This window comes from Caretta caretta, chromosome 5 (assembly GCF_965140235.1).
Source record: "Caretta caretta isolate rCarCar2 chromosome 5, rCarCar1.hap1, whole genome shotgun sequence".
NCBI classification, from domain to species: Eukaryota; Metazoa; Chordata; order Testudines; family Cheloniidae; genus Caretta; species Caretta caretta.
Genome location: NC_134210.1, coordinates 5493788 through 5782145, shown reverse-complemented (window position 1 = coordinate 5782145; position 288358 = coordinate 5493788). Strand labels below are relative to the sequence as shown.

The 288358-nt window shown below is 44.1% G+C and overlaps 5 protein-coding genes, 2 long non-coding RNA genes and 4 other non-coding genes across 21 annotated transcripts; 6 read left to right on the top strand and 5 right to left on the bottom strand.

The window, feature by feature from the left end:
- The first annotated feature begins 38860 nt into the window (after positions 1-38860).
- Positions 38861-143555, top strand: UBE2R2 (ubiquitin conjugating enzyme E2 R2). Its single transcript, XM_048850961.2, has 5 exons — positions 38861-39092; positions 119472-119558; positions 128841-128938; positions 134720-134854; positions 139733-143555. Exons 1-5 carry the CDS (start codon positions 38916-38918, stop codon positions 139950-139952), a joined length of 717 nt encoding a protein of 238 aa, XP_048706918.1. The 5' UTR covers positions 38861-38915; the 3' UTR covers positions 139953-143555.
- On the top strand, positions 72730-74475 carry LOC125636991 (uncharacterized). The gene is made up of 2 exons (XM_048850962.2): positions 72730-73325; positions 73915-74475. Exons 1-2 carry the CDS (start codon positions 72743-72745, stop codon positions 74271-74273), a joined length of 942 nt encoding a protein of 313 aa, XP_048706919.2. The 5' UTR covers positions 72730-72742; the 3' UTR covers positions 74274-74475.
- Positions 143556-148500: 4945 nt separating the features above from the next.
- Positions 148501-282825, bottom strand: UBAP2 (ubiquitin associated protein 2). Of its 9 annotated transcripts, none has more exons than XM_048850952.2 (29): positions 282714-282825; positions 244335-244474; positions 238009-238086; positions 235397-235507; positions 229198-229351; positions 226937-227014; positions 211996-212050; positions 210578-210681; positions 205998-206057; positions 204167-204219; positions 199912-199979; positions 198390-198579; positions 197371-197584; positions 195479-195753; positions 194758-194930; positions 192967-193177; positions 189665-189704; positions 179844-180027; positions 176321-176387; positions 172858-173053; positions 171350-171441; positions 170341-170391; positions 157699-157777; positions 156250-156464; positions 155006-155105; positions 154800-154907; positions 153352-153419; positions 151720-151911; positions 148501-149600 (listed from the first exon to the last, which is right to left on the bottom strand). In XM_048850952.2, the coding sequence occupies exons 2-29, from the start codon at positions 244431-244433 to the stop codon at positions 149505-149507; spliced, it is 3411 nt and encodes a 1136-aa protein (XP_048706909.1). In that variant the 5' UTR covers positions 244434-244474; positions 282714-282825; the 3' UTR covers positions 148501-149504. The 9 variants fall into 9 exon arrangements, with proteins under 9 accessions (XP_048706909.1, XP_048706910.1, XP_074984436.1 ...); XM_048850953.2 differs by having other exon boundaries at positions 170341-170388; XM_075128335.1 differs by lacking the exon at positions 282714-282825 and adding an exon at positions 257026-257149.
- LOC125636992 (interferon beta) lies at positions 161210-163914 on the top strand. Its single transcript, XM_048850963.2, has one exon. The coding sequence runs from the start codon at positions 162941-162943 to the stop codon at positions 163481-163483; it is 543 nt and encodes a 180-aa protein (XP_048706920.2). The 5' UTR covers positions 161210-162940; the 3' UTR covers positions 163484-163914.
- LOC125637497 (small nucleolar RNA SNORD121A) lies at positions 178773-178855 on the bottom strand. The gene has a single exon (XR_007356975.1). It is a non-coding gene; the product is annotated as a small nucleolar RNA SNORD121A (small nucleolar RNA).
- LOC125637498 (small nucleolar RNA SNORD121A) lies at positions 181559-181639 on the bottom strand. The gene has a single exon (XR_007356976.1). It is a non-coding gene; the product is annotated as a small nucleolar RNA SNORD121A (small nucleolar RNA).
- LOC125637495 (small nucleolar RNA SNORD121A) lies at positions 195266-195351 on the bottom strand. Its single transcript, XR_007356974.1, has one exon. It is a non-coding gene; the product is annotated as a small nucleolar RNA SNORD121A (small nucleolar RNA).
- Positions 197991-198074, bottom strand: LOC125637494 (small nucleolar RNA SNORD121A). Its single transcript, XR_007356973.1, has one exon. It is a non-coding gene; the product is annotated as a small nucleolar RNA SNORD121A (small nucleolar RNA).
- On the top strand, positions 200394-205814 carry LOC142072095 (uncharacterized). The gene is made up of 3 exons (XR_012668354.1): positions 200394-201218; positions 204075-204259; positions 205537-205814. It is a non-coding gene; the product is annotated as an uncharacterized LOC142072095 (long non-coding RNA).
- Positions 268075-272793, top strand: LOC125636993 (uncharacterized). The gene is made up of 3 exons (XR_012668355.1): positions 268075-268296; positions 271386-271607; positions 272313-272793. It is a non-coding gene; the product is annotated as an uncharacterized LOC125636993 (long non-coding RNA).
- Positions 282826-282868: 43 nt separating the features above from the next.
- On the top strand, positions 282869-286552 carry LOC125636988 (uncharacterized). 3 transcript variants are annotated; one of them, XM_048850951.2, is made up of 4 exons: positions 282869-283029; positions 284951-285352; positions 285931-285973; positions 286055-286552. In XM_048850951.2, exons 2-4 carry the CDS (start codon positions 284954-284956, stop codon positions 286195-286197), a joined length of 585 nt encoding a protein of 194 aa, XP_048706908.2. In that variant the 5' UTR covers positions 282869-283029; positions 284951-284953; the 3' UTR covers positions 286198-286552. The 3 variants fall into 3 exon arrangements, 2 of the variants coding, with proteins under 2 accessions (XP_048706908.2, XP_048706906.2); XR_012668353.1 differs by having other exon boundaries at positions 282870-283029; positions 285259-285352; positions 285931-286552; XM_048850949.2 differs by lacking the exon at positions 282869-283029 and having other exon boundaries at positions 284381-285352.
- Positions 286553-288358: the final 1806 nt, after the last annotated feature.

Here is a 288358-nt window from a genome sequence, read left to right as displayed (position 1 = left end):
CGTAGTGCTGCCTTTTAAGGATAGGGAAACCCTGGTCACAGAGCCTTCTGAGTTTTGGAGGGACATCAGCTCAGTGTATGGCAGTGGGAAGCTACTGACAACACCCTGGTCTACAATCTAGCTCAGCAGGGTCTTCAGGTCAATGGCAGGTCTGCAGTAATTCACAACTTAACACAGGGAAACATGCTTCAGTGATTGGGAAGAATGCCTCTGTTTGCTCCGTGCCAGTGTTTATACTCGGTAGGCGCACTGACGTTTACAAAGAAGCTAATGTTACAGCTCTGACTCAGCATATTTTGACCTGCGGTTTTTTTTTTACCACTCCTTGATGCTAGTCTCAGGTAAGTCAGTTTCCGACTCTATTTTCTCTAACCTTAAAAAGAGATCCTGGTCGTTTTAAATCTCATGCCAAGTGCTCTTTGCTTCGTAGCCAGATCATTTGTGCAGTATTGCTGTGCGCTGTTTAAAAGCTGCGGTGTTTCACCCTATTCTAGCCTTGGGCAGTGTCACGGCTCTGTGCCTCAGTTTACCCATCTATAAAATGGAGATAATCATGCCTACCTCGCATGTGGTGCAAGCATTAATCATGACCACCTGACACAGTGCTGGATACCACATACCCCTGTCTATACTGATTGCAAAGTTGTGGTCAGCAGTGTGTTAGTTAACACAGCTCCTTAAGTCCATGTTCTAACTTGATGTAATGTTCTAGTGAGGACAAGGCCTTGGAGTTATCCTTGTTCTCCTCTTTCAACCTCATCAAAGAGGCACTAGTGGAAAAGGAGGAGCTGGATTCAAAGAGCCAAGAGATATGCTGTGTCTATGCTGGCACTTTTGTCACTCAAACTTTTGTCACTCAGGGGTGTGAAAAAACACACCATTGTAAGGTGCGCTGTGTAGACATAGCCTTAGATTCCCTGCTTCCAGGAGCAGAGGTAAAGGATTTGAAAGGCTGGCGTTTGCTCCTATATATCCTTTGTCTTTTACCAGGTTTCAGAGGAACAGCCGTGTTAGTCTGTATTCGCAAAAAGAAAAGGAGTACTTGTGGCACCTTAGAGACTAACCAATTTAAATTTCATGCAGTTGATAGATTTCCACTCCATACGGCTAAATGCAATGCCTTGCATAATGACAGGTTTCAGAGGAACAGCCGTGTTAGTCTGTATTCGCAAAAAGAAAAGGAGGACTTGTGGCACCTTAGAGACTAACCAATTTTGGTTAGTCTCTAAGGTGCCACAAGTACTCCTTTTCTTTTTGTCTTTTACCGTTCTTTAGATGGCGCCATAGCACTGACTATATGGAATGTTTGGCCGGATGGCAGAAGTGGGCGATGAATGATCATATTCATGTATATTATAATAATACTTATTATTTATGTTTGTGATAGGGTGTGAACCCCACACAGAGGCAGATTATGGTTCTGTGGGGCCCCACCCCACCCCACCCCACCCCTGCAGCCCTTCCCCTCCCTGGCACTCCTGCTGGGGAAATGGGGTCAGGGCACAGGGGCTTGCCCTGCTCCACTCCCTGCTCCTGCTGGAGTGTGGGGTCAGGGAGTGGAGCGGGGCAAGCCCCTGTGCCCTGACCTCACTCCCTAGCAGGAGTGCCAGGCAAGCGGGTCAGGGTGCAGGGGCGCCCCAATTGGCCACGACCCCTGTGCATTGGCCCCATTGGCCTAGTGGCTAATCTGCCACTGACCCCACACAGGCCCTGAAGGTGTTCATGTGGGCCTAAGAGGCCAATTATGGTACCTGGCTGTACCTGGAGGGAGAGCCAGGTTTAACTAATCATGAAGCCCAGCAGGGTAGGAGTGGGCTGGTTAGTATAAAGCCAGGAAGCTGAGTGTAGAAGAGAACTTGAGGGGCTAGGCCTAGGGTGGCTGCTGGCTGTGTAGGCTGAGAGCTGGGGCTTGGAACTCTGGGTTGGCTGAACAGAGCTGGAAATACAGACTGAGGGGGAAAGGCTGGTAGTTGGAAAATGAAGCAGAAAAAGCAAGTGATGAGGAATGACTTCGGACTAGGAAAATGGTGGCGGGGGAGAATAGAAAGCTCTCTACCTGAAGAAGAGGGAGCAGACCGATAGGGGTGGAAGAAAAATGACTGACATCTTATATTTATCTAATCATTAGCTGAAGATATGAGATGTGAATCCTGTGAAAACAGCAGAATAGATTAGGTGAAGTATCAGCTCTATTAAGAGCTCAAAGAATGCAGGGTGGAGATTTATTAGTAGAATGTGCGCATAAGGGACAGGCTGAGAAACTTTGTAAACCTACAATTTTTGGGAAAATAAAAGTAATTTGCCAGCTACCTAAATTTATGATTGAAGCCAGAGGGACAAGGTATGGGGTTCCCCAGACTGTGGATGAAATGAAAAGTGGTATAGTGAGGACCAAGTGCTATTTGAGTGATTAATGAGCAGGATCTGGGAAGAATACAAAAAGCATCCATAGCCACCTTAGGGTATGTCTACACTACGGAATAAGGTCGAATTTATAGAAGTCGGTTTTTTAGAAATCGGTTTTATATATTCGAGTGCGTGTGTCCCCACAGAAAATGCTTTAAGTGCATTAACTCGGCGGAGCGCTTCCACAGTACCGAGGCTAGAGTCGACTTCCGGAGCGTTGCACTGTGGGTAGCTATCCCACAGTTCCCGCAGTCTCCGCTGCCCATTGGAATTCTGGGTTGAGATCCCAATGCCTGATGGGGCTAAAACATTGTTGCGGGTGGTTCTGGGTACATATCGTCAGGCCCCGTTCCCTCCCTCCCTCCCTCCCTCCATGAAAGCAAGGGCAGACAATCATTTCGCGCCTTTTTTCCTGAGTTACCTGTGCAGACGCCATACCACTGCAAGCATGGAGCCCGCTCAGGTAACCGTCACCGTATGTCTCCTGGGTGCTGGCAGACGTGGTACGGCATTGCTACACAGTAGCAGCAACCCCTTGCCTTGTGGCAGCAGACGGTACAGTACGACTGGTAGCCGTCATCGTCATGTCCGAGGTGCTCCTGGCCACGTCGGCTGGGAGCGCCTGGGCAGACATGGGTGCAGGGACTAAATTTGGAGTAACTTGAGCAGGTCATTCTCTTTAGTCCTGCCTGCAGACAGTCCTATTGAACCGTCTTATGGTGAGCGGGCAGGCGATACGGACTGCTAGCAGTCGTACTGTACCATCTTCTGCCAAGCAGCCATGAGATGTGGATGGCATGCAGTCCTTCTGCACCGTCTGCTGCCAGCCAAAGATGTAAAAGATAGATGGAGTGGATCAAAACAAGAAATAGACCAGATTTGTTTTGTACTCATTTGCTTCCCCCCCTCCCCTGTCTAGGGGACTCATTCTTCTAGATCACACTGCAGTCACTCACAGAGAAGGTGCAGCGAGGTAAATCTAGCCATGTATCAATCAGAGGCCAGGCTAAACTTCTTGTTCCAATAAGGACAATAACTTAGGTGCACCATTTCTTATTCGAACCCTCCGTGAAGTCCTGCCTGAAATACCCCTTGATGTAAAGCCACCCCCTTTGTTGATTTTAGCTCCCTGAAGCCAACCCTGTAAGCGCCCCTCCCGGCGTCAGAGCAACGGCAAACAATCGGGCATCTGAGAGTGCTGTCCAGAGCAGTCACAATGGAGCACTCTGATGGGGCTAAAACATTGTCGCGGGTGGTTCTGGGTACGTATCGTCAGGCCCCCGTTCCCTCCCTCCCTCCGTGAAAGCAAGGGCAGACAATCATTTCGCGCCTTTTTTCCTGAGTTACCTGTGCAGACGCCATACCACGGCAAGCATGGAGCCCGCTCAGGTAACCGTCACCCTGTGTCTCCTGGGTGCTGGTAGACGCGGTACGGCTTTGCTGCACAGTAGCAGCAACCCATTGCCTTCTGGCAGCAGACGATGCAATACGATTGGTAGTCGTCCTCGTCGTGTCCGAGGTGCTCCTGGCCATGTCGGCTGGGAGCACCTGGGCAGACATGGGCGCAGGGACTAAAGTTGGAGTGACTTGACCAGGTCATTCTCTTTAGTCCTGCCTGCAGTCAGTCCTATTGAACCGTCTTATGGTGAGCGGGCAGGCGATACGGACTGCTAGCAGTCGTACTGTACCATCTTCTGCCAGGCAGGCAAGAGATGAGGATTGCTAGCAGTCGTATTGTACCATCTTCTGCCAGGCAGGCAAGAGATGGGGATGGCTAGCAGTCGTACTGTACCATCTTCTGCCGAGCAGCCATGAGATGTGGATGGCATGCAGTCCTTCTGCACCATCTGCTGCCAGCCAAAGATGTAAAAGATAGATGGAGTGGGTCAAAACAAGAAATAGACCAGATTTGTTTTGTACTCATTTGCCTCCTCCCCTGTCTAGGGGACTCATTCCTCTAGGTCACACTGCAGTCACTCACAGAGAAGGTGCAGCGAGGTAAATCTAGGCATGTGTCAGTCAGAGGCCAGGCTAACCTCCTTGTTCCAATAAGAACAAAAGCTTAGGTGCACCATTTCTTATTGGAACCCTCCGTGAAGTCCTGCCTGAAATACTCCTTGATGTACAGGCACCCCCTTTGTTGATTTTAGCTCCCTGAAGCCAACCCTGTAAGCCGTGTCGTCAGTCGCCCCTCCCTCCGTCAGAGCAACGGCAGACAATCGTTCCGCGCCTTTTTTCTGTGCAGACGCCATACCAAGGCAAGCATGGAGGCCGCTCAGCTCACTTTGGCAATTAGGAGCACATTAAACACCACACGCATTATCCAGCAGTATATGCAGCACCAGAACCTGGCAAAGCGATACCGGGCGAGGAGGCGACGTCAGCGCAGTCACGTGAGTGATCAGGACATGGACACAGATTTCTCTGAGAGCATGGGCCCTGCCAATGCATGCATCATGGTGCTAATGGGGCAGGTTCATGCTGTGGAACGCCGATTCTGGGCTCGGGAAACAAGCACAGACTGGTGGGACCGCATAGTGTTGCAGGTCTGGGACGATTCCCAGTGGCTGCGAAACTTTCGCATGCGTAAAGGCACTTTCATGGAACTTTGTGACTTGCTTTCCCCTGCCCTGAGGCGCATGAATACCAAGATGAGAGCAGCCCTCACAGTTGAGAAGTGAGTGGCGATAGCCCTGTGGAAGCTTGCAACGCCAGACAGCTACCGGTCAGTTGGGAATCAATTTGGAGTGGGCAAATCTACTGTGGGGGCTGCTGTGATGCAAGTAGCCCACGCAATCAAAGATCTGCTGATATCAAGGGTAGTGACCCTGGGAAATGTGCAGGTCATAGTGGATGGCTTTGCTGCAATGGGATTCCCTAACTGTGGTGGGGCTATAGACGGAACCCATATCCCTATCTTGGCACCGGAGCACCAAGCCGCCGAGTACATAAACCACAAGGGGTACTTTTCGATAGTGCTGCAAGCTCTGGTGGATCACAAGGGACGTTTCACCAACATCAACGTGGGATGGCCGGGAAAGGTACATGACACTCCCATCTTCAGGAACTCTGGTCTGTTTCAAAAGCTGCAGGAAGGGACTTTATTCCCAGACCAGAAAATAACTGTTGGGGATGTTGAAATGCCTATATGTATCCTTGGGGACCCAGCCTACCCCTTAATGCCATGGCTCATGAAGCCGTACATAGGCAGCCTGGACAGTAGTCAGGAGCTGTTCAACTACAGGCTGAGCAAGTGCAGAATGGTGGTAGAATGTGCATTTGGACGTTTAAAGGCGCGCTGGCGCAGTTTACTGACTCGCTTAGACCTCAGCGAAACCAATATTCCCACTGTTATTACTGCTTGCTGTGTGCTCCACAATATCTGTGAGAGTAAGGGGGAGACGTTTATGGCGGGGTGGAAGGTTGAGGCAAATCGCCTGGCTGCTGGTTATGCACAGCCAGACACCAGGGCGGTTAGAAGAGCACAGGAGGGCGCGGTACGCATCAGAGAAGCTTTGAAAACCAGTTTCATGACTGGCCAGGCTACGGTGTGAAAGTTCTGCTTGTTTCTCCTTGATGAAACCCCCCGCCCCTTGGTTCACTCTACTTCCCTGTAAGCTAACCACCCGCCCCTCCTCCCTTCAATCACCGCTTGCAGAGGCAATAAAGTCATTGTTGCTTCACATTCATGCATTCTTTATTCATTCATCACACAAATAGGGGGATGACTACCAAGGTAGCCCAGGAGGGGTGGTGGAGGAGGGAAGGAAAATGCCACACAGCACTTTAAGCACAGCACTTTAAAAGTTTACAACTTTAAAATTTATTGAATGACAGCCTTCTTTTTTTTGGGCAATCCTCTGTGGTGGAGTGGCTGGTTGGCCGGAGGCCCCCCCACCGCGTTCTTGGGCGTCTGGGTGTGGAGGCTATGGAACTTGGGGAGGAGGGCGGTTGGTTACAGAGGGGCAGCAGTGGCAGTCTGTGCTCCAGCTGCCTTTGCTGCAGCTCAATCATACACTGGAGCATACTGGTTTGGTCCTGCAGCAGCCTCAGCATTGAATCCTGCCTCCTCTCATCATGCTGCTGCCACATTTGAGCTTCAGCCCTGTCTTCAGCCCGCCACTTACTCTCTTCAGCCCGCCACTTACTCTCTTCAGCCCGCCACCTCTCCTCCCGGTCATTTTGTGCTTTCCTGCACTCTGACATTATTTGCCTCCACGCATTCGTCTGAGCTCTGTCAGTGTGGGAGGACAGCATGAGCTCGGAGAACATTTCATCGCGAGTGCGTTTTTTTTTCTTTCTAAGCTTCACTAGCCTCTGGGAAGGAGAAGATCCTGTGATCATTGAAACACATGCAGCTGGTGGAGAAAAAAAAGGGACAGCGGTATTTAAAAAGACACATTTTATAAAACAGTGGCTACACTCTTTCAGGGTAAACCTTGCTGTTAACATTACATACATAGCACATGTGCTTTCGTTACAAGGTCGCATTTTGCCTCCTCCCACCGCGTGACTACCCCCTCAACCTTCCCCCCTCCCTGTGGCTAACAGCGGGGAACATTTCTGTTTAGCCACAGGCAAACAGCCCAGCAGGAATGGGCTCCTCTGAGTGTCCCCTGAAGAAAAGCACTCTATTTCAACCAGGTGACCATGAATTATATCTCACTCTCCTGAGGATAACACAGAGAGATAAAGAACGGATGTTGTTTGAATGCCAGCAAACATACACTGCAATGCTTTGTTCTACAATGATTCCCGAGTACGTGTTACTGGCCTGGAGTGGTAAAGTGTCCTACCATGAAGGACGCAATAAGGCTGCCCTCCCCAGAAACCTTTTGCAAAGGCTTTAGGACTACATCTAGGAGAACCGCAAATGCCAGGGCAAAGTAATCCTTTCACATGCTTGCTTTTAAACCATGTATAGTATTTTAAAAGGTACACTCACCAGAGGTCCCTTCTCCGCCTGCTGGGTCCAGGAGGCAGCCTTGGGTGGGTTCGGGGGGTACTGGCTCCAGGTCTAGGGTGAGAAACAGTTCCTGGCTGTCGGGAAAACCGGTTTCTCCGCTTGCTTGCTGTGAGCTATCTACAACCTCCTCCTCATCATCATCTTCTTCGTCCCCAAAACCTGCTTCCGTATTGCCTCCATCTCCATTGAAGGAGTCAAACAACACGGCTGGGGTAGTGGTGGCTGAACCCCCTAAAATGGCATGCAGCTCATCATGGAAGCGGCATGTTTGGGGCTCTGACCCAGAGCGGCTGTTCGCCTCTCTGGTTTTCTGGTAGGCTTGCCTCAGCTCCTTCAGTTTCACGCAGCACTGCTTCGGGTCCCTATTATGGCCTCTGTCCTTCATGCCCTGGGAGATTTTCACAAAGGTTTTGGCATTTCGAAAACTGGAACGGAGTTCTGATAGCACGGATTCCTCTCCCCAAACAGCGATCAGATCCCGTACCTCCCGTTCGGTCCATGCTGGAGCTCTTTTGCGATTCTGGGACTCCATCATGGTCACCTGTGCTGATGAGCTCTGCATGGTCACCTGCAGCTTGCCACACTGGCCAAACAGGAAATGAGATTCAAAAGTTCGCGGTTCTTTTCCTGTCTACCTGGCCAGTGCATCTGAGTTGAGAGTGCTGTCCAGAGCGGTCACAATGGAGCACTCTGGGATAGCTCCCGGAGGCCAATACCATCGAATTGTGTCCACAGTACCCCAAATTCGAGCCGGCAACGTCGATTTAAGCGCTAATCCACTTGTCAGGGGTGGAGTAAGGAAATCGATTTTAAGAGCCCTTTAAGTCGAAATAAAGGGCTTCATTGTGTGGACGGGTGCAGGTTTACATCGATTTAACACTGCTAAATTCGACCTAAAGTCCTAGTGTAGATCAGGGCTTAGTAATATTTAAAGGTGCAATGCTACCTGATAGGGCTAACAGAGATCAACTCCTCTAGGTTAAACTATATATCCTGGCCCCTGTGCAATGTTATAAAGGTCACAGGCTTAGGCAGGTGGTGGCTGTCTGTAAGGGGAAAATGAGAGGTGGTAAATGGGGAGGGGAATGCTTGTTTGTGCCCTCTGTGGAAGGAACAAAACTAAAATGCAGCCATCGTGGAGATAAGGCACAGTGCAGCATATCAACTGTGTGTGACAGTGGAATGAGCTAGAGAGAGAAAATTAAAACTACCCACAAAATATCCTATGCAGAAGCTACCAAAAGATATTCACAGCAGAATGGGGTGATGGGGGAGCATACCAGTGAGGGAAAAGAGCTATGGGTACAATGACATGCAGATCAACAGTCCCCGAGTGAGGTGTCAATAGAGGAGGTTTTAGGACAAAGTGATAAATTAAACAGCAGTAAGTCACCAGGACCAGATGGGATTCACCCAGGAGTTCTGAAGGAACTCAAATATGAAATTGCAGAACTACTAACTGTAGTATGTAACCTACCGTTTAAATTGGACTTTGTACCACGTGACTGGAGGACAGCTAATGTGACACCAATTTTAAAAATAGGCTCCAGAGGTGATCCTGGCAATTACAGGCCAGCAAGCCTGACTTCAGTACCCGGCAAATTGGTTGAAACTATAGTAAAGAACAGAATTATCAGACACAAAAATGAACACGATTTATTAGGCAAGCATCAACATGGCTTTTGTAAAGGGAAATCATGCCTCACCAATCTATTAGAATGCTTTGAGGGGGTTAACAAGCATGTGGATAAGGGTGATCCGGTGGATATAGTGTACTTGGACTTTCAGGTAGCATTTGACAAGGTCCCTCGTAAGCAAAGTAAGCAGCAATGGAATAAGAGGAAAGGTCCTTTCATGGATCAGTAACTGATTAAAAGATAGGAAACAAGGGGTTGGAATAAATGGTCAGTTTTCACAGTGGCGAGAGATAAATAGCTGGGCCCCCCAGGAGTCTGTACTGGGACCAGTGTGGTTCAACATATTCATAAATGATGTGGAAAAAGGGGTAAGTACTGAGGTAGCAAAGCTTGCAGATGATACAAAATTACTCAAGATAGTTAACTCCAAAGCTAACTGCAAAGAATTTCAAAGGGATCTGACAAGACTGGGTGACAAAATGGCACATGAAATACAATGTTAATAAATGCAAAGTAATGCACATTGGAAAACATAATCCCAACTATACATACAAAATGATGGGGTCTAACTTTGCTGTTACCATTCAGGAAATAGATCTTGGAGCCATTGTGGATAATTCTCAGAAAACATCCACTCAATGTGCAGCAGCAGTCCAAAAAGATAACAACGTTAGGAACTGTGAGGAAAGGGATAGATAATAAGACAGAAAATATCATAAGCCCAGTCAGTATATAAATCCATGGTACCATAAACCCACACCGTGACTACTGTGTGCAGTTTAGGTCACCCCATCTCAAAAAAGATCTATATTAGAATTGGAAAAGGTCAAGAGAAGGGCAACATAAATGATGAAGGGTGTGGGACAGCCTTCATATGAGGACAAATTAAAAAGACAGGGACTTTTCAGCTTGGAAAAAAGACAACTAAGGAGGGATATGATAGAGGTCTATAAAATCATGACTTGTGTAGAGAAAGTCAATAAGGAAGTGTTATTTACTCCTTCTCATAACACAAGAACCAGGGGTCACCCAATAAAATTAATAGGCAGCAGGTTTAAAACAAACATAAGGAAATACTTCTTCACACAACACACAGCCAACGTGGACCTTGTTGCCCTGGGATGTTGTGAAGGCCAAAAGTATAACTAGGTCAAAAAAGAAAGAGATAAGTTCATCGAGGATAGGTCCATCGATGGCTATTGGCCAAGATGGGCAGCCATGCAAAACTATGCTCTGAAGTGTCTCTGGCCTCTGTTTGCCAGAAGCTGGGAGAGTGTGACAGGGGATGGAACACCTGATGAGTGCTGTTCTGTTCATTCCCTCTGAAGCATCTGGCATTGGCCACTGTCGGAAGACAAGATACTGGCTAGATGGATCATTGGTCTGACCCAGTATAACTGTTCTTATGGGTGAAAAGCAAGGTCTGAAAGAAATTTAAAATCTTTAGTCATGGGAAATCAAACTAAGAGTCTAGCTGGACAGTTGTCCCTCCAGTTGTGGATTTGGAATTATACAATAAAACAAAGAGCAAGACCATCAAATATGAAAACCAAGATTTATGAGTTTATACATGGCAAATGGACTCAGCATTGCCAAATCTATACTGACAACTCTAGAGATGACATCACAGGCAGAGTGGGAAGGGAACAGCCCTTTGTATCCCTGAATCTGGAATTAAGAGATCTATTAAACTATCCAATTTTGTGGTCACTGTGATGGCCAAACTGATGGGCCCACTGATGGCACTAACCTGAATAAGGATGTATGACCAACCGTGACTGGTATCCTGACTCTTTATCAATTAGAAAGAAAGCCTCAAAAAGCAGGAATGACTTCATCAATGAAATATTGTTCTCAGCTATGGAGCTTATACAATTAGATATACACATAGTAATAGTGTGGATGCTGACAAGCCAGGATACTGGGCACTGAAATGGCAGATAAAGCAGTGAAAAATGTGTTAAAAAATGAGGACGTTGATATAAAGATCACTCTGAGTAAAGAGGACTTCAAAAGTTTGGTTAAGAGAGAACTTAAGAAGGAATGACAAAAACTGTGGACCAAAGAGAAAAAAGGATGAAGGTTGTATGAAATATGTCCTAAACTTGAGGGTAATGGCACACTTAATAGCTATGATAGAAGTGAAGTAACTGTATTTAGAGTGCTAACAGGTCACTCTGACCTGAATGGGAATTTATATTTACTGAACAAGTACAAAGACAGGTTGTGTGCACATCTGAAGGCCATGAAAGAGTTGAGCATCTGCTGTGGTAATGCAGGGAGAGTTACACAGAAAGACTCTTTATGAAGTACTGAGATGCCTCAAGGTGAAAGCATATAGTCCGAAGGACTGGTGAGAGAGTACCAGGAAAGTGAGGTAGCATAAAAAAAAACATTGCTTTGGTTTTGTAAGGCTACAGGACTGGGTGAGAGGATGTAGTTTTTTTGCTCATGTGAAAACTGCGGTAAGTGAGGGTCAGAACCTCACATGCTGAGGCTGCTGCACCACAAAATGACAAGAAAACATAAGAACGGCTGCACTGGATCAGACCAAAGGTCCATCTAGCCCAGTATCTTGTCTTCCTGCCAAGGCCAGGTGCCCCAGAGGGAATGAACAGAACAGGTAAACATCAAGTGATCTATCCCGTTGCCCATTCCCAGCTTCTGGCAAACAGAGGCCAGGGACACTTCAGAGCATGGCATTGAATCCCTGTCCATCCTGGCTAATAGCCATTGATAGACCTCTCCTCCATAAATTTTATCTAGTTCTTTTTTGAATGCTGTTATAGTCTTGGCCTTCACAACATCCTCTGGCAATGAGTTCCATGGGTTGACTGTGTTGTGTGAAAAAATACTTCCTTTTGTTTGTTTTAAACCTGCTGCCTGTTAATTTCATTTGGTGATCCCTAGTTCTTGTGTTATGAGAAGCAGTAAATAACACTTCCTTATTTACTGTCTCCACACCAGTCATGATTTGATAGGCCTCTATCATATCCCCCTTAGTCGTCTCATTTTCAAGCTGAATAGTCCCAGTCTTATTAATCTCTCCTAATGACTAGTAGAGATTGCTGAAAAACTACCTCTGATTTGTGGGTATACTCAACTAGGGCCTGATCCTGCAACCCTTACACATGCAAGTAATCCTTACTCACCCAGATAACCCCATTGAGTCCTCCAGGTCTACTGCTGTGAGTACAGGTTGCAGGATCATCACATGATTCTAAAGGAACGTATCCCCTATCCCCTCAGTAGAAACAGTTGCTAGGGTGGAGGGATACTTCACACTGTGTAGTTGTTGTTGTTGTTCTTCTTCTTCTTGGCTTTGTATCCCTTTCTCTGGGTGCTATGCTGAACCTAACTAAGATTCTCCATCTCCTCTCCATCAGGCACTGTCTTCCCTGGGAAGATAGCCAGGTTTAAACATGGTTCCAAATTGCATCCCCCCCCGAATTTCCGGTGGAGTTTTGTCTCACCTCTGCTATGCCAGGGACTTTGGTTGATCTGGTTGTGATGCTGGCAGACAGGTGCCGGCTCATGCCAAGGCCCTTAGGCCCCAACTGAATGCTGATGACTGCATAGCTGAAACCAGGCCGGCTCACCTGTGTGTTTGTATTATTAAAAGAGGTATTAGATTTATAAAAATGTGTTTTGTGTTTAGACTCTCTGAAATGCTTGCAAGGTGCTGCATGGAGTAACCTCACTTAGAATATCTGTATCTCACATTATAAGGGAGGATTTAAGTGTTTGTTCTGTGATTGTACAAGTGTGTTTTCTGAAATTGGAAACCCCTCTCCCCAGTCAGGAGAGAAGCATTACCAAGTTTCCCATGCTAGTTTACCACAGAAGGCGTTAAGTCCTGCCCACAAGGTGGCTCATTGAAACCAAATGAGCCATTGTGGAACATCGGAGGACAAAAGACATTGCTGATGGCTCCTCCCACAAACACGAAGAGGAGATGTGCATGGAGACTTGCCCATCAGTTTGAACTCTGGGGGAAGGGAATAAAAATCCCTGACAGGAATGATCTGCATCTTTATGCCATTTGGACTCTGAGGGGCAAGGATTATTAAGCAAAAGCTCCCCAGGGTTGGCCTGGGTTAGCCCTAAAGGACACACAGCTTGCATATTACAGAAGCTTCTATTGCCTTTTATAATCTAAGACTAACTCATTTGTGTGTATGTTTACCTGCTTTAACATTGTAAATAACTCTCTCATTTCTTTTTTAGTTAATAAATCTTTAGTTAATTTATTATAGGATTGGCTACAAGAGTTGTCTTCTGTGTAGGATCTAAAGTGCAATTGACCTGGGGTAAGTAACTGCTCCTTTTGGGACTGGGAGTATCCTGAATATTGTTGTGATTTTTGGTGTCGGGGACCATCTGTCAAAGGCAAGTTTACCTGGGTGGCAAGATAGATCGGAGAGCCCAAGGGGACAGTCTGTGACTCCATGTTAAGGCTATTATAGTGCCTGAGGAGTTCACACTTGATACTTGGGTGGTGAAATCTAAGTTCAGAACTCACAACTAGTTTGGGGGGGTGCACTGCGCTTCTTGGCAGTTCTGCCCTGATGTTGGTACTCACATTCCTGAGCCCCTCCAGACAGCTTGAAACTGGTCACGTAAAACAAGATTCATTGGACAACATTTTCCTACACCATAGACACAGGTATAAAGATGTAATGGGCCAAGTCTCTTCTCATTGACAAGGGGTTAAACAGAGCTATCCTAACCCTTTCAGAAGGGTCTGTGAAAACCGGTTATTGCAGCTCCCCTCTCCTAATGTAACCAAGTCCTGCCCACCACTACCACATGGCTACGCACAGTAGTTTTAAGGAGGGTTAACAAGGCGATTTCTTTGCAGTCACACACCTTGCATGCAGGGCCAGATTCTGATACCCTGATTCTCACTAAGCAGCAGTGAGACTTTAATGGGACAATTTGTTGAGTAAAGCCCTACCCAGCGTGAGTAAGGGTATCCAAATCTGACCGACAGTCGACGCATTTGCTGTTCAAAGTGGGAGAATTCTGAGTCTCCCCCAGCCTCAGGCTGCAACTGCCTGCTCCTTTCAGCCCTAGTGCTTGGTTCACCCTAATTCATATGGTCAGGGCTAGCTTTTCAAGGTAGAATGAGATTGTGCACCCTGTCTCCAGGAGGCGCTGCACACATAGTTGCAGACCAGGGGGCAGGAGAAGCCACCTTTGCCCCCTTGGCAGTCTGGACTGGTTAGAGGACCAAAATGGCTCCCGATGTAATTTGGACTGCTCTAGGTTATGACTGGCCTGCCTATGGGCAAGTCTGCAACCTGGAGCTGCCTGGACAGAACTGGTATAATGTGCTTAGCCAGATGGCCTTCCAAAGGGTTAAGAAATCAGGGGCATAAAAGTAAAGGGAACGTAACGAAAAGGACGAGCTTGTTGCAATCTGCCAGGTGAAAAGGAGTGCCAATGCCCGCCTAGCACATTTGATTGCTCATAGATTACATGCTGCCCTGCATTAATAAATTATTCGCATTAATAATAATAATAATAATTAATAATAATAATCCAAGTCAGGGGTAGGCAACCTTTGGCACACGGGCCAAAGGCGGAAAGCGAGCTGATTTTCAGGGGCACTTGCGCTGCCCGGGTCCTGGCCACCCGTCCGGGGGGCTCTGCATTTTAATTTAATTTTACATGAAGCTTCTTAAACATTTTAAACCCCTTATTTACTTTACATACAACAATAGTTTAGTTATATATCATAGACTTATAGAAAGAGACCTTCTAAACATTTTAAAATGTATGACTGGCACACGAAACCTTAAATTAGAGTGAATAAATGAAGACACAGCACACCACTTCTGAAAGGCTGCCGATGCCTGATCCCAGTTCTTTTATAGCGCTCTTCGTCAGCGGATCTCAAAGCACTTTACAAAGGAGGTCGGTGCCATTATCTCCATTTTAGTGTAGCATTTACAGACCTCAACCCAGATTAGGGTTTTATTGCACGAGGCACTGTGTAAATGCAGAGTGAGAGACAGCCTCTGCCCCACAGAGCTTAAAGTCCAACATGACAGTGGAAACAGAGATGGGAAGTGATCCACCCAAGGTCTCACTGCAGGTCAGTGGCACTCCAGATCTCCTGAGTCCGAGGCCATGATGCCTCTTTGCAGCTCTGCTGTGCCTTGCAGTTGAGATCTAATAGCAATTTACAACTTATTTAATTGAATTCACAAATCTCCTTCATGAGTCAGTATCCCCACTTCACAGGTGGGGAAACTGAGGCACAGAGAGGCGAAGAGCCTAGCCCCAAAGTCAGTGGCAGAGCCAGGTGTCCTGACTCCCATTTTCATTCTAACCACTAACCCCCACCCCCTCCAATATGTCTCATTTTTCCTGAACTTTGATTTTCTTCTATCCTTTGCTCACTTGTTTGTGCTGTTTTTAAAAGCATCCCTTATTTCATCACCCGTTTAAATGCTGCCAAGCGCGGACAAGATTTTGTTCTATTTCTCTTGACTAAGGAATTGGGAGGTTTGATGAAGGGAAGGAGACTTTTTGGCAGCCTCTAGCTGGATTTTCCCCCCTTTGATCTTTTTTGCTTTCTTTCAGTTTCTCACTTGGTTGGCTGATGCTGTTTGACTAGAAATTCCCGCTGTCACCATGCTGCACCAGGGCCATGTTTCCCCTTTCATTCAGGTTCTCAGCCACGCAGCATGCTGGGATCTGTAGCCTCCTATTAAAGAGGTCTGCAAAGGGGAAGAGAAGAGGTTTGTCTCTCCCCCTTCCCCCCCCAATATTTTATGAGTATGATGTAGAAAAAAGGCCTAGCAGTTATTTGTGTGACTTTTACAGGTGGGCAAGCCCCTTTCTTTTCCCTTGGCAGATCACCTCTAACTGGGAGAGTGGCTGCTGCTCCATTTAATGGAAATTAGGGGCAGCTCTTGGACTTTTGGCAAATTGTCCATAAGCCCCTGGCTCTGTTGGGTGACATTAGGAATTAACCTGCTCTGCTCTCTACAGTGGTGAGGACCTGGTTCCCAACCAGCAGATATACAAACCAGGTAAATAAAGGTGAAGTAAATCGAATAGGATGTGATTCCCTATATCGCCTTTCATATCAAGACCAGATACTAGCAGTGGGGTAAGTTCAGAGTAATGGGGAAAAATCCTCAGGCTTCAGTGGAGTTACTCCAGATTTCCACCAATGTAACTGAGATCAGAATCTGGCCCCAGGCATCCCAAAGCTCTTTACAAACAAGGAGTTAGATAGCAGCAGTGCAGCAAATGAAGCCAGCATTTGGTAATCTCTTGCCTGCAGCCTTGGACCTGTGAACCTGTTTTGTTCAGAAGGGGGATGTCAGCCAGAGCACCAATGATTTCAGCAGAAAACACCAGAGCCACTTTTCAAGGGGGAATGGTGAACTCAGTGACATCTTGTCTTTTCTGTAGTTTTGGCTCACTGTGAGCTTTATAAAAACCTTTGCATACCCCAGCTTTTCCTCTTCTGCGCTTAAAAGCTGTGGTTATAATTCTCACCCTGTACTTCCTATGCTGTGAAAGGCAGGATGGAGTAGCTGCTGGCATCCCAGCCCTGAGCAGCTGCCAGTCTGGTCCATTAATACCACTCGCTCTTACGATTAAGACAGAAGAAGCCCAAGATGGAAACGGCTGCTCTGTTGCCCCCGACAGTACGTCAGCATCAACCATCACATGCAAAGCACCATCCCCCCTTGCCAAGTCCCACGTGTGAAAATGCACGCACGCTTGCACACAGCCCTTGTGCCCACCCGTGTCAGTTTCACTTTCTGTGCTTGGCTTGCAAACACTGGTCATGGAAATACTTCTGTTGCTCATGGATGGTGAGAGGTGTGTTGCCTTAGGCCATCCTTTTAAAATAATCAGACTCCACAGGCTGGCTACATACTAAGGTCCCATGGCATGAAGATGCCAACACCTTCCCCCTTCCAATTTCGGGGCCAAAATCACGCATCGTCCATTGATTACAAAAAGGGATTCCTTCAATACGTGCATAGCCAGTCCAGGGAGCAGGTTAAGACACAGGCACATGATGCTACCCCTGCAATCCCAAAGTCATGCTCTTATTGATCACTGCCCTATTTCCACCCGGTATCTGCAACAATAGGAACTTCCTCTCCGTCAAACCGGACCCGACATCACGACCTATGGCATGCAGGACCGGGAATAGAAGGCACGAAAGGCAAGTGCCAAGACCTGGCAACCCATGTGGAAACATGAGTAAGGTGCTAATATTACTCCTCCATTTGGGATGAGACATAAAACCAAGGTCCTGACCACTCATGGGCATTAAGGGCCCATGGCACTTTTCCCAACAGGTGTCCTGGCCAAATTCTAACTCGGGTACTTGCATTCTGCCTACCTAATTCCTCCCTGCAGTTTCAGTAGGCTAAGGCATGGTTTCTCACTTCCTGTCCTAAACTGGCATGTAGCGTTGCTATTGGTCCCAGCCCAGAAGATGCATTTCAGCTCTGGAATAAACCATTCCTCTAAGGTTTGTAAAGTGCTTTAGGATTCTTCAGGATGATAGTTTTTTGTCTGGGAATGATTAATAATTGCCTTGTACAGGTATAGAGTGCTATACACCTGGGTAACAGGATTATTAATAATTCCCAGACACAAAACTCTTAAAGTGGAGAGTATTTAGCAGTATTTTAAGGGTAAGAAGACATTACGAGAATGCCGTAATTATTCCCCCAAACGTAAGTCCAAATGTGTTACATTATGTAAATGCACAACTGAGGCACCCAGACAACTATAACTCTGCCTTATAGTGACACCACGGAGGGGAAAAATATGTAAAAAACTAATTTTTAAAAATCCGTTCCAGCTAATCTGTCACGAGAAACACCTAAGTGCCTTCGGTTGCACATCAGCAAAGTACTTAAGTAATAGAGAGAGGACAGTGCTAAACTGGGACTCAGGAGACCTGGGTTCAAACCCCTGCTCTGCCACAGACTTTTTGTGTGACTTTGGGCAAGTCATTTAGCCTCTCTGTGCTCAGTTCCCCATCTGTACAATGGGGATAATAGTCCTATAATACGCAGGGGTGTTGTGAGGACAAGCGTATTATAGATTGTGAGATGCTAAGGAAATCGGGGCCTGATAAGTACCTGAGATAGACGGGAGTATTCCTACTGAAGTCAATGGAACAACTCGTGTAAAGTTAAACATGAGCCCTCCTGAATCATTTGGCTGGAACAGATAACCTGGCCCATTGTGTCTTGCACGGGCACCGACTTTGTCATTTCCGGGGGGGGGGTGCTCGACACACACTCTGGCCCAGGCCCTGCCCCCACTCCACCGCTTCCCCTAAAGCCCCAACCCGCCCCTTGTCCCCTCTTCCTGCCTCCTCCTCCCTCTCCCCCACAGCGCCTCCTGCACACCGCTGAACAGCTGATCGCAGCAGGTGGGAGGCGCGTAGAGGAGCTGATCGGGGGGGCCCACCGGTGGGCGGGAGGTGATGGGCAGGAGGAGCTGATAGCGGGCCCACTGGTGGGTGCAGAGCACCCACTCTTTTTTTCCCCCGTGGATGCTCCAGCCTCGGAGCACACATGGAGTCAGTGCCTATGGTGTCTTGTCTTCCCCCTCTTTCACACCAGCAAGCAATAGGAAGCATTTATCTTCTCTGTTGAACCACAGCAACGCTGGCTCACCAAATCTCACGCTCTTATCACAAATCTCACCATATTTCTTGTTTTCCTTAAAGCCCCACTTCCTGGAGTTAAGTGATTATGAAACTCTCTGCTTTTTTTTTTTTTTTTTTTTTGAAGTAAGTTTCTAGCCCTCAGGGTTGCGGAGGAAAGCTTGAAAACATGACCCTATCAGCCTTAAAAATCTGAAGGCAAATACAGAGAATCCCCGAATCTATTGGTTTTTTTTAAAGACCCATGAATTTTAAGCCAGGCCCATGATTTGTGGGGGATGGGGGTTGATGCAGGATTTTGAAGGCTTGGGGCCAGCAATCTTGAAAACTACATTCAGAGAACAATCTGACCTGAATTAAGTGGGGATAGGGGAGCTAACGGATGGCTCCGGGGAATTTTGCTAGCGAGGTTTTTCCTTTATTTTTTGGATTTGTTTACTTTGCGACAGGACTTTTCACCTTTTCTCCTGCATGGTCAGTTTTTGTTTTTCTTGGTGGTGGCGGCGGTGGGGGGGAGGGGGCGGTCTCTTGTCTTACACACCAACAGGGAAGAGCAGAACATTTTTAAAAGATACCATAAAGCTGCCCAAAGCATGATCGGGGACTCTGAGGGAGGGATAGGACCTGAACCTACTTTTAACCCATTTCTTGAAAGTGTTTGGTTTCTAAGTGCATGGTAGCCCTTTAAAAGGAGCCTCTGACCTGTTTGGGTGAGGATTCCACGCAAATAAAACTCCACATTCTCTGCAGATCAGAATCTCATTCTGTTTCCCCAAAAAAGCGAGGCTTTTTATTGGTACGTGCCCCTCCTACAATTAGATTTTCTTGGAAAGAATCAAGAAAATGCAAATGCTGAGTTTATTTCTTCAAGCATTAAATCAGCTGCTGCCAAATTGGCCAGCAGTCTGGGCACACTTGCTCTGTGACTCACTCCCTTCTCTTCAGGCAAAATCTGAACTGTATTTGCTTGCTACAGTGAAGGCCTTTATTGCTGGCTCTTTGCAGTCTGCTTTGCCACTGTTTGCTGAAACATAATGGAAACAGTAGAGAAACTGTGCTGTGTATGTTTGTTGTGCAACAAGCCATCCCGGCCCCAGTGCCTCCTTCTTCCAAATATTAACTGCGCTCTTGGCAGCGGTGAGGAAGAGGGAATCTTGACTTTCTGCCACCTGCAGCCTGAAAACCAACTCCAGCCGCACAAATGTGCTAGAATATTTACATCACTATAGAAACCTTACGCCCCTTTCATTCCCAAAGGATCCCAGAGCCCTTTGCTAAGGCTATAGGCAGAACCTCTGCAATGCAGCCACTTCTGGGGCGGGGGAGGAGGGTGGCAGCAAACAAGATATGAAAGTCAAGGGATGAAGGGAGAAATTTGGGCAAAAGCACTAAGGGTAACCCGCTGCTTCTACTAAAAGTGCAACGAGAGGATGATTGTAGCAAAGGGGTATGGCCCCCCCACTGAGACTGATTGGGGACAGGAGGAGTGGGAGGGGGGAGGAAGCACCATCCACCCTGATGGGTGGAGCCAGGCCAGCCATGCCCACCCCCTCAGAAGCAGAGAGGCAGGACCAGGGCCGGCTCTAGGTTTTTTGCCACCCCAAGCTCCAAAAGTGCAACTGCCCCAGCAAAAAAAAAAAAGGGGTGGCCGGAATGCCGCCCCTGGCATTGTGTCGTCCCAAGCACGTGCTTGCTTTGCTGGTGCCTAGAGCCGGTCCTGGACAGGACAGGAAGCTTAAAAGGCAGGCCCTGCAGCTTAGTTGGAGGGGAGTTGGTGAAGGAGACAGATGCGTCCTGCCCGCGGCTGAGCCCCACATCTGAGGTTGAGCCCTGCAGTGCCGAGGACCCAGGACTGCTGGGTTGGCCAACTGACAGGAGCATGGAGGAGCTACTGGGACTGCTGCTGGCCATGTGCCCTGGGGAGACGGAAGACGCCCACAAGACAGAGGCATGCTGCAACAGGGTCGTAGGAAGTAACCCAGGGACATCAGACAATAGTCCAGTTGTGTGGCCAGAATACTGGTCAGCGTGTTTCAGTGTAATCCCTGCTGACCCAGTGGCGGAGTCGTCCGCCACTATCCGGGCGCTGGGCTGGGGCCTGGTGGAGTAGGGTGGGCCCAGGTCCCCCTATCCCCTGCAGCTGCCCCACCCCACATTAGGCCGAGAGACCTGCATTTGTCTGCTGTCTGCCTGGGCCAGGGGAAAACTGCCCGTTGCTCTGCCCTGGGATCCCTAGACTGTTTGTTGCTATGCCCTGTCCTGAGGGTCTGAGCTCCTCAGACTGTTTGTTGCTCTGCCCTGCTCGAGGGCCAGAGCCTCATAAACTGCTTGTCGCTCTGCCATGCCCAGGGCGGTCAGAGCCCTGAAAGCGCTAATTCCCCCGTAAGCTTTGTTGGATAGCCACACAGTAGCCAGGGGGCACGCCCCCCCCCAAGACTGATGGGGAGGGACAACCACAGACCCTTACAATGATAAATAATAATACAGTCATCTTATACTTAGCACTTATAGCACTTCTCATTTTCCAAACGCATTGCAACCATAAGCAATGAATCCCCTCCAATCCCCTTTGAGGGAGGGGCGTGTTTTATTCCTGTTTTGCAGATGGGGAAACTGAGGCAGCGAGGATCAGTGCCTTACCCAAGGTCATGCAGGGAGGTAGAATGAGAGCTTGCATGAGGATGCATCTATCTTTTGCAGTACGGACGGTTTGCGCCCCTTTACATTCTTCCATGGATGAACAAACTCCCATCAGACCACTGACTGTGTTTTAGTAAATCAAGGAGGGAAATGTCACCCTTATCCCAGCCATTGATTAGTTTATGCCCTCAATGAAGATTAATAAGCATGCATTGAATCCTCCTTTCACCCCTACTTAGCCAGTTGCCTCAATATGCAGCAGAGAGTTCCACAGTTTATTATAATTCTCCCGGGTTTCTGTAACGTCACGGAGGTGCATGGCACATTAAAGCAGTGGCTCTCAACCTGTCCAGACTACTGTACCCCTTTCAGGAGTCTGATTTGTCTTGTGCACCCCCGAAGTTTCAGCTCACTTAAAAATTATTTGCTTACAAAATCAGACATAAAAATACAAACGTAGCACAGCACACTGTTACTGAAAAATTTCTGACTTTCTCATTTCTACTATATAATTATAAAATACATCAATTGGAATATAACCATTGTACTTACGTTTCAGCATACAGTATACAGAGCAGTGTAAACAAGTCATTGTATGGGTCATGGTGTATGCACATCCCGTCCCCCGCTGGGGCAGGGCAGGGTGGTGATATCACCGCGGTTAATCCCCCTGGCGACCCTCGGGGTGACTGCAGAGTCACTATGGCAGCCCTCGGACACAGGGCAGCTCAGCCTAATGGCTAGAATCAATATGGTGGCCCTCGGAGTGTGGGTTTAACCCTTTCTTCTCCAGTGCGGGGTATACATACCCCGTCACAGTATGAAATTTTAATTTGCACAGACTTTGCTCGTGCTTTTTATGTAGCGGGAGTTGATATACCCCCGGAAGACCGCTGCGTACCCGAAGGCGTATGCGTACCCCCGCTTGAGAACCACTGCATTAGAGAACAAATAGAGAGCTCTCCTGGCCAGAAGACCTTGCAATCTGAGTAAAGAGGACAACAGCAACAACAGAGAAAAGGGGACAGGGAGAGGGAGCATGAGCAACAGGACAATGTGAGGTCACTGGGGAAGCTAGTTCATGTCTCTTGATGGTTCGTTTTGATTTAATTTTTGGAACAGCGGCTGTTTTTTGCAATACAGCTTCATGGTTGGCATCATTCCCCGGGCTTCACAACAGCAGCCCTCAATTTTTGCCCTACGGCGACCACATCTTACAACAGAAAAAAGGTTTCGGACTTTCTAGCCAGAAAGAAAAGGAGAGTAACTGGGACCTTCTGGCATGGTCATGAGCCCCAGCTTGGGAACCCAGAGGAACACCAATGGGTCAAGTTCATCCCTGGCATAGTTCCACTGAAGCCAATGGATTTTCATCAAGACTGGAATGGGCCCATTTGTTGAGACTAGCTTATGCTGTAAATTGAATGGGTGCAATACTCTGAAAGGGTGAGGGGCAAGGGTTGGAAAAGACAGACTGGTGGCTGATTAGCAATGGAAGGTGACAGAAGATGGATTTAAAGAGCCCTGGAAGAGGGGGAGAAGGGTGATTGACGCTCAGGGACAGGAAGACTGTTCCAAGGGGTTGGAGCAGCATGATAAAAGGGAAAGAATTGGAGGAGAAAATTGGAATATTAAGCAGAAAGGGGAATGAGCAGAATGAAGGACTAGAGATAGGAGGGGCCAAATTCTGCTAATTTACGCTGGTGTAAATCCAGAGTGACTTCACCAGTGATATACACCAGCGTAATGAGGAGCCGAGATGCAGGCAGGGGTGGCGCTAGGAGTAGCCATGGAATAGCGGAGGACAGCCTGGGTGGGTGTAGTGTTTCCAATTGGGTTGCCATGCAAGGAATCTGCCCTGGGCATGGAGCCTGGCGGAGGAAGGCACAGCACTTGACGAGCGATGTAAGAAGATAGTGTCAGGCTGAACTAACTCAGCCAGGGTCCTTGAGATAGGATACTTTAGGGTGAATAAGTCTAATGTGGAACCTTGATAAAGGAACAGCTGCTTGCTCTGAAGGGGAGAAGCCTTGTCTGAAGGCCACAAGATAAGGGACAAGCAGAGGCCGGAAGAAAACCACTTCAGAATCTCTCCTTGCTTTCTTGATCTGGAAAGCAGACGGACGATTCTTTGAGTGCAAATCAGACAGGCACCGAGCAGCTATGGCAGCATGTCCGCTCCAGTGTCCTAGAGGGCAAGGCAGGGCCTATTTCAGCCTTTCTGTCACTATGGAGATTTCCAGTGGGGTCAGTGCTGATGGTGGGTTTGGTGATGAAAGCACTGCACTGGTAGCAACTGAGACGACCCAATTTCTGAACAGCCAGTGGCCAGTAGCAAGTTTTGATCAACTGGGCTGATTTCAAGACCACACCTAGGAGGTGAAAGATTCTACAATCCCATTACCTTCCCTGCTCTAATAAGTAATAATGAGGCTGTGCTCTTGTTTAGCACTTTACATCTATATATCACAAAGCACTTTACAGAGGAGACAAGTATCATAATTCCCCTTTCACAGGTGGGGAAAGTGAGGTGAAGCGACTCACCCAAGGCCAAACAGCAGACCAGTGTCAGAGATTGTAATAAGCACCCAGCCCAGGTGTCCTGAGTCCAGGTAATATAGGATGTGCTCATTTCCTTCCCAGTAAGGTATGAGTTTGAATTAAACAGAAACATTTGCAATATGATGAACAGGAGCTAGGACACCGATTCCTGTTAATAAATGATCACTCCGAGGCTTCCCTGCTTTGCAGATCGTTTGGAAATACACCTCCCAGGGAGAGAATTTCCAGCATGGCCACCTGCTTATAAACATTGCAAATGTGTGGTCCTGGCAGTCTCAGATAAAAGACTATTCTAATGTGTTTATTATTTATTAATCATCAGAATAATAAGAGTAACAGCAGGGCATTTTCATAGCTCTCTTTCATCAGCCGCTGTGGGGCGGCCCCCAGGTCCTGCGTGAATTTTAAAAGAGCAAACTAGATTTGAAAGAAAAAAGAATAGCCTCTGCTTGTCTTAATTTGAATGGAATTATGTTACGTACAAGGACAAACCAAAGTGCTGAGCAAATGTACCATAAACACCAGGGTCTTACCCATCGCCTCCAAGGAACCAGAACAGGAGATAAGGTAGAAAAAGCGAGAGGAGAAAGTTTGTGGCTCCTTGCACCTCCTTTTAACACAAAGAGGAAATATGATACTGACAAGGATAAACACCCAGGTGTGACAGCACATGGGTAGGGTGGGCAGAGAGAGTATAAAGAGGAGCAGTGGGATGAAGTTAAGCACCAACAACATAGGCTAAATATCAGGACAGGTTTCCTGTGGATGACAGTGTGTTCCAGTCTCCCGAGGGAATTATTACAAGTCCCCACACTGAGCCATTCAAAACTGGCCTGGAGAGGGCTCTTGAGGGGACAATCCTGCATTGAGAAGAGCCTGGCATGGTACTAATCTTTCCCATCACTAATTTCTATCACTAATTACTGATAAGATAGAAAATACCAGACCTGATGTAGCTCTGCTCTGCCACAGACTTCCTTTGGGACCTTGGGCAAGTCACTTAAAGCCAGATCCTCAAAGGTATATTGAGGCACTTAGCTCCTATTGAAATCAACAGGAATTAGGCACCCGAATATCTCTGAGGATCTGGGCTCCAGCCTCTTTGTACCAAAGTTCCCCATCTCTAACCTGGAGATGATAGCGCTTCCCTGCCTCACAGGGATTTTGTGAGGTGCTCAGAGATCTACTGCTGGAAAGCACTATCTAAAAACTAGCTATTCTTTCCCAAGCTGCTCAGACTGTATATGCTCTGTTGCTATGCGGAGGATTTGAGTTCCCAGGGCTCTCATTTTAGCATCTTTTACTAGAGTTGCACTCAGGATGAATTAAAAAAAATATATATTAAAAACAGATGCCAAGAGAGGATCCAGATGTATTTCAAGAGAAGCATTTGTAGAGTTTTTCATTCTTTGCAGCATTTTGAGGTCTGCTTGTCAGGACAAGTCCATGGCCTCTTCTTTGTAAGGTATAAGAATTACCTTACCGGTCCATAGGTGTCTCAGTTTCTGTTCCTGGGGTCAGTGCCTCTCCTACTCTGCACCCTTGCTCTTGGTGTGTTTTTCCACCCACAAAAAGAGCAAATGGACACTTTGTCAGAAAGACCTTTAATTCAGACTGAGAGCAAGAAAAACCAGAAGTATGGTCTCGGGCTGGGCCAGGGGTGGGGGGAGGGAGAAGTGAGCGTGTGTGTGACCATGTGTCCTTTCACAGTTTTCACTGGACCAGCCCCTGTAGACACTAAGGATGAGGATAGGCCATGAAGGGCGTTGAACGTGAAGAGAAGTAACTGAGTTTTGAAATAATAAAGAGGAAGCCAGCAGAAGGATAGATGTTGAAAGAATTCTTGCCCTCTTGACACTGGATCCATCAAACTTGTTCTCCTGTGGATGGGTGGGGCTTAGTGCTGAGCCTTCACTTTGGTTTCTTTCCTATGGATCTGCTCACATTTATTTTGGGAACTGCCATGTAAGGGCCAAATTCAACCCTGGTGCAAGTGGGCCCAACTCTATTGACTCAGTTTTGTCTAGAGTCTACCATGCTCCTACTTACAAATGAAAAATGAATCAGTAGAATTTGGCTTGCGAATGATATTTCTGTCCTAATGGCTGGAGGGGAGCTCTTGCTATTTAGCTTTCGAAGCATTGCTAAAGATTTGAGCTTCTGGAATAGCTAACCAGATGCACTGGCAGGCAGCGGCTGGTCACACTGCCTCTGGAGGCTGGCCCACAGAGTAACAGCCACTGGGGATGGTTCTTCCGCTCAGGTGACAGAGGCAGTTGATGCCGAAATCAAAGGTCCTAGAGGCTCTGTCCACACTGATGACCATGGTGTTGATATATAGGCAGCACATGGTTTCAAGGCATTGAGGCAACTCGTTCAATGCATTCTACTTTGCTCCTTCTGCTCTCTTCTTTCTTTTTGCAAAAGGCTGCTGCTGGTTTTTTTTCGCTGTGAGGGAGATCAGTGGGTGGTGGGAGAAACCGGGCCTTCCCTTTCCTCTGGGTTCCAATCCAGGGACCTAAGCAGCCAAGGCCTGGCTACACAGACCCATTGCAGCCAAGGCCTGGCTACACAGACCCATTGGTGCCTCCCTGGCCCCTTTCCTATTTTGCCTTCTGTTAGGCCTTTCCCACAGCCTCTTCCCCAGGCTTCCAGGGTGTCAGCCCCTCTCTGCAAGCCTCTTCCCCAGGCTCACTGCAAAGGTTCTCAGCATTTCCTCTACCCCAGCTGGTTCTTCTGCCAGGGCATTTTCCTTACTCTTCAGGCAGGGCAGTCTCTGACCCCGCAGAAGTTCTCCTGCTCCCTGGAGGTCCCTTGGCAAGCACAGAGAACCCCAAGCAGACTCACTTCCTTCAGCTTCCCTTCCCCACAGCCTTGTACGCCCTGTTGCAGGCCCCTCTACCTGCAAGGAGCCTTGACACCTTGCACAGACGTAGCAGATTGGGGCTGACTGAGACCACAGATGCTCATTAACCAATTCTGGCCCAGTGTGGGATTGGCACACCACATCACACCCCTCCTACCTCTCTTCCCCCATTGCCCTACACCTGTTGTCAAGCTACCTCCTGTCCCCAGAAAGAGGGGAGGGGGAGACTCTGTGATTGAGGATGGGATTCCAGAGACTTTCATTCTAGGTCACTGGTTTGAAGGCAAATCCAGTTACCAAAAGTTGTAACTATCCCATGGTCGCTCGGTGACCCATGAGAAATTAGTTTGGTGTGTCTCAGTCCTGTTCCGAGGGGCCCGGGGCCCATAGTACCAAAACCACCATCAGAACTGAGCAAGTCCACAGTCTCAGCAGTGTTCCTGCTCAGAAACAATTATATCCCACGTATACCTGCTTTGCAGATGCAGTGTCCATCATTTTTTAGCCAACACTGGGGATTGAAACAGGAACTTGTATAGATAATTGAGCTAAAGGCCAGATTTTTAAAGGTTTTTGATGCTTAACTCCCATTGATTTCAGTTGGAGTTAGGGGCCTAATTACCTTTGAAAATCTGACCCTAAATCCCTTAGCTGTCAGCTATAGCAGACATATTCTTCTGTGGGTCAGGCACTTGGGATGTAACATGCACTAAACAGTGGGTTACACACACTTTTGGAAATGCAAGCCATTGTCTGAGGCTTTCAAGAGCGACATCAGGACATAAGCATCCCAATTGCAGGGTACTGGGAATCACAGATAAAATAGCATTCTAATGTGTTTATTTATTAATCATCACGATAATATGAGTAAGAGCAGGGCATTTTCATAGCACTCTTTTGTCAGCCCCCGCGATGTACCTCATGAATTTTAAAAGAGAAAGCTACAGTTGAAAGGAAAGAAAATGTATAACATAATTCCATTCAAATTAAGAGAAGCAGGGAAAGGGAGAAATCAAAATAAGGCAGAAGAAATTAAAGCCATTTTTTAGTGTTCCTCTAGTTCTTCTGCTTTATCTACCAATTTCTCTCAAACTCACATACTCTGGGGTCCCATTTTGGCATCAATAGGTGCACGTGACTTCCATTAACATGAATAAGTGTTGTGTACTTGTCATAACAACACACTACTTTTGCATTTCTATAGCACCTCCTTGTGTCTGAGGAAGGTTGCAAAGCGCTTTACAAGGTGGTTTGGTATCATTAGCTTAGTTTCATGAAGGAGGAAATTAAGGCCCAAAGATGAGTTGAGACTAGGACCCATGTCTCCTGAGTCTCAATCCCTTGTACTAACCACTAGACAAATCTGTCTCCCAAATGCAGTAACTCTCCTATTGATGACAAAATCTACAGTTATGGTGGAAGTCATCAGATGATGCTGTTAAACATCATCTTAAAAGTTCTTTTTCTTAGCGTGCGAGCAGTGTTCAATCTCTGAAGAAATGTTGATAGTTTTGTGAAAAGGGTTCTTCTGGGGAAGATGTTGAAAACTGCAAAAGAGTTTACTCTGTGCTTCAATCTCTCTAACTAGAGACAGTTCTTGGGGCAGAATTGTTCCCTTTGCACCAGGCTTGGGTATGTGGGCTGAGATTCCTGAAAGAAAGGTTTGTCTGTATGCTGTTTGTGACCACCTCTGCTCCAGGACTGGTGTATACAGTGTAAATAAAATAAGTTGCATTAATAAAACACCCAGCCTCCATGTCACAGATTTCTCCTCCAGTAGGAAACCAACCTGCAAAGCCTCAAAACCTGCTAACATTTGCAGATGAACAACAATTATCTCTGGACCAATCATCAATATGAGTCTCACACAGTTTCTCAGGGGCCTGTAGGAGGTTCTCAGAGAATCTACAGAACTAAGCAGAGTTTCCTACCCTCTGACTCATCTCTTCAGTCACAAGAGTACTCTCTGTGCTGCCTGACATGGGTGAGGCACTTGGGAGGGATGAGGGGTGGGGAGTTGGGTTTGTAAAGGTTGAGCTAATGCAGCATAGTTACCAGGAGCCCAACCAAACATCCAAAAAAGCGAGAGAGGACATAGGGAGAGAGAGGAAACAGTGTCATTTAGAGTTTCAAGGAACAGGATGTTGACAACCCTACAAATATTTGAAGGGTATAAATATCTTGGCTCCTGGATCATTGGCCTGTGCCTGATGTTAACCCATAAAGCTGGCTGCCCATGCCCTGGCCTTGCCGCCTGTACATAGTGACAGGTTCTTGGTCTGTTCATTTTAGATGAATTATTTATATATCCAGGATTCTTCTTTCCTGGTGAGATATTTTTCTCTTTCCATTCCTTAGTGTCTCTCCCATTTTGTGCGCTCTTGTTACACTTTCAATACACAAAAAGCAAACAGAAACTTTCAGTCAGAGCAACTCTTAAAGTCAGACTGAGAACAAGAAAGAATTAAAGTATGGTCTCCATGAGAGGGCACTCAGTGTTTGTGGTGAAGTGTGTGTGTCTCTTCTAACAATCTGCACAGGAACTGGACACAATATGGCTGTCAGTCTCTGCAGCACATGGAAGCCTCAGATATATAAAGGTGGGAAAGGGCATACATTTAATAGCTAAATGCTAGTGCTGGTTGGACTAAAAAAAAGTCCATAGAAAACGTTGACCAACACACATGCCTATATAAAGTTTTCATTAACAAATTCAAAAGAAAATTTTGACTTTTCAGTGAAAAATTGAAAACGACAAAATTTTCTGTTGAAAACAGAAAAATTCAATTTGAAAAATTTCATCACAGTACCTAATGGGAGTTGTAGTTTGGGTGCCTCATGTCCCCATTCTCTTCTCTTCCAGCTGGACTACATCTGCCATGATGCATCATGCTTTCCCTTCTTGCTGTGCCACCACAGTGCATCATGAGAGATGTAGTTTGGCTGGGGAACCCAGCCCACTAGGAGAATGGGGTCATCAGGCACTCAAACGACAACACCCACGTGGCAGCCATTCAGAATTGAAACTTTTCAGTTTTTGGACAAAACATTTTGGGGTATTTGGTTTCTTGAAGAAGAGTCTATATTTTCTGTGGAAAGCAGACACTTTTTGTGAAAGATCTTGTTGTGTCAAAACCCCAATTTTCTGTCTAAAAGCAGCTTTGATGGAAATTTTTTAGCCAGTCCTCTAAATATACCAGAGCTCTCTTCATATTCTGCCTCACACAAGTAACTCTGTTACTATATTCTAGAATGGCAGCAGGCACACCTAACTCATGAATAGCTGTGAACTCAACTTTTCCATCATTCCTAGCAACAGGCTAGTTCAGTGAGCTTTTGTTTGAGGCTGGCTGCAATGAAAGGTGCTTTGATTATTGTGGCACTCTGTACCTCAAAGCAGCACTCATATTCACCCCTGTCATATAATTATGATATATTTCATACAAAGCATGCCATGTAAGATATCATATGAAAAGTCATGACCTTCTGAAACCCATTGTTCTGTCAAAAAGAAAAGGAGTACTTGTGGCACCTTAGAGACTAACCAATTTATTTGAGCATAAGCTTTCATGAGCTACAGCTCACTTCATCGGATGCTGTAGCTCACGAAAGCTTATGCTCAAATAAATTGGTTAGTCTCTAAGGTGCCACAAGTACTCCTATTCTTTTTGCGAATACAGACTAACACGGCTGTTACTCTGAAACCCTGTTCTGTCAAAGTATGTATATCATTTGTGTGTATGAAGTTATGAGGTTTTGCTGTATGGTTGTTACTGAACTGTGTCGTAAGTTTGAGAGTCTCCACTTCTAGTCCTCCAGTGACAACAAAGGAGGTGTCCCACTCCCAGGAGGGTGTTAAATGACCATTAATTAGCAGGGGAGTTGTAGTCAAGGGATTTACAATGGTGTAAGAGGGCTGGGCAAGCATCATGCAATGGGGTATTTCTTAACTCTGTGACTCAGCAAAGTCCACCAGGACATGTCTGGACTAGTGTGTTCCAGGAACCTGGACTGAGGACATAAAATAGGGGACAGTGGCATCATGCTTTTGCCTTTCTCCTTCCCCACCTATGCTGGAAGCAACAAGAATGCTGGGAAGACAAAAGACTTGAACTGAGGAGACTGGTCGCCGGCTTAAAGTGGAAGCCTGTGTATTAGAACTGTAACCTATCTACAGCATCCAGTAGGGTGAGAAAACTGCTTCATCCAAATAGTGCCTAGTCTAATAAGGTTCGGGATTTAGCTTGCGTGCTTACTTTTTATTTTTATTTTGGTAACTATCTCTGACCTTTTATGTCTACCTCTTATAATCACTTAAAATCTATCTTTCTGAAATTAATAAATCTGTTTGATATATTACCTAAAACAGTGTGTTTAGATTGAAGTGCTTGGGAAATCTCAGCTCAGGTTACAAAGGCTAGTGTGTGTCCTCACCACATCGAGGGAGGGGTGGACTGGGTACTGAACTTCCACTGTTCAGGCTTCTGACCAGGACAAGACCGTACAGTTCTGGGGTACAGGGCTAGGAGCTTGGGAGATTTGCTGGTGCCTTTCTCTGTGCAATTTGTGAGACACTCAGGGAGCATTCATGCAATTTAGCTGGGTGTGGGGGTCTATAAGCTGTTTTACTGAGTGATGATAGTGCCTGGAGGGGTTTGCTGCTTGTCACTAGCAAAGCATTGTGAGAGACAGCCCAGGCTGGAGAGTTAAGGGGGCACAGGGTACACTAATTCCAGGTTGTACCCTGGGGATCCTGTCACAATTATTGCAGAGACAGGGACAGCTCAAGCCAGAAAGAACGAGTCTAGACTCTAGACAGTTCAGCTAAATATTTCCCCTAAGGCACAAGTGAAAAGATGAGGCTCTTTGATCTGTTTCACAGCAATATGGGAAACAAAGCTAGAATAACTGGACAGAAGGTGCAGGTAATCAAAGCGCAACATCCAGGGCGCAGGAGGCGGCATGGCCCAGTGGACTAGACCTTTGGGAATAACAGTTGCGAATGGAAATTAGGATCTGACCATTGGGAATGGCAGTTGGAAAAGGACAGCTAGACTTGGGCAGTTGGAAATCACAGCGGAGAATAAACTGGACTGGGGCAGTTGGGAGCGACAGTTTAAATGGAGCAGTTCGACTTGGGTGGAATGAGAGCTGGGAATAATTGTTAACCATGGGCAGCTGGGAATGGCAATTAGAATGGAGCAGTCATCATAGCATCTGTGACTGTTGCTCTTTCACTATGTCAGATGGGATCACTATAGACAGATGTGAAGCGCTCTCTCTTTCTTAGGGCCTGAGGGCCCTTTTTCTGCAGCACTTCGAGCCTTGGCCCTCAGATACTACAGTGATGAGGACAGTATAAAAATCTACATAGAGCCGAACAAACTGCAAGCCCAAGAAGCTGGGACTGCTTCAAAACCCAGTGCAGATCATACATGTTCTAGTACAATGTATTCCCAATCGATTTGGACACTGAGGGATTGAATATTATGTCCAGGACACCTGTGTACTATGTTGCGAGGCCAAGGATGTATTTGAAAAATAAAGAAGTAAGAATATGGAACTGAGCGCTAATTGGCAAAAATATCTATCACCGCAATGCCCAGTCTAATCTCTGCAGAATTTACAGTGTCTGTCATAGGCGTTGCAGGGAGGTCACGCTAACAGCTTATGGGTAGTTGGGCGCTTGATGGCTGCCACTGGCTCTAAGGATGAAGAGTCTGAGAATTGGATTAAAGAAAGACTCTTACTACTGCATGTCAATGGCAGAACAAACGCTTTGGAAGACAGTAACCCCAGATTTAATCCCATGAGTAACTATGTTCAGTAATTAGATGCATGCGCAAATATATCAGGGACTTTAAACGGTTCAGAAAATGTTGCACCTGAGGATGATTGCTCTCATCCACGTAAATCAGGAAGAACTCCACTGGGGTTGCACTGGTGTCAGAGAGAAAACACTCAAGCCCGTTAACTTGTGACAAGGGGAGAGGCTTGTCTGTCAGTCTCTGAGTGGGAACTCAAGTTTTGTGGTGGCCTAGAGGGAGGCTGTGCAGGAAAGCCTGGGTGAAATGTAACAGACATGCATGCCTCTGGCTTGTCCTCCTGCAGCTGCTCCTTTATCTCAACAGCAGAGAATTCATTCAAGGGCATGGGAGGCTTGGATTCTAGCTCCAACTGCGATTTCCACCAGACTTTGATCTCACTTATTCACAGTGCTAATACAATACCGGTATGGATCTCATTGGGATATAGGCCTCATGTTTAGGAGGTAACAATAATGGACCCAGGGCCAGCATTACAGGGTGGCGAGCAGGGCAATGTCACAGGGGGCCCAGCAAAGTTGCTCAGGCTTCAGCTTCAGCCCCTAGTGGCAGGGCTTGGGCTTCCGCAGGGCCAGCATTAGACTCACTGGGCCCAGGGCCAAAAGCCCAAGCCCTACCACCTGGGGCTGAAGCCGGATCCCGAATCCCTCAGGCTTCCACTTCAGCCCCGCGTGGCAAGGCTCGGTCTTTGGCTTTCTGCCCGGGGCCCCAGTGAGTCTAACGCCATCCCTGAATGGACCTGTTTAGACTTAAATGTTAGCTAGAATGACAACTTTTGGCTTTAATAGCTGATCCATGGAAGGCAAAATCAAACATGACAGCTCATTAATTGTTGAACAGGTGATCCCACACCATGTTGGAATTTTACTGGATTGTACAGGGGAACCCGAGTCTGATACTGACTCCTGAGGGATTCTGTGTGGTGCAAAGATGCTCTTATGTTTGCCAGTCACTATAGAAATGTTTGTGTTTCTCATGTTCTCTAGCTCAAAGGAACAACTGTAGTAGCCCACTACAAGCATGCGATTTTGGTTAGGCACCATTTTCTGTGGGTGAGACGGCAGCTTGTGGAGGATTCTGAGCTCGACATGTGATGCTGTCCCACAAATTGGACATTTTAGAACCTCAAAGCAGCCCCAAGTTCCCCGCCCTGCTTGGGGCTGGGCACCAATGTCAGCCCTGCAAAAAGAACCCTGAGCGCGGGCGGGGCTGAACGGGGCATGAGGTAGGAGGTGGGTGGATCAGTGGTGGAAGAAGGTGTGGCAGGAGTGATTCAGTTTCTAGTGATTTCCCACTGCTGCACAAGCCTGGTAGGGAATTAGCCCCTGCAGAAGCAGATGACTAGGGAAAGCACAAACTGCCTGCTCTCAGTCTCTCCACCAGCATTAGTGGTGGTTCAGGGATGAACCTGGCCCCTCAGCCTTTCCTGCCTTCTTCTCTTCTGCCTACTACCACAGGGATTAAGGGACCCAAACCTTCACAGTCAAACCTCCACCCTGGGCCTCCATATTCCTGCCTGCCAGCTTTTCTGTGGGAGTTCCACAGGCCTGTGTCCTTGGTCCTCTTCTCCCGCTACACTGTATCTCTCGGTCATCTCATCTGCAAACACAAATTCCACTACCTTCTCTATAATGATGATCCATCGGCTCCCCCGGCAGTCCTGGTGCCGGAGGAGCTCTCAGCTCCCCCTGCAGCCTCGGTGCCAGAAGAGCTGTCAGTTTCCCAGAGGGCCCCTGCCAGGGCCCTGGGGCCAGAGGAGTTCTGTGGCCCCACTGATTATTGCGGGGGCGTGCCCCTGCTTGCCAGCCTTGTGCACATCCCTGGCTTTATCTAAATCTTTCTGATTCTTCCTGCATAACATCTCTAAGATACAGCATTTCTTATCCAGCCACACCGCTAAAAATCTCATACAAGCTCTCATTCTCTTGGGTCTTGATCACTGCAACATCCTTCTCTCTGGCCTTGACAAAGGCAGTCTAGCCTCCCTCACATCCATACAGAACACTGCTAAAAAGCTAATTTTTCTAGCCTATCGCTTGGACTCTCTCACTCCTCTTTGAATCCACCCACTGGTTCACACTTCTCTATGGCATAAAACATCAACTGCTTGTCTTTACTTTCCAGGCCTTTCATGGACAATCCCCACCCGACCTATCAGCTCTCATTTGCTATCAAGCTGTCCATGCTCACCTCCAATCGGCCCGTGACACCAGCCTCCGTCACCCAGTTGTTACATTTTTAAACAAGCTTTGTGCTTTCTCTCTTGCTGCCTAGCATACGTGGGTGGTGCTCCTCATGAACATTCACAAAGCTACCAGCATCAAATCCCTTCTCAAAAATGTTCGTTTGCTATGAGGCCTTCAAAAATCTTGACAAGAATTAGGCTGTTGGTGCGTTGCGACGACCACTGTCTGTCATGCTGATGGATATTTTCTCATTGTTTCTTTGTGCTCTCCTGTCTATTTGTACCCATCTGTTGTCTCTTGTTTTGTACTTAGATTGTCAGCTCCTTAAGGCCTGGATCCTGTTTTTATTTTGTTTGTACAGTACCTGCTACAATGTATCCTGGTCTATGATTAGGGCTCCTTGGCGCTATGGTAATACAAATCATAAATAAAAATAATAGTAAAATTTGGCCACTCTCTTCAGCCATCTCATCCATCCTCAGATGACTACTGAAGAGAATCTGGTCCTGAGTGCCAGATAAAGACTTGAGTCCACCTATAATCCAGGCTCCCCAAAGGACTACCCTTCCCCTGCCCCATCAATCCACACCCAGAAGCCATCCTCCCACTCTCCCTGGCTTCTGTGGGTCTCCCACCCCCACAAGCTAGGAACTCAGCGTCCCTCAGAAGGCAGTTTCACAATTCTCCCTCCCAACACGTGAGTCGGTCTACTGCACAGGTGAGAGAGGGAACCATGCAATTTAGCTGAATCCAACCTCACCTTGTCCTCACTCTGATTGGCAAAGAAGGGTGTGATTGAGGGAGGGTGTGTCAGGAATTCAGTTGGCTCCAGATGTGGTCAGCTGGCAACCCAGTGAACCTGGCTGGATCCAATAAGCCCTCACTTAGTTCCTGTGCTCCCTGCCTGGACAGAAGAGCCAGCAGACCCTCATTTAAACTTTTCAGCAATAACATGCTCAATGGGGCTGCTCAATGTATTCCAGGCTTGCGGCTGTAATAGGGCTGCTATCTGTATATTGCTCCAACCTGTGCGCGTTCCTGCTCCGGCCCCAGTCTCTACCTTCCTCCGATCCCCCTGGGTCCTGACTCCTGGCTCTGACCGCTGGCTTGTCTCCCAACCACGACTCTGGTTCTGCCTTCTGGCTCTGCTCCAACTACTAGGTCTGTCTCCTGTTCCAACTAGAACGTCACCCTGCCTATGCCCCAGAGTGTGCCAGGGCGTAGAAGATATATTTATTAGTTACCCTAATCTCATGCAACCCTCATTCCCATAGGAAAGTAATCAGTGGTGGCAGGGATAAGAGGAGGGGAAAACAAAAATAGGGACGTAGGAATTGCCAGACTGTATCAGACCCATGGGCCTTCTCATGCTGTATTGTCTTCAACAGTAGCCAGTAGCAGCTGCTTCAGAGGAAGGTGCAAGAACCGTGTAGTAGGCAGTTGTGGGATAATCTACCCCACATGAAGGTCTCAGCCTAGTCCCTACTAGAGATGGTTTAAGACTTCAACCATGAGATTTTTTATCCATTTCAATACTTATTTAGCATTGACTGGATGTTCTTGTTACCTATCCAAAGGGCCAGTCTCTCTTTCAATCTTGCTAAATTCTTGAACGCAGCAACATCTTGTGACGCTGAGCTTCACAGATCAGTTACATGCTGTGCGGAAAAAGGATTTCCTTTTATCACCTTGGAATCTGCCTCCTTTCACTGAATATCCCCTTGTTCTTTCTCTCTCTCACACATACCTATAGGATTTAACTCCTGCCCCATAGCCCTGCCACCACCCCTTTTACATGGCTGCACCATTAACCACAAAACCATTTCCTCTTCTTCCCTTCCCTCTTCTACCTCCATAGGTTTGTCCAAGGACCCAAGTCCCTGCTGCTGGGGGTGATGGAGCCAGTGCTTATACGAGGCATTCACTCTAGAACAGTTCTGGATAGAACGGGGTGAACCAGGGCACTACTGTGGTCAAGCAGCAGCCCTGGACCCAAGTCCACCATGTACATGATATAGAAATATTAAATATCCGTTTCTGTTTTGAATAATGGCTCCTTTTGATTTTCTTGGATAATTCCCAGAAGATGTTAGGTCATTCAAAGGCCCCTATCTGGAAATATGCCCTTTGTTTGTTTGACAATGAACCTACCAATGCAATAGAATGGAATAAGTAAAGAGTTCCCAAACTTTTCTGTAATATGGACCACCTCTTAATGGCGACATTGTCTTGAGGATGCCCCTCCCATATGTTGTCATATGGAGTAAGTCCCTTCCCTTTGATGAATATGTAACATACTTGTGGTAACTATAGCAATTGCATACATGGAAAAATGTAGTAAAGTATTTGTCTTTAGTATGAGCAAGACAAATCTCAGACACACACTCTAGTTTTGGTCTTAATTTCTTCCCATAAGTTTTGTTGTATCTAGTCGGAACAAGGAGGAGAGGCAGATTTCTGTGGACCACTGGCATATGTTCTTCAGACCACTAGTCGCCTATGTGACCCAGTATTGCCAATCCTAAATGTAAACAAAAAAATCATGTATGGAGTGGTGTTGTAGCTATGTTGGTCCCAGGATATTAGAGAGACCAGGTGGATGAGTTAATATCTTTTATTGGACCAACTTTTGTTGGTGAAAGCAACAAGCTTTCGAGCTACCCGAAGAAGAGCTCTGTGTAGCTTGAAAGCTTTGTCTCTCTCCACCAGAAATAAGTCCAATAAAAAATATTACCTCACCCACCTGGTCTCTCTGAAAAAAATCATGTCTCAAGCCCCAAATACATAAAAATGATTTTTGGGGTTAGTTTTTGTTGCCTTCTGTTTGTTTTAGCTTTTAGGATGCAGTCAGGTCACATTTTCAAGCTTCCTCTGCAACCATGAAGGCTAAAACTTATTTTCTTTTTCAAATGAACGCTGAAATTCTCATGTATTGCCATGCCTCCTGGAGTTGGGGCTTTAAGAACATCACTAATTACTGCAAGCCTCATGACAAAATCATGAGAGTTGGTAACATGGTGGATCACAGTTTGGGAACCTCTGCTAGGCAGATGGGAATTTCTGCCGATTATAGCCACCCCGTACACCTGCACCTGTGCACACTGCTAGAGTTGACACGCAAAACGTTATTTGCATTCATGATCTTTACCCTGATGCCAAGCAGTGATTAAGTTTCATTGGTGCAAACAGCAGCTTTTCCTGCCCACTCTAGGGGTTGCGCTGATGCAGCTATACCGATGGCTGTGAGCGGGGAAAACACTAGTAGGTCGCTGGATCAGTCAATGCCAGAGGTTTCCAAACTGTGGTCCACAGTGTTTCCCACTCTCTTCATGTTATCTCTGGCTTTGATCAAGACAATCCCCTATGCAGGCAAGGCCATACAGCCTGGGCCAAACGCCCTTGAAGCTGCAGGCCGAGGTAGCTGTTACCTTGCAAGTGAGTTAGCAGGCTGCTAATGCAAGCCCCATAAAAAGAGGGAAACCATGTCCCTGGGGTGGGGAAATGATGGTGGCAGGGCAGGTGCCAGGCCCAAGCGACGCAAGGCAGGGTGGGAGGGAGCATCCCCATGCAAGCGGGGTGACTTGAGGGGGCTGCCCCAGGAGGGCAGCCAGAAGGGGGACCCTCAGAGAGAGGGTGGGGTGGGGAGGGGTGTTCACTTCTGCCCCCCAGCAAATCACGAGGGCTCCAGCCAGGGGCGGCGGAGGGGGCAAGGGCCTGGTTCTTTCAGAGGGGGCGGGGCAGCGTGGGGGAGCTCGCCGGGGGATCTGCCGGTCAGCCGCGTGCGGGGGGGATGGGCCGAGAAGACCGGGGGGGCGGGGCTTCGGCGGGCAGGGGGCGGGGCCCGGCGCGGAACGGCGCGCTGAGGTCAGCGGCGAGCGGCGGCGTCACAAAAGGAAGTGGCGGCCGCGGCGGCGGCCGAAGGCTGGGGGGGGGTCCGGAGCCGGAGCCGGGCGCGAGCCAGCGGGCGGGCGGGCGGGCAGCTGGGCCGGAGGCCCCGAGGCAGCGGAGCGGAGCCGAGCCGAGCCGCCCCCGCAGCCCGAGGGCGCGGGCGGAGCGCGGCGCCCAGGCCCCGGCGGAGGCAGGCAGGCGCGGGGGGGGGGCAGGCGGGCGGGCGGGGGCCCCGGGCCGGCGGGGGGCGCCCCGGGCCCGCTCGGCGCCGCGCCATGGCCCAGCAGCAGGTGAGCAGCTCGCAGAAGGCGCTGATGCTGGAGCTGAAGTCGCTGCAGGAGGAGCCGGTGGAGGGCTTCCGCATCACCCTGGTGGACGAGTCCGACCTCTACAACTGGGAGGTGGCGATCTTCGGGCCCCCCAACACCCTCTACGAGGGCGGCTACTTCAAGGTAGGCGGCCGGCGCGGGCTCAGCCCCCTCTGTGGGTGGGAGAGTGTGTGTGTGTGTGGGGGGGGGAGAGTGCTGAGGTGGGGGGGCCTCCCCGCCTCGTGTGTGTGTGTGTGGGGGGGGGAGAGTGCTGAGGTGGGGGGGCCTCCCCGCCTCGTGTGTGTGTGTGTGGGGGGGGGAGAGTGCTGAGGTGGGGGGGCCTCCCCGCCTCGTGTGTGTGTGTGTGGGGGGGGGAGAGTGCTGAGGTGGGGGGGCCTCCCCGCCTCGTGTGTGTGTGTGTGTGTGGGGGAGAGTGCTGAGGTGGGGGGGCCTCCCCGCCTCGTGTGTGTGTGTGTGGGGGGGGGGGGGGGAGAGTGCTGAGGTGGGGGGGCCTCCCCGCCTCATGTGTGTGTGTGTGTGGGGGGGGGGGGAGAGTGCTGAGGTGGGGGGCCCCCCTGCCTTGTGTGTGTGTGTGTGGGGGGGGAGAGTGCTGAGGTGGGGGGCCCCCCCGTCTCGTGTGTGTGTGTGGGGAGAGTGCTGAGGTGGGGGGCCCCCCCGCCGTGTGTGTGGGGGGGGAGAGAGTGCTGAGGTGGGGGGCCCCCCCGCCTCGTGTGTGTGTGTGTGGGGGGGAGAGTGCTGAGGTGGGGGCCCCATGTACTCCCAAACTACTCTATTGGAGAAGTGCTGCTGCTTCAAGCATAATGGACCCCTAAACCCTTCTGGTACTTCAAGATAAGGGGACCCACTTTCTCCAACCTCCTGAATGAGGGTGGGGTGGGTGGTGGGGGAGGGAGACTTGCTTCAAGGTAAGGAATGCATGGGCCCTGCTACTTGTTGTGGGAAACCCAAGAGCTCTTGGAGTGGACCCCTCCTCCACCCTGTATAGGGGGCTGACACCACCCTCAGGATTCCCCATGCCCCTCTGAGTAGGCCCATCATCCCCTTGTGTGGGTGGTCCTTCAAGGTAAGGTACGGGCTCAGGTTCCTTGTGTCTCTGGGAAGGGAGTGGGGGGATAGCCTACACATGTATGGGTGGGTTGCTTCAAGACAAGGGACCTGCTGCTGCCACCATCTTGTATGTGGGGGATGTGCATCAAAATAAGGGCTCCCCCTACTCGCTTTCAGAATCAACTATTCCCTCCTTCTGTGCCCCCCAGTGTTCCAGAATGAAGTACTGTACTCCATCCCCTCCCAGCAGTTACCCCCCCACACCCTGCATGGGGTGCTTAAAGATAGCAAAACCCTTCTCTCCCATTAGACCCTTCTGCAACCTGTATGAGGGAAGCTACTTCAGGGTAAGGGGTCCCCAACCACTGGTTGCTTTTCAGCCTGTTTGAAGGAGTCCTCTTCAGGGTAGAGAACCTCCATCCCTGGGACCCCAGAACTCTGCATCTTAATTCAGAATAAGGGACCCCATCCTTAAGTCCCCATAACCTTTGTAATGGGAACACTTCTAGGGATCCCATGCCCTCTGCCTAAGGATAGCCTGTGGGGAGGCCCTTCCAATCCCTGTGGAAGGGTATGTCAAAGTAGGTGGTCACTCTCATCACCAGGTTGTCCAGGTGTCCCAGCACCCTGCATAGGGGATCCCTTCAAGATAAAGGATCTAGGGGGCTTCCCTTGTCCCCGGTGATTCCCCTATATCTTTCAGCTTCCCTATACTTGTGTATGGAGTCTACTTTAACTTGAAGAACCCACAGTGGTCTGTCATCTCCAACACTGGCAATGGTGGTTTAACATTCTGTATAAAAGGGGACTGCTTCAGTATGAGGGATCTGTTCTCTGGTTGGAATAGCCTCTGTTTTTTCTCCTGATGGTCCTGCTGTGAGGGTTCCTTCATCCCCTTTCCAAGTAATGTATCCATGTCAACACCATGTAGAAAGACAGCTACTTCATGATGAGGAACCCCTATGGCATTCTCCCATCCCTTCCCCTCCCTGGAATGTTAGAAGATAACTACCCTGATGGAGGTATGGAGAAGTAGTTAATCTTCTACTTGTTACAAATAGCATCTTTGAGGGTTGGCTTCTGCAGATGGTACCCCTAATGGACAAATGTGGCCTGTCAGAATTTTGCAGTGTCCAGTGGCCTCTGATATGGCGTCACCTGCTGCAACTTATTCCCCTGGGATTCCCCCTTTCTAACAGTGACTCCAGTCAGCTCCATTTTATGCACACTATCTGGTGTCCTTTGACTCCTAGCAAGTTGAAGGAAAAACTTGAACATGTTTACATCAGGTTCTTTGCATCTTCACCTACTTATTGCCTCTCTGGATCAGGGTGTAAATACTTTCTTTTGGGAAACCAAAATATTAACAGCCTGTAGCTTTTTGACTAAATTGGAGTCATTTTTAGTTTAGCCTTATTGTTTTGAAAGAAGAGAACACTTTGGCACAATCTCTTTCCTTTTGTAATGAGTATGGTTGACTTTGTCATGGCAGTGTGATGTTTGTATTTTTAGACTTACCTCCATTATTACTTAGGAAGCAGCCCCAGTTTTGGCCTAGTAACTGGGTCAGCTTTGCATCATATAAGGTGGGGTTAACCTTTCATACCTATACTTTGGAATTGGTGAGTAACCCTAATAAAACAGGGAGGGTGGGTCTCAAGTATTTTGTATGTGTTTAGTTACTTGCTGGGTCCTGCATTTGTCTTTGGGCTGTAAAATGCTTGAACAAGCTGGTAAAAGTATTCTTCAGAAATGCACTTAAGTTTAGGTTTCAGCTAGGAGGCCACAATTGACTTGTAGTAAAGTAAAGCAACGAATGATTATGGCTCTGATGCTCTTCCTCATGCTATACTGTACCTGCTGTAGCTTTTCTTCGGGAGAAATTTGTGACATACTTGGCACAATTGACCTATTATATAGGTCTGTGGTGCTATATTTAAAAAAAAAATATTTTACTTCTATATGTAGATTTATTCCACTCTCATTACCATAGTATGAGTGTTTTCCAGTAGTGCATAAAGTAACTTGACTAACATTTGTCATATGTGACTTGTTCTCTCTCCTTTTCTCCCTAGGGGAAGACTTGTATCTGCTGTGTAAATCTTTCTTGTTTTGTTAAGATTTTGTTTTGGGGCATTTCTTTTAAATACACACAGCTCTGTTTGAGAAGGCAGGTCAAAGAAGTATACCGTGCACTTGGAGCAAAAGGTGGTGAGGTTTGTGATATACTTCGCTTCTTGCGGGAGTTCCCGAGAGAGCTTGACTGTCTCCTGCACAGGCTGACTTTACCATTATGGTACACAAATTCCATTGTACCTCAATGTAAGTAAATTGGAGTTTCTGACTAAGGTCTTCATCCTGGAGCTTTGGCAATTGTTCAGATATGCTGGTGCCCAGGCCACTGAGTGTCTTGGAGATAAGGACTGGGGCCTTGAACTTACCTGTATTCTACGGGATGCCAGCATAGAGAGAGGAATGGAGACTTGATATGCTCTTGTCAGCCTGTGTTGCTGAGGAAACTAGGCACAGCATTCTGTAGTAGCAGGGTCTCTTGGCCAACTGGAGCTATTAAAAGTATTATTGATTGATGCTGTGTGAAATCGTACTGTTGGCAAAGAATCTAGGAGCCGTCTAAACTACTGTTGGATTCACCAGGTGTGTGCGCATCTTTCAGCTATGGTTCAGTCTCCCTTGGCTCCACTACTTGGAGTGCTCTCCTCTGCCCACCAACATAATGTCCATCTTGTTCGGATTCAGCTTCAAATAGCTATTCATTTACCAGCTTGTCCTGTCCAAGCATTGGGCATCTTGATGGGAGTGGTATGGTCAGACTGGTAAAGGATAGCTAGAATGGTCATCTACATATTGTTGACATGAGAGCATGTTGTCTTGTCGGTTCACCTGGTGGCTGCATATAGATTTTTAAATAAGACCAAAGAGATGATCCTTATGAGACCCCCACAAGTGACGGCTCTAGTGGCAGAGATGCAGCTTACCACTACTCTTTTAGTGCTTCCCTCCAGGAAGGATTTAAACCATTTTAGAGCAAAGGATCTCTGTCACCTTTCCCAGGCAGTGCAGAAGTATCTTAATGTTAACAGTGTTGACTGATGCAGAGGTCCAGTAGGAGGAGAATAGATGTCTCTATCCACTGATAGCAAGAGATAATCTATCACTGCCACAAAATCAGTTTCCATTCTGTACCCTGGCCTGAATCCAGATTGTGTTGATTGGAGGATGTTCACTTCAGTTAGATGAATTTGTATTAGGCCTTTGGCTAGAGTCTTGTTACACTAGGAAAGTTTTGTCTGGAATAGCTATACTTGTATAACTTACTGGCAAACCCCCCTAGTGTAGATGTAGCTTATACTGACACAAAAGTGCTGCTGGCAACATATCTTGTACCAGTTCCAGAAGACATGTAAGCTATACCAGCAAAACACTTTTATTGCACTATAAGTGCATCTACACTGGGACTTACACTGGCATAGTTCTGCTTAGGGCCCTACCAGATTTGCTGTCCATTATGGTCAATTTCATTGCCATAGGATTTGAAAATTGGTAAATTTCATGTTTTCAGATGTTTAACTCTGAAATTGCATGGTGTTGTAACCATGGGGGTCCTGACCCAAAAGGGGATTGTGTGTGTGTGTGGGGGGGGTTGCAAACCTGTTCTGGGGGGCGGGGAGAGGGGTCATGGGATTGCCACACTCACTTCTGTGCTGCCTTCAGAGCTTCTTCCAGCCACAGCAGATTCCTGGAGGTGGAGGTGGGTATGAGAGCAGCTGTGCAGGAGATGGACAAATCCTGTCCCTCACCTGCCTCACCAGAGCTAGGCGCCCCCTTTTCTGGGGCGCTCCTGGGGACATCGGATTTCATGAAGAAGGGCTTATTTCACAGTCTGTGATGTGTTTTTCATGGCCATGAAATTGGTAGGGCCCTAGTTAAGCTCGTATAAACTAAGTGTTGACCAGATATGGTGGTTCTAGCAACTTGTTCAGGAATGGAAGTTTTTGATACTGGATAGTAGTTGCCTAGAGCAAATATATCCAGGTGGATTTCTTCAGTGCTGGTTATGCTGTTGTCTGTTGGAGGAAAGGATGATTCCTTCTGAAATACCTGCACAACACCTCATTCAGGGTTATAAGTGGCAGTGGTTGGTCTTCTCTCTCACAAGCTGAGAACAGGTCTTGGGTTGAAATGCCTAAGGTATCCAGTAATTCTTGAATGAACGTACTGGATTCCAGGAATTCATGTGGGCTCTTAATTGGCTCCTATTTGGCTGGTACAGGGGGAGCAGACCCATGTTTGAGAAGCATTCCTGCAAGTGCATATTCTTTTCCACCAAGTAGGATACTAGTCCTTTGCAGTGGTTGGTGCTATGTTCTGATGTGGCGTCTAAGGCACTCAGGATTGATGAAAGGGTTTGCCATCCTTGACAGCTCCTTAGGGTGGAATTTGGCAGCCTCACTGGAGGCTGATAGGAAGGTTCTCCTGCCCTGTAATATAGCCTCAGTATAAGCTTGGAGAAATTTGGTTTCAATTTGTTTTCCACCATCAGTGCTTGAGTTTCTGACCTTCTCTTTCTATTACAAGGTATCAAAAAACCAAGGAGATCTGTTGTGGGTGAAGAGGAGGAGTGGGGTGTGTGTGTGGGTGTGTATAGGTGGTCAAGACCAAGGTTCACCAGATTAACTCCTTGCCCTGTGGGTGGAGTGCTGTTGTCAATTAGCGTGCTTTGGAATCCAGTGCAGTTTGCCTTTTGTCGAATCAGCGTCATGGGTCTTTCTCTGTTTCTGGGAGCTGGGAAAACTCTTGACAACTGCTTTAATGGGTTGGAGTACTTGTGGCACCTTAGAGACTAACCAATTTATTTGAGCATAAGCTTTTGTGAGCTACAGCTCACTTCATCAGATGCATACTGTGGAAAATACAGAAGATGTTCTTATACATACAAACCATGAAAAAATGGGTGTTTACCACTACACAAGGTTCTCTTCCCCCCCCCCCCGCTGGTAATAGCTTATGCTCAAATAAATTACCAGCAGGAGAGTGGGGTGGGGGGAGAGAGAACCTTGTGTAGTGGTAAACACCCATTTTTTTCATGGTTTGTATAAGAACATCTTCTGTATTTTGCATGCATCCGATGAAGTGAACTGTAGCTCACGAAAATTTATGCTCAGATAAATTGGTTAGTCTCTAAGGTGCCACAAGTACTCCTTTTCTTTTTGCAAATACAGACTAACACGGCTGTTACTCTGAAACCTGTCTTTAATGAGAGAGTCTGTCAAGAAGACAGTGGCTGGGTTGTGGTCATCTTGATATTGGCATCTAATCTGAAGATCTGGTCCAAGGTGTGAGTTGGACCGGAGAGAATCTGTGAGAGGCAAGTGCATAGATGGGATTTGGGGTTTTGAGAAGAGTATCAGATGCATGTCTCCCTTTAATCCTGTCCAAAACTGGGAACACAAGGGAACTAAAAAGATGTGGGTGTAACTTTCTAAATTATATAAGCTTGGTTTTTGTGTTGAACAGTGTTTGTGTATAAAACAGGTTTGTGGGCTGTAGTTAAAACTGGGTCTATACGTAATGTCCCTGATGAGGGATGATTAACATGACGGCATTGAGGTAGGGCAAACCTGAAAAGGGGAATGTATATAATTCTTGGAATAAAAATTTAGGAAGTTGATAATAAGATGCATCCAGAAGCAGAGTTGGATGAACCTTATTTCAGTCACACTAGTCAAAATCTGTAGTTAAGACTCCCAGGATGAGTTGTTTATGTAAAGGGTGAGACTTCCATCATGTTAATAGATACAGTGGGTAGCACAGGAGTTAAAGATGGTACGTAGAAACTAATAGATTAATATATTTAATAGAAAAGCGAAATTTTAAATTTAAAGGGACACAGTTGATTTAAAAATCACACTTGTCTGCAAAGTTATATATTTGATATGATGTCCTAGATGTTTCTCCAGTCATTCAAGATGGGATGGTTTCTGCCTGGAGGAGCTCACCGTTTAAGGATAGGCATGTGGACAGAGGCTAAGGAAGGGAGCAGTAAATAGGGATGATTCTTATACAAGTCAACTAGATTCTCTGTAGAAAGCATGACAAGTGGAAGTTTAAGAGGGGCTTAAACGTGTGCAGGGTAGTGGCCTTGTAGATGAGCTGAGAGGTCCTACCATGCATATAAGAGACGTAAAGTTGTGAAGCTGACAGATGAGTGGTCAAAGACATGACTACAGAGTGGAGGGAGCAGGGTGATATGAAGCTTGACAAACGAAATGGGGCAGAATTACATAGAGCTCTGAATATTGGTGATAAGTTATTTGTAACAATTTAAGGTTAATACCTTTCTAGTTTTCTCTATTCCTTCACTTTGTTGTGGGTTTGTGTACTTGAAGTTGTGTTGTAATATACACAAATCATCACCCATCAATCTGCATTGCTACTATGATCACTACTCTGCAAAATAACTTGCTGTCCCTGGGTCCTACGTATACCTATCACAACATGTGGTATACCTCCTCCTATGCAGCAAATGTCCCAACAACTACTATGTAGGTGAAATCAGACAATTGCTACACTGTGGAATGAACTCTCACAGAAAAATAGGACCAACACATCCTATCGCCTATAATCAAACACTTTTGACAAATCGATCACTCCATATTTGGCCTTTCAGTCTGTCCTCAAAGGAAACCTGCACAACACATTCAAAATATGAGCCTGGAAACTTAAGTTCATAACTCTGCTGGACACTAAAAACCATGGACTTAAAAGAGATGCTGGTTTTAAGGCTCATTACAACAATGTGTAATGTGTCCTGCTAACCCTATTTGGTCATAGAACTGCACAAGCGTTAATTGCCCACTTCATTCATGGTCTACAACATAATTGAAGCTCTTATGCTTAACAATCTGTCCCTCCTTGTGTTTACATAGGACATTTTCTGGTTATGTTCTCAAGGCCTGAGGAAGAACTTTGTGAGGCTTGAAAGTCTGTCCAACTTCGGTTGGAGAAAAGGTCCAATAAGATACTGTCACCCACCTTGTTTCTCTCATATCTTGGGGCCAGTACATCTGTAGCTCACGAAAGCTTATGCTCAAATAAATGTTAGTCTCTAAGGTGCCACAAGTACTCCTTTTCTTTTTGCAAATACAGACTAACACGGCTGCTGCTCTGAAACAACACTATGGTCATTCTTGCTTTCTCCTGTATAGTCAAATTGGTTTTTCCTCTTTGTGGGCCTTTGTTATAAGAGGAGAGAGATTATGGTTAAAATAGGGAAATATTGTAAAACCACAGCCTGGCTGGGGGATTGAGGGAGCAGGTTTAACACCTGGAACTGTTCGATATTTCTTCTAATAGATGCTGCCAACTTGCTCTCTAGTCCAACTTTCCTAACAACATTCCAGATTTCAGGATCTGTTTTCAAGTATTCCAGTGTCAATTGCTTTTAACCTTTTTATCTGGAGTTGACGTGTCCCATTTAGTAGTACAAAAAGAGGTAGAACAAACCTATCTAATTGCTTGTACACGGTCTCCTTCAAGTCACCCAAATCTTCTAGTACATACTGTGTGGCTGTTTAAAGTGCCTGGGGATGTGTAATTAGAAAAATAGACAAACTCATGTTGAAAGACATTCAAGCAATGGTGGCAGCTTCAAATGCTTGTTTTCCACTTCACTTGATGACTGAACTTCTTCCGGCAAGGAATTCAGTGTTCCTTCATAACACTTAGGGAAACCTAGTATCTGAACTTTCCTTTGTACTATCCTCTTACCAAACAGATGTTGGGCACTAATGCATCTATCTACACTTCATTTTAAACCTCTTTTATACAAGCGTATTATTCTCAAAGAAGCTGCCAGTCATTGATTCACTTCAGGATTTTGGCTTCCTAACATTAGATATAGCAGTTGGCTTCTTATACTCTGATCAGTTGCAGGCCTGGTGCATCCAGCTTGAGCCACTACCAGTTACCCTTACTGCTTATTCAGATTGAGGCCTCCCATTCACACTTTCTTTGACCGCTTACTGTATTTGTCTTCAGTCTCTTTTTTTCTTTTTTGAACAGCTTGTGACCCCTGCTGCGGTTTTCTCCACCACTCCAGTAATGCCTCATGAATGAAATACTACATCTAATATCTTGTATAATTTCTTGGGTTTTGAAGCTAGCTGACTTCTTGCTGTAAGTTCACTGAAGTTTATGAATGGGTAGAATATTAAGGTAAAATGTTACAATGCTGTGGATGAATTGTGCTGTTCTTAATGCACAGTAGATAAGAGCCTTAAATTGTCCTCTACAAAGCTGCTCCCTCTAACCACACTTTGGTGTCTTGCAGTTTCAATTTTTGTTTCCTGCACAGATCATGTGATTCTCCTAGTGTGCAATGAATTGAGAGAACAAAGGAATGTAAATATCGCACATTACTGAAAGGTTGGAATTGCCTGCTGATCATTAATGCTTTAAACTTAGTGGTGTTGCAGTGCGCTATAGCTGGAGTGAATAGTGAAAGGCTTTTTCTTTGTGTAGGTTTTTCTCAGTTCTCACTGTTCTAGCACTAGTGAAGCTTTACTGGTACTAGATACAATTGGAATCTGAGAAAGTACTGATTGATAGGTATGGTCCCAGAGTTAAGGTAACCTTTACGTTGCTATTCTGTAGGGACTTCAGTTATGTCTCAAATTTTTCACCATTTGGGCTGAAACTTTTCAACTGTCTGCCTGAAAATAATTGTGGAAGTTAGCGCAATCTTTGCGTACAGACAGCAGTGGGAAGAATTGTGACCTCTCTTGAAAGTTCTAGCACTTCTAAACTTTAGCATGGGTGGCTTGTCATTTGACTAGATATTCTTTTCTGGGGATTAGTAGAAATGTCTTGATTTGGCTGAGTTATCAAGATTCATGTGAAAATTTGTTGACTTTTAATAAAGATCTCCGCAAGTTGTAATGACACTTACAGATCTCCGCAAGTTGTAATGACACTTACATGTGTATATGGTTGCAAAATAAAGTACTTAAAGCTAGGAAATGCCAAAACTGTTCTATCCTCACCAACTAAACTCTGCCACTTGTTGGTATACATTGATACTCTCTCTGATCATGTCATTAAAGCTATCCATAGTACCCTTTCTGTTCCTTATGTAGTTCCTGCACCCAAGAGTTTACAGTCTAAGGGTTTGTCTACACTGGCAAGTTTCTGTGCCACAAGTTATACCACTTTTATTAAAACGCTGGAATTAAACTGTAGCATGTCCACATTGTGCTTTTTGTGACACTGGAGCACATCCACATTAGCAGCTCTTGCAACCGCAAAGATAGCAGTGCATTGTGGTAGCTATCCCACGGTGCAACTGGCTGCAGGGTGATTTGGGGAGGGTTTGCAATGCTTCATGGGGCAGGCACAACGTCATGTGATGCAGGTTTCCCAATCCCATTGTTCCATGGGCATCCTACTACCTTGCCAGCTGTTTTTTCAACTGAAATGGGGTAGGAGGGGAGGGGGAAGAAAAATGACAGGAAGAGTGTGTGTGTATGGAGGGGGGGAGAGAGAGACTGTATTTTGGGGGACAGTGTCAGCATGCTGTCTTGTAAGTTTAGACAGTGGCAGGAAACAACCAGTCCTGGGGGAGCGGGAAACCCCGACATCAGTCCTCACCTCCCTTCCTGGGCTCTCTGCACAGCTCTCTTTATCGCACCGGTTGTCTCTGTGTTCAGCAGCACGAGCATTCCACATTAATGGTTTGCTTTGTGTCCTGGAGCAGGTCAGCACAGCCCACAACAGCTGTCAGAAATGGTGCTTTGAAAGGGGAGGGGCACATGTCGCCAGGGCCTCAGAGCTCAAATCAGTGAGCAGAGCGGTCACTTGAGACATTATGGGACAGCTCTGGAGGCCAATTGCAGCACAGGTTTCAGAGTAACAGCCATGTTAGTCTGTATTCGCAAAAAGAAAAGGAGTACTTGTGGCACCTTAGTGACTAACCAATTTATTTGAGCATAAGCTTTCGTGAGCTACAGCAAGTGAGCTGTAGCTCACGAAATCTTATGCTCAAATAAATTGGTTAGTCTCTAAGGTGCCACAAGTACTCCTTTTCTTATTGCAGCACAGAAAACAATGAAAATGTTAAGTAAGCATGATAGACAGTAGTCTCAGCACACTAGCAGCAGTACTGAAGGAGGTATTGATCATGTATGGATAATATCAAATGATCATATAACTAAAAACTATACATAGAAATAGGCAGTTAAGATTGTGTGGCATTTCCTGACTTGTGTGCTTCATTTTACAACCTTAACATACCAGCTAAATTAAGCAAAGTTAGAGGAATGTTCACTACATCTGTGTAGACCGGTGGTTCTCAACCAGGGGTCTGGGACCCCCTATGGGGGGGCCACATGCAGGCTTCAGGGGGTCTGCCAAGCAGAGCCAGCGTTAGACTCGCTGGGGCCCAGTGCGGAAAGCCAAAGTCCCACTGAATGAATCATAGAATCATAGAATATCAGGGTTGGAAGGGACCCCAGAAGGTCATCTAGTCCAACCCCCTGCTCGAAGCAGGACCAATTCCCAGTTAAATCATCCCAGCCAGGGCTTTGTCAAGCCTGACCTTAAAAACTTCTAAGGAAGGAGATTCTACCACCTCCCTAGGTAACGCATTCCAGTGTTTCACCACCCTCTTAGTGAAAAAGTTTTTCCTAATATCCAATCTAAACCTCCCCCACTGCAACTTGAGACCATTACTCCTCGTTCTGTCATCTGCTACCATTGAGAACAGTCTAGAGCCATCCTCTTTGGAACCCCCTTTCAGGTAGTTGAAAGCAGCTATCAAATCCCCCCTCATTCTTCTCTTCTGCAGGCTAAACAATCCCAGCTCCCTCAGCCTCTCCTCATAAGTCATGTGTTCCAGACCCCTAATCATTTTTGTTGCCCTTCGCTGGACTCTCTCCAATTTATCCACATCCTTCTTGTAGTGTGGGGCCCAAAACTGGACACAGTACTCCAGATGAGGCCTCACCAATGTCGAATAGAGGGGAACGATCACGTCCCTCGATCTGCTCGCTATGCCCCTACTTATACATCCCAAAATGCCATTGGCCTTCTTGGCAACAAGGGCACACTGCTGACTCATATCCAGCTTCTCATCCACTGTCACCCCTAGGTCCTTTTCCGCAGAACTGCTGCCTAGCCATTCGGTCCCTAGTCTGTAGCAGTGCATTGGATTCTTCCATCCTAAGTGCAGGACCCTGCACTTATCCTTACTGAACCTCATCAGATTTCTTTTGGCCCAATCCTCCAATTTGTCTAGGTCCTTCTGTATCCTATCCCTCCCCTCCAGCGTATCTACCACTCCTCCCAGTTTAGTATCATCCGCAAATTTGCTGAGAGTGCAATCCACACCATCCTCCAGATCATTTATGAAGATATTGAACAAAACCGGCCCCAGGACCGACCCTTGGGGCACTCCACTTGATACCGGCTGCCAACTAGACATGGAGCCATTGATCACTACCCGGTTCATAAGCCCAGGGTTGAAGCTGAAGCTTGACCAATGCAGCTTTGCAGTGGCCCCAGGCAATTGCCCTGTTTGTTACCCCCTAATGCCGGCCCTGGCTTTTAAATGCAGAAAAACAGTTGTGGCAAACGTGGGCAGTGGAGTTTCTATAGCATGCTGAGAGGGCCTCAGAAAGAAAAGGTTGAGACCCTCTGCTGTAGACGGAGAGAATACTCCTTTTCGCCCTGTGCACTGAGTTGATAACAATAGTTGTGGTGGTAGATTTCTGTAATCTCCATTTAAAAGACTAGCGATCAAGACTAGCCCCTAGCACTTTTTCTCAGTAACTTAATTTGTGAGCAAAACACATCAATATGACTACTACATCTTTCAAATCTATAGTATTGCCAAAAGTGAACTGCACACTTTTTTGAAGTCCCAAATGCTCAAGGCTTTTTTTAAAATGGCTATTGTTAAACATAATTGGTGCTATTGCTTAAGAGAACAGTTTGAGATCCTGAGAAATCTGACCTGAAAGCTTCCCCCTTTTTTTTAAAGCCAGTGAATGACCTCACAAGTGCCACAAACAAAAAGAATGAAAATAGAGGATGTCTTAAATGGATTGACTCTTTTAAACTTTGTTTGTTAGCTGCCATAAACAATGAGGAAGATAGCAGGCTGCAGCTCAGATTCCTCAGGGTCAGAGGTGGTAATATCAGACTGTCTAATTGAATGACAGTACTAACTATAGTTCAGTGTCTTTTAGAATCTTACCTGTGTTTTGGAACACAGCAAACAAGCAGTGCTTACTTATCAGTATTCACCTTAAACAATTAACCTTAATTTGCTGCTTTTTCTTTTTTAAATTTCCCCCTCAGGGACAAAATTGAGTGCATTATAGTGGATGCATACTTCCAAGAGGCAAGTAAAATTTGTCCAAGTAAAGAGGGGTATCTGTGTTTAAGAGCTCATTAAAATTTAAATACAGGGGTTTCCTCATGCCCTAGTCCCACCAAGGTCTTTGAAAAAAAGCTGGGATTCCATAATATGAAACTATTTGCTAGATGGCATAAGAATACTGTACAAGATACAAGGTTTAGTGGGGCTATCCAGCTAACCATTTAGGCCATGACTACACTGCCACTTTTGTCGGTGAAACTTGCATTGCTCAAGGGTGTGGGGGGGAAAAAAACTCACCCCTCTGAGCGACGTAAATTACATCAACAGAAGTGCCAGTGTGGACAGAACTATGTCAGCAGGAAAGTTGCTACCGCTGCTTGTGGAAGTGATTTTATTATGTTGATGGGAGAGCTCTTCACACTAGCAAGCTTACAGTGGGGGATGTCACCTTCGACTGAATGACCTGCTGTATTTCTGTGCAGTGTAGGTTTGTCCCCTATTTGTAAACTTTCTATTAATCTGATTTCTAAAAGTCTAAAGCAATGGGGGTTATTTCTTTGGGAGACTCTTCTACAGCCAAAGGCACATCACCATCTGCTCCTGCTTTCTTGCCCTGTCAGCTTAGGACTTCAGTGCCCTGCCTGGTTTGAGCCAAACCCGTTAGCCTGCTGCAGAGGCAGAGCCAGACCCAGCTCTGAACCACATCCACTAACAGCTGTAGGCTTAACTGAAAGCAGCTTACAGAAGTGTTCCTGTCTTTGTCACACAGATGCCCAACTCCCAATGGGTCCAAACCCTAAATAAATCCTTATTTAAATAAATAAAGCTTATACAGGGTAAACTCATAAATTGTTTGCCCTCTATAACACTGATAGAGAGATGCACAGCTGTTTCTCCCCCCTCCAAGTATTAATACATACTCTGAGTTAATAAGTAAAAAGTGATTTTATTAAATACAGAAAGTAGGATTTAAGTGGTTCCAAGTAGTAACAGACAGAACAAAGTGAATTACCAAGCATAATAAAATAAAACCCACAAGTCTAAGTCTAGTACAGTAATAAAAACTGAATACAGGTAAAATCTCACCCTTAGAGATGCTTCAATAAGTTTCTTTCACAGACCGGACACCTCTCTCGTCTGGCACAATCCTTTCCTCTGGTACAGCCCTTGTTCCAGCTCAGGTGGTAGCTAGGGGATTTCTCATGATGGCTGCCTCACTTTGTTCTCTCCCACCCCCTTATATGGCTTTGGCACAAAGCAGGAATCTTTTGTCTGTCTAGGTGGTCTCCGTTCCCCCCCCAATGGAAAAGCACCAGGTTTAAGATGGATTCCAGTACCAGGTGACATGGTCCCATGTCCTGTGAGACCCCAAGCCCTCATTCCTCTCAGCGTGACTCACAGGAAGACCTGCCTGCAAACAGAGCCATCCACAGTCAATTGTCCTGGTTGATGGGAGCCATCAAGATTCCGAACCACCATTAATGGCCCACACTTCACATAATTACAATAGGCCCTCAGAGTTATTACATATTTCTAGTTTCAGATACATGAGTGATACATTTATACAAATAGGATGACCGCACTCAGTAGATTTTAAGCTTAGTAATGATACCTTACAAGAGACCTTTTGCATGAAGCATATTTTAGTTACATTATATTCACACTCCTCAGCATACTTCTGTAAAATCATATAAGTGCGTCACAATGGTCACTATAGAAATATCTGAAATGTGATTCTTTTCTGCATTCCTGGGGCTCTTCTAAAGAGAGGTTATACCACTGTGACAATACTGATGCAGTTTCAGCGATACAACCCTTTTAGTGTCGACTGTTATATCTATATAAAGGTGCTTATTCCAGTATTCACCTTTCTTTGTGGGAATAAGTTATACTAGTATAAGGCACCTTTGTAGTGATGTAACTGCAGCCATGCTAGAGGGGTTGTACTAGTATAATGATTTTAGTTTAAAAACCAAAACAAACCAGTACTCCTAACCAAAGCACTTCCTCAAAACCTGTGTAGCCTAGGGCTGAACTTCATGCCATTGCTACTAGTTATATCACTTGCACCATACTAAATTTCTTTCCTTCCTTGGGGTTTATGCCCTTTCAATATTTGTATACTTGCCTTCACGCTCCCTTACTCACTTCTTAGCTACACATGTTTAGTTCTTTTAATCTGTCCTTGGAGTCTCTCCCACCAGTATGCTGACTGGTTTTTGGAGCTCTTTTCTGAATAACCTCCAACTTTTGTTTTTTGGTAAGGTGTTTGGTTCTGGTCACCTTATCTCTGATGCAGTCACGCAGTCCATTTGGTTCTGATGGAAAGAGTAGATCTACCTTTTTTTCTGCATGCTGATAACCTCACAGCCCATGCTGGGATATGCTCTCTGGACAGATTTAAGATTGGCCAGCTGTTGGCAACAGTATGTTGTATCCAGTAGATCTCCAAGGTGAACTGCAAAGCAAACATGAAAATGGAGTTAGGCCTCTGCTGAACATCCCCACTAGCTTGCATGTAGGGAGCATTCAGAACACATTTCTGGGGTTAATTTAATTTTTATTTTTGCTTTGCAGTTACCTCTAAGAGATGGTCTACACTGGGAACTTACATTCGTATAGCTATGTCTCTTGTGTGAAAAATGAGAGATGTAGCTATGATAGTTTAACATCTAGGGTAGAAACTCTTGGGGAGGTAGATTACTTACACTGATGGGAGAAACCATTCTGTCAGTGTAGGTAGTGTACTCTACTGAAACATTATAGCAGTGTAGTTGCACTGCTGTAATGCTTTAAGTGTAGACTTACCCTCACTCTTGGGGTACATCTACACTACCCGGTGGGTAGTGATCGATCTATCGGGGATCGATTTTATCACATCTAGTGTAGATGTGATAAATCGATCCCTGGTCGCTCTGCCTTCGACTCTGGAACTCCACCACGGTGAGAGGTGGAAGCGGAGTTGAAGGGGGAGTGGCGGCCATCAATCCCGCACCGCGAGGACGCGAAGTAAGTGATTCTAAGTCGATCTAAGATATGTCGACTTCAGCTACGCTATTCTCGTAGCTGAAGTTGCGTATCTTAGATCGATTTCTCCACCCCTCCCCTCCCCCCAGTGTAGACCAGGCCTTGGTGTCAAGTGGTTTGATAAGTGTTCTGTGATACACCCAAATGCCTTTCAACTTTAGTATACAAATTCTAATGTTTTCTCTTGTATGGAAAGCCTAGTGAACATTCAAATTTTCTTGCATATGAAGACGTTAATTGTGTGCTCAAACTGAGCTGAAAGCTTCATCTCAAATTGATCACTTAATTGTCTTCCACCAATTATAATGATTTTAAGATAGTTCTCCTATAAAGCACACTTGTGGGTGCTGTAAAAATAATTCTCCTTCCATTTAAATTTCATTGACTTCTGACCAGCTACAAAGGTTATTACATATGGCCGTGACTGTAGCCAAAAAGGCTTGAGCGTTATGATTGCAGTAAACTGAATTTGGGTCTCTGATGTCAGCTTGTTCGGGCATGGATTGTAGTTGGCAAACTTGCCTTCTTTCTTTATTGTGCAGCCTGCACTAAAGTAAGGGCTCCCAAAACTTTCCCTTTCATGCATTTTGAAGGACCAAATATGTGTAATGTCCCTCCTGTGTGTATTTAATGAATCCCAGGCCATTGGGCTGAATGTGGCAAAGCTTGAACATTGGAGGTGTAAAATGGGAAGAAATTATTTTGCAGAGTGGCCTAAATTCTTGTGGCTATAAATCAAAACAGATGCCTACTGACATGCAGGGCTATTATATCGGTATTGCATCAGTGCCTAGGAACCCCAGTTATTGTGCTAGGCACCATCAAAAGATGAAGTATGTAATATACAAGTTACATAGTACAGTAATATAAACAAATCACTCGCATTTAAAATAACAGAATAAATGTATAACTGTAATAAACCCCTCCACTCCTGAAATCATCCTCTTGCTAAAAGACTGAGGGGTGGGAAGACGAGTGGTGTTATGTGCTTTGGAAGATTAGAATGCTGCTGGCAGACAAAAAGTGGGGAACAAGTTCCAAAGCAGAATGCCCTGCCATCAGTAATCCCTAGTTTGTATTGTGGAAGTGCCAACTCAGCTGCCTCTGCTGATCTCAGCAGTGGCCGTATTGCTGCAGGGAGGCAGGCAACTTCAATGGAAATGAAGATCCAGCAACTCAAAGGTGAAATCTAATGTTCATCTCAAACTTCTGCATAGCCAATGCAGATCCCAGAGCACTGGTGTATGTCTACAATAGCCCTTGCACTGGTGACAGAAAAATGTGGGATGCTATCAGAAATGTCAGTGTAGGCAAGGACCCTGAGCTGCCGTATTCTGCTCTAGTTTCCCTTTAAATTGTCTCTGCTAATAGCAATCTAATCTTGAGCTCATAAAGTTGTGATTACTAGGGCAAGTCCCCATTGAAGAGGTCTTCTCACTAGTGAAGATAAGGGAAGAAGGGAACAAGACTATTGCTCTTGGCCACAGCTATTATGTGGGCATCCAGGAGCAGCTCAAATTAACATGTCTAAGTTGAGCACCATTGTTCCAAATGGCAGTCACAATCCCTCAGTTAGAGGTACCCATACATCTTGACTACTTCCCCAGCCCAATAACTCTGGTCTTACACAATTTGAAAGTGACTGATAATTTATGCTTTTAACATAAAGTGGAGGAGTGGGGCTCTGTTTCAAATCAAGCAAAAATTCTTCTATTTTAAGGGTAGTGGTTAGTCTAAATGCTGCAGCTGTTACAATGTAAATGCCGTGGGGATTCTATGTTTACATAAATGTAATGAGGTCCCTGTATGTAGATGAGCACTTATAGTTCTAGTCTTCAAAATAACCCTTTCAGGGCAGGGTGCTGTATTTGCTCCCTTGCTCCTGCTCACATCCACTACAGAACAATAGTACATGTCCATCTGAAGCATACTGTATACAATGAACAATTGCCTTTCATACACTACATTTCATTAGTCTAAAACTAACTTCCAAGGGACCATGTTGGCTCATCAGAGGGGCAGAGAGCATGCGGGGACCTGCCGTTCAGCTTGGGAAAGGCTGTTAAAGTGCCACTTCACAAAATGATCACTCTATGTACCTCTCAGTCTTTAGAGAGAAAAAGAGGGTCAGGTAATCTCTTACTGGACCTGAAGAAGAGCTCTGTGTGGCTCGAAAGCTTCTGTCTTACTGGGCCAACTTCTGTTGGTGAAAGACATTGCCTCACCCACCTTGTTTCTCAAGAGTAGCCATAGTTAATGTAGTGGATGGAATTTTATATGTCAGGAATAATAGGACAAAATTGAGCAAAGTAAAACAGAATATCAAAAACCATCCTACTGTTAATGTAATTTAACTGGAAGTGATCTCCTAAGGGAAGTTGTATGACACGTCTGTATCTACATTACATAACATACTAGGAAAATGCACTGTATGTAATCTTGCTTTGATATGAAGAACTGCTTAGTCCTCTTCCAGGTCTAGCTCCTGTGTTTTATTTGTGTTGTGAAACCTTGATGTATCTTGATACTCCCAACCCTTGGATTTTTAGGCTATGTATAGGATTGTGGAACTCTGTCGAACTGGCAGACTAGTTCAAGGGGTAAGGGTAGCCCTGTAGCCGTGATTGTGTGGAAGTTAGCAGAGATAGCTATTGGCTTGTAGAAACCTTGCTTTTTCAGTTCTTAATCAAAATGTTGTGTGGTATCCATTCAAATGCCTTACAGAAGTCTATATTACGCCCACGCTATTCCATTTATCAGTCCAGATTTACCTTTATCAAAGCACCTGTAATCTCACTTAAAAAAAATCAGATTAGTTTGACAGATTTGTTTTCCATAAACCAGTGTTGATTGGCATTAATTCTATTACCCTCCTTTAATTCTTTATTAATAGTCCCATAGCAGCTGCTCCATTTTGTCCACAATTTGTCAGGCTGACTGACCAAGTGAGCTAAGTGAGCTGTAGCTCACGAAAGCTCATGCTCAAATAAATTGGTTAGTCTCTAAGGTGCCACAAGTACTCCTTTTCTTTTTGCGAATACAGACTAACACGGCTGTTCCTCTGAAACCTGTCATTAATCAAAATGTTGTGTGGTATCAACACCTTACAGAAGTCTATATTACACCAACACTATTCCCTTTATCAGTCCAAATTTACCTTTATCAAAGCACCTGTAATCTCATTTAAAAAAATTAAATGAGTTTGACAGATTTATTTTTCCATAAACCAACGTTAATTGGCATTAATTCTGTTACCCTCCTTTAATTCTTTATTAATAGTCCCATAGCAGCTACTCCATTTTGTCCACAATTTGTCAGGCTGACAGACCAACAGTTACTTGAGTCATCCTGCTTGCCACTTTTAAATATTGGCACAACTTTTGCTTTCTTCTTGATTTCTGGAACTTCCCAATGTTGCAAGAGTTAGTGAAAATCAACCCTAAGGGTCCAGAGAGTTCCTTGGCCAACTCTGTTAAAACTTAAATTCTTGTTATCCAGACCTGCTAAATTAAATATCTACCTTTAATAGCTACTGTTTCCATTCCAACAGCAACTCAGGAGAATGTTAAAGATTTATCATAATTGTGTGATATGACTATCTGGCTTTTTCCAAATATAAAACACATATTTATTGAACACTTCTGTTTGTGCATTATTATTGACAATTCTACTATTTTCTTCTTGCACTGGAAATGGTAAAATTATTCCTAATATACTTAAACTCTTGTCCTTAACTCGGCTAGCAATGGGTTTCTCCTTGTGCTTTGGCTTACCTTATCAATTTTCTACAGTTCCTAGCTTCTGATTTGTATTCATAGAATCATAGAATATCAGGGTTGGAAGGGACCTCAGGAGGTCATCTAGTCCAACCCCCTGCTCAAAGCAGGACCAATCCCCAACTAAACCATCCCAGCCAGGGCTTTCTCAATTTTATTCATTACTGTCAACTTCCATTTTCTTCCATTTGCTATATATTTTTAGGTGCCTTTACTTCTGCTCTAAGGCAGGTGTTTTTAACCTGTGTGGCCTTCTCTATAGATAGTAGGACTTTGGAGCATCTAGTAAAATGTTCTTAAACAATCCTCAGTTATCACTCACTTTCCATTCCAGTAGTAACTCAGAATGTCAAGAGTCTGCCAAACCAATCAAAGAATTCTTGAACTGCCCTGTCTATTCTACCTTGTTTTCTCGGAAAGCCAATCCAATATATCATCCCTACAGGAAGACTTAGATTCTTCAAGCATCCTAAGCTAGGCTTGTTTGTGTTCATTATAAGTGAAATCTTAAGCTGGGAAGGAGCCCCCCTACTCTGGGGAAATTATGCAGTTCAGACATCTTGGGGAGAAAGGCATGAAGGTCATGTCCAGGTCTCTGAGCTTGGTAATTCTGATTTGGCTAGAATGACTTTCACTGGAGGCAAAACTCTCCCTTGTTGGCTGCCTCTGCAACAGGTGTTGCTGCATTTAGGCAGCAATTTTGGGGCATGTGCCAGAGGGCCCGGTGCTGGTTTTAGTGAAACTATATTTTCTAATTCCTTCCCCTTCTACACCTCCCTTTAATGGTCAAGTGTCACAATTTTTTTAGCTATTGCAGGTAACTCTTGAGCTATAGCCAGGCTGACTTTCCTTTTTCCCTGTGCTTTGAAGTCCAGTTCCCAGGAAGGCTTCTGGACGTAGAGAAACTGAATGTCTATTGGAAGAAGAAAAGGAGTACTTGTGGCACCTTAGAGACTAACCAATTTATTTGAGCATAATCTTTCGTGAGCTACAGCTCAGTTCATCGGATGCATAAAGTGGAAAATACAGTGAGGAGATTTATATACACACAGATCATGAAAAATTGTGTGTTTATCATACACATTGTAAGGAGAGTGATCACTTAAGATGAGCTATTGCCAGCAGGAGAGTGGGGTGGTGGGAGAGAGAACCTTTTGAAGTGATAATCAAGGTGGGCCATTTCCAGCACATTTCCAGAAGTTAACAAGAATGTCTGAGGAACAGTGGGGGGGAGGAATAAACAAGGGGAAATAGTTTTACTTTGTATAATGAATCAACCACTCCCAGTCTCTATTCAAGCCTAAGTTAATTGTATCCAATTTGCAAAGAAGAGTGCTATGTATACGCTTGGCATGTAGGGCTTGTGTGTCTTCTGAATGCGACAGCTACTTGAAGATTCTGTAATCACAAGAAGAAAAGGAGTACTTGTGGCACCTTAGAGACTAACCAATTTATTTGAGCATAAGCTTTCGTGAGCTACAGCTCACTTCATCATTCATGCATCCGATGAAGTGAGCTGTAGCTCACGAAAGCTTATGCTCAAATAAATTGGATAGTCTCTAAGGAGCCACAAATCCTCCTTTTCTTTTTGCGAATATAGACTAACACGGCTGTTACCTGACCTTGTGATTACAGGTTTCAGAGTATGTGCTTTTGCACAGAGTGGTTCTGTACAAACTGGTAAGTTAGAAATTGCTTGAACAGTATTGCTGGTTACAGTTTACTATTAGCAGAACTTGGTGAAGGCATGTTATGCTTTTTTGTGTAATTTCCCAGTCTATGCCATAACACTGAGTTTAAAACACTTGGACAGAAAACCAGTCTCTACATTTAGAGAGTGTTTTAAATAGAAAACTACAGCATGGATGACCTGCAGGTAATTCTTTTCCTGGTTGTAAGGTAGCTAGTATTTCCAAGTTTTAAACTCGTGAATTTAAATGGGCACTGATTACCATATGTAGTGGCTTAATGCTTATTACTTTAGGCTGAAAAACGGCTGATTGCAAAGGAGAGTTTAAGAACTATTCTATCAAATTAAAATATTTTTTCCATTTTTTGCTTGTATTAATAGGTACAATGAAGGAACACGTGCTTCTTACTGTTTCTTTAATATAGAATGAAGCATCAAATGACAAGTTATCAAGGTTCACAGTACAAAATTGTTTCCGAGTTCCCTGATACAATGTTATAATTCTCTGTTCTAGACTCAACTCCTTTATGCAGCCACACTTCCATATATAAGCAGCTGAATATATTTTCAAGATAAAAATATGTAGGTAACTATGTAAATATCGACCCATAGAACTCTCTGAGAGAACAAACATTTGTAAAAATGTGTGTGCATGGATGTTCACTTCTGAATCGTCTTGGTCCTGCCGCATGTTCTGATGGATATTGAAAATCATTTTACATTTCTCTTGGTAACATTTTAAAAATTATTGAAGAAAACTTCCATGTAGTCTTCAGTGTTTACTACAGAAATGGTAGATTCATAAACCATGGTGTGGTGCTTGGATACCTCTTTGGATATGTTTACTCTGCACTGAAAGATCAACAGCTGGCCCAAGTCAGCCGACTCTGGCTTTGGGGCTATAAAATTGCAGTGTAAGCATTCAGGCTAGGCTGGAGACTGGGCTCTGAGACCGTGCAAGTAGGGAGGGGTTCATTCCATCAGTGCACAGGGTGGACTGTACTCTGGGAATTAAGCAGAGTTGTGTAAGGAAGGAGTCCATCCTGTGCACTGAATGAGGCAGGAGTCTGGGGGACTTGGCTTGGGGGAGGAGTATGTGATCATGTAATTAGTCTGTTAGAATGCATATGCACAATAGAACTGAATTATGGTGGACCAGGCATTGAGCATTTTTCAGCTTTTGAGTGCTTGACTTTACTACCTTAACACTCTTACTGTAGTTTAATTGCTGTAAATGCATACACCTTTTGTCCTCTATCGTGCTGTAGATAGCAAAACAGTAAACAACTTTATCATGAATCCATAACTTGGTTCTAATCTTCTACCTCTTTCCTTGTGGAGCGCTTAATTAATTTATGTGCATTGGCAACAAAAACTTGACATCTGAATAAACTAAATGAAGTTTGAACTAATAGCTTGTCTTTTTGCCATAAGGATGTATTTGTAACTGCCAGCTGTGATATGTTTTTATAGGCACCACTTCATGTTAAGCAACACCAAGCGTTAACTTCTTGGCAGAAGAAAATTACAGAAGGCTAGTCATAAACTTTCTGAATCTCTGATCTGCCAGTTACTGGTATCTGAACCTGTATTTGTACATAATCTTTGTACAAGAGAAAAAGTGATGGATGAGTTGTGATGGTTCAGCTCTGTATTCAGATGGAAGCAGGGTTTTTTTTCTAGTGCACTTTCAGCTGTGAAAGAGCATTCCGTGGAAATATGGCTGTGGGCAAAAGTAGGTGGTAGGTTAAAAATCTATTAGGAAAATAACATCTCTGTTCCTAGTTCAATAAAATAGCTTTATGTAAATGCTAGCATCTATTTAAAAGCTGCCTCGTTACTTTATTAGTGTTAAGGATTTGTCTAAGGCATCTTCTGAATTCAACTTGTTCTTAATTTCCCACCAGCACTTCTATGGTGCAGCTCCATGGTTGGTAGCAATTTGAGCACTCTAGTTCATACAGAGTGCTGAAGACCTTTTTAACAATGTCATCTAGACCTGCTCTAAGCAGAACTAGATGACATGGTGGTTAAAATGTTGCTTGGTCTGCACTAGCAACATCAGCAAGTCTATGGGTAACAATTAATACTTGGCAAGAACTCAAAGCAGTACCGAAGCTTCCATTTAAAATAAAGGACTACAAAAGTAGTCCTTACTGCTGTGAAGATGATGCAGTGTTTTCTTCCAAAGTCTCTTTTTGTGGGAAGATGCATAGCAATACAAAACTTCTTTCATTCTGGCTAAGAAACTTATTCCTTAGGCTAGTATGTTTTGGATAAGCTTTCCTAACCCAATTCTTGACATGTACTGTAACTTTCATCCATAGATCTCAAGGCATTCTTATTGAAATGGATTAAAATGGCTAACGGTGTTAATATAACCCAACCTCTGTTTAATATTAAACAGTGTGTAGCAAGGTCTGGCAATTGTTATACAGATACCTAAGCCTGGCACCATGGCACAAACACCATTAAAAAATCTTTCTAACCTTTTAACTAAAAATACAGCAAAGAAGGAAAAGCAGTTAAAGCATTTGAAATATAAATTATGAAATACGGCTTTCATTTTAGCAACATCCCCTGCTGCCTTTCCCTTTAGCTGTAAACCATCTTGAGAAGGAAAAACTCTGACAGTCTCTTAGGTGTTATCAGAGAAGGTAAGTGTCACTCCAGAAGATGTTTGGGATTCATCAGGAACTGGTAGGGGTGACAATATCAGCTAGGTCCCTCTCTCGGGCCTGTTCTGATTAGGACACCTCTTAGGGTCAGGATGATGAAGGCCCATTTTTCCAGGAAACCTGTGAGGGACAGCCATGATGGTGGAGCTTGCTCCAGTAGCCTTTGTCTATATTTCCATCTGTTTTTTTATTTGTTCTTTTCCCCCACAATATTTTTCTACCCACCACTCCCTAATGGATCTTTAATAGTCCACCCCCCTCATTTTTGTCTACCAACTAGGCTTAATATCTGACACCAATTTTGGCTCTAACTTTCGGTTCCACATCTGTTTGGTTTTTAACTTCACAGTCCTTGAATCATATTGATAGATCTCTTCTGTTTAGACTAGACTAATTCAGTTTTTTGCCTCCCTTTTCCAATCAACATTTGTTATAGGTTATTATGACATCTTAGAAACTTTTTACATACTTAGAATCATAGAATATCACGGTTGGAAGGGACCCCTGAAGGTCATCTAGTCCAACCCCCTGCTCAAAGCAGGACCAATTCCCAGTTAAATCATCCCAGCCAGGGCTTTGTCAAGCCTGACCTTAAAAACCTCTAAGGAAGGAGATTCTACCACCTCCCTAGGTAACGCATTCCAGTGTTTCACCACCCTCTTAGTGAAAAAGTTTTTCCTAATATCCAATCTAAACCTCCCCCACTGCAACTTGAGACCATTACTCCTCGTTCTGTCATCTGCTACAATTGAGAACAGTCTAGAGCCATCCTCTTTGGAACCCCCTTTCAGGTAGTTGAAAGCAGCTATCAAATCCCCCCTCATTCTTCTCTTCTGCAGGCTAAACAATCCCAGCTCCCTCAGCCTCTCCTCATAACTCATGTGTTCCAGTCCCCTAATCATTTTTGTTGCCCTTCGCTGGACTCTCTCCAATTTATCCACATCCTTCTTGAAGTGTGGGGCCCAAAACTGGACACAGTACTCCAGATGAGGCCTCACCAATGTCGAATAGAGGGGGACGATCACGTCCCTCGATCTGCTCGCTATGCCCCTACTTATACATCCCAAAATGCCATTGGCCTTCTTGGCAACAAGGGCACACTGCTGACTCATATCCAGCTTCTCGTCCACTGTCACCCCTAGGTCCTTTTCCGCAGAACTGCTGCCTAGCCATTCGGTCCCTAGTCTGTAGCTGTGCATTAGGTTCTTCCGTCCTAAGTGCAGGACCCTGCACTTATCCTTATTGAACCTCATCAGATTTCTTTTGGCCCAATCCTCCAATTTGTCTAGGTCCCTCTGTATCCTATCCCTCCCCTCCAGCGTATCTACCACTCCTCCCAGTTTAGTATCATCCGCAAATTTGCTGAGAGTGCAATCCACACCATCCTCCAGATCATTTATGAAGATATTGAACAAAACCGGCCCCAGGACCGACCCTTGGGGTACTCCACTTGATACCGGCTGCCAACTAGATATGGAGCCATTGATCACTACCCGTTGAGCCCGACAATCTAGCCAGCTTTCTACCCACCTTGTAGTGCATTCATCCAGCCCATACTTCCTTAACTTGCTGACAAGAATACTGTGGGAGACCGTGTCAAAAGCTTTGCTAAAGTCAAGAAACAATACATCCACTGCTTTCCCTTCATCCACAGAACCAGTAATCTCATCATAAAAGGCGATTAGATTAGTCAGGCATGACCTTCCCTTGGTGAATCCATGCTGGCTGTTCCTGATCACTTTCCTCTCATGCAAGTGCTTCAGGATTGATTCTTTGAGGACCTGCTCCATGATTTTTCCAGGGACTGAAGTGAGGCTGACTGGCCTGTAGTTCCCAGGATCGTCCTTCTTCCCTTTTTTAAAGATTGGCACTACATTAGCCTTTTTCCAGTCATCCGGGACTTCCCCGGTTCGCCACGAGTTTTCAAAGATAATGGCCAATGGCTCTGCAATCACAGCCGCCAATTCCTTCAGCACTCTCGGATGCAACTCGTCCGGCCCCATGGACTTGTGCACGTCCAGCTTTTCTAAATAGTCCCTAACCACCTCTATCTCCACAGAGGGCTGGCCATCTCTTCCCCATTTTGTGATGCCCAGCGTAGCAGTCTGGGAGCTGACCTTGTTCGTGAAAACAGAGGCAAAAAAAGCATTGAGTACATTAGCTTTTTCCACATCCTCTGTCACTAGTTTGCCTCCCTCATTCAGTAAGGGGCCCACACATTCCTTGGCTTTCTTCTTGTTGCCAACATACCTGAAGAAACCCTTCTTGTTACTCTTGACATCTCTGGCTAGCTGCAGCTCCAGGTGCGATTTGGCCCTCCTGATTTCATTCCTACATGCCCGAGCAATATTTTTATACTCTTCCCTGGTCATATGTCCAACCTTCCACTTCTTGTAAGCTTCTTTTTTATGTTTAAGATCCGCTAAGATTTCACCATTAAGCCAAGCTGGTCGCCTGCCATATTTACTATTCTTTCGACTCATCGGGATGGTTTGTCCCTGTAACCTCAACAGGGATTCTTTGAAATACAGCCAGCTCTCCTGGACTCCTTTCCCCTTCAAGTTAGTCCCCCAGGGGATCCTGGCCATCCGTTCCCTGAGGGAGTCGAAGTCTGCTTTCCTGAAGTCCAGGGTCCGTATCCTGCTGCTTACCTTTCTTCCCTGCGTCAGGATCCTGAACTCAACCAACTCATGGTCACTGCCCCCCAGATTCCCATCCACTTTTGCTTCCCCCACTAATTCTACCCGGTTTGTGAGCAGCAGGTCAAGAAAAGCGCCCCCCCTAGTTGGCTCCTCTAGCACTTGCGCCAGGAAATTGACCCCTACGCTTTCCAAAAACTTCCTGGATTGTCTATGCACCGCTGTATTGCTCTCCCAGCAGATATCAGGAAAATTAAAGTCACCCATGAGAATCAGGGCATGCGATCTAGTAGCTTCCGTGAGCTGCCGGAAGAAAGCCTCATCCACCTCATCCCCCTGGTCCGGTGGTCTATAGCAGACTCCCACCACTACATCACTCTTGTTGCACACACTTCTAAACTTAATCCAGAGACACTCAGGTTTTTCTGCAGTTTCGTACCGGAGCTCTGAGCAGTCATACTGCTCCCTTACATACAGTGCTACTCCCCCACCTTTTCTGCCCTGCCTGTCCTTCCTGAACAGTTTATAACCATTCATGACAGTACTCCAGTCATGTGAGTTATCCCACCAAGTCTCTGTTATTCCGATCACGTCATAGTTCCTTGACATCACCAGGACCTCCAGTTCTCCCTGCTTGTTTCCAAGGCTTTGTGCATTTGTATATAAGCACTTGAGATAACCTGTTGATCGCCCCTCATTCCCAGTATGAGGCAGGAGCCCTCCCCTCACAGACATTCCTGCCTGTGCTTCCTCCCGGTATCCCGCTTTCCCACTTACCTCAGGGCTTTGGTCTCCTTCCCCCGGTGAACCTAGTTTAAAGCCCTCCTCACTAGGTTAGCCAGCCTGCTCGCGAAGATGCTCTTCCCTCTCTTCGTTAAGTGGAGCCCGTCTCTGCCTAGCACTCCTCCTTCTTGGAACACCATCCCATGGTCGAAGAATCCAAAGCCTTCTCTCCGACACCAGCTGCGTAGCCATTCGTTGACTTCCACGATTCGACGCTCCCTACCTAGGCCTTTTCCTTCCACGGGGAGGATGGACGAGAACACCACTTGCGCCTCCAACTCCTTTATCCTTCTTCCTAGAGCCACATAGTCCCCAGTGATCCGCTCAAGGTCATTCTTGGCAGTATCATTGGTGCCCACGTGGAGAAGCAGAAAGGGGTAGCGATCCGAGGGCTTGATGAGTCTCGGCAGTCTCTCCGTCACATCGTGAATCTTAGCCCCCCGGCAAGCAGCAGACTTCTTACAGTTGAGCTCACAACTCATGTACATTTGTAGGCCCAGTTGTCACAATTCACAAAGCTGCTTTTATTAACTTTCAAGGCCCTTTATAGTTAGTCCCCACTTCATCTCCCATTTGCTGTTGAGCTATTGGTGCTTGCCTCTGATCAGCCATGATGGCAGCCTCCACTACCCACGTGTTAAACTTTGTGCTTTCTCATATGTCTGCTCTACATGCTTGGGAGGAGATCCCAGTAAATATCAGCAAAGCTACCTCATTGTTAACCTTTGAGTCCCTCCTCAAAACTCTCTTTTGCTACGAGGCCTGCAAAAGACTTGACACCGGTTAGGCTGTTGGTGTGCAGAGACCGCTGCTTGTTATGCTGACCACTGTTGTCTCATTGTTTCCTTGTATTCCCCCATCTGTCTGTCTAGATCAGTCAGTCTCTTGGCTTACGTTTAGATTATAAATTCTTTAGGGCGGGGGCCATCTTTTTGTCCTGTGTTTGTACAGTGCCTATCACAGTTGCATCCTGGTACATGACTCAGGTTTCCAGTTGCTATGGTAATACAGATAATTAAAGAAGGTATTGTCGATGCAGAGGCATTAAAAAAACTAATTTTTTTCCAGAGGAACTGAGAATCTGCTGCTGCCATGAACTTCAGTTGAATATGTGAGTGCTCAGTAAGCGTGAAAATTAGGCCCTACAGTAAAAGTGCCAAAGACCCATTTTCAAAAGTCACATCTAAAAGTAAGATGTGCAAATCCATATAAGTTAAAAATTTCAATAAATGCCTAAAATTGAACAGTGAGAGTGTGGCTGGTCTAGGACTGTAACTCAGATGTTCTGACTTGAGCTTGTGCTCTGCCTGTTTAGATCATGCTGCCTCAGGTTTTACAAGAGTTCTTAATATTTTTGTAGGCTTTTAGTTACAATTCTTGGTAGAAGGCCTGGACATAACATGTAAAGCTTACCTTCTGTTGATAGTAGAGTGACCTATTCAGATTCATTTGGTCCAGTAATCTTGTTTTGAACTTTGTATGGTATTTATCTTGCACTTTCTATTAAAATGGTGAAAAGCGATACAAAAAACATGGCATACTTGACACTAGGCTCTGGGGTGATGTGAACCTTGGTATACCAGATCTCACTGAAACGGTGCACAAGAATATTCCATGCTCTTACCACATGCTTTTTCCAGAATCTGATATTTCAGCTGGCACTAATTTGATGATTAAAACTCCTTTATCAGAATTCCAAAAGGGCCCGCTTTACTTCATGTCTAACAGCAAATTTAAGTGGCTTTCTGTAGCTATGAAGAGAGGTAAGCTGCTAAAGAGCAGCAGAAACTAAATATTTTAAAAAGATGGATAACCCATGCTTTAAATGTCACTAAAGAACCTTGCATGTGGGATGAGCACACAGACTCCCAGGTGTCAGACGTAAGTGTTTAAACTTGTCTGAAACAAGATCTGATGGCAATATTAACAAACCCTTACTTCTGCTTGGCTAAGTTCGCTCTAAGCTGCGTGGATGCGCAGCAGCCTATTGAGTGCCATGCAGGCACTGAGGGCTGTGGTGGGGAGAGATGCCTCTCTCCCAGCCCCGCCCTGCTGCAGCCAGGGGAGAGGGCTGGGGGGGAGTCCTCATCCCAGCCCCATTCCAGAGCCTGCACCCCCAGCTTGAGCCCTTGCCCTTCTGCACCCAACCCCTCAGCCCTACCTCTGCCACATGAATATGGAGGTGATACGTCACACATCTCCATATTGGGGCACATAACAAAATTCATTCCGCACATGTGTGGGGAAAAATTAGAAGGAACACTGCTGCTTGGTGAACTTCAGTGCTTCCAGTGACTAAAATCTTGTTTAAATGATCTTTTTTTATAAAGCACCCCTTGTAAAAGCACACGGGATGTTGAACAACAATTATAAATCCAACTTCTTATTCATTAACAAAAGAACACTCTGACCAAAGTGAAATTACAGACAAGGTGGGTAAAGGGTACATTTTAAGAACGTTTTAGCTAATGCCTTTTAAAACCGCGAAGGCAGGGTGAGGTTGAACCGCTTAGGCTTTTAAAGGTTCGTCTTTAGAAACCTAGTCTAGACAAGCCCCAAATGACACGTAATCACTGACATCAGCACTGAAGTGCTCCCTTGAATCCTAAAAATGTCATGTTGCATTGTAGTACATTCAGATTTAGGGCTGGTCTACACACAAAAAATTGCACTGAAATAACAAGGTATTACCTTTAAGCCTGTTTAGTTATTTTGCTGCAAGTCGGTGAATGAAAGTGGTTACAGTTGATTTAGGCAAAGTTGGTTGACTGAGCCGCTTTTACTCCGAAATAACTGTCCCCACACACTTTTAAATCATCTAGTTATTTTTAGTTGAAGGGAACTGACTTAATTAAATCAGCTCAAGTTTTTGTATACTAGCCCTTAGTAAATTGTTTAATTACAATTTGTAGAACAATGGGATAGCTTCCAGTGCTCCATTCCAATCACTAAGGTTTCCTGAAACTTATATGGCCCTGCAGTTAGTTGCTGACATGTGTCCTGAAGCATGAGAGTTGGTATCCCTTTAATCCTTTTTATAAACTTTTATCCTAGATGATATAACTGTGGATGTTCTTATTATCCATATAAATGTCTAATCCTTTTTTGAATCCTGCTAAGCTTTTGGCCTTGATATTGCTTAGCAGTTATTTCCAGAGGTTGCTTATGAATTGCTTGTTTCCTAAGATCAATTTTAAATTTGTTGATATTTAGTGCTGAAATCCCCAAAATTTTGAATTACAACTTGTATCATTGAGGTGGATGTCAAACCTTCCTGGTTATGTAATGCCCAGACCTGCCTTATAGGTGTCTCCAAACTTCCAAGAGGACTTGTCTCTCTCACCACCTGGCCCCAGATTTTTTACTTTTTGTCCCCACCTTTCTTGAAGTCTGTCATCATATACATTAGGTGGCCTGCCTGTTACTCAGAAGTCCCCAGCGAAAGGTTTCCTCATCTTCCTTTGGGCATCTGTAAACTTTGAAAAGACATTCTTTTTTCCTGTAGACTTGAGAAATGCCCATACTGTTGAGACCAGTGAGACTTTTCAGTCTTTGTTTCCTTGGATTATAGAATTTCTCCTTCCTTTTTTTCCCTTGTTTGTACAGAATGGTAGAGGGCTCCCAGGGCAGAGTGATCAGAGTTCAGTTTTACTGAATAGCTGTTAGAAGTCATTAGAAAAGATTATTTTTATTATGATATTGCTCTGTTTAAAGCCTAGCAGAAGACCCCACCTTTGTTTTCTCTTATCTGCATTTTCCCCTCTTCCCAAACACACAGTTATGCTAGTGTTTTGAGCATGGTTGTTTAAAGGCAAAGGTAGGCTACAGGATTTTGTATTCCTTTCTAATCTTTTTAAGTGTTTCTACTAGTGTGGACAGATGGGATACAAGCCATCAAATACTTACTTTATGCATTTTTTTTCTGTCTTGCTGATAGACTCCTGTTTGTTTACAAATAAGTTTCATTTCTGGAACTGCTTTGGCTAGAGGGTGCAGAATTCCTTTGTTCTTAACTGCTACTACTTACCTGTAACCGAAAGGTCTAACAATAATATGTACTGGTGTGAATAAGGATCCAAGGGTTTGATCTCCACCAGCACAGATTCTCTAGTAATCAAATGGGGCAGGCTGCTGTTTCCTTTACCTTCCCTTTTTCACCTAAGGAACTTAATCTGAAATGGTTATCTAAAATCTGGCCCTGTAGCAAACCTCTAGTGTCCCTCTTAATTTTTCGGTAACTTTAAAGCATAGTTCATGTCTGGCTTCATGATTTCATTGGTGAAAATCTAAGAATATACAAAAATGTCTTTATTAGTTTGCTGTATTCAGTTGTTTTAGATCCAGTCTTGACTTAATAAGGAACAGCTTCATTTTAACATTAAACAGTTTTAACGTCCTATGGCAAATGCTGACCAATCTGACTTTCTAGTACATGTTTAATTTGCAAACTAAAATCTTGCTGTTGTGGCTTTTTTGCGTTAAACAACTGAACTGCACAGGATAATGAACTAATGATGCAGACTCTCAAGATCATTAATCTGTTTTTATTGCTCTAGCTGTATTAAAATCAACTCTAATCACAGCTGAAGAGCAAATGAACTGTGTTTTACCTTTAGGTATAATTGGACATACTGCCTTGTAAGTTTGTTTATTGTGCTTCTGTTCCATCTGTAAAATAATGGGTTATTACCTATGCTGCAAAGCCTAATACATAATTGATTGTGGGATATACACACACTGCAGCACATGCCATTATCTAGGCTGCATGGGCTGTTTTTGTATCTGATTTGCTTATAACCATTCTTTTTTATAATAAAAGCTAGAGGATTTTCAATCCTGTCATTAGGGGTACTTGATTACTCTTTTCCCAATCCTGATAAAAGTATCCAAAATGAAATGCTAAATCCCTCATCCAAATGCAGACTGACTTCTTTTTTTTTTTTGAGGATCAGTGTCCCAGTAAACATCAAGCAGTGAGCACTGCACATACCATTGCTCACATACTTTTGAGGTCATTTCCCTAACATCTGACTCCTTGGTCTTTCCATATGAGGAAGATCCGGGGTACTGGAACCTGGAATCCTGTCAAACTTACGTAGTGTTGCTGTGCTCTGTAAAGTTATGTTCCACTTTCTCTCTCTCTCTCTCTCCTGGATCTTTTTGTCCAAAAGATGCTGTTCAAGTGTAGCTTAATGTATGCGTATCAGCAGGTACTTACATGGATGTCCTCTAGACACTTTATTATGCCTTGTGGTGGAAGTCTTCCTTTTAAGGCCATAATATATTGGCAACTTTTGATGCAGATCTTGCATACCTGCTTTTTGAAAGCAGCCCTCTTCAGGGCTGCCTTCAAAACTGTAGTGTGGTCAGGTACAGCTCAGCCCTGGTCTACACTAGGACTTTAGGTCGAATTTAGCAGCGTTAAATCGATGTAAACCTGCACCCGTCCACACAATGAAGCCCTTTATTTCGACTTAAAGGGCTCTTAAAATCGATTTCCTTACTCCACCCCTGACAAGTGGATTAGCGCTTAAATCGACGTTGCCGGCTCGAATTTGGGGTACTGTGGACACAATTCGATGGTATTGGCCTCCGGGAGCTATCCCAGAGTGCTCCATTGTGACCGCTCTGGACAGCACTCTCAACTCAGATGCACTGGCCAGGTAGACAGGAAAAGAACCGCGAACTTTTGAATCTCATTTCCTGTTTGGCCAGCGTGGCAAGCTGCAGGTGACCATGCAGAGCTCATCAGCACAGGTGACCATGATGGAGTCCCAGAATCGCAAAAGAGCTCCAGCATGGACCGAACGGGAGGTACGGGATCTGATCGCTGTTTGGGGAGAGGAATCCGTGCTATCAGAACTCCGTTCCAGTTTTCGAAATGCCAAAACCTTTGTGAAAATCTCCCAGGGCATGAAGGACAGAGGCCATAACAGGGACCCGAAGCAGTGCCGCGTGAAACTGAAGGAGCTGAGGCAAGCCTACCAGAAAACCAGAGAGGCGAACAGCCGCTCTGGGTCAGAGCCCCAAACATGCCGCTTCTATGATGAGCTGCATGCCATTTTAGGGGGTTCAGCCACCACTACCCCAGCCGTGTTGTTTGACTCCTTCAATGGAGATGGAGGCAATACGGAAGCAGGTTTTGGGGACGAAGAAGATGATGATGATGAGGAGGTTGTAGATAGCTCACAGCAAGCAAGCGGAGAAACCGGTTTTCCCGACAGCCAGGAACTGTTTCTCACCCTAGACCTGGAGCCAGTACCCCCCGAACCCACCCAAGGCTGCCTCCTGGACCCAGCAGGCGGAGAAGGGACCTCTGGTGAGTGTACCTTTTAAAATACTATACATGGTTTAAAAGCAAGCATGTGAAAGGATTACTTTGCCCTGGCATTTGCGGTTCTCCTAGATGTAGTCCTAAAGCCTTTGCAAAAGGTTTCTGGGGAGGGCAGCCTTATTGCGTCCTTCATGGTAGGACACTTTACCACTCCAGGCCAGTAACACGTACTCGGGAATCATTGTAGAACAAAGCATTGCAGTGTATGTTTGCTGGCATTCAAACAACATCCGTTCTTTATCTCTCTGTGTTATCCTCAGGAGAGTGAGATATAATTCATGGTCACCTGGTTGAAATAGAGTGCTTTTCTTCAGGGGACACTCAGAGGAGCCCATTCCTGCTGGGCTGTTTGCCTGTGGCTAAACAGAAATGTTCCCCGCTGTTAGCCACAGGGAGGGGGGAAGGTTGAGGGGGTAGTCACGCGGTGGGAGGAGGCAAAATGCAACCTTGTAACGAAAGCACATGTGCTATGTATGTAATGTTAACAGCAAGGTTTACCCTGAAAGAGTGTAGCCACTGTTTTATAAAATGTGTCTTTTTAAATACCGCTGTCCCTTTTTTTTTGCTCCACCAGCTGCATGTGTTTCAATGATCACAGGATCTTCTCCTTCCCAGAGTCTAGTGAAGCTTAGAAAGAAAAAAAAACGCACTCGCGATGAAATGTTCTCCGAGCTCATGCTGTCCTCCCACACTGACAGAGCACAGACGAATGCGTGGAGGCAAATAATGTCAGAGTGCAGGAAAGCACAAAATGACCGGGAGGAGAAGTGGCGGGCTGAAGAGAGTAAGTGGCGGGCTGAAGAGAGTAAGTGGCGGGCTGAAGAGAGGGCTGAAGCTCAAATGTGGCGGCAGCGTGATGAGAGGAGGCAGGATTCAATGCTGAGGCTGCTGCAGGACCAAACCAGTATGCTCCAGTGTATGGTTGAGCTGTAGCAAAGGCAGCTGGAGCACAGGCTGCCACTGCTGCCCCTCTGTAACCAACCGCCCTCCTCCCCAAGTTCCATAGCCTCCACACCCAGACGCCCAAGAACGCGGTGGGGGGGCCTCCGGCCAACCAGCCACTCCACCACAGAGGATTGCCCAAAAAAAAGAAGGCTGTCATTCAATAAATTTTAAAGTTGTAAACTTTTAAAGTGCTGTGCTTAAAGTGCTGTGTGGCATTTTCCTTCCCTCCTCCACCACCCCTCCTGGGCTACCTTGGTAGTCATCCCCCTATTTGTGTGATGAATGAATAAAGAATGCATGAATGTGAAGCAACAATGACTTTATTGCCTCTGCAAGCGGTGATTGAAGGGAGGAGGGGCGGGTGGTTAGCTTACAGGGAAGTAGAGTGAACCAAGGGGCGGGGGGTTTCATCAAGGAGAAACAAGCAGAACTTTCACACCGTAGCCTGGCCAGTCATGAAACTGGTTTTCAAAGCTTCTCTGATGCGTACCGCGCCCTCCTGTGCTCTTCTAACCGCCCTGGTGTCTGGCTGCGCGTAACCAGCAGCCAGGCGATTTGCCTCAACCTCCCACCCCGCCATAAACGTCTCCCCCTTACTCTCACAGATATTGTGGAGCACACAGCAAGCAGTAATAACAGTGGGAATATTGGTTTCGCTGCGGTCTAAGCGAGTCAGTAAACTGCGCCAGCGCGCCTTTAAACGTCCAAATGCACATTCTACCACCATTCTGCACTTGCTCAGCCTGTAGTTGAACAGCTCCTGACTACTGTCCAGGCTGCCTGTGTACGGCTTCATGAGCCCATGGCATTAAGGGGTAGGCTGGGTCCCCAAGGATACATATAGGCATTTCAACATCCCCAACAGTTATTTTCTGGTCTGGGAATAAAGTCCCTTCCTGCAGCTTTTGAAACAGACCAGAGTTCCTGAAGATGCGAGCATCATGCACCTTTCCCGGCCATCCCACGTTGATGTTGGTGAAACGTCCCTTGTGATCCACCAGAGCTTGCAGCACTATCGAAAAGTACCCCTTGCGGTTTATGTACTCGGCGGCTTGGTGCTCCGGTGCCAAGATAGGGATATGGGTTCCGTCTATGGCCCCACCACAGTTAAGGAATCCCATTGCAGCAAAGCCATCCACTATGACCTGCACATTTCCCAGGGTCACTACCCTTGATATCAGCAGATCTTTGATTGCGTGGGCTACTTGCATCACAGCAGCCCCCACAGTAGATTTGCCCACTCCAAATTGATTCCCAACTGACCGGTAGCTGTCTGGCGTTGCAAGCTTCCACAGGGCTATCGCCACTCGCTTCTCAACTGTGAGGGCTGCTCTCATCTTGGTATTCATGCGCCTCAGGGCAGGGGAAAGCAAGTCACAAAATTCCATGAAAGTGCCCTTACGCATGCGAAAGTTTCGCAGCCACTGGGAATCGTCCCAGACCTGCAACACTATGCGGTCCCACCAGTCTGTGCTTGTTTCCCGAGCCCAGAATCGGCGTTCCACAGCATGTACCTGCCCCATTAGCACCATGATGCATGCATTGGCAGGGCCCATGCTTTCAGAGAAATCTGTGTCCATGTCCTGATCACTCACGTGACCGCGCTGACGTCACCTCCTCGCCCGGTATCGCTTTGCCAGGTTCTGGTGCTGCATATACTGCTGGATAATGCGTGTGGTGTTTAATGTGCTCCTAATTGCCAAAGTGAGCTGAGCGGCCTCCATGCTTGCCTTGGTATGGCGTCCGCACAGAAAAAAGGCGCGGAACGATTGTCTGCCGTTGCTCTGACGGAGGGAGGGGCGACTGACGACACGGCTTACAGGGTTGGCTTCAGGGAGCTAAAATCAACAAAGGGGGTGCCTGTACATCAAGGAGTATTTCAGGCAGGACTTCACGGAGGGTTCCAATAAGAAATGGTGCACCTAAGTTATTGTTCTTATTGGGACAAGGAGGTTAGCCTGGCCTCTGACTGACACTTGCCTAGATTTACCTCGCTGCACCTTCTCTGTGAGTGACTGCAGTGTGACCTAGAGGAATGAGTCCCCTAGACAGGGGAGGGGGGGAAGCAAATGAGTACAAAACAAATCTGGTCTATTTCTTGTTTTGATGCACTCCATCTATCTTTTACATCTTTGGCTGGCAGCAGACGGTGCAGAAGGACTGCATGTCATCCACATCTCATGGCTGCTCGGCAGAAGATGGTACAGTACGACTGCTAGCCATCCCCATCTCTTGCCTGCCTGGCAGAAGATGGTACAATACGACTGCTAGCAATCCTCATCTCTTGCCTGCCTGGCAGAAGATGGTACAGTACGACTGCTAGCAGTCCGTATTGCCTGCCCGCTCACCATAAGACGGTTCAATAGGACTGACTGCAGGCAGGACTAAAGAGAATGACCTGGTCAAGTCACTCCAACTTTAGTCCCTGCGCCCATGTCTGCCCAGGCGCTCCCAGCCGACATGGCCAGGAGCACCTCGGACACGATGAGGACGACTACCAATCGTATTGCACCGTCTGCTGCCAGAAGGCAATGGGTTGCTGCTACTGTGCAGCAAAGCCGTACCGCGTCTACCAGCACCCAGGAGACACAGGGTGACGGTTACCTGAGCGGGCTCCATGCTTGCCGTGGTATGGCGTCTGCACAGGTAACTCAGGAAAAAAGGCGCGAAATGATTGTCTGCCCTTGCTTTCACGGAGGGAGGGAGGGAACGGGGGCCTGACGATACGTACCCAGAACCACCCGCGACAATGTTTTAGCCCCATCAGAGTGCTCCATTGTGACTGCTCTGGACAGCACTCTCAGATGCCCGATTGTTTGCCGTTGCTCTGACGCCGGGAGGGGCGCTTACAGGGTTGGCTTCAGGGAGCTAAAATCAACAAAGGGGGTGGCTTTACATCAAGGGGTATTTCAGGCAGGACTTCACGGAGGGTTCGAATAAGAAATGGTGCACCTAAGTTATTGTCCTTATTGGAACAAGAAGGTTAGCCTGGCCTCTGATTGATACATGGCTAGATTTACCTCGCTGCACCTTCTCTGTGAGTGACTGTAGTGTGATCTAGAAGAATGAGTCCCCTAGACAGGGGAGGGGGGGAAGCAAATGAGTACAAAACAAATCTGGTCTATTTCTTGTTTTGATGCACTCCATCTATCTTTTACATCTTTGGCTGGCAGCAGACGGTGCAGAAGGACTGCATGCCATCCACATCTCATGGCTGCTCGGCAGAAGATGGTACAGTACGACTGCTAGCAGTCTGTATCGCCTGCCCGCTCACCATAAGACGGTTCAATAGGACTGACTGCAGGCAGAACTAAAGAGAATGACCTGGTCAAGTCACTCCAACTTTAGTCCCTGCACCCATGTCTGCCCAGGCGCTCCCAGCCGACATGGCCAGGAGCACCTTGGACATGACGATGACAGCTACCAGTCGTACTGTACCGTCTGCTGCCACAAGGCAAGGGGTTGCTGCTACTGTGTAGCAATGCCGTACCGCGTCTGCCAGCACCCAGGAGACATACGGTGACGGTTACCTGAGCGGGCTCCATGCTTGCCGTGGTATGGCGTCTGCACAGGTAACTGAGGAAAAAAGGCGCGAAATGATTGTCTGCCCTTGCTTTCACGGAGGGAGGGAGGGAACGGGGGCCTGACGATATGTACCCAGAACCACCCGCGACAATGTTTTAGCCCCATCAGGCATTGGGATCTCAACCCAGAATTCCAATGGGCAGCGGAGACTGCGGGAACTGTGGGATAGCTACCCACAGTGCAACGCTCCGGAAGTCGACTCTTGCCTCGGTACTGTGGAAGCGCTCCGCCGAGTTAATGCACTTAGAGCATTTTCTGTGGGGACACACACACTCGAATATATAAAACCGATTTCTAAAAAACCGACTTCTATAAATTCGACCTTATTCCGTAGTGTAGACATACCCTTAGTTTCTTTCTGAAAGAAGAAACAGCAGTTCGTACTCCAATTTAAATGAGCCTACTGGTATATAAGGAACGTCTCTGATCCAAACACTTAGAATGAACAAACACTCCCACTATGGAAATGCATTTTTTTTCTGAAGGTGGAGTAATGCTTCCACCCCTGCTCACAAGAACTTGGTAGCTTTGTTAAAGCAGAGCTCAGTCAGTTCAGACAAGCAGCAAAAATAAGTGCAATGTAGAATCTATAGCATGGATAGTGGCTTTTTTGTACCCACTTATTCAATTAACATTATAAACTGTCGTCAAATTGTTGGGCACAATAGAGCTTCTCTTCTTCCCTAGTCTCCATTTCAGTTACAGCAACACAGTGCCCAAAGAACAAAATAGGGTCAAAACTGACCAGAAAGCAAGAAGTGCCCCACTTTGCGATAGAATTTTCTAAAACACTTTTAAATTTACTCTTCCTTTTTGCTGAATATATTTGCAAAATATTTATATACACTGGGGCTGAATTTTGCCACCACCGTCTTTTGAGAGAATTTTGTGACTTAAATGCCATTTGTATATAGCCAGAAAATTTAATTGTAAACTCTTCAGGGCGGAGATGGTTGCTATTAAAAAAAATAAAGTGGCAAATACTATGGGGCCCTGATCTGACTGGGAACTCTGGGTGCTGCAACAGTATAAATAATAAATCTGTGAAGTTAATCCCAGTACATGATGCAGTAAAGATTTTTCTGGATATTAATGTGCTGCGCAAAAATAACACTTGTTCAGTTGTTAGCTGTACAGCTTGTGTGGATGCAAATGTAGGCAAATTGATTAGTGTATTACATAACACTAAAATTCTCTGAGCTTCTATTTGGCAAGCCTCATGCATAGTCCTCTGAGGCAAACAAGTAATTTTTTAGTAACTGGGTTATGAGTGAGCAGAATTCTGCATAATGTTTGGTTTTGTAGCTTTGAAAGAGAACTTATGTACAACAGAAGTAGATACAGCATCTTTGTTCTTGTACAGGGGTTAGTGTTTTTTCGATTAAGCCTTAATCTAGCAATTGACAAACTTTAAAATATTGAAGACTGAAGTAATCAATAATTTAAGTCTGGTTAAAATAACTAGTTTTGGTCTTGTATACACCTATATTTAAATTAGTTAGAGAAAGTCATTAAACTGACCAACTTAAAATATTCCATTTTCTTGCATGTAGTGGAATAGTCAACACTCGGTGTATATAAAGTAACTGTTTAGATCAGTAAGGTATCAAGTTGAGACTGAATGCATACCACTTGATTTTAATAAATACTACAGTTTACATATGCAAACACTAATGTTCTTAGTCCATTGATGAGCCTTGTACACACTCTGGCTTGAGAGATTACTGAAAAATAGAGTGCAAAATTTTATTACAGTAGCATCTAGAGGCTCTAATCAGAGTCTATTCTGTACATACTATCTGCAGATTCAAACCATAGCATTCATCAAAATAATCTGGTAGATACTCAACCTAAAATGTTGTTTTCTAATTGGAAAAATACAGCTTTATCAACACTCCACTGGTCATTGAACTCCTGAGTGTTTACATCCATAGAATACTGGAAAAACAGTAGAAAACTGTGGCTCTAGAGGTTTATTAGATCTGAAGTGGTTACACCACTTTTCAATGAAATGCCTTTTTTAAATTACGCAGTTTGAATCTTTCAGAAGTGTGCAAGTGTACTCCCTCCGTCATACAGGATACCTCCATATTAAGCCACCATTTCACTGTTTGCTTGTATAACTAATTCAGTTTACTAATCCCATTTCACTGCTTGTTTCCCAGAGTGCGTGGATGCAAACGAAATTTAACACTACTTGGTGGTGAACCTGTTGTGATGCTAGGATGTCACACTTAGAATTCCGGGTGACAAACTGTCAGTCCTTACTTGGCTGAGTCCTGTAAGCCTAAATAAAAACTGGTTCTTCATTCTCCTGGTATTAATGCATCTTTTCCTCACACTGAGCTTATTGGCAGTTTCCCCTAGCAACCAGCACACTGCAGCAGTTTGCACATGAGAAGCACAGCTGTACAAGGCGCAAGAATATCATCACTAGCTGCAATTTTAGGTACTCATGGGTTGGGGAGAAAGCATGTTTGTGTATTGAACAAACTTAGCACCATGAGATGGCCTTCTGTAGAGTTCCTTGATTTGCTTTCCAGAACTGACTTTATTCATAATACTAGAATGGAATAATTAACTCTCAATTTGAGGTTTGTCATGAACAGCATCTTAGTTCAAAGCCTCTTTACTACACTCCTCTTCAATAGTTATGTTAATACTTTTTCACATTCACTGTGGAAAAGCAGTGACTTCTGTTTGTTGTAGAAATGTAGGCCTGAAAGAGACCTTGAAGTCATCAAGTCGAGCCACCCGTGCAGAGGCAGGACCAAACATACCTAGATTTCTGACAGGGATCTTGTCCAAATGGTTCTTAAAAACCTCCAATGAGTGGGATTCCATAACCTCCCTTGGAAACCTATCCTAGAGTTAACTATCTTACAGTTAGAAAATTTTTCCTAATATCTAACCTAAATTTTCCTTTCTGCAGATTAAACCCATTACTTTTCCTACCTTCAGTGGACATGGAGAAGAGCTGATCATTGTCCTCTTTATAACAGTCTTCATATTTGCTAATGGCTATTATCAGGTCCCCCCCATCTGTCATCTTTTCTAAAGACTAAACATGCCCATTTTAGCCTTCCCTCACAGGTCACATTTCTAAACCTTTTATCATGTTTGTTCTCGTACCCCTCTCCAGTTTGTCCACCTCTTTCTTAAAATGTGGCATCCAGAACTGGACACAATACTCTAGCAGGTTCACCAGGGCTTAGCAGAGCGGGACGCTGCCTCCTGTATCTTACATATGACACTCCTGTTATACACCCCAGAATATTAGCCTTTTTTTGCCACTACATCGCAGCTGTATTACAGCATAGCCAGTTAATCCTCATTGTGTAGTTGTACATTTGATTCCTTCCTTGTCCTTGTTGATTTCAGACCAATTCTCTAATTTGTCATGTTCATTTTGAATTCTAATCATAGAATCCTAGAATATCAGGGTTAGAAGGGACCTCAGGAGGTCATCTAGTCCAGCCCCCTGCTCAAAGCAGGACCAATCCCCCATTAAATCATCCCAGCCAGGGCTTTGTCAAGCCTGACCTTAATCCTGTCCTCAAGTGCTTGCAACCCCTCGCGGCTCAATGTCCTCCACAGATTTTGAGTATATTCTCTTGACTCCAATATCCAAATCATTTAATGAATATATTGAATAGTATTGGACCCAGGACTGACCTCTGAAGGGATCCCACTGGGTCCCCCTTCCCAGTTTGACAGTGAGCTATTGATAACTACTCTGAGCACAGGTGCCGACTCCATGGGTGCTCCAGCCCTGGAGCACCCATGGAAAAAAATAGTGGGTGCTCAGCAGCCCCATGGATTAGCTCCCCCTCCCTCCCACCTGGTATGACCAGCTGTTCAGTGGGGAGGGGGAGCAGCAGTGGGGCAGGAAGAGGAAATAAAGGACCCCCCCCCCCGTGCTTTCCCTACCAATCTATATAATTTAGCACAATTGTAGCTTCAGCACTTTCTAAAACACGGGAAACTGAGTGTGGAATGGTTCTTGGGCTCAGGGCAGGATCTCTTCTCCCTATATGGCTAGATGCGAAAGGCGTAGAGCCAAATTCAGGTTTCTGCCTCAAGCCATGCTGTGCGGGGGTGCAGGGTTGTAGTGGCTTCTGCCCACTGTGATCAGCTGTTCAGCAGCATGCTGGGGGTGGGGGGAGGAGTTGGGGGTAGGAAGAGGCCGAGGGTGGCTTGGGGGAAGGGGTGGAGTAGGGGCAGAGCCAGGGGTGGAGCGGGTGTTGAGCACCCCTCGGGAAGTTGGTGCCTCTGACTATCATCTTTCAGCTAGTTGTGCACCCACCCTTATAGTAATTTAATCTAGATCACATTTCCCTTACTTGCTCATGAGCAAGCAATGTGGGACTGTCAAAACCCTTACTAAAATCAAGACTTCCCATGGAACCGGACCTAACCTACCTGTTCTGAGTTCTTTAAAGACTGCTGTTTTGAATTCTGCTGTTCTTATTCTGCTGCTCACTCCTTCCTTTCCTTAAAACAATGGAACAACCATTTCATCATCACTTTCACCCAAATTGCCTTCCATCTTTACATTTGCAACCAATATCTCCCTGTTGGTCAGAATCAAGTCTAAAATGGAAGAAACCAGGGGGACAGTCTTTACTTTCTGAAACAAAATATTGTCCCCAGTACATTCCAAGAATATAATGGACATTTTGTGTATTGTTGTATTAAAGCCCCCATTACTACCAAGTCTTGGGTATTGGATTTTTGTTTGTTCTAGAAATGCCTCATCCACCATCTATTCCTGATTTGCTGCTTTGTAATAGACACCTACCATGACATCACCTTTATTTTTTTCCTCCTTTTATCTTTATCCAGATGTTTTCAGCTTGTCTGTTTCATCTCCTTCTGGACCTCAAACAAGTGTATATATTCTTGATGTACAATGCAACATCACCTCCCTTCGTGACCAATCTATCTCCCTCTGTACCAATGTTCCAGTCATGAGATTTATTCCACCAAGTCTGTCAGTTATGTCATAATTTAGTTTATGTACTAATACTTCTAGTTCCTGTTTGTTCCCCATTCTCCTATTTGTTTAGGCATCTAAGATATTGAACAGATTTTCCTCTTTTTGCTCCTATCATCCTATTGTAACTTTGTATATCACCCTGCCCCCCTGAAACATCTAACCCTCTGCTAAAAATCCCTTTTTTATTCTTGCCTATGAGCTTTTTGTCACTTGCCCTCTTTGAATCTAGTTTAAAGCCCTCCTCATTGAGTTGATGAAGAAAGATGCTGTTCTCCTTCTTGGCCAGGTGGACCACATCTCTTCCTAGCAGTCCTTCCTGTGACCACATCCTGTGGTCAAGAAAGCTGAAGCCCTCCCATTGAAACCATCCCTACAGCCATGTATTCATGTCCAATGTGTACGTGTCCCTCCCTGGGGCCTTACTCGCAACTGGGAGAATGGACTAGAACATAACCTGCTCCCCAAACTCCTCCATCCTTGCTCCTGAGCCCTCCAATCACTGTTGATCTGCTCAGGGGCATACCTGGTAGTATTATTAGTGCCCCTGAAGATGAGCACCGTGGGGTAGTGGTAGAGGGACACCCTTTCCATTATGTCTTGGATGCAGGATCCAGGCAGGTATCACACTTCCCAGGATATAATGTCGCTGTCAGGTTGGCTGTTACTCTGATCACCAGCACTCATTGCTGCCTCCCCTTCAGTGTGAAGACCATGAGCCTGCCAGCGCTGGGGGGAGGTGGTTCCTCCTTAGCCATTGTGGGGGTCTGCTTCTCTCCTTCTGTTGCCAGTGGAGCATACAGATTCTTGACCAAAATGGGCGGAGGACCCTCAGAGGCATGAGTTCTCCTTCATCCTCTGGTGTCACGGTAGTTGGCTAGTATCCTCTTGTCCCAGATGTTTCATCGACAGGATGCACCTAGAAGTCTCTGGGCTCTTGGATGATGTGCATACAAGCCATCTTTCTGCAGCTCTTACCTGCTTCCTGAGGGACTCCACCAACAGACATCTTTCACACTGGGTGGTTCCCCCTACCTGGCTTTTGTTGGTGGGGACATGTAGGCCACATTGCCAGCAACTCAAGGCCGGGGCCTGGGTGGAAGCCTTGAGGGTTAGGATACTTGTCTGGGAGGGCCCCCACGGGTGCAGGTAGAGGAAGAGCTGGTGGTGGTGATGCCTAACAGTTGAACCCATACCTTTCCAACCTCCTTTCCCTGAGTTGAAAACTTTTTTTTATCTATTCACCTGGGAAGTTTAGGTTCCATTTCAAAATGACATCAATTTTAAAATAAGCTAAAAATAGTTTGTGTTCTCCCCCCCCATATCCCCTAAGTCTCTGACTATTTTTATGGCATCATGATCACATTCTGTTTTTAAAATGCCCACTTTTTTTTCTCCACTGCAGTGTGAAGGACCTGTGGGGGAGGGTGGGAAGAGGGGAATGAAATTGACCTTGCATAAAGTAAGCTTGAGAGAGTCTCCATGTTTTGTTTTTCATCTATAATCTTTGTTAATTCTAAGACTAGTTAGTGTTCAGATGGAAGTGTGACTTAAGCTGGTGTCCCTTTAAGTCCTGACACCAACGTATGCATTAAAAAATTTCAGATTGCATGTAGTCTTCAGTTCATCTTCCCTGCATTATATTTAAAGAGGATAATTTTGTTGGTGAAGACCACATGACTTGCTGGACATGTCTACAAATTCATTTCCTTGTAAATTCTTACCTTGGTATGTTGCTTGTTAAACTGAGTGCTAAATTAGTATGTGGTTATGCATTTTGGAGGAGAGGAACAGGATAAAGTGTGGTTTTTTGTTTTGTTTTGTTAAAACCACATTTTCTGAAATAGTCTGAACATGGCCTGGCCTTGCCTTCTCTACACTTAAGCAAGTACAGCAGGGGATGTCAATAGGCGGGCCGTGGGCCAAATCTGGACTGCCAGGTGCTTTTGAACAGACTCCAAAATCTTTTTATTTACTTATTGTTTTCTCTGGAGTCTGGACCTTGACAAAAAATGGTTGACTGTCCCTGAAGTACAGCATCTCTGCTGCGAACAGATGTCAGCAACAGGTAGCCTGTCTTGTCTGGGCAGATATTAAAAGGCTAATGTAAGTAACTGTAAGACAATGGTCACTATCAGAAAGGATGTTGGGCTAGATGGCCCATTGGTCTGACCCAGTATGGTTTTTCTTATGTTCTTAAGACCCCTTTAAAGTGCAGTTGTACTTTGAATTGTCAGTGTGAAAATGGCACTACCAGAGTCGACAGATCTGATCTAGGTCATCTCTACTTCGTTTAGGAAGCAAAACTTTTTTCTGCTGTTTAGCCCTATTAACACTGCAAAGCCAGCATAACTGGAGGGAGAGATTCTATTTTGACTTGTGCATCAGCAGAACAGTTAAATCATTTCCAAGTACAGGAGCAAATTCTCCCCTCAGTAGTTACATCTTTATAACCAGATGCTACTGAAGGGATGCACAGATGTAAGTAAAGGTAGATTTGTCTTGCTGAATCTATTGCTAATGCCTGAGCCAGGAAGAATAGTGTGACAATTTGTTTCTAGCACTGGAAGTCTAAAAACATTTAAACAAACAAACACAACCTTTTCAGTTTGCTTGTGTTTGCTTAGTTTCTAAATGTAGCTACAGTAGTTCAAATAAACCATCAGTTTCTTGTATAGGTGCTTCATACAGCAGCTGATGGAAGTGCATTTTAAAAACCACAAATTGATAGAAGACTTAAGTAGTAGGCATAGTACCTGAAACTACTTTAAAAAACAAAAACAAAAAACAACCCTAGATATCCAGTTCAAGTCCTAGTAATTTAGTAGCATAAACAGTCCTAACCACAAAGAACATACAATCAAATTAAGACAAATATAGCAAGGAATAAGGCTTTCACCAAAAAAGGACACAAGTCTGTGTGCATTGCTTCACTGGGTTGGGTAGCTTTTAAATTTTCTTTTTTGGTATAGGAGTCTGGGTCTTCATTTGTCACAGGGCTTTGAAGGAAGAGGTAGGTTGGTCCCAAGTGTAAAGGTCTTTTGTGTAATCTTGTGTTTTTGTAGAAATGTTGAATGTCTAGCATAAAGAGTAATACTAAACCTGATAAAATTGGCTTGGTTAGACTTGAACTGTCACTTCACAGAGCTCTAAAGAATGGAAACTGTTCACTTCACTTTGAAAATATCACAATATGGGAGTTCAGTCAGCCTAACATACAATCAAACGAGGGACTTGGGGTTATAACTTTGTTCAGCAGACCTCTCTGAAAAGTTAAGCATGATAAACAAAACATTCAGATATTTTTATGTGGGTGTCACGTTGCAAACACCACATGACCGAAACTTATCTTAGTCAGCTGGTGACTTAGCAGAAAATTTTGAGATGGGAGTGTCCTCGCTTGACACTGGATGGTTTAGACACAACAAATGCTGCATGTTGGCAGGGGGTTAGACTAGGTGACCCTTGTGGTCCCTTTTAACTCTGTGGTTCAGTGATTCTATGAAATTGTCCATGCTTTCTCAATAGTTTATATTGGGTATGAAGTTGCTGCTGTTTGGGGGAAGGGCTTATGCCTTGCTTTATAACCACAATTTGGTGGTGGGTGAAGCCCTAGTTATTAGAACTGAATTGCAGGCATTTCTGTCATAAATACTAACTGAACAAGCAGCTGCATCTTGTTGCCTGAGATACCAGTGCAGAAACAATGAACAGGTATTAGATCATGTGCCCCTTCCAGTGTCTGTCCTTGTAGAATATGGTAAATGCACTTACGAACCATATTTTGTCAAATTGCTTTCTAATCACCTGAATTGCTCCCCAGGTTTATCATAAACCTCTTGTATTTGGACAGCAGTAAACACCTGGTGGTGGAATGATTTTTATATTTTGTAATGCACCAAGAGTTATTACTGGTAATGCAGTCAGTGACTAGGCATATGTGGCATCCATTTAGTGCTTAGTAGCTTTTTTTCATAGTCTTTCTCACTATAACCTCTCACTCAGAGGGGATATTGGTCAGCATGCTGGGTTTATCCCTGCTCTCAAGAAACTCATGGGATCTTCAACATCAGTGCTAGTCTCTCAGACTGGAAGGACCTCTGTTTTAATGACTTGCTGAAGGACAGCAGCTACTGAATAATAGTTTAGTACCCCACCAGTATTGCATTCCTTTGTGAATGTCGGCTCTGAATCAAAAACCTGGCATAGGGAATAAAACTCTCTTCAGGCTTATGCTACTAGTTGTGTTAACTGGAACTTGTGTGCTGTTCCTGTGTACTTATACTGAATTTCTTTTAGTGAATTTTGACTTGGGCACTTCAGTATAGCATTTGAAGTGTAAGGATGTCCTCTTACTTTAGAACCTTTGCTCCCTATTTGGTATATGAACTTAAATGTTAGGGCAAATAGCATATTTGCCATAAACATTTGAAATAAAGCTTAGCTAGGAAGCTGTGGGAATTCTGAAGCATCTCTCATTCTTTGCAATGCGTGGTAATGATTACGTGGTGTAAAGTAGCAGTAAATGAAATTTGGATAAGATTATTATTATTATTATTTTATTATTTTTCAAAGCACAGTACACTAATTTGAGCCTTCCAGGAGAGGGGTGTGTATGGGTGAATTCCAAACTATATTACTGGAAGGATGAAGTAACTGTCTCAAGACCAAAAACCTTGCTCGTCTTAAAATCCAATTATCTAAATTAATAACCAGTTTGACTTGAACAGATACATTTAATTCTAACTCCAAATCTCCTTCATTCCAGTAACTGAGCCTGGCCAAAATGTAAGGAGGTTATGGTTTGAAATCTGTATCTGTAAGAACACAGGTACAGTTCTACCTGGTGAAGAAAGGTCTTTAGGATGTGGCCAGATTGACAGCATTTAAACTTGACCTATGAGAAAATAACTTCTGGAGTACTGACACCATAACTACTCTCCATAGGCTCAGCTATCTAATGATAGAGATAGCATAGAGGAAAAGAACAGTTCACTCCACAATTGTATATGAGCCTTTGTTTTGCTTTGCAGTACCTTTTTAAAAAGTCCTGATTCCTGCTGATCTTACTGATGGTGTCAAAGGCAATAAATGTTATCTTTATGTGAATATCTTAGGTGATATGGCCATATCACGGTAGTTAATTTGTTTTGCATTACAATAATTAAAATACATCTTGATCTTGAGGTATTTATTAAACTAAAATGTGTAAACTTTGTCAGCTGATGCATGTATAAAATGTGCCAAAACTACTAAAACGGGAAATTGAATTTTTACACTTCCAAGAGATTGTTCTAAAAATTGAGAAATCAAATCCAGCTATAAAACACAACTTAAGACTTTTAAAAGAGCTCATCTATATCTTCTGATATGAGATGTTAATGGTGAGGAAAGCTTCTGTTACAATAAAGGCATGTGTACATGAACACTTGGTGTATAGCAGGTTAGTGCAAGATAGATTCATGCCATGAAGTAAGGTTATGTCTACACTACAGCTGTGCTGTTGTAGTGACCTATTGTAGACACTTCCTACATAAATGAAGGGGCTTTTCAATCCACCTGTCCAAGAGGTGGTAGCTAGGTTGACAGACGAATTCTTCTGTCAACCCAGCTGCCTCTATGCTGGGGATTGGTTGACCTAACCATGGCACTCAGGCTAGGAAATCTTTTAGTGCCCTGAGCAACATAGCTAGGTTGATCTAATTTTTAAGTGCCTTAGTGGTCATGTAGAGCAGCCCTATGTGTAAGTGTTCAAGTTCTTGGAGAAGCAAGTTCATGCTGGGGGGAAGAAGGCCTGAGGTGATGTGTGGTTGTTTGCTGAATGGTTGTGTTCCTTGAGGTGTTTAAACTTCCACAACTTAGTGTTTTTAAAATGGGAATTTTAAAAGTGCTTAGCTGTCACACTGAAGTCAGTGGTAAAAGCTCCTACTTTTCAGTGGGGGTGAGTTAAGCCAACAGTGAGCCACTTTGAAAATACAACCACAAGTTTCTAGCCCTTGTAGCAGAGAATATGCTGAATACAAGCTGATAGAGAGTTTGCAGACAGACAACAATTGTAAGGGCCAAATGTACAGAAGGCTCTAAATATAGGCACCACTGTAGTTCATTCGTGCAGAGGGGAGATACTTCCCAGAAGAGATCCTTGGTGGCATGGCAGGCTACGGTCAGTAGATGAGTCATTACCCTTTTGTAAAATGTTGTGTACATATAACTCAATGTGTGGTGTCTGGTGCTGGCCAAACTAAGTGTGGCAGGTGTTGCAGCCGTTAGGAAGCAGGCACAGTGGGCTGCCTCTGCATTCACTCAAGGCCAAGCTTGTTGTTTGGTGGATGAGACCTTAGAAACAACTGCCCTTAGGATCTTAAAAATGCCCCACTCTTCTCAATAAATTGGTAACAGTGATGCCTAACAACTTAAATGCTAGAACTATGTTTCCCTGATCATTTGAACAGAAATATCCTTCTACTCTGGGATTAGAGGCACAGTTTGGGAAGATTGCCACTACTTCCCTCCCTTCCCCCATCTTCAGTGTGGTCTCTGGAATCCATTCAGTGTTTCTGTTGGATGAAAATTGACCAGTTAAACATTTGCTCCAGCAATTATGAACATTGTTGTTTGTGAATGGTGGGGGGAATGTTACTGGTTATATAGTGATACATGCTGAAGTTTTTCAAGAAGGAAAACAAAATCCCTTTTTCCTGAGAAGGAACTTGGAATCAGTTTATTTTGCAGTAGCGTCTGTCCCCTTTTGGCATGGATGCAGTACAGGTAGTTCACCAACTATTAGTTGAAATTTTCTTAATTTGCAATTTGAGACCATAGACACACAGTATCCCTTAACACATTCTTTCATTAGCTGATTAAGTGTGTTCTGCAACTTGCTCTTTTCCCATCACTACTTATGTGGCTGGAACTCTAAAAAGTTACACATACTGGAATGAGGATTGTCTAAACTGAATGCAGCTGAACAGAGGGCAGATATCCATTTCTGTAGTCAAGAGTGATCACAAGAGTAGAAATATGGTATTTTTGCCAAGATCATAGAATCATCATAGAATCATAGAATATCAGGGTTGGAAGGGACCCCAGAAGGTCATCTAGTCCAACCCCCTGCTCGAAGCAGGACCAATTCCCAGTTAAATCATCCCAGCCAGGGCTTTGTCAAGCCTGACCTTAAAAACCTCTAAGGAAGGAGATTCTACCACCTCCCTAGGTAACGCATTCCAGTGTTTCACCACCCTCTTAGTGAAAAAGTTTTTCCTAATATCCAATCTAAACCTCCCCCACTGCAGCTTGAGACCATTACTCCTCGTTCTGTCATCTGCTACCATTGAGAACAGTCTAGAGCCATCCTCTTTGGAACCCCCTTTCAGGTAGTTGAAAGCAGCTATCAAATCCCCCCTCATTCTTCTCTTCTGCAGGCTAAACAATCCCACCTCCCTCAGCCTCTCCTCATAAGTCATAACATGGCCTATGAGAACTTCTGACAACTAATGGCAATCAGCTACAAGATTCTTTGTCAGGGTACACAATGTATTCTTCTGTTTTCCCCTTGTACCATCACTGCATGTGTAACAATAGCAAAAGTAGCTTCTAAATGCTACCTGCCCACACTACTTAGGGGTCTGGAACACATGAGTTATGAGGAGAGGCTGAGGGAGCTGGGATTGTTTAGCCTGCAGAAGAGAAGAATGAGGGGGGATTTGATAGCTGCTTTCAACTACCTGAAAGGGGGTTCCAAAGAGGATGGCTCTAGACTGTTCTCAATGGTATCAGATGACAGAACGAGGAGTAATGGTCTCAAGCTGCAGTGGGGGAGGTTTAGATTGGATATTAGGAAAAACTTTTTCACTAAGAGGGTGGTGAAACACTGGAATGCGTTACCTAGGGAGGTGGTAGAATCTCCTTCCTTAGAGGTTTTTAAGGTCAGGCTTGACAAAGCCCTGGCTGGGATGATTTAACTGGGAATTGGTCCTGCTTTGAGCAGGGGGTTGGACTAGATGACCTTCTGGGGTCCCTTCCAACCCTGATATTCTATGATTCTATGATTCTACTTCTGCAATAATCAGTTAATTATCTTATTTGTCTTAAGATATCAAACCTCTTCCAGGAACAGAATTTTAACAAGCTGTAAAGAAATGGTTTTTCCTTTTTGAAAACCTGGAAAAATGATCAAATGTGACCCCTAACCACTTTGTAGCTAAACTTGCATTGGGAGTACGTGTGGAGAGCTAGAACACCAACTTAATTTAAGCAAAGCAAAACAAAACCCTCAGGACTTTTATCATGAACCAGAATGTGTCTGGAGGTGTCTACTTTTAATGTACTGTAATCTAGTTCTTTTAAACTGAGCCCTTTTGAGTGGCAATTACCATAAATATGTTGTATTAGTATGTGTATCTCCTTTTGAGAGCTTCTCAGGTGGCCTAGTCCTAATTTGTATTACTTTCTGACACAATTTAAAAATTGTTTTCAGTGGTGCTGTAGCCATTTTTGTCCCAGGATGTGAGAGAGAGAGAGGATGGGTGAGGTAATATCTTTTATTGGGCCAACTTCTGTTGGTGGAAGGGAGAAGCTTGTGTGCTTCACAAAGCTCTTCCTCAGGACCTTGTCCCTTCCACCAAGAGAAGCTGATCCAATAAAAGATAGTCTTACCTGTCTTGTCTGTGTCAGGATTCAAAAAGAAACTTCAGCCTCTCCCCCATTTCTATTAATGATTGTAGATCTTAAGAGAAGGATTTGTTAGCCTATCTCTCAAGTTTTGTCATTCTAGTGACCTACAATTTCTCAATCTTGATGTCATAAAGAAGCTGTTTCATAGTCACTAAAAACAAACATCTTATTTTTTAAAAAAAAGTACTTTGACTAAATCTAGTTTGGAGTTGGTAGGGAGGGAGAAGTGCTGAAATGATTCTTAATCTTTTTAATACTTGAAATCCATCTGCAACCGATGATGCCTACAGGCCCATATAGCCCAACAGTTCATTCTGCTTTTGTTATTTCTTTAAATAAGTCCTAACCTGGATGGGTCTGGTTTGATACTAAGCAGATGTGACAGCATTCCCAGAGTGCAACCTGAGCTGTGCCCTCTGTCCCACCAACCTGGGGTATCCCTTTCACCCTATGATGCTGTTGGCAGGCTACAAACCTCTGGCAGGTACTGGACTTACACAGACATCCACAGGTAGGGACATACCCAACTGAGTTACATAAACGCTTTGCCAACCACTCATGAACCAGCAATATAGAGGCTCCAGCCAATTCCTTCCAGTTCCCTAGCCTTGCACCCCAGAACTGTACCGTCTTGCTCTGGTCAGAAGCCTGACCGGTGTAAGTTCATTACCCAGTCTGCCTCTCAGTCAGTGTGGAGAGGACACACATTAGCCTTTCAGAGTAGCAGCCGTGTTAGTCTGTATCCGCAAAAAGAAAAGGAGTACTTGAGGCACCTTAGAGACTAACAAATTTATCTGAGCATTAGCCTTTGTAACCAGAGCTAAAATTTCCCAAGCACTTCAGTCAAAACACACTGTTTTAGATAAAATATAAAATTTATTAACTACAGAAAGATAGATTTTAAGTTATTATAAGTAGTAAGCATAGAGATCAAAGCTGGTTACCTAAGAAATAAAAGTACATTTTCAGTCTAGTTTATAGAACTCAAACAGGATTTGAATTGAGAAGTGTCTCACTCTGATAGATGATACAAACAGGTCTCAGATCCTCAGTACACAGGCTGGAACTCCAGCCTGTGACCACCCTCGCCAGTTCAAAGTTTTTTGTCCTCCAGATGTTTCTTCCAGGTTTTGAGTTGTGGGGGGAATGAGGACAAGTCATGATGTCACTTCCCCTCTTTATAGTTTCTTCTAGCTTGCTGGCAAGATTTTGCTATGGTGTGGGTCCAGCAGTGTCCATTGTATACATGTTCTCTCTGAGAAGTCTTCTGAGATGGTGGTTGGGAGAGTGGATTCCTTTCAATGGGCTATCTGCGCATCTTGCTACTCCATTGTTGTACCTGAAAGGCTGATTGTGCGTGTTCCTTGTCTTGCAACCTATTTCAGTAACTCACAGCAAAACTTCATAACCTCGCATACAGTGATAGAACATAAAATCCAACAGGATATTAACATTCAACGGATCAAGACTTTAAAATATGTCACAAGGCGTACTTTGTACAAAACATATCATAATTATATGACAGTGGTGAATATGAGGGTTCCAGGGTGCAGCTTTGAGGTACAGAATGCCACAGCAAGTGTTCAGAAATTTTTGGAGTTCTTTGTTTTTAGTAAAATGTGTTTAATTGGTTGCTAGTGGGGTGTTAATTCTTATGAACTGTTTTATCTTCACTCCCAAACACTGGTATCTGTTTTTTTTTAAGTGCGCGTGTGTGTGTGTGGGGGGGGGGGGGGGCGGAGGGTGGGACCCTTACCGTATATTTGGGCTGTTCCCCACAACACTCAAACCTAGCTTTTCATCTTCCTATTTCACTTCTGCTTGTCTCACTGAATGTGGCAGCTCCTAATTGTGATTCCTGGATCTGAGCTATTTTGTTCTTGACATGTAATGTATAGCGGAGAAGTTCATGTCCAGTCCAGTGGTGAACTCTTAGAACAAACAAATGCTTAATGGTTACTTAGTGTGAACAAGCCAGTGTGACTTCTACATAACTAGGGCACAGATGAAACATGTAACAACGTTTAACTGCTTTTTAAATTTTGGTTATTTTACAGAGCCTTTGAGTTAGGCTAGCCTTCTTTATACCAAACACTTTAGTGTCAGTTGGTATTGCTATAGCCAAAGTCCCGAGCTGTGATTTGACATGATTGGGGCAGAAGGGCAGACGGAAATCCATCTCTACCAATTCTGCACTTCCTGACTTAAGATCTGTTCCTGCCGCTGGTCAGGAAGGAAGTGGGATTTTTCCAAGACATTACATGGCACATGGTAAACCTCTTAGATGACTCTGTCTCTTAACCATGTAAGCTTTCTTCAGTGCAGGAGCTTAAACTGTCAAATTTACCGTTGGTATTTTAAGGTATAATATTAGCTTAGGACCTTACCTTTAGCACGCAGTCTTTGAAGTATTAAAAAGTGAGTAACAACTGTTCTGTGCCGTTTATGAAACCTTAGGCTGGAGTGATGAAAACTCTAGATTCTATATTTATCATGTTGAAAGGTTGACTCCTGCCTCTGATCAGCTTCCCTTGCCCATTTGTTAAACTTTCAAACAAGCACCTTCATGCTTTCTCCTGTGCTGGCCCTCACACTTGGGAGAAAATTCCCATAAATGTCTACAAAGTCACTTTACTGTTCTCTTTTTAAAACTCTCCTCTTGCTAGATCTCCAAAAAAACCCCACCAAATTTGACAATGGTTTGTGGTCTCAGCACACCAGGACCCTGTCTATGATGCTGACCAATATTGTTTCACAGTTTCCTTATATTTCCCAGTCTATTTGTATCCTCCTGTGTAAGCTTTTTGGTGCAGGGACTATCTTTGCTCTGTGTTTGTACAGAGCCTAGCACAAAGGGGTCTTGGTCCATGACTAAGGCTCTTAGGTGCGATAGTAACACACATTATTTGTAACTCAACATTCCAATCAATGTTGTATTTAATACTTGTCCTGGTATCTAAGGAGGACATAGGGAGAGAGTGAATGATTCATAACCTAATACAGTAAAGGGGTACAAAACTTCAGTGCGAAGTTTAAACGTGGGCCCAGGTTGGTACTAATAATAAACTCTTAATCTGCAGCTTTCAAAGCATTCCAGTAGTTACTAATGATTTCAGTCAGTTTTTCAGTGGATAGTATAAAGGTAATAACAATCTGTTTACAGTGGAGGCTGAGAATTGGCATATATATACTTATCTATTTTTATTACCACTAGAGGGTCCTCCAGGTCATACTTCACTCATTTTGGCAATATGAGGAAGCTTCTGCTGGCTATACTGTGGACAGAACTTCAGTTTCCAAAGCTTATCTGTTCAGCACCTTTTCACAAGCACTGAATTGTTCTCAAAATACCTGTAACCCTTCACCCTCTTGCTGTTATGGATAAGGCTACGATTTAGTCACAGAGGTCATGAAGTCACGGAATCTGACTTCCAGCAAGTTCCATGACTTCAGCCTGCAGTGGTCGGGAGCTGCAGGGTCTCCTGCCTCCCGCAGGGGCAGGGAGCGGCAGGGTACCTCCATTGCTGTGCCCCTGCCCACCCCCTCGAGCTCCTGGCTGCCCTGGGCAGTGGGGAAACCCCCTCCCCCTGGAGCTCCCAGCCGCCACTAGTCCCTGTGCTGCTGCCCCACTTCAGGCAGTGAGGAGACCTGCATATCCCCATTTTGTCACATTTTTTAGTAAAAAATCACAGATAAATGCATGGAGGCTGTGACCTTTTCTTTTTTGCCTGTGACTTGTCCGTGAATTTTACTAAAAATATTCGTGACAGTCTTAGCCTTAGTTATGGATAATTGAGGCATAGAATACCATTGTGACCTAGTCACTAATATTGTTGTAATACTTAAAACAATTTAAATAGAGATGTACGCCATCAGTGGATAGAAATATATTATTTCTAATTTACTGTGAACTATGAGAAGTTGGAGACCATTCTCCTTCTGAAACAGGTAGAAGATCAGATTAATTTAGGCAGTTGTCAATATCGTGAACTACTCTAGGCTTCAAATAATTCCTCCATATTTTGGGTCTAGGCTAGGATACTGTTCATTAGGCTGTTACTTGTAGCAAATGTTCAGAATTTGTTTTTGCAAGGACCAAGCATGTCTTTGGTGCTACTGCAATATCATAATGAAATATTTTTGAATTATAGCGCCAAGAAGGATGCCCTAGTCAACATCAGTCACATTGTGCTAGGTACTATACAAACATAAGATGCTGTCTTGGACCAAAGAGCTTGCAGAGTAATATTAAGACAAGACATAAATGAAACAGGAGGAGGGAGAACATGAAGGGAGGACAATGACAAGTAATGAAACCATATGGTTGCAGATAATGCACAACTTTGATTCTGATTACTTTTTCTGTTTTCCACCTTTCCCTATTTTGAAACTTATTAACATCAGCTTATTTCCTTTCTTGTATGTAGAATTCTCTTGAATCTTTATATTAGTCCAAATACTTGTCCAGTTTCTCTGAGACAATTCTCAAGACTTGAGTGAACCTATATTTGGGGCCTGCCAATGCACAGAGCACAACTGTTTGTTTGTTTCCATCAGGTGAAGTATTAGAGCCCTTGTCACTGGAGAAGAGGCATGGACAAAGAACGTACTAGGTTTCAGTTGCTTCTCAGGATTTCTAGATGCATTTGTGTGTAGCTGTCACTGTAGCATCACATGAGCTACTAGTACCCTGTGAGCTTTCTGCTCTTGCTCCTTCTGTCCAAACTAAAATATCTGCCAGTCTTTTTTGACCTCTTCTCATGACTGTCCAGCCACCCACTTAAGCACAACACAGCAAAAACAGATCTTAATTTTCTCCCACACATGCTCCCCATTCCCTCAGGCACTGCAGACATCCCTTATGTCCACTACTTATGCATCCTCGTAGACCTCTGTCTAGAAAATCCTCACATTCAGTCTTGTCTAAATCTTCCCACCTTTTCATGAACATCTGTAACAGCCTTTCATGTCTGTCCAAACAGGTCCAAACCTCTTAACCTGATTATCCTAGAATCATAGAAGATTAGGATTGGAAGAGACCTCAGGAGGTCATCCAGTCCAACCCCCTGCTCAAAGCAGGACTAGCACCAACTAAATCATCCCAGCCAGGGCTTTGTCAAGCTTGGCCTTAAAAACCTCTAAGGATGGAGATTCCACCACCTCCCTAGGAAACCCATTCCAGTGCTTCACCTCCCGCCTAGTGAAATAGTGTTTCCTAATATCCAACCTAGACCTTCCCCACTGCAACTTGAGACCATTGCTCCTTGTTCTGTCATCTGCCACCACTGAGAACAGCCTAGCTCCCTCCTCTTTGGAACCCCCTTTCAGGTAGTTGAAGGCTGCTATCAAATCTTCCCCCTCACTCTTCTCTTCTGCAGACTAAACAATCCCAGTTCCCTCAGCCTCTCCTCATAAGTAATGTGCCCCAGCCCCCTAATAATTTTCGTTGCCCTCCGCTGGACTCTCTAATTTGTCCACATGCTTTCTGCAGTGGGGAGCACAAAACTGGACACAGTACTCCAGATGTGGCCTTACCAGTGCCGAATAGAGGGGAATAATCACTTCCCTCAATCTGGTGGCAACGCTCCTACTAATGCAGCCCAATATGCCATTAACCTTCTTGGCAGCAAGGGCACACTGCTGACTCGTATCCAGCTTCTCATCCACTGTAACCCCTAGGTCCTCTTCTGCAGAACTGTTGCCTAGCAAGTTGGTCCCCAGCCTGTAGCAGTGCATGGGATTCTTCCTTCCTAAATGCAGGGCTTTGCACTTGTCCTTGTTGAACTTCATCAGATTTCTTTTGGCCCAATCCTCAAATTTGTCTAGGTTACTCTGCACCCTCAGCAAGTTTGCAGATGACACTAAGCTGGGGGAGAGGTAGGGATAGGTTCCAATCCATCCCATCATCCAGATTATTAATAAAGATATTGAACAAAACCAGCCCCAGGACTGGCCCCTGGGGCACTCCACTTGATACCAGCTGCCAGCTAGACATCGAGCCGTTGATCACTACCTGTTGAGCCCAACAATTTAGCCAGCTTTCTAGCCACCTTATAGTCCATTCATCTAATCCATATTTTTTTTAATTTGCTGGCAAGAATACTGTAGGAGACCATATCAAAAACTTTGCTAAAGTCAATATATATCACATCCACTGCTTTCCCCATAATCAGAGCCAATTATCTCATCATAGAAGGCAATCCGATTGGTCAGGCGTGACTTGTTGTTGGTGAATACATGTTGACTGTCCCTGATCACCTTCCTCTCCTTCAAGTGCTTCAAAATGATTTCCTTAAGGACCTGCTCCATGATTTTTTCCAGGGATTGAGGTGAAGCTGACCGGTCTATAGTTTCCCTGGTTCTCCTTCCCTTTTTTAAAGATAGGCACTATATTTGCCTTTTCCCAATCGTCCGGGACCACCTCCAATCTCCATGAATTTTCAAAGATAATGACGACTGGTTCTGCAATCACATCAGCCAATTCCCTCAGCACCCTCGGATGCATTAGAGCTAGACCCATGGACTTGTGCATGTCCTCCTTTTCTAAATAGTCCTTAACCTGTTCTTCCACCACTGAGGGCTGCTCACCTCCTTCGCATACTGTTGCCCAGGACAGCAGTGTGGGAGCTGACCTTGAAGACTGAGGCAAAAAAAGCATTGAGTACTTCAGCTTTCCCCCATCATCTGTCACTAGGCTGCCTCCCCCATTTAGTAAGGGTCCCACATTTTCCCTGATCTTTTTCTTGTTGCTAACATACCTGTAGAAACCCTTCCTGTTACCCTTCACATCCCTGCAACCTCTTTTTGGGTTAGAGAAATGCCATCTTGCTCTGATTATCCAGAAAGTTCTTGCAAAGAGGATTTTCTTGGCTTGTGACTTTGACCATATCACCCCTCTCTGCTTCCTTTCACTGGCTCCCCCTTCTCTGCTATAGCAAACCTAAATGACCTGTTCCACATTCATAACTTAGCCCAATTTAGCTATCATGCCTTATGTTGTTGAGCCAATGACTCTGCCTCCACTCCACCAACAATGCTAGCCTCCATTGTCCACTTGTCAGATTTGCCAGAGTTCCTTCATGCTTTCTCCCTTTCTGTCCTTTATTCCTGGAATGAGCTCCCTTTTAAACATCCACAAGGCCACATTTTCCTCCTTCAGATCCCTTCTTAAATCACTTCCGCTGTGATGTATACAATGTTCTTGACAGTGGTTAGGTAGCTGGTATGTCATAAGCGCTGCTTATTGCGGAGATCCTCACTATTACCATGTGCTTTTCTGCATCTGTGTTTATCTGTTCTCTTCTGGTACTTGTACTTGTAAGCTGTTGGCTGGAGACTGTTTAAGTATCTGTACAGTGAAATCCTGGTCTGGATTGGGGCCTCCTGGTGCTACTGTACTACAAATAATAACAGCCAGAGCAGGCTGCTGTCGCTTCTGTACTGCAGCAACAGAAATAACTAATGGTCTCTTTCTGTAGAAGTTCAGACACTAAGCACAAAGTTTACTGCCTGTTCTAATGTACTTGTTAGACTTGGGAAGCAGTTTCTTGGAAATCATAGTAATAAGTCAGAAGCGTCACTGCTGCTCCTATCTGTCTTGCAGAGCTAGAAGTCCACCTTGGTATATATTGATAATACTTAGCACTTAGTGTCCTCTGTTTGTAGATTCTATCAAAGTGTCTGTAATAGAGCCCATTACTATAGTGTGTGAATGCCTTCAGAGTTAGTCCATTTTTGGCTATAACTTTCCTCCCTACTACACTGAAATGACTTCTGAGTCTTAATTTCAATATCTCCCTGCTACCAACTGAAAGGATGCATTGTTCTGGTAATTTTGAGTAGCTTCTTTTTTTAAAGTACCTCACTAATGTAAGAGTCAGCTTTTTTCCCCCCATTCATCAGATCCTTTATGGTGCAGTTTGCTGTGAATTAAGTCATCACCTACTTATGAATAAAGCTGTCATTTAATCTGGTTAGAGCTCTCCAGAACATCCTCTAAACTTGGAGTGGGAAGAGGGAGGAGATGGGGAGAGAACGTGAACCTCTTACAGGTCAGAAATGGAATCTGACAAATGGGATCATTGTTCAGGCTGTTACTACTTCCATAGTGACAGGTTTCAGAGTAGCAGCCGTGTTAGTCTGTATTCGCAAAAAGAGAAGGAGCACTTCACTCCAATGAAGTGAGCTGTAGCTCATGAAAGCTTATGTTCAAATAAAATTGTTAGTCTCTAAGGTCCCACAAGTACTCCTTTTCTTTTTACTTCCGTAGTAAGACCTGTTAACCTTCAGGGTGACAGTCTCCCTTGAGGAGGCTTTTGCGTTAGTTTTAAACATATGACTAAACTAACAGTGATCTAGCTGAAACAGCCCATGCTTATGGAGATGCCAGGCTTTCAGTTTTAAAAACATACCTTCAAGTTACCATGCTTATTTAAATACAGATTTTCACCAGTCGATAACTGCTGGCATGTCACTTGAGTTACTGTCATGAACCATCTGAGCAGCATCATGTGTGGGTATAACTAACCTAACTTGCTGAGAAGAATGTCACCTTACAATGTTTTGTAAACTAACTGTACACTAGGACTAGGAAACCAATATAAAGTTTTCAGATTAGAATAAAAGTCCTCAAAACTCAACACAATTTCCAAAAGGGGTGGTGTAACTGTTTAGCCCTTCATGTAATAAGTTCCACTGCAGACCAGATGTGCTGCTTATTGCCAGTGTCAAAAGCTTTAGCAAAGCTTTTGACACGGTCTCCCACAGTATTCTTGTCAGCAAGTTAAGGAAGTATGGGCTGGATGAATGCACTACAAGGTGGGTAGAAAGCTGGCTAGATTGTCGGGCTCAACGGGTAGTGATCAATGGCTCCATATCTAGTTGGCAGCCGGTATCAAGTGGAGTACCCCAAGGGTCGGTCCTGGGGCCGGTTTTGTTCAATATCTTCATAAATGATCTGGAGGATGGTGTGGATTGCACTCTCAGCAAATTTGCGGATGATACTAAACTGGGAGGAGTGGTAGATACGCTGGAGGGGAGGGATAGGATACAGAGGGACCTAGACAAATTGGAGGATTGGGCCAAAAGAAATCTGATGAGGTTCAATAAGGATAAGTGCAGGGTCCTGCACTTAGGACGGAAGAACCCAATGCACAGCTACAGACTAGGGACCGAATGGCTAGGCAGCAGTTCTGCGGAAAAGGACCTAGGGGTGACAGTGGACGAGAAGCTGGATATGAGTCAGCAGTGTGCCCTTGTTGCCAAGAAGGCCAATGGCATTTTGGGATGTATAAGTAGGGGCATAGCGAGCAGATCGAGGGACGTGATCGTCCCCCTCTATTCGACATTGGTGAGGCCTCATCTGGAGTACTGTGTCCAGTTTTGGGCCCCACACTTCAAGAAGGATGTGGATAAATTGGAGAGAGTCCAGCGAAGGGCAACAAAAATGATTAGGGGTCTGGAACACATGAGTTATGAGGAGAGGCTGAGGGAGCTGGGATTGTTTAGCCTGCAGAAGAGAAGAATGAGGGGGGATTTGATAGCTGCTTTCAACTACCTGAAAGGGGGTTCCAAAGAGGATGGCTCTAGACTGTTCTCAATTGTAGCAGATGACAGAACGAGGAGTAATGGTCTCAAGTTGCAGTGGGGGAGGTTTAGATTGGATATTAGGAAAAACTTTTTCACTAAGAGGGTGGTGAAACACTGGAATGCGTTACCTAGGGAGGTGGTAGAATCTCCTTCCTTAGAGGTTTTTAAGGTCAGGCTTGACAAAGCCCTGGCTGGGATGATTTAACTGGGAATTGGTCCTGCTTTGAGCAGGGGGTTGGACTAGATGACCTTCTGGGGTCCCTTCCAACCCTGATATTCTATGATTCTATGATTCAGTGTTAACTGCGTCCCCCTAGTTTCCTCACCCATGTCCACAGCTTTAAACAGAAGAGTTCAGCTGTTTATTAATGTAGTAATTTGAACATGAGCAGAATGGTAGTATCAGTTCTTATTTGGGGTTTTTTTGTTGGTTTTTGTATGGCAGTGAAATGGAGACTTCAAAAGTTCTAGTTTTTATGTATCTGGCTAATCTGATGTTGTATTAGTCTTCAGAAACCATATTTGTTTTGTTTCTTAAATTATAACTAGTGCCTCTAGCTTCAGAATTTTCTCCCCCAAAAGAATTGCTGCCTGAACTGATGGTGAGAAATACCGGGTTACATAACCCTGCAGCAGTAGTTATTTGGTTTACACTTAAAATTCTATAAATCTCTTCCCTTGCTGCTTTCAGCAGGGGGAAGGCTGCATATGAAAAAGGTGACTGTATCAAGACGCTGCCTTATGTTTTTAGCTGAACATGTGACTGTCTCTCTCGGGAAAGCTTAGCTGATACAATTCTGAATTGCATATGAAGAGATGGCATCAAGGTGGTTAGTCAGTGAATGACTCATGAATGTTCAGAGGTTAGGCTGATATTTATTTAAAGTACTATCTAAAAATATTTAGTTAAACATGAGTGGAATGAAAAAGATGCTTCCAAAGCAAGCCATTTCCCATCTACTGTGAATGAAAGGGTGATGCACTAGATTACATGGCATACCTGAAAGGTTGAATGACTGCATCTGTTCATTTCACTTCAGTTTGTACATGTAAAGCCACAAAGCAAAGGAGGAGGTTGAATTGCTCATCAAAACCTGTCAACTTAGTAAAACGCAACAAACTGTCTGAGGAATGCAGACAATAGTAGGGTGAGGAGAAATAGGGGGAGCTGAGATAAAAATATATCTTGGTGTGTATTCCATTGTGGCTTCTGTCTTTGGGTGATTGGCTGTGCATAAAATATTCACTTACCATTATGTTTGAATCGGACTCTGAATAAAGTAAACATGATCAAAATAACAGGTTTCAGAGGAACAGCCGTGTTAGTCTGTATTCGCAAAAAGAAAAGGAGTACTTGTGGCACCTTAGAGACTAACCAATTTATTTGAGCATGAGCTTTCGTGAGCTACAGTTCACTTCATCTTCAAGATGAAGTGAACTGTAGCTCACGAAAGCTCATGCTCAAATAAATTGGTTAGTCTCTAAGGTGCCACAAGTACTCCTTTTCTTTTTATGATCAAAATAGAGCAGTGTTTAAAAACAAGTCTGGAGAACTACATGCATCACACTTTCACATTCAGTCATTGCATAGCACGGTAAACCCGCTTTTAAGAAGCTGAGTCTTTTATCCAGATCATTGAAGTTCAAAACACCGTTCCATAGATCAAACAAGATTCGTCTGGAATGTTTGGGAATTCAGTCGCAGACTGATGCAGCTCTTAGTAAATGACACCAGTCTGGACTTCTGAATTAGGTAAATAGTGACAATGCTAACATGGAGTGCTTTTTCACACTATTGCAATCAAGGCCCAGCACAAATTCTAGTGGGTAGAAGCTTACTCATGACTTGCTGAGATATCCTAAACAGCTGGCTGGATTGCACGGTGTCTGCACTGCATCTGGGAGGAGGCTTCCCAACCCAGGTCCACAGACGTGAGCTAGGGTGCTAAAAATATTTGTGTGGATGGTGTTTTGACGTTGTGACTCAAGCCTACCCCCTTGAAAGCCTGAGAGCCCAAACTCCAGCCCAAGTCCCAACATCAAAGCATAGTCTACCCACCTATTTAGTGCACTACTGTGAACCCCACTAACACAGGTCTGTGGACTCAGATTGGGAGGCTTGCTCCCAGATGCAGTGTAGACATACCCTTAGTATCTAATGTAGCCTGCCTATTTTCTCCATCCCCACCCCACCAGCCACCACAAGTGGGCCCCTCAGCCTGAACAACTTCAGATGCTATTGTTGGGTCCTGTTCAGTGTTACACTGTAGTGATGACTACGTAGACTTCAGTTTTCTGCAAGAAATGCTGTTAAGTTGGGGGAATTTGTGCCTTTTTCTTAAAAGCATCTGTAGTTGAGTATTGTTTCCTCTCGATGGGTGCATGAATATAATTTTTATGAAGGCCCTGTAAATTGTCTAACTTGACTATTGATTTAATGAGAGCAGAATGTCCCAGTATGAATGATAGTTGCTTAATCATACCAGCAGCAGCAGCATTGCTGTTAGGAATGGATTGGAAGTAGAAATGTTATCCAGTTGTGCCTGAATGTGTTCTGAAAAGTATTTTCTCATCTAACCAACAGGTAGTGCAGGCTGCGCATAAACTGATGCTTTCAGAGGCTTAAGGATCATTCCTGAAGTTGTTCAAAGTAAATTTTGGCAGATACTTCATCATGGATTCAACAGAATGAAAATTCAGCCGCTAGACTAACAAACTTTCTTTTCTGCCTTTCATACTGCTTTGTTGTTTGGGTAGCATTGACTACACTCTTTCAAAGCCCCTCCTTAAAACACATTTGCAAAAGACCTATTAAACCATATCCCTCACTTTGCTGAAGCACTGAGTCGATGATAGAAGAATATTTTTAATGTGGAACTAGAACTAATGAGGCCTATGCTAAACTTCACTGCTTATTTCCAGCCATGTGCACCTGTTCTCTAATCTACATAAATAAATGGGTCATTGAAGGAGGAGGCTAGACTTCAGGATACTTGTTGATGCTTTATACTTACACAACACCTTTCAGCTATAACTCAAAATGATTTAAAGACCTCAAGTATCTATTTCCCATGTTCTGAGTGAGGTTGACAGCCTAAACTCAGGAATGGTTTGTGGCTTGCTGAAGGTCACACAGCATACTGGCAGTCTGGAATATAAATTGCCTTTTTACTCCTGGATCCTGTCTTCAAATAATATGTCAATGACAATAGCTACACAACTTGTTTGTATAAGAAAGCAATGGCTAGATAATAGCTAGAGCTGCAAGTGAAGGGTCAGGGAAAACCCAGATAACCTGGCAAATCCTAGACTGAGCCTAGCTGGGAGAAACTATCATTGGGAAGCTGTAAGGTTCCACCTTGTCTTCCAGCATGACTAGAATGGACCTTTTTCACTTTACCCATATAATGTTACATAAGCCAATGGATGCTAGAGGTTTGGCAGTACTAAGGTATCAATCAGACTGTACGTTAATGGAGTTCAGCTACACAGTTCCTCATGCTTGGGTTTGTTTAGTCTGGAGAAGAGAAGACTGAGGGGGGACATAAGCTTTCAAGTACATAAAAGAATGTTACAAGGAGGAGGGAGAGAGAAATTGTTCTTTCTAACTCCTGAGGCTAGGACAAGAAGCAATGGGCTTAAATTGCAGCAAGGGCAGTTTAGGTTGGACATTAGGAAAATCTTTCTGTCAGGGTGGTTAAGCACTGGAATAAATTGCCTAGGGAGGTTGTGGAATCTCCATCATTGGAGATTTTTAAGGGCAGGTTAGACAAACACCTGTCAGGGATAGTCTAGATAATACTTGGTCCTGCCTTGAGTGGAGAGGACTGGACTAGAAGACCTCTCGAGGTCCTTTCCAGTCCTGTGATTCTGTGCTACCTATATCTGAGGATAAGTTTAAAGCCTATTGGGCTCTGTCCTATTTTTTGTCAGCTTCCAAGTTCTTGTGTAATCACCTTGAAGACTTAATTATATTCTTGTCAGAATAAGAGAACCACTCTACTAAACTACCACCACTTTTGGCAACACTTAAGTGTTCGTGGAAGTTCTCCAGTCAAAGCAGGCAAATGAGTTTGAAATTCTTTGAGGCTTCCTACCTCCATTTGCCAAGCCTAACTTTCAAAGCAAAGATATATCCGTGGATGATGTAAGATTGTCTTGGGGCTTTGGAGAGGATGGGGAACTCTGAAGTGTGTATGCTCGGTATCCATCCGTAAAAACATACGGGCCACAAATGTACTTTGTCCTCTCCCTCACTTGAAGTAAAGACTTGGAACTGACACCCTGAAGCTTGGAGAACAAGGCTTTGGGGAGACCATAAAGAGGTATTTCCATTAGAGGAAGGGAAGGAAATAGTAAGACATGATGTAGAAGAATTTGAGCAGAGGTAGGGTCCAAGGACCAGTTAAGGCAATGGGCAGGCTTGTAGATTACATATGTTTGGGGGAAGCATTCAGGATCAGTGATTGCTCCAAACAAAGGTGCTGCTACTTGTCAAATTTCAAAACTAAATGAATGATTAAATAGATTTAAATTCTTACAAGTGTGGGAGGGCAGGTGGGAACCAAGTTTAATGATATCCTCTGGCCAGTTATGCAGAATGCCAGATACTAGATTACCATAATAGTCACTTTGAGTCTTAACTGAGTACAAAATATTTTGGTCAATCTAAACCTTAACTCAAGCATTTCAAATGTTCTCTTTTAGATTTGTGATGGAGTGGGAACGATACCTTACTTTGTTGATGGGGTGGGGGAGCAAGTCGTCATTCTGTAAATGTCTGTTTTCTGAAAGGTTGCTAATGCTTGGAGATTGACATAGTAAAAGCAAGACATGTGTAATTCCCACCAAATAGTTTGTCATGTACCTTCATTCTGACCTGCAAAAAATTCTAATCATACTATCCGGGTGTGTTGGGTTTTTTTTTAAATAAAAGCTAGCTTGCAAATCAGATTGAAGGTTGAACTTAATTTCTCTCCCTGGGCTGCCTGTGCTGAACTAAATTTATAACAAATCACCATTTCTACTGTGACACTAGCTGTATTACGTGAAATGAACTTCCATTTAAGGTTTCAAAACCAACTGCAGAACATGTGCTGCAGAGCCTGTCGGTTAGGCACTAACCTAACTAACCTTAGGCACTGTAATACAGAAGGAACCAAATAACTAACTCATTTTTCTTTCCCATGTGCTTAATTGCAGGGTTTTTTCTTTGTTTCTGCTGGTGCTGCTGAAAAGTAGGTATTACGAACACTGTGCATGTGAACATAGCTCGCTTTGAGCCTGGGATGTAATTCTCTGAACAGTTCACTAGTCCAGCCCAGCTTTGCAATAGGTCCTGGCTTTGTCCAGTTCTTATTGGTATTGTATGTTGCTGAGCTAGTAAGCCTTTGCATTGAAAAATGGGCATTGCAGCGTTGGCTTGGTTAATACAGGCCTTGGTAGCCATGTGCTGATCCCAGTGCTGACAAAGCAACAAGAATAAATAGCGTGGTAGGGGAAGGGCATGGTTTCAGGAATATGCAGTTGGCCTATTGTCAAGGGGAGTAGATTATTCTGCTTTCAGCATACTTCTGCCATTTTAAACAGCTCCACAGCAAGCTGTCAGTACTAAAATATTTTTAAGATACATTTGCTGTGTTTAAGGCTGAACGCCTATGTAATGTAAGGATGCTGACAATGAGTTACCACAGTCGATGTAGTTTTACTGCAAAAGTTGACCTCTTGTATTTCAAGAGCAGTTTAACCTTGTCGACTCAGCATTTGAATCAGCTATCCTGTCATTCATACCTAGTAGCAATATTTAATTGGTCAATACTGTGAACCATCTCTAATAAAATTTCACTCGAAGTTAGAAGTGACTTAATTCAAAGCTGCTTTAAGATCCTAAACACTCTACTGGTTTGCCCTTAGACTAAGTTTCTGATTAGCTCAGGAGTTTGTAAATTAAGATTAACGGCTGTAATACATCATGAAGGCTAAAATATCTGAGCTTGACTCCTCTGACACACAAGGGAGAACATTTTAAAAAAAATTGTTCCTTCTCTGAGTTAGTGTAGGGAAATGACAGAATAACTGCTCAGATTTTCACCCATTCCTTGTTGATGACACTTGGAGGAAAGGACCAAATGTTGCTCAGTTTACACAGATCCTCTAGAGACAGCGCATGCATGAGAAATATATATCACTTGTGCTCCATTCTTCTATCAAGGGCTATATTTTACCCTGATTATCATAAGTATTGTGCAGCTGTAACTTTGAACTTGGTCAGTATGTAGGCTTGCTGCCTTATTTGTCCATTTCCTGTTGATTTTAACACTGCCCAAAACCATTCGAGTATTTAACAGCCACAAAAGCCATAATTGCCCATAAATATGAATTTAAGATAGACTTAGTATTTACTGAAAGTAGGCATTTTCTATACGCTATTTCTTGCTTGTAAAATTTCCAAATTACAACACAATAATAGTAAAACTCTTAATTTGTAAATTTTAATGTTGCTATTATAATAATTCCTAGAGGCTCTAATCAGAATCAGGGCTCCGTTGTGTTTGGCTCTGTGCGAACCTGTAACATGGTTCCAGTCTGAAAAAGCTTGTAACGTAATATAAATGGTTCACTTTGTGTTAAGTGACCTACAAAATGCTATACAAAAAAGGGTTTATTCATTATTTTAAAATGTATAAAGGACACTTTTCGACAGGGTTTTTACCTGGAAGATGCTAAGAGTGTCCGGATGGGTTTTCCTAGCAGACCTTGTGGATGGGGAACAGTAGGCAAGGTGGTTTTTGTATGTATCATGAGCTCATTCATGTTAATTATAGAAGAACAAGGGTTGTAGGGGTTCAACAAACGTGTTAAACTCTTTGGTGTGTAAACAAAAACCAACAGTTTTGACTAAAAATTCCTTCATCCTTTCAATAGCTTAATTTTCATTTCCTGTGATGTGTTTTGTTTCACTAGATCTCTAGTCTTCCAGATTAGACTGAGAATTGCAGGCCACCTTTATAATCATAAAGCAACAAAACATGATACAAACCCAATTTTTTCCTTTATAGGTTATCTTTGGGAGTGCATACCCTGCGTTAAGTAGTTGCTTTCTAGTTCTATGCAATGGGCATGTTCATTCAGGATTCCCAGAACTAATTTGGCTGTCTTGTTTGTATTCATTCAACCACTTATTTTTTTCTAATATGCATAGCTGAAAGCCAAGCTGTCTGTAATAGAACTCTGTCTTGGTGCTTTCTGCTTGTACTTACGTGAAGTGTCTGAAAAGTGAAGTAAATTATGGATGCAGTCGGTGCTATACTGGGAACTCATGTTCAGGTATGATTTCAATAAGGACTTGAAACTTAGGGGCCAGAGGTGAAAAGTTGGTGTATAGCTCACTACATACATCACTTGGAACAACTTTTTATTGTTGAGGCTTGCAAAGACGTTGCACTCAACTTGACAGCATTTCTGTGTGTAATGCAATAGCTTTTGAATGTCACATCGGATCAATTCCAAAATTCCAGGGAATGTTCTAGGCATCAATGAGCAGAATGCAATTGTTTTTAGGGGAAATGGGCGATACATGAAGCTGCTGTCATCTGTTTAGCACAGTCACTGCTTCAAGTACCTCTGCAGTTGTCTCTAGATCAAACGACTGGTGTCTGGTAGCCATTTAGTGCCTTCTGGCATAACAATCCCTCTGCTTGTGGTCCTGATAGTATTTAGCATGTGATGCCCTGGATGACTTCTCTCCCAGATAGAGAAATCAGTGTTCTCCCTGCTGAAAGCTCTGTGAGGTGGATTCTCAGCCAGCAGGGACACCCAGAAGAAGTGAGGAAGGAATGAAGTGTCCTCTCTACTAGTGCCCTTCCTGATCTGTAGGGGTAGGACACCAGTCATTCACTCCTCCTTTCCAGTCCAGGGTTGGGGGGAGACACTAAGCCATTGGCATGGGGGAAGGTGGGAATGGAGGGAACAGAACCCCTGCTGTGGTGGGAGATGGAAATGGGTAGGAGGAGACAGATCCCCAGGTATGGTGGGGAGAAGGCAGGACCCTATTAAGGGAGAATGGAGGGGCAAAAGCCAAAACATCAGAGGAAGTGGGGAAATTTTACAGTCCCTGAAATAGAGGGGGATTTGGAGGGTGGCAATACAGAGAGCTTGTTGGTTGGAATGTAAGGATGCAAGGAGCCCCTGCTGTGTTTTAGTGAGCTTGGCCTACACAAGCCACAAAGTGTGTGACCCACTACTTTGTATTAATGGCAAGTCCGTCTAGTTAGTTTTAATAGTAATGCTGGTCTTGTAGGTTCTGAAGTTGGACAGCATCAAGGTGATTTCGCTTCTTGACTGGCTTGCTAAATGGGCTGTTAATACTTAAGATGACCTCCACTAAATGTGGTGGTTAATACTACATCCTGGAAAACATTTCAATAATCCAGGCTTAATGTGGAAGAGCAAATCCATTAGGTGAGTTTTAAAAAGGTGTGATGTACCAGCCAGCATTAAAAGGCATTTTGTGGGATTAGATGTTAAAATTAACACAGCACTGGTTTGTATAGTTCCTCTACTTCTGTTGGCCTTGTGCCTCATGTTAAGAATGTGCCGTGCAGATACAGCCATTTTGGCTGAAGGCTTTCTTCTAGAATGCAGCTGCTGTAAACAAGGTGTATAGTTGGAAGCCTGAGTTTCCTGCTTATTTGCAGCATACTCAGCGGTCACTGCACTGTTTACCTATGCTAAAAATAAGTGTGTATCTGTATAAGTACCATGTATACTTTGGCGACTGATATTTGAGAAAAGGAGTACTTGTGGCACCTTAGAGACTAACAAATTCATATGAGCTCAAATAAATTGGTTAGTCTCTAAGGTGCCACAAGTACTCCTTTTCTTTTTGTGAATACAGACTAACACGGCTGCTACTCTGAAACCTGATATTTGAGAACTAGTCCCATGGTCTGATATGCGCAGATTTTTGAAGACTCTGCCAGTACATAATAAATCATTGATGGGGATTCTCTGCCTTAGTTTCTCTCAACTGAAATACCCAAACTTTTGGTTGTCCAGATGGGAATTTCCCATCTATTTTAAAACCTTGAGTTACTCTGGCACAATCTGCCCACGCTTATGAAGATGAAAGCATTTTAATGTGCACTGGGCAAATGGATGAGTACCAAGTTGCTTTAATTTGTTTTGTTCTGGTGTGGAAAGACTGGGTTACTGATAGCATTAGAATACTGTGGGACAGAAGAGGGAAATCATCAGTGCCAATATTCCAGTTAACTGCTGGGAAACATCAAATACGTGTATTTAAGTGAAAATCTAAAATTAACAAACATTTGATTGCTGCGATAACTTTCTGTAAACAGGCACTTTGGGCCTTAGTGGTGGTGAAGTCCTTTACACACGAAGGAATTGGATGTAATCCAACTATTGGTTGACAGTTTTGCACGCTGGGTGATAAACCTAAAGTAGTAGTTCTAAACCAGGGGTACATGTGCCCCTGGGGATATGCAGAGGTCTTCCGGGGGTACATTAGCTCATGTAGATACTTGCCTAGTTTTACAACAGGTTACATTAAAAAGCACCTGCGAAGTCAGGACAAACTAAAATTTCATACAGACAATGACTTGTTTATACTGCTCTATATACTATACATGTAAGTACGATATTTATATTTCAATTAATTTTATAATTATATGGTAAAAATGAAAAGTAATTTTTCAGTAATAGTGTGTGGTGAGTTTTTTGTATTTTTAGGTCTCATTTTGTAGGCAAGTTGTTTTTAAGTGAAATGAAACTTGGGGTACACAAGACAAATCAAACTTCTGAAAGGGATACAGTAATCGGGAAAGGTTGAGAACCACCGAACTAAAGAGATAAATTTGTTACAACAGTACCCCTTAATCATAGAATCATAGAATATCAGGGTTGGAAGGGACCTCAGGAGGTCATCTAGTCCAACCCCCTGCTCAAAAGCAGGACCCATACCCAATTAAATCATCCCAGCCAGGGCTTTGTCAAGCCTGACCTTAAAAACTCCTAAGGAAGGATCATCTTACGTATGAGGTACATAAGCTAACATGCTTGAGTTTTATGCTTTCTCCTGAGCTTACCTGAACAGCAATAACTTTGTGTAGTAAGGTTTGTTTTTTAAACGGGTTTTACTGACTACTTCTTGCAATAAAACAGTTGACATAGATGGAGACAAGGGCTTGTTTGGACTACAGGGATGTGAATAGCTATGTGCGATCAAGTTCTGTGCTGTAACTCTTCTGTGTTGATGCTGTGGGTGCAAACTGAAAGGTTCCAAGGTCCCTTTAACATAGTCCTCTTCAAACAGGAGTTCAGTACCTTTTCTAGGAGGCAGAGGTTGAGTTGAAAGTATCTAGAAAGTCAAAAGTTTGATATATATATATATATATAAACCACTTAGTGGGTAAAATATTTCTAAACTGCCACCACCTGCCCATGTCCCTCCATGCCACCCTGTTAAGAAACCTGTGTAGCTAATGAGGTAAGTTGTAGTATGAAGAAATAATTGTCTTTTGGAAAGCTACTAAATGCTACTTCTAGTGTAAGCGTGGCAGTGGGTATTCATTGTGCATTAGTATCTTCACACTCTGAGAAGCAAGGAACATCATACATTCAGGGCACATGCACAACCGCCCCACTCCCACTCCACCTCATAACTTGGAACAGTGTAAGATTTTTTTCAGTTAGGCTGTCTGCTGTTCTGCACCTCAGAGGAAGCTAAGTTTCAGTGGTGCTGCATGTTCATAGCTTGTAAAGAGTGTTGGGAATAAAAAGCAAGACCTAACATATTATAGGGAATGTAATTTTTTTTTAAATGTTTTTTTCAGAGGTGCCAAGCAACTGCAGCTCCAGTTGACTGCTGTGGAAGCTGCTGGTCCTCTGCACATGTGAAAATCAACTCAGTAGCCTTCTGAGTACTTGTTTTTTTTCATGAAACATGCCCTTCTCCCCCCACAACAAATTTTAAATGTTGTGATAGAGTAACCTGTTCATATTAATACTGTTCCTAGCGGGGTCAGTGGTATGTAAATATTTTGGATGGAGTAAGTACTTGACAATTCTAGAAATGCAAAGCAGCAGTAATTACAACACTCTACACATATTAATTAGCTCTCCGAATACATTGAAGAACTGACTGGAAATTTTTAGTTTAAACTCTTTTAAAAATAAATGTACAGTAAAAGCCATTTTATCCAGGACTTCAACTGGAAAACTCTATAAACTGGCATTTCTGATTTTCATTGAAAGTCCGGTTTATATTCTGGTTGGTGCAGGGCCGGCAGGGGGTGTGGAATGCAGGCTCTGGGAGGGAGTTTGCTTCTACAAATGTATTTAAATTGCATAGTGTGGTGTGTCAGCAATCTAGCTGAAGAGACTGTGTGTCAAATTACATAGGATGGAATATGCAACCAACCCATTTTATCAAGCATGGTATCATAGTGATGTTTAATTTACCCCTTAGTATCTCTTAACACATGCCTCGGAACTGGCAAAACCCAAGTGTTTCGAAGAGCTATAGTGAGGGAGGTCAAGTGTTCAAATCTCTGAAATCTAGGATTTGCCCTGGTCACTTTCTGTAGTTGGTGTAAGGTAGACTTAAAATGGCTTAACAGCTTGCTGGGGGGGCCACAGGGGAGGGATGTTGGATATCAAACTTATGTTTTTTCCTGATTTGTGTCTTGGGGCTTTCTGGGTACTCATTCTAAAAATAAATTCCACTTGAGGTTAGGTCTAATTTAACCAAAGGCATGCTGCCTCAGATCTGTGCTACTCTGACAATATACACAGTAGAACCTATCTTAACCCAGTTCAGGGTAGGTCATGTAAAAAGTATCCAGATATCCTCCATTCGTCGCAGGTCAGTAGAGGTTGTATAAACTTATTTGCCACAAGTAACAAACTGTCACTCAAAAATGACCTTAATATGTGGTCTTCTGACTTACTTAATCTTGGAAATATTTTAAATGGTAGTTCGATGATGCTGGATTCCTAGCTATGACGATTAGTGAGTCTTTACCAGCTATGTGGCAGCTTGCCCCTAAAACTCCTGGTCTCCTTCACCCATTCAATTGAAATATATTAATGCTCAACTGGTGGAAAGCTGCTTTAAACTGATCACTTCTGTTAAGAAAGTAAAATGCTGAGTAATACCTGGAAACCTGTTTGTGAAAACTCTAATGAATGTCCTGGTTAAGAGTTCAGTTTCACTTTTCAAGCTAATGATCAGGAGAAGGAGAGGTGAAAGTGATCACTGTAAAATTCCCCAATTTTTTTAGTTCATCTGGGTTTCCCCAGTGCACTTAATCCTTCTGACGTACAGTTTGAACAGCTGGCACAGTGAAATTCTGACCTCTGGTGCTAACAAGCTATTCAGTGGAAAAGCAGATTTCTGTAACTGGGTTGCTACACTAGAGCATCTCTGTACTCAATACTTCAATTTAGCTAAACAAAATAGAGCAGCAAATAATTGCTTGTTTCCAAATTCTGTTGCTTTCTAATCTTTTGTAAAGACATGACTGGTTATGATGTAAATTAAATCCATCAATTGCCTACACATCAAAAAGTGGTTCCCTAATGTATACTTTTTATCTGCTACCCCAACAGTGTTGTGTGGCACTCTACAGCAGTGGTTTTTAAACTTTTTTTCTCAGACCCAGTTGAAGAAAATTGTTGATGCCTGTGACCCAACATAATTATATCTTTTGACTAGTTTTCATAAAATCATAATATTGCAATACATTCCATCTTAACCCACTTTGTGTAACTAACACTAGACACTAGCCTTAGGAAGCCTATGGTAAGGAGCGTGGGAGGTAGTCCAGGGTGGGGTGTGGAGGTGAGGGCTCTGGGATGGAGCTGGGGATGAGGGGTTCAGGGTGTAGGAGAGGGCTCAGGGCTGGGGCAGAGGGTTGGTATGCAGGGGTGAGGGCTCTGGCGGTGGGTGCGGGCTCTGGGTGGGGCCAGGGATGAGGAGTTTGGGGTGCAGGCAAGCTGTCCCAGGGCCAGAGGACCCCTGCCCCCATCACCCTCCCCACTGGCAGCAGCTAGCTTCGGGGAGGGGCGCCTATCTCTCTCTCCCTGCTAGCAGGAAGTATGGCACTCCGGGGGGGCCAGGGAAGAGGCCTGTAGCAGCCTTGCAAGCGCCAACTTGCTCCCCTCCACAGTTCCTGCCCATCCCCTACCTCTCTCCTCTCCAGGTCCCTGCTCAGTGGCAACGATCTTTATAATTTGAATCAGCAAGGCGATGCAGTGTCTGACATTCCATGACATTCATGCAGCTCGCAGAAGCTACTAGATCGCACGCCCTGGTTCTCATGGGTGACTTTAATTTTCCTGATATCTGCTGGGAGAGCAATACAGCAGTGCATAGACAATCCAGGAAGTTTTTGGAAAGCGTAGGGGACAATTTCCTGGTGCAAGTGCTAGAGGAGCCAACTATGGGGGGGAGCTTTTCTTGACCTGCTGCTCACAAACCGGGAAGAATTAGTAGGGGAAGCAAAAGTGGATGGGAATCATAGAATATAAGGGTTGGAAGGGACCCCAGAAGGTCATCTAGTCCAAACCCCTGCTCGAAGCAGGACCAATTCCCAGTTAAATCATCCCAGCCAGGGCTTTGTCAAGCCTGACCTTAAAAACCTCTAAGGAAGGAGATTCTACCACCTCCCTAGGTAACGCATTCCAGTGTTTCACCACCCTCTTAGTGAAAAAGTTTTTCCTAATATCCAATCTAAACCTCCCCCACTGCAGCTTGAGACCATTACTCCTCGTTCTGTCATCTGCTACCATTGAGAACAGTCTAGAGCCATCCTCTTTGGAACCCCCTTTCAGGTAGTTGAAAGCAGCTATCAAATCCCCCCTCATTCTTCTCTTCTGCAGGCTAAACAATCCCAGCTCCCTCAGCCTCTCCTCATAACTCATGTGTTCCAGACCCCTAATCATTTTTGTTGCCCTTCGCTGGACTCTCTCCAATTTATCCACATCCTTCTTGAAGTGTGGGGCCCAAAACTGGACACAGTACTCCAGATGAGGCCTCACCAATGTCGAATAGAGGGGGACGATCACGTCCCTCGATCTGCTCGCTATGCCCCTACTTATACATCCCAAAATGCCATTGGCCTTTTTGGCAACAAGGGCACACTGCTGACTCATATCCAGCTTCTCGTCCACTGTCACCCCTAGGTCCTTTTCCGCAGAACTGCTGCCTAGCCATTCGGTCCCTAGTCTGTAGCTGTGCATTGGGTTCTTCCGTCCTAAGTGCAGGACCCTGCACTTATCCTTATTGAACCTCATCAGAATCTGGGAGGCAGTGACCATGAGTTGGTTGAGTTCAGGATCCTGACACAGGGAAGAAAGGTAAGCAGCAGGATACGGACCCTGGACTTCAGGAAAACAGACTTCGACTCCCTCAGGGAACGGATGGGTAGGATCCCCTGGGGGACTAACATGAAGGGGAAAGGAGTCCAGGAGAGCTGGCTGTATTTCAAGGAATCCCTGTTGAGGTTACAGGGACAAACCATCCTGATGTGTCGAAAGAATAGTAAATATGGCAGGCGACCAGCTTGGCTTAACGGTGAAATCCTAGCGGATCTTAAACATAAAAAAGAAGCTTACAAGAAGTGGAAGGTTGGACATATGACCAGGGAAGAGTATAAAAATATTGCTCGGGCATGTAGGAATGAAATCAGGAGGGCCAAATCGCACCTGGAGCTGCAGCTAGCGAGAGATGTTAAGAGTAACAAGAAGGGTTTCTTCAGGTATGTTGGCAACAAGAAGAAAGCCAAGGAAAGTGTGGGCCCCTTACTGAATGAGGGAGGCAACCTAGCGACAAAGGATGTGGAAAAAGCTAATGTACTCAATGCTTTTTTTGCCTGTCTTCACTAACAAGGTCAGCTGCCAGACTGCTGCGCTGGGCATCACAACATGGGGAATAGATGGCCAGCCCTCTGTGGAGAAAGAGGTGGTTAGGGACTATTTAGAAAAGCTGGACGTGCACAAGTCCATGGGGCCGGACGAGTTGCATCCGAGAGTGCTAAAGGAATTGGCGGCTGTGATTGCAGAGCCATTGGCCATTATCTTTGAAAACTCGTGGCGAACTGGGGAAGTCCCAGATGACTGGAAAAAGGCTAATGTAGTGCCAATCTTTAAAAAAGGGAAGAAGGAGGATCCTGGGAACTACAGGCCAGTCAGCCTCACCTCAGTCCCTAGAAAAATCATGGAGCAGGTCCTCAAAGAATCAATCCTGAAGCACTTACATGAGAGGAAAGTGATCAGGAACAGTCAGCATGGATTCACCAAGGGAAGGTCATGCCTAACTAATCTAATCGCCTTCTATGATGAGATTACTGGTTCTGTGGATGAAGGGAAAGCAGTGGATGTATTGTTTCTTGACTTTAGCAAAGCTTTTGACACGGTCTCCCACAGTATTCTTGTCAGCAAGTTAAAGTATGGGCTGGATGAATGCACTATAAGGTGGGTAGAAAGTTGGCTAGATTGTCGGGCTCAACGGGTAGTGATCAATGGCTCCATGTCTAGTTGGCAGCCGGTGTCAAGTGGAGTGCCCCGGGGGTTGGTCCTGGGGCCGGTTTTGTTCAATATCTTCATAAATGATCTGGAGGATGGTGTGGATTGCACTCTCAGCAAATTTGCGGATGATACTAAACTGGGAGGAGTGGTAGATACGCTGGAGGGCAGGGATAGGATACAGAGGGACCTAGACAAATTGGAGGATTGGGCCAAAAGAAATCTGATGAGGTTCAATAAGGATAAGTGCAGGGTCCTGCACTTAGGACGGAAGAACCCAATGCACAGCTACAGACTAGGGACCGAATGGCTAGGCAGCAGTTCTGCGGAAAAGGACCTAGGGGTGACAGTGGACAAGAAGCTGGATATGAGTCAGCAGTGTGCCCTTGTTGCCAAGAAGGCCAATGGCATTTTGGGATGTATAAGTAGGGGCATAGCGAGCAGATCGAGGGACGTGATCGTCCCCCTCTATTCGACATTGGTGAGGCCTCATCTGGAGTACTGTGTCCAGTTTTGGGCTCCACACTTCAAGAAGGATGTGGATAAATTGGAGAGAGTCCAGCGAAGGGCAACAAAAATGATTAGGGGTCTGGAACACATGAGTTATGAGGAGAGGCTGAGGGAGCTGGGATTGTTTAGCCTGCAGAAGAGAAGAATGAGGGGGGATTTGATAGCTGCTTTCAACTACCTGAGAGGTGGTTCCAGAGAGGATGACTATTCTAGACTATTCTTAGTGGTAGAAGAGGACAGGACAAGGAGTAATGGTCTCAAGTTGCAGTGGGGGAGGTTTAGGTTGGATATTAGGAAAAACTTTTTCACTAGGATGGTGGTGAAACACTGGAATACGTTGCCTAGGGAGGTGGTGGAATCTCCTTCCTTAGAAGTTTTTAAGGTCAGGCTTGACAAAGCCCTGGCTGGAATGATTTAATTGGAGATTGGTCCTGCTTTTGAGCAGGGGGTTGGACTAGATGACCTCCTGAGGTCCCTTCCAACCCTGATATTCTATGACCCAGTACTGGGTCGCAACCTGTACTTTGAGAAACACTGCTCTACAGTGTATATGGATTGGTTTTGTACACTCAGTGCATTCAGATTGTTCAATTCTGCAGTGTTTGTGTCTTAACAAGCAGTTCAGTGGTTAAATAGCCCCCCAGTTTACCCTACAGTTGTGCATGCAACCCAGAAACTGCTTACTAGTTTATATAAAGGTGCTGTCTTTGGATCTGTGTAATCTCTGGATGGACTACAATACAACATAGCAGTGGGAAAGTGCCTGTCAAAGTTAAATAGACTTGTCTAAACTGGTTTTCAAATTTAAAATGCTCTGCATTTAAATACATGTAAGGCTCCAAGTTGAAGGCACAAAAAGCAAAGAAAACTTAGGCTGAAGTTGTCTTGGACATGCCCAGCAGCACGTTAAGATGTTGTTAAACAAGAGATGCAAAGTTACCCACTGATAGTTATTCTGACCAGCTGTAAGCAAGCTTTCTATCTAGCTCAACCCTGGGTTTTTTATTTCTGGATTTAATTTGGACTCTTGAACACTACTTTTCTCTCTTGTTCTAATAAAATGTCAGAACCAGGAGTTGAATGGGCTTAGACTGCTGGCTGATGATCATTGTTGCATTATATTGTGAACATCCAGTTAGCATTTTTCTAAGTGTATATTCCAATAAACCACATCTGCTTAGGATTTGACACTACTGTACTTCCATAACACATGCTGTCTACCTGTATGTGGACACTATGTAAAGGTGCTTAAAAAATTCAAGCTACTGAGAGTGCTGGTTTTGCTTTAAATTAGAGGAGCCTAAATTGCAAAACATGATGGGTTTTTATTTCAGTGCACCTCGCCTCCTTACCAAACCTTAAGAGTGAGTTTTAAGACGCTAGTTTGTACCTACCTCTAGTTTTAACTGTAACTAGAATCTATCTAGTTGACATCTAAAGGTCTATTTGTTACTTCTTGTTTGTTAAAAAGATGCCCATCTAATGCTATGGGCATGCTAACCCACCATTAGTATAATAAAATTCTGTTATCTAGATTCCGGTTTAAGTGGCAGGATTACACAGCTCTGCGACATGTAAGCCTCCTAATATCTGAATTTGTGAAGGGCTCAAATGCCATGGCATCAAGTGTAGTATAAATACTCTGCTTGAAGTAGAATTTCTACTTCCTCCACCAACCAAGTCCTTCAAAACTGCCAACAAATATTCCTTGTGCCTATTCAGATGCATTGGTTTTGTGCAGTGCACAGGTATTGATGTAAATGTTCTTTAATTAGCCCCACTAATGTGCTTGGAACACTAGAAAATTCATCCTACTGGGGCCAAAAAACTTAACCTGTTTTGAGATTTTAAAAAAGGAAACTGATAATATTGGCCACTGAATTCTTCAGTGATTTTTAATTGTCAGTGATTTTTTTTAAAACAGTTAATTAAGACATCTCGGGACTTTGACTCGAGTTAGAGCTACATGAAGTTGAGACAGTTGCTTCCTTGTCTTTCCCTCTATATTACAAGGATTGCCAGTCCAATGAACCTCAGTCCTGATCTTCAAATTCTCCTGTTCAAGTACCAGTCTGTGCACGAGACCCAATAATGGAGCTAAACTTTGTAGATTTGTCAGGTGCCTAATGTCCATTAAAGCACTAACAAAAAATGATCAACTTTGTTTCCTTTAGACTGAAATCACTTTGGCCCCCAAACCTTCCAGTGTGAAAGACTAACATCGATTAGTTTGCTGGTTTCCATGCATTCTGTTACATGAAAACTGAGATTAATTTTATTTGTTGCAGGCTCACATTAAATTTCCTATCGACTATCCATATTCACCGCCTACCTTCAGATTCCTGACCAAAATGTGGCACCCCAACATTTATGAGGTAAGATACTTTTAATGGTGCTTTTTCTCTTCAGGTGTACTAGAGACATGGTTTTAGTTTTGAGACTTATGTAATGCATTCAACGTTTGCTTGTCTTTAGTCACAATTAAGCCACGTTCTAGCTGTTATAACATAAGGCTTTGTATTCTGGTAAGCACTCTAATTCAGAGAGTGGTGTTCAACCCTTGCAGATAACTGCAGTTGTAACTGCCTCAGATTTACCACAGTTGTGAAGTTCTGTTGTTGCTTGGAATGTTGGCAGTTACCAGCTTTTTTTCCATCCAGATTCATTTGGGATCTTACTAATGACTGACAATTTCTCCAATCAACTTTTTATCTGACAGTTTGGTCAGAAATTTGATGGACAGTGAACTTTAGATTAAAATTAAATAGCTTATTTTGAAGCTGTTTTTCCTTTTATATTAAAGCAATAAATAGGCAACTATTGGGACTTACACAGTATACAACCCCAAGCTAGAGAGATGAGATTTTCAAATGTATGGGGAAAGCTTGCCTCACGTTTAACTAAATGTGAATGCTCTGCCCTCCAGTTATGTTCTCCCTTGCTCCCCAAAAAATCCTTACTCTTCATCACTAACAGTATTGTAGATCATTTTGTGATATAATTACAATGGTCGATCTAACCTCTTCAGCAGTTAGTAAAAAGGCCCTCTCTAGTTTCAGTATGTCACACTTCCTGATGATCTTTCAGGTACCATGTCAGTCTTAATTAATTATTGGTCTTGGGTTAAGGAATTTAGAAGTCTGCATCAGGCATCATGAGACCTATCCCAGAAGCAGCTCTAGGCAGGTCCAGCACTTCGTCAGTGCAAACAAATGTGACACCTAGTGTGGATTTCTGGATTCTTTTGGAAACTATTTATCTTCCTTCTTTTTATGACCTGTACTTTTTTCTTCGAGCATTTTAGTCTGTAAAGCCTTTGCCACTGGAGACCTTGCAGCATCATTCTATGTTTGACACTGTGTGCATGTCACAGAAGTACCTAACTTCTGAAGTCTTGTTTGGAAGTTCAGAGCCTATTCTGAAATTGTAGATTGGCCTTTAGTGGAGGAGTCCAGACAAATCCCTGGGGAACCTTTTCACCTTTGACTATTCTTAACAAAATTTCTGTTCTTAATTTTTTGTTTTGCCAGTCCTCTCTCATGAGAAATAAATGCACTCAGAGGATACTGCATCCACCCCCCTTGTAAACCCTCCCTTCTTTCAACAGTGGCCTTAATACAGGCTTTCCTAGGATGAATGATATTCACTTCTGCTTCTGCTTAATGGGCTCAATGGAAAATGAGGGAGGCATTCCTTCCCAGGGTCTGAGCGCACTTCTTCGATCTCTTAAGGAATGAGGACTCCAACCCAAGTCTTGGACTTAGATGCCCTTACTCCAACATTGAAGTACATTGTGCTGCTCCTGAATGACCAATCCTGAACAAATGGTCTTAAACGTTGTTTTCTCAGTAATCTCTCTAGACTGGAGGTTAGTTATTGAGCTGATGGCTTAGTCTTAACTGTTTGACTGGTGGCTTTTCCAAATCTGCACTGGCAAATAAGATTATACTCCATATTAAATTTCTTGATGCTGAGGAGGGGGGCTGCTTTCTTATGCAAAGGACTATCCTGGGTTCAGATAGTACATGGTGATTGGTATCCTTATTGTGTCATTTGGAAAATCTTCCAACTTTTGCCTCCTCCTCTTGTTTTATCTTCTCTTTCAAGTTTTTAAAATATCTTTCTCAGAACTCTGCTTCAACAGCACTGGATTTTGTGATCTCTAAGACCAATTAAAAATTAGGTCTGTCAAGCAATTAAAAATATAATTGTAATTAATTGTGTTAATAATAGAACACCGTTTATTTAAATATATTTGGATGTTTTCTACATTTTCAAATATATTGATTTCAATTACAACACAGAATACAAAATGTACAGTAGTCACTTTATATTTTTGATTAAAAATATTTTCACTGTAAAAAAACAAAAGAAATAGTATTTTTCAAACCTAATACAAGTACTGTAGTGCAATCTCTTTATCATGACAGTTGAACTTACAAAAGTAGAATTACGTAAAAAAAATTGCATTCAAAAATAAAACTATGTAAAACTTTAGAGCCTATAAGTCCACTCCGTCCTACTTCTTGTTTGTCTGAACATGTTTGTTTACATTTGCAGGAGACAGTTCTGCCCGCTTCTTGTTTACAATATGACCTGAAAGTGAGAACAGGTGTTTGCATGGCACTGTTGTAGCCAGTGCTGCAAGATATTTATGTGCTAGTTGCGGTAAAGATTCATAGATTCATAGATATTTAAGTCAGAAGGGACTATTATGATCATCTAGTCTGACCTCCTACACAACGCAGGCCACAGAATTTCACCCACCACTCCTGCAAAAAACCTCTCACCTATGTCTGTGCTATTGAAGTCCTCAAATCGTGGTTTAAAGACTTCAAGGAGCAGAGAATCCTCCAGCAAGTGACCCATGCTACAGAGGAAGGCGAAAAACCTCCAGGGCCTCTTCCCATCTGCCCTGGAGGAAAATTCCTTCCCGACCCCAAATATGGCGATCAGCTAAACCCTGAGCATATGGGCAAGATTCATCAGCCAGATACTACGGAAAATTCTTTCCTGGGGAACTCAGATCCCACCCCATCTAATATCCCATCACAGGCCATTGGGCCTATTTACCATGAATATTTAATTACCAAAACCATGTTATCCCATCATACCATCTCCTCCATAAACTTATTGAGTTTAATCTTAAAGCCAGATAGATCTTTTGCCCCCACTGCTTCCCTTGGAAGGCTATTCCAAAACTTCACTCCTCTGATGGTTAGAAACCTTCGTCTAATTTCTAGTCTAAATTTCCTGGTGGCCAATTTATATCCATTTGTTCTTGTGTTCACATTGGTACTGAGTTTAAATAATTCCTCTCCCTCTCCGGTATTTATCCCTCTGATATATTTATAGAGAGCAATCATATCTCCCCTCATCCTCCTATGTCCCTTCATCTTCAACCACCATTCCAGAGGACATGTGTCCATGCTGATGATGTGTTCTGCTTGATGATAATCCAAAGCAGTGTCAGATGCCAAAAGCAGAAGGTTGATTTTTCTTTTTTGGTGGTTCAGGTTCTGTAGTTTCCACATCAGAGTTGCTCTTTTAAGACTTCTGAAAGCAGGCTCCACACCTCCTCCCTCTCAGATTTTGGAAGGCACTTCAAATTTTTAAACTTTGGGTCAAGTACTGTAGCTATCTTTAGAAATCTCACATTGGTACCTTCTTTGTGTTTTGTCAAGTCTGCAGTGAAAGTGTTCTTAAAACAAACATGCTGGTCATCATCTGAGACTGCTGTAACATGAAATATATGGCAGAATGTGGGTAAAACAAAGCAGCAGACATATAATTCTTCCCCAAGGAGTTCAGTCACAAATTTAATTGACACATTTTTTTAATGAGCGTCATCAGTGTGGAACCATGTCCTCTGGAATGGTGGCCGAAGCATGAAGAGGCATATGAAAGTTTAGCAAATCTGGCACGTAAATACCTTGCAATGCCAACTACAAAAGCCTGCCATGCAAACGCCTGTTCTCGCTTTCTGGTGACACTGTAAATAAGAAGTGGGCAGCATTATCCTGTAAATGTAAACAAACTTGTTTGTCTTAGTGATTGGCTGAACAAGAAGTAGGACTTAGTGGATTTGTAGGTTCTGAAGTTTTTATATTGGTTTTTGAGTGCAGTTATGTAACAAAAAAACCTTACATTTGTAAGTTGCACTTTCATGCTAAAGAGATTGCACTTCAGTACTTGCATGAGGTGAATTGAAAAATACTATTCCTTTTGTTTAACATTTTTACAGTACAGTAATGAAAAAATACAACATGAGCACTGTCTACTTTGTATTCTGTGTTGTAATTGAAATCAAAATATTTGAAAATGTAGAAAAACATCCAAAATATGTAATAAATTTCAATTGGTATTCTATTGTTTAACAGCGCAATTAAAACTGATTAATCACAATTTTTTTGAGTTAATCGCGTGAGTTAACTGAAATTAATCGACAGGCCTAATAAAAACTAATCCATACTGAATAGGGAGTGGGTTTAGCTGTGGATTCACAATCCCCAAATCTTCATGCAGGAAGTGAGGGCATTACTTGGGCATGTGAGGATGTGCCCGTTCAGTTATCTGAATCCCCAAAGTTTTTTTAAACCCTTCTTGGGTTGAAGTAGAAGGATCTTTCCCCAGTAGTTGAGGGGGGGAGGGGGGGGAAAATGGCATTCCTATAACTGAAGGAAGAAACTAGCCTAAAACTCTGTGTTCTTGTTTTTGGAGGTCATTGTTTGAGAAAAAAGTTTTTACTTTCACAGCTTGCATATATGTGTAACTAAGGACTATGAAGCTTCCTGAAATCAAAAGAATCTGAAGTAGTAGTTCAATTTGCTGGCAGTTGTGTGTACTGCAAGACTAATTGATTTAACATGAGGAGAAACTGGGACACTTACAGTTGCATGTGAATGCATGCTGCTATCAAGAGTGGACTGAATCCAGGTACGCAGACAAAAGGAACCAAATATTTAGTTGTTGCTGACGAACGCACATGGGGAGGTGTCAGAGACAGAGTTCTGATTACAGTAGTGTGAGGAAGACATAAAAGTAAACCTTAATTCAGTTATACCCTGCTAGGAATAATAGCTGTTTTCTATATTGAGCTTCTGTTAGGCCATCTAGTCCACAATCTTGACAATGCTGTGTTTAAGTCCAATTTCTAATGCCCCAAGCAATGCGGCTTCAATTTGCCATGAGAAATAAGTTTAAATAAGTCTGTTTAATACAACTAACTCTCAGGAAGTTTTTTTCTAATATTCAGTCTAATTTTTCCCTTGTATTACATTCAGTTATTTTAATTATACCCCATTACGCAATCCTCAGGTCCTTTCCATCCTCTGTTTACAGGTTTCAAATATTTATCATTTAAATGGGTTTAAAATCTCTTAATCCATACGGGCCCTATTCACTTTTGTTCTCTGAACTCCCTCTCCTCTGTCTAAAGCGTGAAGCTGAATGTATGTGATGTGTTAAACTTCCCACCACTTTTGAGTGCTGGAAAGAAGAACTTCTCCTTTCCCACTCTTCTGTTCCACCAAATAGTTGCTAGTCTGAGTACGACTTGTGGGTTAGACCAGCTCACTCAATCACTCTGGAGGCTTTTTGCTGAGTTCAGACTCGCTTTGTTGAACTACAGCATCGCTGCACTCTGACACAAGACTTCAGAGCTGAAACGTCTCTAAGGTGCCACAAGTACTCCTTTTCTTTTTATAAACAATAGAAAACACTAATCAAACCCTTCTGGGCCATAGGATTAATACAACATCTAGAAGCTTACATTTACTTGGGAAAACATTGCTGTAATAGGGAGGGACTGTCCAAGCCAGGTGACACTTTCCATTATACAAAATAAAATCTACTGCTGAGGAACTAACTTCTCATATGTGGCATTCCCTCCTGTACTCAGCTCTGCTGGCTTTCTCTAGTAGCTCCAAAGCAGTGGCTCTCAAACTTTTGTACTGGTGACCCCTTTCACGTAGCAGCCTCTGAGTGTGACCCCCCGCCATATAAATTAAAAACACTTTAACACCATTATAAATGCTGGAGGCAAAGTGGGGTGGGGTGGAGGTTGACCGCTTGTGATTCCCGCCCCCCCATGTAATAACCTCATGACCCCCGAGGGGTCCCGACCCCCAGTTTGAGAACCCCTGCTCTAAAGTGACTAAAACAGCCACAAGGCATTACTTCCCTGACCAAAAGCGGAAAATATCTAACAGCCAAGTTCTACCAGTTTTTAGGTGAGCATCTGAGCCTCTAGATGCTAAGAAGAAGCCCCCACTGAGGCTGAAAAGATCAGTGACTGCCACCAAGGCATATTGGCAAACATTTCTGAATGGGAGTTCCACAGCCAAGGTCCCTGACCTGAGTGCTCTGCCAACCTGATTAGAACCCGTGAGAGCCCAAGTTGTTTAAGTTCAGATCCAGGAATGCATTTATGTCTGTGCAGGGTGGATTGATTTCTAAAGCCAGGTGATTTAAGTGACCAATTTCAGTCATGATTTAAACAAGGAAGCAGGAAACTTTTATTTAAATCTGTTTTAATCTTGGTTTGTAGTTATGTTCTTTTCCCTAAAGAGAGGCCGATTTTTTTTCATTGGTTGGTAACCATTAAAAGATGTTGCTAGGCAACTAAAGATAGCCTTAATGCTACATTTGGTGCTGCTCTTTGCTAGCTGGGAGGATACACTGTATTGATTGATTTAAGCAATTTTATATAGCTTACTTTACTCAGATTCTTAATTTTTATAATAGAAAAAGGTGATTGTGTGTTTTTAGTAAATTTTTAAAATTTGATTTGTAAAGCTGTATTTGGAAACTAAAAATGCACAAAAACAGCATTTTAAAATTTAAAACTTGTTGTTACTAAAGTTTCTTAAATATGCTGGATGCACAAACATTTTCAGAAAGTTTATCAAAACATGCTTTGCTTTAAAACTGATTTTTATTAAGCAAGTGAAGTACTAGCTGTAGTTAATGAATTGAGCTGGCTGATGGATTGTTTCTGCTTACCATGTCCTTCAAGATCTTAAAATTAGTAGATCTCACACCTAGTTTTTAATGATAGTTTGGAAGAGGAAAACCAGCTTTCCTGTTTGTTTTGTTTTGTTTTTTTTCCAACTCCTAGTTTTTCTTAACTTTTTTGAATGAACTAGTATTTGAACCTAAACTAATCGAATAAACTGAAATGAAGCAAGTATTCTTTCAGCAGCTGCAGAAGAGACTACTGCTGTCAAACAGTGGTTTAGCACTTAGTTTCTGGTCTCAGGTGCGTAGCCAGTGACTTCCACCAGTTCAGTTTTCTCACTTTGTCTTTAAAACTTGGTAACAAACATGGATTGTTTAAAGTAGTTTACGTTTAAAAATATTTAGTAAATCAGGGTCTTAATGCAGGTTGTCATAATTTCAAACTTAATTTAAAATATGTTTATTTTTATCTGCCTAAATCCACTTGTAACGTGTTTCATGCCAAAGAAGGGGGCGGTTATGCGAACAGGGAACATTACTGAGGGTGGCAAAAAACTGGGCTTTTCCTTGAGTTAATCTGAGAATCAGAAATGAAATTAAGTAACAAACTTCCTTCTCATTTTTTGAGGAAATGCCAAAAAAATTGATGTTCCATCTAATCATATTTAATAGGCTTTGCCTCCACTGAATAATGCCACTACAGTGTGAGTTCATCTTTGTGGTATGCCACAGGACTGTGGTGGTCCATAATGAATCAGTGTTCAGTCTGTCCCATAGAAGAGATCACAAACCACAGGGCAATATAAAGCTTTAAATCTATGCATAGTTCCTATTTGTATCATTTGGAGTTGGGCCATAGATTAAAAGGACTATATGCCTGTAAGGGTGTAATTATGTGCTGCGAAAGTAGCTCTTTCTTCCTCTGGGATGCTGGGAGGGAGCCTGTGTAACCCTCTGAGAGCATCTCTTCTGTTTCTCTCCTCTGCATGGTGCCAGAGCCCATTTAGGAGTGCATCATGCTATCTGGTCAGTTTACTCTGCTCCCAATGAGGAGCACTGCTGTGATTCCTTGAGTTAGGATAGAATGCCAAACTCAGCTGAGCACTTCAGTATGGGAGTGGTGTTCAGTTCCTCATGACAGGAAGTGAGCCAGCTTGGATGAGGGAGCAAATGTGAATGGTCTCATGTTTACAGACTTCTTTTGCAGGTGTGTGACTTCTAGTTGTGGTGATCTGAGATCTTAACCTGTACTTACAAAAGTTTCATATTGTAATCCCTCTGGAGTTTTCGCTAACCGAGAGAATAATGCCATTTTATACTTCCTAAAATTCTCGGTAGTCCCCTCATGTTTTATTCTCTCAAAAGGAAGCAAAGTAATGTAAGTTTATGAGGAGGCCACTGTGTTCTCATAGGGATTCAGTGATTTAGCTGGATATTTCAGTAGCCATTTGGAGCTACATAAAACTTCTTGTCATGCCTGGGATTCCCTGTGACTGCAGTTGACTATTTTTATATCAGTCGCCTTATAAACTGTAGATTTTTGGGGGACTTACGTGACTTCTGGTATTTGTTACCTTCTGTCTTTCTTTAAAGACTGCAGCAATTCAAAATGGTTAAACATCTTGAATAGAAATTGCAGTGTTGTGTAGCAGGGTGGATTGTTTTAAATCAGATCACTTAGAGTGGATTTAATCCATGATTTAAATCAGTAAGCAGGAAACTTTGATTTAAATCAGTCTTAATCTTGTTTTGCATTTTTTTTTTTAAGTTATAGTAGACCCTCAGTTACAAACACTTCAGGAATGAAGAATGTTTGTAACTCTGAACAAAACATTACGGTTATTCTTTCAAAAGTTTACAGCTGAACATTGACTTAATACAGCTTTGAAACTTTATTACGCAGAAGAAAAATCCTGCTTTTAACCATCTTAATTTAAATTAAATAAGCACAGAAACAGTTTCCTTACCTTGTCAAATCTTTTTTTAAACTTTCCCTTTTTCTTTTTCTAGTAGTTCACTGTATTTGGTGGTTTTTTCCCTCTCTGCTGTTGCCTGATTGCATACTTCTGGTTCCTAATGAGGTGTGTGGTTGACTGGTCAGTTCGTAACTATGGTGTTCTGAGATTCTACTGTATTTTCCTAAAGAGAGGTTGATTCTCATTGGTTGGTAGCCATTAAAATATTTTCACTTGCAACTAAATATAACCTTTACACTAAATTAGATTCCTCTTACTTTTTTTTTTAAAAGCATCCACCCTGTTGTTCATTAGTCTACTTCTTAGCATATGCGCAGCGTGCCTCAGGTGGCATGTGACCAGGATTCATCACCAAATTTGGTCCGCTGGTTAGATCGTTAGCTTCCCCGGCTTGGGTCGGGTACTGACGGGGAGTGCAACGTGAATGCTGATCCAGTTTACGCAAACTGCAAATTTACATTGTCTTTATGCACAAAGGCCTCCACTTGAAATATGTAAAATGGCTAAAGAAGAACTTGGTGGTGTTCATGACCCTGTACAACTGCACAGGTTTGCCATACTTTACTGTTTAATAAATATTTTGATCTTTCCTTGGGTGAAATTGCCCAGGAACTACCAAGTGGCTGAAAGCTCTTGGTCAACCAGTCCTCAAGCGTGGTGTTCCAAATTGTTAGTGCAATAATACTGCTAATGTTTACTGAATCTTTCACCTCTGTCTTGCAGAATGGAGATGTATGTATTTCAATTCTTCACCCACCTGTAGATGACCCACAAAGTGGAGAACTGCCATCCGAAAGGTGGAACCCCACCCAGAATGTCAGGTAATAAAATACAGAACCACTGACTCCACAAATGTAGACCTTATGAAAGTTCTGTTGTGGTCAATATGTCCAGCCGGACCATAGCCTGTCTTCCGGCCTTCGATGGAAATGGGACAACTGGCTTGGCAACAATCTCTAAAAATGGCTCATCTGAATCTGACAGAAATAAGTATCTTAAATTGGAAAAATAATCTTCTAGTTAGTTACTGGAGTGCAGTGTGCTCAGATACTGTGCTGCCTTGTTGAGATTTCCACTCTGTGTGGTGACGTATCATTGTTAAAATTTGCTCAGAGAATAAACTTGCTGTCTCAAATTTAGACTAGCCTTTCCAAATCCACACTGTCCTAAACTACCATTCTACTTTAGAGTAAATACTCCACTGAGATACCAGAAGTAGAAAAGACCCATCTTTCAGGATTTGTCTGCAAACTCATTTACTAACATTTGAGATTTGTCCTGAGGGATTGTGCAACCAAAAAGGGTAGAAAGATCCTCTTTAAAAGGCATTTCTGTGGCCTTCTATCTAGTCCTGGTGACAGACTAAATCAAGCAGGGGGACCCAGCCTATGGGCTGGAATTTTGATGCCAGTGGCTTATGCTCTCTGCTTATACCTTGGGCCTTTTCCTGCTTTCTCCCCTCCCTTTCAGTATTTGGCAATCCTGTTGTCCTAAGCAGATGGTTGCCAGGTATTTCCCCTTGTTGCCCAAAGCTGAATGAGTCACGAGTTGCCAAAAGCACTCCAGGCTAACCAACGCTTTCCTTTCTTTGGGCAGGTCTATGTTTAAAAAGCTGCATCTGCACAACTGTAGCACTTTAAGGAAGATGCTGTATGCCTGCAGCAGAGAACTCTCCATTGGTGTAGTTAATCCACCTCTCACAGAGGTGGTAGCTGTATTGACAGGAGCTCTCCTGCTGACATTGCGCTTAGTTTGGTATAACTAGATTGCTCAGGAATGTGGATTTTTCAAACCCCTGAGTATCCTAGTTATACCAAAGTAATTCTGTAGTGTAATCTACTCTTTGAAAATCCTAATGCTGTATAGCCTCTCTTGAGTTTATAGTGCTCCATGCCACAATATGCCTCTAAATGACACTTGCTTTATGTACAATGGTGAACCATGCAATCAATGGTAATAACTATTTAGCTACACAGTGGAAAGAATTCTTGCTGTGATTTAAGAACTTAGAGTAAAGCTTTATGCTGTGTTTATGTTTCTGTCTTATTCACAACCAAAAGATAAGTTAAAAGTAACTCTCTCTAATCTGCATTATGTTTTTAGAAAAGTATCAAAGTGGAAGTATACAGTGTTTACAGTGTTACTTATTACTGAACAGTGATTCCCCTATTTCAGATCTTGCTCTATCCCTTGATTTTTTTCTTTTCTATTTTTGTTGGTAAAGTGTATTGAGGTCCCAGCCTATTGGAGGGAAGTCTAATTTTTGGAAAGAGTCAAACAATGACACTATGTAGGAGAATTTCTGCCTTGATAGCTTAAGTAGCCAAGTGATGGCACTTTTGCTGTTGTGATACTGAGGGTCCCCCACCGGGACCCTTGCCCCATCCACCCCGTCCCCTGACTGCCCCCAGAACCGAGCAGGAGGGTCTCATGGGCTACCGTAGTGCCCCACCCATAAGAGCCAGAGGGACCTCCCTGGGGGGTGAGGTGGGGAGTCCTGGCAGTGCTTACCTGGAGCGGCTCCCGGGAAGCATCCAGCAGGTCCCTCTGGCTCCTAGGGCAGGGGAGCGTAGCTGGGGGGGAGCAGGGGGAGAGGCTGCTCACCCCACTGATCACATCAAAATTGGTGCCTTAGGCCCCAACTCCATGGGTACTCCGGGGCTGGAGCCCCCACGGGGAAAATTTTGTGGGTGCAAAACACCCATCGGCAGCTCCCCATCCAGCTTGCCTCCGCCCCCCGAATGCGCCGCCCCACTCTGCTTCTCTGCCCCCCACCCCGCCCCCCAGCTTCCCGAGAATCAGCTGTTACCTGGTGCAGCACAGGCGGCCCTCCTCGCACCCCCCACCCCAGCTCACCTCCGCTCTGCCTCTCTGGGCCTGAGCACGAAGCCACTGCCTGCTTCTCAGCTCTCCCAGGCTTCCTGCGCGAACAGCTGATTCGCGGGAGGGCAGAGAAGCAGAGTGGGGCAGCGGGTTCAGGGGCGGAGGCAGAGCGGAGGTGAGCTGGGGATGGGTGAGGGGTGGGGAGCTGCCAGTGGGTGCTCTGCACCCACCAAATTTTCCCTGTGGATGCTCCAGCCCCGGAGCACCCATGGAGTAGGCGCCTAAGGCGCCACTTTTTGGCCTCTCAGGACAACCGGTTCTAAAAGGGCTTCTAAATTTAGCATCTGGTTCCAGTGAACCGGTGCGAACCAGCTCCAGCTCACCACTGGTTATAGGCATAACGCTGAACACACTCTTGGACAGTAATCTATACCCCTCATGGTAACATTTCACTCTTTAGAGCAATATAACTAGCAGATATGACTTATTTCTTGAGTTCTGTAGATGCAAGTGTTTAGGCACTGTTTTCTCAGCTCTTGTCTTTGGTATCTCCTGCTATTTCAGGGGAGGCAAAATTTTTGGCCTGAGGGCCGTATCGGGTTTCTGAAATTGTATGGAGGCCTGGTTAGGGGAGGCTGTGCCCTAACCACTTATGCCAAAGAGGGTTGGAGGTGACATGGGGGCACAAGGGAAAGAGTTTTGGGACAAGGGCTGCAGGGGGGGTCGGGCACGGTAGTGCTGCGCCTGCATGGCTATGAGCGCCTGGATCGAGTCCTCTTGGCGTTCCATTATGCTTATCAGCTGATCCGTGCTTTGCTGCCAGAGCACCGCGCTTTTGTGCCGGTGCTCCTCATTCTGCTGGCAGATCCTCCTTTCACTGTCCCGCCACTCTTGCCCTTTTCAATTTTTCATTACTTGAATGCTGCATTACTTCATGCAAAATATCTTCCTTGCTTCTACGTGGCCTCTTTCTAGTTCTTTGGAGTCTTTCAGCCGGTGATAACACGGATGGCTGAGATCTCAAGTTTCAGAGTAGCAGCCGTGTTAGTCTGTATTCGCAAAAAGAAAAGGAGTACTTGTGGCACCTTAGAGACTAACAAATTTATTTGAGCATAATCTTTCGTGAGCTACAGCTCACTTCATTGGATGCATTCAGTGGGTTATCCATAGCTGTTGGCTCACAAAAGCTTATGCTCAAATAAATTTTAGTCTCTAAGGTGCCACAAGTACTCCTTTTTCTTTTTGAGATCTCAAGGTTGCATCTGTAAAGGCAAAATGCAACACTTAACAGAGGCAGCATTGTTCACACCAGACAGAGCAATGATTCCCCCGTGCTTAAGGGTAAGCACAGTCTACAAAGTAGCATAATTTGCCCGTCCCAAAGCAAGCACACATAACCCACAGGAGCCCCAAAATGGTGAGTAAGCACAGAGTCAAGGGGGACTGATTCTTTCATGGCTGGGGTTCTATGCCTTGGGGAGAACCAACAGCGCACGGGGCCCCTATACTGAACACTGTCCCTACATTTTCCACAGGAGTTTGTCCCGGAAGATATCTCGCTGCTGAGGGTGACCTGGGAAGCAAGGGAGGGTCTTCTACCGCAATGCAGCTTCTGCCCTTCCCCATATGCAGCTTGCCTGTGTGCAGCAATGGTCCCCCCCCGCCCCTCACAGCACAGTGGTGCGGACAAGTTAGCCGTACTGGGGCAAGGACCACAGTGGTTCTCCCAAGAAACCTGCACAAGCGCATTGTCCAAGTTCTCAATGAGACCTTTGAAGAGATCACTGAGGCTGAAAATTGCAATGTGAGAGAGCACATCAATGCCCTATTCTGCATCTAGGCATGCATGCAGCCCTCACCCCAAGAGCCTGCACTGAATAATTTACTTCCCAAAATAAAAAGCTGCTTACTGGGAACCTCCTCTGGTTTTTGTCCTTCCCCAAGCACCGGCCGCTGCAGCTGGCTACCTTCCTCCTGGCTTGAGAACAGCTCCTGGCTGCATGCATCTAGGGATTCCGGGGTGTGTTCCTCCGCCGGAGCATGCTCGTTCCCGCTTTGCACCTCCTCCTCCTGCCTTGTTGAACTGGGCTCTGAAGTGTCCATGGTGTTACTCTGAGTGGAGGTGGGTTCGGCCCCAAGTATTGCGTCCAGCTCTTTGTAGAAACGGCAGGTCGCAGGGGCAGCACCGGAGCGGCTGTTTGCCTAATGGGCTTTGCGGTACACATTCCGCAGCTCCTTCATTTTAATCCTGCACTGCTGTGCGTCCCGATCATGGCCCCTTTCCATCATGTCCCTTGATATCTGTCCGAAGGTATCGCAATTCCTATGGCTGGAGCGCAGCTGGGACTGGACTGCTTCATACCCCCCAAACACTGATGGGGGTCCAGCACCTTGCCATTGCTCCATACTGGGAATCATCTGGCACGTGGAGGCATGGTCATGTGGAAAGATTTGATGAAAGCACTCCATGCCTGGCTGAGCAAACAGGAAAGGGATTTTCAAAATTCCCAGAGAATTTAAAGGGTGGCTCTGACGGTTGGTCACCTGAGGGCAGGGCAGTAGAGTTCAAAGTGATGACCAGAGTGGCTAGAACAGGCATTGTGGGACACTTCTGGAGGCCAATCAGAGCGCATTAACAGACCAGGGCGTCCACACTGGTGCCGCGGCGCTCCAGGGGGGATGCACAAAAACGTTATTCCACTGGCCGAGGTGGAGACCAGCAGCGCTCTAGCCACGGAGTCAGAGCGCTCTTCGTGCCTTGCCAGTGTGGACGGGTAGTGAGCTAGTGTTCCTGGGGCTCCTTTAACAGGCTGTAACTCGCAAGTGTAGCCAAGCCCTTAAAGCAAATACGTTTGTTCTCAAATTCTAAACTCTTTACGCCAGGGACTCTGGCTGTGCAAGTTTCTGCTACTATCTTACAACTGCTTAAGCACTAAAGCACACTGGTGCTGAAAGCCCCCACTATCTCGGGGGTGGGGGGGATTCAGCCCCAGTTTGCACAGGCACCTTGACACTTTCTCCTTTCAAATCTTCGTGGTTGAAGACCTCTTAGTGCATCATTCGTGGAGTTGGTCAGATAATTTTTTGACAAATCACCTTTTTATTGGAAAATGCAGATTCTTCAAGACCTCATGGGAACTTATCAGGTTAAATTAAACTTTAATTGGGAAAGTTTGACTCCTGTTTGGAATTTCTGGTCAGAGACCACACGTCTGCCATTATAGCCAATAGCTCAGCAGTTGGGGCACTCACCTGGGACATGGGAGACCCCCGGTTCAAGTTCCTACTCCAAATCAGGTAGGACTGGAACTTGGGTCTCCTATATCCCAGGTGAGTGCCCTAATCACTGTTCTGTGGGGTGTCTCTCTGGCATTGTTTTTTGTTGTTGAAGAAAAACTTCAAAAGGTCTTGGGTCCATCCCAGTACTTAACAGGAACAATTTGCAGTCCTAAATATTTGCTGGATAGGAAAACTCTTTCCCCACAAGTTTTCATTCTACAATCTCTCCAATGAAACAAATTCCTGTTTGTTCTATACCACCCTATTCCCTCCACCTCTAAAATGCCTGACTAGTGGTGGTGTGAGCACATAAATCCTGTCATGCTGTTAACTCTGCTTTCATTTCAGCTGTGGGGTGTGAGTTTGCATTTAACTTTATTCCAAGTCTCAGCCCTAAACGTGTTCCTAAAATGGCAGCCTTAATTCACCTTCAAGACTTCTATCATAGCTCCATGAATGCTTAGCGCTGACCTCTCTAATGTTACTTTTTTATTTTTCAGGACTATCCTACTGAGTGTAATCTCCTTGCTTAATGAGCCCAACACCTTTTCTCCAGCCAACGTGGATGCATCAGTCATGTTCAGGAAATGGAGGGACAGTAAAGGAAAAGACAAAGAGTATGCTGAAATTATTAGGTAAAGTCTTGTTTGGGCAGGAGACATTGCAATAAGAATTCAGTTTGATGCTTCACACATCTTCTTAAAACCACTTATTTTAAAGTTTCTTGATGAGCTTGACGCTAACAGAGCTAGACGTTGAAGGGGTCATGGAAAATTACAATAGGGTCATAAGAGCAATGAGTGAAATCATTGGGGGAATCTGCTTAACATCTTAGATATGTATACACAAATGCAAGGAGTATGGGGAATAAACAGGAAGAACTGGAAGTTAGCGCACAAACTACTGGAATATTGGGGTAGAGTGATAGCTTCTTCAGGAAGTGGGAGAGGAGGTGGTGTTGCATTGTACATCAAGAATATACACGCTTGTCCTGAGGTCCAAAAGAAGGTGAGAGGCAGACCGGTTGAAAGTCTCTGGGTAAACATAGAAGAGGCAAGAGGGTCAGGAGGGGTGACTTCATGGTATGGATCTACTGTAGACCAGCAAATCAGAAGAGGAGGTGGATGAGGGATTTCTAGAACAAACAACAGAAATATCCAATGCACAAGGCCTATTAGTAATGGGAGACTTTACTAATGGGATCTTCCCCGACATCTGTTGGAAAAGTAACATAGCAAAACACAACACGTCCAATAAGTTCTTGGGGACAACTTCCTCCACTTTCTGAAACAAGAAGTAACCAGGGGAACTATCATGTTAGACTTGATTCTGACCAACAGGGAGAAATTGTTTGCAAATCTGAAGGTTGAAGGCAATTTGGGTAAAAGTGCTCATAAAATGGTGGGTTTCATGATTCTAAGGAAAGGAAGGAGTGAAAGCAGCAGAATAGGAACAGTGGACTTCAGAGGAAAAAAACCCCAAAAAAAACAGACTTCAGCAGACTCAGAGCTAGTAGATGGGATTCCATCAGAAGAAAATCTAAGGGATAAAGGTTCAGGAGAGCTGGCACTTCCTCAAGGAGACCATATTAAAGGTACAACTGCAAACCATTTTTCCTATCTTCCCTTCGCATTGGAATAGAAAAGGCCAGAGTGGCTCCATCAGGAGCTCTTCAATGATCTGAAAATCAAAAAGGAATCCTACAAAAAGTACAAACATGAATGAATTGCTAACGATGTCTACAAAAAAAATGGCACAAGCATGTAGGGACAAAATCAGAAAGGCTAAGGCACAAAATGAGTTACACCTAACAAGGGACATAAAAGCCAATAAGAGGAGGTTCTTTAAATACATTAGGAGCAAGAAAAAGAAAAAGAAAACTGTAGCTACTCTACTTAATGGGGAAGAGAAGAGCTAATTACTGATGCCATGAAGAAGATGGCATGTTTAATGCCTATTTGTGTCCGTCTCACTAAAATGATTGATTAATGACCAGATACTCAACACAATATCAACAAGGGGAAAGGAACACAAGCCAAAATAGGGAAGGAATGGAATAGGCTAAAGAATATTTAGGTAAGTTAGATGCATTCAAGTCAGCAGGGCCTGATGAAATTCATCCTAAAATACTTAAGGAACCAGCTGAAGTAATCTCAGAACTGTTAGCAATTATCCTCCATGAGTTCTGGAAGATGGGTGAGGTCCCAGAAGACTGGAGAAGAGCAAACATGATTCCTATCTTTTAAAATGTAGGAATGAAGAGGATCCAGGGAATAAGACTAGCTAGCCTAACTTCGATACCTGGAAAGATATTAGAACAAAATATTTAGTAATCAATTACTAAGCACCTTGCAGGTAACCTTTATAAGGAATAGCTTGCATGGATTGGTCAAGAACAAGTCATGCCAAACTAACCTACTTTCCTCCTTTGACAGGGTTACAGGCCTAGTGGCTGGGGGGGAGGGAGGGAAAGCTGTCTGTGATATGTATTGATTTTGGTAAATCTTTTGACCGTCACATGACATTCTCATAAGCAAACTAGGAAATGTGGTTTAAATCACACCTTAAGCTGTGTGCACAACTGGTTCAAAGACTACTTGGAGTAGTTATCAATGGCTTGCCGTCAGACTGGGAGGGCGTACCTAGTGCTGTCCCATAGGGGCCAGTCCTGGGTCCAGTACTAGCCAATATTTTCATTTTGACTTGGATAATGGAGTGGAGAGTGCCCTTATAAAATTTGCAGATGACCTCAAATTGGGAGGGCTTGCAAATGCTTTGGAGGACAGGATTAGAATTCAAAATGACACATTAGAGAACTGGCCTGAAATGAACAAGATGAAATTCAGTAAATACAAGTGCAAAGTACTACCCTTATGGAGGAGAAATCAAATGCACAACTACACAATGGGGAATAACTGTCTAGACTGTAGGTAGTAGTACTGCTGAAAAGAATGTGGGAGTTACCTGGATCACAAATTGAAGGAACCAACAACTTGATGCAGCTGCAAAAAAAAGTGATTCTGGGTTGTATTAATAGGAGTGGGGGAGGAGTGTAAGACACAGGATGTAATTATCCTGCTCAGTGAGGCCTCAATGGGAGTACTTTGTCCAGTTCTGAGCACCACACTTTAGGAAAAATGTGCACAAATTGGAGAGAGTCCAGAGGAGGAGAACAAAAATGATAAAAGGTTTTGAAACCTGACGTGAGGAAAGGTTAAACTTGGTATGTTTAGTCTTGAGAAGAGAAGAGTGGGGGGCCACGGGGGACCTGATAAGTCTTCCAATATGTTACGGGCTGTTACAAAGAAGATGGTGATCAACTGTTTTGCATGTCCACTGAAGGCAGGATAAGAAGTAATGGGCTTAATCTGCAGCAAGGGAGGTTTAGGTTAGATATTAGAGGAAAACTTTCTAACTACCAGGGTAGTTAAACTCTGGAACAGGCTTCCAAGGGATGGTGTGGAATTCCCATCATGGGGGGTTTTTCAGAATAGGTTGCACAAACATCTGTCAGGGAGGCTTAGGTGTACTTGGTCCTGCCTCAGCACAGAGGGTGAGATTTGATGACCTCTTCAGGTCCCTTCCAGCCCAGCACTTCTAGGATTCTAGTCAGATTCAGATGTGTGTTTGGTTTTTTATTTGATAGATTGGACCAACTTCTGTTTGTTTAGCATCTCTTGTACTAATCAGTTCCATCTTCTACGTACTTAGCTGTGACACGGAGTACCTTTCCCAGACCTGAAGTAGAGCTCTGTGTCGCTTGAAAGCTTCTCTCTCTCCCCCCAACAAGTTTGGTCCAATAAAAGATATTCTCGCCCACCTTATGTCTCTGATATCCTGGGACCACACTGTTTCAACGGCACTGCAAACCTAAATAGTCACTTCTAACCTGAATATCTCTGGAAGCTGTTACTTTAGCTCTCTTTAGAAGGTTAATCTTAAAGCCATTTCTCTGCCTTGGTGGCAGGAGCCCCTGCTAGAGCACCCTTAGCATGCTGTTGAAGCTGACTGCTGGCACAAAAGGGTCAACATATCTTCTTTTGACTGCTTTCCTTTGTCAGATTGTATGAGTATTATGCCAGAACAAAGTCCTTTGGCCATTAACAAATCCCCATCTGGATCATTCTCTTTGCACATTGCTTGTGTGGCTGGGTGAATGGTTCATTACTCATGTAACTTGGTTAATTCCATGCTTAATATATTCACTTGAGGTTGCACTCCTGACCCTCTTGTATTTTTAAATGCTGTTTCTGTCCTGTAACCTTACTTAACAAAATCTGCAGTGCATGTCTGTGAGCTTGAAGAATCTGTTTTAAAATCCTGCCTGTCTTTCGTTTAGAATGTTGATTCTTAGAAGTCCCTCATTCTGTCAAGTCACTAGTCACTGAAGAACCCTCGTAAAGGCAGTGCTTTCAAGAGCCTTTTTGAGTACTGGAGGAATCTCCCTTCCCCAGGTGATAGTGACTAGACATGCATGGAGCCATGCCTGTTTTTATTTAGGGCATAGTTTAGGAATATGTTGAGAGTTCTGGATTGGAACTGATGACTGCCGATCATTAAATCAGCCTCATAGTTGCATAAGTGTTGGGGCAAGATCCTCTGCCTGTGTACAGTCCTATAGCACCAACTCTCACCAATTGAGGAAACGGCCCCCCTGCTGTTAGGGTAAAACGTCATTATCTCATTCTTACACCATCAACCCTTTCCACAGTGAAACATGCGGATGGCCAGCTGTAACTGGGAGCGTGACGCGTCGTCTCTTAAAGGCAGTACCCTAGTTACCAGCTGGCTAATCTTTCGGTATTTCTGTAAGAGGGAACTGTTTACACACTCACACTTCCAAACAGTGTTGCTAGAAAGGACTGGATAGCTGTAGTTCAAGGTAGCAAACATTTAGCCAACTGGATTTTCAAAAGCACTTGGCAATGACTTAGCTCTGTTTGCATTTACTTCAGTGGGAGCACAGCAATGCTAAGCGCTTCTGAAAATGCCATCCTAAGTATAGCTGGATAAAACTTTTCGTGGAACTTAAATGCTTTTGGAGAAACTTTGAAACTGTAGCCACCAGAGGAAACCATTTGATGTCTTTTTTATTTTTATTTTTTTAAGGACCCCATTTTGGAAAGAGGACGATTGATTAATTAATGCAATGAAACTTGGGCTACCTGTGACTAGCTTATGCAAGTCACTAATATTGGACCTTAAAATACACTATCTTGTGTTGCTGGAGTTTTGGAAGAGTTTACTGGGACTGATAACAATTTGTAACAACCCCACACTAGTGACGGGAGGAAAACAAATTTGTGGTTTAGCTTCACTTGCTATGCTTTTCACTCAACTGCTGGCTTCCTATGGAATGCATGTGCTGAAATGGCTTCATTGTCTCTGTGCCAGGGATGAGGTTTATGTTGGTTCTTGGAGATTGCTCTGCAGGTGTTTGGCAGGAAAAGCTACAGCCCTCTTGGAATCCAAACCTGTGATCACATTGCTGCTTTCTCTCCTCTACCTTGCAGGAAACAGGTTTTGGCTACCAAGGCTGAGGCAGAAAAGGATGGTGTGAAGGTCCCCACTACACTGGCAGAGTACTGCATCAAAACTAAAGTGCCTTCCAATGACAACAGTTCAGATTTGCTTTATGACGACTTGTACGATGACGACATTGATGATGAAGACGAGGAGGAGGAAGATGCCGAGTGTTACGATGATGATGATTCTGGCAATGAAGAGTCGTGACCTGCTCCCTACATGCCCCTGTACTGCCCTGCCGATTCAGGCCAAAAGGGAGCAGTGGTAACCTAGCAACAGTCCAGCAAAAAATACACCAGGGGAAATCAACAACAAACTCTTGTCTCCTGATCTATGGATCTCTGTTTGCTCTTTTTTTATGGACCTCTTATAGAGAGAGAGAGAGAGACCCTTCACAGAATGTCTGAATTCTTGCATTCTTAACCCTTTCATCACTGTATTATGATTTCTTTTTTTAAGAAAGAAACTCCCCCTCGCGTCTCTACGAAATGTTCACAGTGAAACAGGTTTGGTCTGTGTTTAAATACTTTAATTAAACACAGTCTTGCATCGAGATGTTTAATGTATTTAAAGCTGGAATGAACCCATTGGAAGTTGGGTCCTTGGGAGTTCACAAGTGCTGCATTTACTGGGAAGAAAAAACAAAAAAAACCACACAAAAAAGCAAATTGCCAAGGTTTAGCTGCTCCATTTACAATAATAGCGTGTGCACATTTGTGTAGCTTTGTGGTGGTGGTTTTTTCCTTTTTTCAAGGCTTGGGTTGGAGAGTGTAAGCTACTGTGTAGAGCTTGATGGAATGTGTTACTGAAAGGTACAGTATTCCTTTTCAGCCTGTTCTAGTTAGGAAGTAGATAGCCCCTGGAGCCTTGCGCCCAGAGGGCAGAATCAGCTGCCTTTTTACCAAGTGTATGATATGAACCCTAAAATAAACACTTAACACTTCACATCTGTACAACTGAGCCCTGGGTGACTATTTATTTTTTCAGACTGGTTGGGGTTTAGAAATCACTATGCAGTTTGCTAGAATGCTGCTGAGATCTGCTGCTGGCTCCCATTGTTGGGAGGGAATCGTGAAAATACCAACTTAAATCCTCTCCTTCAGAATGCAGAGTTGGCCCCCTTACAAGTGGTGGCAGGTTCAGTCTGCCAGTATTAGCCCTAGGAGCATGTGTTCAGTGTCTAGAATCTGCCGTTTTCAATAAGCTACTACACCTTTGGAGAGTCTAGTCTGTGCGTTAATCGTAGCTGCCAGTTGCTCTTCTCTGCACCCTGAATACCTACTGTTGACTTTTAGCATCTTCCTTTGTTTGTTTAAATGGGTAAGACTAATTGTGGATTGGCAAATGATAGCACCTCCCGAGACTTGCTCTTGTAGATTGTGAGCCTTGAGGCAGAATCCAAAATTCCCTTGCGCAACACAATGCGCTCACAAGAACTAGAAATACCAATCTGGCCTTCCCCAGGCTTACCAGTGGACAGACTTTCTGAATCGACCATCAAACCAAGCCTGTCCTCATTACTGGAGAGGGAAAGGGGATCCTGATGACAAAGCTTTGCTGTGGTCACATAGCTCTCAAATACTGACGCCAGCTTGTTCATGGCTGAAGAGCTATGACAAAGAAGTGCATGAATCCAGATGGCTGAAGGGAGCTCTGCGAACCAGGATTCGAAGTAGTTGCTGCTAGGCTTTCACCATGTTAACTGGGTGGTGTGCAAAGTCCAGGCAGTTCAGCAACTCAGAAATCTCCTTCATGTGCTGGGGAGTTTTTGGCAGAAGATCAGACCTATCATCCTCAAATTTCCAGCAGAATTTGATTGCTTAACCTGGTTGCCATCACAAATCCATTGTAAAGCACTCTTGTGATTTGGCTGCAGTGTGGCACCCTGAGTTGGCCTTTGGGACTATTTTTTGTCCACTGGTTAGGACAGCATTTCACGTGTACTGAGCCTTTCATCACTTCAAGAACCTACTCCAGGGCAGTGACTCACAGCCTGTGTGGTGCTGTTCTGGCTTCAGTGGGAGTTTTGCCTATGTCGGGGGAGTAAGACCCTGAGAGGCTCCTTTAATGACATCTTGGTTGCCCCCTTGCTCTCAGGGTTTCCAGTGGCATATCACCACCTTTCACTAACCCTGCCTCCTCAGAGTTGATTGGCTTGGGAAGCCTTCTAACTTGTTAATAAAGTGAAAGCTGGGAGTGCTGGATCTGTGAGCACAAAGGCTGTGACTTCCTGGTATCAGAAGAGCAGATATGTCCCCTTGGGCTGGGAGTTGATTTTATTTAAAAAAAAAAAAAAGACTGAAGTAAGGTGCCAGCTGTTTGGAATTGAAAGCAGTCCAGCCTCAAGTACAAGGAAGGAGCAGGAAAATTTATGCCAGGGACTGGGAATGCAGGGTTCACTTCAAAAGGTGGGGTTTTTTTGTTTAATGTTGGTTAAAGCCTTTTTTGCTGATAGAAACCAAAGGAAAACGTGGCTGTTCCTTTCTGAAGGCTCCACTGTGTGATCCTATCAAGACATTCCAGGACATGGTATGAGAGACCGTGGCACCAGCTTATTGGTGGGGAAACCCCCTCCCTGTGCCCCATGGCATGACCAGAAAAAGCACCCTGTTGTACCTTATTGATTTAAAGGCAGCCTCCTACCTAAACTTGCATCCCTTCACCCATGTCCTCACGCTGGATACGAGAACCTCAGCCTGCCTGCCTGTCTGTACGGCATTTCCTTAGGCGCTAATCAGCAGCCAGATTGAGTTCTGCGGAGTCACATCAGGCTTTGCCCACCCTCCTCTCCAGGAATGAGGGACCTTTTCCCTGCAGCACTTTTGGAGTGAGCAAATGGGGCTCCTGCATGAGGCCTGTAGTGTAGTTACCACCAAGGCAAACCGTTGCAACCAGAAACACATACTTCCAGATCGAGCACCTGCAGGGTACTAGCTTCTTAAAAACCAATAGGAATGTATACAGTGCAATTAGATTACAAGAACCAAGCGCATATCCCTTGAACTCCTTCATGGGAATAGTTCTTGGGCAAAATAACTGTTCCCTCTGAGGCAGCCTAGGGAAACTAACCTCACTTTTTTTGGTGTGGTGATGGTGGTGAAGGGGATGGGTGTGACTTAAGATAGGGAAGCAAACAACCCAATCAATGCAACACCCTTCGTGCTGATTACTTGGTTTGAAATGAGGATACTGCATCTTTCAGGACCTTTCCCTTGTACTTTGACCGTCTTCACTGTATACTCTCCAGTGACTTGTATTCTCAAGCTTGGTGTTGTAAGATGCGTTATGATTCTTCTGTTACCCTTTATTTTATTTTTTTTAAAAAAACCTGTTCCAAGAGCTCCTACATTAGCCAGATTAACTTCTCTCCCCCTCAGTCCCCTGCAGTGTCATTGCTTGTTGACTCGCTGGTTTCCTTTTCAAGGTACAAACAACCGAAGTATGACTATTTAAGAGATTATGAGGAAAAATGTGTACCTGACCTGTGTATTCTTTTCTTAACGCCTCCCCCCCCCCCCCAAAATCCAAACCAATGTTGAAGTTTACATTTATAATTCAAGTGCAGTTTTCAACCATTCTGAAACCAGCAGGGTGCACTAGATTTTCTTAGTAGTTTTTCTTAGCTGAAAATCCTGGATGTTCTCTCCCCACCCCCCCTTTTTTCCCCCCTTCTTCTCCCCCCCAATATAATTTACCAGAAAGGATTAACTGATGCATTTTGTGTTGTCTTCCCCTTCAGTAGTTTATTTTGTCTTTTCTGCACATCTGTCTACTAATAAAATGTGAAATAAAAATATCCCTGTATTGTTACGTCCCTGTCAACGAGACCACTTTGTTGCAAACGTTAAAAGTTCTGAATGCCAGCTCTTTGAAGGTGTGGTGAGGTTCTGTCTAGCCTTCAGAGTGGCAACACCCAGCGTTCGAAGGATTGTATAAAGAAAGATGTAGACCCTGCCCCCAAAATATTAGCCTTTAATGTTAATGTCATGGTGGAGAAAATCCTACCTGCCCCAAGAATGGTTTTAGGAAAGACCAGCACAAACTGTCACTGGTGAACTACAGTTAGCATACTTGACAAACTCATAGAAATGTAGGGCTGGAAGGGACCTCGAGGCCATCTGGTCCAGCCCCACACTGAGGCAGAACTAAGTGAAAAGGGTAAGTTTAAATGACAAAGAAGAGAGAGGACTTTAATAGAGGGTGTCCAGATTTTTTCTTACACTGGAATTAATCCAGTGTCTCAATTGCCTAAAGGTATCTTGCTTTATACAGTGCCTGAGCATGTTCCCATTGAAGTAACAAGCGTTGCTGCTGATTTCATTAGGAGCAAAACATGACCACAGTGAAACCTGGCTTAAGTGGTCACGGCAGACCCTGATGGCTATTTGCATAGTGGAAATGGACTTAAAACAGCTACTGGAGTGACCTGTACCCTGTGAGCTCGTAAGCCAAGACCTGGTTGAAGAAGGCTGGCCTCATGGACAGGTGTGTCCTAAACTTCAATCTCCCTATTCCCCTTCCCCATAACTAGTATTTGCTGATGTTAGAATGAACAAATGCTACAATAGGTCTAAAATTAGATCAGGGCCAGTTGATGTTTCCCTCTAGTGAATACCCACTCACTATGACGTGTAACTACTGCTAGACAATAACGTACGGAACAGTGAATGGCCCTGAGTGGTGGTAAACTTTGTTTCAGCAATCAGTTCTCCCATCAATGATCGTACTGCACCTTAGTGCGAGTGGAGCTGTGTGAAGATGGTCCTGGCATGACTGCTGGTAGGGGCTGGCTACTAGAGGTGTACTGCATTGCCCTGGACACATATCAAAGCTAAGGGAGTACTTAACTATTTCCTGTACTGCTGTATAATGCAGGGGACATCTGCCAAAGGCAGGTATGAATTTTGTATACTGGAAAAACCACAACAAAAAAAAGGGGTGAGAGACTATCCAGTCTTCACTAACTTGAAATGCCACTGTTCAACCACCACTTCTGTGTAATGCTGCTCTCCTTTCATTTTTGTTACTCACGTGTTGCCTAGAGCACCTCTCTGGACCTACTGAGGCAAACATTCCCTGGGCAGGGGCAGTGCCTGGAAAAAACCACCATAAGACAGGGAAATGACCCCACAACAAACCTAACTTCAGGGGACTATGCAACTAAAAGATACTTACCCTCTTAGTGTTTCAGCTTCATAAGCTTAAGTTTCACACCTTTACAAATTCTTCTGGACCCTAGGCTTATGGTGACAGAATAATTTAGGTTGATGTAATGGAAGAGAAGGCCTTGCCTGTACAGGCTGCATCCCTAGGCCTACCTGGAAATGTGAATCCTAAATCCACTCAAGTATATTTCAATGGGGGTTATTCAGGGGCCTTCAGCCAGCTGAAAATACAGTAAAGTGCTTGAATGCAGATAAATAAGCTGCTCATTGTATTTTCATCAGGCTGAAGGCCCCTGAATCACCCCTGTTGAAATATACTTCCTACCAACCGTACCTCAGGCACTGCTCAGTGGTGAAGCTCCACCTCGCCTACTGCATGATGGGGGAAGCTGGCTGCCTGTGGACAGAGAGGGACAAGTCACTGGCAAGTAGCAAGCCCCTCCTACTGCTGGGTGGGCACCACAACTCTTAGTAGGATATTAGACAATGGAGAAATCACAGAGTAGGCAGCTAGGGTGGTGCAAAACAGAGTTGAGTCTGCCCCCCCAGGAAGGGTGCTTGTTTATTTCTGCACAGGTTCAAGCTGCTGCAGGGCCTGTTACTCCTCCAGCTGGAACTGACAAGAGTAGCACAGAGGGACGAGGGCTGCAGGTGTGAAGAAGGTGCAGATCTCCAGCTCACAACACCCTGAGAAGGAGGCCACGGTGCTTGCTGTCAATGCAGAACCCATAAAGGATTGCAGATGAGTGCTACTTCCCAGAAAGGACTGCAGGGCCTTTGTTCTGTTTTCTAGGTGACCTGCCCAACCCCCCTTTCTCCAGAGCTCAGCCCCAAAGGGCAATGAAGCCTGTTCTGCAAGGAGATGTAGACTGGACACTAACAAGGCAGCTCAGTGGTACAGATGTTGCTGGTGCTTTCCAGTATTCAGGTAGAGAAGTAATGAAAGGCAGCAGGTTCCATCTCAACTCTGAGGAGACGTCTACACTGCAATTACACAGCCCTGTGAACCTGAGCCAGGTGGCATAGGCTAGCTGTGGGTTTTTACTTGCAGCGTAGACACTCAGCCCAGTCTAGGACCCAGCAAACATCTACCCTGCAATTAAATAGGCCCTTAAGTGTTCAATTGCAGTGTAGACAGACCATGAGAAACTACCTGTAGCAATTAGTAGCTGAGTTATACATGTGATGACTATCCACACTGCTGGCAAAGCTGGTTTCTGCCTACCCAGAGCCAGCTAATCAATGAAAGAGGCAGTCTTAATGCCAGGTAGCTCTAAAATCTGAGCTGCTACAAACCAAGGAAGTAGATTAAAAGCATCTCACGCTTTTGAAAAGGGAAGGCTTGACCCTTCCTGGTAGAAGCTGGTCAATACATAGCCCCACTTCAGAAATCTATTAAACCATGCTGAGTCACAGACTGGTCCTCTTTCCAGCCCCTGCCTTTAATTTGGTCAGTAAATACTATCAGTGACACCTCTCCTCACTCATTGTGCCGAGGTTGCCAACTCTTAAATGATTCTGTGGTTGTACCAGTAATAGACCAGGTTTGCTCTCCCAGGGCTCTCTCCAAGTAAGTTTACCAAAGTGTGAAACTTTCCCCACCCCCTAGAGGGCCTACAGCTCAAAACTGTCCAATACATTGTAAATGGTGCTTAGAGAACATGCTGGCCTGCTGGAGGGTGAATTTCCAACTGGGAGCAGAGTAGTGGTGTCAAGGTTACCTGTATGCACCTCCCATAGAGCCCTAAGACCCCTGCTTAACTTTGACTGGCCACATACCTCATGAGGGAAAAAAACATACTTCAAAATCTTCTCCAAGGCCTCAAAGTTCAAAGAGAATATTGCATGGCTAGCTTTAACTTTCCTCCCCCCACAAAAAAAAAAAAGGGGATGTGGCTAGTGTTTACCATTCTCTGGGTACTCTATTAAAAGTCCAGAAAGTCTTTCCTACCACCAAGACTGATTTCTGCTTCTTGCTAGAAACAGATGCAGAAAAGCCAAAGTAAAAGCAGTTTTCAGGCTTGAGTAGCCTTTGAAAAGTTTGGACCCCAAAATCGTTTAAAATATTCCCATTTTCCCTAAAGAAGATTCATAGATATTGTCACCCACCCACTCCTGTGATAAACCTCTCACCTATGTCTGAGCTATTGAAGTCCTCAAATCTTGGTTTAAAGACTTCAAGGAGCAGAGAATCCTCCAGCAAGTGACCCATGCCCCATGCTACAGAGGAAGGTGAAAAACTTCCAGGGCCCCTTCCAATCTGCCCTGGAGGAAAATTCCTTCCCAACCCCAAATATGGCAATCAGCCACAGATTCATTACCTCTTCCTCAGCCTGAGGCACCTGGCAAGAAAACTGACCCATTTCCTTCCCACAGGGAAGCTTTAAAGGTGTCCTGCAAAGGAACTTGGGGTGTGGGTGGTTCTGTGCTGCCCTGAATTCCACTCCAACAGGAGCAGCTTGCACTTAGTGCCCTCTAGCAGTACATAAATCAGAGATGATCCAATTGAAGCCAGCATGAAAACCCCAAGTGTCATTCCTCAGTTACACAGGGGGCCCTAGGGACTTCCTAAACCAGCTGTAAGCAAAACACCCCCAATGGAGTTCATCAGTGGCTTTTAGCACACAGGCAAAGGCCCACTTCGAACCACCTCTGGGGATTTGCAGCTAAACCTTGACAGGGTGTTTGTGCTCTCAAACGGGACCAGAGCTGACACATTTGGGCTGCCAGCCATTTTCTAAGATAACCTGCTGGCATTTTAAGTCTTCTGAATTCATTGCTTACTCTGGCCCTATTCAATCTAAGGCAAGCCTCTACCTGTACCATAGCAGCCTCTGCTGGCTGTAGTTCTGAGCTGAAGGCAACATTAGGGCAGGCATCAGACTGTGGGTCAGAGGAGTCTGTTCTTCCACACCCTAGGATAGGAAAAAGATGCCAGTACTGATCCCCACTGTGAAAGGAGCCAGTCACATTTCTGGTGACTTCACCTTTCCCTTGAACTTCAGCCACAACGTCCTTTTCTTTCTTTAAAAGAGCACTGGAGGGCAGCTCTTCTCCACCCTTCCTTACTGCTGTCTCTAGCGCATTCAAACTGGCTCGAGCTGCCAGACTATCACTACACATGCTGTTGCATGGGGCCACTTTTGCATTTGTCCCTGGACACCAGCTGCTTTTTTTTTTTTTTTTTTTTAATAAAAGCCCAACAGCTGTATCCATGAAGCCACATTTCTGGGGCAGTAGGCTGCGGAGGAGAGGACCAGCCTGGAGGTCATACAATGAAGACGCTATTTCCACTGCACGGGGCTGTAGCGTAAGAGGCTCCAGCTAGCTAAATAGCTCCAGGATGAGGTGCACAGATCACACCATGCACCCCTCAGAACTCTCTTTACATCCACTTGGCTTAACTAGCGGAGATCCAGCTTGCTACCCAATTCTAAACAGCTGGTAGTGCCTTTGAAGGCACAGACACCCCTTCTCCCCAAAACCCCTTGCCCACGCTGATGGTCTCATCCCACTGTCTGCAGGAGAGGGAATGGGAAGGGGTTTAGAAAGCTCCTCGAGTCTTTGTTAATGGAGACAGCAAACACCAGTTATACGCTCAGATCTTTATTAGGTGGAGTAAGGGCTAAAAAGAAATGAAACTTCTAAAACATTCACCGTACTGGTGCAGGACAGGAAGGACCAAGAGCTTCCTCCTTCAGTCTTTTAAAAAAAAAAAAGAAGAAGAAGAAGTGGGGAGGGGTAATGAAGTTTCCATCCATTAGCTCTGGGTATCCTGGGCAGGGTGGCTTGGGGCAAGAAGAGGTACAAGACACAGCTTATACTTTTATTTAAGAAACCGCTACATAGTTTTGCCTCTAATGATGCAAAGGAGGTTCCAGGACACGCTGACTGAGCCATCCAAAGTCTCTTGCTAGAGAAACAAAAAAAAACCCTGTCAATTTTTTTTTATTTATTTAAAAATTGTGAAATAAAAAGATGATGCTGCAGCTCGTGGCCATGGTAACAAAACTGCCCACAAGAGTTCGTCTTCCCCACCAGAGGCGATGGGGGGAGGCAGGGGACAAAAGAAGGGAGAGGGCCCGCAAACCGTAACAGCTACATCTGAAAGAAAAAAATCAAACCAACAGGAGACAGAACCCTGGATTTGTCTTTTGGGTCAGGCCTTCCCATCTGCCTGAACTAGGAACTACGTTAAATAAATGGGCTCCTTCTTCACCGAAACGGCACAGTTTTTCTCTTGACAAATTATAAAGCCCACAGAGCTTTAAAAAAAAAAAAAAAAAGGAAGATGCCTTGATGCAGAATGGAAGTGAATAATTAATTCTCCCTACAAAGAAAATAAAACAGGCTGCAAAGATGCAGAAACCACATGTAGGCTCTATTACATTTACAAATACATACATAAATATATTACATACAACAGCAACTCAAAGAGGGAGCGGGCGAGAGCCACAGAAGGATGGCTGGCTGCAGCTCTCCCCACACAGACGTTTGGCTGAGCAGTTACTTTTTCTCCTAATAGTTCCAGGAATGGGCATCGGCTTTTTCTTCTTTCAGTCTTCCCCTGCCTTCCCCCTTCCTTGTTTCGGTTTTAGTTTGTCCAGTATGGAGAAGTGCCATAGGCGGTTTTGGTAGCCTGAGACTTTTGCTGCATGGTGCTTGGCTGATTGCGCTGGCCAGATCCACCCTGGAAAGAAATGAAAAGGGAGCACATGTTCAGATCAGAAGCCACCGCGGCTGGATCCCTAATCCTGAAGCCTCAGGGAGCACACTGCATTTATTACCTTGGAGCAGTAAAAGACCTGCCTGCCCCATCCATCCTCTCAGCAGCCCTGGGGATGGCCTTTGAAAGCAGCAAAATCTCTGTTAAAGCAGGGAAATGGTGTCCCTTGGCCCCACTTTGGGGGAAGAGTTGGGAATTCCAGCATCACGCTGCCCCAGGCCTCAACACAATCCACAAACAGCCAAAGTGAATCCCACCAGGAACACATGGCAGAAGTGCTGAGTAAGCTCACTTCCACAAGGCTTGCCCCATCTGGGACAAGTCAGCCAACCACCTCGCTGCCTCTTTTCAGCCAGAAAATTTTCTTGTGTGCTTTAGCAAGGAGATGGCTTAAGTGATTAGCTGGGAGTGATAGTGTGCTGCAAGGAAGAGATTCCTTGAAACTGCACAGTGAGGGCACGGCCAGTACCCAGCTTTCTACAGGTCAATGGAATCAAAGCATCTGGATGCTCTGAGAAGCGTTTTGCCACAACCTTTACAACAACCTGAACCCCAAAGGGAAGAGTCGACTCTGGATGACCGCCATTCTGGCTGTGTCACGTGATGTAACTGGACGTCAGGCCATCTCATATCTGCTTGGAAAACACCAATCTCCACTAGCACTGGCCTTTAGGAGTCAGGAGGGACATGGGCCCAGAGCACAGGTTGTGATGTCAGAGTTCTCTCAGCACTTCAACATACATTATGGGCAGACACTCAAGCAGAGATGCTGCAGCATTTGTCCCCTGCTGCCAAGATACCGTCCTGCCTTCCAGAACACAGACAACTCAGCCCCAATCTAGGTGACTTTCACCACAGAGCAACTAGCGGTTTCCTCAGAAGAGGAGGAACTCAACTCAGCCGAGAAGAACTAAGATTAACCAAACTGTCCACGACCTGAAACAAGTCAGCTGACAGCCTGGGTGAAGCAGAGACCCCTCTCCCACTCTGCTTCCTGACCACTCACAATAAAAGATCTTTTTAAAAATCTTTGATGCAGTCAGCTTGAGACTTTCCCAACCAGCACCTGAGCGATCTCCTCTCTTGCTGATCGTCTGTTAACCAAGATAACCTAGGAGGACAAATCTGAGGCATAGGACACTTGGGGTCACTGTGGTGACGGTAGGGGGTGAAAGACTTATTAAAGCCAACCTAATCATTGATAAGAGTAATCTGTCAAAGGAACAAGACCGCCTTCCCTCAATGCCCTCTGGGAACACTCCAGTTCCGTGAGTCTCTTAGGGCAGAGGACCAAAACACATTCCCCACCCCTCCAAACTCAAACAGCAGGAGACAATGATGGGCCCATGATCCAGGAAAATCATCCAAGTGGCTAACTCCAATGCCGGCTAACTCCAATGCCAGCCAACTCTAGATCAAGAACGTGACCAGCTGCATGACCTGAACTAAGTCCATGATTTCTCTGGATAATAAGCCACACTGCAGAAAACTAATTAGAAGAGGCATGTAAAAACAAGGAGAGTGAAGGAAAATGGTCAGAAGTTGGGTGGGCAAAGGAGGTCCCTCCAGGGAGGGCTTGGACACCAGAGCACAAAGGCGTAAGACGTCAGACACATCCAGGGACAGGGAAACAATTTGTTAAGTTCAGACTCAAAGCAGAACTTTGCATATTTTTCAAGAGACATTAACAGAGATGAAGGGAAGTGAACTGGCCAGAGAAACTGAATGCAGAACCACCAGAGATACTAGGGGAGCTGGCGAGGGGGGCTTATTTTGTTGCTAGCTGTATTTCTTTTATTGTCACAGAACAATTATGATGGTTGTAAACATCTCCATGACCTGCCCAGGAAAAGAGAGTGGCAGTCTCTGCTGGCTCCTAGAGCTGTGTGTCTCTGCACTCTTGGGAACACGGCATCTTAGTCTGTATTACCTAACGAGGTACTCTGCCAATGGGCAGAGCCAAAAGGAACAGGACAGAGTACCTGTGATGGGTGGGATCAGTTTGGACACGCTCTCTGGCTGATGGTCATCGAGTTACTTTGAGCAGCAGCCTCAGAAAGGCACCAGGGATTGACAGACTCACCTGCCCATCTTGCTGAAGGTGGTGATGCAGCATCTGGGAATGAGGCTGCTGATGTGCAGGCAGGATATGCAGGAAAGGGGCTGGAGCATAACCTGGGGCAGCACCAGGGTTCAGTGGCCCAGTGGATCCAAGAGCAGATGGCAGGCTGAAAGGAGGTGGTGTGCCAGCATGGAATCCCTGCTTGTCAAACGTCTGCATGGAGGCAACAGGGAAGCAGTTAGACACTTTCCTCAGCGTCCTTTGGGTGACCGAACAAGGACAAGAGTTGCCTGAACAAAGAGAACTTTGACTCTTTACCAATCCAGTAAACAAACCCAGATCTAATACACATCGGCACTTTAGCTAGATATTTACAATCAAGTGTTATCTTTCCTCTTAAAGGCACGCTACTGTGCTGCCTGGAGTGAATCGGCTGACTTGGCTATCAACTGCCCATTGTGATTTCACTTTCTCTGACCTGTCTACTTGTTTGTCCTTAGACTCCAAGCTCCTCAGAGCAGAAGCCATTCTTAAGTGTTTAGAAAGTCCCTAATACATTGTGGGTAATACCACAAACAAGCAGTAATTGTCCGTGACTCAAGAGTAAATGATCCATTGACAGACACTAAATTGTGCCTATTAACAGTAGAAGATGGCCTCTTGGCTTCCCCACAGGCAGGAAATTCATGCACATTCTATACAATGCAGCGGACCAGCAAAAAAAACTAGTTCTTAGCAATCAATTTGCTCATAACGAAGTCAGGAAATATTTAAGCCAGTCAGGGCTGCTCAGTAAAAATGGCAGAAGAGATCACAGCAGGAGTTTTGCTTCAAGTCCCCAAACCCTCGCATCTGGTGCTGAGCAGCAGATTTGAGGCCCACGTGCATTTGTTCAAAGTATGTACAGCCCCGCTCATCAGAAATGCAGGAGCAGATCCCAGGTAGGCAGAAATACCTACATGGATCCCCACCCCAATGCCCTTACAAAAGGGCGTAGGGATTCTATGCTCCAGAGAGTGGAATAGGGAATTAGTACTTAACCCCATTTATTCCACAGCTTTTCAAGGGGAGACTAGCTGCACCACAAACAGCCACAAGACAACGGCACTGGGTGGAAGATGGAGTGATCTGGGATCAATGCACACACAGCTCAAAAGGAACAGAGAAAGTCCATGGCCATCATTACAGATCTGTGTTTGTCCACACAGTCCAGCCTCTCTCGAGACGATGCTATGGCCCTGTGTTTAGGACAATTCAGCCCTAAAACATTTGTGATATCGCATTTTAACAGCATCTCGGGACTCAACCGAAGTTAGGCAACAATGCAGGAATCTTTGCTTCCACATTAACAGCCTTTGTCATGAGTCAGCATGGCAAGAGCAGGCCAAGGATGGAAAAGAGCAGTGGTGTCAAATGAGACACTTGGAAGTCCTCTTTAAAATCAAGCGGAGTGAGTGAGTGCTGGAGAAAGGCCAGAGTCTGGGATTACCCCTTGGAACAGGGCTGAGAAATCACCAGTGGCCAAGAGGCTCCCTGGGAGGACGAGTCCTGCTGAAATGACACTGGCCAGTGAACTGACAATTTTACCCTTGGGCACAGGAGGGAGGAGGGCATGTTCATGCTTCTCAGAAAGAATGAGCCATAGCTCCTCACCTGAGTCTTGTTATAGACTGAGCCACTGATATCAGGCACACCTGTGTTACTTGAGGTCACAGAAACACCTGGAAAACAAAAAGCCGCTGACAACGAAAGAGCCAAAGGCAACCCAACCTGACCCTTTCTTTCCCTTGCTCCTGGGAGCCCCATAATGCCCCTTGGCTGTTGCCTACATCCTCGGTGTCACCACCCCAACACACTATATCAAATGAGGCTACTCCTGGCTGGGGTGTGCAGTTTCCTCCCATGCCATCCCAGCCCCTCTACAATTCCCCACATTAGGAGTCAAAAGAAAGTGCAAAGGCCTATTTCCTGAGCTCCCTTCATAAATCAGGCGTGAGACCACTGGTGTACGCTGCCCGTGCCCACTATCCACAAGCTACATCACCATTTCTAAGGCACCAAGCTGGGTAGTACCTAGGGGCACTGAACGTTCATTTAGATCAAGAGAAGTCAACGTTCCCCTCAAATTAGGGTGCACGCTAAAAGACACTGTGTGGTTCCCCGGTCCACAGTTGCTGAACCAGCTAGTGTGGCAGGATCAGAACCAAGTTGGGGATCACCAGCTGGGAGGCTGGCCGTTCATTCCCAGTGTGAACTAGAATCAGGGCTCACAACTTGAGCTGTTTCACTTACGCAAGAAACAAAGATCAAGGTCTCTGGCCGATGAATGAAAGGATTGGGCTGGCGGGGTTTCCACTGCTCTCAGACATGTGAATAACAAGGCTGAGGATATAGGTACTGAGCAGCTGGTCTGAGGAAGATTTTTCTGGCCAGTATTTACTTAAGTCAGGGTTGGATTAGTTGTTGCCAGGTGGTCAGTGTACATTTCTCAAGTGGTCCCACTAGCATCTGCAGAATTTAAGGTTTCATATAAAACAAATCAATGTTCTAGCCCTTGTGGTATGCAAAGAAAGCATTCCAGGTATGAATGGATGCTATCAGTGATGGAGTCTCCGGAGAGCCTGAAACACTAACTCAGAGAGCTGATACTTGCCCCCTTCACCTCAAAGGGTGGTGTTGATTCTGGAGCCTAATCATGAATGTAAATAACATTCATGATCTAAGTGGTAACCATTTCAGCAAAGAGACAGCTGCTCTGGGATCAGGGACCTAGCATTGGTGGAGTGCCACTATGCCTCCACCACATGCGAACTTTAGCTTTCAGCTGGCAGAGGTAACGCTTTGCTGTTTCTCCTCTGGGTAACTGAACAAAGCTGGACTTCAGCCACTCACCTCCTTACACAAATTCAGCTGTTGGCTTAGAAGGAACGTTTGGAACATTAAAAGCATTTTGAACATGAGAGATGGAGAAACAGCTTGGGACTCACCCCATTTGAGAGTTGGTCGTCATGCTGACCTGACACTGGGAATGCTGGAAGTTTGCCCTGCAAGATCCCTGATCTGAAGTGCTTATGTGCACCTCAGATCCCTTTATTTGTTACCTTTCCCAGGTCCAGTGCCAGCAGATTTGTTTTGTGCTTGAGATGATCCACTGTAGCCTCCTTTGCTGTAGTCTCCAGCCGCTGTTCCCTGCGTTAAGTCATCATAGCCTGCCAACGTGGACAAGACGTAGTGCTACCATGAGCAAGCAGCTCTGAGGACATTAAATTAAATGGCACAGATGCACTGTCCATTGGAGTAACCTTACCTGCTCCATAACCATGTTGTCCATAACCACTTGCCTGCTGAAATGGGGTGGAAGCAGTGTTCAAATTGACGCCATGCTGCTTGGCTGATGCTGGAGGTACCTGGAGGCAAAAGGGAATTCTCAGTTAGAAAACAGCATAAAAGCCAGTTTCCACTGCTATCTAGTGGGGAAGGTCATCCCATGTCTCTGCTGGCAGCCCTGCACTGCATCTCCCAGCTGTGAAATAGAAGACTTTAAAGTGCCAGGAAATTCCCAGTTCCTTTCGCAGTACCTCAGAGCAGTGAGATCTAGTGCAGGACTGGGAGCCAGGACCCATGAGTTCTACTCCAACTTCCCACCCTGACTGCAGTATAGCCTTGTGAGAGAGAGACAGCTTCTCTGCCTCAGTTTACCCCTCTTGTAAAATGAGGACAGTAACTTCCAAGCTTGGATACATGATAACTTTGCTCTGTAATTGTTAGGTAATCTCCACCCCAAGAAACATGCATGTTTTATACATTTATAAAACCACAGTGAACAATGAATTCCCTCAAGAGTCTGGAGATCACAAACCGGAGTCACCCAAACACACTGGTGGGATTACAGCCCCATAACTCAGGGAGCCTGGTATTTATTTTCTATAATAAAAATGTACAAAGCCTGGATCCAAGCCCTGTACAGACTGTCTGCACTTCTCCCTCTACCTCCTCCTCCCCCCGGGAACCCCTTGCCTCCCAGTCTCCCATTGGTGTCCCATAGCCTCTTCCCCCTAACTGATTTCTCCAGCCTCTCCCAGTACACTGACTCAGCTTCTGCCTCCCTTTCCAGCAGCCATCAGGGGCTGCTGTAATGCTATTGGGCTCAAATTTGTAACTCCTGGATGAACCATCACCTTCACCCCCCTTGCCCCAACGAATTTTTGACACTGATCAACAATCTCTGCTGAAGCTCTATACCACTCACCATTGCCTACATAAAGTTAGAATATTACAGTCCTGGCCCTTTAACGTTCCTCTAGTCCTGCATGGACACTGTCATTCTACACGGAAGGCACAGAGTGGATGACAAACTTGGATGTCAAGCTTTAATGTTGCTTGCCAAGTTGCCATACAAAAGAAGAAGTTCCAGATGGAAGCTGAGCCTCATTTCACCAGAAATGCCCTGCAGGATAGGGGGAACTTTAAAGGGCCAGGACTGCACTAGGCAAAGCTAGAGAAGCACAAAGAGGGCAGCTAGTAGTGTAAGGTTTAGTTCCCATGACTTACAAACATGGTGGGCCCATACTGGAATGCACTGGGTACTCCTGGCACGCTGGCGTAATATGGTAAGCCCGTGTAGCTGTATCCTGGGGGCAGCGTAGGGTTTAGGAAGGGCTGCTGAGTGGTGTGGTGAGTCTGCGTCTGATTCTGCTGCGGCTGGGCCAACGTGGTGGCAGGAGCAGGGGAGGCAGAATCCCCGCGGCCAAATTTTGTTACATCACCTGCAAGAAAAGCCATCAACTGTTTCAGGAGGGTCCTTTCCCATCCTTTGCTTTCTCAGCTCTCCAGCACTGGCAAAAACTATCAGGGGCTGGGCTTGTGCTACAATCAAGAGGATGTGAGAGTTTAGTGGTGAGAGCAGGGACTGAGAGCCAGGACTCATGGGTTCCATTCCATCAACTCATTGTGTGACCCTGGCCAAGAGAGAACCCTTTGTGCCTCAGTTATCCCGCTGACAAAATGGAGATAACAATCCTTATCTGTTGCACAGGGGGATTCAGTCACTGAGTGTTAGATCATTACATTAAATGTACTATAAGCATAAGCTCTGAGTGGCCAAACAGCAAACTGTTAATTGGGTTAAAGTACCACTCTCCCAGAAGTTAACCTGGCTAGCAACATCTCCTGGGCTAAAGGAATGAGGGCCTTTGACAAAAACATGCAAGTCTCTATTTGCCAAGTATGACCAATTAGATCTCTGGTTCTTCACAGCACCAGAGCTCTGGAGACAGTAGATAAAGGTCAGGAAAGCCAGGCTTGCATCTGAAGCCAACTAATTAAAGACGTAGGAAGGGAAATTTGATTATTAGCCCACAAGAGGCCTTCTAGTAGCACTAGGCAATCCGAACAAGAAACCTAACCACACTAGTGTCCTGGGGACAGCTTCCAAGGCAGTGCACTCATCAATTTCTGGGGGTGTGGAGGCAGAGATCCTGTAGGTGCTACCACAATACAAACAATAACTATGGAATGGAATGAAGTCAGAAAGGCATTTAGAGAGGTCTGAAAGGGTCTAACCAAGAGTAACAGATTGACGCTGAGCAAAGGAGGCTGAATACCAAGAATGGGAGTTATTAGCTGCAGATACTTTCCCAGTAGAAAGAGTTCTATCAGTTGAGTCATCTAAACCCAGACACAGCACCGCAAGGAACAACCTTGTATTAGCTTTGGGATGGACTACAATTCGGAAGTTAAATCCCTCTTTCACATGATAGGACTTGTGTATGGAGTAGATATTGGCTGAATATTCCTGTTAACATCTTAAGGAAATCCACTGTCAGAAGCTGAAATGTAGCCACTTATGATTCCTGCTCTTGTCTAACGAGTTTGGACTGGCCGGCTCAGCTGCCTGCAGAGAGGAGGCCAGGATTGCTCCTTTGGCCATAGCAGCATGCCCTACGTTCAGAAACCAATGCTTCTATTCAACCATCATCCCCATCTTGAATTACTACTAACCTGAGTATGGGTTGTTAGCAAGGCTCCCATCTCTGCCTGTCAAGGTTGCAGGAGCAGGGAATGTAATTCCATAATAATCCTGAAAAAGACAATATTTATTAATATTCAAATGTATAACAGAGCCAGCCTGTTTTATGAATGCTGCCTTATGTGCATGCAAAGGTTCATGAAAGCAGAAGATTCCCAGCAACACTGAGATGGGTGAATGGGTTTATTTTTCCCTCCTGCCAAATATGCAAAATCAGGGATGCATGGACAGAATCTTATCCAGGCAGGCTGTGGCAGAGTTGAAGTTTTGGTGTGGCAGCCCCTGAATCCCCAGCTCTACAGAATGCCTGTTTCTTAAACACATGTAATGATTTCTCTTTAAAAACCATTCCTCAGCTGGCGACAAGCATTCCAGCTCTGTAACACAAGCACTGCTGTAGAAAACCCCAGACATTACCTACGAAATGGTGCAAACGTATATTAAAATGACCAGTGAGGGAGTTGCTAGAGGGGCACAATCAGAGTGTTACCACCCCAGATGGAGGATATAAGAATGTAAGAATGGCCCTACTGGGTCAGACCAAAGGTGCATCTAGCCCAGTGTCCTGTCTTCCAACAATGGCCAATGCCAGGTGCCCCAGAGGGAATGAACAGAACAGGGAATCATCAAGTGATCTATCCCCTGTCGCTCATTCCCAGCTTCTGGCAAACAGAGGCTAGGGACACCATTCCCACCCATCCTGGCTAATAGCCATCGATGGACCTATCCTCCATGAATTTATCTAGTTCTTTTTTTTAACCCTGTTATGGTCTCGGCCTTCACAACATCCTCTGGCAAGGAGTTCCACAGGTTGATTGTGCGTTGTGTGAAGAAATACTTCCTTTTATTTGTTTTAAACCTGCTGCCTCTTAATTTCATTTGGTGACCCCTAGTTCTTGTGTTATGAGAAGTAGTAAACAACACTTCCTTATCTATTTTCTCTACACCAGTCATGATTTTATAGACCTCAATCATATCTCCCCTTAGCTGTCTCTTTTCCAAGCTGAACAGTCCCAATCTTATCAATCTCTCCTCATACGGAAGCCATTCCATACCCCTAATCCTTTCTGTTGCCCTTTTCTGAACCTTGTCCAATTCTAATACATCTTTTTTTAGATGTTTAATTTAGATGTTCTATTACAGTAGCACCTAAAGGGTCAGGACCCCTTTGCGCTAGGTGTCACACAGACTCAGAATAGAAGCTGATCCCTGCCCCAGACAGTTTATAATCTAAAGACAGGACCCACAAGCAGAAAGACACCCAAGAAGCACTGTGTAAATTACAATTTTTCCCAACTCTCTGCCCCTCCATAACAACTCCACCAGCAGCCCCAGTCCAGGTTTCTCAGCCAACCTGCACTCTCACCGTCCACCCAAAAAGCCCTCCACCCACCCCACTGTACCGTGTTCCCACAGAAAGAGAGAAACTTTTTCCTTTCCCCAGACTAAAGTTAAACAGCTGCTTCCAGATGCTCCTCCATTTCCCCCATCATACCTACAAAATGCCTATGTATATGTAACCCAAAACTCCATTAGGCTGTTTTGCTCTCAGACTTCATGCCTCCTTGTCCTCCTCACCCCTAAACCTGCCCTTCAGTATTACAGCTTAACATGCCCCTTCTTGCCACTGAATAGATTTGCTTCAGATTATTCCCACACACCCCCGTCACCCTCCCCAATATATTATCTTGTACTTATTGATGCTGGGAAAGGATTTTTCTCCACATTTCTAATCTCTGTGTTCCTTTGGATCACACACATCTGTCCTCAGTTGAGCTCCGAGCACCTCCTAATTTTGTATCATTTGTGACTGTCATGAACATGCTCTCCATACCCTCTTCTCCATCTCTGAGGAACACTCAATAAGACAGAATTTAATAGAGCCCTATAGTACCAACTAGACACCTTCCTGCAATTAGATCCATTGCTATTTATCATTATTCTTTGCTTACCAATCTTCCAGTTTGTAATCCCATGTGACAGTGTCATTTCCAAGCTATTATGAATTAACTTTAATGAGAGACTATCAAATCCTCTGCTAAAATCCCAACGGATTATGTCAAATTAAAGTGATATTTACCCTGACCGTCTCTCTCCAAGAGAAACAACAGATACAGAGTTTCAAGGGAAATCTGAAAGGTGCTAGGTCAGAACTTACATTCCAGATATCCCTTGGGGACAGTCACCTTCCTAGATGAGGTGGACAACAAATACACACACACACCCCCCTATATGAGGGCACTTCTGTGGAATACAGTTGGGAAGGATGTTACATCCCATTGTCTTTCACGCCAATTACAGGAAAATCCAGATTCTCCTTCCCCCCCACTTGCCCCATGAAAACAGTCACAAGAGAAACAGCACAAATATCCCACAAGGAAAGTGTGAGTTTTTTGCAAAGCAAATCCACATTCACCCACATGAGACTGAGGGGGGCACGTGTTTTTGTTCTTAAAAACAGTTCAGGCATTATGTTCTTGGCCCCACAAAATGTGGCATTTGATGTGCCATTGATGAGAGCCAAGTCCACGCGATCACAAAACACAGACCCTACAGGTCTGATATCAAGGTTACACAAAGGGCTCAAACACAGATATGGAGCAGCAATGCAATTACCCAAGAAGACAGAGCAGTTTAGTAGGTAAATAATGGAGCAATGCTACCTAATCTGGGGAAAGCTGGTCTGATGCTACATCAGTGACTATTAAAGGAATCATGATAAACTTATTCCAATGGTATCTGACCCCACCAATCCCGCAAGATATTAGAGAGAAACCTTTGTATGCATACTGGAGATATGTAGGCGGGTATGGAGAAGGGGCACATTCAGAGCTGGTTGGAGCACCCCTATGTCTAGACTTAGTGCTCCAAAACTGTAGGAATGGTTAGGAAAGTCAGGGGCACGGAATTGCTTGCCTCCCCTCTGCTAGTCTTGCTGGCCCGAAAGTTTACCATCACCGCTCTTATCCCAGGGAGTTGTACCAAGGTGGAACTCCAGAGAGGAACCCCCCCAACCCCCTCCAGGCTTGGCAGGAGTTCATTATGCTAATGCTCATAGATGATGAAAAACAGGTATATAGTTTTTACTGCATTGCTCCTCTTTCTAATCTAGACATTTAACTGAATGACTCACACAAAAGCAAAAACCTAAACCACACTAAGCCATTTACTCCAATATAATGCATTGTAGTCTTCTTGGGTTGCTATTACTGCAGGGATCTGTGAGTTATCCACAATCTCACTGTGTAACAACCGTTTGACTGGTGAGGGCTGGGAACCCTCTCCCCTCAGTTGCTCCCATTATGTCTAGTTTACAAATGTGCTCTTTAAAAGGACATTATTACAGTAGCTTAAACCTCATCCATTTTAATACAAATTCTTATTTATGTTTCCAATATGCTTGATTTAGAAAAAGAATTTTAAAAATAATTTACTTTTCATCATCTGATGATGATTGTTCACTTTTCCCCTTCCCAAGTTTATACAGTGAGCCATCAATTTCACTTTTCTTTTCGTCAGTTTCATTTTCTAGAGCTCATGAACTGTCACACTGCAGCAAAGCTTGGGCTGCAAATGCCACATGAAGCTCTTTGTTTGGGATTAGTTTTTAAGAAGTTAAATTCAGCAGACCTCCATTTATCAGATCTTACTGGGACCAGGGCCAGATTGGATCATCAAAAATTCCGATAATCCAGAGAATGGGAAAGTGCAAGGCTGCAGCACCATCTAGCGGCTACAGGAGAGATCTACTTCTAGACCTACATGTGCTGGTTGTTCCGTTAATACGGAGAGCTGGATAATGAAGGGTCAGATACATGGGGTTGTACTGTACTCAGTATATTTTATAAAGATAAGGACAGTGAGATAATATCTTTTATTGGACCAACTTCTGTTGGTGAAAGAAAAACTTTCACTGTGTAAGCTCCTTTCTCTCACCAAGAGAAGTTGGACGTGAACCACCTTCTCTCTCTACTTTCCTGGGACTAATATGTCTACAACAACACTACATACAATACATTTTATAAGACATTTAAAAAGAAAGCCTACAATTTAGAGCCTGAAACACCTGACAGTGGTCCTTTATCTACAAAGTAAATCTCCCTGGACTATCTTGATTATATGTTCATACTGTATACTACCAGCCTACTATTAAACATATTTCAATTTAAAAGTAGGAATTTACAGAGGTAGAACGTAACTGCCTCATTCAGAATTTGGCCAAAAACCAAAGGATATCACCTCAATCCATTGTAGATGTTACTTCAGGATTTGTAACAACCTCAAATGGTCAAGACATTGGTTTTGCAACTCATCTGAAAGGCAGCACTGCCAACAGTACAATGACCCTGAGACATTACATATACACTCAGACACTGGTGCGGCAGAGACTCCAAGGGAAGCACACCACCAATGGTGGATCACAGTGACCAGACTGGGCCCCCAGCGAGCCCTAGACAGGCCACCACATTTTCCACGAGAGTAATAATTACATTCTTTCCACCAAGGGGCCTCCTCCAAGCAAGCTCTTCTAATGCCTACGGATGAACCTGACACCTACTGAAATCACCTGCAGCGCTCCGTACAAAGCCCTCAAATCTCTTCAAAGATCTGGAATTCAAATACCAATCCCATGTAACCCTGCTCAGCTAGAGAGTCTGACAGGTAGGAAGGCTGCAATCCTAGGTCTATGTCACATGCCTGAAAGAATTCAGATTTCCTATTAAAAAAAGAACAAAACTGTATGGAAAATTCTGGGAGTTCAGGAGTTGAAAATAATTGTGGTTCTACAGTCAAAGAGAACTGACTCATTCAGATCTGAGAGCTTCAGCACTTTAGGCTATATGACTATGATTAAGAACCCTAGTGCCTGAGCTGTTTAAATATTTCAGAATGTAGTTTAGCAGTACATGCTGCACAGAGCACACAAAGGGCAGAGGTCAAACATCCAGGGCCTCTAATAATGCTGCGCAGAGAGGAGATGTTTAACATCCCTGGGGGAAAATATGGACATTGGTATAGAAGCATCAGAAGACACTTAAGTCAGCAGTTGGAAAGTGAAAATGAAAATAGGGAAATTTTAGAGAACCAGAAAATGATGAAAGGAAAAACATCCCACCAAATAAATTCAGGGACATGGAAGGCATGCACAGTAGACCGCAGACATCTAACAAGCTACAAAGTACTTTGGCATAAGCCTTGTGAAACGTTATCATCATGACTACCAAGTCTCAAGGATGCCTGTGGCAGATTTGCCTGGTATTGCTGTTCCCCGCTGGAGTCATGTCGCTGGACTGTAACCTGCTTCGTCACCAGCAAAGCAAATTTAACTGGTACAGTCTACAACTGCTGCAAAACATGGGTGGGAAGTTTCCTTTGGAGTGTCTGGAAGACAAGACAGCCTTCCAGTTTCCTGAGAAGATTCTGAAGCCCAAATTTCTACAACAAGCCCAGATGTCTGTCCATGAAATTCTCCAGCAGCTCTTCGGCATCTTTTGCAGGAACCTATCCCAAACTGGCTGGGAAAGAAGAAAAGTGGAGAGGTTCCTAAATGGGCTCGCTCTGCAGACTGAGCGCCTCGAGGCATGCCTACATACAAAGGGAGGGAGCAACATTCTGAGACTGAAGAAATACTTCCAGAGGATCCAAGATTTTCTTAAGGAGAAGAAATACAGCACCTGTGCCTGGGAGATTGTCAGAGAAGAAGGGCAGAGGTGTTTTCAATATATTCATAAGCTCACAGCGAGGATGAAAAACTAGGCGACAAACATTTTACTATGAACATTTGAGAAGTTTGGGTGAAACAGCGAACTGGGACCAAGAAACCATCTGACCTCAAGTTTAAACTCTGATACGGACTTTGTGACCCTTTTCAAGTCAACTTATGTGACTCAGTTTGCTATCGGTAAAATGGGGATTATACCATACACTTCAGCGGGTGGGGCTGATTGTTTAAAATGCTCTGAAGAGGAAAGAAGCTACAGAACTATATGAATGTACTTCACGTACTGTGTGCGGAGTCTCATCCAAAAGCTAAGAAATATATTAGAGGCTGGACACAGGTGGAGAGGAAAAATATTTTGCAATTGTTATTTTCTTTGTGCATTGTCAAACTTATCCTGATTGTGGGAATGGAGACGGTCACGTCTATATTTATTTATTTATATATTTAAACTATTTATATTTTTAAAATAAAAGTATGGCTAAAAAAATTGAGGAACTGGTTGGAATGAATGTATTCTGCAGCATAATTAACATCCCTATGCTCTTGTGAGCCTCACATACCTTTTATGAGATGAATGTAACTTGTATTGGTCAGGGCAGTGACACTCAGCCCTCAGTGGTTCAAGGAGCCAAATTAGCGATTAACTTTACCCAAAAGAACCGCAGTAGCATGAATTCACGGTTTCATTTACTTTATATATATAAAAATATAATTCTCACAGCAAAATGACTGACCAATTACAATTGCTTAACATCGTAAAAGCATCCTGATTGGTTAATTAAATCACACTGTTTTACTATCATGTGCTACAAAGTTGCAGGACACACATTAAAGAGCCACTTGCAGCTTGCGAGCCTCAGTCTGAGTATCACTGGTCTAAGGAAAGACACAGAAGACAGACAACTGTTATTTCCAGTCAGATCATATTTTCAGGGAAAACAAAGGTAGGGCAGAAACATAATGGATGGAATTGGAAGCAAAATTAGAGACTTCGTGGTATCACCAGATCCACAAGGGGTGGAAGATATGTGACAACTTGCAGACTCGTAACAGGGAAAGATACATCCCAATATCCATCTCAAAAGTCTGAGCAAAGCTAGGAGCCCAACTGGATTTATCTGCAAAGGAGATGAAAAGTCTAGGTAATCTCCTAAACTTCTATCTGGTTAGGACTAAGCAGCACTAGGCCCTTCAAATGTCCAGATTATGAAAATAGGATTCCAGCTGAGAAGGATGATGTTTCGGGAAAAAATACTGCTATGGTAGTAGATGGATAGACTGGTTAAGATAAAAATCTGATGTACCCTTTGGTAGGAACTCAAAATGTGGCATAAAGAGACCGTATCATTAAAGATCATTACACTGGGGGAAAGGGTGGGAGAGGATCTGCCATCAAGGCTCCAATCTCATCAGCTCCAATCTCATCCTATGAGTCAACATGATGGCAACTAGAAAGGCCCTCTTCACAGATAAATGAAGTAGGGAGCAGGTTGCCATTGGTTCTAATGGAGGTCTCATGAAGTGGTTCAGAACCAGGGTTGAGGTCCAAGGATGGAGTGGGGTGTCTAATGTGGGAGCTAGGTATACCTTGACTGAACTGATGGATCACCCAGATGTCTTCAGATCCAGCAGGTAATCTAGGAGGAGGGAAAGGGGAACCAATCCAGGCTAGAGGTAACAACGACCATACCAGTGAACAAACCTCTTCCGTTGTTGCAGGTAGGTAGTGTGGGCCGATGTTTTCTACTCTTTAACAAAGACCAGCTGTACCTTCATAAAGCAGGAAGCCTCTATTCCCCAGAACCACCCAGGAGCCACACCCTGAGGCACAGAACTGCTAGGTTGGGGCGATATGCGCAACCCGCATCATGAGACAGGAGATGAGGCATGGTCAGGAGTTTGACTGACGGACAGACACAGTTGAAGGAGGTAAAGGATGGGCCGTCAGTCATGACCCTGATTGCCTTGCCCCTGATGAGCGGCAGGAAATGGAAGCAAGTGTTCCTGGCTGCCCTGATTGCCAATAGTTTGATGTGGAGACTAGCCTCTTGGTCTGTCCATCTGCCCTGAACCATAAGTGTCTCTAGGTGGGCTCCCCAATATAACAGGGATGCGTCAGTTAGAGAGTCACTGATTGGGCTGGGTGACAGAAAGGGACGCTCGCACAGATGTGGAGTTGCTTCTTCCACCCATTTAGGGAGTTCTTTATATGCAAGGGGACCATCACCTGCCTGTCCAAGGTGCGTCTTCAAAGAGCCAGTTGTTCTGAACCAATCCTGGAAGCAGCGGAGGCACTGCCTTGTGTGATTGGCCACAAGGGTGTAAGCTATCATATGGCCCAAGAGTTGAAGACAATTCCTTATTGTGGTCCTCTGAAATGTTCTGCCAGACTTGACAAGATCATAAATCTGTCTAAAGGGAGGTATACTTTGGCTGTCAATGAATCCAAGTACAACCCTATAAACTGTATCCTTTGTACTGGTACCAGCATGGATTTCTTTATTTTCAGCTGAAGGCCCAACACCTGGAACAGAGCAAGAGCCATGTGGGTGGAAGCCAACACTGCCTCAAAGGAGCAGCCGGTGAGTAACCAGTCGTGAAGGTATGGGAAGATCAGGATCACTTCCTGCAGCAGGCAACCACGACCGCTAGAACCTTCGAAAACATCCTTGAGGCCGAGGAGAGGCTGAAGGAGAGTACTTGATACCGGAAATGATCTTGGCCCATGGCAAATAGTAGGTATTTCCTGTGCGGTGGGCATATAGTTATATGGAAAGTAGGCGTCTTGTAGGTCGAGGGCCAAAAAGCAATTCCCTTCATCCAGTAAAGGAATTATAGTTGCCGGAATCACCAGCCTGAATTTCTGAGGCTTTACAAGCTTGTTCAACAGTCTTCGATCTACAATCAGCCTCCAACCTCTGTCCTTCCTTGGCACTAGGAAATATTTTGAATAGAAGGGAAGGGGACCAGTTCTACTGCTCCTGTCAGAGGAGAGAGTCCACCTCTTGCTTCAACAGAAGCTCATGAGAGGGATCCCTGAAGAGGGATGGGAAGGGGAGTGGAAGGGAGAGAGTGACATAAAATGGATGGTATAGCTCAATGTTATCACCTCCAAGACCCACTAGTCTGTGGTTCCAGGTGAAAATGGACAAGGTAGTCCCCAAAGGGAGAGAAGTGGGCTAAAAGGCCCCACTGTACATCCAGGAGTGGGAGGATTTGAACCCGTGACCAACCTATCAAAACTGCTGTTTAGATGATGCCTGGGTGGTGGTGGAAGGCAGTTGAGCAGCTCTATTCCTCTGAAATCTCTCCTTCTTTCTAAAACCTTCTCAAGGTCTAAGGTACCCCAAGAACTCAACAGGCCATGACCTCTGGGCACTCTGAAACTACTGAAACGTTTCTTGCTTGTAGGCGTGTCCAATGCCTAGGGAACACAGGGCAGCCCTGGAGCCCTTCAAGATGTGCAGGAACATTGTCTCTGAGAAGAGCTTATGACCATCAAAGGAGAAGTCCTCTACTGTGTTTTGAACCTCTCTTGGAAACCCTGAAAGTTGGAGTCATGACATCCTGAGCATAACTACCTCGCTGTGGCGATAGATCTGGCAGCAGTGCCTACAACATATAGGGACATTTGGAGAGAATAACTCCATAACTATGGACTGGAATTGCTTCTCTAAGTCGTGTGCCAGCTTTCAGTAAAGGCTGCAAGCCTGTTGTAATTAGTAAAGTAGTATTTGGATATGACCACCTAATAGTTTGTGATCCAGAACTGCAGGGTTGAGGACAAGTACGAATTTCATCCAAAGAGATCCAGCCACTTTTGATCCTTGTCATGAGGGTAGATCTTGAAAAGTGCCACCTATCCTGTTCATTCACCGCATCCACCACTAGGGAGTTAGGTGGTGATCAGTATCCTTAAGCACACAGTGTTTCTTATCCACCTTTTTGCACATTGGTGGAATAGTGGCAGGTGCTTGCCACACCATCTTAGCCAGGTGAGGAGAGTCTCATTAATAGGTAGCACCACTTTGGAGGGTGTAGCTGACTGCAAAGTATTCAGCAGTTTGTGTTGCAGATCCTTGACTTCCTCCAGAGTGATCTGCTGAGTGTCTGCTACCCTTCTAATGAGGTCCTGAAGCTGCCTGAAGTCGTTGGCCATGGAAGGTGGTGGAGGCATAAAGGCCTCATCCTGCAACAACAATGAAATGGGAGTCTGAGGAGTTGCTTCTTTATCTGCCCTACTCTCCTGCTCCTCAAATGTCTCCTGCTGTGGGGGTGGTCGATAGGGAGGGGAAGATATGAAACCCTGGTCTCCCTGAGGGACTGTACCAGTGGTTTGGTACATTGCTACTGACAGTCAGCCCATGGGTCCCAATATAGCCATTGCAGTGCTCCATAAGAAAGCAGGATTAGCATGCAAGGCTGGTTCCATTTCCCTTGGTGACCCACAAGGTCCTCCCTGCAACTGACCGAAAGCAGATTCCCAAATGGGTATGTAGGAAAACCCATCACTGAAGTCAAAGAGACCATTTGGAAGTTGTCTTCCTCCATATCCTCCCATGGGGGGAGTGAGGCAGCTGTTGAAGATGGAAGAGAGCCCTGTGCCACAGGATGGCTGCTCAGAGACCACGCTGTTGGTACCGAGAGATGCTCAGTACCTGTCAACAACTCTGATGGACTCTGGTTCATCCGACACCAAGAGTTCCCTCGAGTATCAGAATTTCTGTGGTATTAGAAAGGACCCCAGTACCGATACCATAAGTGAGGTCGCTGTAGCTGAAGCCGACAGTTCTGACAATGATGGGCATACCGCTGGAACTGTAGATGTCTGGCGCTGTTGCTTCCTTAGTACCGAGGGTATGGCTTGCACAGGCACCCCTGGCTTAGCTGCTTGCATTGGTACCGAAAGCTGGCTTAAGGCGCATGATGGCACCAATGGCCAAGTGGGATGCATAGGTACTGATGGCGAGGCAGAACTTGATGGTATCCTGTGCTTGCCTTCCTTACTGGTGGAGGGTACCAGTACGCTATCGGAGCCATGCTTCTTGTTCTGGGAACTCTGGGGCTTCACAGTCATGTTGGTACCGGAGGAAGAGTCCTAGGCCTCAATGGTACTCTGAGACACCAAGCATCTCAACAGGGATCTTGCTCCTTAGAGTGGGAGTCCATGGTTCTCTTTCTGGGAGTCTTCCCAATGGGCTCCAAAGACTTCTCTTGCTTAGGCAAGCATGCCCAGAGGCTGACAGGGTGCCAGATCTGTCTGGGGATGGATATATGGGGGAGAGGGGAGAATCTCCTGATCTAGCTCAGAGGATGGGTTGAAGAGATCGTTCTATGGCTAACAGACTGAGCTTTATCTCCCTGTTCTTCCTTGCTCTGGACTTAAGTGCCAAGCAAAAGAAACACTCCTAAGAGACATGGGACTGCCCCAGGCAACAGACACATTTGGAGTGCCCATTGCTTATCGATATAGCCTCCCAGCAAGACAGGCAGCATTTGAAGCCTGGTGAGCCAGTAATGCCTCGCCAAGAGAAGACAAGTTGCCTGGAGGAAAAGAAAGACAATCCTAAAAATTAACTAACTGTAGTAAATTCTAAACACTAACCTACAACAATAATCTACCTAACTGCAATAAAAACAGAAGGCCAAGTACGCTCTAGGCCGAGGCAGTAGAGAAGGAACTGAGGGCAGTTCACCCGCACACCACTACATAGCCTCGGTGCCTGAGGGCTTGTCTACACTTATTGGGCGATCAACATGCGGTGATCAATGCATCAGCAGTCGATTTAATGGGTCTAGTGAAGACCCACTAAATCGATCGCAGATCACTCTCCCACCAACTCCTGTACTTCACCTGAACGAGAAGCGCGCGTAGTGTGGACCCCCCGGTAAGTAGATCTATGAACGTCGACTTTAGCTATGTTATTCTCGTAGCTGAAATTGCATAACTTAGATCAGGGTGGGCAAACTACGGCCCGCGAGCGGTTTTAAGTCGTCCCACGAGCTCCTACTGGGGAGCTGGTTTGGGGGTTGCACCACGCGGCTTGGCCCTGCTCCATTGCTCCAGCCAGGGTGTCAGGTCGGGGGCTGCACCATGGGTGCAGGCTCCACACGGTGCTTACCTCAAGCAGCTCCCGGAAGCCGTGGCATCACCCCACTCCGAGGGTCGCAGGCCCTCCATGCCTAGGAGCCAGAGAAGGGACATGCCACTGCTTCCAGAAGCTGCTTGAGGTAAGCGCCACGTGGAGCCTGGACCCCTGAGCCTCTCCCCATGCCCCAACCCCCTGCCCCAGCCCTGATCCCCTCCCGCTCTCCACATCCCTTGATCCCAGCATGGAGCACCCTCCTGCACCCCAAACCTCTCATCCCCAACCCTACCTCATAGCCCACACCTCCAACCAGAGCCCTCACCCCTTCCTGCACCCTAACCCCAATTCTGTGAGCATTCATGGGCTACCCTACAATTTCTATTCCCCGATGTGGCCCTCGGGCCAAAAAGTTTGCCCACCCCTGACTTAGATCGATCATCCCCCCCGTAGTGTAGACATGGCCTGAGACAAGGAGGCATAAGGCATGTGTGAGAGCTGAAAAGTCCCAGCTAGCTAGAAATCTCCAATCAGGGGTTCGAGAAGCACATGTGCACCGGAAATGGAGTACCCATAGGAGTGTTACTCGAAGAAGAACCTTAAGGAACTTACACCTTCTAGGTAATCGCACTGAAAGGAGATACTTGAGCAGCCAGAATACATCAGCAACAGCTTCATCGAAGTAGGACAGCCTCAAGGAAAGCTCTTAAAAATCACCATAAACTGAAGTGGTTTCTGCTGGGCAGAACGACTACTCTGAAAGATTAACTCACAGTGAAAGCAAGCCATCTGGTTCATGTACTTACCATTGGCAGCCTGGATTGGAGCATCTGAAGATCGTCATAACCGTAGATCTGCTTGAAGACAGATAAAAATACAACGACATTGTAACACTTTTCGCTAATATTGGCCTATCTGTGGGTTTTAAGACAGAGATTAATCTAGACCCAGCCAATTTTAAAAACACCAGGCTATCGCAGATCTTGTACGATCAAGTTCTATTTCCAAGGGCTAGCACAGTTAAAGTTTGGTTGACATGTCAATTACAAACCCTCATTTTCCCATCATCATTGGCACTCTGAGATTTGAGGTCTGAAGACTGTGTAGTCAGTACAGTTCTCAAGGGCACACGGTTTACTAGAAACTGAACCACAAGACATTCAGAGCTAGGAGTTAATCAACCCTCTTAACTGCATTGTTTGCTATTATTGCTCCCCGGTACATGGTGCTCCAAGATTCAGTGAACAGGCCTTCAGTTTGCAAGATACAATCGTTCATTTCTAGGTTAGAACTGAGGAATGACTATTCCCTCCCTTCGGTGAAGAAGGAAAAGAACTAGTGGTAGGACAGCTGAGGAGACTAGACTGTGCAGCCCTGAGATGAAGTCTGTTCCAAGGCATGCTGACATCTATCTGAAAATACGGGTGACAGGACGTGTATCTGGTTTTGAGCACAGCACACCCAATCTATCCTAGAAAGTCAAACTTTTAACTCAGATGATTCCATTTCAACTGAAAGGGCCTAATACTAATCCCATTTAAGTCCCTGGGGAAACTCCCATTTTTCAGTGGAAGCAGAATCAAATCTGTAATCAAGGATTTTCAAGGTCAGTTTTGAATTTAGCAATGAATTGGAAACCTGCACAGTATGGGAATACTTCCCATACCCTTCAGCACCTGGAACAAGGAGTCCAGGATTCCACACGCAGCACGTGCCAAAAAAAGACACACGCTGGCATAGACAGTGGTGGGTCTGGAGGACCCTTTGGCACCAAGGAGTTAAGTAATCTAGGGCAGGTACAATGAAGTTGCTTACTGGGTAGGCAGGCAGGAGTCCTCCAGGTCCCACAATATACTGGTTATGCAACAAGGGTGGTACACCTTGGGGCAGGTTGGGGGGAGCTTTGCCTGTAGAATCAAAATACAAAAATTTTAACAAGCCTCATAAACTAAAGGCTTCAGCCCTGAGACAAGTTTGCTGGCCTGCCCTGAAGGCTGAACTATCACAGTGTCTAGACAGCAGAGATTTGCTAAAGAGGAATGGTGAATAAAAACTGGAAGCTAACAATACCTGAAAGAGGGCCTGAATACTATAACAGACATCTTGCTAGCTAAGGGACTGGACATACGAAGAGATAAAGATCCTACACGGGCTCAGAGGTACAGAACATGGTCCCATCCCAAAGATCAGTCTGGGTTTGGTGGATTAGTTCTCAGGTTAGTAGGAGTCTGAAATGATGGAAAGGGTTACAGACCCATTGCTCCCTCCCCTAGTCCCTTTTCAGAGGAAGAGTCCAAGCCTCATTCTCACTGCAACAGATAGCATTCCCCACCCCCCACCCCCCCAAACCCACACAATCGGCTGGAAATCACTTGTCATCAACATCATATCATCATAATAGCTCTCTTTTGTGGGTACTGCTGGCTTCAGCTATAGCTAGGAAGAGCGAAGAGGAGAGGTCATAATGCGGCTTGGATCTCATGCTATGAAGCAGGGCTGTGCTGAGGACCATGGGGGGAGTAATGCACTTTGTCTGGCCAGTCATTAGAATCTCCACTGGCAGTACAAGTGGAAGGGGAAGAGAGAAACACCTGTGCATATGATTCAGGCAGAATGTCCCGTTCCTTCACCTAAGGGATATCCCGACCCATCACATTTCCTTTTGGCAGCTAAAGCGGACTGCAAAGCCAGCAGTGAACTTCAGTACTGCTTCCATTTAAGCACAAGACAACTCATCTCCCGTCTCCGAAAAAGATGAGTCTTGCCACCACCATACAAAATGAATAGCCCTGGCAGTTTTGGGTGTTCTTTTTCCCAGCAGAGCCATTTGCAGTGGCATGGGCAACACATGAATCCAGAGCCTCCTCTCTGCAGTCGCCAAGGCAGCAGTGCTTTGCCATGGGGTAATGAAGGCTGGAATTGCAGTGGATTCTGATACTGCCACATGAACTTGGACTGCAGGGGGAGAGTGAGAAGTAAAAGCTAATGTGAATAAAGCCAAGAGCTGATCATGTTGCTTAGTTTGCAAACCAATTCTCTACAGGTCCACATTTACTAAATCAGGAGCAGCTCTGGTTATTATCTCTAAAGCTTTCTGAAGATGGAACATGCTACATAAATGCTAATCATTACCCATCAAATATTCCCAACACATAAAAGCAGGCAACTTTATTTCACAGGCCAGCAAGTAAAGCATGCTGAAAAATGCAAGTCTTTAAAGAGTGTATATTTCTTGGCGTAGTTATTGCTGGCGTGGTGCTCAACTGACAACCCTGCAGACTGAGGTCCTCTGTCTATTCATGTGATTTGTTAATATTGCGAACCTGAAGACACTAAGGGAGCTGCCCGTGTAGAAGCAGCTGGCATAGACACGCTGGTAACGCTCAGGCCAAGGCTGTTCGTAGTGTTCATACTGCTTGCCATGCTGACAACCGAGGATATGGTGCTAGTGGCTGAGGTTGAAGCAGTTGAAAAGGTTGTTGAGGGCTGGAGTGAAGCTGTGCTCTCAGCACTGGTGTGCTAGAAAGGAGACAAAAAGAATGGGGATCACAGAGCAGACAAACCACAATGCAAAACACCTGAGTAAAACCACCACCCGACCTTGTAGGCAGCAGCAGCATGTGCAAGAGAATCCTAGCGTTATCATCCGTTTTATACACATACTCAACAAGGAACAGTGAGCCAAAGGTTATAAATCCATTAAGAGGTTCTATAAACCTACACCATGAGAATGAAACGCAAGTTACCAGGCCTGAGTTGGAACTTGGAATTATATATCTGTGGTTCGGTTGTTTTTTTTAGTGTGTTAAATATGGTCATTTTGGCTCTCAACAGAATGATCCTTTAACTTAGATAAGGTCACACTTGTGTTATCTTTGCAAGGTCATGGGGTTTATCTAAGGAAAAGGATATTTGCTTTAAAGGGCACATGCTAATAGAATTTCTTCAGGCCACTTGCAGAAATTAAAAGAGAAATACAAACTTAAAAACCGTGATGCCCTTAGTGGTAATGGAGATGTGTTAAACTGATATGCAAGCCAGATAGGGTACTGCTTGCAGCATAGTGCCAGAGAGCAATATAAGTGCCATAATGGCAAAGCTAAAGCTCAGCAAAGAATGGGAAGAGGGATCATTCTGCTAAGTAAGAGATTTCAAGGTACAGTAAAAGCTGTTTTATCTGGCACTTCAACTGGGAAGCTCTATAAACCAGCATTTCTGATATTTATTGAAACACCAGTTTATAGTCCGGTTGGCGCAGGGCTGGCAGGAGGTTGGGGTGCGTGAGGGGGTGCGGAGCGCGGGCTCTGGGAGGGAGTTTGGATGTGGGAGGGGACTTGGGGCATGGATCTGTGGGCTGCTCACCTTGGGTGGCTCCCCGCAGGCGGCGACCTGTTCTGGCTGCTCCCAGGCGGAGGCGCTCCTAGGCAGCTCTATGCCTGGCGCTGCCCCCACAGTTCCCATTGTCCATGGTTCCCAGCCAATGGGAGGTGCAGAGCCAGCGCTCGGGGTGGGGCCAGGGCAGCCCCCAGAGCTGCCTGCCGTGCCTCCGCCTAGGAGCAGCCACGACAGGTCGCCACTTGCGGGGAGATGCCTGAGGTAAGCGGTCCACGGATCTGGTGCCCCACACCTCCTCTTGCACCCCAAGCCCCCTCCCACACACAAACCCCCACCCAGAGCCCATGCTCCACACCCTATCTCGTGCCCCCAGACTTGCACCCTCTCCCGCACCCGAACTCTCCCCCTCTTAGTTAACCGGCATTTTTCACTAACGGGCACCCCCCACTCTCCCAACATACCAGATAAAACAGCTTTTACTGTACTTGCTGACTAGGGGTGCTGTAATGGTTTCTAACACACTTACTGGAGTGCTACATATACGGAACCCATACAGAAAAGCCCTGTACTAACCATAACCAATCCATGCGCCATTTTGGAGTTGCATACAGAGGGGCAGCCCACCACAGAACAAGACAGCAACCGTTTTTCTGTTCAGCTCTAGTAGCACCACATTTATTCAATACTGGTTGTCTTGTTACCAGAAACAAACTGACATCTGCAGATGACAGTAATACCCATGCAACAGATTCCAGAATCACGTATTACATGGTGTTCTTCACACACCTCAGACCGTGTCATTTGCACACTGCCTGCTAACTCAACTCCACCGAGGTTAGCAATAACATTCAAAACTTCGGAGCAGCTTCAAACAGCCACTTTACTATGACTTTTTAATGTCTCTCTCTATTCCCTTATGTGGAAGTTTCCTCTGGGGTTACATTTGTCTGAGGGGCAGGATGGGCAAAATTCAGTGATAGACCATTGACAGCTTTAATGTCCAATCAATCATGAGCCATCAGCAATAAAGACAAGATCTTTATACCACTAGCGAGCTGGGAAATTCCCCCTCTTCCCTAGTGAGATAAAGCACTTGTCTCAGTCCCTCGTGGGTGGTAACACTTTAAAAAGGCATTGTGACACTGGCAGACCAGGTGTCAGCTCATGCCTAGGCCCAACCAAACACTGATGAATGCATAGCTGGAAACCAGTCTGGCTCACCTGTGTGTTAGTGTTATTAAAATAGGTATTAGATTTATAAAAATATGTTTAGTGTTTAGACTTTATGAAAAGCATGTAGGATGTTGCATGTATTAATCTCACTTAATATAACCTAATAACATGGGGTACAAATGTTAAGTGTTTGCACTGTAAACCTCTAACTGTAACTCACCAAACAGGAAAGAAGCATTAACTAATGTAAAGGCTGGCTTCCTATAGAAGGTGTTAGGTCCTGTACACAAGAAGGCTCACTGAAACCAAACGCGCCACTGTGAAACATCAAAGGACAAAGACTTTGCTAAGTGCATTCCTCCTCCCACCCCCATGAAGAGGAGACGTGTGCATGAGTTCATCCCATCAGCTTGAACTCTGGGAGGAAGGGAATAAAAATTCCTGACATGAAGAAACTGGTCTTTTATGCTGGTTGGACTCTGAAGGGCAAGGAATACTAATCAGAAGCAAAAGATCCCCAATGCTTGGCGTGGGTTAGCCCTGAAGGACTTAGAGAGCTTGCTTATAATAGGAGCTTCTATCACCTTTTGGAACTTAATACCAATTCATTTGTGTGTATGTTTACCTGCTTTAACCTTGTAAATAACTCATTTATTTTTCTTAAGTGTATTATATAGGATTGGCTACAAGTGTTATCTTTGGTATAGAACTTAAAGTGCAATTGACTTGGGTAAGTCCCCTTTGGGACTGGGAGCAACCTAAATATTGTTATTTTTGGTGTAAAGGACCATCTCTCACAAAGGCACGCTTGCATGGATGGCAAGACACACCAGAGTACCCAAGGGGACTGTCGGTGACTCCATGTTAAGGCTGTAACAGTGCTTTAGGAGTTTACACGTGATACTTTGTTGGTGAAATCTAAGGATAGAATTCACAACCAGTTTGAAATTTGTGCCCTGCTTCTTAGCAGTCTGCCCTGAGACTGGTCCCACTCCAGATAGCTTGACAGGCATCTTAAACTTTTATCAGGAAAGCTGACTGCAGATTTAATGAGACAAGGTGGGTGAGGTGATATCTTTTATTGGAACAACTACTGTTGGTGAGAGAGACCAGCTTTCGAGCTTACACAGAGCTCTTCTTCCGGTCTGGGAAACGTACTCAGAGTGTCACAGCTAAATGCAAAGCGGAACACATTGTTTAGCATCAGTAGAGAACACATTTCAACACTGCAGACAACAATGTAGACTAAATAGCTGTTATGATGCAAACGGGACTTACCGCATGTGAGGTGCTCGCAGACAGCACTGCAGCAGAGGAGAGGCTGCTCTGATGATTGGAGAGGGAACTAGAAAGACAAATTTTAAAGGGTTAATCAATAAAACTAAACTAAACAGACTAATCATCCTGAAATTTCTCACAACTGAACATTATAAAAGCATTTAAAAATACTTCTTAATGTTTTAGTGTTTTATTTTAGCACTAAAAAGAAGTTATTGAGATATACAGAAAACCAGTTCTGGAATCAAAAGCAACACAAAGTCAAAGGTCTTCTTACAATGGAGAATGGCAATTAACTACTCTCCTCTCAGTGTTATAAGAAAGCCATTGTGACTGACATGAAAACATTGCTCATTAGAGTTTGTAAATTTCTATGAGTTTTAAATGAGTAAAAGTTTCTTATGGGGTTGCCAAAGCAATGACTACAAGCCATTTATAAGAAGAAATAGAATCCCTTCTGAATTCAACTGCATAATACTGACCCCACTAATGAACATTCCAGAGTATTAACACTACATGTCCGCTAATGGTCTTAACCCCTTCAGGAAAACAGGGACCAAAAAAGTGTAGATTAAAAAGGGTGAAGTAAAAGCAGGAAGAACATTTGTCACTTAGAACACCGAAAGGGAATTCTAGCATCAAACTGAAATCACACCATCGAGCCCCCAAATCCATTTTAATCACTCACAATATGCATACATAACACTACAGATCTTCTCTTGCTATCTGTAGTGTTGTTCCAGCTGTACTGGTCCCAGGATTCGAGAGACACAGTGTGGGTGAGGTAATATCTTTTATTGGACCAACCTCTGAAGAGCAGCTCTATGGAACTTGGAAGTTTGTCTCTTTCACCAACAGAAATTGGTCCAATAAGATATTACCTCACCCACCTTGTCACTCTTATATAAAAAAATTCCAATTACATTTTAAAATATTCAAACACAGTAAAACTCAGGGAGTCAGAGCATGTTAAAGTGTCCATTACACAGAATATTCACTATAGAAATTCTAGGTAGAAACAGTGAGAAGATAAACGGAAGAGTAGTTCAAATAAAAATAAAAAAGACTAAACAATAGGAGTTTGCATGTATGCATACAGATGTATGTCATGTAGACTCTTCAAGCTCGGATTCAGGAGCAACTTCTGTGCTCTCAAACCTTCACTGCTTTAGGCAGGTCTCCACTTTCTGAATTTAAAACACAAACTTGATTGCCAAAGTACACTCTTCATTTAATCAGATGATTTAAAGACCTAAATCCCTCATCTTGTTTACAAAGGAAAAGCCTCATATCTCCTGAGAGATGTAGAATCATAAAGGACAGAACTCAGCCTTGAAATAACAAAGGATCAGCTCCTTTTGCAACAGTAAGGAGCTTGTTTCTCACTATCCGGTTCACGTACATTAGGACAGTTCTCAGAGGCAGACTTACTCCTCAGAAATCTCCTAGCAGAAATGAAAAAAGCAAGCCACATTCTTCCTGCTAGATGTGAATCTTCTGATGCCTCAGCAGAAGGAATACGGTCTTCCCAGTTCCTACATTTTCAGGCAAGCCAGCCATTCTCAAACTCCTAACCCTAACTTTTTAAATCAACTCTCGTTTCTTGTACTGCATTGTTTTGCTTTTCTCGTCCTTGAGTTAGGCTATCCCCCCACATCCAGCACAACTCAGCTAGTTTATCTTCAAGCTCCTTTAAATCTCTGGGGAAAAGGCTTAAAGTTTTTCTAACTAGTGGAAATGGACTCTTGTAGAGATTGTACTTTTAGGGAGTAAATTCATTCTTCCTATAACTGCTTGTTTTCAATCAAGGAGTCCAACCTCCAAGATTATAGTGCTAACAGTGACACCAGCACCAGATTTCAGCAGCTGTCCTGTAAAAGCCTTCTTGGCAGGTGTCTAAAGCTTATTTTTAAGCATTTTAAATGACCAACAGCTTCACCTTTCCTCCCACCCCAAAACTAATACCACCGCAGCAAAATAAGGATCAAACAAAATGCAGCCACCACAAACAAAGCCAACCACCCAGAAGAGTAAAGCAGCTCAGAACCAGGTCTGCTCACACTCACACGTCTATATGCTCCCTTCAGAATTCTGGCATAAAGAAAGCCCCATTCATGTCAATGAGGGACAGGAGGACAAGTGTCCTGACCATGATTAAATACAGGCATTTTCTTTGGAGATGCACCAGTGGTGTTTATAACCAGACTGAAAGTTAATAGTGTCAGACAGTTCCTAATTCAGGACCAAGCCCTTTGGTGCATGTCCAGGAGGAGGACCAGCACACACCTCTGCAGCTGTACAGATCAATTTCACTAAGACTTTTAGTGCCGCTCTCTCCTGCAGCCACCAGGATGAGGAGACACTGTGGCAGAAGGAAGGAAATGGTTCAGTCATGCACAGGTAGTTTTCGAAATGCACATTCCCCCGACACTTTGATTCATCGGGGTCCACTACTGAAAAGACTCAGACTCAAGAGCTGTCTGCACATGCAAGTCAGATATGTGCTTGGAAATCAGGCATCACTGTCTTTTCAGGTTACTCCAAGTCTGTCCCACATCATGCACACCCCAACCCAAATTTCTAGCAAGGCGCCTCACTCATCGTTTGTGAAGCGCTTTGGATCCCTTTTGGATGAAAGGTGGTACAGCAAAAACATGAGAGATCGAGTCTCGGGTGAAAGGAATAATTCCAATTACTTGAGTCATTTAAGACTTCACTCAACACTGGCTGTCCAGTAGGGCACAACCATGCACTAGCTGGGAGATGGACAAGACCCATTAGGTCCTGGCTCAATCCATTCCTAAATTCAAGAAATAAAGTGAAGAGGTCAAACAGCATAAGTAGTTTGTATAATTAATATAGACTCACGAGGACACCTGTTCAAGAAAGAAGCTTTAATAATGTGCAGTGGGAAGCAAACAGCTGGCACAGAAGAGCTGAGTGGTGATGGACTGAACTTCCCAGAGCTTCAATCTGACATTTCCTCAAGGAAACATCTTAGCAAGAAGCACTCGGAACCACTCAGCCCTCAGTCCCAATGTAGGCATTTTTTACTTTAAATGTGTGACGATCAAGGATTTAAACATCTACAACATTTTAAAATGGTTAGAAAAGCAACTGCTAAAGAACTGAATTTTTATAGGATAAACCACTGGCCAGATTAATAGCTGGTGCTGTGGATAAGGTGGCAGAAACACCAAATGAAGGTGTGTGTCTCATTTGGAATCCATTATAGGCTACACTGAAGCAGCAGATCCTTAAATACAATATTGCTGCTAAATCTATGAGACTCCAAGCACAGAGATCTGTGGGCATAGTACCACTGATATGTAGCATGTGGTTCATATATTCCAACCAGAAACATTATCCTGGATCTCTTATGAATACCTGTCCTAGTTCAGGTTAAAACAAGAGAGGGGACCGCATTTATCTGGAGTCACCTTGTACACTGACCCATTTCTATCCTGCGCACACTGCCACTAATCCCAAATTCAACCCGTTTTCCTTTGTCCTCCTACTGTACCTGCTTAACTGGGAGAGTGAGCTGCTGGCCAAGTCACTGGACTGGGGCAAGCTGGGTAACGCTGCTGTGTGCTGTGGAGCTGAAGGCAGAAGCGAAGCAGTGGAGGACGCCGTGCTAGGCAGAGACCCCGCAGTAGGAAGCGAGGGAGAGGTTTCTGTCTTAGACGTTGGAACTGATGAAGTAGCTGCAAGTTAGAAAAAGCCAATCAGAAAGGAATTCCAGCACACACAACCCCACGTATTTGATTCAGGAACAAAAAGACTTTAAGGCAAGGCAGCACATTCCAGTCAATTTACCAATGTGTGATGGATTGGTGCCGATGACTTAGTGATCCGCAGGCACTGGTAAAGCCATGCCATCTGTTACTTTCCTTTGACAGGTCTATGATTTTCACTAGTAGATTTTTAATGAGTGAGATTCCTTTGTTTACTTATCTATTGTCACTTTTTTTTTGCCCACTGGTCTGTCACTCCCCCTCTGAATCTCCTGCATTGATTCCAATCTTCTTCCACATCAATTTTGAACTCCTCGTCCTCACTTCAAGGCCCTTCCCAACCTTTGCCTACATCTCTTTTTGTTCCTCTCCTAACTGCCCCACTTCCACCCTATGCTCTACCAACACAGCATGTCTTGATAATCCCATGGCGATCTCCTCTTACAACCCTGTGCTTTTGCCCATGCCTGGAACATCATCCACAACCCTGATGTAGCCTATTCCTCATGGTATTTCCTCAAGGCTCACTTATTTCGGGTAGATGACCTCCATTCTCGCCCTCTTTATAGGGTTTTTCACACTCAGATTTCCAGCACAATGGCTTTACTAGTCAAGAATGAAGAACTGCTAGCTGTAAAAAACTGCAGACACCAAGTCCAATAGAAAATAATAAAGGAGCTAATGGCTTTTATGCAACTAAGGTAACACTCTGTGCATCTTTCAATTCCCTTTTCTTCCTCCCACATATCACTCTGCTCTTCTGGTTACACCTAGTCTAACTTGAAGCGTAAGCGTGACAAGGGTGTGTTGTATTTGCCTGTAAAGCTCCAGGCACATCTATTATGCTGTAGAAATAAAAAAATAATTTAATCTATTTGTAAACAAGAACAAGACACTGTTTTGATACTCCTCAAGTGAGTTTTGGACAGACAAACACAGTACGTACAACTTACTGGTTCAGAGTAGCAAGGAAGTACATCCCTTTAATAAATGGTTTAGAAGTATTTGGGAAGTGCTGACAATGAAACAAAACAAGCTACAATCAAACATAACGCCCTTTCATTGAGCACTTTTGGTGACCCAAACAGATGACGAATATGTCCTTGTTTTACTCATCCTAGAGAGATGGAAAATGCTGAGAATGAACTGTTCTACTACAAATCAATTAAAAGTCACCTACTTATTACAAGTGCACCTTTCCCGGGGATCACTCCATTGTATTGTTAAGCTGGAGGATTCTAGGACACTAATGTAATTATCCAGTTAAATCCATGCCATTGTTGTTTGATGTCCCATGAAGAACTTCAATTACAACATGGAAATTCAGAAGTTCTCAAACTCCTTGCTGAAATTCAGAAGCAGGTACACTGAACAGCCATTTGCTACTAAGATTCAGAAGGCCAATTACTCCTTTCATGCAGCTCAATCTTTTTATACCTCATGGTTTCAGTGACTATGCCCCAACGAGTTAACTATTAACTGGTATGCAAAATACAAGAGGGATGAAAAGACTCAGTCTTAAGAGTGTCCACAGTACAATTCGGATATGTGCTTGGAAGTTAAGCATCATCGTCTTTCCATGTTAGCTGTTTTGTTGTAGCTCTGAGACCCCCAGTTAGGATCAGGCCCTCCCACTGTGTTAGGTGCTATATAAACAAATATGAACAGTAACTCCCTCAAGAACTTGCATTCTGAAACCGAGCACAATTGAGTATGAGAAACAAAGAGAGGGAAGGGGGATGAGGGTGATGAAAATAAAAGCATGTGGTGATATAGGGAGCAACTGCACTACTTGATGGTTCATGAAAATGCCATTTAAAAAAATAAAACTAGCTGGTCCTGATAGACACACAAGCCATTGCTGACTGGTTGAATTCTTGTGAGGGTCAAAGCAGAAATGGGTCTTGAGGAGGGAATCTGAAGGAGGAGGTAATGACCATCCAGATCACTCAGATGCAGGGATGGTGCAGCATGCGTAAGGGGTGGCACAGAAAACAAATAACACAGATGGCTGTAGAAGAAGCTGATAATTGGATGAACAAGGCTGGCATCCCTTTGCAGAGGAGGAAGCAGCAAGGGTGACACTATAAGAGACAAGACAGGAGAAGCAGAGGGGGGGCAGTCATGAAGGCCTAGACAGGAAGGACAAGACACTTGCACAGGATGTGTTTACAGAGGGGAAACCAGGCAAGAGAGCTGAAGAGAGGAGTGACATAGTTGAGCAATGGGCAGGAATAGAGTCCCAGCTGTCATATTTTGAAAGGATAGGAGGGGTTGGGGAAGGCATGATGTGGAAATCAGAGAGGAGAGGACAGAAGTCAAGATGGAAGATTAGGACTTGGACTACAGTTTTAACAGCATGGACAGAAAGAAAAAGGTCAGAGTTAGAGTGTGTTATTAGGGGGGAAAAAAGAAGGGTTTGAACATAGCCTGGATGTGTAGGGTAAGTGTGGGAGGAATCAAAGATGGTCCCCAGCTTACAAACCTGTATGACAGAGGACAGCAATGTGAACAGAAATAGAGGATTAGGGGTGGGCAGAGGGGACTCTGTATGAGCTAGATTCTAGAACAAATGCATAACCTTTAAGAGTTCCAAGGTCAGTTAAGGATGATCTATTTTCCACAGCAAAGAATTTGAGACTCAAAAAGTAGCCAAGTGGGTCTTCAGAGAATGTTGTAACTTGGGAGATGAACAAATCCAATAAATAAAAAAGCAGGCCACTGTGCTACAGACAGGATAACTTACACAGCTCCCTTGTGGCAGCTCGTGCTTGGGTTGTAATCCCGTTTTCGGCTGGAACAGTATTTTACAGATATTTTGAGAGCAGCTGATTCAAAGATGGTAAATCAGCAGACTCTCAAGCTTTTCTTCCCCCCCACCCCTAAGCTGAATTTTGTGCTGATGAAAACATGCCAGGTTTGCAGATCTGGGTACTCAAGACCTCTGTTCACAAAGCTTGTATGAGGAAAAGTACTGGAAGGACAAACGGCCCTACTTCTGATACCAACCCTGAGGGTGGTTTTTGAGAGATGGATACCTTCCCAGAGTTGGGATGGACACAAGGTGTGGAGCTGAGAGGGTGGGGTTTACAGGGATATCAATTTGTGCTGCTACCCATAAAAAGGAACACAGACATGCTCATACAGGGCAGAAAAGCATAGTGTGATAGTGATAACGATAGGAATGCCAGAAAGTGAGCCACAGGGGGCACTACCAGTAAGAGACTACATGAAAAAAGGTTAATCAGAAAGGCCAGACAACCCCTGCCCCTGCATCAGCATGTTTTTTGCTCTACTGCCACAGGCAAGCCATCCAGCAGAGGGAGCATGCTAGCCAACCTTATTCCCAGAAGTTTGCTGCAGGATAACAAGAGATGATAAAACAAAGCCACATTCCTTTTGAACTTTACTAAAAATAAAATTATGATCTCTCTGTTCTCCAAATGGGAAGCTGGAAAATTGGTAAGAAACATCCAATTGACGGCAATGTGGGCATAAGAATTTAAAAAATAACCCTGGGAATTGCCCTGTGACTCCAAGTCCGATGAGGTGAGCTGTAGCTCACGAAAGCTTATGCTCAAATAAATTGGTTGGTCTCTAAGGTGTCACAAGTACTCCTTTTCCTTTTGCGAATACAGACTAACACGGCTGTTACTCTGAAACAAGTCTATTCAGTGTTGCACATCCGGGAGCAGATTTAATAAGACTGATTTAACATTTCGATATTAGCCAATAAGTAAAAGTGCAGCTCACATGAGAATACTAGAGTTAGAGTTACCAGTGCCTTGTCCCTTTAAGAATTGAAGGTCTGCAAAGTCATTAGAAATAGAGTTTCAGAAAAGCATGAGAGAAATTAAACGACAAATCCCTGGGGAAAATGTGTCACTCTATCCCAGAAAACAACCAGTTTTAAAGAAAGACTGTAAAGTAACAGACAAGGTGGGAGAAGTAGTATCTTCCACACCTGTCTCGCGAATATCCTGGGACCAACACGGCTACACCACCACCACCACTGCATACATTTAAAAACAGCAGGATAGATTGGGAACTCCCACCAGAAGGATAGATGAACTGAGGCTAAGCAGTTTGATTTATCAAACTGAAAGTAGGATTTGAAAGGGGAACGCTGAGAGAACAGAAGCTGTAATTAGGAGAGTTTGTTTTGGACAGAGCCTCAGGAGCTAGCTGGAAGGAAAAAAACTCAGCCTGCCAAACCTGAGGTGCATCTCAAGGCCCTATAACCAGGGAAAAGATGCAACTGAATTTTACCTGCATGCAGCTCTTAAACCCAGCGCAAGAGCCAAAAGACACATCAGGATTCCCTACTCGGAGAACTTGATTTCAGAGAGAAAGTACTGTTTGCCTCACAAGGAGCTGACTCTGACCTAAGATATAACCCTGTCCTTGCAACAAAACACATTCCTCCATTTAGTCCTGACAGGATAGTCAGACTGTGACGCAACCTCATTTAAAAGATAATCAAGTTGCACGAGACCTTGTTTGAGAAGCTGCATACTCCTGTAGCTGAGGAAGCAGAGAAACACCAGAAGTTGGGGAATGGACGGCATGCTATGGCAGCAGCTTGTAATTCTGTCAAATTGCCATACACAGAGCACAGGTCAGAAAGGGAAGCAGCACCTCCTCTTGAGTGAAAAGAATCTCAAAAGGTGACTTGTTGATGGATGAGATAAGGGAACTAAAGGCTAGTATTGATGAACTCAAAGGTGCAAAAGCTGAAATTAGTATAAGCAGCAAGCAAGCTGTCTGGGTGCACATAAAAGCAGTGAATGGTACGAGCACACATGCAGGCAAGCAACCCCAGAAAAGAGGATGTGATAGCTCAGAGGTGGACAAACTACAGCCCGCGAGACCGTCCGGTCCAGCCCCTGAGCTCCTGGCCTGGGAAGCTCGCCCCCGGACCCTCCCCTGCTCTGGGCAGCGGAGCAGCGAGCTCCTGGGGCATGCAGCTGCAGAGCCGCGGCCTGACCCAGTTTCTGTGCTGCGCGGCTGCCTGTCCTGGTGCAGCCGCACCACCAGCGCGGTAAGGGGCCAGGGAGCAACGGTGGGTTGGATAGAGGGCAGGGGAGTTCGGGGGGTGGTCAAGGACCAGGGATGTGAATAGGGGTCGAAGTGGTCAGAGGGCGGGGAACAGGGGGGTTGGATGGGGCAGGGGTCTCAGGGGGGCAGTTAGGGGCGGGGGTTCCGGGGGCCATCAGGGAGAAGGGGTGGTCAGATGGGGCAGAGGTCCCAGGGGCGCAGTCAGGAATGAGATGGGTGGATGGGGGGCAGTTAGGGGCGGGGGCCGTCAGGGCGAAGGAGTGGTTGGATGAGACAGGAGTCCCGAGGGCGCAGTCAGGAAGGGGGAGGGGGAGGCTTGGATGGGGCGGGGGGTACGGGGACAGAGAGCGGGGGGGGGGGGTGGATGGGGCAGAGGTCCCCGGGGGGCCATCAGGGAAGGAGAAGGGGGAGTCGTTGGATAGGGGGCAGGGGCCAGGCCATGCCTGGCTGTTTGGGGAGGCACAGCCTCCCCTAACCGGCCCTCCATACAATTTCAGAAACCCGATGCGGCCCTCAGGCCAAAAAGTTTGCCTGCCCCTGTGCTAGCTGCAGACAATCTGGCAGAGGTGATACTTGTGACCGCTGTTTCAGATGTGGCAGTATGGAACACTACCAGTCAGGTGTCATGCAGGAAAATCACAAGAGAGCAGAGGCAAAGTCGACACTATCAGATCTACCTGGAGCAGCCTGTATTTGCCATTAAACACCCAAGCTGCAACCCAGAGTACCCAATTTAGGGTATGTCTACACTACAAGTTGCAGCACTCCAGGTACGTCACTGTAGTGTAGACACTTGCTACAGCAACAAACAGGGTTTTTCCCCATCACTGTAGTAAATCCATCCCCTCGAGAAGCAGCTGCTAAGTTGATGGAAGAGGAGATGAGGTTTGCATTTTCCTACCTGGACAACGTTCTTGTGGACAGTGGCACTTTTGAAGAACGTACAGAGAACACAAGGAGAGTATTGCAACAGTCACAGAAGCATATAATTAAGATAAACGTTTCTCAATATGACCTTAAAACAGAGGTACATTACTCAGTAATGGTGGTATCTGCTGAAGGTTATAAAATGGATCCAACTGACACCTTGACTCTTTGTGTTCTCGCAGAGAAACCACCGAACACAATACAGGAACTCTGCAAGCTGCTAGGCTTCATCATCTACTACTGAAGCTACATTCAAGACTTTTCTAGAATAGCACAGCCACTGTATGACTTGTTGATTGTTTCAGTGGAATCTGACTCAACACTGTCAAAAGTGGCTTGGAAAAAGAAGAAAGCTAAAGGGCAAGGAAAGGCATTTGGACAGATATCCTCCCAACAGCCACTTCTCTGGACTCAGCGACATCAAAATGTTTTAAAACAACTGCCACCAAAAACTGCCTATTCTGATTTGCATAACCCTTTCTCTTTCACGTAGATGCTTCCAATAAGGGATTAAGTGCAGCCTTCTATTAATTTCAATAAGATAGAATAACTGGTATGGGTCAAGAACATGTAGTACAGCTGAGGAGAATTATCACCTTCACTAAGGAAAGCTGGAGTTTCTAGCTTTGAAGTGGGCTGTTACTGACCAATTCCATGATTATTTCTATACACAAAATCCATCAGTTTACAGCAATAACAACCTGCTAACCTATGCCTTCATTTCTGCCAGGCTGAATGCCACAGGCTTCAAAATTAGCTGACTTGAACTTCAAAGTTAATCATCATCTAGGGAAATCTAAGGTGTAGCCAGATGCTTTATTTAGAGTGCCCCTTGATATGGAAAAATAGATGACAAAATGCACAAAAGAGACAAGCAAAGATGTTAATGCTGTCTTTCAGTCCTTAGATGTACAAAAAGATGACAAGTTATCTTAGTTAGCAGCTATTACTACCATCCCTTTGCTAGTAGAAACTCATGTCCACAGTTATTAAATCCACCATAAAACCATTTCCACGAGAAGATATTTTGGATGTTCAAAAGGAAGATCCAGCTGTTGCTAAAATTCTTCATTATAAATCCATGGGGTAAAGACAAAATAACCAAGAGAACACAGGAGGATATGGTAATATGTCCACCCTGATGTGTGAGAGTGGTACCACTGCATCTGGAAACAGATGCAATACTTTATTGGAAAACCAAGTTACAAAATCAACTGGTATTACCTGAAAAATAAAAAAGAAAGGTAATCAACAGCTACATGAAGAGATGGGACATTTAGGAGCAGAGAAAGTAATCAGTCTTTCAAGAGATCGGTTTAATTGGCCACAGATAAAGGCAAAGATCAAACATTACATTACTAGAGTCTGTACATGAGTCGAGCAAAAGAATCCTCACCAGCCAACTAACAGTTACAATAGAACCATTTAAGTGTGAAAATAATTTATTCGGAAAGTTACAGCACTACCGTTTCTATTTTACATCTCTCACAATCCCATGCCACCCATAAGGCAATGGGCAGGTAGAAAGGCAGAACTGAACTCTTCGCTATGTTGTGAACCTTGCTAGAAAAACAAAAGTCAAGCTGGAAAGTTTCCCTTAAATAAGGTCATCTAAGTCTATAACTGTACACAAAATGAAGCTACAGGAGTTCTCCCCTCTATATATTATATGGGGGATCACATTTACGTATTGACATTGCATTTGATTTACCTATAAACTCTGAATATATACCTGGGCACCATAAAGATTAAGCTGAGAAATGGACACAGAAGATGAAAAAAGCATATGAACTGGCATCAAAGTGTTCTCAAAAATCTGCTACTTGTGGTAAAAATCACTATGATCAGAAAGTGCATGGTGTTGCCCTCCTTCCCAGTGACAGTACTTGTGCAGAATCTTTCAGAGAGCGTGATCAGAAAAATTAAGATCCTATTGGAAAGATAAGATTCATGTTTTATTTGAAAGGAAAGGGGATAGTCCAGTCTATGAATTAACAAGCAAAAAATGAGGAAGGATGTTTTAAAGAGTTCTCCATTGCAATCTTTTAGTTCCCTGTGACTGCTTGCCCTTGGATGTAACACCATCTTCTAAACCACAACAAAGGAAGAAACAGAGACCAAGGCAAACTAGCGCAACAAGAGATCAAAATGAGAACAAGCATTTGGACTCCAGTGATTATGATAATGACAGTGAAGATGAACTACATTATGTGATGGTACCAGATATTGTCCACGGCACAGATTCTGTGAATTCCAAGGCAGAAACATTTCATCCACATCTGGGAAATGAGGATGTGGTTGACACTGTGAATTTGGAAACTGCATTAGACTGATGTGCCATTCACACCAGCCACTGAAAAACATGAATGCCAAAATGAGACCATGGAACCTGAAACCAGCAGTGCACAAGAGGGCAGATCACCAGAACAATCCATTGACACTCCAGGTCATCCAACTAGAAAAAGAAGAGCCACACAGACACCAAAATATGAATTTTTAGGGACACCAACTTATCAGGGCCTAAATCAAACTACTGAACTCGTGAATGCACCATCTCACTATCCTCATGTTTGTCAGATGCCATACCAAATGCCTATTCCTGTACCTTATCCTGCAGTCTATCCAAGACACATGTAATACTGGTAAAGTGATACTGACTTATGGTATGTCTATTGCTCTAAAATTAAATGAAGTGTTTTATAATTCTGGATAGTTTGTTACGATGTTAATTTAGTATGTTTTCTAAATAGTCTGCCATATGCCACCCAGTGACTTGGAGTTAACATGATTCTATTACTGCTCATACGGGAACTTTTATTTCTTGATATATGAATATCTTCAGGGACCTATGGAGTTCAGAACTGACTGTTCAGTTGGATTTTGGAATTAAAATTGCCAGACTTTTTCTGCTTAATATGAAATAAACTGAAGAGAGATGCATACATTTCCACCATCCGTACCAGAACTTGAGAGAGAGAGCGCCCGACCCAAAGACTCAGTTGAAAATGACAGTTACAAGTTTGGGCATAAGCTTTCGTGGGCTAAAACTAGCATCACTTCATCAGATTGCATCTGATGAAGTGGGTTTTAGCCCACGAAAGCTTATGCCCAAATACATGTTAGTCTCTAAAGTGCCACAAGGACTCCTCATTGTTTTTGCTGATACAGACTAACACGGCTACCACTCTGAAACCAGTTACGAGTTTGTGCAACTTGCAAACTTCTAATAAATCAAATTAATGGACTGTAGGTTATACATAGTTAACAGAAATGTTGGGACATTATATTTACATGGGGGGAGTGCAGCACTCAAGGGAACATCAGGGTTATATTTACCTGTGCCCTGTCCCTTTAAGGATGGATGATTTGCTGAGGGAGTGAGAGGGGACAGCTCTGGTTGCAGCAGCATGTGCTCTGAAAGGACTGAGCAGCAATGGGGCTTGTGCAAACTGTGTGTTTATTTTTTGATACCAAGTTTAAAACTCAAACTGTTTAGCCAAAAATTAAACAGCGAAAGTTGTACAAAGCCTTAAACAATCTATGACTACAATGGTGTGCATGTTGAGGGGTAGGGGACAGTCAGAAAAACAGCTGTGTATATAATGGAGCTTTATAAACTTACTGTCAAGAGTTGGCTGTGTTCGAACACCACTGTGCCCATTCTGTAAACAAAGGGAAAACGAATGAGTAAGCCACCTGACAGAGGTGGTATTAAAAACCCTACATGATTCAGACATTTAACAGGCTGCTCATTGCAAAACTTTATATTCATTCCAACTTGAAAGTCAAGAGGGACGTGAAATAATCAATTGCCATTCCATGGGCTAAACTATATAGGAAAGTGTAGGTACAATGTTTGTGAGACACATCCCAGGGACACAGGAATAAAAAGGAAACAAGAAGGCTATATGAATGAGTGATGGTAAAGTCAGGGACACGTGAGAAACTGTTGTCTCCCTGATCTAATAGAACACACAACTGCACCCAGGCAAATTACATAGAGAGTTTGGAACCCTCCATTGGGAGATAAGGTTTGAGAGGAAACAATTGCTTCTTGGATCATTCTGGTCCATAAAAGTGAATGCTCTAGATTTATAATCCTCTGCACCACCACATAGAACTTGTTTCAGAAGTTAAGTGTGATTGAGCCATTAAGTTACAGAGACCAGAACGTAATTATGTTTGAAATTGTTACAAGGAGATCATATGGAGAAATACAAAGAGGATGTTATCGTCATTTAAGAACATAAGAATGGCCATACTGGGTCAGACCAAAAGTCCATCCAGCCCAGTATCCTGTCTAGCCACAGTGGCCAATGCTAGGTGCCCCAGAGGCAGTGAACCTACCAAGTAACGAACTAGTGATCTCTCTCCTGCCATCTATCTCCACCCTCTGACAAATAGAGGCTAGGGACACCATTCCTTATCCATCCTGGCTAATAGCCATTAATGGACTTAACCTTCATGAATTTATCCAATTCTCTTTTAAACCCTGTTATAGTCCTAGCCTTCACAACCTCCTCAGGCAAGGAGTTCCACAGGTTGATTGTGCGCTAAGTGAAGAACTTCCTTTTATTTGTTTTAAACCTGCTACCCATTAATTTCATTTGGTGGCCCTTAGTTCTTATAGTATGGGAACACGTAAATAACTTTTCCTTATTAACTTTCTTCACACCTCTCATGATTTTATATACCTCTATTATATCCCTCCTTAGTCTCCTGTTTTCCAACCTGAAAAGTCCTAACCTCTTTAATCTCTCCTCATATGGGACCCGTTCCAAACCCCTAATCATTTTAGTTGCCCTCTTCTGAAATTCACAGATTTGTATATTCCAAGGCCAGAAGGGACCATCGCGATTATCTAATCTGATCTCCTATATAACACAGGCCAAAGAACTGCCCCAAAATAATCCCTAGAGAAGATCTTTTAGAAAAACATCCAAACGTGATTTAAAAATTGCTGGTGACAGAGAATCCATGGCAACCATGGTAAGTGGTTCCAATGGTTAACGACCCTTATTGTTAAAAATGTATGCCTTATTTCCAGTCTGAATTTGTCTAACTTTGAGCCACTGGATCCTGTTATACGTTTCCCTGCTAGCTTGAAAAGTCCTTTATCAAATGTGTACTCCCCATTTAGGTACTTATAAAACCATAATCATGTCATCCCTTAACCTTCTTTGTTAAGCTAAATCAACTGAGCTCCTTGAATAGATCATTATAGGGCATCTTTTCTAATCCTTAAATCATTCTTGTAGCTCTTCTCTGAACCCTCTCCAAATTATCAATACCCTTCTTGAACTGTGGACATGAGAACAGGACACAATATTCTAACAGCAGTCACAACAGCACCAAAAACAGGTAAAATAACCTCTTTACTTCTACATGAGATTCCCCTTTTTATGTATCCAAGGATCACATTCGCTCTTTTGGCCAGTGTCACATTGGGAGCTCACGTTCAGCTGATTAGACAACACGATCCCCAGATCTTTTGCAGAATCACTGCTTCCCAAGACAGAGTTCCCCATCCTGTAAGTATGGTCTACATTCTTTGTTCCTAAATATTGATATTTAGCTGCATTAAAACACACACTGTTTGCTTATGTACATCTTATCAAGTGATCCAGATCACTCTGAATCGGTGACCTATTATTTACCACCTCCCCCAGTTTGTGTGTCATCTGCAAACTTTATCAGTGATTATTTTATGTTTTCCTCCAGGTAATTAATAAAAATGCTTAATAGTATAGAACCAAGAACAGATCTCTGCAGGATCTCACTAGAAACATACCCACTCGATGACGATTCCTCATTTACAATTACAATTGGAGACCTATCAGTCAGCCAGCTTTAAATACATTTAATGTGTGCCTTGTTAATTTTATATAGTTCTAGATTTTTAATCAAAATGTCAGCCAGTGCCAAATCAAACACCTCACAGACGTCTACGTATATTGCATCAAACACTTATCTTTATCAACCAAATGTGTAATCTCATCACAAAAAGATGTCAAGTTAGTTTGGGAGGATCAATTTTTTAATAAACCTATGTTGATTGGCATTAACCCTCCTTTAGTTCTTTATTAGTTGAGCCCTATATCAGCTACTCCAGTATCTTGCTCAGGATCAACATCAGACTGACAAGCTCATCCCATTTACCCTTTTTAAATAATGGCACAACATTAGCTTTCTTCCAGTCTTCTGGAACTTCCCCAGTGTCTTCCCAAAGACTTACTGAAAATCATAACAGCCCAGTGAGTTCCTCAGTCATCTCTTTTTAAAGTCTTGGATGCAAGTTATGTGGACCTGCTGACCTTGTGATCTTTAAAATGTAATGTGCATATTCTCCTTGGTCTTGTATTTTTATTATTTAACATTTACAACGTGGTAGTGCTTGAAGGCCATAACCCAGTCAGGCCCCACTGTGCTATATGCTGTACAAATGTAATAAACAGTCTCTGCACCAAAGTTACGCTGGCAAGATATCATGGTGAACATGTAATGTCAATTTGTTTTTTAAAAAACAAGATGCTAAGCTTCAGGAAGATGGAGTCAATCAAAATGAGAATGTTAGCTAGAAACGGACTGTAGCGCAAATCAAGAAATCAAAATCCAGAGAAACATCACAAAGATCTGCATACCTGAGGACCGAAGAGCAAGAAAAGCAACAGCAAAGAACAACAGAGTTGGGGGTGGGGGGGGGAGGGTCGGTCAAAAGAGAGTCTTTTTAACCAGTCCAAAAGATGTTAACAGAACAAAACATCATCTCTGTGTTAGCCACTGAAGTCTCAGAGCATCAGGACTATTGTTGAGCTCAACAAAACAGTTGAATTATAGCCTTAGTATGTCACCAACACCCAAACCCATCAGTAATTAACCCAATTAATGTCTTTTCAATAGCGAAGGTTTCTGAAATCTACTCACCGTGACTGCAACAGGGGTTGAGTCCGATGGAGCCATGGAGCTTTGGTATGCTATCCTGCTATGCACAGAAGTCTGGTCATAGGAGGAAGTTGTTGTTACGGGGCTAGTGCTCTGGGACGAGCAGGTCAGACTGGAAGAAGTGATGGCAGAGGTTGTGTAGGTGGACTCCTGTACTGTATTGGATATTGGCAAAGAGGTATTCAAAGGATCACTGAAAAAAGTAAAAGTTATTTATCATCTTGTTAAATGTCATTTCAGATACCTTCATGACATTACCAGCTCCTGCATAGCAACCTGGAACTGGATACCCATTTGCTCAGCTAGAAGTTGCTCACTTTCCAGTTTCCTAGCATAACACAAATTAATGTGGGCCTAGGCAAAGTTACAGCAGCCCTCTGTTCAGAGCCAGCATCTGCACTGAGCAGCAGGGGCCATTTCCCCCTCATAGGACAACTGTATTTTCTCATCCCATGTTCCATTCTTCCCCCTCTCAAAAAGGCTAGCTATGATAATTGTTTTCCTGCTTTTTCCTGGCTAGAATTAGCATTCTACTTCATAAGTGATTTCTTATGCTTTTAGATTGTAAGGTTTAGAGGGAAGACACTACTTCTTACCATGTGTCTGTATCAGAGCCCAGCACAATGGGGTCTGATCAGACTGAGGCCTCTAGTCAATATTCTAATACTTTGAGATCTACTGACAAAAGGCACTAAGAAAGAGCTGCTCTTATTACACAACACTGCTGTAAGTATCCATGACAATTTACATACACAGACTAAGATTTGTACCCTGCCCCTAGATCTTTCTAAACTCTTTACATTTGTTGCCTTTCCAGTATTGCCTGAGTCAACATCAGTCTTGTAGGACTTTACAGGTTAAAAAGCACTTTTTAAAAACTAAATTCTGTTGCCTGTGATTCAAACATTACTTTAAGACAGTTAACACAGCAAGGCATATTTTCCACATCTTGGATACTGAACCTGGGTATCCCTCCATTTCTGTTTATACAGTCTCTTTCAGGCTCCCATACATCAGCACATTGCTGCAATGTTTGCTCTGCCAAAACCGGAAGGGTTAGGCTTAGGGTTTTTTTAAGGTTCGTACTGGATTTTTAAAAACATTTACAAAATTTAAGATGAATGGAGGAATTTATTTTTGCAAATCTTAATTCTTGCAAATTCTCCATCAACTTTTTAAGGACCATTTTACACAAACAAAACTCTGAAAAAACATTTGAAGAGTAAGCATGTATTTGGCTGCTATGTTTGCATTTCTTTTGTTATTACTGGAGACATTAGCATTTTAATAAGGGCTTTCCGCCCACCTCAGAGCCTGCCTGCCTTTAGGTTGAGCTTCCATTGAAGTCAGACCTCAGTTTATGGTGTCAGTCTGCTGACAGAGATGGACGTTGTGATGCATTTATCTCTGCTGAGTCAATTATAAGAGTAGATGGGCTGGGAGGGAGCCAAAGCCTCACTTAAACAGCTTTGGGAATCAGCATAATTAAAAATGTGAAGGGTAGCTCATAAAGAGAGCATTTAAGTTCAATTCATTCCCCCCTCCATTCTAACCCATTTTTCAGAATGTTTCTCTAGTCACCAGAAAAGGGACCTTCCTGCTTTTAAGGGTGCCATCCTCAGAAAATAAAGACTGAGGCTTACAAGTAATTATATTTAGCTTCCGAGACAGCTACACCAAACAGCCCCTTGGCAGAAGAGACCTTGATCTTCACATGCCACTTTTTTGGTACAAGAGAACACATAAGGATGCAGAAATGGAACTCTTACGTACTTTACAGGTTTTGAGTACAAGCTGTTGCTGGGCACCTGGCTGATATTCTCATTGCTTGGGGCTGACCCAAACTCTGGGAGAGAAGGCTCTGACCCAAACTCCAGAGCTCCAAACTGAACGTTTAACCCTGTCACATCGGCTGATCCAGGCATTTCCACTGCAGAGGCCGGGATCTGAAAGTAAAAACAAAATCCTGTATCTATATAGTTTATATGAAAGAAATCACTCATGAACCACCTTGAACTCTAGGGAACTACGAACATACAGAACACCAAGTATGTAACTTGGTTACAATCTCACAGCCTTGGCTTCTAACCTGTATCTGTTGGCCAATGCAGCTGCCTCTCAGACGGAGCTGCGTAATTTCTCCCAACTAGAATCTCTCCACCTTAAAACTTAATTTGTCGGTCCCACATACTTTTTGTGGCCTAAGAGATTAAGTCATACTGTCCTCTGTGCCTACTAAAGAGTATTTTGTTTTACGCATTCACCTCCCAGTCACTAGTTAGTCCAAGAACACTCAGAAATGGTTAAATTTCCTCACAAAACAATCAGATATGTGCTTGGAAAATACCACATCACTGTCTTCTGGACTATAAAGCCACCCATCTTAAAATTTAAAACCAAAAGTGCATCAAGACTGCCCTATAATGTTTCCCCACCCCCCCAAGTATCTTAAAGCCTATATGTGCCATATATTTGCCCCTGCTGTGTTACCCACCTTAGAAGCTGGGGGTATCCTCCGTTTCAGTGGTTTGATCTGTTTCTGCTGCGTTTGATGGGCAGACGCTGCCTGGTTATCCATAGACATGCTGGGGAGCTGCAGCATTTTGCTTGCAGCCATAGAACTGTCTACTGGTGATGGCTCTCGGAGTTTTACTTGGGAGGAGAAGGACTCCAATCCAGGAGGAGGAACAGGGGCTGTCTGTGTCTGCTGTTGTTGTCGCTGGGTCAGCTGGCTGAGAACTGGAGATGGTTCAGGCTGGGATTTAAAGTCTAGCCAGCATTTGGGAAAAAAATCATAATTGATGCATTAAACTCTGCTCCCAGGACTTTTATGTTCCATCTCTGTAGTTGTAGTTAAAGAATTAGTGCTTTTATTCACCCCTCTCAGAGCTATTGCTGCAGACCGTGTGCACACTCAGTCAGCTGCCAACGCATTATTTTATATAAACTTCAGATTCTGAATATTAATATTATTTTTGCAACCACAGAGCTGGCAACTTAGTTTTCTTTTTTGAAATGAAAACGGAGATTCTGAGACAGGACTATATGGCAATTTTTTAAAAATGGGGAATTAGGCAGCTGTTCATATGGCCACACAACTGCATTATACTCAAGTCTCTAGTAGAAATGCTATGTATTATTTTAGTCAGACCTTGCACCGCTCCACAGTGTGAGGACCTGCCTGAAAGTGGGACTCTGTTAAATGTGGAAAGTGCAATTCACGATAAAAGCTAAAACTCGCGACTTTTGGACACAGTTTGTCAAGAAATACTGACATGTTAGAGACCATATAATTAAGTTTTCTGATCTCCTGATTCTAAGAGGAGGAATATTTTCAAAGGCTCAAATAGGAGTTAGATACCCAGCTTCCACTGACTTTCAATTGGAGTTGGATGCTTAACTGCCCTTTATAAATCTCCTCCATAGTTTTTAGTTGTTGAAGGACAGGCTTATAAGCAATGATTCAAAACTCTAGTTCACAAACACAAGTGGTCCACAGAACATTGCAGGTCACATGTTGCCAGCTTCTCCTTATTTCCAGCGGCTAAACTGCATTAAAATACAGCTGAAAACACAAATATTTTCTTAATATTACTTTATGTGAATTGTGGTTGCTACCACAATGGCTGCTTCTATACTGGCAAAACCAGGACCTGTAATTCTCCACAGTAAGAGCATCACTGGAAGCAACATGTAGAGACTGCTCAAGCAATTGTTATCATGGTCTTGTCTAACCCTCCACAGAGAAGGATCTACGTAATTGTGAAGGGGAGGGACGGTGATCTACTCCATCGTGGACAGAAAGTGAAGTACGAAGGATGCAGGCGGCCCCAGGATTAAGAAGTGATCCACACTATTAAAGAGCCAAAGAACTCACCATAAGGTGGTATTAACTTAGTCTAGGATTGAAAATTTATACTTTGTCATTAGTAGAAGTACAGTCAAGGTAACATAAAAAGGTCTTTCCCCAGAATTCCTAGAGACATTTACAGTCATACTTTATATTAAGGTTCCATTTACAAATAGTTTATAAAGGGTTATTAATAGATTTTTTAAAATAAATGGCTAACCAATTGTCAGAGATGACCCGAACAGGCGGCTTACAACCATCTGTAACACTTTCTACTGAAGCCATGTATAAAAATACTACTCACGTCTATTATGCTTATAACAGCTATCATTTATTAACCTTTTATAAATGGAACCTCAATATAATGTGACTAAGTTTACTAGTCTCCTTTAGGAAGCTAATTTCAAAAGAGAAGCCATTTCTCAATATCATTTTAAAAATCTCTTACATAAGGTCTGGCACTGAAGGGTCAAAGTTCCATAGTCAATGGCTTTAAATAATAAAAAAAAAAAGGCAAAACCTATCTAAATACTTACCAAACTGACTGAGGACCGAGGATTGGCTAATCGGGGGTTTTAGATCCCAGGATGAGGTGGTGGCGGCGGCGGAACTACTGCTGTTTTGCTGAGAGCTCGGAGAGGTGAACTGACCCAAACCTGGAGACTTCAGCTGGTCCAAGAGCGGAGATCCAGTGGAGTTTGCTAATTTAGAGGATCCAAGTTCTCCAAACCCAGAACAGAGAACTGAAGACTAGCAAGAAAATGAAGAAAAAAATATTTCACTAAATGTTAACATGACCAAACCTGTGAGGTCGGAGTTAATTGCTCACATTGGCAGCAATGCAGTTCATACTTTATCCCCAGATTTCTAATTAAAAGTGAAAAGTTAAAACTTAGCAAGAAAATCCAACTGAGCACTAACAATATGGGACCAGATCCCCAGCTATTGTATTCTGGTTTAGCTCCACCACTGTTAATGGACATATGTTGATTTACCCAAGCTAAGGATCTGACCCATGTAGTTTTGTTTATATAGTGCCTTAGAACAAAGTAAAGGTAAAGTTACTGGCAACAGTATTTAATTTGTTTCAAAACATTTTCCTACATCTAATCTCCAACTCTATTAAAACTAACAAAGGGTTGCCAACTTTCCATTAGTCCAGAAAACTCAGAAATAGTTGATTTCCACACAGACCAGTCAGATATGTGCTTGGAAAATACCGCATCACAGTTCTCTGGCCTAGAATTCGATGCTTTATACATGGAGTGTTTCATTTTAATCAATATGCAGAGAACTTATCTGCACTTTTCTCAAGAACCAACACAAGCAGTTCACTTAAATGGACAAGTAAACTCATGAGCACGAAAAGGTTCATCTGATACTTTTTTTTTTTTGGTGAGGACATTTTTAGTCCCGTGTCCCCTCATATTTCAATACCACCTGCAACTTAAGTGCTGCAAAGAAAAGTCATGAAAAAAAAAGAAACTAACTGAAAAAGTATAAAGTGTTTATTCCGTAAGATTCTGAGTCTTTAAAAAGCCAAGATGAATTTTACCAGACTCTGAGGAGAATAGGAGTTTAGAGAACTGGAATTGCCAGTTCCTGATGTCATCTGGGTGTTGTGTTGGGAATTCGTGAAGACTAGGGCTTGGCCAAAGCTCTGCTGTTGGGGAGACTCGAAGGAGTTGCCTTCTGTTTCTTGGCTAGAAGTCACAGGCTTCTGAAGTAATGTTACTAGGTCAATGCTACAAGAAAAAAAGAGTAAGAAGCTGTCAAATACTAAAATTGGGATATTTGAGGACTGAAAGAAGATCAAATAACTAAGATCAATATGAAGGACACTATGCTAGCCACATTATTTAACCTTTCTGGGTCTCATCTCTGCAGCACACAGCACCACTCAGAAGAGCAAGAATCCAGCTTTCTACTCAGACGGCAAGGTCCTGCCATCTGCTCGAGCACAGGGTTACCACTGCCACATTTACTGCTTCATAATTGAAGAAAACCTTGCATTTTGTTCTGTACTTTAGCATTTCAAAGTGAAATGCGGTGCAATTTCAATATCATTTATCTTGGGTATGTCCAAAGTACTTACCACCATGGTAGCTAAACACCCATTGGCTTACCTGCTAAGCTCATGGAGATCAACATGATTGAGCCACGGGGGAGTAAGTGAAAAGAGGTGTTATTTGCTTACTTCATAGAACCATAGAATATCAGGGTTGGAAGGGACCTCAGGAGGTCATCTAGTCCAACCCCCTGCTCAAAGCAGGACCAATCCCCAATTTTTGCCCCAGATCCCTAAATGGCCCCCTCAAGGATTGAACTCACAACCCTAGGTTTAGCAGGCCAATGCTCAAACCACTGAGCTGTCCCTCCCCCTTAATCTTGCCACTCAATATGTACTTCACATGTCTGTAGCACCTGCAACCTGAGAATCTTAAGGTGTTTTACAACTATTACTGCATCAAACTTGCACCCCTCCATGAGGTATTATTCCCATTTTGTAGATGGAGAAACTCTCACACATAGCAGTGAAGTGACTAGCCCATTATCACACAGGAATTCTGTGGCAGAAGCAGGAATAGAACACTAGGCATGTGCCTGAATTTGCTCCACATTACACATCATTAGGATTTGGAACACACGCCTTTCATATACTTAATACAGCCTCTTGTACACCACAGTGTAGTCAGAGCCTAATACTAGATAAAATCAAGTGTTAATACTAAATCAAATTCACCCCAAAAATTCTGATTAGACATGAGCTTGTCCATTCACATCCATGTCACCTCCTGAGGGCAAACACAGGATTGTTTTCGAGTATTTTCTCCAACAGAACTTTAAAGTGTGCCAAATGCTGAAGCTTCAACAACTTTACAGGGAGCACGTGAAAGAGTTTAGGCTGTGAGAACAGTCAATGCATCCGATGAAGTGAGCTGTAGCTCACGAAAGCTCATGCTCAGATAAATTGGTTAGTCTCTAAGGTGCCACAAGTCCTCCTTTTCTTTTTGCGAATACAGACTAACATGGCTGTTACTCTGAAACCTAGAACAAAGATGTAAATCCTCCCCTACCTTTGCCCAGGAGTGATGTGATTCTCAGCTGGAACAGAAGATGCAGTGAAGACCTTTGTTTCAGAAAGCTGAGAAAGGGGGAAGAAAGAAGGAGGGAGAAAGTGTATTTTAGTTATACGTGCATTGAAAGTTTACAGGCAGCAATATTCAAAATAAATAACCCAACCCTGGTTATATAACTTAGAGAGATCAGGAATATCGAATCATAGTAACAAGTTGCACTGCAGATCACTTTTAAAGGACAAAGAAAACACAGCCCAATTTTAATAAGGACTTGTACACCGTTCTGCACTGATTTAAACACACTGGTGTAAGGCCTGGTCTACACACAGATTCTGTATCAGTATAACTATATCTCTAAGGGGTGTGATTTTTTTTACCCAAATAGTTATTTCATTACAGACCCTAATGCGAATGCAGTTATAGTGGTATAAAGATGCCTTACACTGGCATAAATTAGTTTATTCTCATAATGGCCAGGGAATAAGATATAACAGTACAATATAAGCATCTTTCTAATGGTATAACTGTGTCCACTCTAGGGGAAATGTGCTCCTTTTACTACACCAGTATAGTTAAAGAAAGCCAACTTCTGCGTTTAAACAAGCCTTAAGAAACCAATTTAGCTAAACTGATGAAACCCCCTTTGGTGTAGATGCAGTGGAAGCTGCGGGGCTAGGCGCACAGCACCGGCTGCAGCCCCCAGTGGAAGCTGCGGGGCTGGGGCTGCAGCATCCTGGTTCCAGCCATCCCCAGTTGCAGGGCAGGGGCGCACAGTCCCACCTCCACCTCCTGAAGCGTAGAAGTCATGGAGGTCCAGTAAAGTCACGGAATCTGTGACTGCCGTAACCTCCATGACTAAATCATAGCCTTAATAATGAACAATAAAGAAGGTTAAGAGTTTAATTTCAGCCCAAATAAATTCATAGTAAAGGCTCCTGCTCCATCTATAGTGCCCTTCCCCCATTACGTGTTATTGTAGTACAGACTGTACTATGCTTTCTGCAGCGTTGTGAGATTCCTGCATTATTATGCCACTAAGAAGTCAGTTAAGAGCGGAGTGGTAGGCTGTGATCTGCAATCCCTTAGTTAAATATTAAATCCTTAATATAACATTAACAGTTTTCCATGCCCACTTAACCTGGAGTAAGATCAACAGTGACTAAAAACCCTGACAAACCCTGAAAGCAGGTTAGCTAGAGAGCTTGACAGACTTGAGACAATTTCAAAGTGCCTCTTGGGCATGGAGGGGGAAAAATGTTCTCTATCCAAGGAAAATGGCATGCAAAACAACTCCCAAGATGCAGGTTAGTAGCTCTGCTGTATTTAAGTTTATGCTATGGACTGTGGCAAACAGTAAACAAGCAGCAGATTTGAGAGTCTGCTGGGATAATGGCATTTGTCAGAGCCCATGACATGTGCAGCAGCTGAAACAGATGCCACCAGAGTTTCTTAGAAGCAATTTTATCTGCTTCTGAATAACTGTCTGGGATAACCAATTGTGCTACACAACAAACAAACCCTTCACTAATGTACTAGCACATTCCTAGAAATAGGTGGATGACAAACAATGGTCATCAATTGTTTTTAAAAGTCAACTTCACAGGGGCGCCTCCCCTTCTTACAGGGACGTCCCTTCAAATACAAACATCAGCAAAGTTTCAATTATAAAACCTATGCCTTGTCAGCAAGTATGCAACGTTTACCAGCTGCCAGCCATCTTCCACACCCAGCTAATACGGCTTGGGAGCAAATACTCAAGATGCATATTTAAGAACTGAAGCGAAATACAAAGTAAGAGTAACAAACCAGGAAAATTAGGACCCTAATGGGTATGTCTACATTGCAGCTGAGAGTGTATCTCCCAGCCTGGGTTGACAGCTAGTTTGGCTCAAGCTAGCACACTACAAATAGCAGTGTGGACCTTATGGCTTAGGTTCGCAAGCCCACCCAACCCCCTGGGTCGGAGCTCAGGTGGCTAGCCCTGGCCTCTGCCAGTGCTACAAGGCCACAATATTATTTCTAACATGCTAAATCAAGCCAAGTTCGAATGAGTCAATCTACCCGGGCTGGGAGGCACCCTGTTACTGAGGCCTAAGAAATTAAAACTAAATGAAAATGGTTTTCATGCCATCTTAAATCCTGTTTAAGGGACACTGCCAATTTAATCACACTTCTGTCCAATTTTAAACACAGATCTACTGCTGTTGCAAGTAAAAATTATGATTAACAGAAATAAGAAAAATAGCACTTCTTTATTTTTCAATTTATTTTGCGCATTTGACAACAATTTTTATATGTTTTATGATTATCAAGAGGAAAAAAAATTTAAAATAGGAGATTGTTTGTAAAAACTGGCAGGAAGACTGACGACCAACTGTAGTACCTGAAAATATATTTGCTTTTAAATTGACTTGCCTTCGCATTGACACTGTCCCTTTAACAAAATACAATTTCATATGTTAGACACACTAGGTGGGTGAAGTAATATCTTCTTATATTGTAATTCCAAGGGTCTATTTCTGTTTAAACAGAATGGAGAGTATCACTATCCTAGATTCATAGAGTTTAAGACCAGAAGAAACCATTAGATCATTTAGTTTGCCCTCCTGTATATCACACGCCATTAAATCTCACCCAATTACCACTGTTCTGAGCCCAATAGCTTGCATTTGACTAAAGCATAATCTGCCCCTGCCTAAAGTATATTTCTCATTTAAAACAGTCAAGCTGTGTCTTCCAGCCACTGGTTCTGGCTATGCTTTTCCCCACCAGATTAAAGAGCCTTTTAATAGCCTATACTTTTTCCATGTAAAGGAATCAATGCTTTTGTCCACTGAGAGACTGGATTCCACTAACAGTTCGTGATAGACCAGCCACTGAAGTCATTAGTTTGTTGCATGAGTGTGGTTGGCAGGCCAGAATAGAGGGATCCCTGGTGTGAAGTGAAACAAAGTTAGCCTCCAGTCCTGCAATGAGCTCCATGTAGGCCAACCCCTGTGCCCACATGGAAGTACACGACTTCAATGATGCTCCAAATAAATGTATGCAGGGGTTAGCCTGCGTAGAGTTCTTTGAAAAGTAAGGCCTTGCTCCAGTGATTTGACTATACTATACCAACAACAGAACCACTCCTCAGACATTAAAAGAAAATAGAAGACATTTCTAATTAATCTAAAACTGACATCTTTAAAGAATGCATACTGGATAATAATACTTGACACTTTTATAGCACTTGTAATACTTCCCAGATTACAACCTCCTTGGAAGCTAAGAAAGAATTTTCAGATTTGTCTTTGAAGTGACACAATCCTCTCTCTAGTAAGAACCAAAACCACCACCAGTCTCGACCAAACATTCTGAAGCAAACTCCTCCTCTTCGGAAAATGCGCTTAGAATATCTGATGTCCACATACAGCAGAAGGACCTTGATTTTTAAAGTTCTCCATTTCCTTACCAAATTTCCCCACTCCATCCCAAACTCCTCTAACCTGCATATACAGTGGTTTGTTATTGTTGGGTTGATCAGACTGGACTGGTAGGTATTAATATTATTAGAATACCAAAAATGTGCTAGGTGCTTTACAGATATGAAGCAAGGCCGTTGGCCTGAGAAAAATACATGGACACAGGCTGGGGGCTAGGATGTAAAAAAAAAAAAAAAAATGTGATTGATGTGTCTTGTTAGTTCAATTTTTTTAAAAATATTCCGTTAACACAGACTGACTGACTCACGTTTTGAAAAAAGTCAAAAGTATTATATAGATCTTATAAACAGAAAAAAACGGATCAAATTTTGGGCAGTCACTAAGTTTTAATACTTAATCTACCAGTTCATAAAGATCATTATATAAAGAAGACTCACGATGCTAACGGTGTAAGCTCTTGACAATGCAAGGGGAAATGTGTGTGATTAACTCTCATAAGTGCTAAATAGTAGAGTTGGGTTAAGAATGAAAACAACATTTTAACTACAAAAAAAATCTGTAAAATTCTTATATTCACAAATAGTTCACTCAGCCTGATAAAATGGGGAATAATATTTTTATATTATTTGAATAAAAAGTACAATGGAATTCATCAAATAATTGATTTTATGATCTTCACAAAATAGGAATGAACTAAAAAAAATTTTTCTTACAAACCCTCCATATGTTGCAAAGTATTATACAGGACATTGATATTTGACTTCTGAAGGAGATGCACAGACAGCACAGAATGAATAATTGCTGCCTACCCAACCACATATACTTACATCTTCATTCCAGTCTTCTGCCGTCCATTCTTCTATTGAATTCTTCCATGCTCCTGTTGCAGTTTGGGAGAGAAGAGAAATTAGGCACAAATGGTAAGGCCCAATATCATATTTCAGTTCGCACATTAAAAGCCATCTTACCATCCATCTCTAATTACAGTTATGAATGCAGTACATGCAGGAAATTATGGTCAGGACCATGAGATGCTCTACAGAGTTAGGGTCTTTCGGGAAATATTTTTAACATGTTCTCTAGAATTTAAGGATATTTCTAGCCCTTCTGGTACCAGAGATGGTTTATGTTAAAGGAAAGACTACAGTGTCCTTAAATCAGCCATCATACTCAATAGCACCAAACTTGGTGAGAAATTCACCCACTCACCTTTCCCTGATGATTAAGCTTAACAATGATGGAATCCTAAAGCAGAGTAAAATCTGAGTTCTGCACCACCATAAACATGGGATCCATACTGGCTGCACAGGTGAGCAAGACCTGCTGAGACTTCCAAAGTCTGCATCTGGACCAGTGATACTCAGACCTCAGTGGTTCAGGAGCCAAATCAGCTATCAGCGATCAACATTACAGTGATACGCAGACTGAGGCTCGTTTACTATTTTTATATACATTTCTCACAACAAAATGACTGACCAAGTATTATTTTATCAACTACAATTGGTAAGCAACATAGTAAAAGCAGCCTGATTGGTTAATAACTTAGATTGGCTAGTTTCAGAGTAACAGCCGTGTTAGTCTGTATTCGCAAAAAGAAAAGGAGTACTTGTGGCACCTTAGAGACTAACCAATTTATTTGAGCATGAGCTTTCGTGAGCTACAGCTCACTTCATCGGACCTGTAGCTCACGAAAGCTCATGCTCAAATAAATTGGTTAGTCTCTAAGGTGCCACAAGTACTCCTTTTCTTTTTAGATTGGCTAATAATTATATCACACAGTGTTTTAATATCATCATATGCTGCAAAGAGCCACAGGAGACACACTGAAGAGCCACTTGCGGCTCACGAGCCTCAGTCTGCGTATCACTGGTCCGTGCCCGCCTGAGCTGAAGGCACACAGTGGTGTCCCTTCTAGGGCATTCCCTTCCTGCCTGCTGGCTGTCTCCTCAGGCCAGAATAACCCCATTCCACTTTCCCCTGAGGTAGAAGAGAGCCATTTTACAGGAAAAAATATCTCGTTCCTACTGTGGCAGCATGGCGGTTGGCCTGCCACTCCAGCTGGAGCATGGTGCCAAGCCAGGTATGTCACAAGTTGTAGAGAGCAGGCTGTGCAGTGCAGCAGGTTGACTAATGTTTGTGGAAATAGCACAGTAGTAGGAAATGTGCTTAATGTTTTTAAAACTGGTCTCTTCCACAGGAAACAGCAAGGGAGAGAGTGGGCACACAACAGTCAAACGATTAGAAAGCAGGGGTGCTGGGGCACACACGCTTGAGGCTATCCCAGGAACAGAGCCACCAAATTAACTACACAACCACAAGCGAAGAACCCACCACCAGTAAAATTTCAGTTTCCATCACCTCTGATCAAATGTAGCTTCATAAGACACCTCCATTTTAGTCGCATTCTTGTATTCAGCTCTGAACCATTTGCAATTAATGAATTTTAAAATAAAGCCCCTTGAAGACAGCATCAAATCCAGTCTGTGCTAATTAGATCAATATAGGTGTATATATATCAATATATCTTAGTTCATTCCTCTGTGTGTTTTACATTGCAGCTAAGCCATAGACAGTAGGATCGAACACTGCTGATTTGGCAGCATGAACAGCCCTGCCCCCAACTCACACATACCCCCAAAAAAGAAAGAGGACTTATACCTTGGAGTCCACAATTATTTGGCAGGTCCTGAGCAAGATAATGTCCACTCTGGGCTGGCTCTGTGGAGCAATATAAAATTGCCTGAAACGTCTCTCAATCACACTATACCAAATAGCCTCTCACTGAAGCTCTCCATATAAAGCGTTGAGTCATGTACCTGCAGCTAAGCAAAGTAATTTTTGGCGTTTCCAGGGAAAATTCACCAGATCTCGAATTCCTGAACAAACTCCCAAGCTAGCCCACGTGTCCATGGCTTTTCAGACAGAAGGAAGAACCCAAGTATAATTTAGATGTGGAAGTTAGATCAACCTTTTCTCAGGCTTCTTTCTCCTGGCCAGTGGAGGATTGCTCCCTACAGGATATGTTCTAAATGTACTTTTATTTGTTTCTCTTAAGAATGCATCCTCATATCTACTCTGTATCTGTCTTGTGTAGACTGTAAAGCTCTTCAGGGCAAGGATGGTCTCTGTATTTTGTGTCAGTACTTTAATAATAAGTAATAGTGCTCCAAGTGTTTTGTCTAGTTTTGTTTTACGCAAGTCCAGCAATGGGGCTTCCACCAGTCCCCTGTGGAGATTATTCCAAACCAACAGATCCCACAGTTAGGACATTTCCCTGACATTCAACCTAACAGTTCATTCCATTATTGTTATTTTATACCCCCACTGGATCAACCCATCTTCTGTATTGGCACCCTTCAAACATTTGCAGACAATGAGCACGTCTCCCCAACTACGTAGTTTAGTAGATTAGCCAAGTTAAACATATTTCATTCTCAATCTTGCTTCCAAAGTCAATCCCTCCAGCCTCAACTACTTTGTTGCTCTTCTATGAATTAATTCCTATTTGCCAATGTCTTCCTACGTTGAAGGGCCTGGAAGTGAATACAGAATTCCAGGTATGATCTTACTACTAGCACAACAGGTCCTCTCTTCAACATGTTCATGCCTCAGCAGTCCAAAAAACAAAGAAAGAAAAAAAATCATCACACTGGCTTTAATGCCACCTTTCAGCACTGCAAACTTGAACAATTTTCTGTCCGCTATTGCCCTAAGTCTTCTGGGACACTGCAGTTTTTACAAGTATCTTCTTTCTTTTGAAAGTTTGTGTTTTGTTTTTCCAAGTATGTTTGTTATGCAAATTTCATCCTGGATAGCCATCTGTGGGTGCTTCCATTTTTCTTCTGTAAAAGCTGGTTTATCTGCTTTGCAGCAGCTCAACGACCCAGTAAAAGTGCATTCTACTATTTATTGCTGGTCTGATTGCTACTGTTTTCCTCCTAATTTCTGGCTACTGATCACACCTTTGGGATTTTCTCCCCCTTTCACTCTAGATGCATTAGCTTGCACTTTCTGAGCATGAAACTTATTGTATCCCTGTCTGTTTCTAACCTCCCTAGCTCCCCACTGTGTTGTTATCCTTGTAATTTACAGCCCTTCTCAGTTCAGTAAAATCTGTAGTTTTCATTAAAATGTTCTTTCCATTTCAACAATGGACCTAAAACCCAACCACTTGCAGCTTCCCAGCTCCACCATTACTGCCATCCTCCGAGACTGATACATTGTGGTTTATTGCTCATTGTGGTTTACCTTCTGCCAGTTTCATCAATCACATGGGACTGCATATATCCAAGCCAATCTGAATTACATTTACAACTAAATTTGAGGCACACTATCTGTACTTTACTAAACATCTGATCACATCTACTGCATTCTTCTCATTCACTGATTTTAGAATTCCATTTAAAAAAAAGTGACGGAGTCTGCTATGCCTTGTTCTATATCAAACCCACGCTGTTTATTACTCAGGATCCCATTATTTTCTAGACGCTTTCTCCCATAGCAAGAAGTCGCAAAGAAGTGAACGCATTTGGTGTATTGCAAAAAATCTGAAAGCCGGGGGCACCTCTGGCCACCTGGCAAGTACCCCATTAACCTACCAACTCTCAGAGTGCTCAGGTTTATTGCTTTTCATGTAGGGATCATTCATTTTGCATTTTAAAAAGTTCTCTTTAAGCTATTTATAGAGCATACCCTACAACTATAAAAAAAACAGTGGACAGCAAATAGTACGGAAAGTGTAATAAACAGCTCCCTTCTACTCTTTGGAATAGATTTGTGTTACCTGTTTTAGGTTCTATAAGTTATTTAGACTCCTCCTTGCCTTTCCTCTTCACAAATCAGCAATACTTTGGTGTTGCATTGTAACATCATGGAACCTGCTGGCTTTTCCATGATGACCCAGAATGATGCATCTCGAGAGCATCCATGCAGCCTTTTGCAACTCTTCTGCCATCTGTGACAGCCCAGGACAACATATTCTAAGGCATCTTTAGTGCAAATGGATTACACAAGAGAAGAAGAATTTTTAAAATGCTGAAAAATTGAGCCTGATTAGTGGGGGGACAAATTAACAAGTATGATGAACTCAAAACTGAGTTGATATTAAAAGGACATCTTTTAAAAATCTAAAAAGGCTGAACTGTTTTGTAATTTGTGGTTCAGTGTTTCCACACTAGCAGTCCAGTACTTTTCTTCCAGCTAAACATGCAAAAGCCCTTCTCAATCTGTCTTTCCACTCCTACCTAGAGAGGATTCCTCATTCTGCTTTTTTTGCTGCCCGTATCTTCGCTCTGCATGCATTCTTGTTTCTTTGCATTATTCTTATTCTTCTAGTCACTCGCTCTTCAATATGGCAATTTTTATGAAGTTCCTCCAGGATTCTCTCCCCACATTTTCCTCCCACTGCACCAGCCTTCAATATTCTTCAAAATTTGGTTTCCTGGAATTTAATACCCTTGTACTGATGTGTTCTAGCCCATTTAGAGCTAGGAGAACTTCAGTGGCTCATGCTTTAGCACTGAACTCTATTACCCCCACACCATTTTTCAGTGAATTGTTCTACTCTTGGTAAGTAGATAAGGATAGCTCCTCCACCTGGGTCACAAAGTTGTCCTCTGTGTAACTTAGGAATCGGTGCTTAGTCATATGTAGCTGTTTTTGTTACCCAGACATCTGGGTAGAGTCCTCTATTAGTATACCATCCCATGATTTCAAATATCAGTAGCTCATCCAAGTATTTCTCTAGCTCTCCATTCTTAGTGAGGATGAGACTATCAATTTTTCACTGAAGATTCTTCTGTCTTGTATCTTTTTCTTTCTTCATTAAAGTAGGATTTCACTGCTTCTAAAATAATTACAGTAGCATGCCCTGCCACCCACCTCTCTTCTCTGCCTCTGTATAGCAAGCACCAATGTTGTTAACATTATAGGTGGGATTTCACAACGTGTGGTATCACTTCTACTGACTCTTCTGGCCTTAACTTATTTTTAAAAAACAAACATCAGTGCATTAATACTCTTTATTCTAGGTATATGTGTTTTGCTGCAGGACAAATCTATTCAGAATAATTCATTTCGGAAATACATGCCAGATTCTGATTTAAGTAAAAGCTCCTTTCCACCTAGTTTAAAGTCTGCCTAAGGAACCATATCAGTTTTGAACCGAGGAGATTTGCCTCCTATCCGCCTAAATGGAGAATGACTAACGCAGAAAGTCACACCACAAGGGGCTCACACCATTGCTCAGTGAAGCCGAAATCCTTCTCCTTACATCAGCAGTTGGCTGCCAGTATCAGCCTTTTCCTTTCATTTGACAGTAGAAGATGACCTGCATAGAAACCTGCTATCTTGTGAGCAATTCCTCAGATGGTCAAGTCATCCATTTTCCTCTACTTGCTGGTTCCCAACTGGACTACTGTAACTCACTGCATTTCTCCAGCATGACACAGGATCTTTTGCCCTCATCACAACTCTTGACCTGGAACTCAAAGAAGCAGCATGCTATCCTGTTCTTCTTCTGAGTCACTGATAAGTCAGATCATGTTCTTTGCTTTCCAGTATCAGGACAAGACCACTCCCCTTTCAACCTACTGTTAAACCTACTCTGCCTCTAACCAACAATGAACATTCCACCCTTAAGACTCCACTAATAAATACAAAACCTTCTTAATCTTCATAGAAGATACAGACTGTTCCATTCGTACCCATTCTATGGCCTATTCACATTTCTAGTTATTCCCTGTTCTGGAAGATGGCAAGATCTCTCCCACACCTCAGTAACTAATCTGTTTGCCTTCCTGTATGTTAACGGTGGGAATTTCAGAAGTGTCCGAGTGATTTAGGGGCACAAGTCCCAATGACTTTCAGTGAGACTTGTGCTTGTAAATCACTCATGTGCTTTGGAAAATCCCACCGTAATGTAGCTATCAAAAATTCCCTGTAGGGAAACGGATTTGAATAGCTCCATTCTTCAACCTTTCTTGACTCATAGGGAACTGTTTATAATTTTGCGAACGAGAACTACCCTTCTCATTGTCTAACCACAGAGCTGTACGTATACAGCCGTCCTGAGGCTGGAGTACAGCAGCAAGCTGTGTTAAGTGAGCAAATACCCATGTCAGGGGAGAAGTATAAATATTTTCAGATGTTCATGAAAAAAACACAGCAGAACAGTTATTTTAATGGCAACTTGCTACCGCTTTTCATTCCAGCTCTTCCACTTTTGGAAGCCATCTTACCAGTTCCATCATCTGCATCATTCTGACCAGTCTCCCAAACCTCTGGTTTTGGCCCAAATCCGTCTGTGGCAGAAGTCTCCGTGTAGTCTGCAGGATTAAATGTCCTAGAGTTTAAAAAGGGTTGGGAAGAACAGAAATACGCAGAAAGTGAATACCAAAACCACACAACATGAAATGCCCCAATTTATGGTCTATATTTGTATTAGATTTTTACCAGTTCTTGTCTTTCATATAGGGCTATTTTGATAATTTGTGTTTTTCAGAAAAGTCAATTTCTTTTTACTCCCAATAAGGGGGTGATGGGAGGGTGGGGGTGCGACCAAAAACCAGGACAGTATTAAAAAAGTCATTGTAAAGAATCTGAACAAAAAACTTAGTTCCTGGAAAAGTTGCAATACCAGGCAAACCGTTCCCATCCTCATTAAACATTACTTTACAACCACAGCACAACACTTATCAATTGGTCATTTCTCAGCAGTATACTACTGATGAGAATCCCTTGTCACATGCTTTTAGGGTGCCTGACATGTATGCAGGGCAACAGGTAGTATATCAATAAGATGATGGCAGGGAGGTGTTCTGAAATACCCACTGAAGCCGAAACAGCTCAATATCTAAGAGGTAGCCGAATGGTGACCTGGAAACTAATTTTTTGATTAAAAAAAGGCGGCGGCGGCGGCGGGGGGGGGAGGGGATTGTTTTTCAACCTGTCACATGAGAATTGGGTGAGAAGAGGGAAAGAATAAGGCGCCGGCATATCTAGGGGATGGAGGGAGCCAAGACACAAAAAAGAAGAGAAAAGGTTAATTTTTATTATCTTAACACCACGGATATGATCCACAAAGTTACTGAGAGCAAATAATGGCTAAATATAAAACACTAAGAATGGAGGGAAGCTCCCGCAACTTCTGGTAGAAAAGATTAGATTCACTTGTCTTTTCGGGGGGGAGGGGGGGGGAGGGGGCAGGGGGGTAAGAATCTACGTGCTACAAACTACAGCCATACAGCCAAACAAGTTTCCTTTCAAACTGGGCTACAAACCAGCCATGCAGAACTTTCAACCTGCAAAGCCTCTGGATTGACTTGGACTTTCCTTGTGGGGACTGGGTTACATGGGGACACGTTCAGTTTTCTGAGGACTGGGAAGGGATTTTGTTTAAGGGGTTGGGGTTTTTTTGAGTGTCTCTGACATGTTGATGCTGGTGTACTCACGTTAATGTTAATTTGCCTAGAGATGGGAACAGTCACTCTGCATACAATGAATCCAACTGGTATTTCACAGACACTCTTTCACAGTTCTATATGCTTTCTATCCACAGCAATATACAATATATTTGTCAAGTAGTATTAACAGATTAGACAGCAATTAACACTCCTGCTGTGTTTGATTTTTCCCGAGAAGTATGCGCATCACTTACCCCATGCCTTGGGCTGAAAATCTCCCAGCTCCTCGCCCTCTACCACGTCCAAACCCTACAAGAAGAGTGAACACCCTTTAACAGCATCTATACAGATGAGCTGATTGCTAATCTGTCACAGGAGAATACTGGGTTTGAGGAAGAAAGCTAGAATGGGTGAATTTACTAAATATAACTTCTCTCTCCTCAATTCCCCTCAAAGTAAAAATCCCTCCTCTAATCTATACAAAGAACAAAATATTAGTTCATCATAATATTTAGTAGTATAGTAAAGCAACAATTCCTCCCCCTCCTCTTAAAACTAGCAGAGGAGAGGATCAAACAGACCAAGGTAAGGGCCAACATAAAATCTTAGGTACATCACACACATCAAGACAGTGCCTCTACTGTTGAATGTATGTCAATAAACCTAGTTCTGTACAGTACACAAATTAAACTTGGGTGGGCAAATATATACTAGAAACGACTCAAACTGTATTTTTTTATGTCTAATATGGAGATATATAGCTATCATATCTAAGTTCAGTGTACAGTCCTTACCTTTCAATTTCTTGTGCTTGACTCCAAGGCCTGTACAACAAGCCCCAGCCTACACCTCTGGCCTAATCGTGTCACACTTCCTCTCATTCCTCTGCTGTACCAACGTCAGCCTCAACAACCCATTTTGTTTCCCTCTCCTACTCCTGGTCTGGGCCTTTCCCCGCAAGCTGTCCTTTGTGTAATCTCAGTTCACCACGCCGAAACTCTCGCCTTATTCAAATTATAATTAAGGCTAAGATTTTGTCACAGATATTCCTTGTAATAAGTCATGGACAGGTCACGGGCAATAAAGAAAAACTCACGGAAGTCCATGACCTGTCTTTGACTTTTACTAAAAATATCCCTAGGGAGCTGTTGAGTCCCCACAACCCCCTCGGTGACTGCAGAGGGGGCCCCGCTAGCAGCTCTGGGTTCCCACACTGCCCAGGGCAGCCAGGAGCTGCAAATTACCCCCAGACGGTTACTTGGAGCTGCGGGGGCCCCGCCACCAGATGCGACCAGGGTACCCGACAACTCCCAGCCATCGCAGGCAGTCGGGGGACTTCCACGACCTCTGTGACAAAATCGGAGCCGTAACTATATCCAGTGACTCCCTTCTTACACGATTCTCAGAAGAAATTAGTTAAGTTTATATTTTAATGTAACACCAAATTATTCCCTCCTTTGGGTTGTACTCTTGACATCAGCCTCAGACTATAAGCTTTTTGGTACAGGAACGGTCTTTACTTTCACGTCTTGTATAGTGCTGACCACACACTAGAATCATTTACATTACTTTGAAATGCTAAAATAGCAGACTGCTGTTGGGATTATTAACAGTCTTTCATATGTACAATGCATTTTCATATCTGGCTTTCCATTTATTTTTTGCTGCCAACAGGTGATGGCATTACACTTGGAGAGGAAAATACATTCAGAGTTCACAACTACCTATTTGCATAACAGAACCCCTGGGAGCCTAGAGATCCAGCTACACACCAAAGCAGAATATTTTATTATGGGTGCAATTACAGGTTACCAAAACAGGGATCTTCAGGTTGCCCCAACTATCAGGACAAGTATGAATTTGTAACATTACCCTGCTATTGTAATCTTTTAGGGCTCCCAAGTACTAATTACAGTCATGAAGCAATTGGACATGTGTGTGAATGTAAGCTCTTAAACACATACAAGAAAGCAAGGCATTGCTTGCCTGACCTTAGTATGTTCCAGGAAGGGCATTAAAATTTGGACCAGGTTAATCTGTTATTGGCAGATCTGGCCTCAATCTTTCTGTAACTTCTCTCCAAAAGAAGAGAAGCTATTCAACTCAAGGTACCTAGTCTGCACAGCAGGACTGGAAAAAGAGGACATTGTCATGATTCTTTAAGAAACAGAGTCCAGAGAACCCCAACAATCACAGCATGAATATTTAGACAGATAGGACACGTTTCAGATTTTTAGGGAAAAGTCCTGCCCCGGGGCTGCTTCTGAAAAGGGCTGAAATACCTAACATAGGCAGATGGGTAGGAATGCTTCAAGGACTCTTCAGCAACATCATTTTGGATATTGACAGAGGCAAGACACCTGGATAGTAACCTACAGAACTAGACGGGGTGTTTAGAGCAGAAAGATATTGATTGAAGCAGGAGGCATTTGTTTCAATAGCTAAAGCAGAAGTATAAGAAGCATACGAATGGAGAGCACCTCTTCTATTTGACCAGGTGAAGGCATTATAGAAGGAGAACTTGAAACGTAGATGAAAGATCAGATCAGATCAGAACATCAGAATGACCATACTGGGTCAGACCAAAGGTCCATCTAGCCCAGTATCCTGTCTTCCGACAGTGGCCAATGCCAGCTGCCCCAGAGAGAATGAACAGAACAGGTAATCATCAAGTGATCCATCCCCGGTTGCCCATTCCCAGCTTCTGGCAAACAGAGGTGAGGGACACCATCTCTGTCCATTCTGGCTAATAGCCACTGATAGACCTATCCTCCTTGAACTTATCTAGTTCTTTTTTGAACCCTGTTATAGTCTTGGCCTTCACAACATTCTCTGGCAAAGAGTTCCACAAGTTGACTGTGCGTTGGGTGAAGAAAACCTTTTTTGTTTTAAACCTGCTGCCTATTAATTTAATTTGGTGACCCGTAGCTCTTGTGTTATGCGAAGGAGTAAATAACATATCCTTATTTACTTTCTTCACACCAATCATGATTTTATAGACCTCTACCATATCCCCCCTTAGTCGTCTCTTTTCCAAGCTGAAAAGTCCCAATCGTATTAATTTCTCCTCATACAGCAGCTGTTCCATACCCCTAATCATTTTTGTTGCCTTTTTCGGTACCTTTTCCAATTCCAGTGTATCTTTTTTGAGATGGGGCAACCACATCTGCATGCAGTATTCAAGATGTGGGCGTACCATGTATTTATATAGAGGCAATATGATATTTTCTCTCTTCTTATCTATCCCTTTCCCAAAGATTCCCAACATTCTGTTTGCTTTTTTGACTGGTGCTGCAACTTGAGTGGATGTTTTCAGAGAACTATCCATAATGTCTCCAAGATCTTTTTCTTGAGTGGTAACAGCTAATTTAGAGCCCATCGTTTTATATGTGTAGTTGGGACTATGTTGTCCAATATGCATTACTGTGCATTTATAAACTTTGAATTTCATCTGCCATTTTGTTGCCCAATCACCCCATTTTGTGAGAACCCTCTAACTCTTTGCAATCTGCTTTGGACTTATCTTGAGTTTTTTGTATCATCTGCAAATTTTGCCATCTCACTGTTTACCCCTTTTTCCACATCATTTATGAATCTGTTGAACAGCACCGGTCCCAGTACAGACCCTGGGGGGACACTACTATTTGCGTCTCTCCATTCTGAAAACTGACCATTTATGCCTTCTCTGTTTCCTATCTTTTAACCAGGTACTGATCTATGAGAGGACCTTCCCTCTTATCCAATGACAGCTTTCTTTGCTTAAACACCTTTGATGAGGGACCTTTTCAAAGGCTTTCTGAAAACATCTAAGTACACCATATCCACTGGATCAACCCTGTCCACACGCTTGTTGACACTCTCAGATAATTCTAGCAGACTGGTGAGGCATGATTTCCCTTTACAAAAACCATGATTGACTCTTCCAACAAATCATGTTCATCTAAGTGTCTGATAATTCTGTTCTTTACTATAGTTTCAATCAGTTTGCTTGGTACTGAAGACAGGCTTACTGGCCTGTAATTGCCAGGATCACCCCTGGAGTCCTTTTTAAAAATTCGCGTCACATTAGCTATCCTCCAGTCATTTGATACAGAAGCTGATTTAAAATGATAGGTTACAAACCATAGTAGTTAGTTCTGACATTCCATATTTGAGTTCCTTCAGAACTCTTGTGTGAATACCATCTGGTCCTGGTGACTTACTGTTTAATTTATCAATTTCTAACAAAACCTCCTCTAATGACACCTCAATCTGGGACAGTTCCTCAGATGTGTCACCTAAACAGAATGGCTCAGGTTTGGGAATCTCCCTCACATTCTCAGCCATGAAGACCAATGCAAAGAACTCGTTTAGTTTCTCCACAATGACCTGATCTTCCTTGAGAGTTTCTTTAGCATCTCGAACGTCCAGTGGCCCCACGGGTTCTTTAGCAGGCTTCCTGCTTCTGATGTACTTAAATTTTTTTTGCTGTTATTTTTTGAGCCTCTGGGCTAGCTGTTCTTCAAATTCTTTTTTGGCCTTCCTAATTATATTTAAGATGACAATTTAGTGTATGAAGAGAGTGCTAGATCCTGTCCTTCTGTTTCATTAAGGACTGAAAAATGGAGTTACTGGTTAGGGCTAGACATCATGACCTGCAGCAATTTCACTGCATATTCTGACCTCAAGAGGGGTGGTCTTCTAGGTAACTAACCAGGAAGTTCTATTCTGGATCTTTTTTAAAGGAATACAGGCAAGCTAGGCCTTGTCTGCATGGGAACACTCAGGAAATTGATACAAATTAACCAAGGGTATGACCACACTATTGAGCCTATGCGGACATAACTATTTTAGCACAATTATGTCAACATAGCCCCCAAGTTTAGATGCAGCCTACACTGACAAAAGGAGTATTTCTGACAGTGTAGGAACACAACCTTCCTGAATGACATTAGCTATATCAACAAAAGCTCTCTTCTGCTGGCATAGCTGCATCTAAATTAGAGGTTTTATGCTGGTCTGGGTGTGGGGATTTTTGACACGCCTATCTAACACAGCTATGCCTACATAACTTTGAAGTTTAGACCAAGCCTAAAGCTGTAAATTTAAAGTGGATTAATTAAACTGCATTAGGCTTCTGTGTGGATGGTCTCATTCAGAATTAAAGTGGCCTTAATTCAGTTTAATTCACTGAGAGAAATTAAACCAAATTAAGGTCACTAATTCTGAATAAGAGCATCCACACCAGGCTTTAATGAAGTTTAACTAATCCCCTTTAAATTTTGATTCAGATTAATTTTCTTGAGTGTTCCCATGTATACAAGCCCCAACTTTCCATGATGTTAATTCCTCCTGTGTTGTTTGGGAGAATTCCAGCATGAAGTGATGCAAGGAGGTTGCCACAATGGAGCCTGGGTGATCAAGAGAGGCTGGCTGCATCCTAAAGAGAGGAGACATGCTACTACTATGCATGGCAACACAGCCTGACTCTGGAAAACCTCCTGTGCACAATCTGAACACCTACAATCTTTTGCTATCTTTGTTTCGTTGGAAGTGGAATCAGAAGTATTCCATGGCATTACAGATTCTCTTAGGAAGCAACCGAGTCCACATTTTGAATTTTTTAAACGAAAAAGTTCTCTCCTCCCAACTCTGAATTTAAAACTCAGCCTCTAAGATATTTAAGCGTCTGGATCCCTAGAGGTGTTTAGCACCTGCAACTCATACAGAAATCACTGATGAGTCACTATGGCATTACAGGTTTCTTCCATCACATATTAGGAAATTTTTTAAACACTGTCCCTTAACAGTGATCAACAGATTGCAGTGTAGCAGGAACCTTAAGTGCTCTGATGCAGCATTCACCCAAGGGAGGGAAGGCAGGCCCTGTTATTTTATGGAATTGCCTTGTGCATATAGTTTCTACAACAAAAAATACACCGTAACGGTCAGTTTTCAAAACAAAAAGTGTCAGTTTTTTTGGCAACACAACAGGCAATGCTCTGACTGTAAATTTCCATCTGCCCAAGAAAAGAGAATGAGCAACTTTGCAGCAGCAGATTTTAAACTCTCTCAAGCAGGCTGCATCAACAAAAGCAAACAATGGGGGCACCAGGCAAAGAATAAAATTACAGCTCTAATTGCCACTCCTAATCCTGACATTTCTCAGCTTCCTTTACACTTAGATCTGCAAACAGGTTCAAGTGTTAAGCCAAATCTTGGCTATTCCTCTCCACTCACAAGCAGCCAGCAGTGGAAAGTTTGTTGGGGTCTTTTTAATCATATTGCTCATTTTGACATTTTACTCTAGTTTGTTCCCACATTTTACTAATTAAGGCAGGTGGCCTTTTTCTGTTCACTAATGTATCTCACGCTCTTAATCAACTTTGCACACCAGCTGTAGTTTGCTTTGTTGCATTTAGAGAGATTTTCCATAGCAACTCAGTTACAGGAAATAGGATACCTGGATCATCTAAGGTGATGAGCATTCTCCATTCCCAATGAAGTCCACTGAGAGTTGCGGGGACACAGATGCTCACAGGATCAAGCCCTTGTGTGGTTTAATGATTGAAAAAACCAGTTACCTATCTTTTAGTAACTGTTGTTCTTCGAGATGTATTGCTCATGTCAATTCCATTCTAGGTGCATGCACGCCCACATGTCGGAGATTTTTGCCTTAGTGGTATCCGTAGGATCAGCTGTGACACCCTCTGGAGTGCCACGCTCATGCGTCGGCTTATCAGGCACTGCTGGCCCTACACCCTCTCAGTTCCTTCTTGCCAGCAACTCCAACAGAGGGGCAGGAGGGTGGGTAATGGATGGACATGAGCAATACATCTCAAAGAACAAAAGTTACCAAAAGGGAGGTAACCGTTTTTTCTTCTTCAAGTGCTTGCTCAAGTTGATTCCATTCTAGCTGAGTCACAAGCAGTATCCCTGGAGATGGGCTCGGAGTTCAGACGTTTGGCTTGTAATACTGCTCTACCGAAGCCGGCGTCATCTCGGGCTTGCTGGGTAAGCACATAGTGAGATGCGAACGTGTGAAGGATGATCAGGTGGCGGCTCTGCAGATATCTGGAATTGGCACATGGGCCAGGAAGGCGACCACCGAAGCTTGCGCTCTAGTCGAGTGGGCAGTTACAACTGCCAAGGGAGGCACTTTTGCCTGATCACAGCAAAATCAAATGCAGGCGGTGATCCAATATGAAATTCTCTGGGTGGACACTGGATGACCTTTCATCCTATCCGCCACCGTGATGAACAACTGCGTCGACGTGCAAACTGATTTGGTCCTTTTGATGTAGAAGGCTAGCACTCTCCTGACATCCAGGGAGTGCAACCTACATTCCTCCTCAGACTTATGAGGATTTGGGAGGAAGACTGGCAAAAATATCTCCTGGCTCGTATGAAATTGCAAAACCACCTTGGGAAGGAAAACTGGATGCGGCCGCAGCTGGACCTTATCCTTGAAAAACACCATACAGGGTGGCTCCGAGGTAAGTGCCGTAATCTTAGAGATCCTTTGGGCAGAAGTTATCACCACCAGGCACCCCTTTTTCATTATTTTAATTCCCATAGTAACAGGTTTTTTTTTCTAATAAACATTCCCCTACAGTGTTTGGAATGCAAAAATGCTCTAGATCAGCAAGAAGAAAAAATAATTTACTAAAAACTGACTAGGAACAAAAGTGAAACTGACAAGTCTGGTCTCATTTTTCAAAGTGTAAAATGCCACAATGAAAGTTAAATTGATAAACTTATTACACTTTTAATCACTTCACACAAATAACGAATCTTGTTTTTTATAACTTTAGGATTTTTAACCCAATTGTGTCCTGCTAAGCAGTTCTCCAAATCGTCTTTGTTATAGAACTCTACTCAACAGATACTCTCAGAATCACAGAAATGTATGGCTGGAAGGGATCTTGAGAGCTTATCTAGTGCAGCCCCCCCATGCCAAGTAAACCTAGAACATCCCTGACACGTGCTTGTCCAACCTGTTCTAAAAAACCTCCAGTGATGGGGATTCCACAGCCTCCCTTGGTAACCTACTGCAGCATGTAACAACCCTTATAGTTAGAAAGATTTTCCTAATATCTAGCCTAAATTTCCCTTGATGCAGATTAAGCCCATTCCTTCTTGTCCTATCTTCAGTGGACATGCAGACCAATTGATCACTGTCCTCTTTATAACAGCCCTGAACATATTTGAAAACTTATCAGGTCCTCCCTCAGACTTCTTTTCTCATGGTGAAACATGCCCAGTTTTTAAACCTTTCATCATCATCAGATTGTCTAAACCTTTTATCATTTTTGTTGCTCTTCTCTGAACTCTCCCCAATTTGCGCACCTTTTTCCTGAAGCATGGCACCCAGAATTAGACACAGTACTCCAGATGAGGCCTGACCAGTGCAGAATAGAGCAGAACAATTACCTCCCATGTCTTACATACAACACTCCAGTTAATACACTCCGGAATATCGGCCTCTTTTGCACTGCATCACATTGTTACTCCTATTCAATTTGTGATCCACTATAACCCCCAGATCCGTTTCTGCAGTACTCCTACCTAGCCAATTATTCTGCATTTTATAGTTTGTGCATTTCTTTTTCCTTCTTAAGTATAGTGCTTCACACTTGTCTTTATTGCATATCATCTTAGTGATCCAAGACCAATTCTCCAATTTGTCAAGATCATTCTTAATTGTAATCCATGTCTTCCAAAAAGCTTGCAACCACTCCAAGCTCGGTCTCATACACAAATTTTATAAGCACACACTACTCCATTATCTAAATCATTAATGAAAATATTAAAAAGTACCAGGCCTAGGAAGGTCCCTGCATCCTCCCAGTTTGACAGAGAACCACTGATAACTACTCTGAGTACAATATTTCAATCAGCTGTGCACCCACCTTATCAAATTCATCTAGACCACATTTCTCTTGTTTGTTTATGAGAATGTCTGGGACGGTGGGACCGTGTCAAAAGCCTTACTAAAATGAAGATATATCACATCTACAAGCTCCCCCCATCCACCAGGCCAGTAACCCTGTCAAAGAAGGAAATTAGGTTGGTTTGTCATGATTTGGTCTTGACAAATCCATATTAGCTCTTACATACCACCCTCTTACCCAGTAGGTGCTTACAAATAGATTGTTCAATAATTTGTTCTAGTATCTTTCCAGATCATAGAATCATAGAAGATTAGGATTGAAAGAGATCTCAGGAGGTCATCTAGTCCAACCCCCTGCTCAAAGCAGGACCAACCCCAACTAAATCATCCCACCAGGGCTTTGTCAAGCTGGGCCTTAAAAACCTCTAAGGATGGAGATTCCATCATCTCCCTAGGTAACCCATTCCAGTGCTTCATGACCCTTCTAGTGAAATACATTTTCCTAATATCCAACCTAGACCTCCCCCACTGCAACTTGAGACCATTGCTCCTTGTTCTGTCATCTGCTACCACTGAGAACAGCCGAGCTCCATCCCCTTTGGAACCCCCTTCAGGTAGTTGAAGGCTGCTATCAAATCACCCCTCACTCTTCTCTTCTGCAGACTAAACAATCCCAGTTCCCTCAGCCTCTCCTCATAAGTCATGTGCCCCAGCCTCCTAATCATTTTCGTTGCCCTCCACTGGACTCCCTCCAATTTGTCCACATCCTTTTTGTAGTGGATGGCACAAAACTGGACGCAATACTCACCAGTGCCGAACAGAGGGGAATAAACACTTCCGTCAATCTGCTGGCAACGCTCTTACTAATGCAGCCCAAGATGCTGTTAGCCTTCTTGGCAACAAGGGAACATTGTTGACTCATATCCAGCTTCTCATCCACAGTAATCCCCAGGCTGTTTTCAGCCGAACTGCCACTTAGCCAGTCGGTTCCCAGCCTGTAGCAATGCATGGGATTCTTCCGTCTTAAGTGCAGGACTCTGCACTTGTCCATTTGAACCTCATCAGATTTCTTTTAGCCCGATCCTCTAATTTGTCTAGGTCACTGGACCCTATCCCTACCCTCCAGCGTATCTACCTCTCCTCCCAGCTTAGTGTCATCTGTGAACTTGCTGAGGGTGCAAGCCATCCCATCATTCAGATCATTAATGAAGATGTTGAACAATACCAGCCCCAGGAACGACCCCTGGGGAACTCCACTTGATACCATCTGCCAACTAGACATCGAGTCATTGATCACTACCCGTTGAGCCTGATGAGCTAACCAGCTTTCTATCCACCTTATAGACCATTCATCCAATCCATACTTTTTTTTTTTACTTGCTGGCAAGAATACTGAGGGAGACTTATCAAAAGCTTTGCTAAAGTCAAGATATATCATGTCCACAGCTTTTCCCATATCCACAGAACCAGTTATCTCATCATAGAAGGCAATCAGGTTGGTCAGGCATGACTTGCCCTTGTAAATCCATGTTGACTGTTCCTGATCACCTTCCTCTCCTCCAAATACTTCAAAATGGATTCCTTGAGGACCTGCTCCATGATCTTTCCAGGAACTGAGGTGAGGCTGACTGGTCTGTGGTTCCCCAGATTCTCCTTCTTCCCTTTTTAAATATGGGCACTATATTTGCCTTTTTCCTATCGTCCAGGACCTCCCCCGATCACCATGAGTTTTCAAAGATAATGCTCAATGGCTCTGCAATCATATCAGTCAACTCCCTCAGCACCCTCGGATGCATTAGATGCGGCCCATGGACTTGTATATGTCCAGCTTTTTTAAATAGTCCTTAACCTGTTCTTTCACCACTGAGGGCTGCTCACTTCCTCCCCATACTGTGCTGCCCCGTGCAGCAGTCTGGGAGCTGACCTTGTCTGTGAAGACTGAAGCAAAAAAAAGCATTGAGTACTTCAGCTTTTTCCACATCATCTGTCACTAGGTTGCCTCTCCCCATTCACTAAGGGTCCCACACTTTCCCTGACCACCTTCTTGTTGCTAACAAACTTGTAGAAACCCTTCTTGTTACCCTTCACATCCCTTGCTAGCTGCAACTCCAATTGTGCTTTGGCCTTCCTGATTACACCCCTGCATGCTCAAGCAATATTTTTATATGCCTCCCTAGTCATCTGTCCATTTCCACTTCTTGTAAGCTTCCTTTTTGTGTTTAAGCTCACCAGAGATTTCTCTGTTAAGCCAACCTGGTCACCTGCCATATTTGCTATTCTTTCTGCACATCGGGATGGTTTGTTCCTGAGCTCTCAATAAGTCTTCTGTAAAATACAGCCTGCTCTCCTGGACTCCTTGCCCCCCCACATTAGCCTCCTGGGAATCGTGCCCTGAGGGAGTCAAAGTCTGCTTTTCTGAAGTCCAGGGTCCATATTCTGCTGCTCTCCTTTCTTCCTTTTGTCAAGATCCTGAACTTGACCATCTCATGGTCACTGCTGCCCAGGCTGCCACCCACTTCTTCTTCCCCCACTAATTCTTCCCTGTTTGTGAGCAGCAGGTCAAGAGGAGCACGGCCCCTAGTCGGTTCCTCCACCACTTGCACCAGGAAGTTGTCCCCAACACTCTCCAAAAACTTCCTGGATTGTCTGTGCACTGCTGTATTGCTCTCCCAGGAGATGTCAGGGTGATTGAAGTCCCCCATGAGAACCAGGGCCTGTGATCTGAAAACTTCTGTTAGTTGTCTGAAGAAAGCCTCCTCTATCTCATCCTCCTGGTCTGGTGGTTTATAGCAGATGCCCACCACAACATCACCCTTGTTGCTCTCGCCTCTAAACTTAACCCAAAGACTTTCAACAGGCTTTTCTCCAGTTTCATACTGGAGCTCTGAGCAGTCATACTGCTCCTTTACATATAGTGCAACTCCTCCACCTTTTCTGCCCTGCCTGTCCTTCCTGAACAGTTTATACCCATCCATGACAGTGCTCCAGTCATGTGAGTTACCCCACCATGTCTGTTATTCCAATCACAACATAGTTCCTTGACTGTGCCGGGACTTCCAATTCCTTCTGCTTGTTTCCCAGGCTTCTTGTGTTTGTGTACAGGCACCTAAGATAACTAGCCAATTTCATACTGAGAAAGTAGTGTATCAGGAGGCCTCTCCTGTTGCACCCTCCTCCTTGTGTCTCCTTCCCATATCCCACCTGCCCACTTACCTCTGGGCTTAGGTCACCATCCCTGGCGAACCTAGTTTAAATCCCTCCTCACTAGCTTAGTAAGCCTGCCTGCGATATCTCAGTATGTATCGTACAAGATATCTTAGTATGTATCATAACTGCATGTTGTAACGCTATCAGGCAGTAATTGCAAGAAATAATGCTCATAGATATTACTAATACTCCTTAGGGATAAATTAAACTTATTCAGGAACTTAGGTCTTGAGAAGGAGAGATGAAGATACTGAAGACCCAGCTAAAAAGTTTTCATTCTTTGACTCCTTTCCAAATCAAAGATTATACCCTCTGCTTATTAAGAGAGATTAAGGTCTGAGCAGTAGAGTCACTCCAGTAGGCAATATCTTAACACAAGTGCCAGGGCCGGCTCTACAGTTTTGGCTGCCCCAAGCAGTGAAAAAAAACTGCCAGCGCGGACAGCAAAAGGAAGAAGCTGCCGTCCATTTGCCACCTCAGCGGGCGACGCAGAGAAGCTGCCGCTGAATTGTCGCTGTGGCCAGAGGAACTGCTGCCCCTTTCGAATTGCCGCCCCAAGCACCTGCTTGGAACGCTGGTGCCTGGAGCCGGCCCTGACAAGTGCTTTTGCCTTCTACTAATCAGCCAATAGTACAAAACTGCTCCAGACCCCAGCTGCTGTTACACCGGCTTGTACTGTTTGTACATTGTAAACATAGCACCATGTCCAGTGCACACAGCTAGAAAAAATGTCACACAGTTGATTACAGTATCTCTGCTGGATAAGCATGCAGCCTACAGAGGGTGAAAATCTCAGAGCAGGGGTTTCTATGGAGGGCTACGCACCACTATTGCCACAGGATTAGCCCCATTCCTGCCACTTTCAGGGATGAGTACACATTGTCATTTCTCTAAATCAAGCTGTTCTCCTATAAAGGAGTAACATGATGGCCCAGCAAGGATTCTCCTAGAAAACAGCCAGTAAGATTATTCCTGCCTGAGAAGGCAGCTTAAAATAGGAAGGGAGAGATAAAGTCCATTGTTCAAACATTAACCAACCCCTTATTTTGTATCTGGTGCCTAGATTTTTGAGTGACACGTGCATTAGAAATGCAGATACAAATGCTGCATGGGATGCCTCTGAACGGTGTTATTACTAGATTACATAAAGTGACCAATTTGCTCTCTATTGAAAGGGAAACTTTATCCCGGGTCTCAACTTTTCTATATTTAATGAAGCAGCAAGAAACCAGTTTTTATTGCATTAAGCTGACTGCAGGAAAATTTATATTTCTGCTAATATGCAAAGAGAGAGAGGTGGTCATGTGATCCTGAAAAGAGAAGACTTAACAGTGAGGAAGTGAAATGTACAGCTTTAAGCAATCCCTGCAGCTTTTAAGGATTACTGTAGTAAATTTTAACTAGGTATTTTTCTCTCCCAAAATGCACTCATCAACCAATGATCCAGAAGCATATGAAGAGAGAGTTTATCATCGACAGTTAAGAGCTACAGATGGCCTTTCATTAAATTAGCTCATTTATGTGACTGTGCAGTCTATTTGTTAGGCAGATATAGAAGTACCACACAATGCAATGAATTGTGTCTGGTTAAAGATGGCACACACAAAGCATTCCTTTTCTCAGTCTGGTATGCCAGCTTTCTATTAGTGATTATTAAATGCCTAGTTGTGAGACATTTAAGAAACTATCTAGTTATCCTACAGCACTTAGCCTCACTACTGTATCTGAGTGCCTAGGGTAACACCAGCAAACTTTTATTAAAACTGTAAAGAGTTGGGTGAATGTGGGAGACTAATTTTTGGAATACATTTCATCTTGGAGGAGGACACCATCAATTGAAAAACATCTAATTTAAATCTTTTTTTTTAATTTCTTTTCCTTACACCTCAGAAGCTTAAACAGAAATTTCACTTTCTCCACAAAAACTGAGCTCCACCAGTTTAGCACCTTTTGTTTTTTGGTGCGAAAACTCAGAAAATGGTAGCAGTTAATTATAACGTCCCCCTCTCTGAACCGCTACTCTATACACATACTTATCCTGGTATTTGCTGATTCACATGCACAGCCTGGTCATGTTCCTGCACTGCTCTGGAAACTACATGCCCTTGTTTCCTTCCAGTCCTTAAAAGAGCAGGGTTAGATACAGATTAACTGTTGCTATCGTGTCATTGAACATGTGATTATCCTCAGGTATTATGCCAAGGATATGGAGTACTGCAAAAATATTCCATGCATATGAAATTAGAAGTATGCTACTTATTGCTTTTATTAGCTCTGACACACTTTTACCCCAGCTCCTCCTAGCAACAACCACTGGTCTTCCAACCCACAAGATACTACGGCTCCCCATGAACCCTCCCCCCATGCTAAAGAAATCACTTCACTCCCAAAAGCTACTTCACCCACTAAATCAACAGAAGCTTCCCCTGACTCCCAAATCCCCGATAAATCCAGATTTCACTCTTTCCCCTTATCTTCAGCGCAACACAACCTAGATTACTTCCTGAACCTCTTGATTCCCTTTCTTCCCTCACAGTATCCCAGGTTCCCCTTAGCCTTCCATGTCATCTAGCTAGCAAGCCTCAGAGAAGCATGACGACCCCCCCATAGGGTACAAAGCAGAGATGGCATTCTTGACACCACCAGAATCCACTTTGAGGGACTGGCACGCGTACAAGTCAAACTCCTCCACCCCTTCATTATCTTTAATAAAATAACCCAATGCTGCCCCACAGGTCATAGTGTATCTTGGGGGTCCACAGCTTTCCACTCAGATTTGACTTTCATGGGGTGGCTGGCACTCCCCATAAGAGCAGGTTATTGAGGGCTCACAGCCCAAATGCTGGATCTCTTTGGGGTCAAGTGACAGATCTGAGTACGCCAGCCCACAGCTGAACCTGCTATGCAGACTTGTGCACCTTGTTTAGGTCACTAAAGCCAAAAATGTCATGAAAATAAAATTACACATCGCTTATTCTTATGGAACCAAAGGGCACAGACTATTGTATGTGGCTGGGCTTTTAAAGCTACTCTTCTTTTTGAGATCTAAAAAAGCCAGTTATCCTTTGAACAAGAGAAAAGCTGTGATTGTCCACACAAAACCACCACCACATTACCTCTCCCACGGCCACGTTTCCCACGGTCTGAAGGCCTCTCCCCTTGACTGTTGTCCACACCGTTCTCTTCTACTCGAACTGGGGAGAGAAGACAGAAGATTGATAGGGTAGGAAATTTTATCTTTACATTTGTAAGAAGTTTGAAAAGAGAGTAGCAACAGATTGCGTAGCTCACAGTTTCTAACAAGCACCTAAATAAGCTGCTGGATTTTCAGAGGTGCTGAGCTGGTACAGCAGGTGAAGTAGAGGTGATGGGAGTTGTGGGTGCTCAGCACCTCTCAAATCAATACACTTATTTAAGCATCTAAACATGGATTTGGGTGCCTAAATGTAAGTTCGTAAATCTTGCACCCTGCATTGTAGGGGGGGGGGGGGGGGCAAGGGAGATCACCTTTTAGCAGGAACCCTACCTGGGGCTGTAGGGGGAAATATGGGGCAACAGGAGCTCTGCCACTCTTTGGTGCTTCACACTCTCTCCCTGGCCTGTTCTGCTGACCTGTCTGAAGGGGGACAGGATCATGACCTCACCTCTCTGAGGCGGCAGCTAGCCTTAAACTGAGCCTTCCCTACCCAACCACATTCTGACTGTCCCTTGTAAAAGAACCAGTAGGAACTAGAAGGGGGTGAGGAAGAAGCCTCCCATCTCATGCCTTCCCTTTCCCTCACCTCACACACAGAGTCCACCAGAATCTGGTCCGTTACATTTAACCTGCATGGGACACAATGTTTGTTTTTTTTACAAGAGCTCTATAACTACGTTCCGTGGAAAACCTCTGGCTGGATGTTTTGAAGTGTCAGCTGAAATCCAAAGAAGGGGGTCCCTGAAGGAAAATGATGACTCTCACCACTTACTACAGCACTTGCTACAGTTAAATGGAGACTCTGCACTGCACGACTTGTATTCAGCACTGCAATGGGGACATAACTATGTGCACATAAAGGTGCGGAGAGCACATTTTGCAAGATCTAGAACCCATTTGAAAACCCTAAATTCCAGATTTAGCACAGAGCCCAAAACTTGAAGGCCAAGCTGCATTTGTCTCTGACAAATAAATTCTGGGCAACTATTTTTTGGTTTTGGTGAATTAGGGCTTGTCCACATGGTCAGTTAGTACATGGCACACGAGAGCACTGTGCATTCACACTCTGGCTTACCATGTACTAAGTCTCTGATAGTCCCTTATTTGTTCTAAATGCAACTTGCAAATTTCATAAATATCCGCTTTACATCATCTTCCAGATCATTAAACGAAACAGCATCTAGATACTATTCTATTCTACGTAAGTTCTTACAGACCCTGATCACTGTAGCATCTGAGGGCTTTTCAGTAGTGCATTAAGTAATGTGACTAACATCTGTCACATGTGGTTCATTCACTCTCATCATCTCTCCAAGGGGAGAATTGTGTGTGCAGTGTACTATTTTATATGGGTGGAGGTTTTGGGTTTTTTTTTTTAAATGTACGTATATTTTTCATATGGACTAGGCATGTATTTTTTTTAATAATATAGTATGGGGTACTTTAAGAAATGGCTTAAACAATGGGTAACATACTCAAAGGTGATCTAATTCAGTACTACCTAACTTTGGAAATAGCGTTTGCAGCATTTAGCACTCTTTTGTGCAGTGTATTTGAATCACTGTCCTTGAATACACTGTGGTAATTCTAATAATGTTTAGGTTCACACCAAACCCTTTCTATTTGTGTAGAAGCTTATCTTTTGTGCATGGATGTGCTCATAATCCCCAGGATATACCAAGGCCTTTTCATTTTCCCTTAAAAGGGAAAAACATTTCATAAAACTGAGACCACCCTCAGGTTCTCCCACTCATATGACATGGAACCAAAACTTGGCTATTTGCTCGTTAAAAGAAATGTATGGAAAATGTATCAGGTTTTATCTGCTCTACAATGCTCAATATGAAGTCCTTACAAAGGTTCCATTCCAAATTTAAGTGCCGAACAGCGACTCTCAAAAGATTATGTGATCATAAAAAGGCAGAAGGTATTTCAAATAAATTCAATTTGCCTTTAAAAAGATAAATCAAAGATAAATTCTCTCGAAACCAAGACATGTAACAGCATCATGCATACCTGTTGCCAAAAAAACAAATGCAATAACTCAGTCACCACACTGAGGCTCTGCTGGACTTTATTCCATTAGATCCTCTTCTCTTTCATAACTCAACCAACTTCAGCGGCAAGGAAGAGAAAAACTAAGGCGACTAGAGCTTTAAAAATGAAGGTGTCTGTGCTTACACTCTCGGCCACGGTTGCCTCCTCTTCCCCGTCTGTTGGAGCTTCCCCGTCCACGGCTCACTTCCCTGTCCCCTCGCTTTTCTCTGTTCTCTTTGTTTTCTGAACTCTCTTTTCCAAGGCTTTTCTTCTTTCCCCCTACAGTCTCCCATGAAGTCTATTTGGGTGGAGAAGTATTAGACACAACAGATCAAAAAGCAGAGATAACCAGTCAACTTTCCAAAACTTTCCAGCCCAAACCCCAATTAATAGATAAATGGATCTCATGTGTATAAAGCCACAGATGTATATCATGTTTTTCACATGCTAAACTAGGACAGAGAGCAAGGAAGACATCACTGTGTGAGGGGGAAGAAGATACAGCTTTTTGAGAGCGGGTTTTCCCATGGAACATAGGTAGCACACATTTAATATCTCAAATCTTTCTGGCTGCAGCTGACTCAGGTTACTTTAAAGAAGTCTAGGTAGACAGCATAGCAGAAAACCTGCTAAGAGGTAGGCATTCATCCTCTCAACTGTTTTCAGAAGTCTGACTGGAAACAAACAGGACTGAATCGTTCCATCTCTCAGCATGACAGGGGAGAATGCATATTTGCAACAGGGAGAAAAGAAGTCAATGAGAGAGCAGATGGATTAGAAAATAAAACAAATGAACTTGGCTTTCTTGGAATCTAAGCACTGATGATCAGAGTATCAGAACAGCAGCTTGGGGAAACTGGGCCAAAACAAGTCAGCCCACTATGCCCAAGGACTGCAGCACATCGCATGTAGCATTGCTGTGTTCAGAAACTGCTGCAATGCCCAAGCAAGAGAAAGCAAAGAATCAAGGCTTGAATGTCAGACCTCTGCTCTCATCTTAAATCCACAGTTACATTCAGGATTCATGTCAGACCCTTAGGAATTACAAAACATTTGTAGGAGTTTAAAATGAAATAGCTAAAAAAAACCTTCTCAGAATAATATGGCAGTTGATAATATATTATGTAATTGTAGAATTAAGCTACTGAGCCATAGTTACAAAGCATGCATCTGATGAAGTGAGCTATAGCTCATGAAAGCTTATGCTCAAATAGATTGGTTAGTCTCTAAGGTGCCACAAGTCCTCCTTCTCTTAAAGCAGGGGAGAAAGATTAAAATTTATTTGCACAGTGTCAGTGTGCTAGGCACTTTATATACAGTTATGAGAATGAAGTCCCTGCCTCAAAGAGCTTAGTCTAGACAAACCACATACAAACAGAGGGCAATGTATACCTCCAACCACCATCTGGAATGCTGGATGAAGCTGTGACCTCAAGAGAAGCAATGGTACCAATCATAATGAAGACGAAGTTTGGCTGCCATTAACTCTAGGTCCTGCCCAGTCTCTCCTGAACTACTCAAGCAAAGTTTCCATTCAACTCAAATCAAAGTCCCCTCTCCTGAGGATGAGCTGTGACAAGCTACCCAATGATGGCTAGACAATGCAAAAGCCCCACGTTATCAAGGTAGCAACACAAACTGAATACCGTAATGCTTTAAAAGTAAAAAAATCAAAAATAGTCTGTGCTTCAACTTCTCCATTGGAAAGAGTTAGCACTACAAAAAGTTACTCTGGTGGCTCCCTTTCATGGCTAGTTGATTTTGGGAGGGAGTGGGGGGGTGAGAGGGGAGAGTGATAGTTACAATCCTATTTCAATTTTTTCTCAGGTGTGAGAGGCTGAAGCACCATAGGTTTGGGCTTCTCCTAAGCTGACAGGAGCCTGGACTATGAGTTGCACAAACAGGTGAAAGAATATGCAAAGGACATTAGTTTATATGTGGTAGAAAGCTTGATTTTCCTCCAGTACAGGAGGATTACCATGGGGTTCCAAGCGCTATGGTGGATGAAGCCTATTTACATGCTGAAATCCTGAGAAAGTTTGAGACATCTCTGAAAGGAAAGAAAATCCTACAGGGTAGACAACTTACAAGTCACCCTAAAAGGGGTAGGTCTCAAAAGGAACTGTCGTTATTTTGCTCAGGCATAAGCTGTATGCAAAGACCCAAAAGTTGGGTAGAGGCAAACAGACAGGAATTTTTAAAGGCCTCTATACTATTTTCTAACTAGTCTGTGGAGTTGGTGTCCCTCAACATGGGGAGAGATGTTTTGCTGGAAACAAAGACTCTGCAATAGCCTCTTTCAGAAGTAGAGGATCACAGTTCCCAGCAGTTGAGATCAGTTCTCACTAAGGAGGAAGAGTAGAATTCCTGCTGAAACTATCCAGGTGTTAATGTGTGTGTTAAGTAACAGGTCTAGAACTATGAAGCAATCAAGTCCTTCCTTCTCCACTTATAAGAACTTCCACTAAAGAAATAGCTGAAGTGGAGGGTTTCATTAAGCCATTTAATGCTTCTTATGCACAGAAAGAATAATTCCTCTAGAAGGAAGAGCCGAGAGGAGTTTGGGTTTCCCTAGAGATATCTTCTAAGGCTAATGCTGGTATCCCCTAACAGGGAACATCTTAGAGGAGAGGAAAGCCAGCATCAAGGTAACTCACTGCCAATAAGAGTCTGCTAAGTAACAAAGTTTTCAGCTGACCTTGTCTGAAGCAGTCCAAGCGCCAGCTGCAGATCTGAACTTGGGCAGCAATGTAACAAAAGAGGCCTGTCTCGGGCAAAGTTATTGGTCTTATCTTAAGCGGCACGATGGATTGTTTGAAGGACCACCTTGGCACTCTAGCTTTGAAGGATTTAGCCAGCAAAACAGCTAGTCAGGCATGAAGACAGACGCTGACAATTTGAGTAATATCCCCAGCTGAAAAAGTATCACAGAATAATATCAGGGTGGGAAGGGACCTCAGGAGGTCATCTAGTCCAACCCCCTGCTCAAAGCAGGACCAATCCCCAATTTTTGCCCCAGATCCCTAAATGGCCCCCTCAAGGATTGAGCTCACAACCCTGGGTTTAGCAGGTCAATGCTCAAACCACTGAGCTATCCCACCCCCATCAAACCCACGCAGACACACGTCCATTGGAACTTAAGTCCAACACCTTAACCTCTCGGCCATTCTGGTGAGTAAAGTAGCCAAAGGAACATTGCCTAATCCCTCCGTTGATTCTGTACATCCAGAAGAGGCTGTTAGAAATACTAGAGACGGGGATCTTCATAAAGCAATTATCAGACAGTCAGACGGTATGGAGGCATCAGTTCAAAGACATTCATTGGCAGTCTTTTGGATGCTCTACGAATAGAACTTTTAACTATTTGTTCTTGCTTTTCTGCCATCTCGGCCGCATTAAATAGACTGCTTACAAGTTACTGCAGCACTTTAAGTGTAGCATATATGAACAACTAGAATCCCATGAAAACGTTTGACATCCTATAGTGTCTTTCAGCCAAAGACCCCCAACACACTGATATTATTGATGCACGCTGAAGCTTTTTCATTTCACCTACCACTGGACTGTAGCCACCTGTGGGGCAGTTTGTAGCAACACTACACAACAGATAAGGACAAAGACGACTGCATAACCAAAAAATTCCTCCTGCAATTAGGTAGACAGAAAAACTTCTCCAGCTGAACTTTAACCATGACACTAAAGCAAATGCCCTCATTGTAACAAAAAGTGACACAGGGTCTAAGATTTTCTCCTCTCTCATTCAACAACAGCCACTGGCTTTAAAGTCCTTCTGTGGCAAAGCATGGTGCTACTGTAATTCTATGGCTGCCAAGGTTGGCGGTGCGGAAGCATACCCTTGTAGAGGGAAGGCTGGGTAGACAGTACCCAGTTCTCAAGAGGTATCCTGGGTGAACTACCAAGAGACTGCCTCAAAAATAACTGAAAAAGCTAGTGAATATGCACAGCAGCAAATTTTAAGAGCAGCTTTAAATCCTTTCATTTCATGTAATTAAAAAAATGTATACTGAGAAACTTGGAAAACGCTGCTATTTATGACATCAGTATTGGTTCCCAGCAGGCAGGCTCGGTACTACACTGATGTACAACCATCCAAGCCTTCAACACTTCTCTATGGTGAGTGACCAATTTGGAGTGGCTCTCCAAAGGGTGAAAGTGCTATGCTAAGCTATCAGAGTGCTGGCTTGTGTCTGATTTACAGAAAGCTTCTCTGCTAAACAGAGAAAACATTCTAAGACACAGTTGTGCTCTAGCCCATTTAGGTTACCCAAAGAAGCAAGTATTTTCAACTTGAAGACCATGAAGACAAACTTTTGAAGTCAGACTGAAATCAATATTTGCTACCATTAAAATGTGATTTTTTTTTTTGTTCTAAGTATGTATTTGGTCCCTGCGAGATACCCAAGAAACTCATTCAATGCTTTCTGCTAGTCTTGACTTAACCACCTATTGTACAGCAAGCAATAGTTAAGGCTAAAAGCTAAAAATAACCCTAACTAAATGTTAGGTGCTGGGGGTGTGCTCCAGAGGACGGTGCTGCTCTAGGGGACTCGGGGCTGCCTGAGCAGTAGCTGGTGCCGCTGGCCCCAGGCCTACCCCAGCTGCTCAGATGGCCCTGGGGTCAGCCGCACCAGCCATTGCAGCTATGGAAGTCACAGAGGTCCCGGAAAGTCACATGACCTCCATGAAAGACTTGCAGCCCTAGCAATAGTCCACCTCAGAGGACCCCAACATCAAGATATAGGCTGAGCAGAGGAAGGTTTGTTTGTGACTGTTACCAGCTTACTTAAGAATTTCCTGTCCTCTCAACTAGAAAGATCCCAATTTGTGACCCCTACGCTTTAGAAGCTGAAACAGGATTAACCGGCTTGTAGCAACATCTGAGCAGGACATGTCTTTGCACTGACTCATTATAGGAGAGATAAAGGAAAAGGGTTTAAAAGGAAATGAAGTCCAGGCTTCCCTTCCCAGTTAGGATGAGATGAGGAAGCAGACTGGATCCCATCTGATAAATTTAAAAGGCTCTGCAGGAACAACTTTACGCCCATTTAGACTCTTGTCCACTACTTCTTGGGACAAGAAATTTGCACTACTCTGTATATTATTAAACACATATTTGGAGATATTCCTCTCCCCTCCTCTTAAAGGAATTCTCACTAATGAGGCTATTAATGAAACAAGTAGCTATTTGCCATGTCCTACTGTTCCATTTTTAGAGTTTGAACTGTAACTCCTCAGGGCACAGACCTCATCTTAATTTTACACTTGTTAAGTGCAGTGCGCACCTATGGAGCGATACTGTATATCTACAAGTGGCTGCTTCTCCTGTTACAGCAGTGAAAATTGGCTGTTCATGGCAAACACACAAGGCTGTTTACTCTGGATCATCTCCAACTGCCTGAGACATCAGACTGATTAGACATGGCAGCACATAACACTGCATTTGCCATTAAGTACCAGATCCAGAGGTGGAACTAAAGTGGTTTTGTTTATATGAAGTCTTAGACCTGGTCTACACTGGAGAGGGGATCGATCTAAATTACACAACTTCAGCTATGTGAATAACTTAGCTGAAGTCGAAATACTTAGACCTACTCACTATGGTGTCTTCACTACGGTGAGTTGACTGCTGCTGCTCCCCCATCGACTCTGCCTGTGCCTCTCGTGGGAATCGATGGGAGAGCACTCGGGGGTCGATTTATTGCGTCTAGAGTAAACCCGATAAATCGACCCCCGCTGGATCGATCACCGCCTGCCGATCCAGCAGGTAGTATAGACATACCCTTAGTGTTTATCAGAGGGACTCAGCAGTAAAGTGACAGGACAGCAACAATGTTTTCAAAGCTTAGTTTGGGGTTTGGGTGTTTTGTTGTGCATGCCTGAGTTTTGTTGTTTTAAACGTTTTGTTAAGGTAAAGTTACAATAAAACATTAACATACTACATCATACATCAGGATCAGGTTAATATCCGAAGAACCTAGCTAAAGATTCTGGCTTGCTGGCTGGGAAGCCCTCCTGCTCTGAGCATGCTAAAAAGGGTGACCAAATTTCTCAATACCTATGTTCCTTTTTGTGCTTCTCTTGTGTACTACTTGGCATGAAAGATTTTTTTTCACTCCAAGGACAGTCCAGATTTTACCATATCAATATGTGAGTGAGAAGTCTCCCCAGTCTTCATTTCTTTTTTAGGGAGAGCTGGAAGGAGATAGAGGGATTGGAGATTCCTGAGGTCAAGGGCTTGATTGTTCCTCCACAATCCACTCCTAGAAAGTGGAAAAGGGACCATAACAAAAATATGCTGTTTTGTTCACAAGTGGATCCTTACTGTGTCCGAGTTTCCTTCCAGCAGTATGTTGATTGCTCTATTCACATCCCCATTACAATCATGTAGCGCCACTATGCATTCATCCTGGTTCTTCCCCGTCACTTCCATGAGCTGGTAAAAAAAAAAAGTTAAAGACATATTAGATATCAAACCATTATTAAAAGGAATAAGGCGAGAATTAGTGCTACTCCAGACTCTCCCAAGAAGAACACTGCTGCTGTACCAAAGACAAACTGAAATGCTGTGTTTAAAATACATATATTTTAAAGAATTGCTTGAGATCCCAGAGTCACTAACACCACATTTGCAGACATACAGGACAAATAAATACAGTTTAAGGGTGACCAGAAAAGCCTAACCTTTGCCAAGATCTAAGCTCAGGTTTCTGTGTTTGCTTTTTATTTATAACTTAGGGCACTGGTCCCCAAACTGTGGGTGAGCCCCCCACGGGAGCGTGGAGGAACATTTGGAAGGTGCCCGGGCCAGCCTCCATGGGGGGCAGGGAGGGAGAACCACCCAGCCACACACTGCCCACCAGCTCCTCTTTGGCTCCGGCCCCAGCCCTGGCTCCTGACCGCAGCTCCCGCTCCCAGCCACAGTCCCAGCTCCTGGCTTTGGCGTTGGCCCCCAACCACGGCTTGGTCCCACTCCCGGCTCTCAGCCCCAGCCCCTGGCCCTACTCCCAGGGGGCACACACAGATTACATTACAGGTAAGGGGGGAGTGACATAAAAAGCTTGGGGACCACTGACTTAGGGTCAGATAGCTGTGTACAGCAGAGAAGAGCAAAAGCCTGAGGAAACCTTCCCCACAATAGACCACAGAGCATCATGGCCACAGCAGTCTCTGCAGTGCGCTTTCGGGGAGGGGGAGGGATGACTGACTAGATATAATCTTTGTAGTGGCAGATTCAGCAACCCAACCTGCCCCCCCTACCCCCGACAAAAAAACCCAACATGTATGTTGGAAGCCTCTGCCACATTCTGGTCCCTGCAGGTAGTGTAGCCCTCCTATGCAGAGTCTTGGAATCCTATGCATTTCCACACTTAACAGATGCACACAGGTTATGCTACAAGCAGGGAATACACGATTTGGCTCCTGGTGTGCACCCATTGCCATGGCAACTGAGCACATACCAGACAATTGTGTAATGTAGACATCAGGAAAAAGTACAGAATAAAGAATGCCTCAGACCAGGCTTTATAAATGAAACCGAAGAAAATGCCACTGGAAGGAAGGGAACAGCTGCCATGCAGTCACCCTAAGCTGGGCTTCTAAGTGGGTGGACTGCTGGATTCTGCACCAGCTGAAGCTGCTGATTGCTTTTCAACAGTAACCCCAATAGTAGCACTTGGCAGCAAGTGATAATCATAACCCAAGGCACAGCAAGGAACTGAACTCTTTATACTGCTTAAGTTGCTAGTGATTACCCACTACACCAGGATAATTAGAACCCTAAAGCCTTGTACCCAGATCCTGGCATGCAAATGGAAGAGGAACTGATGAGAAGCAGTTTGATTTTACCATGAATTTATTTGCAATTTTAAGCCTACACATGCTCTTAATGATCTGGGAACTCAGTTTATTTTTTTTAAAAAGATTCAGTTCACCTTTGAGCTATGTTTAAACTTCAGCTTTTCCTGAAAAGCTGCCAAGATGTTAGCAAATGCCGTTTACACAGGTGATAAATACTTCCCACGTATGTGTATGCACAAGAGCTAAATACACTTTGGATTATTATATATTATCATTATTATTCTAAAGATTATTAAGCAATAGCAGCTCATTAGAAGGATGCTGTATTTTAGGAGATTAGGGTACGGACAAGGACTAAGTGGATAAGGTTCAATCCAGACAAGCCTAATGAAACACTGGTAGGTCAGAAAAAGCAATCAGAAAAATTGACAACAACAATATTGGCACCTCTGACTGAGGCTGGCACTTGTCACTGAGTTTTTCAGTTTGAGGATCTTGAAATATCTTGGGCTGCTTCCACCTGGGACGAACATCATTTCGTTTTCATCTGCGTGTTGTGACAGTTTCTTCTGAAAGCTCACCTTGTTATAATCACCCTAAGATTAGATGTGAGCACTATGAGGTACATAGTGCTTTAACTTGGGCTCATCTAGGAGCTAGTGCAGAAGGCACCTATCTGGTTATTACACAGGGTTTAGCAGACCTGCTTATTGTCCTCTGCGTGGCGTTCTGGCTGTTGATTTGGACCAACAAAGCCCTACCTGGTATGAGATATGCCTACCTGGGAGACTATCCCCCATGCAATACAGCCACAAATGCAATCAGCGGAGGTGTTTAGGTTGATTTAAATGGGAGGAGGCTACTGGCAGGGCATTCTCTGTGAGAAGTCCTGTATTCTGGAACTTGTTTCCCACCACAACCGGGATTCATTAACCTTCAGGGCATGCTGAGAGACCATGGGCTCCCCACTGCCACCAATGGGCTTAATCAAGGGGTAGGTTGAAGGATAGAGGATGCAATGTGAAAGCTTCAAAGAAATCACTCTGTCCTCTGAAACCTGAGCAAACAAAACGATTAAGCACCAGACTAACGCTACATATAAAAGTTAATGCACCAGTAGTAACATGAGAAACGTACTTGTTTCACTTTATCTTCAAAATCTGCATCATTCTTATCATAGATCATCTGAGCGAGGCGAATCTGTTCTGCTGTTGCCTGAAAAGTGCAAATATCCAGTAAGGGTCCCAAAAAGTTTAACATAAAACAAAAACTTGTGACTGTACTCATGTAATATGCCTCCCACTGTCAACACACACCAATTTTTTCTTCCAAAATTTTTTAAGAGGAATACAAGGAACAGGCTCAGAAGTTACATGAGGAAGGAACTAAAAGGGCCTCATCTAGACCAGCTTTAAGGTTGGGGAGAAGATATGTCAAGGATAAATTAATCTACACTACAATTGTGACAGTCAGGGAATCTAGATAAATCCTAACCATGCCCCTGTAACAGAATAAAAGTCCTACAGAGTCCAGGTGCTTTCACCTTGTTGTAGGGACAGCTTCCATCTACACTACAGCTTTGTCAGTGCGTAACCAAGCCTCTCGACTGTGCTATAGTATTAGGTCTCACATTTTCACTTGTGAACAGTCTCTTGTTTTCCCTGTAAGCACTAAACTTGTTTCCTTTGTCTCAGTCTGTCACTGAATAATTTTGTTAATGGCTGTTTTTGTTGTTGGAAAGGTTGGTGCTTTGGTTATAGGTTTGGACAACAGACCCACACTGGCAATGTCAGGAACCATAGAATCATAGAATATAAGGGTTGGAAGGGACCCCAGAAGGTCATCTAGTCCAACCCCCTGCTTGAAGCAGGACCAATTCCCAGTTAAATCATCCCAGCCAGGGCTTTGTCAAGCCTGACCTTAAAAACCTCTAAGGAAGGAGATTCCACCACCTCCCTAGGTAACGCATTCCAGTGTTTCACCACCCTCTTAGTGAAAAAGTTTTTCCTAATATCCAATCTAAACCTCCCCCACTGCAGCTTGAGACCATTACTCCTCGTTCTGTCATCTGCTACCATTGAGAACAGTCTAGAGCCATCCTCTTTGGAACCCCCTTTCAGGTAGTTGAAAGCAGCTATCAAATCCCCCCTCATTCTTCTCTTCTGCAGGCTAAACAATCCCAGCTCCCTCAGCCTCTCCTCATAACCCCAAGAGCCACATTCGACTGGCATAACAGAGCACACTGCAGCTGCCCTCATCTTTCTGGTGAAGCAGCAGCTGCCCATGGACATTAGTGGCCACATCATGTAATGCTACATTTTGATCCATCATGTGGCTTTCAGGGATCTATAGCCTCTGTGGAATGAACCTCTAAAGAAAAAAGGAAGGGGGCTTTGGGCCACCTTTTGCTCATGGGCCTCATTCCATTCCCTCCCAAAACATGAAACCTTTTCTATCTGCTGCATACTAAACTGAATGCTGGGGAGATGATTGAGGTCCCAAGTTGATGCTGACACATTGAGAAAGACTTTAGTGAAAAAGGGGATCATAACTATCCATGGAAGAACAGAGGTGAAAACCCACTGTCGAGGGTGAATCTCATTACTACGAGGCCACCTCAGAAAGGTTGCACAGTAAAATTCTATTCCTTGGCTACGAGTCAAAGTAGCCAACACCTCTTTCAAGAAGAATGCCTGTGCTGTTAGGCGTTTACCACAAGCGCACAAGTTAAAGAAGGCAGACGGCTATCACTCCTGCAACAAGTCTAAACACTGAGTGGAAGAGTTTAAAAATTGTTTTCAACACACCTCCCTCAGCTGCCGACTTACTGAGGAGTCATTGCAGCTGTCCCACCCAGTTCCTTGAGGAAAGTGGCATATGCAGCGATGAAAAGTCAGATTCCAGGCTGCAGGACAATCAGTTTGTACTGATCACAGTACTCAGTCCTTTGCATTTCAAGGTGTCCTACATATATTATCCTCACAGAGTAAGTCAGTGACAGAACTGAGAGAGTATTCAGGAGCTCTTAACTCCCAGCTCTATGTTCAATCCAACAGACCATTTTGCCTCAGTTAAAACTAAGCTTTTCAAATCAGGTTGCACCAAATGCATGTAAGCACACACCAGTAAGCATTTGGGTACCTTTACTGTAAAGGAGCAAGGTCCACCAATAATTTTAGGAACAAAGTCCCAATAAGTAAAAACCACTTGCTAGGGCTTATTTAGTGGCACAATACTCCTGTCACGCTACGGCATCTGTTTCCCCGTTTCTGATAACCTACCCACTAATTTATCTCAGTGAAGAATTTAGACAGTAATCACAACAAACAGTAGATGAAGTGAGCTGTAGCTCACGAAAGCTTACGCTCAGATAAATTGGTTAGTCTCTAAGGTGCCACAAGTCCTCCTTTTCTTTTTGTGAATACAAACTAACACGGCTGCTACTCTGAAACAAACAGTAGCATTCCTGAACAGAGACAACTATTTGACCAGAAACAAGAAACCAGTTGTTTTATCCCTGCTCAATGCTTTTAAAGAAAACCAACCATTGTTAGACAAAAAGTAAAATCTTTTGGAACTTGACTGTAATACAAGGTGTGACACATCCACAAAGAAAAACTGGAAATAAAGGCCTTATCTACACTAGGATTTTCTGACTTGCAAATCCCAATGGGTGCAACACCACTAGTGTAAGTATCAATAGTATCTGTATGTACACAGAGTTCAGGAATGTAACCATTGTCCTATTACCCAGAGTTAGAAGATGGTGGTAAAAGCTCCTGAACCCTGTCTGTACTATGGCTATCTTCAGTGGAGCTGCACCCATTTTGAATTATGAGGGCAAAAAACACAGACACTGTTACCAAACCAGCATTAGCCATGGGACGTGTCGCTTTCAGTATCTGCAGTCTGGTTTGCCCTTATTCAGTAAGTGTCAACTCTATAACTAGCACTGTATTAGCCCACAAAAGGTTGCGCCCTCATTTTTAGTTCTTATGACTAACAAACAAGACAGCCAAGTTCTACCTGTCCGAAAAACCTTCACCAATCACAAAACACACTGACAGGGATTTTTAATTATTTGTCTTACTACCAACACACAAAATCAGAAAGCAAAAAAACCCCCAAAAAATCAACTAACACAAATGTTACAAACCCAGTGTAACAGTGATACCATTCAGAGGAAGGAAAAATGTGTAATGTAATTTCTTATTCAATTCAAATTAAGAGCAGCATTACACTGTGGGGTTTTAAGGTGACTTCCGAGGTTAGCAGCATCCTCTCAATTCAGATAAATGAATAAACAGTGACCACAAAGTAAAATACAGCACATTTCTGTTGGTTGGTAAGCTCCTTCATGCAAAAGTGCCAATGTGATATCTGAAGACAGCACAGAGAAAACAGGACAGTCAGTACTTAGAATAAGTAATTCTTCAATTGACCAAAGCAGCATCACCTTATGAAAAGGGAGGAGAGAAGAATTTAGACACCACATGGGAAAACTCAGAAGATTTACTGTATCCAAGCTGTCAGGTTATAAAAATAAAGCTTCTCCCCAGGAAAACCACTTTCTGGGTCTCTGCAGTTGAGCAAGATACCAAGTTCAGGACTTACGAATGCAAATCAGAGGGGGAAACTTGGGGTTACATAGTAAAAGAGACTACTATATGAAGTAGAAAGTCAGCCTCCCCATACCACAAGTCAATCCAAGAGCCAAGAAAAGGCACCACTCCCCAAGTGAGCACCAGTAGCCTGCTATATTTTAAGATATGCTGACCTAAGACAGACAGACAGACAGGCTCTTGTCAGCCCAGCAGAACAGATGGGTGACTCCTGAAATAATGCCAGATTTTCAGAAGTGCTTGGCATCCAGCAGCTCCCAAGCTGTTTAAAAAATCTGGCTATTAGTGCCCAGCTTCTCTTTCCCTCCCCCACCCTGATGGACTGGCCTAGACCATCACTGCAGGGTTGCTGAGTCTCTAAACAATGGAAAGATGGCCTAAGTCCATCTGGATAGAAAGCTGGCTAGATCGTCGGGCTCAACGGGTAGTGATCAATGGCTCCATGTCTAGTTGGCAGCCGGTATCAAGTGGAGTGCCCCAAGGGTCAGTCCTGAGGCCGGTTTTGTTCAATATCTTCATTAATGATCTGGAGGATGGCGTGGACTGCACCCTCAGCAAGTTTGCAGATGACACTAAACTGGGAGGAGTGGTAGATACGCTGGAGGGTAGGGATAGGATACAGAGGGCCCTAGACAAATTAGAGGATTGGGCCAAAAGAAGTCTGATGAAGTTCAACAAGGACAAGTGCAGAGTCCTGCACTTCGGACAGAAGAATCCCAGGCACTGCTACAGACTAAGGACAGAGTGGCTAGGCAGCAGTTCTGCAGAAAAGGACCTAGGGGTTACAGTGGACGAGAAGCTGGATATGAGTCAACAGTGTGCCCTTGTTGCCAAGAAGGCTAACGGCATTTTGGGCTGTATAAGTAGGGGCACTGCCAGCAGATCGAGGGACGTGATCGTTCCCCTCTATTTGACATTGGTGAGGCCTCATCTGGAGTACTGTGTCCAGTTCTGGGCCCCACACTACAAGAGGGATGTGGAAAAATTGGAATGAGTCCAGCAGAGGGCAACAAAAATGATTAGGAGACTGGAACACATGACTTATGAGGAGAGACTGAGGGAACTGGGATGGTTTAGTCTGCAGAAGAGAAGAATGAGGGGGGATTTGATAGCTGCTTTCAACTACCTGAAAGGGGGTTCCAAAGAGGATGGATCTAGACTGTCCTCAGTGGTGGCAGAGGACAGAACGAGGAGTAATGGTCTCAAGTTGCAGTGGGGGAGGTTTAGATTGGATATTAGGAAAAACTTTTTCACTAGGAGGGTGGTGAAACACTGGAATGCATTACCTAGGGAGGTGGTAGAATCTCCTTCCTTAGAAGTTTTTAAGGTCAGGCTTGACAAAGCCCTGGCTGGGATGATTTAGTTGGGGATTGGTCCTGCTTTGAGCAGGGGGTTGGGCTAGATGACCTCCTGAGGTCCCTTCCAACCCTGATCTTCTATGATAAGTCCTTCATAGTCAGTGTCAACCTCAATGCCTTCACAATACAAATCTTTTTTTAATCTTCATTGTACCACTTCCTGTGGGTACACCCCACCTGACAGGTCTCTGGAAGCTTTCTGGATCCTGCTGCAGATGCCTTTTTGAGTGTGGTCCCTATCGGCCACTGAGAGAAGCTTCAGTCTTCCACACAAGCTCTAGCACTAACTACAGATCCTCTAGCACGGTGGTTTTCAACCTATTCTCCATTGTGGGCTGCATACGCAGCTCTCTCTGTGTTCTGTGGGCCGCATCCACACAATATATATTCTACCTGTATGGCCACATGGGCTGCAGCTGTGTGCTCACTGGGCCGCAAGCGGCCCACGGGTTGAGAACCACTGCTCTAGCATCAAGATTCTAGCCTCTGGACAGTAGAAAGAGCTGAAGTCTGAAAAGATGTGAAGAGCCTGTGGGATAAGATCCTGGCAGAAGACTAGCAGACAGCCTTGCAGTTCCTTGCTGATCTGGAGCACTGCTGAAGAACGCAAGACTAGCGTGGATGTAGGAATATGGATCCCAGGCTTGAAGCCAGCAAGCAGTTTGCTCAGTAACCCAATACAGTATTAAAATACAAGCTACTGGACATGCTTGCCAAACTGATACAATGCTTTCTTCCCTCCCCCACTCTCAGTCTTTACTAAACCTAGGGCAGCGGTTCTTAAACTATGGGGCAGGCCTCCCAAGAGAGGCGAGGGAATATGTCAAGGGAGGTGGGAGCTGTGCGCTTTTCATTTATTTATTTTTTGGAGGGGGGGGGGGGGGAAGAGCTCTAGCTGTCAGCCCCAGGTGACTGGTCCTTGATGCAGAAGGGCTGTGCACACCCAGGAGGCAGGGATAAAGGGAACAGCTGCAGTCCCGTCACCTGGGCTCCCCCCCCCACCCCCAATCCCTCACTTGGAGGCAACTCAGGCTCTCGTTCCCCGCACCTCATTCCCTCACCAGTAGGCAGCCCGGGCTCAGGCTCTCCTTCCTCCCCTGCCCCATCCCTCACCTGGAGGTGGCAGGGTTCCAACTCTCAGCCCTGCGGAGGCAGCAGCAGCACAGAACTAATGGCGGCAATGGGGCGCCAGGTCTGCTGTGACAAGTGATACTGACGAATATCACTTTTCATATTGCCTTCCTTACTTCTGTGCAGTGCTGCCTTCAGAGCTGGGCACCCAGCCAGCAGTCACTGCTCTCCGCTACGCCTTCAGAGCTGGGTGGCAGTATATATACTTGTGGGAGGGCGTAAACAACAACTACAGACACAAAGAAGGGGGCCCAATCAAATATGTTTGAGAACCACTGACCGTGGGGATGGTTGCAGATCATAATATGCCACTTACTCTCAACCTGAAAGACAGACGTTACACAACACCTACCTGTACGACTTGTTTCTGTGGTTGTGCTGGCTGCGTGGTTGAAATCTGTGTTTTGTCCCGAGTGCCCCGGGTACGTTCACTGCCCACCGAAGTCATCATATACAGTATATACAAAACAATGTATGTACAAAATAGAAAATCTGAAATAAAAGGAAAAAATGTATCAGCTGGTTAAGACAGGATACATATCCTTGAACTACAGTACCAGAGATATTACATATCCAAACTCAAGGAAGAAGGGTAAACTCATCCACATGATTTATTGCTTGTCTCTTACCATTAAGGCATGAAAATACAACTTTTTCAACTGGCTAGGAGCAAAATAGCATACACAGAGACAACTACTGTGAGTACTTAGGCAAAAGACAAATTCAATGCATAACTGGCCATCGGCATGGACAAATATTCTTAAATGCATCTGCAGTAAACTACATACAGAAATTAGAAACACCGCTGCATGCCCAATTTTTTCAAATACAGGCCTACAGTAGTTAGGAGCCTTTTTTAGAAGTTACCTAGGAATTTTATAGCTAATCCTATTATTGCTATATCCTGGTCTAATTTATTATTTTTCATCTTCTTCCTCTTCCATTTACACATAAATACAATTTTTATTGACCAAGACTGAACTCAGCCATTAAGATTTCTGATGTGATAGTTAAAATGTATTCAATAGATTCTGAAGAGAAACACAGTATTTCCTGAACTCTTACATATTTAATTGGAAAAAGGCTGCCTTTACCAGGAATTGACTGTAGCATGATCTGAACCGGAAGACCGTGTTTCACCTGGTTTTATGAATAGGTTTGCCAAAGCCAAACAGTCCTTCAGGCTAAATTTGTCTACAGAGCTCCAACATGAATAAACCTTCACAGCAATTGCACTTTTGCATTCAAAAGACCCAAATCAAACAGAACACATGTAATTGAAGCTCAGCTGGCAGTGTGATCTACATGAAAACTAACATACTAAGTAGTAGTGGACACTATTTAAACTAAAAAGTGCATCAATTATGTCACACACTACCTCGCCTTGGCTGTTCAGTAATACTTCACATATGCATTGCAAGACAACAACCTTCAGCAGAGTTTAAAGTAACTTCCTTTGATAAAAGTTCTCTAATGGTAAACTTGAAATACTCATATATCCACTAGCACTTCTTTACACAAATAGCTTTTGAACTATACTATCTGGAAAAAACAGTTAGTGTCCCTCTGAATTCCAGTACACTGAAGATTTAAGTTCAGGTAAACTAAGTATACCTTTGAGTCACTTTTGTTTTGTGCTGCCCAGGACATCATAATTTGAATCCAACTTATAAGCAATGAGTAAGGTACTCTGTACACAGAGTCTGGAAAAAGCATTACTACATTTCAAAGACTAAGGCTGATAGTTTCACACTTTGGTACCTGAAGTTACACACCTAAACAAAATCAAAATGGCCCCATTGTTTAAGAGGTGCTGCACACCTGCAACTCCCACCGACTCCAACTTGAGTTGTGTGCACTCAGCCCCCCTAAAGCCAGCCCATTTTTTTAATTGCTAATTAAAGATTTGGGTCCCTAAAGCTAGGCACTCACTTGAAATGTCTAAATCTACTTGCACTAAATAAGTTCGTCTCTATATTTATGGAAATATCCAAGTTTAACATATGGTTGGAGCTCCGCTATTTTATAACATGGTTTCTTTTTGTCTGTACAAACATAAACCAAATGGAACCATGTTAAAGAACCAGGTTTTAACCTTCGATGCCCAGGCTAACACAGAGTTCCTTATAATAGGCTTATAACCTTTTTTGCCTGCCCACACAGACCAAAATAAACCATTTTATTACACAGCTGTGCCACAACCACCTTTCACAACCATGTTGACTTTCCAGTGTGAAACAACTCTTTAAAACACACACACACACGGTTTTAGTTCTATTGGGAAATCAAACTGTACAGCATGGTTTGGCCTGCCAGCATGCATAAAGACAAATACTGTTAGTGTTATAGCAGAGGTTGTTTTGAAGTGTTAGCCCTGATTAGAGACCCAGATTAACACCCTATTTTTTAACCCAGTTATTACTCAGCTTCACCCCATCCATGCTGACCAGCAAGCCAGTGTTATAACCTGGCTCAGCTGCAAGCAAGAACAATCATGCTTACAGTCTAGGGTTGCCAACTGTTTCATCGCACAAACCCAAACACCCTTGCCCTGAGGCCATGCCCCTGCCCCACCCTTCTCACTTGTTCTCCCCCACCCACACTCACTTTCACCATGCTGGGGCAGGGGTGCGGGAAGGGGTGCAGGCTCTGGGAGGGAGTTTGGGTGCAGGAGAAGGCTCAGGGCTGGGGCAGGGGTGCCGGAGGGGGTGAGGGCTCCAAGCAGCGCTTACCTCGGGCAGCTCCCAGAAGCAACCAGCATGTCTGGCTCCTAGGTTCAGGGGCAGCCAGACAGCTCTGCACGCTGCCCCTGCCTGCAGGGACTGCCCCCAGAGCTCCCATTGGCCACAATGGGAGCTGTGAAGTTGGCACTCAAGGCAGGGACAGTGCGCAGAGACCCCCAGCCGTCCCTCTGCCTAGGAGCCAGAAAGACATGCCAGTCGCTTCCGGGAGCCATGAGGAGCCAGGGCAGGTAGGGAGCCTGCCTTAGCCCTGCTGCGCCACCGACCAGACTTTTAGCAGTCTATTAAAATCTCCTGGATTGGTTTCATTAGCCACCAGGAGACTGATTCTGATTCCAGGAGACTCCCGGCCAATCCAGGAGGGTTGGCAACCCTATTAGGGTCATAGAGTACATCTACACAGCAAAACACAACAAAGAAAAAACATGACAGCAAGTCTCAGAGCCCAGGTCACCTGACTTGGGCTCCCAGTATGGAGCTAAAAATAGCAGTGTAGCTGTTAGGGTGCAGACTGGAGCCCAGGCTCTGAGTTCTGGCAAGGTGGGAGGGTCTCAGAGGCCAGGCTCCAGCCCACACCCTAACGTCTATACTGCTATTTTTAGCCCTATTGTGGGAGCCTGAGTCAGTTGACCCAGGCTCAGACACTTGCTGCAGCAGAGTTTGGTTTTGTTTGTTTGCTTGGCTATGTAGATGTACCCACAGAGTTTAAGGCCAGAAGGAACTGTCAGATCATCTAATCTGACCTCCTGCACATTCACAGGCCACTAAACCCTACACTGTTACTCCTGCATTGAGCCCAGTAATCTGGATTAGAATAATGTATTACAGCCCTCCAGAGACTAAAATTTAAGCATGTTTCTTAAAAACCATTGTTGAAAGCCCTGTGGAGATGCAACCTTACAAATAAAAACTATTACAGTTGAACCTCAGGGTTACGAACTGACCAGTCAACCACATGCCTCATTTGGAGCTCAAAGTATTCAATCAGGCAGCAGCAGAGACCAAAAAAGAAAAAAGAAAAAAGAAAATCCAGTACAGTACTGCGTTAAACTACTAAAAAAATAAAAGGAAAGCAGTACATTTCTTCGGCATAGTTAAGTTTCAAAGCTGTGTTAAATCAATGTTCAGTTGTAAACTTTTGAAAGAATAACCATAATGTTTTGTTCACAGTTATGAACATTTCAGAGTTACAAAAAACCTCCATTCCCAAGGTGTTCAAAACCCAGAGGTTCTACTCTTCTCAGCTTGTATTCTGGTAGCTCCCAAATGCCACAGACACACCCTGGAAACCTCCACTGAAGACCTGGCGGGTTAAGGGCTTGCCTACACAGTGAGTTAGTGCATGGCAAGCCAAGGTGTGAATCTACAGCACAACAGCTTGCTGAGCACTCTCGCCGTGTGGACATTGCTACAGCACTGTGAAAGTACCAGAGTGCAGTTTAACGTACTGCCAGGACTTTCACTGTACTGTAGCTGTGTCCACTCAGAGCATTAGAGCATGGCAAACCGGCATGCTGTACATTCACACATCCTGGGTTGCTGCGCACTAACTCACCATGTAGACAGGTCCTAAGAAACCATGCTTTAAATGGTTTTATTGCACAACTGCACCTAGTGTGTACCAGCCAAGGAAACAGCACCTTCCTAGCAACAAGAGGGTTAGGGTCATGCTCTACACAGATGCTAACATTACTCCCTAACTCAGCATAGATAGGGCCCTGCTGTATCACTTCCTCACTAGAATTTCACCAAATTCCCACAATCATCCTTTACAGCGGTATAAAAAGAAATACCAGGATGGCAACAGACACCTGATGCTTTCTAAATCAGAGGTCAGCATGGTGCTGAGAATTTTCAGTATTAAGTGGATATTGCTAATTATTTAAGATGTGATTTAACAAGAGCCTCTCTCCCTAACAGACTGGCTTCTCCTTCAGCTTGATCCTGTAGGTTAGTCAAATCCTTTTGACAGTCTGTTGCCATGGAAATGACCAGTATGTCACAAATTCAAGCATCACATCTTGACTGCAAGATCAAGTGAGGAGGATAAGATGGGCTTGGAGGGATAGAACTCCTGGTTAAAGATCTATTCAGGAAAGTTACAAATCCATTTGTCAGCTTTTTGTGTGTCAGAACAGTCCATGTTGATGTCTGGCCCAGTGTGAAAATCCCTTGATTGCAGTTCATATTTGACCTTGCAAAGATAAGTATTCCAGATACACTGCTGCTCCAATATGCACCCGGAACAGCTGTTTTTTGAATAAATGGATTCATGTTAAGCTACAGACCTTTACAGCACAAGTGTTGGAGGAGGGGGAAAGTGCTCCAGTAACACAACAGACTGGACTTTCAGACACTGCTGTAAAGAAGCAGTCACACTTTCCCTTACGACAGTAAAAACTCTGCTACTTGGGATCAGTTTCAGCAAATCATCCCAAGCCCATTGTAAATTAAGCTCACCCTCATCTGGGAGATACTAATTCCCTCTAATAGAAACCCATCTACTAGCTAAAACCCCCTCAATTTGAATACTGTTTAGCTTCTCAAGTGCTAAAAAACTCCTCACTGGAGGAGATCTGAAGGAGACCAGCCCTGAGCACTTTCAGAACATGATGCAAAACTCAACTTTAGTAATATCTCACAAAAGCCTTCCCACTGTAAAAAAGGCTAAAGAATGAATTTGTAGAAGTCTCCAAGTACAGTGGCTGGCTAAACCGCAAAGTGGAGAAGAGCAGGGACATTTACAGACAAACAACTCTTAAGTTCATATTTAATGCCATTGATTGTACAGAATCTAGCACAAAGGGGCCCTGATCCTTGATTGGGATTCCTAGACAGTATCATGAATACAAGAATGCCTGAGAAATATTAAGGAACAGCAATAACTGCTCCACACCAGAGGTTGAATGCAGCTAGCTAGTTTCCCAATGTAGTCCCAATTTTCATGTGCCAACTCTGAACTTCCCTCAAGAGAAATTAGTTCCCCCAAAGGTTCACACACCTCATCACAGGGTAGAATTCCTGAGCATTTGGTTTTGTTTTGAGGAGGGAAAATATCAAAAGAGGAGTTTATAAAAGTTCGCACTGAAAAAAGTCCTTGTAAATTTTTGAAAGGTTTCATAACTTTTTTTGGATCTTCTCTCCAAGTGCGCTTGGCCTACAAATTTGACATTTATTTCGTTGGCCTTGCTAAAGAGAAGTGGTTTTACTGAGAGGGTACTCCCTGTATAATGAGCCACGGTAGAAAACGCTCAATGCAGAAGTGTGTATGTGGCTTAAAAGTGGAAGGATGAACTACCACACTCATACTAAGCTATTCAATTGAGCCCACCCCAAAAAATACCCTTTCCAAAAATCTTCCTTTAAAAAGGAGGAGTCTGGCAATGAACAGTTACAGGATATAGCCATTTGCCCACTGTCATATCATCTTTCAGTATTCACTATCAACTCACCTGTCCTTACACTGCCACCCACTCTTAACCACATAAAATTTGTGTGAGTGTGTACACACACACACACCCCCAAACCAGGAGATTACAAAATCCTATTTCCCATTACACTAACATATACTATAAAATTAGTCACTGCAAAAAACCTACACATTCATTCTTACATAATATTGTTACTGGAACAATCTTGTAAGGTCTACATATACATTTACATAAACTTGCACCTAAATCAACTAATTTCATATATCAAAACAGATCAATAAATTCAATTTTACTCAAAAATAGTTTCCTATGCCACATACTCACCACACTATGCAAAAGTTTACAGAACTCTGATATAACAATGTACCTTGGGACTCTATTCCATTTGAAATCTTTTCTATAGATGTAATAAACAATTTATAAAACCCAATAGTGTATTTCCATTACAGAACAAAACAAGCGGCAAATTTCAGGCTCGGTGGGCGAGAGATTATGGGGCAGTAGAGAACTGCTTGCAATCTTTTAATTATTCATTTCCTAATTTAAACTTTATTTTTAAAAGGTACAGAGTTTCTATAAAGAGTGTAAAATTGTTGTTTGGGTGCTAGTTTGAGTCCACTGAAACATACTTTCAGCTTTAACTCTTATGTATGTGTTTTGTTTGTGAATCGGGTCTAGTGAAATTAGCAACTGCACGCTACTCCTTTGAAACCCTCTGCATTGTTACTCTGAATGCCCAATCTTCCTTGGTGCATCCTCCCAATCCAGTGGGGTCTTGATCCCAACTGGGGCCTCGAGACACTACCGCAACAAATATTAAACAACACATCAGCAGCAGCACAAGTTTTTTTAAAACCTGAAAACCCTCAAGGGAAGATTCAGTCCATCAGGACTAGGGAGGTCTCGATCAGCGGCAAGTGTGAGGTTCTGTGTGCCTCTTAGTATCTGTTGCTCTTTTATAATATATTCTGTACCTGATCTACTGTGAGAAAACAGAGTCATGTATTACACTCATTGAGAAATGTTCTTTAAATCCTAAATGCCTGTGTTGTGTGTTAGTGTTCCGTAATTTGTAGTTAAAAGACATCCTTGTTTACAGAAGGCTTTGAAGTGCTTCTATCCAAAGAAGGGAGGATAGTAAAAACTGTCAGCACTGGAATTTTCTGTCTTCCCAAGCACACTAAACTATTTTAATCTGCATAGAAACTTTTTTTAAACACCATAATAGAGCCTCAAACTAGAGAGAGAGAGACAGACACAGACCAAATTAAAAAAAAAAACAGTAAGAGGACCAAAAAAATTCCATCGTGGCTAGACAAGGTAAAAGAGGCAGTCAGAGTCAAAAGTCAAATCCGACTGAGGAAAACAGAAAGGACCACAAACTCTGGCAAGTCAAGTGTAAAAGTATAATTAGGCCAACCAAGAGAGAATCTGAAGAGCAGCTAGCAAAAAAGTCACCGCAAATGTTTTCGTTTTAAGTACATCAGAAGCAGAAAGCCTGCCAAACAGCCAGTGGAGCCACTGGACAATCCAGGTGCTAAGGAAGCACTCAAGTAAGATAAGGTTATTGCAGAGAAGCTAAATTAATTCTTTGCATCAGTCTTTGCTACAGAGGATATGAGAGAGATTCCCACACCTTAGCCATTCCTTTAAAGTGACAAATCTAAGGAACTGTCCCAGACTAAGGTATCAACAGAGGTGGTTTTGGAACCAACTGATAAATTAAACAGTAGTAAGGCACCAGGATCAGATTGTATTCACCCAAGAGTTCTGAAAAAACTCAAATATGAAACTGCAGAATTACTAACTATGGTATGTAACCTACCGCTTAAATCAGTCTCTGGATCACATGAATGGAGGATAACTAATGAAACGCCAATTTTAAAAAAGCTCTAGAGGCAATCCTGGCAAATGTAAACCTAACTTCAGTATCATGCAAACTGGTTGACACTATAGTGAAGAACACCATATGTTTGGGAAGAGTGAACACTGCTTTTGTAAAGAGAAATCATGCCCCACCAATCTATTAGAATTCTTGGAGGGAATTAAAAAACAAGGGTGATCCAGTTGATATAGCATACCTAGACTTTCAGAAACCCTTTGACAAGGCCCCTTACCAAAGGCTCTGAAGTAAAGCAAGCAGTCATGGGATGAGAAGGAAGGTCCTCCCGTAGACCAGTAACAGGTTAAAAGATAGGAAACAGAAGGCAGGAATAAATTATCAGTTTTCACAGTGGAGAGAGGTAAATAGCAGGGTCCCCCAAGGATCTGTACCAGGAAATGTGTTGTTCAACATATTCATAAATTATCTGGGAAAAGGGGTAAACAGTGAGGTGGCAAAGTCTGCAGATGATACAAAATTACTCAAGATAATTACGGTAAGCAGACTGCAAAACCGTAACTCACAAAAGGCATCTAACAAAACTGGCTGACTGGGCAACAAAATGGAAGAGGAAATTCAATGTTGATAAATGCAAAGTAATGCACATTGGAAAACATAATCCCAGCTATACATACAAAATAATGGGGTCTAAATTAGCTGTTACCGTTCAAGAAAGATATTGGAGTCATCATAGATAGTACTCTGAAAACATCTACTCAATCAGGAGTTGCAGTCAAAAAAGCTAACAAAATGTTAGGAAAGGGTTAAGACAGAAAATATCTTAATTCCACTATATAAATCCATGGTACGTCTACACCTTGAATATTGCATGCAGTTCTGGTCAGCCCATCTCATAAAAAATATTAGAATTGCAAAAAGTACAGAGAATGGCAACAAAAATTATTAGGGGGCTTGAACAGCTTCCATAAGAGGAAAGATTAAAGGCTGACTGTTCATCTTAGAAAAAAGAGGCCTGAGGGAATATGACAGAGGACTACAAAATCATGAATGGTATGGAGAAAGTGAATTAGAATTTTATTTACCCCTTCACATACCACAAGAGCCAGGGGTCCCCCATGAAATTGGTATGGAGCAAGTTTAAAACAAACCTAGGAAGTATCATAGAATCATAGAATATCAGGGTTGGAAGGGACCCCAGAAGGTCATCTAGTCCAACCCCCTGCTTGAAGCAGGACCAATTCCCAGTTAAATCATCCCAGCCAGGGCTTTGTCAAGCCTGACCTTAAAAACCTCTAAGGAAGGAGATTCTACCACCTCCCTAGGTAACGCATTCCAGTGTTTCACCACCCTCTTAGTGAAAAAGTTTTTCCTAATATCCAATCTAAACCTCCCCCACTGCAACTTGAGACCATTACTCCTCGTTCTGTCATCTGCTACCATTGAGAACAGTCTAGAGCCAGCCTCTTTGGAACCCCTGTCATAAATATAAAGGGAAGGGTAAACCCCTTTGAAATCCCTCCTGGCCAGGGGAAAGCTCCTCTCACCTGTAAAGGGTTAAGAAGCTAAAGGTAACCTCGCTGGCACCTGACCAAAATGACCAATGAGGAGACAAGATACTTTCAAAAGCTGGGAGGAGGGAGAGGAACAAAGGGTCTGTCTGTGTGCTGCTCTTGCCAGGGACAGAACAGGAATGGAGTCTTAGAACTTTTAGTAAGTAATCTAGCTAGGTATGTGTTAGATTATGATTTCTTTAAATGGCTGAGAAAAGAATTGTGCTGAATAGAATAACTATTTCTGTCTGTGTACTTTTTTTGTAACTTAAGGTTTTGCCTAGAGGGGTTCTCTATGTTTTGAATCTAATTACCCTGTAAGATATCTACCATCCTGATTTTACAGGGGGGATTTCTTTATTTCTATTTACTGCTATTTTTTATTAAAAGTCTTCTTTTAAAAAACTGAATGCTTTTTCATTGTTCTCAGATCCAAGGGTTTGGGTCTGTGGTCACCTATGCAAATTGGTGAGGCTTTTTATCCAACATTTCCCAGGAGAGGGGGGGGTGCAAGTGTTGGGAGGATTGTTCATTGTTCTTAAGATCCAAGGGTCTGGGTCTGTAGTCACCTAGGCAAATTGGTGAGGCTTTTTACCAAACCTTGTCCAGGAAGTGGGGTGCAAGGTTTTGGGGAAGTATTTTGGGGGGAAAGACGCGTCCAAACAGCTCTTCCCCAGTAACCAGTATTAGTTTGGTGGTGGTAGCGGCCATTCCAAGGATAACGGGTGTAATATTTTGTACCTTGGGGAAGTTTTGACCTAAGCTGGTAAAGATAAGCTTAGGGGGTTTTTTCATGCAGGTCCCCACATCTGTACCCTAGAGTTCAGAGTGGGGGAGGAACCTTGACAACCCCCTTTCAGGTAGTTGAAAGCAGCTATCAAATCCCCCCTCATTCTTCTCTTCTGCAGACTAAACAATCCCAGCTCCCTCAGCCTCTCCTCATAAGTTATGTGTTCTAGACCCCTAATCATTTTTGTTGCCCTTCGCTGGACTCTCTCCAATTTATCCACATCCTTCTTGTAGTGTGGGGCCCAAAACTGGACAAAGTACTTCTTGTCACAATGCACAATCAACCTGTGGAATTCATTGCCAGGGGAACTTATGAATATCAAAAGTAAAACTGGGTTCAAAAACAGAATAAGTTCCTGGAGGACAGGTACATCAAAGGCTATTAGCCATGATGGTCAGGGATGAAACCCTATGGCCTGGGTATCCCTAAGCTTCTGACTGCCAGGAGCTGGGACTGGACCACTCAATAACTGCCCTGTTAATTCCCTCTGAAGCATTTGGCTGTCAGAAGACAGGATATTGGGCTAGATGGACCATTGATTTGACCCAGTATTGCCATTCTTATGTTTTTATGTAATTCAGTTCTTTCCTTAAAGCAGGGAAGTGCTGGTAGCTGTTTTAAGTTTCCTCATACCCCATCATAAAGACCAAGTTTTTCACCAGCATCAGACCATACAAGAGAAATGTAAGTTGCTCTCAGTAGTACTGGTCATTATTAGCACAACTATTGCATAAGCTTCTAGAGATTCCAACCATCTTACAAGAATTTGGATACCACACTGGCTCTTATGCTTCTTCTGGTCCCATTGCAGTTTCAGCTTCTACTAAGCCAGCAGTTCTCAAAAACTGTGGGTCAGGACCCCAAAGTGGGTCGTGAACCCGTTTTTATGGGGTCGCCAAAGTTGCTGTTAGACTTGCTGGGGCCCGGGGCCAAAGCCCGAGCCCCACCGAAGCTCAGGGCGGTGGGGCTCAGGCTTTGGGCCCTCCCGCTTGGGGCCATGTAGTAATTTTTGTTGTCACAAGGGGGTCACGATGCAATGAAGTTTGAGAACCCCTGTACTATGCTAATATGTTGTGAAGTCCACACTCTCTCCACTTCTGCAAGAGAGCCAAGACCTGACAATCTGGCTTAGGCAAGAGCAAAAAGAAAGAAAGCTAGCTCTGTAGCATGCTCTCCAGTCAACCCTATGGTAGGCCGTCTGTGGGTGGGGGTGAAGAACCCAGACCCACTGTTTAGGAAGGGGCAGGGCTGGTCGCTCCCCACTGGATATTCCCCCCATCACCTTCAAAACACATAAGGCAAAGCAACATGTTACTGAAAGCTATCCACACTAACTTGTGCAACACTTCACACCTCCTCATCTCCCAGTTAAGTGTAGGGAACAGCAGCAGACCAGGTGAGCACCCAACTGTACAGCGTCTGCAGGATTACTGCAGATCAAGGAAGCAGCTCCCCATGGAGCAAAAGGAAATGCACCTGGGAGGCACAGAGGTCTCAGACAGAGAGAAAGGCAAATCATCTGTTTAGTTCAAAATGTGAATGGAGATTTGTGACCTCAGCTTAATCAATGCTGCCATCTGTTACTACTACAGGTAACACTGGTAAAATTTAAGTGACAGAGACAGTTTAGCTAAAGTCAGAGGTGCACTGCCAAAGCCATATAGAAAGCCTGCCTATCTCCTGCCTAAGCTATGACTGGCTCTTCTGGGTGCCATTACTCCTTCACGTTTCTCGTGACAACGTCAGCAGGACTATTTCAAAGCAGTACATGGTTGGGCTACTGCAGTACAGTGAACACCAGCTAAAAGCACAGATGAAGGGCAATGCAGGCCTGCATTTTGCCAAGAGTTCCAGTTGCTGGACAAAGCTATTAAAAAAATTAAAGTGAACATTTTCCAGTATCAGTCACCACCCAAAGTCAGCAGTATGCCGACAGTCCAAAAAGCAATTGTACACCCATCAACAAACAAGGAGTTAACCTAGTTTTACCTGTATGAAGGCAAGAAGGGACAATCAACAGATAAAGTTAACCAGACAAACCGACTATGGAGGTTTACAAAGTTTTCATAATTAATTTTCTTGGTCCATAAGCACCACTTAGATCCTGTCCTAAATAAACCTTTGGTACTTTTAGGAGAATATATAAGAACATAAGAATACCATACTGAGTCAGACCAATGGTCCATCTAGCCCAGTATCTTGTCTTCCAACAGTGGCCAGAGCCAGATGCTTCAAAAGGAATGAACAGAACAGGACAATTATTGAGTGATCTATCCCTGTTGTCCAGTCACAGCTTCTGTCAGTCAGAGGTTTAGGGATATCCATAGCACGGGGTTGCATCCCTGACCATCTGGGCTAATAGCCAGTGATGGACCTATCTTCCAAGATGTACAAAAAACAAAAACTGTTAAAGCAATTAAGTGGTACAGTTCAACAGGTCAAGCTAAACAATTTACATCAATAAAAAACAAAACTAAAGAAATATCAGAAATGTAAGGATCAAAAGCTGGAATATTACAGCATGCAATTCATATTCAATTGAAGAAACATCAACTATTAACAAGACTGACGATTCAAGTAACAAATTAGCTACTAAGCTGAAAAGCTTTAAGAACACTGAATATTTTGATTAAGTCAGTTAATCAGATTCAAACAGGTATTAACAGAATAAGAAGAATTCTCCATTACCATAGGAGAGGGGAGCGGATAACTTCAGTTATTAAGCTAGAGAACGTGGATTTCAGCTATTCAGTCTGGTATAGCTATCAACTTGGAGGCAGCCCTTAAAGTTTACCACCATTCACGTATGAAAATGAACTCAAGGACATGCTGCAAATGGAAGAGTACGAAGCTAGGTGCTGCAAATCGCAGTAAAAAAAGCATACACAAACCCTGCACCAAAGACAAGATAACTTCCAGTGCTGGGAATTCACTTTGACCGTGGTGCTTGTAAATAAGGTGCTGTATGGGAAACAACAGGGTACCAGACAGAGGCCAACACGGTGCACGCTGTTGCCAGATCACAGGAATATGCTCAGTGCTTGTGTTCTCCCAGCCCCCTTTCTGCTCCCCCCTGCACTTCTGAATAGCATTCCCCTGGAACAGGTTCCAAATGAATTCCTAGAATAGAAACAGATACAAGCAACAGTATCTATAAATAGCCAAGCAAGGATTCAGACATATCTGACACTCTTGAACTGTAAGAAACGCAAACCTGCATGCCAAAGCGTTGCATGCCACTGCATCATAAAAAGAGTGCCTAACCCCAATTCACATTAGACATGGAAAACACTGAAAAGTGAAAGACAGTTCTATACATGAAGGTGCAGCTGTTTAAGGTTTGAACCACAGAGAGTCACCTTAATACAGATCTACAACCTTCTCACCAGATCACATTACAGCTTCCAACACAAATCCCAATGGCTAAATTACCAGCCATCAGGATCATCATCACAGCAAACACTGTTGAAAACCTAGCTAGGCTATATCTAGAGAGTCTTCACATCAAGTAAGTATGTTAATTAAATCAGATTTTTTATTCTATCTTCAGAATTTTGATGGTGACCCCAAAAGTGGACAAATACCATGGACTGTGTGTGTTCTTACACTGTCTAGCACAATGGGCTTCTTCAGCAGTTCCACAACAACAGATTGCTACTTGTCACTCACTAACAATGCCCTTTTCACTGCACAAGGCACAAAATCAGGAGAGTCCCTGACTCAAAGATCTTACAATCTAAGCCAAAGGTTCCCAAACTGTGGGGTGCAAAGGTAGGGCATAGGCTGTGGCCAGCCAGGTGTCCAGGCCAGGCCAGCAGTGGGGAGGGTGTGCAGAAAGTCCCCACCAGTCCGGAGAGAGAAGGGAAGCAAAACCCTACTCAGAGAGCAGCCTGGTGTTCTCCCCACTGCTGCCCTTCCCCAGAAAGGATAGCCTGGTGGCTGCAGCCCTGCGTATTTTAAACCCTCCAGAGCTTGACCGACTAAGGGGCTCCAGGCCAGAAGGGAAGGAAGGCACAGAGCTCCAGCCTACTCAGGACCGCGCTGCCAGGAGCTCCTCCAGGGATGAAACTAGCTGGGTTCTGCCACCGCCCCAGACACGAGCTCCCCCATTCCCCTCAGTGAGTCACTTTCTACCCCCAATGCCCGGGAGTCGAGGGGGCTGTTATAGGACTCCAACGGAAAAGAGAGGCACAGCAGCAGCAGCAACAAAAACGCTGGAATCTCTGAGCTAAGCAAAAGGAGACTGCATTCCTAGCCCAGCTCTGGAATACTCTCCAGTCTTCCCACAACTAACATGAAACCTTTTATTCCAGGGCACAGCACAATTTTTTAAAATTCAAAAGTGTATCAGATGAATTATTTGTGACACACCGGGCTTCGAAAAGCTAGTTTCACTAGATGGAGAAAAGGTAACTAATAGTTTCTATGCCCATATTAAAAGTTACTTGCTTTACCAACCTTGAGCTTATGTTGTGCACATGATCTTGATGAAAACTCAGATAGGGTATGTTTAGTAAAGTTTACTTTTCCAACTGAAAAGTTATTAGATGGCCCAGTTTTTGCTTAGAACTTTTTTTTGGTCAGGAGCTCAGGTGCAAATAATCATGGAAATAAAAGAGAGAAGAACTAAGTCTTAGGGCATGTCTACAACATCCAGCATTTCGGATAACAGGAGTGTGAATAGGAGTGTGCACCAAAGTGCTGTGCTGTAATTCCCCCATGTGGGCACTGCAGGTGCAAACTAAAAGGTTCCTACTTGGCAGTAATGTATTCTTGTTTAAAGAGGACTACATTCATGTGGACTAGGAGCCTTTTAGCCTGTCCCTAGAGCAACAGCATGGGGGAGTTACAGCCAGCACTTTAGCGTGCACTGCTTTTCACAGCCATGCAGTCCAAAGTGCCAAGCACAGTGTAGACATGCACTTAGGAGGTGCTGCCAATGCTGCATTGTTCCTTGTTGTACTTTTACTACTGCTAGTGTTTTGACTAGTTTAAAAATAGTTAAACAGTGAGGTTTCCTCTAATTTCAATAGAACACTGTTCTACGGAGTAATCTTAAAGTCAGTAAATTCCACCCCCAATATCCAGCCTAAATTTTCTCCCCCTTAATTTCAATTCATTTGTACTGGTTGTACATCCTTGAACCTTTCTAAATAATTCCTCTCTCTCTGATGCGCACAACCTTCAAATATGTGTAGGCTTATCATAGATATCCCCCATGCCCTCTGTCATCTCTTTTCAGAGTAACAGCCGTGCTAGTCTGTATTCGCAGAAAGAAAAGGAGTACTTGTGGCACCTTAGAGACTAACCAAATTGGTTCAAATTGGTTAGTCTCTAAGGTGCCACAAGTACTCCTTATCTCTTTATATCTAGCTTTTTTAATCTTTCCTCAAGTCAATTCCTCCAACCACTTGATTGATAAATTGGAAGAAGTTCAGAGAAATAGGAAACAATGTCTTTCTGATAAGGAACATGCCCAAAAATGAATACAATATTCCAAGTGTAGTTGCACCAGAGCTGTACAGGGTGGGAATATTTGATCCCTCTGCATACACTATCAAAAAACTGCACTGGACTATTTGGTTGCCAACACTTGTTTTGCAAATTCATATCTTAATGGATTTCCATTGGCATATTGTTTACCAGACTTCCCTCATTTCACTGAATCCACTTGAATCTGGATTGCTTTCCCCCGGGGGGAACAGTTGCATTTTTTCTAAGCTGAATCTCTTTTCTTTCCACATTTCTCATCTGAAGCTTTCTATTTTTCGGTCTTCGCTATCATTTGCAACTCCTCAAAATTTAGTACCACCTGCAAAGTTCATTTACATGTTGTCTATATGATTCTAGAACATTAATAAAGATAGACACTGATCCCCACCATATTTCATTAGACCGAAGCTTGATATTCTGTCATCCTAAAATATAAATGATTAATTTCTACAACCCCATCAATAAAGAAAGAGAGCCCAGGGAGGATCTGGAATCCCCATCAGAGGTTTTAAAGAACAGGTTGGATCAACACCTGTCAGGAATGATCTAGGTTTACTTGGTCCTGTCACAGCACAGAGGGCTGATCTTGATGACTTCTCAAGGTCCCTTCCAGTCATACACTTCTATGATTCTATCTACAACATACTGCACAAAAATAGGTCTATCAGAGTGAGGTGCCTGCCCAATGTGGCACACAAACTAAAAGCAGGTATAATCTAGATCAGTTGATAGATATATGTTCAAATTTCCTCATCTTTTTTTTAAAAAATAATACAACATTTCTTTTATGGTGTCTGCCTTACTTCCTAATTCAAGTTGTTCATCTTACTTCTTAAAGAAAAATGTTAAAAGGAGTTAAGTATCTCAATCAAACTTTATTCCCTTTCTGATTTATTAATGGACCTACTTTAATATTTCTTTTCCTTCTGATGTTTGTTAAAGCCCTTCTTATTCCTCCTTTTGGCTAGCATTGACTGGTTCTGCTCTTTTTTCCTGCCTTTATCTTTCCTCCGTGAATCTTAACTGACTCAAGCATTTGGCTGCCACCCCTGTTCTCCATTTCCAGTACAAGGTTTTAACCTCCTCCACTCAGCTCTTTGAGCCAGTCTCTGATAAAATTCCACCCTGGCTGCTTCATGGTTCTTGCAATCTTCTTTCTCAGAGGAAATGTATGCTGTTACACCTTAATTAGCATATTTAAAGATTCTCGACATTTCCTTCACATTGATAGGCTTTAATACTCCCTCTTACAACAACTTATTCACTAAAGTTCCTCAAAACTTGTTTTCTGGAAATCTTACTCCTAGACTATTGCATTTTGTGAACCCTTTCCTTCCTTTATTATATGTTGAATTAAAGTGGCTCCTGATCTAAGGTTCCATGCTCCATGTTTTAAACTTTTGTCATCCACCTGGTGAAAGTTACAAGCCACGTTCCCTGTGCTGATGGAGCTTGTAATTTTCATGAGTGCTCATGAAATGTAATCCTCAGAGAGCTACTTATGAGGCTTCTCAGAAACTGCAGCTGTACAAGCACTATTAACTGAGTTTGTAATCACCCTCAGCACCAGAGGAAAAAAAAATACTGCATTTACATATGCTGCTAGATTTGTATGGAACAAGCAACTTCCAAGTAGCTTCAAATGTGGTTGAGCTGTGATGGTAACTAGCATCAGTTGCAAAACTTGTAACTTGCATGAGATCTCAAACACTGCGTAGGGTTTATGGAAACCTTGGAAATCAAACCTGTAGTGAAATTGTTGTTAAACAATTAAAAAAAACCCCCACAAGTTATACAGTTCCAGCTCTGTTTTGTGACCTCTACTGGAATACAGGCCTAACAGAAGAGCTTTTTTATTTTCATGTGGCACCCATGGGACATGACAAAAATAATCAAGTTACAAGCACCATTAAAAGGTTCTCAATTTATTATCAGTTACACACACAACCGAAAGAAATTCCCTGACCAAAACTGCAACCCCCCACCCCAACTCCAAAATTCAATTTCATTAAGATTATGGAGTAAGACGCCCCTTGCCTCTCTTTAAAGCATTTCTCAGACAGAATTGTTAAATTAAATCTGATATATTATTTATTAATCTAAAATACATTAATACTTTGTTTTAAACAGAAATTTCAAAGTCAGAGAAATCACAATTAAGATTCAAAAACTAACCGTAACTCTGCCCTTGTATCACTGCCCACTCTCCATTTACAGTGGTAGTCTCCAGCACAGGCTACAGACCCACATGACCCTCTCCCCACCAGCACACTCTACAAGCTGGCCAACCAACTGCTTGCTACCCACCCTTTATGTACAAGTCAGAAAAATACCAATTTACTGGTATGAGACTCCCTTGCTGTATTTTGCACACCCTCCTGATATAGGCTGAAGATATCACTGTGTCCCTTCATCCTTCCTGTATGGATCAGGAACCCCTTCTTCCAGATACATGGCAGGGAACCCTATATCGTCAGGATGTAATCCGGCACACCCTCCAAATGCAATATAAATATTTCCATGGGCTTAATTTACAATAGAGAAGAAGCTACAGGTTACACTGTGACTGAAGAAAATTCTGATAACTGATTTCAGGGATGGGGATCTTTAATTTATAAGTGGGGAGACTGGGTCGGGCAAACGTAAGACCGGTGCAGGAACAGAATTTCCTGGCCTCTCTTTTCTTTTTAAACACAATATATTCTCTACTAGAACTCTGAAGTTGTGTATCTAGGAATAATTTAACATATTGTGTGTATGTTACTTTAACAAGATCCATTTAGACATAATATCATAAATTGGGACAACTATTGTTTCCAAATATATCATCCAGTATGTACTAAAAAGAGATGCTAGCACCCACCTGCATATTTTACCAACAGGAGAACCTAACCAGCAGCACATCTGCTGCAAGATCAGAGGACACTGACTTCTGTCAAAAAAAGCTATAGCAACCCACTTGCAGTCTTTACATTACAGTTTATTGCACCATTTCACCCCTTGGCATGCAGGTGAGCTATGCTCAGGTAGATTTCATCAGCACCCTTAACCTCAAAACTGAACCATGCAACTGAAGGAAATTTGTCAGACAAACATTAAAACATTACAAATATCAATTCTGCACTTATAAGAAACACCACTGGACAAATATCTTAAATGCATGCCCAGTCTTTTGGACTGTTCTAATAGATGATCTATGGTAAATTTGTACGCAACTCTCCTAATAAAAAAAAATGCTATATATGCATATGTAAGGGAGGGAGGGAGGGAAGAATGATAAACTAGACAAAACATTACAAGTTGAAGAACTTTGGATACAGACTATCTCGCAGAAGCACCAAATTTTAAACCAGGAACTTGACAAAACATTAATCTGAAATGTGTGCTGTTGATACCGATACACTTATTTCCAACATTACTTCCTGGACAGTCTTCTGTAAGATACTGGCACAATGACCGTGGGCTGTAAGTTATTGTACTTTCTGTAAAGTCATGGTGTCCTAAATGAATTAAGAGAACAGCTTTATGGTGAGTAAAGCACATAGTTGGACATTAGTCATTTTTAAGATGTACTGAAAACTTAACAGCCTTTGTGTATTACAAGCACAGCCAGCACTTCCTCCAAAGAACAGGGATTTTAAAGACTACCTTAAGGAAAAACTGTTTTACTAGGACAAATAAGGTGAAACTAAAAAAACAGAACACACAAATAAAATGTTTCTCAACAAATCATTCTGTGTATGCCTTTCATACCACCTCAGGTATTTAAATCAGGGTAATTTCTCCTTCACCACCCACCCCAAAGCAGGAGGCAGATGTTAACTGCCCAATCTGCCACTCTTTCACTGCATGACCTCGGGCAAGTTACATATCTAGTTTGTGTTCTATTTATAGAACACCAGTCACCATAGTATCCTGGCAATAGCCTCGCTAGGTGACTCAGTTTTCCCTTCTGCAATACATGAGAATAATGCTCACCTGCCTTTGCATAGTGTTTTGAGACCCACAGGCAAGAAGCACTAGGTAAGTGATCAGTTTTGTTATCCTGACTGATCTTGCAATGAAGTCATAATCCTGAGTTTCATGACATCAGGCAGTGGTCATGAAAGTGAACATGAGGTTACAAATATAGCATTGCACTTTCATTTTCAGGGTCAAAGAGAAAAGAGAGATGGCATGTAAAACATCAGCTCTCCTGATCATTGTAATTATTGAACTTTTAGCCCCAAAAAAGTGAGTTTGAGTAAAGCTAAAAGTGTAAAATTTCTTTTACTCATACTCATCCACTGAAGTCCATTTGAAGAGTTAAAATATATATATACTACAAGAGTAATATTTCTTGCTTTCTTCAAAAAGGAGATTATTTTTGCAGAGGTAAGAGAGAAAAAACAATACTAATCAATATATCATTTTGTTTCCAGGACACAAGATACACCCATCTCCTTTAAAATTACTCTGACTTTTCAAAGATTATGGACACCATTTTAAACAAACAGTGAGGCTAAGAACTCCCACCTTAAGGACAGTGCATATATAAATATATTATGGTCAGAACAGATGACAAAAATACCTTGAACAAATATTAATTCTATCACAGAGACTACTGGCATATAAAAACAGAATGGAATGAAATAAAATAAAGAGACTGGCTGGAAATCAGTAACCTGAGGTGACAAGGAGGAAAAAAGAAATTAAACCTGGTGTGTGAATATAAAGTCTCAGAATTTAATGAGAAGCTAGAGAAGGCTGTAACTTGAAGCAAAAAAGTCCTTTAAAAATGTTTTCTTGGAACTCATTTACTCCATCATAAATGTAGTGACGACAGGAGGGATGAACTGCAATTGGCAGAGGACAGTGGTGTCAACTTACAAATCATATATGTTGTATACAAACATTTCTCCTGATGGGATTTACAAAGCAGTTGAAGGAGTTAGGTGCCCAAGTGCCATGAAATTCAATGGGATTTGGTAGCCTAACAGGCTACTTTGAAAATCCCAGCCTTTGTTCCTAAAGCCATTCTAGTATTATTAAGAGTTGAAGTATTTTAAAAACCCAATTTGACAAAGGCTCTATTTTTGCATTTTTCAGTTTGGACAATGAAAATCAACGTTTATACTTAGATTCACTTTCAAGCTCTCAGTGCTTCAATGTTTGGGTTTCAAAAGAGACAGGGAAATGTTTGTGCAAAACCAACTGTTTTCCTGTTTTTAAACAAGGGTATGGAAATATTATTGGACTGTAAATTGTTTTTATGAAACCTGAGACCAAAGTCTGGAGTCAAATCTAAATATGAAGTTTTTACTAAAGCTTTTTTTCCTTTTCTTTTTTTTTAAATACCATGTACAATTCAGAAAAAGGGGGACATAGATGTGGCCATTTTAAAGTATAATTAGCCAGGATTTCAACAAAATTGGAGACAATTAAGGCCTGGGCCCTATTTTGTGTAGTGCTGCATGCCCTGAACTCATACTGGCTTCAGTGAGTTAAGCCTGGTGAGGAACCTTCACCCATTTGGGCCCCAAGATGCTGAGAAATCTGAGCTACAGACTTTCCTGTTGTCTCTGCCCCTGTAAATGAAACAGCTACCATGAGCATAACTGTGGATGAACCAATCCACTCTGAAGTCCTGTTTTCACTCACACATTTCTGTCTTCAGCAGAACATATTCAGGTTTCATCACAACCAAAGGTGAGGGTTGTGTGTGTTTTGTTTTTTAAAGTTTCAGCTAAGTCAGTTTATGAGCCATGTTTATGTGAAGTCACTTGGTCTGGCAGAGAAACCATGAAGTCTGCAGCTCAGATTTCTCAGGAAATTGAGGAGGCAATGGCCTTATTTTGTTAAGTTACAGAATTAATAGCATGTTTAAACAGCTAGCTCTTCTTTCACTCTTTTGGAATCTTATAAGCCACCATGAGATTATTCCCACCCCCACCCCTCAAATCTTTTGTGGTTCATTTTATATCTGAAAAACTTATGTCCAAAATTTGCTGTTTATATTAAAGTTTACATAATACAACAGCAATTTACCAATGCTGATCCAGGCTCCCACACAAACTTAATAAAAATGTTTTTTATATAAACAGGTCACCGGCACAATGCATGTAATGCAAAAGATCTCATAACTTTACACTATTTATGATTATAGTAGAACCAAAAGGTCACAATTATTATTGAACTAGGCATAGTAAAGAACAAAAAACACCCTAGAGAGCGGAAGACAGCCATCATGCCCCCTGCCTGACCTAATCTCTTCCTGTGTCATGTCATGTCCCATCTAACCTAGACTGTAAATTCCTCTAAGCAGGGACTTGGTTTATTTGTTGGTGCTAGGCACATCTACGGTGTCATATTAAAAATTATTTGTTCCCTGCCCCGAAGTACATGAATCTACATACACACAACAGAAACGCAAATATACAAAAATAAACACACCTTTCATGTGTCAAGAATAATACAGAACTTGTTCTTTTTCCTGAAAGCTGACAAACCAACCCCTCCCCTTTTCTGTCCACATGCCATGGCCAATCCAGTTTGTCTCCTTTCATCCTGCACACCCTATTTACAGCTACATGCTCTATCAGAGAGAACAGACTGGCAAAAAGCATGTAAAAGGTTTTATCATAGAATCATAGAATATCAGGGTTGGAAGGGACCCCTGAAGGTCATCTAGTCCAACCCCCTGCTCGAAGCAGGACCAAATCCCAGTTAAATCATCCCAGCCAGGGCTTTGTCAAGCCTGACCTTAAAAACCTCTAAGGAAGGAGATTCTACCACCTCCCTAGGTAACACATTCCAGTGTTTCACCACCCTCATAGTGAAAAAGTTTTTCCTAATATCCAATCTAAACCTCCCCCACTGCAACTTGAGACCATTACTCCTCGTTCTGTCATCTGCTACCACTGAGAACAGTCTAGAGCCATCCTCTTTGGAACCCCCTTTCAGGTAGTTGAAAGCAGCTATCAAATCCCCCCTCGTTCTTCTATTTTGTAGACTAAACATCCCCAGTTCCCTCAGCCTCTCCTCATAACTCATGTGTTCCAGTCCCCTAATCATTTTTGTTGCCCTTCGCTGGACTCTTTCCAATTTTTCCACATCCTTCTTGTAGTGTGGGGCCCAAAACTGGACACAGTACTCCAGATGAGGCCTCACCAGTGTCGAATAGAGGGGAACGATCACGTCCCTCGATCTGCTGGCAGTGCCCCTACTTATACATCCCAAAATGTCTTCTTGGTAACAAGGGCACACTATTGACTCATATCCAGCTTCTCGTCCACTGTCACCCCTAGGTCCTTTTCCACAGAACTGCTGCCTAGCCATTCGGTCCCTAGTCTGTAGCGGTGCATTGGATTCTTCCGTCCTAAGTGCAGGACCCTGCACTTACCCTTATTGAACCTCATCAGATTTCTTTTGGCCCAATCCTCCAATTTGTCTAGGTCCTTCTGTATCCTATCCCTCCCCTCCAGCGTATCTACCACTCCTCCCAGTTTAGTATCATCCGCAAATTTGCTGAGAGTGCAATCCACACCATCCTCCAGATCATTTATGAAGATATTGAACAAAACCGGCCCCAGGACCGACCCCTGGGGCACTCCACTTGACACCGGCTGCCAACTAGACATGGAGCCATTGATCACTACCCGTTGAGCCCGACAATTTAGCCAGCTTTCTACCCACCTTATAGTGCATTCATCCAGCCCATACTTCCTTAACTTGCTGACAAGAATACTGTGGGAGACCGTGTCAAAAGCTTTGCTAAAGTCAAGAAACAATACATCCACTGCTTTCCCTTCATCCACAGAACCAGTAATCTCATCATAAAAGGCGATTATCCTCAGTTGCATCACTCTCTCCCATGTGCAATGTAGAGGGGAAAGCAGCTGTGATGGTCAGATTTCCCAGCAAGGTCTCTGGGTGCAGGGGACTGAGCCAGTCCTTGCTCATCTCATTCCCCCACATCAGAGTCCTGCTGCTGGCAGCTTCCCTGGATGCTTAATTTCTCTTCCATCTGGTCTCTCCTAAATTAGGTTCCAATCCCATAAACATTTGCTACCCTTTTCTAGGCAGCGAGAAGCTTCTAGTTACCATAGGCTGACTCAGTGTCTGAAATTCACTTGTGCTGGACTCCAAAGTAAGCCTAGTCACTAAACACACCTTTTTTTGGTCAATTTTTGTTTACAAGCTAAAATGAACTAAAAAAATGGGGGACACATTTGAGGCGTCTAGACCCAAAATGTAACCCCATTTTCTCCTGTAGCCAACTGCATGTGATTGTTTAAAAATGGTTGTCATCTTTGATTCTGCTCTCTTGAAGGTGGGAAGGAGGAGTTTGTTTACTGAGAGAAGTAATAAAATCAAAACTGGATATTCTGCAGTCCTCTCTCATTGAGTGACCTGGCACTCATGAACAATCCTATAGAACACTGAGCACCAGTGAGGGAAACAAGCCACAGTACAGAAACATTTTAGGTAAGTTTCCAAGGACAAACTGACATATCCTTTCAGTCCTTCAAAATAAAAAGGTAAGACTCTTAGCATTACTTCAGTTCTAATAATTTTGGGTATTTAGAAACACAAGGAAGTGAAATCTTAACCATCTAATACAAGTTTCACCACATTGCAGTCTGCTTATCTTTTTGCACTTCAGTTAACAGAGAAAATGGGTTTGTTTTCAATTTCAGAATTGCACGCACTAGCCCAATTCTGCAATATGTGAGCAGCAAATGATTCAAAACAAAGTTTTATTTTAAAAGTTTTTTGAAGTATTATACAATTTTGTAAAATACACGAGTATACTAGGTACCAAATACTCTGCCCAGCCTTGACTGTGGCACATACACTGACAATGATGGCCATTATTCACCATGCATGCAACTGTAGTGGTTATAAGTTGCACAGACACGGTTCAGGCACTTCTATCACTGTGCAGATGACAGTGGCAAAATGACTGAGCCCTTTCTAGAGCTTCTCCCACTGAATTATGGGTCTCTATGTTTTGCCAATGCAGAGAGGACCAACCGGGTCTCCATTCTGCAGCCACAAAAATTTTGATTTTGTTATAATGTGAATGTATCCTTTTGTCTTAGATGTACATGCATTTAAAAAGGAATAGAAGATGAATTCCACTCACCTTTTCAACTCAGCAGAAGTAATTAGTAACTCCGACCATCAATATTACACTTAAATCCACTTAGTGTCTCCTTAACCTGTCCCCTTTTCAACAGCCTGAGGGGACACAAGGGCCCTGTGTGCACCCTGAAGGTCAACGGATTTAGGCTCCATCAACTAAAGGGGGAAAAGTTCTTGAACAGAAGGGCACTCACCAGAAATGCCCCATCGACCTCCGTGTAGGTAACTGCTAAGCTCCAGCACCTCAGCTGGTGGTACCACGCAGTTTGTCTCTCACTTAATGAGCAAAGCCCCAAGCCATTTAGGGCTTTATAGAATAAAACCAACACCTTGAAATGCTCCGGTCACAAAATGGCAGACAGTACAGATGACCGAGCACAGATCTAAAGCACTCCCTGTGAGAAGCTCCATGAAGCAAGGGAGCCCCCACATTCTGGTCTTCAGGTGTAGCCCACGTAAAGTGCATTGTAGCAATCTAACCATGAGCTGATACAAGCACTGATCATTGCAGAAGTGGTTCACCTTCTAGCCAAAGGAAGATAAAAAAAACAAACATTTTTGTTCACTGCTGCTGTCTGGACATCTAGAAGCAGCTGGGAATGTAACAGAAGTCCCAGATGGGGAACCTGTGTCACAAGCAACAGGAAAAGTCTTCCCTTCAAAGCATCCAAACCAACCTTTCCACCCACTAAATTGCTTCCCCCACCCTCATAGTATTACCTCAATCTTATCTGGATTGAGACTCAACCAACTAGCCCTCCCCCGCCTCCCATATTTAGTTATCCACTGGATAAGATACTCATCTGCACCAACTGGGCCAAATGAGACTGAAGTATAAGGCTGGCCAATGCAATTCTATTTATTTATATCACAGTCATCCCCATAGTAATTAAGCATCCAAACTTAACATCTGCAACGGAGATCACTGACACATGCAAGTCTCAAACTGCACCCCCAACTCAGTGACAGAAGAATGTGCAATCTAAAGCCAAAAGGAAGATCTGTTTCTGAGATAAATCTATCCCCCTTCAGACGTAAGCTACTGAACCCTGCTCTCCACTTAAAATTTAGATCAACATAGCTATATCACTCAAGGCCAGGGTGGATTTAAAAAACAGATTTTTTAAAGATCAAATCTGTTTATTGAAATTTGATTTTTATTTCATTATTTAAATAATAAGGTTTTATTTAAAAAATTAAACCCATTTATTTCATTATTTAAATTATAATAAGGTTTCCTTTAAAAACTAAACCCATTTAAAATGAAATTTGAAATACAAAATATATGTTAAAGTCTAAACTTATAATATCTTCAAACGAACAGTTAAATAAAAAAAAGTTGAATCCATGAACCTCTATCAAAAGGTTCCTTTTCTATATAGAGAAAGAATCGGGGGGGGGGGGGGGGGGGGGATCTAGCTTTTGAGGTTAAGCTTTGTAAACATGGCACAGTATGTCATGTACTGTATTAAAGCCTGATCCTGTGGACCAACAGACTGACAGTCATCACACATGTTGGGACCTGGCCTCTGACTCCAGGAGACACCATCATGTATCTCATCAGGATCATCCACTGAGTCCATCTGGGTAGTTTCATACTCCTATTTTATAGCTTCTCCCTACCTGAGATCTGAGTGGTTGCATCCGATGAAGTGAGCTGTAGCTCACGAAAGCTTATGCTCAACTAAATTGGTTAGTCGCTAAAGTGCCACAAGTACTCCTTTTCTTTTTGCGAATACAGACTAACATGGCTGTTACTCTGAAACCTGAGTTCTCATGAGCATCTGTGACTCCACCCACCATGGAAGTTTATTCTCCAGCTCCTGGAAAAACACTGATCTGCCCACTACCAGGCCCTTGCTTCTGGGCACCTTAAGTAAATGGTCTTGCTCTGTCTCCTTGCACATGTGCACAGACAGTGATACAAACAAACAGAAATCCATCAGGTTTCACAGTGGTAGCCATGTTAGCCTGTATCAGCAAAAAGAACGAGGAGTACTTGTGGCACCTTAGAGACTACCAAATTTATCTGAGCGTAAGCTTTTGTGGGCTAAAACCTACTTCATCGGATGCATGCAGTGGAAAATACAGTAGGAAGATATATATACACACACACAGAGAACATGAAAAACGGGTGTTGCCATACACACTATAAGGAGAGTGATCAATTAAGGTGAGTTATCAGTAGGAGAAAAAAACCTTTTGTAGTGATAATCAGGATGGCCCATTTCCAACAGTTAACAAGAAGTTGTAACAGTGGGGGGGGGGGGGAGAATAAGCATGCGGAAATAGTTTTACTTTGTGTAATGACCAATTTCTCAACCATCTCCCTCAGTCTCTATACAAATAAAATACTGCAATGCAAAAGGTATGTGGGTTACACAAGCAGAAATCTTAGATTATTGTTCTTTTGTTTTTCCGGGTGAGAGTCTGGAGGAGAGGAGGAGGGAGAAGAGAAGAGGAGAGAAAACTCCCATGGCTGTAAAAAAAAAAAAACACACCACATTTAAGAATATTTTCAATACATTCCTGTACCTCTGGGTAAACAAGGAACACATGCCAAATGTAAACAATGTGACAAAGGCAATGCTCCTCAAAAGGCAATGACTTTGAAAATGATGCGGGCATGTCTGAACAATCTGGATCAGCTGGTTAGTAAACTTATTTTTACACCATTTTAATAGACTGACTGCCATATCTTACTGTGCTAATAAATGATGACAGACTATTCTCAGACATTTGAGTTTTGGGTGGATTACTTAAGAATTTCAAAATATTTGTGTTCTAAATATAATTGATATGTTAATTGTGGGAGTATTTATCAGTTACATTTTTACTATTACTGCCGGACTTAAGATTATTTTAATTGTTATATATATATATATATATATATATATATATATATATATATATATAAAAAATTGTTCAAACATTCTACGTGAAGATTTCCTGTTTAAAAGTAATGTTTTATTAGGTATTTATGAATTTTAACATTTAAAAAATGTTTTCCCCAAAGCTGTTTGGTATGTTGCTAAAGATAATAGATTCAGATGATCTTATAACTTGGTACTAACAATTGTAGTAGGGGGAATCATTCATTTACAAATATATATAAGGCAGTACACTAACGGTCAGTGAGTGAGAATGACTTTCGTTTATCATTTTGTTGCAGAGTCCGGCTTAGATATAAGGAGTTAAGAATGTCCATCATCTGCAATGTCTACAACTTCAGAGTTATCTGCTGGTACCACCAGCAGTGCTGCAACTAAACATCCGTCAGACAATAAATTACCTATATCAAAACAAAGACCTTCTTCATCGTTTATGTAACAAATTCTCCCTTTCGTCTTTTTCAGAACAAACATTTAATTGACATGGTTGAATCATTATGACCTGGCTACGCACCACCTAGCAGAGCAGATATTCCTGGATACAGTGTTCGAGAAGGAAATTGAACAGTATGCAAAAAGCATTGATGGGAAATTAGTTCATCTGAGTCTCTGATCACTGAAGCAATGTAGACAATGATCTAGTAACTAATGCTTGCGTGACAGAAGATGGGACTGTCTGTTTTACAAAAATAACTGATACATCAGGAAATGCACATATAGCAGAATACTAAAAGAAGTAGCGGGAAAAGCTCTGTGAACAAACATTCAAGTGTCATGTGCATAGCTTTATCACAGGGATAACTGCAAATGTAGCAAAGATGAGAAGAAATCTAGAAGAAGGTAATGAAGGGAACCTGAAACTTATAACACATGGGTGCAATGGCCATTTGGTGTTTCTTTCAGCTAACGACTTAACTCCAGTAATAAAGCAAACTTGCTGAAATTGCTAACACTTCTATAACCACCATTTCTTTTCAGCTTCACTGAAGAGAGCAGGAGGATACAAACTAATTCTTCCCAAGATGTACAGTGGAATTCAGTGGTTGAGTGTTTTGAACAATTTATTAAAAATTGGCCTATTCTGAGGTGGAGGGAGGTGGTGGAATCTCCTTCCTTAGAAATTTTTAAGGTCAGGCTTGACAAAGCCCTGGCTGGGATGATTTAATTGGGGATTGGTCCTGCTTTGAGCAGGGGGTTGGACTAGATGACCTCCTAAGGTCCCTTCCAACCCTGATATTCTATGATTCTATTATGACAATTTGTGGAGAAAATCATGACAAAATAGATGGAACTATCACTGCCAAAGTAGTCAATACCGGACTAAAGAAAAATGTAGAAGATATACTGAAACTTATTTCCATAGCTTTGGACCAACTGCAGAAAGATTGCTGTGGTTTTGCTGGGGCCGTTGAAATTCTGAAAGAACTTCAAGACACACTGAAGAAAGAGATACCCAACAACAAAGTTAAATTGCAGGCATTAAAAAAGCAGATGGATCAAGTACTTGCTTCACCTCATTTTCTTACCAATAGGCTCAACCCAATGCACCAAGGTAATCTGCCAACCTGCTGAAGAAGCAGCAGCAGCTGCTGCTGCGACATGGGCATCTAATCATCACTCATCAATCATGCCAACCAGAATGTCAACACTGGAGGGAGGTGACCATTCAAGCAGTACATGTTTGCTGATGTTTTTTAAAAAAGTCCCATCACTGAACTGGTAGAAGTTACTAGCTAAGCACCCGGAACCAGAGTCTGTTGAAGTGCTAAACCAGCTTTCAACAGCAATAGCCTCTCCTGCAGGCACAAAAAGAATATTATCTTCTTTTGGACCAATACAGTCAAAGTTGAGATATCAACTGGGAGTTGAAAAGCAGGAAAACTTGTCTCTCTCTTCCAGTCTATGAATAAAAACGGAGTGTGGGAGATGAGATCTACTAGTTTTAAAAGTCTGAAGGACAGCCTAAGTAATTTAGGAGACTGTCATCTCATTTTCTAGAGACTTAGGTGAGTAGGAACTTGCGCTCCAGCCACCTTCATTTAGGCAAATTTGAAAATGTTTCCAGGCTGACCTGAAATAATCAGTTTAATTCACTGACTACAATTAATCCCTATGTTCCTTTAATACATCATTTAGCTGTAAATGTGAAACATGTTTTGATAAGAGAAATCTATGTATCCAAAACATTTAAAATTGTTTTGTTTCATAAAAATAAGTTTTATATGCTGTTATGTTTAATTACATTCCAGTTACCACCCTAATGCAACTTGATACAAATCATGAGCAAAGAGTTAATTACATAAGTAGGCAATATATCATTCACCATTTTCTAACATACTAAAAACGTTCATTCAATAAGAATCTGAAAATATGAAGCTAAACAACTGCTCAAATAAATATGGCTGTAGTGTACCCTAAGCAGCAAAAAAGATGTACCAAATCTCATGCAAAGGCTCCATTTAGTTGTGAATCAACATGTTTTAATGGTTATATCTACCAATAAGAATGCACCTTTCTTTAGAAAATAACTGAAATACATATGGAAAAGCTGGTTTAAATCAAGGCTTTCCACTTGATTTAAATCACTTTAAATTGTCTTGATTTCAATCAGTCCACCCTGCTCAGGGCTGTGAAAAATTCAGACCCCTGAGTGCCATAGTGAAGCTGACCTAACCCCCAGTGTAGACACAGCAGGCCAATGGAAAAATTCTTCCGTCAACCCAGCTACCACTATTCAGGGAGGCGGATTACCTACATCAGTGGGAAAAAAAATCTTCTGTCAACATAGGAAGCGTCTACACGACAGCACTCCAACTGTGATGCCCATAGTGTAGAGAAGCCCTTGGACTGTAAACCACATTCTGCCATCACAATTACAATGACTTCAATGGATGTACTCTGGATTTACACCATTGCAACATAGCAGAAATTGGCCACAATATAAGTTAAAGTTTCACATTTTGCTTAAACTGGTCAAGCAGACAGCTATGCACAGTACAAGATTAAAGATCAAGCAAAATGTGGTTCATAAAACTTCAGAGAAAATAGCCAACAGCCATTTCCTCCATATACAGAAAAAAGTGGATGGGATAAAATATCAAATCACTCAGATATGTTCTTACCATATTTCAGTTTTAGAGTTTTTAAAATTTGCAACCAAACAGTTAATCACTTGTTCCACTACGTATGACTATAATCACTGTGGCCCAAACAAAATTCCATAAAATTTAGATCTAGTATAAAGAATCTAAAATAAATATAACAGAAAGGAGAATCTTAATCTGGTCTCTAGAGCTCCTCCCTCAAATAACTCTACCTCTAGAAACAACATCTTAGTCTTGAGAAATGCAACTAAAATGTTTTAGATGAAACCAATTTTTCCTCACAGTAAAATTGTACACATAGATTCCCTTCTACACAGTGCCATGGAGCATATTTGGGAATACACTCAGCTGTAAAATCTGAATTTTACAACTAAGCCATATGGTTGCCTAATGGAGTAAGAAAAGGATTTTTCCCATTAAACTGGGTAAAATGTTTATAACCTGGATGGCTCAAAAATGGAGATGAACAAAACAAAAATATTTTGCTTTTCTTAAAATAACCACAGTCTGACTCTTAAGAGCACTAATAAATGTTGCCATGTATCCCCCCTGTGCAGATTTGAAGTAAACTGAGATTTCAGTAGAATAAAGCAAAAACCCTGAAATGCTCACTTAGGATGAACTTTTTTAAAATAAAGTTCTAGGAAAGATCAAAGCTCCCTCAATATGGGAAACACTCCACTGGATTTTAATGTAAGCTGTTACCGCTTCACCAGGCTAGTGATCTCTTCAGCTGATCTGCTAGAAGACTGATTTAAGAAACTGAAAGAGAAAGGAACCAGCTATCAAATCTACCTTCAAAACACTCTGCAACAAGTGCTTCTTGTAGCCTTAACAGCAGCGGTGGGACAAAGAGCACACAAGATGGGAACAACTCCACCCACAGGAACCACATGCAAGCAGCTCAAATACCCTGCCCTAAGGAGTTTACAGTATAAAGCTTATGCTCAAATAAATTGGTTAGTCTCTAAGGTGCCACAAGTACTCCTTTTCTTTTTGCAAAAACAGACTAACAGGGCTGCTACTCTGAAACCTAGCATAAAGAGAGAGTATTAAGAACAACAAAAATGCGTGCACACTCACAGCAGGAGAGATAGGAAGTGATGAAAAAAAGTTATTGAACCATGAGGTTTATCACTCATAGCAATTCCACAATTCTTATTTAGACCTTTTTGGGAATTAATGATTTCAGGGTTTTTTCATGCATGAGGCAGACTCTTTAAGAACAGAGAAGATTACTTCACTCAGCATAACCATAACTTGGGTCTTATCTTTAGTCACAGTGTGTATTCTTCACAGCATTGATGAGTAACAGAAAATAAAGAGCTTGGGAGAACATATTCCTGGAGTAGAGTGGAGTGGAAGAGCCTTCAAGGAGGACTGAAAGTTCTAGCTAGTTGTTGACATTAAATGTGGGTGGAGAGGACTTTCACATGGAATAATATGGACAGGGTTTTTCTGCATTTCTTTTGCTATTATTACAGGTTTGTGCCTCAATAAAAGACTTCATCTCACAGCCTCTCATCCTTCCCACAATGAATAGATTATAATGTGTTTAGGTTAGTTAAACAGACATAAGTATCACAAGCCCTAAATCTGGGCTTTACTGAAGAGCAAGTAGAATATGATGGGTTCTGAAGGAACAAACGCCTTTTAAAAAAACAACAACCCACACAGAACTGAAAAACGTGTTAAGAAAAACTATGAAATAAAAGTGTACATTTTCATGTCACCTTCCATCCAGTGATTTCAACACACCCTCAGACTTAAAACTTCACAGCCATCCTGTGTTGTCCTCATGATCCCATTTTTGCAGGTGGGTAAACTGAGGCACAGAGGGGTGAAGTGACTACCCAAGTCACATAGCAAGTCTGTGGCAAAGCTGGGAACAGAAGCAAAATCTTCTGAATTCCAGTCTTGTGCTTTAGCCACAAGACTGACTATAAAGAATTGGTTTCATGATAATGTAAGGTATGTTTGCAGGTTTATTCCATTCTGAAAGTCCTGCCCCAAGTGTAAGACTAGTAACATTCTAGTCTTTGTACATATACTCAACACACCTGTCTTGAGCACCAATTACTACAAGACAGTTCTGAAAAACTAATGTAGTTAAGAGGGGATGAGAAATAGACAGATAAAAGTCTCCCTAAAAATAGCAGTTTGTATATCTGCTGTAAAAATCCACTAGTTTTAGGCAAAGTCTATACTACAAACTTACATCGCATATAACTACTGAGCAATGTAGTTATACCAACCTAATCCCCAGTGTAGACAGCATTAAGCCAACGGGAGGGCTTCCCCCGTCAACATAGCTACTGCCTCTTGCAGAGCTGGACTAAATACGCCAACAGGAGAAGCTCTCCCCTCAGCAAAGCACTACAGTGAGGCTGCTGCAGCATTTTAAGTGTAGACCTACCCTAAAACTTGACCTCTCTCCTGCCTAAACATCCTGCTTTTAAATAGCAAGTTTCAAAAGAATGATTCAAACATTTCTAAAGTTAAAGTACCAAACTCCTTGATTTTGTGTGTAAGAGTTTTGCACTGGCTTAGGTTACGTGGTAATATTAAACATTTTGTTAGCTCTAAAAATAAGCAAGAATTGTGTAAAGTAATAATACCAAAAATTAATCCTTAACCCAAAGTAATGTGAGGATTTAGGGGGTGGGGAGAGGAAGTGGAAGACAGAGGAGGCTAGCCAAAGCATCATGAGGTAAACAAAGAGCTGGCCATCATTTCTGAATTTCCTGGATTTTGTCTTTATTGTAATCATAACATTTTTAAAGGTCATTTTCTGTACTGATAAGCTAAAAAGGCAGTAACTAGTATGAAGTGGAACAGAGCTTTCACAACCACTTCTGTAAAAGTTGTGTTTCAGAGGCATTATAAACACAAACTTTGCTCATCTTCCCCAAATTATACATTATCAGCATGTATTTACACTAATTACTACAGCACCTGCACATAACACCTCAGGAGCACAAAAAAACACCTCCAACACTGCAAACTGATTTAGTCTCAGTTGCTCAAGTTTTATAGCATAAGCTTAAAAATAAACACTTTAAACAAGTTAAATCAAACCACCATACTTAACTGGGGCTCTCACATAAATACAGGGCCAGTCAGGTAAGAATCCAAACCCAGATTCCACTGGGGAATATGATATGACCAAGGGAATTGCTAAAAGGAGCTGGTAGATATTAAAAAAGCAAGACCTTTCCAAAGGCTGATTTGATGCCATTTGTTGTGAAGGGCTCCATTTCAATGGAAAGTGCTGCTCCTCCCGTCCTGCACATCCTCCCCCTCCCTTTCCTTCACTCACATCCAGTTCCAATTTCTCTCCTTGAAAAAAGCAGCTGCTCTCACACCAGGAGGGCCCCTCCATTTCACCAGCCAACACCACCCCAGAGGCTATTGCCTTGATCTTCTGCTTTATTATAAGCATTCATCATTTACTCAAATTAAGATGACTAAGGGCCAGATTGCTCTCTGGTGACAAGGGGAGGGGAGGGCTAGCCCCTTGGGTCACCTACAGTGGTCTGCAGGGACAGCCAAGGTATGCACACTACAACACAGAACCCTTGGTTTTTGTTTCACAGGATTTTTCTGTTCCTCTGAATATAAGCAAGATGGCTGAGTGTGTCCACACTCAAGATGTTAACATACCTAGAGCTGAGACATTTTAAACCTGGTTCATTCTAGTCTATTCATAACAGATATTAAACAGCATTTGAAGACATTTCAGTATCAAATTTTTAGTTCTGAGCTGAATTCAGACGTGAATGCACTCAGATCTGAAATGACAGCAGTTCCCTTTCTATACCCAGTTCCCAGCAGAGGGGTTTACACTTTCCTGCAGTAATTTTCTTCATCAACAATAGCAATGAAAGTGAAGATTTGTTATCTACACATAAGTAACTAAACCCAGGAGCACAGCACAGCCCTGGACACTAGTTTCCCAGCAGTCAAGCAGCATCAGGGACAAGGGAAGACTGGGTGGGGAGTGTTGATATAGAGATCACAGAATATCAGAGTTGGAAGGGACCTCAGGAGGTCATCTAGTCCAACCCCTTGCTCAAAGCAGGACCAATCACCAACTAAATCATCCCAGCCAGGGCTTTGTCAAGCCTGACCTTAAAAACCTCTAAATGATGATCATTCACCTTCTTGTCCTTGCACTCCCTACTGTTGCTGCAAGGAAGAAGGTATTATGGCCGGCCTTTCAATGATCACAGCCACATTTGTCTCACTACCTCCCTTACAAAATAAGAAGGGAGCACCCAGGAAGCAGTGGAAGAAAAACAGAATGGAAACCACACACAATACCCAGCGCAATAATAATTCACCCTCCTCTTCCCTGCAACAACAGCTCCCCTTCAGCCTGAACTAGAATTAGAAAAGGGACCAAAGACACACCCCCTTCACAAACCCTACCCTCACTTTGAAGGTACCAGAGACCCTGACCCCACCATGAGCAAAACTCGAACAACCCTGGCATCCTGTGAGGGGACTGGACACCTCCCAGAAAAGAACACACCGATACACACACACAGAAGCAGCAGGGAACAGTGGGGCAGCAGAGGAAAACAGGGGTCCTTGTCACAGTAAAAAAGAGACAAGAGTTCAAGGCGGACAGGAGAAGGGGGGCAGAGACCCCTCTCCTTGACAGCCATAGTACAGGAGAGCCAGAAATCTGGTGAGAGGGAAAGGAGACCAAAGCCCTCCTTCCAAAGTAGTGAAGACAGACAGGGAGTATGTTCGAAGAAGAGACCAGATGCCCCTCCCTCACTGAAAATGAATGTGGAAAGAATAAAATCAATTTTCAGGGGAAAAAGAGCCCTACAGTTCTGCTTTTTCTCTCCCCCACTTCATGTAAGAGCACTAGCCTACACTCTCTGACCCCCTTCCTATGCCTCTCACTGGGAAGAGAGGCTCTGGGAGTATAGGACAGAATCCCTTCCCCCAAGTGAAAACCACAGGGGTTGGGATCCCAAGGGAAGTAAGCCAGAGCCCCCTCCTCCACTGGGAGGCATAGGGAAGATGGGGATTAGAGGATTTAGACTTAGTAAGAGGCACAGGGTGGGGAGGAATAGGACTGACACACTCAGCCCTCAGTTTTAGCCAAGATGGTCAGGGACGCAACCCCATGCTCTGGGTGTCCCTAAGTCTCTGACTACCAGACGTCAGGCCTGGACAACAGCGGATAGATCATTCAATAATTACCCTGTTCTGTTCACTCCCTCTAAAGCATCTGGCACCAGCCATTGAGAGAGACAGGACAGTGGGCTAGATGGACCATTGGTCTGACCCAGGATGGCCATTCTGATGTTCTTAGGGGAACCACCGGAAAGGGGTGTGTGGGGAAAGGGCTGACAAAGACTTCTGACCTCCCAAGCAGGAGGTAAGACTAGGACATGGTAGAGAAGAAGACCAGCAACACTGCCCCGCTTCCCCTGCGAGTGAGAGGAGACAACAGCGTCCCCCAACCCTACAGTGGGAGAAGAACCTGGGAGAAAGGAGACTAGGGCCCTCACTACCCTGAGAAAAGAGACAGGGAATTGGGAGGTGCAAGAGATGATGAGGAAGGGGGGGATGGGGTCTCTCAGACCAGGAGGGCTTGATTCCTCCAACCCTAGTTTGTGGGAAGAGATAGGGGAGCCTGAGGGACAGACACATCCCCAACTCTTCTCCCGCACCGCTCCTTGAGCATCAGAAAGAAAGGGGAAACTACAGTTCCCCGCCAGGTACAAGGAAGAAACAAGGGAATCTGAGGCCTGGAAACAAAAGGCCTCCCCGAGTTGGGGGAGGGACCCTCTTGACCCACTCTGTTCTCCCCACCCCCAGACCCTTGCCCCTTTCCTTCTCATTAAGATGGGAAGGAATGAGGTTCTGGTGACCTTCTCTCTCCCCACCCCAAGCTCCCTCAAACCAGAAGGGGCCCTACCCTCCTGGGAGGGGGTAAAATGGTGAAGGGGGCTCTGCTCTCTCTGTGGGGGAGAGGAGACAGGCGGCGAGGGGCTCTGGCCTCTCTCGGGGGGGAGGGGGGGAAGGCAGAGGAGACAGGCGGCAAGAAGGGGTGCTGGCCTCTCTCTGGGAAGGGGAGGAGGACTCTGCTTTCTCTCTCCCTGGGCAGGGGAGATGGGTGGTGAGGGAGAAGAAGATAGGGGCCCCCCCCCGCTCTCCCCGGAGGGGGGGTTAAGATAGATGGTGGGGGGGACGCTGCTCTCCCCGGAGTGGGGGCTCCGCTCTCGGGGGGGGTAAGATAGATGGTGGGGACCCCGCTCTCCGCAGAGGAGTGGGGGCTCCGCTCTCGGGGGGCGGGTAAGGTAGATGGTGGGGGCCCCGCTCTCGGGGGGGTAAGGTAGATGGTGGGGGCCCCGCTCTCCCCAGAGGAGTGGGGGCCCTGCTCTCTCGGGGGGCGGGCTCCGCTCTCGGGGGGGGGGTAAGATAGATGGTGGGGGCCCCGCTCTCGGGGGGCGGGTAAGGTAGATGGTGGGGGCCCCGCTCTCCCCAGAGGAGTGGGGGCCCTGCTCTGGGGGGGGGGGAAGTAGATGGTGGGGGCCGCGCTCTCAGGGGGGGTAAGGTAGATGGTGGGGGCCCCGCTCTCCCCGGAGCAGTGGGGGCTCCGCTCTCGGGGGGGGGGTAAGATAGATGGTGGGGGCCCCGCTCTCCCCAGAGGAGTGGGGGCTCCGCTCTCGGGGGGGTAAGGTAGATGCTGGGGACCCCGCTCTCCCCAGAGGAGTGGGGGCTCCGCTCTCGGGGGGGGTAAGATAGATGGTTGGTGCCCCACTCTCCCCAGAGGAGTGGGGGCTCCGCTCTCGGGGGGGGTAAGGTAGATGCTGGGGACCCCGCTCTCCCCAGAGGAGTGGGGGCTCCGCTCTCGGGGGGGGTAAGATAGATGGTTGGTGCCCCACTCTCCCCAGAGGAGTGGGGGCTCCGCTCTTGGGGGGGGTAAGGTAGATGCTGGGGGCCCCGCTCTCCCCAGAGGAGTGGGGGCTCCGCTCTCGGGGGGGGGTAAGATAGATGGTTGGTGCCCCGCTCTCCCCAGAGGAGTGGGGGCTCCGCTCTCGGGGGGGGGTAAGATAGATGCTGGGGGCCCCGCTCTCCCCAGAGGAGTGGGGGCTCCGCTCTCGGGGGGGGTAAGGTAGATGCTGGGGGCCCCGCTCTCCCCAGAGGAGTGGGGGCTCCGCTCTCGGGGGGGGTAAGGTAGATGCTGGGGGCCCCGCTCTCCCCAGAGGAGTGGGGGCTCCGCTCTCGGGGGGGGGTAAGGTAGATGCTGAGGGCCCCGCTCTCCCCAGAGGAGTGGGGGCTCCGCTCTCGGGGGGGGTAAGGTAGATGCTGGGGGCCCCGCTCTCCCCAGAGGAGTGGGGGCTCCGCTCTCGGGGGGGGGTAAGGTAGATGCTGGGGGCCCCGCTCTCCCCAGAGGAGTGGGGGCTCCGCTCTCGGGGGGGGGTAAGATAGATGGTTGGTGCCCCGCTCTCCCCAGAGGAGTGGGGGCTCCGCTCTCGGGGGGGGGAGTAAGATAAATGGTGGGGGCCCCGCTCTCTCCTGAGGAGTGGGGGCTCCGCTCTCGGGGGGGGGAAGCGGGGCTGAGGGGGGGCTCTGCTCCCCGCCCCCAGCCGTGCCCCTGGCGCTGAGGGAGAGACTCTCTCCGGGCCTCCCCGCCCCCACCCCCTCGGTGCCGTCTCCCTGGGGGCTCCGGCCTCCCCGCCCCACGGCCGGCCCCGAGTGGGGGGGGTCACTCCCCCCCGGGCCCGCTCGTTACCTGCCCAATGTGCTCACAAAGCAGCAGCAGCGGCGGCGCCCACCACTGTCACGTGACAACCCCCCTCCCCCGGTGCAGCGCAACGCCGCGCGGCCTCTCCCCCGCCACGTGACCCACTGAGCGCGCGCGCGCCGCCGAGCACCGTTCCACGCGACCCGGCGCGCCCGCCCGCCCGCTCGCTCTCCCTCCACGTGACAGAGGGAGACAAAGGCGCTCCCTCAGCACGTGACCAAAGGTTTCCTAGCGAGGCGGGGAGCGGGAAGCGCAGTCTGCCCCGCCCACAGAAGGGGCGGAGCTTCGCGGTCCACAGAGACAGGTACAGGCACCAGCTCGAAGGCAGGGGGAGCTCAAGTCCTGGCCCGGGGGGCGCTGGAAGGGAGAGGGAGTTCTGGGGCAGGGGAGGGGCTGGAAGGGGAGGTCAGCCCTGGGGTGGGGGGGCTGGAAGGGAGGGGGAGCTCTGGGGCAGGGGAGGGGCTGGAAGGGGAGGTCAGCCCTGGGGTGGGGGGGCTGGAAGGGAGAGGGAGCTCTGGGGCAGGGGAGGGGCTGGAGGGGGAGGTCATCCCTGGGGTGGGGGGGCTGGAAGGGAGAGGGAGCTCTGGGGCAGGGGAGGGGCTGGAAGGGGAGGTCAGCCCTGGGGTGGGGGGGCTGGAAGGGAGGGGGAGCTCTGAGGCAGGGGAGGGGCTGGAAGGGGAGGTCAGCCCTGGGGGGGGGCTGGAAGGGAGAGGGAGCTCTGGGGCAGGGGAGGGGCTGGAAGGGGAGGTCAGCCCTGGGGTGGGGGGGCTGGAAGGGAGGGGGAGCTCTGGGGCAGGGGAGGGGCTGGAAGGGGAGGTCAGCCCTGGGGTGGGGGGGCTGGAAGGGAGGGGGAGCTCTGGGGCAGGGGAAGGGCTGGAGGGGGAAGTCATCCCTGGGGTGGGGGGGCTGGAAGGGAGAGGGAGCTCTGGGGCAGGGGAGGGGCTGGAGGGGGAGGTCATCCCTGGGGTGGGGGGGCTGGAAGGGAGAGGGAGCTCTGGGGCAGGGGAGGGGCTGGAAGGGGAGGTCAGCCCTGGGGGGGGGCTGGAAGGGAGAGGGAGCTCTGAGGCAGGGGAGGGGCTGGAAGGGGAGGTCAGCCCTGGGGTGGGGGGGCTGGAAGGGAGGGGGAGCTCTGGGGCAGGGGAGGGGCTGGAAGGGGAGGTCAGCCCTGGGGGGGGGCTGGAAGGGAGAGGGAGCTCTGGGGCAGGGGAGGGGCTGGAAGGGGAGGTCAGCCCTGGGGTGGGGGGGCTGGAAGGGAGGGGGAGCTCTGGGGCAGGGGAGGGGCTGGAAGGGGAGGTCAGCCCTGGGGTGGGGGGGCTGGAAGGGAGAGGGATCTCTGGGGCAGGGGAGGGCCTGGAAGGGGAGGTCAGCCCTGGGGTGGGGGGGCTGGAAGGGAGAGGGATCTCTGGGGCAGGGGAGGGCCTGGAAGGGGAGGTCAGCCCTGGGGTGAGGAGGCTGGGGAGAAGATGTAGGGGAGCGGGAGTTCAGCACTCTGGGGTGGGGTGGGATAGGGTGGGGGGGGCTGGAAGGGAGGGGGAGCGCTGGGACAGTGGAGGGGCTGTAGTGGGAGGGAGTTCAGCATCCTGAGGGGGACTGGAAGAGAGGGGGAGCTCTGGAGCAGGGGAGGGGAGGGGAGGTCAGCACCCTGGGGCAGGGAGAGGGACTGGAAGGGAGGAGGTGTTTCCATCAGCACCCTCTAAGCCCTAGTCTACACTAGGAGTTGAGGTTGAATTTAGCAGTGTTAAATCGATTTAATCCTGCACCCGTCCACACGACGAAGCCCTTTTTTTCGGCTTAAAGGGCTCTTAAAATCGATTTCCTTACTCCACCCCTGACAAGGGGATTAGCACTGAAATCGGCCTTGCTGAGTCGAATTTGGGGTATTGTGGACGCAATTAGATGGTATTGGTCTCCGGGAGCTATCCCAGAGTGCTCCATTGTGACCGTTCTGGACAGCGCTCTCAACTCAGATGCACTGGCCAGGTAGACAGGAAAAGGCCCGCGAACTTTTGAATTTCAATTTCCTGTTTGGGTACATGGCAAGCTGCAGGTGAGTGCAGAGCTCATCAGCAGAGGTGACCATGATGGAGACCCAGAATTGCAAAAGAGCTTCAGCATGGACCGAATGGGAAGTACGGGATCTGATCGCTGTATGGGGAAAGGAATCCATGCTATCAGAACTCCGTTCCAGTTTTCGAAATGCCAAAACCTTTGTCAAAATCTCCCAGGGCATGCAGGACAGAGGCCATAACAGGGACCCGAAGCAGTGCCGCGTGAAACTTAAGGAGCTGAGGCAAGCCTACCAGAAAACCAGAGAGGCAAATGGCTGCTCTGGGTCAGAGCCCCAAACATGCCGCTTCTATGATGAGCTGCATCCCATTTTAGGGGGTTCAGCCACCATTACCCCAACCATGTTGTGTGACTCCTTCAATGGAGATGGAGGCAACATGGAATCAGGTTTTGGGGATGAGGAAGATGATGATGAAGTTGTAGATAGCTCACAGCAAGCAAGCGGAGAAACCGGTTTTCCCAACAGCCAGGAACTGTTTCTCACCCTGGACCTGGAGCCAGTACCCCCCGAACCCACCCAAGCTGCCTCCCAGACCCATCAGGCAGAGAAGGGACCTCTGGTGAGTGTACCTTTTTAAATACTATACATGGTTTAAAAGCAAGCATGTTAAATGATTAATTTGCCCTGGCATTTGCGGCTCTCCTGGATGTACTCCCAAAGCCTTTGCAAAAGGTTTCTGGGGAGGGCAGCCTTATTTCATCCACCATGGTAGGACACTTTACCACACCAGGCCAGTAACACATACTCGGGAATCATTGTAGAACAAAGCATTGCAGTGTATGTTTGCTGGCATTCAAACAACATCTGTTCTTTATCTCTCTGTGTAATCCTCAGGAGAGTGATATCATTCATGGTCACCTGGTTGAAATAGGGTGCTTTTCTTAAGGGGACATTCAGAGGTGCCCATTTCTGCTGGGCTGTTTGCCTGTGGCTGAACAGAAATGTTCCCCGCTGTTAGACACGGGGAGGCGGGAGGAGCTAGCCACGCGGTGGGGGGAGGCAAAATGCGACCTTGTAACGAAAGCACATGTGCTATGTATGTAATGTTAACAGCAAGGTTTACCATGAAAGAGTGTACCCATTGTTCTATAAAATGTGTCTTTTTAAATACCACTGTCCCTTTTTTTTCTCCACCAGCTGCATATGTTTCAAGGATCACAGGATCTTCTCCTTCCCAGAGGTTAGTGAAGATTAGAAGGCAAAAAAAACGCACTCGTGATGAAATGTTCTCTGAGCTCATGCTGTCCTCCCACACTGACAGAGCACAGACGAATGCGTGGAGGCAGACAATGTCAGAGTGCAGGAAAGCACAAAATGACCGGGAGAAGAGGTGGCAGGCTGAGGAGAGGGCTGAAGCTGAAAGGTGGCGGCAGCGTGATGAGAGGAGGCAGGATTCAATGCTGAGGCTGCTGGAGCATCAGACTAATATGCTCCAGCGTATGGTTGAGCTGCAGGAAAGGCAGCAGGAGCACAGACCGCCGCTACAGCCCCTGTGTAACCAACCGCCCTCCTCCCCAAGTTCCATAGCCTCCTCACCCAGACACGGAAGAACGCGGTGGGGGGCCTCCGGCCACCCAGCCACTCCACCCCAGAGGATTGCCCAAGCAACAGAAGGCTGGCATTCAATAAGTTTTAAAGTTTTAAACTTTTAAAGTGCTGTGTGGCCTTGTCCTTCCCTCCTCCACCACCCCTCCCGGGCTACCTTGGCAGTTATCCCCCTATTTGTGTGATGAATTAATAAAGAATGCATGAATGTGAAGCAACAATGACTTTATTGCCTCTGCAAGCAGTGATCGAAGGGAGGAGGGGAGGGTGGTTAGCTTACAGGGAAGTAGAGTGAACCAAGGGGTGGGGGGTTTCATCAAGGAGAAACAAACAGAACTTTCACACCGTAGCCTGGCCAGTCATGAAACTGGTTTTCAAAGCTTCTCTGATGCGAACCACGCCCTCCTGTGCTCTTCTAACCGCCCTGGTGTCTGGCTGTGCATAACCAGCAGCCAGGCGATTTGCCTCAACCTCCCACCCTGCCATAAACATCTCCCCCTTACTCTCACGGATATTGTGGAGCGCACAGCAAGCAGTAATAACAGTGGGAATATTGGTTTCGCTGAGGTCTAACCGAGTCAGTAAACTGCGCCAGCGCGCCTTTAAACGTCCAAATGCACATTCTACCACCATTCTGCACTTGCTCAGCCTGTAGTTGAACAGCTCCTGACTACTGTCCAGGCTGCCTATGTATGGCTTCATGAGCCATGGCATTAAGGGGTAGGCTGGGTCCCCAAGGATAACTATAGGCATTTCAACATCCCCAACAGTTATTTTCTGGTCTGGGAATAAAGTCCCTTCCTGCAGCTTTTGAAACAGACCAGAGTTCCTGAAGATGCGAGCGTCATGTACCTGTCCCGGCCATCTCACGATGTTGGTGAAACGTCCCTTGTGATCCACCAGAGCTTGCAGCACTATTGAAAAGTACCCCTTGTGGTTTATGTAGTTGCTGGCTTGGTGCTCCGGTGCCAAGATAGGGATATGGGTTCCGTCTATGGCCCCACCAGTTAGGGAATCCCATTGCAGCAAAATCATCCACTATGACCTGCACATTTCCCAGGGTCACTACCCTTGATATCAGCAGATCTTTGATTGCATTGGCTACTTGGATCACAGCAGCCCCCACAGTAGATTTGCCCACTCCAAATTGATTCCCAACTGACCGGTTGCTGTCTGGCGTTGCAAGCTTCCACAGAGCTGTTGCCACTTGCTTCTCAACTGTGAGGGCTTCTCTCATCTTGGTATTCATGCACTTCAGGGCAGGGGAAAGCAAGTCACAAAGTTCCATGAAAGTGCCCTTACGCATGCGAAAGTTTTGCAGCCACTGGGAATCGTCCCAGACCTGCAACACTATACGGTCCCACCAGTCTGTGCTTGTTACCCGGGCCCAGAATCAGCGTTCCATGGCATGAACCTGCCCCATTAGCACCATGATGCCTGCATTGCCAGGGCCCATGCTTTGAGACAAGTCTGTGTCCATGTCCTCATCACTCTCGTCACCGCGCTGACGTCGCCTACTCGCCCGGTTTCGCTTTGCCAGGTTTTGGTGCTGCATACACTGCTCGATAATGCGCATGGTGTTTAATGTGCTCCTAATTGCCAAAGTGATCTGAGCGGGCTCTATGCTTGCCGTGGTATGACGTCTGCACAGAAAAAAGGCACGGAACGATTGTCCGCCATTGCTCTGACGGAGGGAGGGGCGACTGACAACATGGCTTACAGGGTTGGCTTACAGGGAATTAAAATCCTGTAAAATTTTTAAAATTACAGGGGTGGCTTTACATCAAGGAGAAACAAAAACAACTGTCACACAGAATGTCCCCCTCAAGGATTGAACTCAAACCCCTGGGTTTAGCAGGCCAATGCTCAACCCACTAAGCTATCCCTCCCTCTGGTATTTCAGGCAGGACTTCACAGAGGGGGGAAGGGAGGGAGGGGGGAGTAAATGAATACAAAACAAATCTGGTCTTTTTCTTGTTTTGATCCACTCCATCTATCTTTTACATCTTTGGCTGGCAGC

Coding starts and splice junctions, on each gene's coding strand:
- UBE2R2 (XM_048850961.2), top strand. CDS start 38,916: ATGGCCCAGCAGCAGGTGAGCAGCTCGCAGAAGGCGCTGATGCTGGAG. Junction 128,939..134,719: donor AACCCCACCCAGAATGTCAG/GTAATAAAATAC, acceptor TTTATTTTTCAG/GACTATCCTACTGAGTGTAA. Junction 134,855..139,732: donor GAGTATGCTGAAATTATTAG/GTAAAGTCTTGT, acceptor TCTACCTTGCAG/GAAACAGGTTTTGGCTACCA.
- LOC125636991 (XM_048850962.2), top strand. CDS start 72,743: ATGCAGAGCTCATCAGCACAGGTGACCATGATGGAGTCCCAGAATCGC. Junction 73,326..73,914: donor AGGCGGAGAAGGGACCTCTG/GTGAGTGTACCT, acceptor TTGCTCCACCAG/CTGCATGTGTTTCAATGATC.
- LOC125636992 (XM_048850963.2), top strand. CDS start 162,941: ATGACTACCAAGTCTCAAGGATGCCTGTGGCAGATTTGCCTGGTATTG.
- UBAP2 (XM_048850952.2), bottom strand. CDS start 244,433: ATGATGACTTCGGTGGGCAGTGAACGTACCCGGGGCACTCGGGACAAA. Junction 173,054..176,320: donor CTGCGAGCACCTCACATGCG/GTAAGTCCCGTT, acceptor TCTCCTTTCTAG/CACACCAGTGCTGAGAGCAC. Junction 157,778..170,340: donor TCCAATCCAGGCTGCCAATG/GTAAGTACATGA, acceptor TGTCTTTTTCAG/GATTATTATGGAATTACATT.
- LOC125636988 (XM_048850949.2), top strand. CDS start 284,804: ATGATGGAGACCCAGAATTGCAAAAGAGCTTCAGCATGGACCGAATGG. Junction 285,353..285,930: donor AGGCAGAGAAGGGACCTCTG/GTGAGTGTACCT, acceptor TTTCTCCACCAG/CTGCATATGTTTCAAGGATC. Junction 285,974..286,054: donor GGATCTTCTCCTTCCCAGAG/GTTAGTGAAGAT, acceptor CCACACTGACAG/AGCACAGACGAATGCGTGGA.